Below are 224,063 nucleotides of genomic sequence, written 5' to 3'. Positions count from 1 at the left end.
GTGGACTTCAAGACCTTCTCATCACATTACAAGTTAAAATGCACAGTCACTTCAGCAGTCTCTTTGTCTAATCCAGGGAGTGCTGATGGTGGGACCGCCTGGTACGGGGAAAACACTTTTAGCCAAAGCAGTCGCCACTGAATGCAGAACCACGTTCTTCAACGTGTCCTCATCGACACTGACGTCCAAGTACCGAGGGGAGTCGGAGAAGCTCGTGCGCCTCCTCTTTGAAATGGTAAGACTGTAATTATGTGACTGGTGCAAACTAATGGTGGGAAATTCTGAGTTGCTGGTCTTCTCTGTCATCAGGAAATCCCCCCACTCTGAGAGATTTCATTTTACAGTGTTTTTGTTTCATGTGTGTTACTTCCTAAAAGCCCAAGCAGGGACAAGGACTGCACCTTCGCCGTGGCTAGAAGTCCTATTAACATGCTATGTATCTTAGCTTGTTAGCTTAGTTTAACTGACTGAATAAAGTAGGTTTAAAATCTCAGAAAATAAGGATACATGTTTTTCCACCTCTGCTCAGAAACGTTCTGCTTGAGCTTCACGTCATGTCGACTGTGACGGTTTAAAGTTCTGCTTGCACTCTTTCATGTGTTCCTGTGCAGGCACGTTTTTATGCTCCCACTACGATCTTCATCGATGAGATCGACCTCCATGTGCAGCCGCAGAGGGAACTCGGAGGAGCACGAGGCCAGCCGCAGAGTCAAGGCAGAGCTACTGGTGCAGATGGATGGTATGAAGCCGGCGACATGTTTCCACTCTTTGTCTGTAGCAGTCTAACATTTTGAAAACAAGTCCTCACTGTTGGGACCAGCTGAGGGGAAACCAGCCAGAAGCATAAAAGGGACTCCCGATGCTGAGCAACAATTAAACACATTTTAAGACACATTTATTATTTCACTCTATTCAAACTTCAGGAGAGCGTCAGCCAAAATAAACGCATCAAAGTCAGAAACTCGAAACTACCTCACGTCAGATAAAGTCCAACTCCCCCGACAGAAGGACAGGTTTCATTAAAAGAAAAGGTGACTCTCCATTACAACATAACCAGGAAGCCCTGCTGCTACCATTGGTCGCAACCAGCGGCGTCCTCATTCATGCACGACCTGCTCCGAAATAATGATTGAACAATTCAAACAAAACACAAAGTTTCTGGAGGTGAGGAAGAGGGCGAGCGAGCGGGCTGCGTTTCAGTTTCTGCAGCAAAACTCTGCAATCCTCCAGTAATCTGCAGGCTTGAGTACCCACTTCCCTCCAATCAGTGGGCGGCGTGCACCGTCTACGTTTTCCCAATCATGAAGCGAGGACCTGAGGGGATTTTAAAAAGTGAAATTCAACTGAAACCAGTAGAAGAGCGTCCTAAAAAGGCACTTTAGGAGACGTCTGGTCTGGCTGAACTGATCTTCTCGGCAAACGCTCTATCCGCTTTAGTTCTTAGTTTTAAATTTGGAAGAACCAGAAGACCTCTGCCCGAGGATCTTAAAACACGAGTGGGTTCATATCGTAGTAAAAGGTCTGATAAATTGCTGTGGGAACGGCCATGGAGAGCTTTAAAGGTAATCCGTAAAAGTCAATTCTAAAACACACGGGGAGTCAGTGTAGAGATGTGACATCACTCAATCACAGCGCGACACGATGAACAAAGATCAATGATAAGAAGATCAGCGTCTCTCTATTTATTGCACATTTATTGTCTTGGTGTGGGTGACCCAGGTTCGCGTCCAGCTGGTGGCAGTCCTTCCCTCATGTCTCTCCCCACCCTCCGACTCTATCCACTAACCTTTTCTCCAATAAAGGCTGTAAAACGCCCCAAAATAAATCTTAAATAAATAAATTTTAAAAAAGCAAACTGATGAGATGACTTTTACAGTAAATACAAAGCTTTATCACTTGGAGGCCACTCTTGTAGCTGAATGTTTTACATTATGAACAATATGGGCACCCTGGACATCATTTATGTTCTCCACTGGGCCACCACCATGTCTTTATAAATTACATTAAAGACATGCCAGGCTGACAATAGGATAATGTAAACAGCACTGCCATAGCCACAATGAGTTTATAACAGGTGTGAATGATCAACAATCAATATTATTGGCAGAAATAGAGGGCCCCAAAATCAAACTTTGCTTAGGGCCCCATGGAGGCTCTGCCGCTACGCACTTAAACGGAAGGATACTAAAAAAGGCGCACGGTACAAATCAGTATTTTGTTTCCATTACCAACTTCTGAAACGCTGATTAAATGTTACCGTACTGACCTGAACCTTAGTGCTCGGTAAGGGTCTTACAAAGAGAACACAAAACAAAGACTCAAATGTGAAGATGAAAACGCTCCTGCACTGAAGTTTATCAGAATGTAAACTTTCTCCATGGTGTTTGCTCTGTAGGTGTCGGTGGAGCTTCAGAAAATGATGATCCATCCAAGATGGTGATGGTACTGGCTGCTACCAACTTCCCATGGGACATCGACGAGGCTCTGAGGAGACGGCTGGAGAAGAGGATTTACATCCCTCTGCCTTCAAGTACGACCATCTCTCTGCATCTTAGCTTTGTGAATGTTCTGATTGATTTTAAAATGGAAATGTTCACTGCAGTTTGTAAACACAACATTCAAACTGAGCCTCTCCTCCTGATCGCCCCCTCACTCACTGTAGTGTGGACGCTTACTGCCTGTGCGTACACTGCAGCCTGCAGCCTGCGGCACGCTGCGGTTTGTCCAACGTGAAGCAGATCAGCTCAATGAAAGCCAACACAATGTACACCATCGTTTTAGATCGAGCTGTATCAGCCCGGTGTTTCGCCTCACTATGATTGTAGTTTCTATTCTTTGCTGCCACGTCCACGTCGGTCGTGTTCACCCGTTTGAATCGTGTCCATTCGCTGAACCGTATCGACTTCTACACTCACCTGTGCGCTGTCATTGGCTGGAGGAAGCACACAAGCTCCGCCCAGAAATGCCCATCGTCAACCAAAACCATATGAAACATGAGAATCCAGACGCAGTCAGCTCCACACGTGGACGGAGGCCCAGACAGGACGATGAAGCAGCTTTAAATGTGTCCATGTCTGTATTTTATTTTTTAGATAAAAGTTGTGGACTGTCTTTAATCAAGTGTAGCGTGTTTGTGGGAGCAACAGTGAAGCTGCTGATTGCTGACAGAACACCAGTATGTAGATCTGGAGGAAATTACCAACCTTCCTTTGAACTGTGCATATACCGACCTGACATCAGGCATGTTGACTCTTGAACACATTAAGTGGTTGGTGAAGAGGTTTGCAGCTTCTTTTAGACTCGAGCTGAAAGTTGGGCTTCCTGCCTTCTCCACTCTGCTCACCTTTGCGTTACTGCTTGCAGCTAAAGGCAGAGTGGAGTTGCTCAGGATCAACCTGAAGGAGCTGGAGCTGGCCACAGACGTGGACCTGGACAAGATTGCGGAGCAGTTGGAGGGATACTCGGGAGCGGACATCACCAACGTGTGCAGGTCAGACATCTCTGTTGGCAACGTTCATCTTTCCATCAGTCAATTCAATTTTCTTTGAAGTTTTCATTCAAGTCAAAGAAATTAAAAAAGATTCTTCTGCTAGTTTATCTCCTAGTGAAGTCACAGTTTCATAAACGACACATTAAATGAAAGCATTGTTGTTGTGATGTGAGATTATCAGCACGGCCCTGATGAAAGCTGTACAAACTAAACGTGGGTGTGTTGCTGCAGGGACGCTTCTCTGATGGCTATGAGGCGAAGAATCGAGGGCCTCACGCCCGAGGAAATTCGCAACATCTCCCGGGATGAGATGCACATGCCCACCACCATGGAGGACTTCGAGTCAGCGCTGAAGAAAGTGTCCAAATCGGTTTCTGCAGCCGACCTGGAAAAGTATGAGAAGTGGATCGAAGAGTTCGGTTCTTGCTGAAAAAAACGCGAGGATGTGATCGGTCTCTGCTTGAGCGTGTTACTATGGTGATGTCGTGTTATAGGAAGGTTGTGGCTGTATGTTTTCTAAATTTAGAAGATATTGAACAAATGAAGTAGGTTTATTATTTGGGGAAACATTTACACATGAAGGATGTAAAAGTTAAAATGTCATCGTTCATGAGAAATTGCCCAACCAAAAGTGCTAAACTTTGAGTCGAGTATCTCCTGCACTTCAACTTCAGGACCATTTAGACCTTCTGAAGTCATACGACTCATTTTAAAGTCAGGACAAATTTCATCCCGGCGTCAGTCATGCAGGGTGCACCGAGGCTCGGCGGCCAATCGCAGTCCGATCGGCGGTTCCCGATCAGTCCGATGAATTTCTGACGTTTGATATTTTGGTCGAAGAACTGCAGACAGTTAAAACGGTGACAGAGCTACGAGCCAATTCTAAGACTTTCCCCATCTGGTCATAATGACGAACCGCTTCTGAAATCACCATGGCAACAGCTGGCACAGCCTTTTCGTTTGTTTCCCCCCACCTATCCTATAAGAAAGTTTACCAGGAATTTATAATTTATGCTGGTTTACGTGTTTATTGGTGCTGCAGTATATGTGTGGGACGGAGGGACCACGTCTGTTTTCTATTATTAGTGAACAATCTGTCCAAAGTGTATTACCAATCAAGTGAGACACATTGGCTTGTATTTTTGTCTTTGATTTTGGTCTGATGATGTAAATACTTCTGAGCACTAACAAGATAAATCTATAAATAAAGTTGACAATGATTAACTTAAACATTTAAATAAAATAAATGATGCTTGAAACGTTCTTGTTTGATTCATTGTCCTGCTGAACCTTTAACGACTAACTGTGCAGGTGTTAGTCGCCCCACAGCCAGGAGGTTCCTGGTTCGAGTCCCCGTCCGACAGGATCTCTCTGGGTACTTCTGCTTCCAAAATGTTTTGCCCTTATTGGACGGGTCCACGGTGTCTGAACATGGGGCGTGCAACATATCAGGCTGCCCCAATCACTCATTCTTTGCGAGATTTAATTGGATAGTTACAAAAACATAAATATTGCCTTTCGTTTAAAGGAGATTAATATGTACTGAGCGTTGAAAGACAGAAAAGTGACATTTTATGTAGAGACGTGAAATAAAGCAGTGAGACGCATCACACGTGGGAAAGATGAAATGCTGCCTGTGAACTGCTGAGCCTACGCCATGCTAAACTCTGTGCCCTGACTCCAGAATAAAGGCCGTCTTCAGACAAAGACAACACATCCAGTGTTGGCAGCGTGACTCACACAGCCGGTGGAGTGGTGCAGATAAATGAGCAGACAGAGGAGGCGTTCTAGTCTTAAGGAAAGCATTTAATCAGCTGGACTCCCACCACACAGTCCATCTTTTATTCATACAAGTTATCATCACAATGTCTCAAAAAACGTAACACGAGTCGACAAACAATTTAAACGAATGAAATTAAAGTATATAGTATAGTTTTTCTTCACAAGAAAATCTGACATCATGCCTTACAGGCTCGTTTCATCTACAGCACTTTGTTTTCAATTGATCAATTCGAGGCTGATCCAAATTCAGGTTGAGCTGTTTTAATCATGCAACTTCCTAGTTTTTTTGTTTTTGTTTTTTTAATTATTGTATACTTTGCTGATTGAACAGCGCAGAGCATTCACTAGCTACACTACACATGCACCTCTCGCTATGACGGCACATCATGCACTCCGCAGGTTAACTGGACGTCAGGGAGGCAGAAGCACCGCAACCACCGCTCTGAGGCTCACAAACAGCATGACAATTTAAAAAGAATGAATGAATCAGACCACCGCTCCTTTGACCAGAATACTGCCAACCTGCTTGGTTCCTCGCACGCAGCCTCTCGCGCGCATATCCGCGCACGCGCGTTACACACACACACACACACAGAGACACACAGACACACAGAGACACACAGAGACAGACACACAGAGACACACACACACACACAGAGACAGACACACACACACACACACACACACACACACACACACACACACACACACACACACACACACACACACACACACACACACACACACACACACACACACACACACACACACACACACACACACACACACACACACACACACACACACACACACACACACACACACACACACACACACACACACACACACACACACACACACACACACACACACACACAGAGATTATTTCCTTCGGTAATGTCTTGAACCATCCAGTAATAGTGATTTATCTTATGTTTAGAGTGCATAGACAATCTGAAGAACCTCGCATACATTCTCCGTTAGTAGTATCAGGAAACCACAAAGTGGAAAGAAAGAATTTAAATTAAGAGTTCTTATTTTTCACACTTCTCCAAAAGTCGCCGGAGGCACCGAGATGAGAGACAATCATTATGTGTGCCTCAGAAGTGGACAGCTTAGGGTTTCTTTAGTGGTAACATTCAGAGTTTGAAAGGGAAGAAAACAACTGATAGTGAACTAGTGCACGCACAAGTCGTTTTCACATCTTGCTGAGACACTGGTGATCATCTCTCACAGACTAACACACGTCTCCACATCAGATTGAGATATGATGGTTTAAAGTCGTCTTCTTCCTTTACTTCATGGAGGACAGACAAGGACTGTCTCGATGGATAAATGTACTCAGTGAAGTCTGGATTCTTTCCTTCACACAGTCCGTCTCAGCAGAGGGGGAGAAAAACAACACAAAGGGTTTGACCTGTACAGAAGTGCTACACGTAAAGAGTCTTTTCTTTTTGGTGAACTTAAAGACGTTGACGCCATTGGATGGCCCCTGAAATATTCAGTTTGTTCATATTCATGTGTTAACCCTTCAAGCTTCATATTGAATTTTATGAACCTCTCTTTAAATCAGCCAATCACCTCGACAATCCCACAAAGTGCTTCTAGTAGATTTCGTACTCCGTCGGCTCTTTTCTCATTCATGTTTGCTAAAATAAAAATCCTGTTTCCTGTAAGCTCCACCAGTGTCAGGCAATCTCACAATAATAAGGCTTTCACACCTGCAGAAAACTTCTGAAGTTCCTGCAGGAGGAGCCGCCGGTGTGTGAAGCCAATCAGCCGAATTTTGCACTCAAGAGTTTCTCCTGCCAGCCTCCGAGTGTTTTATGATTTCCAGTTAAAAGGGATTTGTTTCTTTGAAAGGCAAGGGAAAAAAGAGCAGTGATGAATTAAAGTGTCTTGCCTTGAACTCGACAGGTTTAAAACGTTTGACATGTAAACTACGAGCTGATAGCACGGACACTTACCGCAGCTCAGACCTGAAACGGTGCTTTGACAGCTGACATCATAGAGAAACATCCTGCAAAACTTTTCCTCAACGAGCAACTCACCAGCTAAATCCTTCAGGTCGATCAGGTTGCTGAAAACACGCCTTCTTTTTCTACAAATTGTTTAAAGGGTTGAAGGAAGAAGTGAAGCTGCCATCAAGACGAGGCCATGCTAACGACGTAACAGTAACCGCGGTTAAAGAGCGAATAAGAACAAACTGAAAATAAACAGAGCTGGCGAGGTCAATCCTCACTCAAGGCTTCTTCTCTTCTTCCTCTGCTTCCATTTCAATGCTCTCCAGGAGATTGTGCTTCTCCTCCTCTGGCGTTAGAGGGGCGGGGTTTATGTGGAAAATGTGCCTGCAAGAAAAGAAGACAACATACAGTATATATATATATATATATATGGGGGCCGACCAAAGTGCTGTACGTTCAGTTTAGTAAAACACATTTTCTCCAAACATCATAAAGAATGAACACGCACATTTAAAAATAAATTAAAACGCTTAACAATCGTAAAAGTTCTCGTGGACACTGCTGTTTGGATAAAATAGATCAAATAAATGGGTTTTTAAAAAATGTCTTACACTGTTCAGTTGTGGGTGCAGATCTTATGTTAAAATGTTGTTTGTTTCTACCTTTCCCTACTCTGACCAAGCAGCAGATCAAAGACTCTGTGTATGATTTATTAAATCTGAATTCATGGAACAGATCTCCAAGGCATATAGTATAATACACATCACTTTTACATTACAGGGTGGCAGAACATAAAGCTACCATAAGGACCAATAATTCACATCACTCCATGGCCCGCCACTATCAGAAAGAAATTTCTGCTGAAAGTCGAGCACCTTGGGTAATTTATTTGGTTGAATGTTTGTCCTCCGCCTGAATGAGGAGATTGATTTTACAGTTTCCCTCGCTTGTAGAAGTTTACATTTCTTCTGTTATCTTTAATTGTTTTAAAGGGATACTTCACCCATTTGCATTAAACTTTGTATCGTTAGAAACCTGGCAGTATTTTTTAAAGGGTGTCATCTCGCCTCCATTTTCCCCTGAGATGAGAAAGCTCCTTTTTTCTTCTTTTCTGAGGGTTCCTACGATGACGCAGAAGTCGCCATTTTGCATCATCTGTTCAGGTGAGAGGGGAAGAAACTACATCGCTATTTCCTCATGTTTTCGACCCACTGGAGCTACAGACCTATCACAGATCAGTGGGCGGGGCCTCACTGCCAGAATCGAAACTTGACGTCGGCCATATTGCTTAGTTGAAAGCTATGCTAGCAGACTCTGTGGAGACAGCTGATAAGGAATGAGAGGTATGTTTCATGGATATGCACAACACAAGGAGACCTTCTACTGATCTGTGCTCTGATTACTTAAAGCCATCAGTGTTTTGAATATCAGCTGACCCGTGTTGATTGGTGAGCTAATAAACTTACTTGTGTTCACAAGCTGGGAAGAACATGTCCAAGATCTTGACGATGACCGCGGACCCGACGACGCCGATCACCACCACCCACATGACCAGGAAGAAGAGAGGCAGTGACTCGGAGCAGAAGCGCCTCAGACGCTCTCTCACCTCCTCCACCCACTGACACATGGCCTGAGGACGAACAAGGACTCATCAGCTTTTCTCACAGTTAGAAGACGAGTACCCACAATGTTTCATGAGCTGTATTTATGATTGTTGTGTTTGATATTTAAGAAAGGAAACATGTCTGTTGGTATTATGGATCATGATGTGAATCAGTTCAGGTAACTGGTGGGGGGTTTTCTTAAGCCTGGTGTACAATCTACTATTTCAGGCTGACTGTCTAAAATCACCATGACAACAGCATCCTTCTCATTGTAAAAAAAAACTGTGGCAGAACTCCAGTTGACAGGAACACGACACTTTAGCTGCTAGTTAGCTTTACAGTTTATTTGTGACGCAGATAATGTGCGCCAAGTGTGATAGACAGAGAGAGAGAGAGACAGAGAGAGACAGAGAGAGAGACAGAGAGAGACAGAGAGAGAGAGAGAGAGAGACAGACAGAGAGAGAGAGAGAGAGACAGAGAGAGAGACCGACAGACAGAGAGAGAGAGACAGAGAGAGAGAGACACGCACACAGAGAGAGAGAGAGTTTTAGCCGCTGTGTGGAGGTCAGTGGTCGCTGGCCCACCGCCAATAATACCTGTCCCTTCAGGTGAAATTGACAATAAAAAAATGATTAAAAAAATATGCATCAGGAAGCTGACCTAGCAGAGAGCGAGACACCTGTTTCACCGAGGAAATCATGACATTCATTGGTTTAGAGCCAGCTCCTCCAACACAGCCACCATCACTTCTTTAAAACCTTCTGAATGGTTTGTTGTGCCGGGTGAGAACTCACGCTGCTTTAAGGGACGCACGTCAACTTTCTACGTCCTGTCTGGAGGGGATAAACTTCTCGCTTCGTTTCCTTGCAAACTGCAACAACCTCATTGCAGATGAGACAGACTGGCTCGGAATTCATAAACTCAAGTGGGATGAATGCTTACTTTCATTTCCACTCTTCTCTCCTCCGACCTTCTCTTTCAACTTTTCTTTTCATTGTTTTTGACAGTGAACATTTTTCATGATCTCTAACGGTCTCACACAACGTTCTCTCAGCTTAAAAACAGCATCAGGATGTCACGTGAGAATAGGCTGCATGATGAAGTGATTAAAGACAGCAGCCTTTTTATCACTAGGTCTGTTTCATAACGCAGACACAGTGTGGAGCTAAAGCACTAACACAGTAATAACAGCCTGTAGCTAATTCATTCATTTTAAATAAATAACTTGATTAAATTACGTTGTTATGTAAAGTCTTTTGGGGTTTTTTCCAAAGTATGAAAGACAGGTTTGTCTGTCAAAGATGTAATCTTGGCCCGCCATTGAGTTGGTCAGAAGAACTTTGGCCCGAATTCAAACTTAGTTGCCGACCCCTGGTTTAGGCTGTCAGAGCGGTTGGTGCATACGAGACGACTCAAATCAACCTCCCGTCTCGTTCTTTGTTGACAGCGGTGAATGCTCCACATCCGGAGCTGTGGTCGTTTGTCGTAAACCGTTCAGTCGATTTGGCTCACCGAGTAAGACGATACGACTTCTTTAGGCGGAGACTCCGTCTGGCTCGTCTCTCTGTCTTCAAACTCATCATCATATCTGACGTCGTACAGCAGGTCGGGGTCCATTCGGAGGGGCGTCTCTGGGAGCTTCCCCGGCGCAGCGATCTCCTCCTGGGTGGTCTCCGTTTGCTTCAGGGAATACTGGCTGGTGGTCTGAGAAATCAGCTGCTCTTCATCTGATTTAAGAGGAGAAGAGAGTGCCTGATAAGACTGCTGTGGGGTGACAGGGCACTAACTTACAAGAACCAAAAGAAGACGTTTCGGTACCTTTTCTATGATTTGGGGGATCTGTGACCACAACGTCGTTCTCCCTGGGAACCCTGAAGATCTCGCTGTGTCCGATGGGGTAGATGTTGGTAAACTGAGCCAGCTTCTGAAAATCTGGGCTCATCAGTATTTTGACTTCACACATTTCCGGCTGCTGGACCTAAATAACCCCAAACACAATAACACACAGGACATTTTTAAGATGATGGTTGAAATTGTCTTTAGGTCCTGACAGTGATTAATAACTCAGGTGCTCTGAAAAAGAAATGGAGAAATCGGTTGCAGTTGTAAACACTGACAAACTTCGTACAAGTCATCCATGTATGAGCCCATACTCAAAGCTTCTGGACTGATGGTGCTAGTGCATGTAAGCGAGATGCGTGGCTTCAGAGGGCGCACCGAGGGGAGGGGGTGATAACAGAGACCAGACTACTCTGTTACTACCTTAAACGGGTTTACAGAGGGTAACATTACGCTTCCAAGACATTCAGATTCAAAGTGAAACATTACAGGAGTGTAAATATCACAAACACAAACTACAGTCTGAAAAGGGCGAGCGCTGACTGCAACACAGTACAAAGACTATGACGTGATTGAAACCACAATAATATGAGCAAAAAGCTGAAAATGCTTTGGATGTGTGGGGTCGTTTTGTGAAGTCAAGATGAAGAAAACAAGCCGTAAAAGGAAAAACTTCAAATCAGACTTAAACATCTGATTTGAAGTGAAAGAAAATTCTTGGTCCAGTTGAAACTTTAAGACAAACAGCCTGAAAAAAAGTTTTAAACTGATGGACACTCAGCCCAAAGCCAGCTCCTTGTTTGTAACTGAAAACAAACAAAAACATTTATTATGTATATTTATGGTGTTAGGGTAAGATGTCATGGTCCTTTGTAGTCGAATATTTACCTGTTTGCCCTCCAGCTCAATAACTTCACTGAACACCTGCAGAGCCACCACCTCCTCCGAGTCGCTGTACAGGCGGTTCTGGCTGACCATCACCCGGGTAACGGTTGACACCAAGTCCCCAGACTCAAGGTTGCTGCTCCCATTGATGCTGTCCACTGGAAAAACACAACTCTTTGTAGTCAGTGTACATCAAGGATATGACCTCCACTTCTCACACTGTTGGCTAATCAATGCATAAATAAAACATCAGCAATTCAGCCAATGGTTGTTTTCATTGAGAGTTGAAGGAACAGTATGTAACTCTGACCCTGGTGTTTAAAATGGGTACTACAGCCCACATTCAAAACATTACAGTGAGCTGTCTCAACAGTTCGAGGACGAGGTAATATAGGTGAGAAGTCAGGTGTAGGACCAGCATGCACCTGGGTGGGTCAATAGGGTTTCTTACCAGCAGGAGCTGGTAGATTTTTTTTGTTCCTTTGTTTGCTTTTTGACAAACTAACCATGAGAAACTGAAAGACCTCGGGCACAGGTGGCTGAGCGGTTAAATCAAGCCTTATTAACGTAGCCCAACCTGTGGCTCCTTCGCTGCACCTCTCTCTCTCTCTCTCTCTCTCTCTCTCTCTCTCTCTCCAGCTTCCTACTTGATCCTCCGTCCTCTTGAATAAAGACAAGACGCCCAAATCTAAACATCAGACCTTCTGCACTGACTTGTCACCTGCACATACTACATCCCCCATGATGCATCAGTGGCCTTTTGAGCATGTCTGAAGTTTTATTCAGATCTTTTCAGATACATAGACATTAAAAACCATCAGATTGATCATAAACAGAAACTCACAGAGAAGAGCCTGACAGGTGAACCTGGTGACCCCTGACAGCTCCACAGGGATGTCATTCACCAGCACCTGCTCGTCCCCCACAGATATGTTTAAGTTGATCTGAAAGGAGAAATAAACACGGTCAGGTTTAGCAGACAGCATGTCCTCTGTGTCTCTTTATTTACTGATTTAGTTTCTGTGAACCTGCAGGTTGTTGGAATCGTGCAGCTCCGTGTCCGCCAGAGTCCCTGCTGTCACGTTGATCAGGATGTTTTCCTTTGGAGATCAATACATTAAAAAAATAAATACAATGTCTTAAGTCCGGCTGATGAAGAAGACTCATGCCAGAGACGGGGCATCTCTGCTAATGCTAAGCTAACATCGATCATGTTTATTTATGTATTTATTTATATTTATTTACATCCGCTTTGAGTCTTACCGTATTCATCTGCCTGGGTGGTGACTCTGTGCTTGTCACTGTAGCAAAAAGAAGGCAAAAAACAGTCAATGTAAGGCCTGCCATTTCCATTTTGTGTTCACTCGCTTCACCAGGACCCATAAAACAAAAACACTGAGCGAGGCTTGGGAGCGCGCATGCGCATGATGCATTGAAGTACATTCTCGCGAGATGAAACTGAGGACGAGATCGCACGAGTGTATGAAGCGCAATTATGTCAGAATCATTTTTATTGTCCAGGTATATTTAACATAAAGGGATTTAACTTCAGTAGATTGTCCTCTCTCAGAACAATGTAAATATTAAATAAAATGGGGGATCAATAAATGGGTGATTAATAAAGTTTATCCTTATAACAATAAACTATAAGCAGGTAATTAAAGACTAAATAAGATATATTATATTGTTATATTTGTACAGTCTAATTGCAGTTTTCTGTGAGTTTGTGTCAGATATACAGAGCACAGAAACCTTAAAGCTTTAATAAAGACTTGCTTTACGTTGTTACACTCAACAAAAATATAAACGCAACACTTTTGTTTTTGCTCCCATTTGTCATGAGATGGACTCAAAGATCTAAAATTCATTCCAGATACACAATATTACCATTTCTCTCAAACATTGTTCATAAATCTGTCTAAATGTGTGATAGTGAGCACTTTTGCTTTGCTGAGACAATCCATCCCACCTCACAGGTGTGCCACATCAAGATGCTCATCAGACACCATGATTAGTGCATAGGTGTACCTTATACTGCCCACAATAAAAGGCCACTCTGAAATGTGCAGTTTTGTCTCACAGCAAAATGCCACAGATGGCGCAAGCATTGAGGGAGCGTGCAATTGGCATGCTGACAGCAGGAATGTCAACCAGATCTGTTGCTCGGGCATTGAATGTTCATTTCTCCACCATAAGCCGTCTCCAAAGGCGTTTCAGAGAATATGGCAGTACATCCAACCGGCCTCACAACCGCAGACCACGTGTAACCACACCAGCCCAGGACCTCCACATCCAGCAGGTTCACCTCCAAGATCGTCTGAGACCAGCTACTCAGACAGCTGCTGAAACAATTGGTTTGCATAACCAAAGAATTTCTGCACAAACTGTCAGAAACCGTCTCAGGGAAGCTCAACTGCATGCTCGTCGTCCTCATCGGGGTCTTAACCTGACTCCAGATCGTCGCCGTAACAGACTTGAGTGGGCAAATGCTCACATTCGATGGCGTCTGGCACGTTGGAGAGGTGTTCTCTTCACGGATGAATCTCGGTTTACATTGTTCAGGGCAGATGGCAGACAGCGTGTGTGGCGTCGTGTGGGTGAGCGCTTTGCTGATGTCAATGTTGTGGATCGAGTGGCCCATGGTGGTGGTGGGGTTATGGTATGGGCAGGCATCTGTTATGGACGAAGAACACAGGTGCATTTTATTGATGGCATTTTGAATGCACAGAGATACCGTGATGAGATCCTGAGGCCCATTGTTGTGCCATACATCCATGAACATCACCTCATGTTTCAGCAAGATAATGCACGGCCCCATGTTGCAAGGATCTGTACACAATTCTTGGAAGCTGAAAATGTCCCAGTTCTTGCATGGCCAGCATACTCACCGGACATGTCACCCATTGAGCATGTTTGGGATGTGCTTGACCGGCGTATACGACAGCGCGTACCAGTTCCCACTAATATCCAGCAACTTCGCACAGCCATTGAAGAGGAGTGGACCAACATTCCACAGGCCACAATTGACAATCTGATAAACTCTATGCGAAGAAGATGTGTTGCACTGCATGAGGCAAATGGTGGTCACACCAGATACTGACTGGTTCTGAGTCCCCAGACCCTCAATAAAGCAAAAACTGCACATTTCAGGGTGGCCTTTTATTGTGGACAGTCTAAGGTACACCTATGCACTAATCATGGTGTCTGATGAGCATCTTGATGTGGCACACCTGTGAGGTGGGATGGATTGTCTCAGCAAAGCAAAAGTGCTCACTATCACACATTTAGACAGATTTATGAACAATGTTTGAGAGAAATGGTAATATTGTGTATCTGGAATGAATTTTAGATCTTTGAGTCCATCTCATGACAAATGGGAGCAAAAACAAAAGTGTTGCGTTTATATTTTTGTTGAGTGTATATCACAAGGAAATAGATATGACTAAAGTTACTCTAACTGGTCAGGCACCATCTTATCTTCAAGAGTTCATAGTGCTGTGATACCCATAGATTAAAAAAACAACACACGACAAACAATTGCGCAAAACAACAGATGTACTATATATCTGTGGTGATACCCCTAGTCTCTAAATCACTGGTGTCCAAACTTTTTTTCTTGATCCAAAATTGTTGCGTTAGAATCACTCACAGGCCACGTTTTTTTTTTTTTAAATAATAATAAAAAAATCCCCTTAAGGGCTGCAAATGTTCCCCGGGCCGCACTTGGGACACCCCTGCTCTAAATGTAGTGTGGGAGGTCGAGCCTTCAGTTATCAGGCGCTGCTCCTCTGGAGTCACATACCAGTCAGGGGTCGGGATGCACACACGCTGTAATTAAAAACAGACCTTTCCTTTTTGATAAAGCTCAATATTAGGACTGGCTCGACTACCAGAGGAACGATGTAATGTTACAACTATACAAGCCTTACATGTATTATCATTATTGTACATGTTAAAGTGAATCCAAAACTTATATTAAAATCACTATCACTGTCATTAATAACACTTTGGCTGGACTAGTTTAGAGAAATTAGTTTTTATTGTAATTGAGGGATCTACGATTGTCCCTAGGTCATCGTAGATGCGTCATGCTTTTTCATTATTTGATTATTTTTGAAGATGACATTTAATAGAGGTAATTTACTTGTTTACTCCTTTATGACGTAGTTCCCGATCCATACTCCATACCAGTAGGTGGCGGTAATGCATGCCGCCATTAAACACCACAGAAGAAGAAGAAGAGGAGGCGGAAGCTCCCAGACGTCAGCATGGCGGTGCTCCTTGAAACAACGCTGGGTGATATTGTTATTGATTTGTTTACAGATGAACGACCGAAAAGTAAGAAACGGGAGCAGTTTATGAAAAAAAAGCCTCTTCTGTGATTGAGCCGTGTTTAGTGAAGTGAGCTGTTTGAATGATGAAACATTTAGAGAGAGACATCAGGAGCAAGCTAGGACTGTTAGCAACATGTATACACAACAACACTGAATAATAGAGATAATAACTCATAATATATCATCACTTACATCAGTGCTTTATTGACCCTGTGCTGTTGATTGACCTTTGACCTCTCTGTCTTTTACAGCTTGTCTCAACTTCCTGAAATTGTGTAAAATAAAACATTACAACTTCTGCCTCATCCACAATGTTCAGGTGAGACTTCATGTGAACCTCAGTGACCTTTAAAGCAGGGTTGTAGACCCTGCAGCGATCTGGCTCTCCTGAAGAGGGCGCTCTAATCACAGACTAACATTTTACTCTAAAATCTTTGTTTTACTCTTTCATTTTATTTTACTCTTTGTTAGTTTGAGAGACATCAGCTGACTGTCTCAGACCCGAAGCACGGATTAAAGCCTCCTAAAACCAACTTCTTTATTTACACTTAGTAACTACTGGAATCAATAAAGTGTCTGTCATCTATCGATCATCACTTCATACTTTTAATAACCTCGACAGATTCATCTGATTCATTCAGCGCCTCCAGAGTGTCACCTGCCATTATATTATCTAAATAAAAACTGTTAAACCTCGGGGAAACACTGACTTCTGTGTGTTCAATAAGTTCTGTCATTAAATATTTTGGTTTCTAGTCTTTGTGCATTTAAAGGTCTCATATTGTCCTCTTCAACATGTGTTAATAAGTCTCTGTTGAAGCTGTTGAAGTGTCGTCTGTTTGAGCACATGTTTACTGTCGAGTGGAGCAGGTTAAAGATGGAGAGGAAGGACGTTTCTCTTCTTTGGGGGGTTTGTAGACAGATTAAGGATAAACTTTATTGATCCCCCCAGTGAGGGAAATTTGGTTGATACTAGGGACACATGTTAGAAGAAGATGGTGAAGAAGATTGTTGGACATTTTTACACTGTTAGATATTTAATTACTCATTATTTCTCTTCCAATCAGAGAGACTTCATCGTGCAGACTGGAGATCCTACTGGGACCGGGAGAGGAGGAGAATCTGTCTACAGGTCGGCCACACATCACAAAACAGCTGTTGATTTGGGGGGGGGGGGTTTTAAACCACATGTTGAACTCAGAATAATGTTCCCCCCTTCTGTTCGTTCAATCAGCAAACTATACGGGGACCAAGCACGCTATTTTGATCGAGAGAAAGTACCACGCATCAAACACAAGAAGAAGGGGACGGTGTCAATGGTGAACAATGGAAATGATCAGCATGGCTCCCAGGTGAAATAGGCTTTAAATACATGACTGACTGTTTTACATGGTGGAGGGACCAAACAAAGCAAGAGACGGGAGAGGGATGGAGATGCAGCGTTGAGGGAGGCCGAGGACAACAAAGACTGTTTTGAATAAGTCCAAGGATGGGGAAGGTGTGTCGTAGGTCAGGGTCTAAGGTCCAGGAGGTTGAGGACAGTGTGTGGATGTAGGAGGTCGTAGAAAGTTACTGAGGAGCGAGGACATGGATGGATTCATAAGTGTGGAGGAGTATTTAGTATTTGATTCAGGATCTACTTGTGAGTCGGTGGACGTGATATAGTGCTGTGCTCTCTTCTCAATGCTCCTGTTTCCAGCTTGAAACAACAGACCAACCCGAATATCATTGTCAAAACAGGCACCGAATCAACCACAGAAAGATAAAGTAATCATAACGATACATTTTATTTGTAACTTGTTTTTATATTCCCACGTGGCTGCACTCATGATTCAGAAGATAAGTTAAGATAATCCTTTATTCAAATGTACAGTGTTACAGCAGCAAAGCAGGATATCAGAAGAAAGTCACACAGTGCAAAAATCCAAATAAATATAAGTGTAGAAAAAAAATGCATCAAAAACATTAAAGAGCGAGTAAAATGTGCATCAAAAAAGGAAAAGTTGAAATGCCAGTAACTTTCTGTGTAAACAGTATGAACACTATCATGCACACAGTGCATATAAGGAAGGACAGGTTGTAATTGTCCCATAAATAATTATTGCAATGCAGTCACATTTACAAATACAAATAAGATCTTAAAGGTACCGTCTCCCCTAGTGAATGTCTCTCCCAGTCCCATTTGTGGATCACTACAAGGTGACATCTGATAACTTTATTATTGCACAAGTAGTAAGAGTGAATTGTCCAGTTTGGTGTGTTTTATGATCTACTGGGAGCAGGCTTGGTTAAACAGAACCAGTGGAGCAGGGAGGGCGACATCCTACGGAGGAAAGACTCGGTGCTGATGGAAGGCGGTGTGTGTTCAGGGGAGGCCGCTGTCAGCGGAGGTTATGAAGACGTGGAGGGTTTCTGCAGCAGAGTTAGAGGAGGATGGCTGCAGTCTCGAAATTATTTCATTTATTGTATAAATCATTATGTGTCACAGCGATGCAGAAATCTGTGACGTTTCTCTGTTTTTAATGTGGAAGATGTATCAACTCGTATAAATACTTTGAGCATGACCAAATGTATTCCCAGATCATCGGTTCGACGTGTGACATGATGTGCTCAATCTTGTCCCCAGTTCCTCATCACCACAGGCGAGAACTTGGACTATTTGGATGGAGTCCATACCGTGTTTGGGGAAGTGACAGAAGGCATGGACGTCCTGGCCAAAATAAACGAGACCTTTGTGGACAAGGACTTCATCCCATTTCAGGATATCAGGTGAACTGATGCTTCTTACTTTTAAAAGAGTCAAAACGTTTCTAATTTTAAAAAAGACGTCACAGCACATCATCTTCCAATCATTTAAAAAAAAGTGTCTTTTTACTGCAGAATAACCCACACGGTCATCCTCGAAGACCCTTTTGATGACCCTCCTGACTTGCCGGTGCCTGATCGCTCACCTGAACCCACAAAAGAGCAGCTCGATGTGAGTGAGGCGCCACTGGTCATGAAGGAAAGCTCGATCGACGTGTTTTTACCTCCTGACTTAAGAGTCACAATGTTTTAATAAAGTATTCACCAGGCAACATGAACTGATAGGAAAAGTGTGAAACACGTACATGCTGCCACAGACCTACAGCGGGCTCTGCCGTGTGTTTGCAGAGTGGTCGAATTGGTGCGGATGAAGTCATCGACGATGCCGACGGGAAAGCAGCCGAGGAGTTGGAGGAGAGGTTGAAGGAGAAGGAGGCCAAGACTCAGGCCATCCTGCTGGAGATGGTGAGAAGAAGTCTGCTCTCCACCTTTAAATGATCTGATACAGACATTTAGACGCTCTTCTGTCTCTCCTTCCTTCCTTGAGGTGGGCGACCTTCCTGACGCAGACATGCGGCCTCCAGAGAACGTGCTGTTCGTGTGCAAACTGAACCCTGTGACCACAGACGAGGATCTGGAAATCATCTTTTCTCGTTTCGGGCTGATTAAAAGGTGATTCCTGAGCTTTAGTTTTTTTATTTAGATCCATTTTTTTGCATATTTTACATGTGCAAAGCTTTTTTGCTTGCGCTGTTGTGAGTGTGGCTCCGCCTTATTCTCAGCAAAGAAACATCAGAGCTGAAAATGTCAAATATACAAAACTTTATACCAACATACTAAGTTTAAAGAAAAGTCAAGATAGATAGATAGATAGATAGATAGATAGATAGATAGATAGATAGATAGATAGATAGATAGATAGATAGATAGATAGATAGATAGATAGATACTTTATTGATCCCGAGGGAAATTCAAGGACCAGTTCAGCCAGTTCAGCCAAGCCTGCTCCCAGTAGATCAGAAAGCAGACAACCTGATGTCACCACCTGCCCTTTGTGATGTCATAAAGGGAAAATCTCCACACTGTCTGTTTAAGCACATTTTCTGAAAAGTGGAGCAGGCAGAAGACAGAGAGGATGGACTTCTCTCATCACTGGTGGTTAGTGAGTGTTAGAGGAACATGGTGAAGTGTGTCCTTTAATCATGCTACTTCGGCCTGAGCAGATATAACACTGTCAAACACACATAATAACTTCTACTCTCTCATGTATAAATGACAATAACAGCTTTGAATTTCTTAACATGAAAATTTTTTTGTGTTCAGCTGTGAAATAATCCGAGACTGGAAAAGTGGAGATTCCCTCTGTTACGCGTTCATTGAGTTTGAAAAGGTGAGTGTGAAGGTTCATTACACATTCGTTCACACAGTGGGGTGAGGCAGATATCCTGGGTCTGTCTCATGTGCTGATGTTTCTCCTGAACATATCCAGCTTGTGAAGCAACATTTATAATGGATGATTGAGGAGTTACATTTTTACTTTGACACCCTGACCACAAAACTAAAGAGCGGGAGACACAATCCCAGTCAGACTGGGCTGAACGAACGACTCCCAGTGTAGATGAGAAGTGTTCCTGGTGACGTCTCTCTAATGTCCTCAACCTAAAACCAGTTTGTTTTAATGAGTCAACAATCCCACAACTGAGAGCAGAGTCAGGTGTCGAGAGACGGTCTCGATCACATGATGAAATAAGACTCGTCAGAACAGCACATTTCACTCAAACTCAACGTGCTTTACAGACGGCACAAATCAATCAACTCATAACAAAGTGATTTAAAAAATGCAGTTTTAAATCTGAGATATTTTTATAAAGGACCCTGCACGATTACAAACATTAACTGTTCTTACATGTGCGTCCAGGATGCACTGTAGGTGTCGCTCCTCACAGCGGGACTCTATTCCTGTTAGGCTGGAGGGGGGAGTCACTGGAATAAGACTTAAACCTGATTCATGCTTCTTGTGGACGGCATGGTCAGCGTGGCGATATTGAGCACCCAACCGCGCACCTCCAAGATTTTGTAAGATGGAAAATGAAAGTGGTCAGGAATGTTAATTTCTGCACAAATTTGCTTCTCTCAATTTATATATATATGAGATCTATTGTGAATTGGGTTGCGATGGTTTTCATAAATCAGATCCCCTAAAAAAAGTTTGGGAAAGACTGTTCTAGAGCGAACACACCGGACCTGCACACACACCGGACCTGCACACACACCCAGACACAAACTGGCAGCCAGAGGCCCGAGACAGCGCTCTTAAAAGGAGAGCATCACCATGGAGACTAAGCGCACCTTCAGCTGATTATGTTTTGACTCCAGCTAAAGTCTGCTGATCTGAGGTTATCTGATACGCTCTGATCTGGAAGCTGCAGTCAGAAAGATAATTCTGTCTATCATATTTATATTCAATGAAAGTCGGACATGAATAATAAGACCAGCAGGATGTGAAGAAGATGTGAGTCAAACATTTGTGTCATAACGAGTTACAGAGAAGTGAGAGTTATAGTGGATCTCCGTGTTCACCATGAAACAAAGACCATTATTAGCGAGCCGTCCGTCGTATGTCAACGAAAGGTGAGAGGGTTTTTTTATGACTTTGGTGTTGTGAAATGTTCCCTGGTTTATGACACCTCGTGGTCACACAACCTGAAGGTTTGAAGAGGGATTTCCTGAATCATAAATACATTAGATCAGCTCTGTGCACATTTAACACGTTCTTACTGTCCAACGTTGGGAATAGGCCCAAAATAACCGCATCGCCCTCGTTTGTTGGTGCCTTTCTGATCGGGTGCCAAGCGTACCGATCTGACTATAGAGGGAGGAGCTAGACGCACTGCAGTCCGTTGATTGGTCGAAAGAATCGTCACTTCCTGTGTCCCTCTCATTGGAGCGCTCGATCTTCATTTCCCAAACCGTCTTTGAGTTTTTAAGCTCAGTTTTCCACTCTTCATCCCGTGTGTTAACAAGGTTTTTTTTGTACCCCTCACCTCTTCTTTTTCCTGCTCTCTGACTCCACAGCAAGAAGATTGTGAGAAGGCGTATTTCAAAATGGACAACGTGCTCATCGACGATCGACGCATTCACGTGGACTTCAGTCAGTCGGTGGCAAAGATCAAATGGAGAGGGAAAGGTACCCACAGGGAGGCCTTTGTGTGGTTTTGTTGCTTTGCGTATCTCCCTCTTTGTTCTGGAGTGTGAACAGTTCACACCTGTGTCTGCCTAGTTTGACTATCTAGTGCTCGCGTCCCCTTTCCCTCGAGGTCTCTCTCTTACTGTTCCTCCTTCTCTCAGGTGGGAAGTACACTAAAGACGACTTCAAAGCCTACGAAACAGACGTGGAGAACCGCTCCAAACTGGCACTCAAAGATCAAGTGAAGCCCAAACAAGAGTATCCTTGTGTTTGAATGTTCCTGTTCGTCGACTTCATGTCACAACACGTCAGTCTGTTGTGACCATATCAGGTTTTCTCTGTTTGACTTGCCAAAAGTGTCACGGTTAACTCTCTCATCTCTGGAGATTTCCATAACTGTCCCGTAAGCTCGAAGTACGACCTTCTGATAGAGGAGGAGGGGGAAGAGGAGGCGACCAGCCATCGACGCTCTGATAAGAAACACAAAGAAAAGAGGCACCACCATCATTCAGAGAGCGACAACAGGAAGTCCAAGAAGCACAAGGTACCCAACAGACCGGCGCACATCTATCACAACACACACTCTGAACGCTTTAAAGGAGGAGTACCTGCTCGCCAGACATAAGCCCCGTTTCCACACAGCAGTCCGGTACGGATCGGTACAGTTTGGCACGATTAAGCCTGATCCCGTTTGTGTTTCCACAGCCACCCGTGGCCTATTTGGTAGGCGGCGTGTAAGCCGGATGACGATAGCCGCTATGTAAATAGCGTCATGATAGCAGCTAACTGCTAACAGCTAACCGCTAACTAATAAATTCAACAAAGGAGAAAAACGCTACACAAACAAAACCAACACTGGAGACATCCAGCAGTTTATCTCCTCTGTCACATGTGACTCTTTATTACAAGAACTCAATCCAGCTTTGTTTCAGAGAAGGCTGTGAGCGGCGAGGAGAAATACAGACGTAAACAATCAGCTGTGTTACAGTCAATGCTTTAAACACGGCAGAGTTTTGTTTGCCGACTTAACATGTTAAGTGACGATTCTTTCAACCAATCAATGGACTGCAGTGTTTAGCTCCACCTTTTCGGGTCGGCTCCACATTCTTGGCACCCCAACAGAAGGGTCCCAAAAAGTGGGACAGTACGGATCGGTTATTTGGGAATCTTTCCCGGGATTAGTTTATGGAAATGCAGCGAAATGCGCATCGTACCGAGATGAACCGCTCGGTGGAAACGGGGCTATACCGTAAAATCTAGAATATAGGTGCAGCAACGCAGTAAGTCATCCTGCGTGATGAAGTTTCTGAGTCGCTCTCTCAGTTCCATCTGTCTCCACTTTGTCGAGCTTGCACTCGTACGAGCTCCAGTCCGGTAGTCTGTCATATTGTGCATCGCTCCACAGGGTTCACTTCCCCGATCAGTGTAACACAGTTTGCTTTAAATGAGCCATCATGACCTCCTGATGGAGAAAAGATGGTACACGGTGCGATCTCCAGCCTCGTCATCGTCACTGTCCCCCGACTTTAACGCCTCAATGAACAGAAGTGATTTTTTCCCCCGCGTGCAGCGTGTGATGGTGACGGCTCACTGTAGTAACAGCGTGTTTTAAACGTGTTAGTCACATCGGTTTAAAGGACGCAGCCAACTCATAAATAAAAATAAAAGGTATTCAAAGTCCACTCAGAGGATCTGTCCCAATAACATCGACTCTTGTTTTTACAGGGAAATGACTTTATGACATAAATGATTCTTTTATTTTACCACACACATGCATGAATTTTAAGTGGTTGTACCAAAGGACTTTTATGACTTCTATCATTTTATGACCTTTGGTATTTAAGAGTTTCCTCTGAACATGAAGGTAGGTTACATAAGAGGTAGAAACACTCACAAATCTGTCGGAGTCACTTCTAAAGAAATGTCTCAGAGTTTGATCTCAGACGACGAAGGAAACACGCAACACGGCGGTAAGACAAATCAAACACTGTAAATAAATCCATTCCCAGTTTTCATCTGTCCGCACGTCCAGGATCCCTGCTCATGGATCTGTGTAGGAGTGGAAACAGCTTTTTGATTTTTTCTTACCGGAGACCTGCGTGGCTCGGTCGACATCAACGCTCTCTAGGATGTAATTAACTAAAAAAAACACGAGACAATAAAATGTAATGCAGACTGTCGTTAGCTGTGTCAGCAGCTCAGCGGTTCCATCACATCAAATCAACAACACGGGTTGGTTGTTGCCACAGCGATCATACCAGGGGGTCAGGTGTTTCCGCCTCCGTGTGTCAGTTTCTTGTCATGTGTCTCTCCAACTGTGAAAGCATCAAGTAAAAATATGTTTAATAAATATATTATATCCTGGGATTTTGGTTAAAGGCAGAGTTGGTTAAATTTCAAAAACTATAATTTTTTTGTGTCTGCTCCTCTCCTCAGTGCTCCGTCTGCAGTCGGCAACTTTCCATCAGGTTCAGGAAGTGTCGGCACATTGTTGTTTTTTTACACCGCTTTGTTAAACTTTCTGATTGTGATGCCGGTGTGATCACATTATATCCTCAAAGATGTAGGTGTGTCGGTAAACTTCAGCATGTTCTCGGAAAAGAGCAAAGAGAAACAAAAAAGAAAAAAAAAACTGTTGTTAGAGGAAGAAATGTACGAGAACACTGAAAAAAATCTAAATGCACAGCTGCGAGGCCGACAACGACAATTAGATGCTGCTGAGTCATTTCTGTCGTTTCTATCACCGACTCTCTGCTCTGATGAGGGAAACATCAATTTACAATAAATGATCAGGGCTCATTGTCAGATTTTAAGAAGGAATTATTTATCGCTCAATTTCTGTTTCAAACCCACGAGATCAACTTTTGACAGTCTGGATTGGATGCCACTCAGACCGGTGACTTTGGCAGTCATAGTCATAGCGACAAAGCTGAGAAAATATAATCGTAGTGAGGAGAAATGCAAGCGGATCAAGCTTGTTCCAAAACAAGGCCGAACCTTGTGTTATTTTTTACCTGGAGACGTGACGCTGGTCTACTTCCTGTTGAACAGGCAGGTGACAAACACCAGCGGTTAGCATGAGCTAGCTTGCAGTGAAGGTACAAGCGGTAAACGTACACGCTGCGTCCTGCCTGCTGTGAGCTTCTGTTGGTTATGAGCCCGGGAGGAGAGGCCCAGTTTGACTGATGTGAACCTTTTTTTAATTCTATTTACAGATTTATCGTCACCACAGAGAGTTTTCACTTTGTCTCACATTGGTGCTTGTTGTTGTTTTTATTACACTTCCAGGATGGTGAGGATAACTCGAGAGAACGAAAGATGGGACGCCAGAGGTCTCGATCTCGCTCAAGATCCCGCTCCAGGGACAGGGACCACAAACACGGCAAGCCGCGGGACAAACATGGAAAAGAAGGCCGGGACAAAAGCCACAATCGCAAGGACAGGAGCCGCAGTCGTGAGTCCAAGAAGTCCAAGGATAAAGAGAGGAGCAGACACAGATGAGCGAGAGCCGAGGAACACGCCATGGTTTACTACGACCTTTTGGATATTTTAAGTTTCTCTCGATGTGTAGTCTGCATGAACTCACATTTACATATTCCCAAGTCTAAAACTACCAGCTCTATCTAAAACACTTCATATTGTCTTGTTGAATAGGTTGAGAAATGTTTTTTAAATGTCCAAATATTAAAAAAAAAAAAAAAAAAATCCCAAACAGGTGACATTTGTCAAATCAGTTTGATTATTCCATTCCTTCCAAATAATCATCAGACTTCTGTTTATTTACGACCGCTGCATCTTCCTCTTTCCAGTTCACGCTTCTCTGTTCAGACAGTCTAAATATATGTTGGGTGATTAATCTCTGACCTTTGACTTCAGTTTCTAACAGGTGGGGTTTTCTTTTTGAATAAAATGTCAGCATGGAAAACTGCTGGGTGAAGTGTGACTCCAGGCCTGAGGGGATTCACGGGGGTCTCCCTCCACCCACCCTCACACTGTAGAGCTGAGGCGATGAAGCGTTTCAATTCGTCACGGCACAAACTGAAAGCAAACCGACTTACAGTTCAAGAGTCACGGTTGGAGGATTTTAGGTGTGTTGAGATCAGATCGATGTGAATGAGCTGAACTTTAAACAGCTGCAGATGAAAGGTGAAGTTTCATCACGGTGAAATATCAAACCCTCAACCTGCTCCTGAACTCTAAAGACAATGATGAGACCTCACCTGACCATGAGTCATGACAGATTAACAGTTCAGTTCACTAACCGGCTCATTCACCAACAAGCAGTGTCTCCTCTCAGAGCGTGTTATCTTTCGTGTTATCTCGTCACCATGGTCATGTTAGCTTGCGTCCTGATTGTCTGTTGTTTCAATTCACGGCCGTCCTCGGTGTTCTCCACACAACATGATTTCACACTGCTCGTAAATATTGAACGCGTTTCACTATTTACTATTCCAGGCCTGATCGTCTGCCGAGCAGATTGGGGAGGTTAAAATCACTGAACACATGTCACACCACAGGAGGATCTGGCAGGATAATCAGGCCTCTGCTGACTTTGGTCTTATGTTGGGAATCAGGTCCAAAATCAGCCCGATCATCTTGTATTGAGGACCCCGCTTAAGCAGAGAACAGTTGCTTGAAATTCCACGATGTGTCGCTAAAAACATTAAAATGTTAATTAGAAGTTAGAATCGAGTACAACCTGTCAGAGATGTTAAATACTTGACTAAACCTGCGATTTAAGTTCCTTGCAGCGACACTGAGCAACCCGGGTGAATGTTGTCTCCAACATACATGCAGGTACCAACGCGTCGAGGCTAACCGGCATGCAGCCTCATTCGAGTCATCGGCGTGCTGCTGAGGCGGCCAGATGAACGCGAGCTCTCAGAAAAAGAGGAGGAATAGAAACATGGACGCGGTTGTGGCGGGGAGAAAAGACGCCAAACTGAGATGCCGGTGTTGCAAAGAGAGCTTAAGGGAAGTCGCGTTATTCTTTAGTCACATGAACGTGAGGAAAAATGCAACACGGTTAGTGAGAGGGGCTGAAGTTTGTATCACGCGACCACTTGTGTCTTGTAGGTGAGAAAGCAGCCTCAGACTCTTTACTGGTCACCAGTTGATCTTTTCCACTCTTAACGTGATTAGACACTGACTTGTCGTCCCCCCCTGACTGAGAAAATGTTGGGCTGTGCGAAACATAAAGAGAGATTTAAGATTTCAGAGTCGAGCTGTCTTGCATTTATCAAAGAGATTTTCAGGAGTTCATGTCTGAAAAATACAGCGATGTTAAGCATTCGACGCGCGTCGTTCCTCGGCATCATTACCGTAAGACATAAACTTCAAATATTGATGCACGAAGCGTGAGTGAAATCACCCGTCTGTTACTGCAAGCACATGCAGAGGCAGGTGGCCTGCACGTTGTAGTCCAAATGAGCTTTATCTAACAGTCATTGTTTTGATACTGAGGTTTACAGCAGGACCATTAAGGGTGTTGTAAACTGTTGATTACTGAGTCCAGGAAAGAAGCTATTTTTAGTAGACTTAATCCAACATTAAACACATTCTGTATTTCAGTTTGAGTTGATGTGCTTCCTCTTTGATGAACAATTATAAAGTTGTTTATATCGGTTCGATGGATTCCATTAAAAACCAAATATTGTAAATATAAACCGGAGTGTCGTCACCCGTCTGTTCCTGCAGGAGGCTTTGTTGTCCCATCGATAGCGGTCTCTATGATGGAAATCTGTCTGTCACAGTCTGCCATCCAGCAGCACCCCTCATAGAAATCTTCATCAAGTACATGAATTAATCTGAGTTGAGATTAATTTTCTCTCCTTTGTCTCCGGATGGAGCGGCGTCGGCGGAACATGGTAGAATATTCTTTAAAACGCTGTGAACAGATTTAGGAAGACATTTAAACAGTTTGTGAATTATTATTATTACTAGTTCTTTAATCAGCTACATTAGCATACACTTATGTGGTAATGTTATATCCACATGAATTGTGTTTGAAAATCATTTTTTACATCACTCTGTGGCAGGTATGATTAAACCCTGGAGTCAAGTTAACCCACACACCTGCATGATTCCTTGACTGAGGGCGTCATTCTTCAGAAAGGGTCACCAAACAATATATTGAATTTCCCGACAATACACCTTTGTTCTGTGTGTGGAGGAGAGGTGAGAGTTTGTTTTGAGAAGAACGGAAACTAGTCTTCCTGAGTGGAGCGGATCAAACTGAAAATCAAAAGGTGACAGCATCGAGCAGAGTGGAAAAAAAGGGTTGCACGTCTTACTCCCCCTGAGTGGAACCACTGCTCGAGACTTCCCCAGCTGTCGCCTACACAGCCTGCACAGCTCACCTTTGAGCTTCTCTCACAAATGAGCTCATGTGCTGTTTCCAAATGAAACTAGCGCTCTAATGAAGCACAGTCTGTAACGTTTGTGTCAAGTGAATTTAGACCAGTGAAGTTTATATTAAACACAGAGGACACATTTTGTCGTGTCGAAGAACATCAGTCAAACATTAAACCAAGCTCGAGCTGTTTCAACCACTTCCCTCTCCTCGTCGGGTGGTTTACTCACATCTTTGTTGGTACTGCTCTTCTGTGCTCTTACTCATGTCATCGCTTTACTGACATAATGAACAACAACATGCAATGAAACCAAAGGGTTAAATGAACTTGTTGTGCAAAGACATTGTCAGCTTAAATTCCTAACATAGAGTGGGTTTAACACACATACCTCGCTTGAGGCAGAAACTCACTCAAGACCTAAAGAGAGCAATCCAACGTTATCCAAGAGGGAACCATGGCCTCGGACTTGGTGTGCTGCAACCCGACATGCTCGGCTACAAGTCTCCCAGATGCCAGATGGATGTCCCAGCCAGAAGAAGCCAACAAAACATCATCTGCAAAGAGCAGAGATGAAACTCTGAGGTCCCTCCTGCCCCCGGCTCCGCCTTGAGATTCTGTCCATGAAAAATCACAAACAATATCGGAGACAAGAGACAGCAAGCAGAGTCCAACACGCACGTCATTGTTGTTCCGAAGCAACTCCTTTGTTATTTTAGCCGTGTGTTTAGGGTCATTGTCTCGTTGGATGGTGAACCTTCGGTCCAGTCTGACGTCCTGAGCACTCTGGAAGAGGTTTTCTCCCAGGATATCTTTGTACTTGGCTGCATTAATCTTTTGTTCAATTGCAACTATTTGTCCTGTCCCTGCAGCTGAAAAACACCCCCATAGCATGATGCTGCCCCCACCATGTTTCACTGTTGGGATTGTATTGGGCAGGTGATGAGCAGTGCCTGATTTTCTCCACACATACCGCTTAGAATGAACGCCAAAAAGTTCAATCTTTGTCTCATTGTCATAGTCTGGCAGTACTTTGTGTTTTTCAGCAAACTCTATGCAGGCTTTCATGTCTTGCACTGAGGAGAGGCTTCTGTCGGGACACTCTGCCATAAAGCCCCGACTGGTGGAGGGCTGCAGTGATAGTTGACTTTCTCCCATCTCCCTCCTGCATCTCTGGAGCTGAGCCACAGTGATCTTTGGGTTCTTCTTTACCTCTCTAACCGAGGCTCTTCTCCCATGATTGCTCAGTTTGGCTGTCCCAAACTTCTTCCATTGAAGGATCATGGAGGCCACTGTGCTCTTAGGAACCTTGAGTGCTGCACAAATTCTTTTGTGATCTTGGCCAGATCTGTGCCTCGCCACAGTTCTGTCTCTGAGCTCATTGGGCAGGACCTCCGACCTCATGATTCTTGTTTGCTGTGACATGCACCGTGAGCTGTGAGGTCTTATATAGACAGGTGTGTGCCTTTCCTAATCAAGTCCAATCAGTTTAATTAAACACAGCTGGACTCCAATGAAGGAGCAGAACCATCTCAGGGAGGATCAGAAGAAAGGAACTGCATGTGAGTTAAATATGGGTTTCACAGCAAAGGGTCTGAATACTTATGATCATGGGATATTTCAGTTTTCTTTTTAAATAAATTTGCAAAAATGTCTACATTTCTGTTTGGGGTTTTTTTGTCAAGATGGGGTGCAGGGTGAACATTAATGAGAAATATAACAAACTTTTTTTGACTGTAGCAAATGGCTGCAATAAAAGTGTGAAAAACGTAAAGGGGTCTGAATACTTTCCGTACCCACTGTACATCAGGGTTCGATCCCCAGCTCCTGCAGCCGATGTACCCTTGGACAAATGTTTAAATGTTTATGAATGGATGAGTTCATACTGATGGAGACATAGCAGCCTGAATGTGTGACCTGCGGTGTGAAAGAGCTTTGAGTCAGACGACTGGAACTAAACAAGCTGAAGTCCATTACTGTATAAACGTAAAATAAACAGTTGTTGTGACAGTGGTCTTAATGAGATCATATAATCACACCCTGTATCATTAACAATACTGTACTGTTATCATGTTTTTAAAGACACTGATGAAATCATGCAAAACATTAACTTGATCCATCCAGTCAGAAGTGACTCATGAGTCCGGGTATTCAGCTTCTCTTGTGAAAGTTATGCATGATGCAATCACTCTTCTCTGAGTTCATCTCCTTTACTGGATTTATTAACTATCACATTATGTAAAGCTGCTGTGAGGAGGGACATTAACGGTAATGCAAATGAGATGAGAAGTTTTAATATCACAATTTGTAATCAATCAAGAGAAACTAATATTTGTTATATAAACAAAGCACAGTAAGGTGGGCACAGGTGGACTAGTGGTTGGTATGTGTGCCCCATGTTCAGAGAGGGTCTGGGTTTGAGTCCGACCTGTGTCTCATGTCAATCCTCCTCCTGGTGTCTGACTCTGTCAACCGTCCCGTCTCTACAATAAAGGCATAAAAAACAAACTGTTCACTTATCTTTGTTTCAGAAAACACATTTTATCTCATTTTTGGAACTCTATATTTTTGTATATTTCACCATCAATAAATATGTATATGTATAAATATATTACTTCCTTGTTCTTAAAATAAGTCTCTTCCTTGTTTTCTCCTGAACGACCTCACCCGTCAAGTCATTAAATGTAACCTTCAGCAGTAAATATATAAATGATTCTATTCAGTACAATGAAACACCTGCTCCACCCATCCCTTTAACCTTTCCGTCTCTGGTCATCTAATTATTGTGGTTTGGTGAACATCCTGGTTCAGTGAAGGACAAACAATAATCATAAAGCATCAAAACGCTGAATCATGATGAGCGAGGGTGGTGTTTCCTGTTCTTCGTTTTGTTTCTTTCTCCTTTCCCTTTCTTACAGATGACCATGATGCTTTTATTTTTTTAAAATATATTAATCAAGAATTATTTTACTGTTATGACAAGACATCAGTAGATTCTCTACATCACGTTATTCAACTTAAATGACTTGGTTTAAATATTTGTAACTTTATTTGAACATGTTTTACAGTTTTAAAGACAGAAAGGAAAACAAGTTTTTGACTGTGGCTCAGGTATCAACATTATGAAAAACCCTTCAATGAGGAAGTATTTATTGTGTATTTCCCTCAACAGAATTCAGTGTTTCCATTTAAAGGTACATTATGTTGCATTTTTACACTAAAACATCTAAATCATTTTTTATGTTTTTAATTCTAACATTACCTCAAATATTTTGAAAAGTTTTCAAAGAGAAATCTGTTATTTTATAGTTATAGTTTATAGAGGTAGCTGCCGTGACAGACATGAAATGATTATCGTTGCCATGGAAACTCTGGATGTTACAACTGCCGTACTGTTGCTGTATGTGCTGCAGTGATAAAAATATAAAGTGAATTATACTTGGATACATTAGCTTAGCTCTGAGTTTATTTTCATAGATGGTGGTGATGTAGCAGCAGCAGAGAATCGCTCCCATGATTTCCCATCAGCCTCAACCTCATCTTTTGTGATTAGATTGAGAGCCCTCTCTTAAAGGCAGGGTTGGTAATTTTTGGAAACTAGCATGATTTTGAAAGTAGCATCCTCTCCGTTCTCCATATTCACCCCCTCCCCACTGTGCTCTCTCTGAAGCCCCGCCCCTCACTTACATGCACTAAGGCCATTGGTCCAGAAGCAGATTTCAGCTCATGCTTTGACTGTGGGCTTGTGCATGCATGGGGCAGAGAGGCTTGATTGGTTGTTAAAACATACCAAGTGCCAACATTGATCAAAGTTTTTATGTGTTTACAAACTGCTACAGATGACTGATTTTTTTTGTTCCTTTTTCAGAGCACCTGAGTTATTCATTTCTGTCAGGACCTAAAGACAATTTCAACCAAATCTTAAAAAAGTGTATCTGGAGGAAATTACCAACCCTGCCTTCAATGTTTCAGCATTCAGCTGGGTTAAAAGTTAAAAGTTTCAATATTTCTAAATTGATGACGACCAGATCATATGGTCGTCACCCGTCCTCTCATTCTCGTGGTGAATTCCCTCCGACAATGACTCACTCCAAATTTAATTAGAAAATGCACTATAGCAGGATTGTAGGAAACATTTTCAGGTAAAGTCACACAAGCGTCTGGCCCCAAACCTTTGAATGTAAAACTATGAGATGACGAGGACTGATCACGATCTTATCTCTCACAGACTGGCTCAGTTTATGATGGCGTTACAATCCGGTCAGTCACATTGTTAAATAGTGGCTTCTCCCTTGAACACACATCAAACTGAAAACCGAAAGGTGACAGCATAAATCATGTGTTGTCTAAACAATGGCCAAATGAACCCACCATTGAACGCCAATTTAAACAAAAACATGATTGTGTTACCTTGAGATAACAGAGATAACCATGACTGTAGAATAAATCTGACCAACAGCTTAGTTTCCTCTAATAGTCTTGAGCTTGTTTACGTCTTTTCTCATCTTCTGAAGGTGCGTTTACACCACACTGCCTATCATCATAATCATACTGCGGCTTTGTCTCTTACTCCAGTTCATTCATGCTATCATTGCGTGCAACCCTCCACCTCCCCGTCACCACCAAGCCTTTCTTCATCAGCTAACGCCTCCACCACCGTGTCTGGACGCCTCGTGGGGAGAGATGAATAGTAAATGAACTTTGTACATTTATTTTCTAGTCTTTTGACTATTCAGAGCGTTTTTTACACTCCTACACATTCACACACTGATGGCAGAAGCTGCTTTGTATCATGACCTTCATACACCACAGAGGAAGATTGTGGTTGAGGGACGACCAACTCAACCTCCCAGCTTCAGTCAGGGTGAGACAGCATTTCCAACATGGAGGCCGCCATCGATGGGACCTCAAAGCCCTCTGCTGTAACAGACAGGTGGCGTCACTCCAGCATTATTTACAGTCAATGGTAAATCCACAGCACGAACAGTCAGTCCCCTTTGACCTGTGCTGTTCTCACAATTAGTAACACCTCAGAGAGACAGCCTCCACTTTGATGTGGTGTTGTTATAGGTAACACAAATCAATAGCTTTATTTAAAAAAACATAAAAAAATCACACCACTGTGAATATAAATGTCAGTCCTCATAAATATCCATCAAAAGTCACTCTGCTTCCTGGGAAAAGCTCATTGAGAACTGGCACTACGCTGGTGTGTGTGACCGTCCTGAGCTGTCATTGAGTCCTGAGTGTTTGTGATGGCAGAGAATAAATCAGCGTCTTTGTTCACTTGAGCGACAGCTGACAGGAAAGAACAATAACAGGAACACGTCTCACACTGTGTTCTCTTCAGACGCCATGACGATGTCAGAGATTAGATGTCGACTTGTGATGCTTCAAAGCTGGCGTCCTGTGTTGTTTGGTTGTGCCATCTTAAACTCGGAGAGTGACAATATTTTACGCCTGTAGAGTTAAGTGACATGGCCCATGTTTTCTTTGGGTAGCTTTAATGTGTGTCAACTCTGCAGGGCTGAAACGTTGCTATAGAATACGTAGAGGATGAATGTGCGACATTTTACACTTAAATAAACAGAAATGAAGTCCAGCCGGTTTAAGTCCTGACTGTCTACAATGAGGGAGACCATGATAGCACGCTGACATTTAAAAGTAGTTTCAATTCTATTAAAAAAGTTGGCTTTATTTTATTTAATGTGTGGATTTCCATTATCTCAAATACTAGCTGATAAAATCCCCTGACTACTAACTATCTCTGTGAATTAACAATGAGGTTACAGCCATGAGCATTGGATCAATTTGTCCTTTTGATGACAGGAACAAGATCTGCCTGATTATAAGGGTAAAAGTGCTGATTTAGTTTTTTTTTTGTCAATGACACTAAGCAGAGCCAGACTTCCTGTTAACTTTATTCTTCACACTCCATGTTCAGCTGGAGTCTGATATAAAACACAAATATATGAACGTTGTATCTACCTCATTTAAATCTCTGCCTGAAGCTTTTACACATCACACACGAGCTAACGTTGCAAGCTTCCTGTTCTACTTTCTCACACTCATTGATTCTTCATTTGTTTCAACACGGCCGACCAGGAAGAGCTTAGAAAACAGGGCAAAAAAATTCCCTCAGGCTCCCAACACCAACCCTGACTCCTGAAGAGGAAGTAATGATCCCAAATTCACTCAGCGATCTCTGGCTGGCTGGAGTGCTCTGTTGTTTTTTTCTTTCTCAGAAGTGAGCAATCACTTCCTAGTATGAGTAATAAGAGCGGCTTCACACGGATCGGTTTGCTTGTCAGTGTAACAGACTGACAGACTGAGAGCTGCTCGCACACACAGAGAGAGAGAGAGAGAGAGAGAGAAAGAGAGAGACAGCAGAACTCCGGCTCCGATCTTCCTCAAGCTGAATGTGTAAGTACAGAATAGGTCATGTGACAAAGAAGCTTTGCTGTTTGTGCTCAATGTAAAGTCTCAGACGGAGCCTGAGGTTTTGTCTTGTTCAAACTTGTCATGTTTAAAGTTGTGAGACACGAGTAGGGATCAGATTTTTGTGCTGACTTGCTTTCAGGCGAGCAAAGGTTGTTGGAGTTTGGACATGCATGGCAGTCAAAGCAAGATAATGATTCATGTTGTTCAGAGGGGGGAAATGGTTCTTAGGTTTTTGTAGACACTGAATATATCAACTCGGCAGCAAAAAGGATGTGGTTTATGCAGTTTCTATCAAGACAGTGCAAAGCCTAATCTCTCTGCAAAGAGGAGAATGTCATCTTTGACTGTAAGGAGCCAGAGTCTTGTTCAGGACATTTCACTTCAGAGATGTTGTAAAGAACAAGGAAACCCTGAGACGGTTTGCCTCACATCTTTATTTTCCTCATACTTAAAATGTTAAGATGTCACTTCAAATGCGGGAAGGTTAATCAGTCCATTGATCATGGAGAGGATGAAATAGAATGTGAACGGCTTGTTTTTCTGAAAAGCCTCAAAGTATGTTAGACATGTCTCGTCCTCGAACAAAAACGTCACTTCTGTGAGGTTTGCTGTTTTAAGCCGACACGCCTGCTCAGCCACTGCCTCGCTTGTTTTGCTTATTCTTTGTTTCAGGTGAGAAGTTTGTGTAAGTTTAGCTCTCGGCCTTTGTAGGCGGAAGAGGCTGACGACGTGGGTTGAGTCATGTCACAGTCACATCAGGATGATCTGTCTTTTGAATTACTTGAGCTGAGGTGGTTTCCAGTAAGAGAAACTGACTCTGAACATTATCATCTTCTCCCATCATTTGTATTCATGAGCCCGATCAAACTGCAGGTAAAATTAGCCCAGAGAATCGAGTAGACCCTCAGCTTCCCTTTTATTGCTGTGACAGGGGCTTTTTATCAACCAGCGTGACGTCAGCTGTGCGCTCTTGTTTGCAGTCATGAGTTTGTGCAAACCACAACAGATTCTATCAGCAAACAACAATCTAATTGGCTGAAAAGCCCACATCTGTGGTTGTTGAGTTTGAGCTTCTTCCTCCTTTTGACAGCTGTCAACTGATCCAAAACAAAGGCTGTTGCCGTGGTGACGCCTCAGAGTCTGAATAAGGAGGCGAGGAGGATTCCCCAGTCCACACAGTACCGTGAACGCAGCCCGTGATGGACCACCAGCAGCAGCATGCCAAAGTGGAGCGCTTTCTCAAGCTGGGCTACTCTCAGAGTGACATCCTGAGGGTGCTGGAGAGCCTCCGTCACGACGCCCAGACCAATGACATCCTGGAGGAGCTCATAAAGACCTGCCACACTCGCACAGCCAGCAACAAGAGCGCCCCAGAGAGTCCCAAGCTGGTATCCAGAGGCTGCAGCCCCAGTCCCACTCAGCCCAGACCTGGTCCAGACAGAGAGCTGGCTGCTGGTTTCAGACCAGTGGTTATAGATGGAAGCAACGTGGCCATGAGGTGAGTCTCTTGTTGAGTTTATTTATGTTTTAATTCATGTCCAAACCTTTGTTTGACTTTTTGTAAAAGCATCAAAGTATTTGTTGATACAGTTTTGTGTTTCTTTTACACAAGTTTCTGAGAGCGCTACTTTCACTTATCATTTATAAAATCAAAGAAACTTTCTAATTCTAGTTATTCTGGTGAAGCAGATCCTGGCTCAGGCTGATTCAATTAAGATTATGAAACATTTTTACAGGTTAATAATGTGAGCTCTATTCATGTGTTTTTTGTGTAAAGTCTTGTGTGTTGAAATATTCACTTTATAAAAGCTTAAAAGAGGCACCAGTGGGCAAGTGGTTTGAGCGTGCCCTGTGTACAGAGACTGTAGTCCTCGACCGGGACGGCCCGGGTTGAAATTGAATGTGGCTCATTCCTGCGTGTAATTTCCACCTCTCTCTCCGTCTCCAGATTTCTCACTCTATTTACTGTCCTGTCTCTCTGATGAACTAAAAATAGAAAAGAAAGGCATGTCAAAGTTTTATTGACGTACACAACCTGAACTCGTTCTCCTCATTGTTGACTTTTGATCCGTATCAAACAATGTCACACACCACACATACTTTACATTTCAGTCAAAGAAAAACACTCAATCATTACTTCCTGGATAAAAACTTGATCAAGGTGTGAAAGTTTCAAAGTGGCAGATCTGTAGTAAATGTAATGAAAAGCATGCATAACACAATAATAATAACTAAAAAGTGCTTTGATGGACAAAGCAAAAATAGGAAGTGAACAGGATGAAGGACAATAGCAGTCAGAGAAGTGCACAAAAATAATCTAAATGAAAATAACAGGAAAAAGAAAAGATACAACAGGAAGGTCTTTAAAGGAAATTACAGCTACAAAGAAATTCAAATAAGGAAAATTAAAGGTCATGCACCCTTCTCTTTTTTAAATAAGTGTTAATCAGTCTCAGACCTCCTCAAGAAGGTGTGTATGAAGTGTCATGTTGTGAATCCACTCTGATACTGTATTTGATCATGTCTATAAACCCCTCTATTTCAGCCCTGCTCAGAACAGGCTGTTTCTGTGTCTGTAGCTTTAAATATGTAAATGAGCTGTGTCTGACCACGCCCCCTCTTTGGAAGGGCTCAGGTGTCTTGGCCTTTCTCCCTCCATGTCCTATTGTTTACAGTGAGAAGGCAGACTCAGAGGGCAGAACAAACACCTAGCTGTGGGAGTGTCACCCACCTGGGGGAGGGACTACTGCCCTTTGTGATGTCATGAAGGGAAAATCTCCAAACAGCCTGTTTGAGCACACATTTTCTAAAAAGTGGAGCAGGCAGAAGACGGAGAGGATGGACTTTTCTCATCATTGGAGGGTTTGTAGACAGATAGAGACACATGTTAGAGTTAGAGAAAGATGTCAAAAAAAAAAAGTCAACATGATGATGGAGATGAAGAAGAGAGAGACAGCGTTACATCACAGGCGTAAAAAAAAAAGAAGATAATAATGAGTAATAAAAGACATAAGGAGCAACAGCGGACAGAAGAGTAAAACATTAAGAGAAGGATTAAGAATAGATGAAAGACTTAGGGCAGAAATATTAAAAAAGAAAGGTAGATTAATGACAGCAATTAAAAGCACATCTGTAAAAGAAGTGATTTAAAAGAGCGGACTTGATCATAACTGTTAAACTTCACAGATTCAATCGAGCAGAACTTCCTCTTATGAGTGTGGGAAGTGAAAACATGATATGATCCTGTATTCTTCTCTTTCAGTGGGTCAAAGTGACATGCACTCATTTTCCACGAGCTCTAGCCTGTTACTTTGAGAGATTTAGGTGACAGTGCTTTGTGGCACGAGCTCATGGGGTTGCCAACTTTCTGAATTGGGTAACGAGGAAGTTGTGAGTCAAAACTGGTTCAAAAAAATAATCATGATGAATAGGTGAATCACTTAGAATGAATTCAAAATGGACCAACAAAAGGAAAGGTGTTTGCACAATGAACGTTCCTGTAAGGACATGAAAGAGGAAGTGGAGGTGAGGGTGTTTACTGTCAGACCTTTATCACCAGGTGAGCTTCAGACATGAAAGAGAGGTAGAGACTCTCACCTTTCTGTTTCCTTGTATGGACCACATCATGGTTACGCAAGTGAAACCCCGATCAGCTGTCATATGACACACCAACATGTTCTCTATCTCACCTGTTAAAGGGGAAATCTGTAAAAAAAAAAAAAAAAAAAAGGAAAAGTACCTTAAATATCTAAATGTATTACAAATGGAATAAACCCATGTTATATTTTTTGTTGTTTACTTACTTTTCCTCAAATATTTCCAAGTATTATGTCAGCCAGAGAAATCTGTTATTTATAGTTACAGGCCGTGTATGTGTGAAAGTGTGAAGAGGCTGCAGGTTTGAGACTTGCGAGCACGTTACCTGCAGGCTGATAAGTTTTCAACCAAAGACTATAAACACAGAGGGACGAGTGAAGTCACCCATGTGTTGCTGCAGAAGGTCCTGAGGGTGATCAGCAGGCTTAGAGCCTACTGACAAACCATTACATCACGCCCAGCTGTCAATCATGTCAGCTAGCGTTCATACAACAAAAACTTTTTTTTAAAAAATTCACCCCCGGACAGTGTGTGCCGATCGGGACACGCTAATCCGACCTATTTGTCTGTGTTGTGTAAGTTGCTTCTGCAGCCGGCCTCTAGTGGACACTCAACGAACTGCAGGACTTTGCACTTCTGCATTGGCTTCATTTTTCAACACTGGAGGTTGCAGCTTGTCTGTAATGTGTTCTGCTGAAAACTATGATGAGTAAAATCAGCTCTGCATGTCACTGTTGAGTACGGCGGTTTAGCTCATTTGGTTGTTGATGATGTTGTTGTTGTTGAAGTCCTGCAGTTATAAATAGACTTGTAGAATTTATTAATGTGACAACATCAAGTCTGCAAACAGTCAGGCTGTAAACATCACTTCCTGACAGGAGACAAACTATGATGAGCATATAATCACAAATAACTTTCATGACACTCCAGTGAAGACAGCACAGTGGTTGGTTTCTCACTAAATCTTTATTAACTGTTGTTGAGTGCAGTGTCACCACTTCCTGCTGTCGGAGAGCTGGGTAATCCCCATGAGCACGAGCATGCCCTTGTGCACACTCACACACACATGTAGACTGTAAAAAAGGTAAAACTTTTCACTTTCTGCTTCTGCTTTGAAAGCTGCTGAAAACAGCCTGCTGGAGCCGTGTTTCAGTTTGTCCTGGTGAACTCGTGCTAACAAAGGCCTGATGATGCTGCTGCGTACACTAGTTGGGAACTTTGCCATTAAAGCAAGTTTCAAAGTCGACCTGAGAGGAGAAAAACCTGCTTCCTTTTGGCGCTTTGTAACTTTGGTAGCAGGCCATGTTTCTCTCAAAGAACTGTGTTTGGCTTGACGGCTCTAGTTCACACAGCAGCCTTTGGCTTGAAACAAGCCTGTTAGCCTGTCTCCATGCTGTTACTCTGTGACAGATGAACAAGAGTAAAGGAGAGTAACCAAGAAAACAGGTCGTAAATATTGGAAGTGCATCAAACCACATTCCTCGATAAAATTGCTTTAAACACGTTGTTGAACTCATGGTTGCAGTGGCTTCTACTACAAATGATTTATAACTTATCACACACTGACCTGTCTGCCTTTTTTTACACGCCTACAGCTGTGAAGGCATGCATCAGTCGTTAACATTGCTTGTTGATTCTTTTTAACGTAGTCGCATGTATTCAAAGAGGAAAACATGCTAATTTGGTGCAAAAGGCCTGCACTCTTTATAATGTGACATTGTAAAGGTACTTTCTGATCCGTTTCGTTGATCTTTCCAAATATTCAAGCCTTTATTAGGTTTCTGGGACCTTCAGGGTAAAGGTGACGTTGTAATACGTGGTTTTAAAGTTAAACTTAAGACCCAATCAGAGGGTCACTCCTTGGGAGTGCTTGTGAAGTCGAGTGACTTATCTCCAGTTGCAGATTTGAGAACTCTGAGAACATGCCTTGCAACACACTTTACTTCCTGAGAAAGAGAGAAGAGCAACATGAGCACTTTATGTGAAAGGAAGCACAAAAGAAGAAGTCGCTGTTTTTTTTTTTTTTTTTTTTGTTGACTCGTGCTTGTCTCTTTGCAGCCATGGTGACAAGAAGGTGTTTTCATGCCAGGGCCTCCAGCTAGCAGTGAACTGGTTCTGGAACAAAGGGCTGCGGGACATCACCGTGTTCGTCCCCCTGTGGAGGAAGGAGCAGCCGCGACCCGAGGCACCTATCACAGGTGAGGAAACCATCCTGAGCCTTCAGAGAAAGGAAACGTTGAATCAGTCTTTAGAAGACGTTAATCAGGGTTTCCCCTTAGCTTTGTTACAAGTCTAACCTCACCCAGTTCGACATCATTGTGCCCTAAACTGGCTGCAGGTGGTTTCCAGTATGGGCCAAGAATTGAAAGTGGCTGTGATTGTGGTGCCAAAAAGCTTCTGGTTAAGGTGGTTTGGCAACTCAGCCAACAAAGTTAATGTCCTGTTATTATCAGGATCATTTACAGATGCACTCTCTGAAAATAAAACCTGATGTGTCGTCCTCAGTCAGACTCCATTCAGTCTTTGGAGAAGAGCCAGGTATCACATGTGACTGTCATTCAAAAGGTCTGTCATGTAGCTGCCAGCATCAGTCGGCTGCAGAGGGATATGGGTTTGCTCTGACTTTATAAAAAAGGTTAGATCGACATCCTGCAGATTTCACCTTGACTGGAACACAAATTGAAAACTGTTCATGAAAACGTCTTCGTTAACGAGGAAGCGCATGAACTCAAACTGAAACACAGTTTGTTGTTAATGTTGGATTGTGTCTGCTAAAAATAGCTTCTTTCCTGAAATCAGTAACCAATAGTTTACGAGGGAACACCCTTAATGGCTCTGCTGTAAACCTCACTATCAAAACAATGACTGTTAGATAACACTTGTTTGTTGATCATTTCAACTGAAGCTTAACCTTCATAAAGGTCAAGGACAAAAGCCTGAAAATGTATATGTTTATATGCGACACTGCTGACCTGTAGCAGAATAGATCATAGCTGATGAATAGTGCGTCGCACTAAGGCCACCCAATCACATCACTTTATTGTTCGTTGTTGGAGATCATGACATTAGTGTTATTCAAGCTGCACACCTATCGATGCATTATTTAAATCTGCATCACATTTACTCTGAACACATCAAAATCTTTTCTGTCTCTCTGTTCCTGCAGATGTGTATGAAGTCACTCGATATCCAAATAAATAAGTCGTAACCCCCAAAAAACACATTTACAAAGAGTGACCTTCTCCAGATGTCACTTAATGCACGATCAGGAGCTGACCCTAAATACTCTTATCACATAGATCAGCATGTCCTACATGAGCTGGAGAGGAGGAAGATCCTGGTGTACACGCCGTCTCGCTGTGTAAACGGGAAGAGGGTGGTGTGCTACGATGACCGGTACATCGTCAAGTTGGCCTTCGACTCCGACGGGATCATCGTGTCCAACGACAACTACCGTGACCTGCAGACCGAGAATCCTCAGTGGAAGAAGTTCATAGAGGACAGGCTGCTTATGTACACCTTTGCCAACGACAAGTAAGTCTGCCAGTCTGTCAGGGGCTGAAGGGGAAATAAAGACGGTGTGAGGTTCCTCTTTGTCTGGACATAACGTTTAACAACTGTGGTGTACTCGTGCAGGTTCATGCCTCCAGACGATCCTCTGGGCAGAAACGGACCAACCATTGATGATTTCCTGCAGAAGAAGCCGTGGACCCCAGAGAACAAGCTGCAGCACTGTCCTTATGGTGGGTTGGTTCACGTTAATGTTTCACCCAGACAGAACGACTCGGGTTACGCCAAACCTGAGGGATTAAATCAGCAAACGCACAATTCACACTGCACAATAAGAACAAGTCTGAGGAGCGTGAAGCGTGTCTGTCAAATGTCCATGTAAAATATCTTGTTTGTGCAGCAACGCTCATGAACTGTTCCTAACTATACCGACAAAACAGAAAAAACAGAATACATTATAAAGTATTCACGAGAGAATTTGGACCCATCGTGGCAAAATTAGACCCTCAGAGTAAAGGCTGCAGCGAGCATGTTGGACATCAGGTGACACATGAGGCGGTCCCTTAAAACGTGCGCTAAGTGTAGCTTGAAAACAAAGCTGAAGAGTATCTTTAAACAATCAATAAAATGTGGCATATAAAAACAGCTGCTGAAGAATACTCTGATTAATAAACAAGGCCTCAGTTGTGTCAGAGTGTTTGCTCAGGTATTGAGAAATGAAGCTGATGCAAAGTCCTGCAGTTCCTCGAGTGTCCACTAGAGGCTGGCCGCAGGCACACAGGAAGTCACATACACACCCATTAAAAAAAACAGAAAGGAACATGTTTACAGCCTGGTTCAAAAAACCAAACAGGTCTGATAAGTGAATGTCTCGATCGGCACACACTGTACAGACGTTACATTTATTTATAACACATCTGTTTTGATTTCATGCTCACCACAGTTAGGGTCCAGGCTGACATGATAGGCGTGGTGTAATGGTTTGTAACGAGGTGATGTTGCGGAGACATGAACGTAACACTGTGGCCTCTGCAGACGGTCATCCTGCACTACTGTGGCGTTCAGCCTCTGGTCCCTTACAGCTTGTGTCCCACATCCCCACTCATTTTTAATCTCCTGAGGTTGCTGCATCACACAGATTTTTCATGCCTGAAATATTCTTCCACAAGACAAGCTGCAGCTATTTTCACTTCTGTACATTGTCGGGTTGGTCATCTTGGAATTGCAGATCGGACGATCAGTCACTTTCAGAATGCATATAAAAGTATTCAGGCCCCGAAGTTGATTTTAAACATCTCAAGTCAACTGAAAACATAGAAACTGTTTCCTAATCTGTGAAAAACATCCTTTTAAACTCTTTTAAATATTGTTATTATTACGATATGACTTGAAAAACGAGACTCTCTCAGGGAGACGAGCCAGCAGGAGGTGTTTTATTTCCTTGTTCCTCCCTGATGACTCCTGACTGAAGAATATGAAACTTGTGGGAGGTCAGAGATCTGTCGTGAAGAGATTAACCAAGGAGTGCTTCATAAGCCTGTCAGTCAGTCAGGGCTTCGGTCTGAGAAACACCCAGCAAGTGAGGGACCAGAATCCCCACCACCAAGAGTCCTACAGATATGGACCTGCCTGAATACCAAAGGCACAAAGAAAGACAGAGGCTACAGCATATTTGTTTGTGACAGCAATGTAAATTTAGAGAAGTGAAAACAGGAAGAGAGAGAGCGAGCACGTGCTGACTGTGTCCGGAGTTCATGCATTAATAAAACATTATTTCTTTCTTTCAGGAAAGAAGTGTACTTACGGAGTCAAGTGCAAGTTCTACCATCCAGAACGAGCCAACCAATCACAGCTGTCTGTGGCCGATGAACTGAGGGCGCTAAGGGACAGAGCCAAGAACCATTCGCCCAAGCCAAGCCTGCAGGATTCTCTCTGCCCTGACATGTACCAGCTAGAGCACAGATACTCTTCATCCACTCCTCCGCCTCTCACCACAGAGGACCAATTCCACAGGTCTTCACCCAGCGGCCATTACATCTGTCAGAGAGACTCGGGCAGCCCGAGATCCCACCTCCGCCACAGCCCGAGTTCGGATGTGGATGAAGCGTTTGGATCCATGGAGAGTTCCATGTCCAGGCTCTACATCCAGGATGGGCCTTACAGCATGGAGCACCCTCCACACAGCTACAGCAGCGGGGTGGCCAGCTACAGTCTGGGCCAGGACGACTTCTCCCTCTCAGGGTCACTTGGAGACATTGCTCACAGGCTCTGCATGGGCGGGGGTGGGTACTACCCCCATCAGAACGGTTCAGCATCCTGCAGCCAGTGCAGGTGTGATCACCAGCAGACCAGAATGTCCCCACACCAACCAGCATGGGGCTCCTGCCCCGCTTTGCCTCCACTTAATAATGGGCCGCACTCGGGCCATTTTTCACAGAAGCAGCAGCTTAGACAAACCTCGAACAGACAGAGCCACAGCTTACCGAGGGACCCGTGGGTGCAGGACAGCCTCTCTGACAGCAGCGGGGCCACGAGCCAGTCCTGCGAGCAGAGGAAAGGCCTGAGGATCCAACTGAGCACCCTCTTCCCTCAGCACATGGTGGAGCACGTCATGACCGCTTACCCACATGTGTCGGATGTGTCGGAACTGATGCGCCTAATCCAGAGCCACAGGTCCAGGCACATCGCCTTTTAGATCACAAAGATTCGCTTTACGACTCACGATGAGTTCTTGTCACAGTTCTCAATCCAGAAACAATGTAAAAACATGGAACTTTGAATTTGAATAAATTATGACTTGTACGGTTGGATAACGATCACAAGACACACATGCACTCCTGAAGGTTTTTAGATAGCTTCTAGACAGGCTGCCCCTGAAGTCCTCCTGTTCAGTATGCTCGTCACAGAGGGAGACCCCCCCCCCCCCCCCTTCTGAAGGAGGAGTCTAATGTCGGGCTTTATATCAACACGTTATTGTCCAGTCAAATGTGTGCTTACATGTGAATGTTCCTGAATATTATCTGCTGCTCCCTCACATCGACTCAACCAAACTTGATGTGGACATTTTTTTGAGGCTGGCAGAAAAAATCCTGTGAAAATTGAGGGGGGATAATGCAGCTGTTTGTATTTACACTTACAGTTCAACACAGTTTTCAGGGAATTTGGTGAATGTGTGAAAACACCAACTGTGACATGGAAGAAATTCTCCTACTTTCCACTTTTTATTTTTTTGGCATTAAGAAGTTACTTTCTCTGGTGAAGTGTTCAAAATGTAGCTGACTGAATGTTTGTACATGTATTCAAGTGCAATGCACTACTCTACAAAATTTGCTACTTATTGTAGCGCTGACAAAGTTGAATTAAAGCAGCATGTGTTGTTTTCTCATATTGCCTCAAAGTGAGGAACACTATTCCACTGGTCTGTACTTCTGTAAAGAATGTCTCGACTTGTTTTTCATAGAAACTTAAGAGGCCTGTGTTTTTGCTGAGCCTGTGAAATAAAAGCGTTTTCAAATCTGAATTGCTGTGGACGCTCATGATTACAACGTTGACACATGTATATATATAATATATAAAAGCAGCAGTACATCCGTCAGTTTTGGCTGGTCAGGAGTCCGAGCTGGAAGCCTCTCGTGATCAGGTAGAGCTTCAGCCTTACTCACATTCAAACAAGGCTGAATGTGAAACCACCAATAACAACCTTTAAACTCATTCAGTGTGCAGTTTCTCCAGCTAATTGTGTTGCTTTTATTTATAACTTAATCAGACATGAAGGAAACATGCTGTGTTGAAGCTTCTCTTCAACAATGCAGCAATCAGTATGTCCTCCTTCTAACTTTAGATTCTGCTCCTGAATGCTCTGGATTAGTTTGGACCAGAGAAGGTAGACGGTAGGATCAATGTTGGAGATGATTTTAAAAATGGAGAGAGGTTAGAACACAGAAAGGTTTACAGAGCGATGCAGAGCTGGCTAAACACTGAAGCTACAGTGTCCACCACATGGTGACCTGTGTGAGCCTGCACTCTCGAGAGGAGGAGACAGCTCTCTGTGATAAAATTTGGACTCCAATATTCATTTTAAACTCTTCGGTGTTCTCGGCAAAGAAGTCTGAGCTATATTTTTACCAGATGACGAACTTCATGGACGTAAACATTAAATCTCAGATTTTGACATTTTTGTCAGCTGAAGAGAATATCAGCAGACTTTTTTTTTAACAAAATCAATATACCATCCCTTTAACTTTATTAGAGTCAGTTCTTCCTGTTTTCAAACTGGGCAGAGCCCATTGATCATAAGTGTAAATGTGTGGACACTGATGAATGTCAACAAGCTGCTCTACTTACTAGCTTCTTCTGCCATCTAGTGGACGGTCTGTTCACAAAGGGAGTGGTAGAGGAGCTCATGACCAGAGATCATGAACATAAATAATAAAATGTCTTTGATGTAAATTTGGAGGGAAAGCTCTCCTTCTGTCTGTGTTTGTTCTCCTGCAGCTCGTTCGTCAGCAGTGTGACACCTTCATGTGGGCAGCCTCAGGTGTGTCTGCAGCCTCAGCGAGAGGTAAGTCAGCAGGAATGGAAGGGTAAACAAACACCATCAGAACAGAAACAGAAATTCAGCCGCTGAAGCTCAGGGATCTGCAGAGCCCCCCCCCCGGTCACTTTTGAATATTTGCGTAACGACAGAGACGAACAACATCAGAATAGATTTTTTTTTATTATTTTTACAAATAACTTATCTGTTACAAAGACAGTTTTCCCAGCTAAAATCAAAAAAACACTTTAGATCCAAATTATTTTTTCCTTTGAATAAAACATGAATAAACTGCCTCTTCACACCGACGTGCTGATGACGCTGAAAACGGGGATCTTTGGGTTTCAAGAGAGGAAGAGAGAAAGTTTGGCGTAAGTGCTTAAGAGATGATAATTCATCTTATATTCTGAAACGGGTTCGGAAACAAGAGTTAGGTTTGGGAGGGGGGTTAAAAATAAAAAAATAAGGCACTTGGGTGTGACAGAGGTGATAATCAATACAAATTCAATCATCGTTCTTAAGGCATTGACGCAAGGCAGCATTTCACAAATGTGGAAAAAAAAAACAACAAAAAAAAAGAAAGTAACTACTCCACAGTTAAGGAAAGTATATGACAATAGGTAAACTTTAGAAACACCCTCATCAGTGAAAGCTTAGGAGGATGAAACGAGCCAAATACAAATAGAAGAGTATACAAGGTGGACAGTCATGTTGTGTTTGTTTGTTTCGCTGACGTAACAGTTCTGACCCGCTCGACTTAAAAGGCATGGGACCCATACGAACATTTCTTCACAGAAACAGATTTCCTCTTTGGTACCTCACAGAAGGCGCTTCAGGTGCTCGTCGACATGAAAAGCCTGGATCTGCAGTCACGTCCTGATTGTCCTGATGAATCCGAGTCTCTGTGCACGGAGGTGAAGTTGTCCCCAAACATTTGAAACCTACATTCCAGTTGTCAGATGCGATGGCAGTTTGTAATTTTACTCCTTTCTTTGCATGACAGTCCTGACGTACATTTGGCACCCCGGTGAAAAGAAAGACCAGAACAAGACGAGACCGTGGCGTTGCCTCTTCTGCAGATCGTACTGTTGGGCGACGAGCAGAGACCGGACCGTGCAGATGTAGCTTCATGATGACTGCAAGGTTCTCCGCTCCTCTCCTTCTGCAAGGCTTCAACTCTCACAGAAATCAAGTAAAAAGCTTTGTTTCTATTTTTTGTTTTTTTGTTTTTAAAGGGAGCATGGTGCTTATTCGTTCAAAAGAGGAAAAACAAATCGAGACAACAAAAGTTAATAAAGTCTATAAAGCTATACTTACAGAAATACAAGTGATTCATAGTGTGAGGAAAAAAAGGCTGTCAGGGCACGGTCTTAAAGTATGTACAGTAAAAAGCTCCAGGGGAGTTTCTGCCTCCGTGTACTGTACACAAAGCATGCAACTTAAGTTTCGTTTTTTTTCTCGTTTACTCATGACCGGAGAGACCGGAAAAGGGAGGGGGAGGACATGAGGCACGTTTGAGAGGCAGCGACACTGCCAGTTCCCCCTTTGGCATCCTGTTCAAACAGCAAACACACTTGAGAGTCCACGATTAGTCTGTTAGTTTCCCTTCAGATGGAGAGCAGTGGCTGAACACAGTTCCCAATTCCAAAGTCATGCCACCACACAGGAAGAAAAAAAAGACAACATTTAAACCAGCAAAAGGCACAACGGCACCTGCGTGTGTGTGTGTGTGTGTCTGTCTGTGTGTCTGTCTGTGTGTCTGTCTGTCTGTCTGTCTGTCTGTCTGTCTGTCTGTCTGTCTGTCTGTCTGTCTGTCTGTCTGTGTGTGCGTGTGTCTGTGTGCCGTCAAACTGCAAGGCCACACTCGTAATACTGGAAGTGGGAGCAGCGAGGTATCACCAGGGGTTTAAAAAAAAAAAAAAAAAAAGTCACCCGTCAAGCAGAAAAGAGGAGAGGTGACCCCACACAATCCAAGTCTCTAAGGTGAGGTATCATCCCACTCTGCCAGCCTGATTTAAAAAAAAAAAAAACACGAGCTGTAAACACCATCCAGTTGAGCCTTCAGCGGACGGCGTTCTACGAACCTTAGAGAGGACGAGAAGGAGAAAAACAAAAACCGAGGAGACCACGCCCAATTTGAGCTTTCAGACGAGAAGACGGGGAACAGAGAGGGCCCTCCTCCGTTCTACTGAGTCTGTCGGAGATGGGTGGTCAGAGACGGGGGGGGGGGGGGGGGGGGTCGCTTCCCAGGCGCCTCGCAGGCTCAGAAGTGCCGCGGGAACTCGCACTGTTCACAGCGGTTGAGGGCGGGATGGTTGAGGAAGGTGCAGGCCGTGCAGCTCCACTGCGTCCCTTCGTCCTCCTCCTGGCCCACGTCTGAAGAGGAAGAAGGGGGAGAGGTGACGTGAACACGCCTGCGTGTGTGAATGTTTCCTACGCTGAGTCCGTGCTATAAAAACGTAGAAACACAGTTGATGCCTGAACATGGATGTGACTCGCTGGGTCTTTAAACTACGTTACGTCTAAAACAGATAAAACTAGACTTGGACTAAAGTGCTGAAGCTCAATCCTCCCCTCTGTCCCTCCGTACACGTGTGCTGTGACTGTTCTGGTTTGTTCTGGTTTTACTCGGCTCGTTTCTCGACGGGGAGCTGGCGTGTTTCCTCCAGCCAACGTCAGCACACAGGTGAGTTTAGGAGCGGACACTATTCAAGGATTGGCTGCGGTTCAAACGGGCGAACACGACGGACGCAGACAGAGCGACTCAGGAGAAAACAGCAGGCGGATGAAACTCGTTCTGTGTGAAAATGAGGAAGAGGGAGCATCTTGTTCGGCACATGCTGATCAGTGTCAGGATCCTCTGAGGACAGGCTCTCTTTAAGGCTTCATCGTCTTCACACAGCAGCTTTAGTTCAACCACTGACATCAATGATTCTGAAATGTTTGAACTTCAAATCTACAACCAGAATATTAAAACAATAAGAGAGTTTAAATAAAAGACAAGATGGAGATGATAGAGAGGAGGAGGAGCAGGAAGAGGAGGAGGAGGAGGAGGAGGGGGGGGACAGGGATACCAACCCAGAGGGGGAGAGGGGGGAGGAGCAGAGGGAGGCTCCATCATGAGCTCAGAGGTCACATTATATCTGCTTCCTCTCCTGTCTGGTGGCGACATGATGATGATGATGATGATGATGGAGCCGAGCGGAGATCGATGGAAGAATGAAAGAGGAAGAAGATGATTGGACGGATGGATGGAGCAGGAAGCAGGAAGAGAAGGGCAGAAATCACATCGTCTCGGGCAGGTTTGAAACATGAGTAAAGTCTAACAGTTTCCACAAAGTCCTGGCACGGTGCGTCAGAGCACGCCGCCGCCGCCGTCACGCACGCCACCGCTCGAGTCTCCACAACACACGCCGCAGCATCACTCTGCTCTGAGTCAAATACGCACCGGGTCTGCTTTGGATGGACAGAACTGATCAGTCTGGTACTTCAGCAGCTGTGAGTAGAGCTGCTCCGGACAGAAACACGCCGGCAGACGGAGCGGAACGCAAACGTGCACGGACTCTGTGGAAATCGAGGGTGAGACGTGTTTTGGCTTTGAGCATTTAAATAAAATAAAAGTGACCCGAGGTCGTCATGACTACAGTCTCAACCTGGAGTTTGTTCACTCCACCAGCCTTCCACGTCCTCTCGTCAAAGAGCTCTGACTGAGCGCCCCCTGGTGGTGGGATTTACATACTGTGCCTTTAACAGTGGAGGTGCACAACACAGTCACACAGGCCTGATTGATCTTAGCTGTTAAAGAGAGACACTCATAGAATCAGGTGAAAACTAGAAAGACTGCAGAAAAGTGAAATACAAAAACATGCCCTAAACTTACCAACGGATAAAGTACCTTTAGGTTTGGGCGGGACAGGACCGAGGAATCCAATGTTGTCATAAAAGTTATGGATTGCACTGGGATTAAAGTGTGGTCCTGTAAACAACAGAAAGGTTTACCCTCCATGTCTACATACCTGAACACACATGTACCAACCATCAACAGAAAACAGCACATGCAGCTCATCACGCCGTAGAGCCCGAGCGCCTCGTCGCTGAGCGGTCAGCCACAGAGGAGAGGAGGCTCGGGATTGAAACGTCTGAATTTCAGGACGCCGGTGTAACGCTGCGTTCCCTTTACCTCGGGACTGAAGAAGTCAAAAACCAAGTTAACCGGTTCCAGGTGGTAACAAGTGGGATAAGCAACACGGACGCCTCGAGGACTTCCTTTGTTTTCTTAGCGTGAACAAATTGGGCGGTAACATCAGACTACGTGATGATGATGATTCGCACCCGAATGTAAGGCGTCTAATTTCCGATTTCCAAGATCAAACGAAACGCACCATTAAGTAGCGTCCTCTAAAGCGTAGATAGAAGGAGAGCGCCGTCTCAGCAGACGGGTTATTATCTTTCATACTGAGCACTGTTGTCTCTTCTTCATGTTTGGGCCTCCCTTCACCTGCGTAAACTGCTTGTTACGCAGCAGCTGAGTGCTGCCGAGGGGGCAATAAATCCCTCGTTACCAGCCAGCAGCAGGAAGTCATTCAGGAAGAGCTGATAGTTAACGGCACAATGGCAGCGACTGACTGCGCGTGCAGAGAGGATGTGAGTGAGCGAGCGGCCCGACGGACAAACTAATGCTGCCCAGTGTGTGACCCATCTGAACTCCCGGGCTCACGGTCAACTCCACATCGTAAGACAAACAGAACAGCAGCTAAAGGCTCATGTGATCCAGAGAGGCTGAAGAGACTGATTCTTACCTCGTGTTTGGATGAGATCAATTTCTTTGGTGAGACAGTCGATGTCGATCTGCAGTAACCGGTTTTTGCATCGCAGCTGCTTCATCTCCTCGATCTGAAAGAGTGAGACAGGAAGTGATCAGCAGCTGAAGAAATCCGTCCGGGCAGAAGGAAACAAAAATGTGAAAATAACAAGGAAGGAAAAACTATTTCAAAAAAAGAGTGTGGGAGGTTCTCAAGACTGTTTTTACTCCAGCCAATGACAGCGCAGAGACGAGGTCAGGAGGGGAAACAAGTCAGGGATTGGACGTGAACATGACGGACGTGGACGTAGCGGCAAAGCAGGAAATGATCCTCACAGTGAGGAGGGTCTAACAGGTGACAGACACCAGCGGTTCGCTCACGCCGGCGTGCGGTCGCTCTCAGTGTCGGAACAAGAAGTGGACGGACACATGATGGTGAGCGCACCTGTCAGTGTTTTCATATTCTTTTCCCTTTGCTGCGTCAGCTGTCAATCATCAGGCGTTACATCTGAAGGTCTCCGTCGTGCAGTCCTAATCCTTCGACTCGGTAGCTCTCGATGTGTGAGCGCGTCAGCAGCAGAGCTGGCTGGGCTCAGTAAACAGCAGCACATTAACCCTCGGCAGCCTCTCCTCCCCGCCCGACCACTCTGACTGTGAGAGCTGACAGAACAGCTGACTCAACAAAGAGCTAAGAGCGCCACTTCATCTGAACCCGAGAGGGTTCAACAAACTCACAGCAGCAAGTGGAACATAAACACAGAGCGACGCAGAAAAATAAATATGGAAGGACACGTTGACTGTGTTTGCTCTGCAGCTGCGGAGCCTCACTGAGACGATCACTGGGAAATGAATGTGACGTTATGAGTCGTGCTGTGGCCGATATCCGCCTCATCTCACACACAGTTTGGATATTCATTGATAAATATTACATAGAAATGTAAAGCAGGTGCGTGTCCAGCAGCTCTTTGATTGGCTCTTTGCCTGTCCAAGCAACAACTCGTTCACACTGTCCAACTTCCAACGAACTTCCCAATAAGTGCGTCTGTGCGAGTTTTATCTGAAACAAACCACAGGAGACACAAGGAGACCTGCGGACAAAGTTGCTTAAATGTTTCTGCAGCGTTTTCTTCTCTGCCTCCAGATTCTTCCACCACAGGATAAACCTCCGATGTAAGGATGACCTGCCGACGTACGCTCAACTATTTCAGGCCGATTTTGAGCTGTACGACTTATTTTCATGATGGACAGAATTAAAGCATGAGAGTGTGAGTGTGTGTGTGTGTGTGTGTGTCCGAGTCTGAGCTCCTTCTTTCACTCTCACAGTGACGTCTCAGGTGCTGCTCGTAAATGAGCAGATAAATCTTGAGCTTCGGTGTTGTGTTGAAAAGTTAGCCCGACTTCTCCTCAAGAAAATGGACTAATGTGCGACTTTGAAAATCCCGCTGATGATTACAGTTCTTCAAAATGAAAATCTAAATGACTAAATCTGGGGCTGCAGGCTTTGAACATAACGGCCCCTGATTGGCCCAAAGAGAAACACATGGGACTTAAATCACTGCATGGAGCTTACAGAAGGAATTTGGGAGGCCGAGTTGGATCTCTCCAGCCGTCTCCTCGTCAGGTCGTTCTCCATCTCGTTGACCTCCTCTTTTAGCTTCTCCAGCTTCTTCTTCTTCAGCTCGAGCTCGTGCCACAGCCGGTCCATGCGGGCCTTCTGATGGACCAACAACGCTGGACAACACAAACACACAAACAACACTGTTAGCAAACGTCACACATGAGAGTAAACAAGTCACGGCTCGCTTGTTCAACACGATTCAATCTTCTAATCGAGCTGTTCAAAAGAAAAAGGAAAAAGGATCAGGTGATCAGATCAGTTTGGGTTCAGAACTTTTGATCAGGATTACTTTGATCCATAAAATCAGGGTCGTCCTGATTCCTGCCAGATTACAGGGAACAAAAGGAAAACAAACATTTCTGGTTTAACAAGATAGTTCATATTTTAAGGCTTTTGTTGTTGATGTATTTATTTTTTATTTAAACTAAGTTACATTAAAGTGTCACAACGTAGATAAGACACCAAAGCATGTAAAAAATAAATGATTTGTCTTTATGAAGCAACGTGATCAAACTAATTCAAAGCAGCTGTGAGGATCCTTTAGGTCTAAGCGGATTTTGGCACCCCCTGTGTCACATATTTTCCTCTTCTTCAGCCCTGCTCAGAACAGGCCGTTTGTAGGCCGTCTGTAGCTTTAAATATGTAAATGAGCTGTGTCTGACCACGCCCCCTCTCTGGAAGGGCTCGGGTCTTTCTCGCTCCATGTCCTATTGTTTACGGTGAGAAGGCAGACTCAGAGGGCAGAACAAACACCTAGCTGTGGGAGTGTCACCCACCTGGGGGAGGGGCTACTGCCCTTTGTGATGTCATGAAGGGAGCATCTCCAAACGGCCTGTTTGCGGTACAGATTATCTGTAAAATGGAGCAGGCTTAAGACGGAGAGGATGGACCTCTCTCATAATTGGGGGGTTCGTCGACAGACTAGAGACACACATGAGCGTCAGAGGAACACGGTGAAGAGGATTTTGTATAATATGTGACTTTAAAGCTTTCGTAATCCAGATTCAGAGATCCTTAAACGCCTGTATCTGGATCATCCAGTTTTTCTTTGAACAACAGGGATGACACACTGAGCTGGATTACATGATCCTTAGTACTACCAAATCTGGATTATTTATCCTGGATCCTTTGAGCACCCACACCCAGGATTGGACCCGGAGCATAAAAACAACGTACGAAGAGCGAGGGAAGCTCCACGCCAGAAACAAGCTTCCTGAACTGTCCGTGTATTTGGAAACATTAACATGGTGATAAGATCAGTGCCGCGGGCAAACTGTGCTGCAGTGTTTTCATGACTGTGCACACGATCTGCTGCAGCGTGTTGCTCATAACTCATGAATGCTCCTGTATCTGTTGACAGGTCGTAACACCTCCTGCACCGACACTCAGTGATAAACAACTCCCCTTTCTTTTGCTCCTCAAAAAACAAACCTGACTTTTTAAACGTGTGGGGTGACGCTCCGTTTGGTGAATGTTGATGTGTCGACTCTTTCTCAAGCCGTTTGATACGAGGGACAAAATGTAAGAAGATAAAAACAGTGAACAGTCTCCATGCTGAGCTTTTTGTTTTGTTGCTTTTTACGAGCGGCGGTAAAGTCAGCAGCTCGCCTGCTGAGATATCTGAACAGACGATAAACTGAAAACGTGATGAGAGAAACAAACTACTTGAAAATATTCGCTTTGAGTTCTGAAATAGACTCAACTTTCAAAACGTTTCAAAATATTGGACAGTTCCTGTAATTTTGCCTCCTTCTGTGAATCTTGTCTTGTAAATATAAAACATTACACAAAGTAACAGTGTCGGTCATGCAGCGGCCGTTTTCTTCACTCTGTTGCCATAAAAACAAGATGGACGTTCAACGCTTTTCTCCTCAGCGACTAACGCTTCATGCAAACCCTCATTTATGACTTAAAGCCTCGATCCCAAGTCGTCTGTGTTCCTCCTGACTTATCATGACTTCTGATTCTGTTTTTTTACGTCGGTCGGCTTCTGTTCGGGCTTTTCATTCGTTTTCAGTAAGTAGAGAGCGTTCGCAGCACAAAGCAGCAGCCTGGTCTTCTGTATTTATTCAGAAAGGCACCGTTGACGTCGCCCTTTCAAAAAATAAACTATGCTCCCAGTGGATGGTGCCCTGTACCCACATGGCCCTCGCTCCATGTACAGACAATAGGAGGAGGAGGAGGAGAAGTCTTCATCTGATGCTCGCAGTGAAGGAGGGGAGCGGTGTTTTTAAGTGAACGTCAGAGAGAAGAGGTGCAGCCAGGTGAAGACGAGGGTTCATGTGCCTCAATGTGGTTTGTGATTTATTCTCATGAATGAGAACTGTTTAAATCCCTCTTTTTCAAACGGCTGCAGAATCAAAAGGATCCCATCCTTCAGCTCCAGGTGTTCGATTTGATGCATGACTGATACTGGATCGGGATTTGGCAGTGCATCACACAGCTGTCCGCTACTGGTTCCTGTTTTTTCAGCATTAAAATAAAACATTTTCATTGCGACGCACTTTTTTACTGCTTCAAGGACTGACTGCCATTTTTAATTATTGATGCTTGGTGACAAATCCAGAGCATTCAGGAGCAGAATCTAAAGTTAGAAGGAGGACATGCTGGCTGCTGTGTTGTTGTCAGAGAAGCTTCAACACAGCAGGTTTCCTTCATGATCACAGAGGAAGAGAGAGTCATCATTTAATGCTGTTACACATCATTCCCATTAATGTGCAACAGCCCACACATCTATCTTTGTTCACCTCTGTGGAGTTGAACTCGATGCAGCCCAAGAGTAGCTAGGCTAACAGTGAGCTACGCTAACAGTAAAGTACAACAGCTAATGAGTGCAGGTTGGAGCAGAGCAGTGGTGGGACACACGGGGTCGGAGGTCAGAGACAGTGAAGCCCCTCTCGGTGGTAGTCAGTGCAGAGCAGGAGTCACAGCTGCTGACTCAGACGTAATCCAGTGAAAAGCCCAAAAAAGGTAAGAGCAGTGTGCTCCGACATGTTTGACTCACGGCGTCTCAGGGGTCGTTTAGCGTGGACGACTCACACTCCAGTCATCACAGCGGGCCTGAGTGAGCGAGTCACCTCTGCTTTCATGTTTCATGTTACTGTAGCTCCACCAAACCAACACACAGTGACAGCATGTGTACTCAGTGTTGCTTTAGAGCTGAATAACAGAGTTATGGAGAGAGACTCTTAAAATCACACAGTATACTTTCAAGGAAAATTACTTTCTTGGCCGGGCGCAGTGGAAAAAACATTTCCACCAACTGCTGGCAGCAAAACAACTTCACAATATAAATGATTGGTAAAAGAGGCCCTTATCACTCTGCACTTTTCAGATACTCCACATGTACTAAACAACCAATAAACATTGAAGCAAACAGCTGCTTTCATGACATTAAACACCAGTCTGCTCAGTCCAAGCTGCCTGCATTAAAAAGGACGACTCCAATCATTTCCAAATCTTTTGTTTTACACCAAACAAACATCGGGGTCAGAAAGTTCAGGATCTTTAAAATCGATGGCAATAAGACCGGCTGTGATGTCATCTTCAGGGCACACGGGCCCGATAGATCTACATCCACTCAGAGGTCCAGCTCTGTACTGACCTCACTCTGTAATCATGAAGGAAACATGCTGCGTTGAAGTGCTCCTACTAACTTTAGATTCTGCTCCTGAATGCTCTGGATTTGTTTGGACCAGAGAAGGTAGACGGTTTTAAGGCCCCCCCCCACACAGCCGTTTTGGACGCCCCTCAGTTTGTCAGATATGAGAGCAGTTATCAGGTGAACAGGTGTTGCAGCGATGGAAGCGGGCAGTGGAACTGCTTCAGATAGAAGTGATTGTACCCGAGCTAAAAAGCCTCTGCATGTTTCTAATAAGCTCCAGCAGCAGAAACGTGTCCGAGTCGCACGCCGCTCCTTCAGCTGCTGGTTATTGTCAATAACAACAAAACAGAGAACAGCTGCTTCACCTCTGTATAACCTGGTTTATTGATTGGATGACTGATCGTACTGCTGCTTCAGTAGTGACTCTAACATGTGAAAACAAAGGTGTCATGACACGGGTCTTTTTGTAAAACGCTGACTCACCTTGCGTGTACGCCGCGTCATCAGAGCCCATGCTGAGTCTGCGAGGCTCACTCGGCTTCTCCCTGTGTGGAGACAGCGGGTCCGAGAGGTGGAGGGGGTCTGGCTCCACATAGTGGTGGTCCGAGGGTAGACTGAGGAGGTTCTTGGGCTCAAACGTAGGGGACACCACCCCAGGGGACACAGCAGGGGGCTTATTAGGGGACACTGTGATTTTAAAAGTGTATTTGGTGTTGGGCTGAGTCACCACCACGCGTGGGGATGATGCCGTGCCGCCGCCACCGCCGCCTCCCACAGACGCACGGGGCTTAGGAGGATGGTGGTGGATGTAGGCAGGGCCCATGCTCACTTGGCCCCCCATGTTCCTGGCCCCCGAAGGCCCCTGCAAGGGAGGGTTGGCTGAGATGTAGACTGTGGGGGGGTTCCTGCCCCCACCGTCATCACTGGAGGCGTTGGCTGAAATGTAAAACTTCGGCTGGGAGCGGGAGCCGGCGGAGGCCATGACTGCCTCCTCTGACAGGGTGCTAGCAGCAGTGGGCGGGCTGGCAGAAATGTAAACAGTGGGCTGGCTGCGGCTCAGACCCGGTCCTCCAATGGAGAGAGGAGCGGTGGGGACAGTGGCCACACCAGTGGAAGATGAGGAAGAGGAAGGGCAGGATGAGGAAGTTGAGGAGGAGCGAGGCCCGCTGCTGGTCCGCAGCACGGCCGTCGTGGTTGTCGAGTTGCTCCTCTGAGGAGATTCAAGTTTGATCTCTATCTGATTCTTCCTGTGGCCTGTGGAGATGTTTTGAATGTTGTACTGGCTGATGGTGGACAGGGAGGTGGGCATGACGGAGGAGGAGGAGGATGAGGAGGAGCAGGAGGAGACCCCGGAGGAGGAGGCCTGGCTTCCAGTTGGAAGAAAAGAAGGCGCCTGGGGGTTTGTGGGGGAGCTGATGGGCATGTAGACGTGAGAGGTCTGGTGGCCCTGGGTCTGTGAGGTATGTGACGAGGAGGCGTGCTGAGAGCCGGACCAGGAGCCCGGGTGGGAGATCTGGTAGATCTGTTGCTGGGGCTGAGAAGTGGGGCTGTACTGGGCCCTGCCTGCCTGCTGCTGGCTCTGCCGGCTCGTACCGGACTGGCTCACGTAGGGCCTGATGTAGATAGAGTTACCCTGTGGACTGCTGAGGCCCGACTGCGGCCCGCCGTGTATGTGCAAAGACGTAGGGGTGTTGCGGCCTGTGGTCTGGATATTGGGGGCTAGCGTGACGGTGATGGGATTGAAGCGAGGGGTCTGCTGGACTCCCATAGTCGGCCCTTTGACTCCCAGAGGGTAGAGTCCGAGGTGCTGCGGAGGCTGCGGTTTGCGAGTGGGCTCCATCACACCAAAAACATTGAGGCTGGAGGGCACCTGGACCGGGGCGGACTGGGGCTCCTGCTGAAAGAAGTCACTGTTGGGGGCCTGGCTGGTCTGGAGGGGCCCGTCACTCAGGCTGTGAGCAAGAGTCCGACTGCCGTTCATTCTCAGGCCGTCCCGAACCGGGGCAGCATGCACATTCTGAGACTGCAGGCCCAGGTTGAGCTGGGTCATGTGATTACGGAGCCGGGTGTAGCTGGGGTCGTCGGAAAAGCTGAGGTTTCCGTCTTCACTGTACAGGTAGCCTGGACTGACCTTGGACAAGTATTCACAGCAGGCGTCCAAGTTGTTTTTGTTCTGAAAGAAGGAGAAGAAGAGTAAAGTCGACGAGAAGCTGAAAAGAAGGCGTGACGCTTTTTTTAAAGCTTCAAAACAAACATTCAATGTTTTTTAACTCTGCCATCTTTTTGGAATATCGTCATGACAACGTGACATTGTGTCAGGTAAAAGCTTGTACCGTAAATTCCGGACTATAAACCAATACTTTTTTGTCACGTTTTGAACACTGCGGCTTATTTGTGGATTTTTCTTGGGGGATAATGAACTTCTGTCGCAAAAACATTCGTCCTCGTCACGTCGGATCTTAATATCAGTCATTTTGCGCTTTATGCACGCACCCTCATGATGGAAAACACACGGAGAAATACATATGATGCAGCTTTCAAGTTAAAGGCGATCGACCTGGCTGTCAAAGAAGCTAACAGAGCTGCTGCACGTTAAGATGACACTGACAGCGACAACGAAAAAGAGACTGAAGAAGTGAGTAATGAAGTCAATCTGAGGACTTTTTCTTGTGAAATATATTACGGTAATCTTTTTCACCAGCCGTGTTACAGACACTGTTTGATAAAGGATTTACAGTAGGCTTCATATTTGTGGATGTTATCGGTAGTACGTATTTAAGTTCAAAAAAAGTTTTTGTGTCCATCTTTCTGTGTAAATAGCACCGTTACAACGTGGACACCTGCGGCTTATAAACAAGTGCGGCTTATATATGTACAAATACATTTATTTACTTATTTTTAGCGTCTATCTTATTTCCCGGGTTCGTCTCTTCGTCGGTGAATAAATCACACTGAAAAACAACTTTCTTTCAAAACTGAAAACTAAAACAGGCGGGGTGCTTTCTCGCCCTCGTGGCGGACGGTTTGATTGGCCCGAGTGAGACGACGTTTCATAACCCGCTGTGACCTGATGTGGCGTTCAGGCTTCGAGGAGGTGATCTGTGCTGACAGGTATGTGACCTGACTCACCTGGAGAACACACTGAGAGACGACACCCTCGGGGACTTCAGGGAACTTCTGGCGCAGGTCTTGTAAAACCTGAATGTCAATCTGGTGGCTTCCCTGGGCCATTCGTATGTTGCCAGGTCAGGACTGCTTCTCTCGTCTTCAGTTCACTCTGCGTGTCAGATGTGGCAGCGAGCAGCCTTCATCTTGAACATCATCTGAAATCAAACAAACAAGACATGAGAAAAACTATTTCACCCAATATAAAAAGCCACACACAGGTTAGGAGCCTGTCAGCATCACGCCACATTTCACCAAACGAAAACTTCTAGAACAACGTCAGTGAGAACCCGGAGGATGGCGTGCTGGAGATCTGAGTTTGGGCTTATTATATAAAAAGAGGTGAAAGTAGAGATGAGGCCTTCGAGACAGTCAGAAGATGTTGGTCCATTTGTTTACTGCTCGTTATTAGATAACATTAATTCATGTTATTGGATTAGCTCTTGTATTTGACCAATCAAATAAACTCTAATTTATACTTCTGCGTTGCGTCGACGCCGTAGCTACGTGGACCCCTACGCCCACCTCCAAAAAATCCTGACTACGTGTCACGCCAACGCCAACCACAAGGACTGTGATTGGTCCGCTCAGAACGTAATTTCCAGCAGAGGATTTTCCAGTCACAACGGAAATATTAAAAGGCTGCATACGGCGAAGAAAGTCGACTCGTTGACGTTCGAAAGTAGTGAAAATAAAAATGTGTTTGTCCAGGTTCCTCAGTAAGCTAATGAGTGTGTTAAATTCACCTGTTTTCAGCCTCGATTGGTTTAGTTGTCGGACAGATGACCTCTGCAAACGTCCTTTACCGCATGTCTCCCCCACACTCTCTCTCTCTCTCTGACTCTCTCCACCATCCCATCAATTAAAGGCTAAAAAGCCCAAAAATGAACTTTTAAAAACAACAAACCACGTTTCTCTAGGACGTATAACAGCTCATACTTCCTGCTGCTTGGAATCAATAGAAAACGCGGAGGGTTACAAAAGTCTAAACTCTGAAAAACTTCCTGCAGTTTGAAAAACACACATTCAGTAAAACACTCAGAAGAAGAAGAAGAAGAATTCAGTTCAGTGACAAAGAACGAAGGAAAGGAAGCAAGAGGAGGGGAGGGAGCCAATGTGGTCAACTGCAGCTACACTCTACAAGACATCCGTCAGACATTTGAGGTCGACTCTTTTATTACGCCTGGGAGCCTTCAGAACAGAGTTTCAGAGAGCCTCGATGAGAAGAGATGGCACGCAGTCCAGAAGCCCTCCTCCCCTCAAAGCCCCCGTAATAAAAGAGCAGCAGTGGGAGGAAACCACCTTTGACTGACTGCTGGGAAAAACAAGCTTCCACATCGGAGAGGGGGCGAACCCCGGTCTGGTCTGGAGGCAGATCGCCACGTAAAGATCTGTGAAGTTCCAACATCAGGCAGAAGCAGAGAACAGTTGATTCCTAGGAATCCCTGCTGACGGTGCAGGACGGAGATACTGTGTTTGACCCCGACCGCCTCGCACACCCGTTTCTTCCTGCAAAGGCCAGGACAGCTCACGTCTGTGTGCCCGGCTCTGGACTTCTTTGACTGCTCACTTACTGTCGTAAGGTCCTAAAGAGGGCCGTGCACTCTGGCTTATGATGTTATCATGATAAACACGCGTCATCTCAGTCTGAGTGAAAGTTGAAAACCCTGGAGACCTTTCAGAGGGTTTGGAGAGTGCGGCTAACTTCAGCAGCTTTAGCAGCAGCAGCCGAGCTGAACGTGGTCACGTATTCCTCCGGTGGACGTGCCGGTTTAACCCACCACAGACGAGATAGCACCGACTCTCCATTGTGGAGATCAGACTCTGACGGCACTGCGCTCCTTTACACTCGGGTCGTAGAGCGAGAAGCGCCAGGCCTGATGAAAGGCGATCCTGCTGTGTGGTGACGTCTTTCCAGGTGGATCAGCACAGAATCGACCACGAGAGGAAGGCGGGGCGTACGGTTTGGTTAGTTAGCTTCAACAAAGCTTTTTAATTGGTCGAGAGTTTGTGAACGCCTGAGTGCGGGATGAGTCATCAGTCGTTTGTGCAAAGGCTTCAGGCATCAAGCAGACGGATGTGTTTGATTTTGAAGCACATTTTACTTTTGAAACAGAAAATGTCTCCGTCTGCCCGCTGGGGTTTCTTGTTGTTTTGAACTGATCGGCTGATCTGATTGGCTGTTGATACAGGTGACAGTCACTGATGATTTAACAAGCTGAGTTGCAGAAAGCGGTCATCAGCGCCTCAGCTCGACTTGATCGCACCTTTTTCCTTCAAAGACGTGCGGGCACATCTGTACTGTACGCACGTAAACGATCTGAATCCTGCTGCAGTGAGAAGAAACACAAAAAGGGTTTAAAATGAAAACAACAGACACTCCCGGGGTCCCACCTGGCCCACCCTGAGGGAGCACAATCACGAGAGCATGAAGTGTCAGAGGCTGACAGACGTGTGGACGACAAACGCCATTCATAACGACATGAAGATCTGCTCGCTGCACATCAGAGCGAGTCTTTTTACATCTTCAAACATTCAGGAATTCCTCCTTTTCTCTTTGTGAGGACAGAAATAAGCTTTAACAATGTTAGCAGACATGTGAAGTCGAGCTGCAGATAACAGCGACTGTGCATCGCAGCTGTGCGCCTGTGTGTGAGCTCTGACGATGTCACAACTGAAAGTCCCAAATCAGCTTCAGAAAACATCCGGACGCAGCCGATAACAGAAGGAGGAGCTTTCTAGCTGAGGTTAATACTCTGGTGCCAGCTGCAAGGAGACGGACCTGGACTACTCAGAGATCCCCCCCCCCTTTGACCCCGTGTGCAGCAGGTCGGATGGATGCTTTTCTCAGACATCATCAGATGAATACAAACCAGCTTTAACGGAGACTTCAAACATCTGATGAACACCTGAGACGCGACTGTCTCCTGCAACAACGTGCACCGCTGACAGTTCCTTTCCTTGTTTCCTTTCCTTATGTCAGATGAAGAAAAAATAAAATTCTGTTTACTGAAATAATTTTTTAATGAATTTACTGGTTATAACGTTTACTGGTTTTGGACCAAGATTTTCCAGCTCAGCGAGGACAGAACGGATCACGAGACAGAAGGCGAGACACAACGTTGGAAGGACTGGATCGTAGGCTACGACAAAGCTCTTTGATTGGTCACATGTTAGAAACAGACACCTTTCTGTTTGAGAGTTCAAGCCTGTTCGGGGAGTCCGTGGCTGCAGACTCATCGAAGGCTGAAGTAGTAATTATTAATATTAGCGACTAGTAACTCTAATGTGACGACGTTTTACGTCCACAGAAACACAACGGAGAGAAAGGAGGTCAGAGTTCACCACTCTGCCACCACTGAAGCGTCTTTCACCTCCTCCGGTGGATCGAGCACATTTACGCCACAGGAAATAAAGCTTTTCCAGTCACACACTTCTTTTTATGTCTGAATCAGAGGAGGGTTTTTACTTGTCCCTGTTTGGTGGACAAGCCGGAAAGACATTAACGGTGCACGGAGCCAAGGAACAACAGTCCAGCATTCAGGCTCAGAAGGTCGGGCAGCTCAGCCGCTGTGGGAAAGGAAACTCACGACTTGGCAGCTGACCCGGTTCCAGGTCATCAGTGTGGTCGGATTGTTTCCTGGCTACAAAAACAGAAAAGGTCCACACCTCCTAACAAGCCTGCAGAAGGTCCTTGTGGGGGGCGGGGGAGATTAGCCCTCGTTGGAGGCGTCGGTGGAACAGGGCCCGAGGCAGCGCTGCACAGATAGACACAAAGCTTCTATTGCTGAGGCTGTTATTGGCCGTGCCAAAGCATTGACCCACAGCCTCGCACTCCTTTCAGGAGGTAGCAGGCCTGCCGTGCTCCATCAATGGGCTCATTCACCCCGCCACCGCCAAGCCAACTAAAAACGTCCAAATCAATTAAAGCCTAAATAAAAATGTGGATAAATAGTCAACAGGAGCCCTGAACAGAAACACAAGCCTGGCACGTGAAGATATCCTCCACAGATCTACGAGAGGTAAACAAAGAGGCTACACAGAACTGGGAACCAGAAACACACGAACAAATGTCACGCCACTCTCTCCTCCGCAGGCACAGAGGACGTGCTGCCCATCCCGTCAGTCGATCCCTCCATCGATCCTGCAGCCGGTGCCAGGAGGAATATATTGAGCATTAAAAACAGCGGAGACGGTTCGGATCCCGTCTGAGCACGAATCAGAAACATCCTCTGCAGCGTTAAGCAGCGCTGCATGGAATGTGCTGAGTCGTGGTCAAACTGAGCTGGCAGTGGACGCAGCTGGCTCGCACCCCAGCCTTCTCAGGAAGTGACAGACAGGCTTGTTGTGCGTGTGTGTGTGTGTCCAGTGTATACACACACACACACTTAGACAAGAATGCCGAGCTGCAGCACCGAGGTGACAGCTGAGCGCGCTCAAGAATCACTTCCACGAGTCATACGTTGAAGAAGTCGTTATGACAACAGGAAACGCGGCTCACGTCTCAACTTGAAGAATGAGGCAGCAGCTGAGTGACATCTTAATAAAGACATCAGAAATGTGAAAATGTAATGACCCCCACTCATTGTTGTACTCCGTATGATTGGGGCGGCCTGCGTTGTCTTTTTAAAGACTCGATCGTGCTTCACCTGCTCGCCTCAGAACAGATTCAGGTGTCAGAGTTCAGAGATGATCCGTGTCGTCTCTTTTTATCAAAGTCACCTGATGGTGATGATGATGGTGATAATGCAGATGGTGATGATGATGGTGATGATGATGGTGATGGTGGTGGTGATGATGATGGTGGTGATGATGGTGATAGTGATGGTGGAGAAAGATGCTTCAGGCTGTAGATGATTTGACTGATGACTCTTGTGCTCTGTGACTCGTGTTGATCTGAGTTTGTAAAAGAGGTTTTCCTGCTTTAATACATTTTAACTCAATAAATAAAAGGTTTTGAATGTGGTTCGACCACAGACAGAATAAGATGACATAAGCTACATGAATAAACTGACGCGGCTGTCCTCCACAGACTGATGGTTGGAGGAGTCATCAGTCAAAAGGACACGGCTGGACTCTTTGCTCAGTTTCTGTGTTGCAGACAGGAAGTCATGACAGAGCCGGTCTCAGATCGACTCTCCAAGGTGTTTACAGGGATCTGAACTACGTTACCTCCTCTCCTGAAACAAAAGCAGCAGGTCAGCAAAACCTTTATCAATGCCTAAAAAAAACAAACAGTGCCTCTGTGCACTCTTCAGCGAGCCCAGGGGGCCGAGAGCCGAGCTGCCAGCAGCATGTCTGGAGCCCTTCAGTCTGCTTGTTCTTCTCAGAGCTGGTGACCGACGACAAACACTGAAGAGAGACGTTTCATCTCGTTTCTCTTCAGTTCAACGGCCTCCGTTCTTTACATCATGACGCTGAATCAGAGCGTTGACTTCAAACGTTACTTAAAAGATCATCTGGAGAGGCCTTCATTTCCTGCTCACAGCCATCGCTTATGAAACCCTCAAACGTCCGACTCACGAGTCCACGTGACACTCGCAGCGTGTTGAGCCTTTAACTTCATGACAAACGGTCGACAGGCGGCCTGTTACAACTTCTCTTCATGCCATTCCTTCATATTTTGTGAACGACTCACACAACCTCGTCTCGAGCACACCGGCTCCATTCATCCCGCCTTTATTTGTGCACTCTGCTCTGATTCAGTGATTGCAGTGCAGCGTGCAGAAAAGCCAAAAGCATGCATGGAAACATTACAGACCAGACTCGTCTCAACAGTCGGAGCTTTTTGGAGTCATCACAAAAAACTGTGACCCGCCGAATCAAAGTGACTCCTCACCATATTAATGTCACCAGCCGTCAGACGATCATAAACTCGGGATAAACTGTGAGCGTGTCATCAACGGAAACTCCAAACATAACTTCAACAACCCTGTTTAAAAGGATTCTTCTTGAAAGGAGAAGTCGAGGGCTTCAATCTCAAAGCGTGTGACCACCTCTCTGATCGACAACATTAACACCACAAAATCGGCCTGAATCCTCCCCGTTAACGGCAACTGAAGTTGACAACGCATGAGTTTGTAACTTTGTCCGGCTTCTCTTTTGTTCCAGAACAGAAACAAACTTTATGCCCGGGCCTCCCGGCGCACACACAGCCTGCTCGCCTTTTAGCTGCCCGCTTTTCAAAACAGGGTTATGAGAGTGTGTTTGTGTGCAAGCGTGTCAGCGCATGTGCTTGGTGGTGAAGGGGTGTGTGTGTGTGTGTGTGTGTGTGTGTGTGTGTGTGTGTGTGTGTGTGTGTGTGTGTGTGCGCTTGCAGGAAATCAAAAATTCTTCAGCACCACAGCCTGCAGCTGGAGGTTTATTGGAAGCAGGCGATGGCACCAGCTCCCCAGGTCCAACAACTCGTCCCAATGCACTGTGGGAAACATGGAGGTCTAAGACACATCTTCCTCCGGGGCTTTCTGTTGAACCCCGTTTCTCCTGCAAACGCTGACGCTTGCAGAAAACTCCTGATAGGACGAGCTGCATGCGTGACAGCCAGTATCTGCGAGTAGTCGGTCCATATGAAGTCCAAGTCAGCTGACATGAGACTGCAGCAGAGGCGGGGCATGTTGACGTTTACATCCTGACACTGATGATTACCTGTCTGCTCTGATCTCCACCTAACGTATAAAGACAAAGACTCTCAGTAAAGCGTTGTGCGATGTTTCTCCGCAGCAGATACACGAGGCTTCGAAGAGTCAAACAATCCAACACCTCTGCATGAAACTGTGGTTTAGAGGGAGCCTCCCACTGCTTTACTTTCCTGAGGCGTTCGATGTCAGGACCACAGTCTGAGCTTAAAATAGAAACCTCAGCAGCAAGTCTTATCCGAAACCACTAATCTCTTCGTTTGGACTCTTCCAAGAAAGTACACATTAAAAAACAGAGGGTGTGAGCAATCGAGAAAGCAAAACATATAGTGAAACTAAAGTACACACACACACACACCAAACGAAAGTCTCAGCAGGGCACTGAGTTTTTCCTTACATTGTGGAAACATTAATTGCCTGCAGACAAGCCCCAACACAGACTCCTATTGAGCAGGTAAAGCAGAATCTATACACGCTGCTTTCCAAAGCCACTCTCAGGAAAGATAGGTTACATGATAGAGCTTATTTTTCCAGCTATGAAACACTCTGTCGCGACTGTCCACATCACTTTTACACCTCATTGGGATAGCGTGCTTGCAAGGGGGAGAAATGCTGCAGACTGTTGGCATTCAGTGCGAGCTCCTTCACAACATGCCAGCAGGAGGGTGGAGGTTTTACCCAGCCAATCCCAACCAAGACAATGGGAGGAAAAGCAGCAATGCAAGGATAAGGATACACTTCATTGATCCCGGAATAAGGGACGTTTGGTCGTTACAGCAGCTCCAAAAATAAACAGCATCAATAGCAAAAAAAGTCTAAAAAAGCAAACTTTTCATTCTGGTATAAAACCAGTATGTAAGGCTGCTGGGTGCTGGGTGCATGTCTGGGTGCTGCAGCAGGTCTCTGGCCATGATAAATACTGCAGAGTTCACACACATCGACGATGCTTGGGCGGGCCGTTAAGGGTAATTTTTCCGACCTCTCTTTTGTCCATATAATCCGCGTGGAGAGAGATGAGTCCGCTGGTACGTCCCTTCTATTGATGCACCCGCCTCCTCTTCAAACTGAAGCTTAACGCCTTTGTTGTGATATTATTTCTCCTGATCTGATCACGATGCGCGTCATCATCAATAAGCCTCCACACACGTCGAACGCCTCACATGATGAAGCAAAACACTCACGTTGATGAACACTGTGGTACAGTACGAGGAGGGAGCAACTGGCATTATTAAAGGAAGAATGTGCCACTTTTTGATCCGGTGGACGTCGTCTTTGAGCTCCAGCATGAAACCAAAACAGACTGCTGTTAGGCCACGCCTCCTCCATACTGAAGCCTCTCCACCTGCCCCCCCTCATGTTTGCACGAAGGAGTCGAGCGTAAGCATCAGACTAAATCGTCCTGGTCTCCAGCTGTGTGAGCTGTTAGCATGCTAATGTTAGCGCTCCTTAGCTCGTAGCTTTATGTACGTTTTCACAGACTGAGCGTGACCTAAAAACGCTGAGGTGACTTCAAATAATCAGTGTGTGTTCTTCTTCTCTCTAGTCCTCGACTAAAACAGCTTTTATACTCGAGGAGCGGCTGTATGTAAACGCAGCTCTGACAACAACACAGCCAGCGGGACTCCAGCTTCTGTAAACCAGTGTGCTGCGACCACAAGGGATGGAGACATAAATACTGGAGAACTACATCTACATAGTGCAGAGTTGGACGGGGGGAGGGGGGTCCCTGATGTAAACACAGAGCGGCTGTGCTCTTCAGACTTTAAGAGCTCCACACATCCTCCCGGCAGACGGTGAACCTGTCTTATCATGGCAGGTGTGGTTGTTGACTTTTGCGGAGGTCTTGGCAGGTAAGCTGCACATCACTGGGAGGACTAACGCTGCCTTCACCTGTTTGTCTAAAGCTTCAATCACCTGCTGTAAAGCAGCCATCACACCGTGTCCTGCCTCTGAGTCACAGACGGAGCGAGGACGACGGGAGGAGAAGAACGGGAGGACTCTGGATGTGTGAGCTGAAAACAACACGACGACATGTTGCAGGATATTATCAGTGTGATTGATTCAATGACACAGAAATAAGACTACGTCGTTCATTAATAACATGAGCGAAAGCTTAAAGGTTACTGTGGATGCAGAAATCAGACTTCAGACGTTCCTGATGACGTATCGGACTGATCAAAAGGAAGGCAGCAGCCGTGTCATGTACTAACTGTTGTCGGGTTAAGCCAATAAAACATCTCAATAAAGATGAGATGATAACGTTCATGTTGGCAATGATGGTTGATTCATCTATTCATCAAAGCCAAAGAAATAAACTCCACACAGCCGGCGTGTCAGACGTCTCGTCCAGGTCATGTGGACACAGTTGTTACAGAGAGAAACGACGGGGCCGTGTCACCAGGCTCAGAATCATGACAAACATCTTCATGGCAGTCTGGAGCTCCAACACCCCCGTCCTCCAGATAACAAAGCCACAAACAAAACGCCGTAAATACCAGACATAACTTCTGACTCAAGCCCATTACACGGCCCCGCCTACACACACACACACACACACACACACACACACACACACACACACACACACACACACACACACACACACACACACACACACACACACACACACACACACACACACACACACACACACACACACACACACACACACACACACACACACACACACACACACACAGCAGAATAGTGACTCACATAGTGAGCTGTGTAACTTTAATGAAGTCCGCAGTTCAAACAACATTTCACGTCCATCGATTGTAAAAACATTTTCTCAAACAAAAAGCCTCTGGTTTATAAAAACAGTTAGCAGCGTCTCCTGCAGAATTATAATCCTCAGTTTACCACAAAGTCCGTGCACGCTGCTGCTGTCCGTCAGCGTCTCGCATTATGGCGCTGCCGCAGCGCCACTACGCCCTGCTGTGTGTCAAAACCCATCTGATTCCGCTCCGAGACCTCTACACCGCAGGTCACAGCCGTGTGGGATGATGTATACACCACGGACGAAGCAGCAGGAGCATCTTGGGGTTAAGTGCCTTGCTCAAGGGCACATCGGACATGTAGCTGCAGGAGCTGGGGATCAAACCCCCGACCTTCCTGTTGAGAGACGACCGACTCTACCAGCTGAGCCACAGCCGCCATCAGCGAGACAAACGGGAGATCAACGGAGACAGGAAGTCAGACGTATTCCTGCACGTTCAGCGAGTACAGCTGCTCGAGGCCGCCCTCAGTGGCGTAAAACCCGCGTTGCTGACAGAGCCAGTAAAGTATATTTATTAGATCTGAAACTGGTTTGGATATTTTAAGTGGATTCAAGACGAAAACAATAAAATGAAGTGACACTTTCCAGCTCTGGTTTTCACTGAATGTCTCTTTAGCGTTGTGTTAAAGTTCATTAAATATTATATTGATTAATCAGGATATTATGATCGACACAGCCGTGTAGATCAGTTAACCAATCAGCACGTCTCATCTGTTTCTCATGAAAGAATACATGAGTGGATGTTGAGTGTTCAACCCTCATCAGGGTTTCTAACCATCTCCCTCTTCTTAGCATGTTGGTCAAAGCCTTTCCTGTCCTCTCCCGCTCCATGATGGCGACCTGCTGGCCCCGCGGTAGGTTTAGCTTGGGTGGCGGTGCCGTCTCTCAACACTCACTGCGAGGCAAATTGAACACAATGAGACTGCTTTGCACTCAGGCGCTCAGCGATGACATGCCAAGTATGCAGCGGCCAAATCTTCACCCTTTACTGCCTTACCAAATGCACTTACTGTATGTCATCATGCTCTGTGAGGCAGAGAGAGAGAGACATTAACAGCACTTCTGTCTTTGGTCAGCTCGCTCCTCCTCCGCTGCTCTTATCACTTCCTCATACCTCCGCTCAGCCTTTTCCCCACACCTCCAACAGATCCTGAATCAAGGCACTGCACTGCTGTCCTATGCTGCAGGCCATCACATAATTCAACAGTTAGTGTTGAATAGTTAGCACTATCAAATGGGGGGGTCATCTAGGGGTCATACCATATCAGTTAGCACCAAACATTTCTTTTCCTGAATTTCTTCTGATCAGTGTTTATTCACCAACATGTGCCTTAGATAATGATCTCATGTTATTTGTCCCTTCAGTGTCCCTGTAGATAGTGGTCCTCAGTGTCTCTGTATTTATTTTGTCCCTTCAGTGTCCCTGTAGATAGTGGTCCTCAGTGTCTCTGTATTTATTTTGTCCCTTCAGTGTCCCTGTAGATAGTGGTCCTCACACATTGAGCTGTTTGGCGTCACTTTGTCATCCCTGTCACTTCCTGTTTCTGTGCGTAACTTCATGTCCAAACCTTCAAACTACCAGACGTTCCTTATTGTGTTTCAAAATAAAAGCATGGTTGAATTCAAACAGAAAGTAAAGAACTCTCAGCTTGAGGATGGAACAGAACTTCAAAATAAAATAAACTACTGAGCTTGTCAACGGTTTGACAGGCCTGAACTGGATAAAACTTGAGACTCTGCTGGATCATTAATCCTGCAGAGTTAAATCCTAACCACAGTGCTGTCAGAAAGCTCGTAGCCAGCTCAGTTATCCGCTTTAATTCAACTAAAAATACGATCAGGGTGCAGGAGAGCTAATCGATGCAGCCATGCTTCAGTGCACTGCTGGACCTCCGGGTGCTTGGCCAGAGGAGAAGAAAACTCCCAGCCGGAAATGCTTCCCGCAGCTGTTAGGAGTATCATTCCCCACCTTGAGGCCAACCAAAAGACAAATAGCAGCCAAGTCACATGACCGCTCTGCTGCTGCTGCTGCTGAGATGCCATTCAGTCTTATTCCAGCCCTCTGAAAACATTCAATTCATACTTGTCAGCGAGCAGCAGACCCATTTCACCAACATCAAGGTAGCTGCATGACAATAACAGGGTTCGCAATGAGCAGAGAGTCTCTGCAACGCTCTGAGTAAGTACGCTTTCCTGCACACTTTAAGCTAAATGTGAAGAGGATGCAAAGACGGGGTAAATTGATTTAAAGCACTTGTAGCAGGTAAAGAATAATGCAGAGTTAACGGGGAATAGTCAGAGCAGGAAGTTTAAATCAAGAAGCTGACTGAAGGTTTAACGGGATTAAAAGGGGAATCCATCCATTCATTATCTGTACTGTTGTTCCTGTTCCAGGTCGCAGGGGGCGGAGTTACACCCTGGACTGTTCTCCAGACATCCAGCCACACTGACAAACAAGTCAGAGTCACTGATGAACCTGAGCAGCACGTCTGAGGCCTGTGGGAGGACACACAGAGAGGCTCTGTGCATGGCTCAGCAACTAGACCGACTTCTGTACTTCAGTCCTCAGCGGGAGTTGAACCGGCGACCCTACAGGCTGAGTTACGCTTCGTCTATCGAGTTAAAAAATCATGAGCAAATGTTATATTAGAGGCTTTCTGTGGTTCTATGGTGCAGGTCCACGTACAGAGGCTGCAGTCGTGTAGAGACTGTCCCATCTGATACAGGAGAAAAAGACCAAACCCAAGAAAGGTTGAACATCGCTGCTTCATGCCACACTAGGTTCAGAACACATTCATGGTATTTCCTTCTGATTCTCACAGGCCCTCCGTGCATTCAAACATTAAAGATGCACTTCAACATCTGTCCAAGAAAGACACAATATAACCTGAGGGTTGGGGGTTCGATGCCCAACTCCTGCAGGCACGTGTCCGATGATTCTCCGAGTGAGACGCTTAGCCCCAAAGAGCACTGTGTGCATGCACGTGTGTGAGTCAGAAGAGTTAACACTGAGGGAGTGTGTGAATGTGTGTGTGTGACCTGAGCTCATTCAGTCTGTGCTACAGTCACATCAGTGGTTTAATAAATGTGTGGTGTTACATCGTGTCCGCCATGTTGGCTGTGCACGAGTTTGGTTTGAAAATAAGAATTAGAAAACAATCACTGATGAATGAAAGGTCCCAAACACAGTCTGGTCTTTTCAAACACTGAGGGAAACTAGAGCACGGGCTTTGGAGTGCAGTTTGTGGTTTAGGCAGATTCCGCCTCTGGACGTCTTTAAGAAGTTACGTGTAGAGCGTATCATAGGATACTGTGAGATGCAGGATTGGCAGGTTTTGATGCATGCATGGATCAGTTTCTTTTCATCATCAGCCGAGGCCGTCTGATGAGTCGCAGGCGCTAATCTGCTGTGGCGGTGCTCGCAAATCACGGGGAGGACGACACAGCGCTGGTTCTGCTTAGACTGGCAACAACAGGTGTGCCTCGGAGGCTGCCAGTGCCAGTCTGGCCTGCAGCCACACACACACACACCACACACCACACCACACACACACACACACGAACTCAAGGCAGCACATTCCTCTAAGGAATACCACAGCTGAGTGGTTCTGTTGTGACATCTCTAACCAGGAGAGGAGGCAGGCCAGTGAGTTTGAGGGGTCAAAGGGCAACAGGAAGAGGTGCGTGTGCGTGCATGCACTGAAGGCTCCATTTCCCTTCTTAAAGCTGACGGGGAGTTCAGGTGTCATAATTAAGATTCTATAAGTGAGAAATTGATTTACTTCAAATAATTTTCCCACCCCTCACCCATATAGGGACCGATCGAAATCAACTTTTTGACTCACCGGTCAAGGTGGCAGCTCGATGAAAAAATACATCGGCGAAAATAACAAATAGTGTTACAGAACATTTGACCGGATCACAAGTTCTCGACTCGGCCGTAAGAATCAACTGTGTGCTGATGCACTGGAAGTTAAAAGGGGCGCACCGTGGCGCTCCAGTGTGTGTTTGTGTATGTGCGTGCGTGCGTGCATGTTGGTGTCAGCAGAGAGAGGAGCAGGAAAACGTGGACGCAGGAAAGCGATAAACGTGCTTCATACTCGTAGCATAGTTTTGATGACTTTGTACCCACCATGTGGCAGATAGCCTTCTGAGATCTACTCGCCAAACGGAGAATGTACCCACATTTGACCCGTTAATTTCGGACCCTGCTCCGAGCTACGTGTACTTCAACAGAGTGGAGAAGAGAAGAACATACAGCACAACAGAATGATGCAGCAGTAGTCCCCTCTTCACTAGCTGCATCCTGCTGTGTTCAAACATCCACACAAGCAGGGCTGGCAGCTGAAAGTGAAGATTAAGTCTGAGAGAAAAATTGTTGCCGTTTGCGTTCACACATGCAGCACTTCCTGCAAATACCAGGAAGACAAACCATCAGAAACGTGTGAAACAAAGGGAGACTTTGTCCGGATGTGAGGAAGTCCTCAGCAGATTTCAGCTCACATGCTGCGCTCTTAAAGAGGGAATATCAAATGTTGTCTTTCTCACTGCAGGATGCAAAGGGGGAAGGACCCACCAGCGTAACTTGAGTGCAGTTGAGCAATCTTCAGAAGGGGGGGGGGGGGGTTGTTTTCTTCACCCCTCCAGCTCAGGTGCTTACACACCCGAGATGTGAGAAGGTTGCAAAACACGGGCAGATGTAGGGTCTGAATTAAAAGACCATTTCTGCTGCAAGAACTTCATGGAGACCCACACTAACAGTTGCCCTTGGCAAAGCTACACTGAACCACAACAAACAAAAGCTTTTCAGCTGGGTGGATTTGATCGTCCACCACGCCCTGACAATATGTTTTCAGAGTGAGACAGCGAGGGAGTGAGGGAGCGAGGGGAGCCCGAGGCCTCCTCTGTTACTGATAGGACACTGCATCAAAGCCCTTTACGGGGTACAACAACAACAAAACCTACAAGGAGATGAGAGGGCGTCAGCACCCAGAGAAACGATGAAGGACAGAGCGCTCTGTATGGCGTTTCAAAAACAGAGCAGAATAAGGCAAGCGGAGGGAGTCAGAGGACGTGAGGCCAGATCCTGCCCACAGGATGAGCAGGGGAGAGATAACAAGCAGCAGGGAGGTCAGCTTGCTATCTGCTTACTCGCACTCCATCAGACCCATGGATGCACTTCGGATTATTATTTTAAATCCTTATTTCACATCATCGCCTCAAGACACAAAAATAAGCTAAATGGCATCGTATCATTTAGCCTCCTTAACGTTGAAAATACCAATAATCGGCCGACAGGAAACAAAATCGTCCTTCAAACCTCACGACCTCGTTCATGAGGTTTAATCAGGAGCTGAATGATCCACACGTCTCCCCATATCCAAAACAAACACACCTGGAAATTTAAACAAGAAAACAATGATTAAAGATTCAGGAGGAAAAAAACATGTTTTAAAGGATCAATATGACACTCTGACACCTAGAGTTTAAAACAGGTACTGCAGTCCAAATACGAAACATTAGAGATCACCTCCTCTCTAGAGTGGATGCTCACACAGGTCACCATGTAGTGGACACTGTAGCTTCAGTGTTTAGCCAGCTCTGCATCGCTCTGTAAACCTTTCTGTGTTCTAACCTCTCTCCATGTTTAAAATCATCTCCAACATTGATCCTAGTCTGAGCAGCTTTCTGCTGCTGGAGCTTATTAGAAACATGCAGAGGCTTTTTAGCTCGGGTACAATCACTTCTATCTGAAGCAGTTCCACTGCCCGCTTCCATCGCTGCAACACCTGTTCACCTGATAACTGCTCTCATATCTGACAAACTGAGGGGCGTCCAAAACGGCCGTGTGGGGGGGCCTTAAAACCGTCTACCTTCTCTGGTCCAAACAAATCCAGAGCATTCAGGAGCAGAATCTAAAGTTAGAAGGAGGACATACTGACTGCTGTATTGTTGAAGAGAAGAACTTCAACACAGCATGGTACTGTATTGTCTGATCAAATAGTGAGGTCAGTTGATCATATCAGTCAGTATACATCTTAGTGATTTTGTTTTTTTACTTCATTTGTACTTTTTAAATATGAATAAGAAATGGGGATCAAAGGAGAGTCCAGTCTCATCTTTATGCATCTCTGCCATGTAGTGAGCTGGGTTTGCTCACCGCACATTTTATTGCTGCTAAATGAATGACCGCTGCAGCTTTAGGAAACGTCAGAGGAGGAGGAAATGTAAAAAAGCGTTTCTCAGAGCAAACTATGAGAGGAAGTGTTTGTGTCACACTCTCTCTCTCACACATCCTGCTGCAGAGGCTACATCTGCACAACTGCGAGGAGCTCCGAGGTCAAAGATAACTCATGAACCATCTTCCTGTGTGCGGTCGCTCAGCGGAGGATCAGCGGCGTCACGTTAAGCTGAAGGCATCGAGACGATCTGAGTGAGAGGGAAAACGTGGAAATGTAGCCGATATTCACGGCTTGTTTTTGGTTAAAGACGAGCAAGAAGGACTGGGAGGCGGGAGAGTGCTTGAAAAGGAGAACGTGACACTGCTGGCAGCTCGTCCTGTAAGTGATAAATCATGTTGGAGTCAGCGTTCATCTTTATTAATCATGGTAAACAAAGAGAGACAGAAATGTGCACACACTCTGAAGCCAAGCACAAATTTATGCCTCGAAGAAGATCGAGTCCCTCTTTAATCTGTTCGACATAAATCGCAGACACAAAAATAAACACTTTTTTCAAAGTTCTGAGAGGACTTTGAGATTGTCTTTAAAATAAAACCGCAGGACCATCTGAAACGCTGAGTGCTGGACAAAACAATCCCTCATGTCCGCCTGAAACACTGCATGTCATCTGCTGTCTCTTTAAGCCCCGCCCACACAGTGTCCAAACTGCCTTTCAAGGCAGGGATGGTCATTTTAAAGAAAGCATGACTTGAAAAGCAGTATTCCCTCAGTGCTCCGTCTTCACTCCGCCCTCCCCTCTGTGCTCCCTCAAAAGCCACGCCCCCTCACATTGTGCAGAAACTACGTAATCTCACGTCTACACCACACCTCGATGACATTGACGACATCAACAACCATATTGTTCCGCACTCCGGTCCAGTGGTGGCGGTAATGCACCAGAAAGCTCGTCGCCAAAGACGCTAAGGCTGAACGATTTTAGGAAAAGATCTAATTGCGATTTTTCTGACAGAAATTGCGATTTCGATTTGTGTCAAATCAAGCTCGTCTCAATGTACTGTAACATTTACACACATGACAGGAAATTACATCAAGAGGAGCCAACAATATCTAGATAAAAACAATTGACACATTCACGATGCTAACCACTAGCGAGCAGACTTGTCTGTTGTTTAGCATAATAGGAGATGAATAACTTGTGTTTTGATGTCTGTTTAGTTTTACAGTGCTTCCTTGATTAAAGACTATTTATAGAGAAAACATCCGTCAAAACATATGTGAATAATCAGGATTTAGTCATGTGAAATAATCAATAACTGAAACATTTATTGTTTGATTATTAGTTTGAAAAATAATCATTTGGGGGAGCTCTAATTTCAACCAAAATCTAAAAAGTGCCCCTGAAGAAATGACTCTGACTTTAATGTTGCACTGAGAGTCTGAACATATTTACACGGCCATGTTCAATGTTTGTAAAGACGCCACCTACAGGTAAGAGACAGTAAACAGTTTACACCAGTTCATCTGGATTCTCCGTCCGAAGACCTGCGAACACTACGTCTGTAAACTCTCCGACAAACCGCCAATCACAATGTGTGACATCATCACACAAGCGTACAGTCAATGACATTGTGTGACATCACCAGAAGACGCAGGATCCCGAGCAGATGAGACCACCTGAGCAGGATCTGGCACCTAAACCGGGTTGGGCATGTCCTTGCCCTCGCTTCACACTTTGCTCTGATTCGTCAACAGAACCCGTCATCAAGTCTCACCAAGTTCTTATGGCGTCTCATTGTTGTTTTTAAGGGCGCACTCGGCAAAGTGGTCCACGTCCGATTCTTCCTAAACAGGAACCAGTACTCCGTAAATAAAGTCAATTTCTAACTGCTTTTAATTTGTCAAACTTTACGAGAACGTAAATCACAACACAAACCGAGTCCAACAACAGGAAGCAGGAGTTTTCTGCGGGCTCCACTGATTGCATGCTCATGTGACGCTGTTGTGACATTTTCTTGTCATCGAGAATAAAGGGCGACTTAATCCTGCTGCTCTGCCGCTTCTATTGACCAACAACTCATAAAACGCCAAACCAGGGTGGAAACGAAAGCTTCAAGCACAACAGCGATCCCACTAACAAAGCTGAAGTGTCTCAAGAGCTGCACCGCTGTCTTTCCAAACATGCCTGTTTAACACACCAGCGGTTCTGGTTCCAATTAGTTTAAATGCTACATCCAAAGGGAGTCGGCGGAGGAGCTCCTCTATATTCCTTTAATTGATGGTTGCTCTACTATCCTATTTCATGGCCAACTCTCTGCAAAGGAAACTTGACAAACACTTCATTAGCATGAGAAGCTGCTCTTTAATTACTCCACAACGCTTGAGTCTGATTTACTGGTGCTATTACATGAAATGTCTTCTGTCTTTTTTTTTTTTCCACTTCATCATGTATTCAGCAGAACAATCCAGCAGTAAACTGTGCGGATATTAAGGCAGGTCAACAGAGACATAAGCTCGTGCAGGTCGACACATGTTGCATGGGAAGCTTTATGTGTTTGTTCATCATCTGCTTTTCTTACATTAATCTCTAAAACTACAAACTTTAGAAAACACCAGAAAGCTTTTCAAAGTTAACTCTTACTTTACAAACATCAGGCTTCATTTAAAAAACATAAAGACCAGGAGATAAGTGACTTCTGTAGAGCGCTCACACTCCAGAAGAATATCCTGATATTTGCAGAAGGAACTTCATGTGAGTTTTTCACCTGGACTCTACCCAGAGTTCCTCCTGCAACCAGTCTGACTGATCTGAAGCGAGCGGCCTCTCCTCCTGTCTGTCTGAAAGTCTCCCGCTGTGAGGTGTGAACAACAGCAGCAGGAGGATTTCAGGAGCACTCGTCCTATCGTTGTCCAGAGATGTTGACGACAAGAAAACAACATCGGACAGCTTGTCAAGGAACTACCCATCCCACAATCCTTTGCAAATTATATAGTTTGTTTTTTTCTTGAAAGTAACTTTTGTTCTTTAAGTATACCGTTCATGCAAGTGTTGCACCATCTTGAAGTTTGTGTCGTGGAAATAATAAACTACATTAACAGCGGTATAATGAGGTTATTAGTGCATTTCGTGTTAGCTAACTAACTAACTAGCCTGCTAGCAAGACTTATCTCTTCGCGTAAAGGTTAGCAAACATACGGCACAGAGGGGTGGGAAATATTACCATGGTAACGGCAAGCTCAACCAATCAGAAACACTCTGATTGTGGGAAGTGTAATTCTGCGACGTCACTGGCAGGTGAAAGACCCCGAGCTGATCTGGTACGTACACCGGACCGGCCCCCTTGACACCCTGACAGAAGGCTAGCAAAAAAGTAGGACGCAATAAATCTCTTGTTTTGGTAACAGCACCAACTGTTCACGGTGGAAACACCAATAACTGAGTACCGGACCGACCCGGACCGCTTGGAGGAAAGGGGGATGAAGAAAACCAAGCAGAGAGTATCAGAGCTGTTCACAGGACTCTTGGTGACATTTCATGGAGTGACTCCTCATTCTGGTGGAGATCACTCTTTTAATGAAGCTTTGACTTCACAGCCCTCTTTTCTTTACACAGCACCAAACTCCTCCTGCATCAGTTTGAATGTGCAGCCGTGAGACTCACAATCAGCGCAGGGTTCAATCAGGCCTTCAGTTAACTCACTGACCTGTCAGCTAAATCACCAAGCCAGCGAGAGTTTGTTGTCCCGTGTTTTTACTGATGACTGATCAGTTAGTCTGAAGACAAGAACTCGTCTGCCCTCCCTCACAACCTTGACGGCTGAGCTTGATGGTTACATTTCACTTCTAACTCCTCAAAGCTCTTTCACACATTCACACACTGATGGTAGAGTCTGCTGAATAAAGCGTCCATATTAAGCGTCTTGCCCAAGGGCACATCGGACATGTAGCTGCAGGAGCTGGGGAGTGAACCCCGAGCTTCCCGTGAGACGACCGACTCTACCCACTGAGCCACAGCAGCCCCGTTAGGTCATTTAGCGCCTGTGGCCCGTTTTTAATACAAAACTAATGTCGCTCTGCGTTTTTAGAGGCCGCTTTCGCATTTCAAAATAAAACTACAAACGACCAGAGCTCAAACGATCTTGGTTCTCACATGAGCGGACAGTTTCTGAAGTCGCTTCAAAATGCACCCTGGTGAGTGAGCCAGCGCTCAGCAGGCTTCAGGTGTGCTGGACTCTGCAGTGTCAGCCTGCATGCAGGCAGTTTAACCCTTGAACTGGAGGGGCTCACGAGCTGCCTGTGTAATGGAGGACTCCATTTAAAGTGTAGAAGTCGGGAGAAGTGAACAGGGGGAGGGGGCTCGCTCGCTCGCTCTCTCTCTTCCTGACAGCCACACACTGAGAGTGGGGGAGGGTTAAAAACACCAAACCCTCTTCCTTAACTCTGCAGAGACGGGCATAATGTGATGGATTCTTCCCCTTCTACCCACGTCTCGCTTTCACACTGAAGGAAAGGCGCGCTATGTAACCGTAAGCTACGTGGACAGGTCTCTGAGCAGGAAACCAAGGATCAGGTTTTACACAGATTCAGATCCTGCAGCCGCTTAAAGAAAACCTGTTTTGACAAACAGAGGAGGAGAAAGGTAAGGTGATCAGGCTGAACCGACGCTGCAAACAAGCAGCACTTGTACTGCATCCAAACACACTCGTACGCAGCAATCATCCAAAATAAAAACTACACCCCCCCCCCCGTGCTCACCCTGCTGATCATAAGTTGTGTTGTGCAAACAGCAAATGATAAACCAGCAAACTGTTTTTTCAGGAAAGCAGATTTGAAGCGTCAGTGCAACACGCCACAACATCGACTTGTTGAAGACGTTTTTTTAAACTAGTGTTTGTATTTATTGTACCAAAAAAAAAAAAAAAAAAAAAAACAGTGATCCAGCTTCTTCACCTCTTTATGAGCAAGCATCAACTTGTGACCTGCAATCCTTTCAGTCACTTTGTTTTGTTGATTTAGACAGTTAGCTTTTGGCAGATGACACCCAAACACACACAGTAATTAATTAGCAGCCTTCTGTTGTGTACACCATAATCCGGATTGTCAGACGGGCTCCGAGCAGTCGTTGAGAGCAGCAAATCAGCGAGGCCTCCTCTCGACATATTTGCCCAGCTACAGGCACACATGGTTTCAGTTAGGGGTCTGCACCTATAAACAGTTGGCCGTGGCAGCTTATTGGTCAGGAAGTGCAATGTTGACTGCAAGTCAAGACAGGCACAGGCTGCTAATGAATGATGTACGCGCTCACAGTCGAGCTTTGACAGCGCGGTCGGGATCGGACGCGTTTAGAGGCAGGCTGAGAAGTTTGAAGTCGTGAATAAACTCGAGGTTTCTCGTCCAACACACGCCGCTGCTTCAGGCGGACATTTAAGCCCCCGTGACGTCTCTCCGTCCATCTGACTGTCCAAGAGGAATAAAGGAGGGGGCGAAGTGATCCCTCCTCTGCACCGCCTTCAGAGGTGTTACACAGGAGAGACGTATCAGCTGTGTGTGTGTGTGTGTGTGTGTGTGTGTGTGTGTGTGTGTGTGTGTGTGTGTGTGTGTGTGTGTGTGTGTGTGTGTGTGTGTGTGTGTGTGTGTGGCTCCTGTTGCACTGTGCTTCCACAACGCCAAAACGCACTGGATTAACAGACGCCATCATCATATCAGTATGACCGTACAAAGGCGTGATGACAGCAGGGTTTAGTGACAGCACTTGAAAAGGGGGCGGGGCCGGTGATGTCGACTCCCTGCGAACGACCACAGACGGCCTCTGCACGCGACTGTTACGATCTCTCTGCGTCTGAAGAAACTGCTACACAACGTTTTGTGTTTGTTCTTCTCCACTTCTCTGTTGCCATGGCGATCCTGTTAAAGTCCACGCAGCTTCGATATGAAGGGAAATATTCTCATTATAGCGGCCCGCGGCGGACTCTGCTGCTTCGTCCGCACCGTTCTTTTTGCGTCACGTCTTGCCTCAGGAGACGCCCCATCACCCACCCCGACCTTTCAGGGGTCAATGTTTAAAAGAAGGTTCGAGAGTTTTAAAACAACAACTTTGAGTTTAGGATCTTCAAACTAGAGCTGAAACGATTCCTCGAATAACTCGAATAACTCGATTACAAAAATTCATCGAGGAATTTTCGCTGCCTCGAGGCTTCGTTAAGTTTTTTTTTTTTTTTTGCGTCATCAAAACTTTGGTATGAGTATAAAACATGTTTAATGTAGCTGCAGCTACCTGCTCCTCTCTCTGACACACAGACACTTCAACACGCACACGCGCGCACACACGAGCGCGGCGTGCCCCTTTTAACTTTTAGTAAGCACACAGTTGATCCGTGATCCGGTCAAACGGTCGGCTTTTCTCCGTTCACTCTCTCCGTGTTTGCAGCTAACGTAACGATAGCAGCGTCCTCTCACAGTCTCTGTCATAGACGCGTCTCTGGTCTCTGTAGTCTGTGAGCGCGCTGAATGCACGCGCTGCAGGAGCAGACAGAGATACACTTTTATCAATAAACAGGCTGATTATATTAAATCTCTGTCGTCTTCAAAGCTAAATCAAGACAGAACTTGTTTGTGGAATAATAATTTAGCAAATATATATTTAAAGTTTCTCAATCTCCTGATCTGACATAATGATTGATTCTGTGATTGATTCAACAGAACATAATGCTTTCTCAATTAAATGTACTGTAACAGATGTGTAGGCTACACAAAACACTATTTGTTATTTCAGCCATTAAAACATGTCTGGCCTGTATTTTTAATTTACCTGCCGCCTTGACCAGTGAATCAAAAAGTTTATTTGGGACCCTGTCAGTAATATGGTGAGCATCATCAGCAGCTGTGGAGCAGAGGTGGTTGGCTGTAACAAGCAGGCGTTACCACGGTAACTGCAAAGAAGCAGGTTTGTAGGGACGACCCAAGACGAGTTAAAACTTAATTAAGCAAAAGTATGATTTATTCGATTAATCGACAGGATATTCGATAGAATACTCGATTACTAAAATATTCGATAGCTGCAGCTCTACTTCAAACCTTCACACTGTGTTTTCAGCTGCTTTTAGAGGAGACTTTTTAACCTACAATGCTCCTGCTTTAATATACGTGCAGTGATGCCTCCTATTTAAAAACATATCTTCAGAGATATGACACAATCATCTCTACTTCTGATTCAGAATATGGCCCCCCATAAGAACTAGCGCCCGACTGATACGGGACCATTTGTGCCGATTGTGAACCCGATATTAAAGGAGAGAGAGAAACATGGTTCCCGATTTACCAGCCGATATCTGTCTTCAATCTGTCTTCAGACTTTAGACGATGTCATATACACATTACAACTTCAACACTACTTTTTAATAACAAATGAACTATTCTAAAGATTAACTCTATAAAGATGGTTATATCGGAGACGCGTGGTTTGCTGATATCGGCCGGCTGATCAATCAGTCGAGCTCTCAGAAAAACCACAGCGCTGAGTTTGTGTTTCATCAGCAGGCTGATATCTCATCGATCTGTCAACAAGCAGTGCTGGAGGCGCCGTGGCCAAGTGGTTATAGTGCAGAGGGTACGGCCTTCCTGATTCTTTCGTCTGATCGCTAAAATAAATGCGTAAAAAGGAAAAATAAACCTTTAAGAAGATAAGAGGTAGGATCGGTCAGTTTCATGTTTTAACTGGCACCAGTTGGACGCAGTTATCTCACCTGCCAGCGTGGGACCAGAGTCGATAAACTCCTGACATTGTGCTGGACGCTGGTAGAAATCAGTAACGTGGCACGGAGCGCTGCCAGCCGCCGACACGGACATGCAGTCCACCAAACGAGTGATTCACAGACGAGGCTTTTCATTGGACAGATGGAGTCACCTGTTGGACAAACTGACTTTGTTGTCAAAAAATGAGGAGACATCGGCGTCGTGGGAGTCTGACACCAGCAGACGTCATGAAACATGAATCAAGAATCAGCTTTGTGGTTATCACAAACATTGTGTCAACCAAACGCTGCGTCTCGAGTTCCTCTGAGTGACCACGAAACACGACATTAAAGAGGCATAATGAGCACAACGCTTCGCAAATAAATCGGTCGGCAAAATATTCAAATTCACGTTCAATTTGACTTCAATATTTGGGATTACATTTAACCAGCAGGAGGGACAAACCACTCAGTTACAAAAGCCTAAAAATACAGGTCAAACACTTTCCTGGTTACTTTAACAGAATATATTAAACATTTATAAATCGATGCTGGCTGGATTATCTCAGGATAAACAACTTCGTTACACCAGGAACATAAACACAAACAACATCCACTACAGAGCTGTCATCTGGGCTGCTACAGACCCGGATCCATCACAAACAGGGACCATCACTCTTTCAGAGATCATTAACAAACACAAAGTTTTAAGTGTTGTGTGTCCTCTTCAGATTAATCTAGTCAGGCTTGTGAAACACTTAAATGTAGATCTTAAAAGACTATTTTAATCGTGTTTCTCTTCAATCACAGGACGTTTGTGTGAAGCTGCACACCCACAATTAACTCACAATAAAAAGGTAAATGTTCTAGTAAGGTGTTGAAGCTTAACTTGAGGTGTTAAGGTTTAATTTTAAGTTTTTAGAGACTAAACACTCCGTGTGTGTGAGAGGTGATTTAACATTTCCATCAGCGTCGAGCTCAATGGAAAAAGTAGCTACCAAACATGTAGCCATGTCATCCCTTGTTATGCTTAGATAAAAACACAAGTAAGGTGTGTTTGCAGGTGTTGAGATAAAGCAGAGTCAGGGGAGAGGTTGATGTAGATATGTTAAAGTTTCCACACTGATTTTCTATCTACGCTAACAGCCTGCAGACACCTCAAGGAAGCTAGCTTAGCTTAGCTTAGCTTAGCTTAGCTAGCCGTTGGCTGTGGACAAAAACTTTTTCCACATCTGAAAACTTTTTTTGTTTTTCTTTTTAAACCCAACGAGGACGCGTTTTTTTTTTTAATAAAAAAAAAAGAAACAAACAAAAGCTCCTCCTCTCTTACAGTGAGATAATGTGCACTTTAAACTCACAATAACGAGTTTTAACCTGTTTTATTCCGGCTCTTGCTAACTGGGTAAACCGGAGTGAACTTAACGCGGCTCACCTTTCTGTCCCCGCCGCCGCCGCCGCTCCCCGGGCCGCCTGCAACACCCGACACCGCCGCCGGACCTCCAGAGGGCCGCGGAGCTCGGAGAGGAGAAGCCGAGAGGGGTCCAGCTACTATCAGGGAGAAGGAGAGCCAAGTGAACCGAGGCCCCGGGCCTTGTGTGTCCTCGAAATCCCCTCGGCAGTCCGCCGTGTGACAGAGACTCGGGAAGACCTTTTTGACAGCTCCTCTTCTTCAGCCCCCCCTCCCCTCGACAACCCTTCACTTTTCTCTTTTTCCTCACTTCCAGCACATACGAATCAAAATACTGACACAGAATATGGCGGCTGCATAAGCATGCTACTATCGCGAGAAGTTCTTTTTTTCTTACAAAGTTGTACTTGAGGGGGGGGAGAGGGAGGGAGGGACCGAGCAGAGGATGCAAACGCAGATCAGATTCACAACTAATATAATTAATTTATACTTAAATTCATCATTCTTCTTCTTCAGCAGTCCCAAAAATATTTTGTAATCAGTAAAAATAAGCAGGCTCATCTGGTAATATTGTCTTCCCACATGTTAACGTCTGACTTCTGAAGAGTTATTGAGCTTGAAGACAAAGAGGTTAAAGGTCAAAGCAGGAAGCCTGAACAAAGCCTTGGACATAAACTGGTGTAGCATTGTGGGTCCTAAAGTGGAAGTCAAGACTCCAAAGGGAGTTTGGACTCGACCCCCCCAAGAGAGGTGAAAGACGCCTTCCAATAATTGTAAAATCATAAAACTGTATATTTGACCTATTATTGTAAGTGTATGCAAAACAAGTACAGCTAAAATAAAAAATTTAAAAAATCATAAAGTTGAAATAAACTGAAATGAATGTGTGAAAAATTAGGGCTGCCACCTATCATTGATGTATACTTTTTATTCCATGTTGACATACTGGTAAATTGCTCCTTTTTAAAAAAGATGTGGAGCGGGCTGGGAAGTTACATGGAGATTTTAGTCTGTGCTTTCTTTGCCCGAAAATAAGAAATGTCAATTGAAAAGAAATCCTGGCTTCACAGCATCATTCAGAACGAACACAACACGACGCAGAGGCCGACAGGTTAGATGTAAAGGAGCTTGGATCTGTTTGCACCGCCAACCCAAAACAGTCTTTGTTACTCTTACTCCATCAATAAAAAAAATATTACATTCAAATAAAATTCTTGACCAAGATGAACAGTTAAAATGAGCCGAGCACCATGAGCGATAATCTGCTCAACTTCCTAACAACATCAATGATATTGTGCTGCTTAAAAATCACTCTCTCCGTAAGGATTGGACGCTGAAGCGACAGAATTCATTTCCTCAGGATGTTGGATTTTATTTGTTGTCTCGGCTCCAAGTGAGCATTTTTGATGTCACGTCATCTTAAGGCTGCTTCAAAGGTTTTGTTTCTGTCCACAAAGAAACCTCCACTTCCTCAGGAAGAAGAGTCCAGCCTGCACTTGTTACAATGCACTGTGCACACAATGTTTTTAATATTATCCCTGTTTAATGCATTCATGGACAACACAGGCAGGTGTTGCTTTTCATGTGTCTTTCATTAAAAAGTTGATGTGTATACTGGCTGCTTGTTGTGTTTTGCTACATTAACACACACACACACACACACACACACACACCACACCACACCACAGTGAGTGAGAAAACAGACTCTTGTGGGAACATCATGAAAAAGGACAGTGCATTTGTTCTTCAGAGAAGAGGATGGAAACATATGGCGTCTCGTGTGTCGGCGTTATGCAGTGACTCACACACACAAATTGTGGCCCCTGCTATCTTGTGCAGACCGTGACCCCTTGACTCTGGGTCTGAAGCCCGGGGAGCTAAAATCCCCTTCAGTGCGAGTGGCAAACAGACAGCACAGTGCAGCTTCTCATCCTCGAAGAGCGGAGAATTCATTACTTTACACAATGCCTTACACACTCGGGGATGTGCTGGTGGTGTGTGAGTGTGTTGGTGGGGGAGGGAGGGAGGGGGGGTGTGTGGGAGGTTATGTGTCAGGCTAGTGAATCAGCAAAAACAGAAAAAAGAAATCAAAGTTCTTAAGAATTTCCGAGGACTTAACCTCATAATTGTGCCTGAATTTCCCAGTTTTCAGTCTCACTTGCTGACTGTGTGCAGCCTCAAGTATTCCCCTCCCACTCTTGCACCATTTATACGCTCGGTTTCCCTGCATACATGCTGAACACAGATAAGACGAATGACAGGAAAAATGGGATAAAAACAGGCTAACGTGCACAAAACAGCAGCAGCCTGAGATAAGTCAGACATAAAAAAAAAAACCTGCTGCTGCAGTCTTGCAACTGTTCACCGCACTCCTCAGATCGGCTTTTTGAGCAACAAGGCTGGCCACCCACATTCTTGGCATGGAAAGAGGCCCTTTTCTCATGGTCTGAGGACAGCTTGTCACGGGTCAGCGGTTTAGATTTAGCTCTGCAGTGGGTCTCTCCCCTCATTATTCCTCACTCAAGCAAACTTCTGTGCTTGTCCACAAGCCATTAGGAGCAGGCTATGCAGTCGCCCCGGGTCTAAAAAACTCAATGTTTTCTTAAAGACAGACTTCCGTCCAGTAAGATGGGAGTTGTTTCATTTTTAAAGGACTAATCAGTAAGATATGTGGTGAAATAAATGATGAAGCTCTCTTCCTCTCTGATCAGACATGAAGGAAACATGCTGTGTTGAAGCTTCTCTGACAACAATGCAGCAGCCACCACGTCCTCCTTCTAACTTTAGAGAGAGAGTTACATACTGCTCCTTTAATACTTACAGAAGTGTATTATTTTTGTATTATTTGTATTTTTGTTCAAGACAGTGGAGTAACATCCTGGTATCAAAGCTTTAGAGCATTCAGAAGCGTCTTCAACATACATTGTTTATTATAGCAAGTAGGGATCGACTCCACAAGCAGCAAAACAAGTCTGAAGGTCTGATTGGCTAACAATTGATTGCAACCTTCAATAGCTCGACAAATTGAGCGTCATTTTCTGCTGCTCCAGTCGGCATGACGACACTGGCGACTCTGGAGTACGTTGGGGCCTCCGCAAGAAATTAAATGGGGAGCTCCTATAGCCAGCGTTCATTATTATTTCTCTCTTTATTTTTCACTTCAACAAAAATAATTCCTCTTAATTTTCCTTCATAATTATGAATTAATTAATTTATTGAGAAACTTTGGTTTTTACAGCCATGATGCATGGGACAAGTAGCAGGGAATAGAGAGTAAGTACTATCAGATTAGACCCCCTTAGATCTGATCTGGTCTTTCCACAAGTGAAAGTGTATATTATGTTTATATATACATCGTGTTTATGACTGGTATTATTTAATTCTATTGTATTTTTTTCTTCCTTTATTTAATGAATGTAAACATGTTCGTAGCTAGTTTTTTGTTTTGTTTTTTTACTTTTTTGCTATTGAGGCTGTTTGTGTTTCCTGTTCCCTGTTTTTGAGCTGCTGTAACACCCACATATCTCTTATCCTTAGGGAGCTGTTCTTCTGTCCATGCAACATTTGCACATTTTGAGTCACTGCTGGGGTTTAAGGTTTGTCAGCTCTTGGGGGCCGCTACCGACCTGGGGCCCCAAGCAGTTGTCAGCTTTACCTTTTGACAGAGAGTCCTTGGGTAAGACACCTGATTTGACTTTGGCATGTGTAAAGAAAAAAAAGATTATTTGGCAGATTTCTTCAAATAATTCTGTAATGAACTCAAAACTCAAAAAATACTGCTCAGGTTAGCTGGCCTGTAAGTGTCATGTGATTCTAGAGGATGACCTAAAAGCATGACTTTGCATCATCTGGCCTTCCTCCTTCGAGGTTGATTGGTTTAAATGACTTATCACCCCCAACAGAGCTGGTCAACGTCTTTGCTGAGTCTGTTTCTGAGTTGAGTTTCTCTGCAGAGTGGTCGATTTGGTTATTATTTGTAGTCTCACTTAAATATTTCTCCAACACGTGGATGTGGATGAGTTGGGTTGGTAAATACTGATGGGTGTTCTACACAGCGTCCTTGCCGTCACAGTGAATCTGCATGAATGTGGCATGTAGTGTAAAAGTGCACTGAGTGGTCAGAAGCCTTGAAACATGCTTTAAAAGTTCATATTGAGTTCAGTTCATTGACAAGGAGTCTCTCATCACTGGGGGGTTTGTAGACAGACTCGGGACACACTAACATGGTGAAGGGTGTTTTTCAGAATATGGGACCTTTAAGCAAACATAAAATATGTTGTAATGTCAAAGTATATTTAATAAACTAATCTGGCTGCATCTTTATATAGAATAAAAAGTGCATTTCTAAAAATCGTCTCTGTAACATTAGAAGTGCATGTAGCTCTACAGGAGATAAATAAATAATGCTCAAACAGTCTGGGCCTGTGTTTGAGCAGAGAGGACAGTCCTGAGAGCAGACTGGGAGTGAGGGGAGTGATGGCGTTGCTCCAGACACCGATCTCCAACCCTTAAGGTCAAACTGACACTCTGAGGATGGATCCACTCTCTCCCACTAGAAGTGAAGTGGATAGAAAGGATACACAGATCTCAGCTCAGTATAAATAGCTGCTGAATGAAATCATTTGAAAGTGAGTTGTAGAGGAGAGCTTTGTAAGTTTTAAAAACATGCAGACGTTACCATAGTAACAGTGTTACATTCACTGGCCTCTTCGTTTGAAACTGTTACGTAGCTTGAAGGTTTGTAAAAGACTGATTCACGCAGAGAGCGGCACTGGCATCACTTTGAAACGTCAACATGAGATGAATCCTGACATGTTCTGCTTCAGTTCATTGATATTTTAATTTCAATTTAAACAAAAAGCCAAAATGAAGACATTCCCAAATGTGTAGTGCTGTACTATAATGGTTAATACAGACAACTTCAGATTCCCAGAAGGGAAATTCAGTTTTATTCTGTTTTATTATTATCATGATTTTATTGCAATACATTTAAAAGATTTTTGGTGCAGTCAAACAATGCTTTCCTGCTCAGCATGTGCACATTTAACATGTTAGGTCAAAGCATGGCTATAATGGTAAATGAACTTGATCTTGTATGTTTCTTTTCTAGTCTTCTGACTACTCAAAGTGCAGGTCACAGCTCCACATTCACACTGATGGTAGAGGCTGCTGTGGAAACCATGAAAACTGTCCATTGTGCCAATGGGTGGAAATACACATGAGATTTGCCTTGATGTTGAGAGTGGCGTGAGACCATCATCAGTGGTCTACCTTTGAATCAGGAGGAGATTTGGCTTTTCAACCAAAAGGGGGCAGATAAATCATCCAAGCAAAAGTCAAGTCAAGTGAAGTTTATATAGCACAAGTGCTTTACGTGCACACAAACAGATAGACTAACATAGGCAGGGACTCAAATTATCAAAAGGGTAAGAAACAACGATTCTTAGACTTAGACTCGTAGGATAAGATTCAGGAACTCGGGGAGGCACTGGTAGCGCAGTGGCAGCGCACACGTCCCAACAGATGGAGGCTATAGTCCTTACAGAACGTCGACTCCGACCTGTGGCCTCTTTCCCTCATGTTGATCCCTGATATCCACTATCCACCTCTCTCTCTAATAAAAGGACACGAACCACGGGACACATCATCAGTGGTGTACCTTTGAGTCACAGGGTGTTTCGGCCTTTTAACACTCGACACCCTCATCAAAGGTGGCCAGCTACAGGGGGCTCAAACCTCAGCTTGTGTCCCATGCCCAATCATGAGAATTGCCCAGTTGTTTAACTGGTGCAGCTAATCGGACTATGCAAGGCAGGGGGCGCCCTCTTCCCTGAGTCAAGCTTAGAGCTGACCTTGTTCACCCTCCTCCTGGAGGGCTGGATCCTGGATCTAAGTGAGGTAGAGGGGTGATAACGATAAAGAAGTTACTTATCCCATTCATGCACATTCATACACCCCTGAATAAGCAGTGGGAGCAACTTTGGGTTAAGCATTTTGTTCAAAGACACATTGGACATCTTGTTGCAGGAGCTGGGCATCAAACCCCTGATCATATGATTGACTGAACAGCCGCTCCACTTCTTTTATGGTTTTGGCTTGATGATTATTTTGGGGCTTTTGTTGGAGAGATAGGAGAGTGCACAGAGACGGAAATCAGGACGGGAGAGAGGAGAGTGGCAAGCGGGAAAGGAGTCGCAGGCTGGATTTGAACCCATGCCGCCTGCGTTTTGAACCACAGTCTCCATGCATGAGGACGCACGCACCAACAACTGCGCCGCCACGGCCCCCCGTCCCCCCTTCCCTCACAGACCCCCTACTGCTATTTAAGTTAACTCTTGGGGGGCCTTTATTGGATAGGAAAGCTGAAGGGTGGAGGGATAGTGAGGGTGGATGACAGGCAGCAAAGTTCAGAGGTCGACCCTGCAACGAGGACTAAAGCCTCCGTATATGGGGTGAGCAAGATAACCACAAGGCTCACATCATCTCCATTCAGGGAGCTATCAGGTACGCTCAGTTTGATTGGTGCCAATTTATTTAATGTGGGGACATTTTGTAATCACGTTTTATTTAAATCATGAAGAACAGCAGATAGACAGCAGATCTGTGCGTTTTTAGAGCCAAGTGCACCTTTAACATGTCATTTATTTATCGCAAATCATATCGTTATTTTATCTTTCCAGGCACAAAAGACATGCAACAATTCAACATAGAAAATACAGCTGCATGTCAAGGAGAGAGAAGAATGACGTGTGCTGGTGAGAAACTCGAGGAGGGCTTGTAATAAACCTCACCACATTAGTTTCAACTCGCTACACAAAGAAAAGTACAAAATAAATAATGTTATTGCACGTTATAGTGCAGACCGTACAGGAAGTACATGTTGACTCTTTTCAAAAGTCAAGCTGTAATATCTGTTGTCTGTGTTTGACAGGAGAGCTGATAATACTGAAGAAGTCATTAAAACTTCGGATTCTGCAGTTTCTCTGACCTCCACCACACAGCAGCGTCTGAGGAGTACACCGACATGTCAGGCGAACAGCCCACGCCTGAGGGCGAGCGAGCGAGCGAGAGAGAGAGAGAGAGAGAGAGGCTGACCTGGTGACTGGTACTGCATTCCTGTGAATTCACAATGTTCTTAGATTTTTGGAAACAGCTTTTTATTTATATACATAAAATTGAAATAAACAATAAAGTCAGTTATTTTGACATATTAATTGTAGTATTAAATGCTATAATAGGGAGGCTGTTGTTCCATGGTAGAGTCGGTTGTCTCTAAACCATAAGGTCGAGGGTTTGATCCCCAGCTCCTGCAGCCCCATGTCTGATGAGTCCTTGGCGGTGTATGAGGATGGATCAACGTGATGGTCACTTGATCTACAAACACAAATCCTCTCTTTAACATAAATGTTATTTACAAACTCCTGAGCTGCACGGTGAGGCAGCGGTCCCCTGGGTCATTTCTCTGTCGGACGGGAGCCGCTCTGTGCGTGTGTGTTGGTTCTCTCCATACTCCAAAGACGTGCCTGTTAAGTTTAATTGATTACACTACATTGTTTGTAGTTGTGAATGTGTGTGTTGCTGGTTGTCTGTCTCTGTATGTCAGCCCTGTGATTGGCTGGATGGAGTGGATGGATGAGTTCTCTTCAAGCACTCTTCAAGCACTCACACATTTTCCTGTTGCAGGAGAATGATCCCTGTTGTGATCCATGATCTACATCCACTCCCCCTGAGATCTTCATGCAGAATATTATCAGCCTGCAGCCTTTCATACATCTGCAGGGTGTTTATTGGATGTCACAATACTTTGGGCTTTATTGTGTCCTGTGTACGTCACAGCCTTGTCATGCTCTTAACTGTCAGTCATGACTCATGCCATGTTCTGTCTGCGGCCTGTGCCTGCAGGTAAGTTTGAGTATTTTAAAGGAAAGAACAACAAGACTTAATATTCACATCCATTCCTTTTAAAACAAAGGTCTTTTTTTTTAACACTAATGGGATCCTTAGGATTTGTTTGGAGTCGTTTATTTTGCATGACTCAGCAGGTACGACAGACAAACTACTCCTCTCAAATATCCACTTTGTTACAGTGAACTGTTGAAGCTTCGGTCTAAATGTGTGAGTTCCTCATCGGTCGGCAGCTGACCCGAGCAGCAGCAGCAGCAGCAGCACCTGTGCGAACTCGAAGACGGAAACGGGATCATCTGCGTTGATACATTCTGCTGAGCTCCGTCCAAGTCGTAAATTTCCTTCAAGTGGTTGCAGCAGCACTGCAGGCTGAGCCGTCGATGCAGCACTTCTGCCAGGAGTCACGAGCTCCATGCCAAGTCCCAGCTTGTCCGCGCTGGTTTGACTTGTCAAACCGCCATCCCATAAAGAGGCTCTGAATGTGACTCTTATACTTCACGCATCTTGTGGAATGTTTTAATGGTGGATGTACTATAAGTGCTCAAATTATCCAAACACATTAACTCCTATGCAATGACTGTGACCCTAAAAAACATGTGCAGGGACATCAGCAGGTTCAAGTTCATGAAATAGATTCATTTCTAAACATCTAGCATTATGCACCATCTTCATCTTTCAGTGTTCTTTTTCTCTTTGTTGTTGTCGATCTTTCCTTCTTCCTACCAGGAACTCTGCCTCACATGCATGAAAATAATAAAACACTTTTTTAATAAAGATTGAGCACACAGGGTTTTTTGCACTTTTTGAAGTCAGTGGAGCTGAGCTGAGTGTCACGCTATTAACAAAACCAAGAGGTGCCAAAGAGGTGCACTTTAAGGAGCGGATGAAGAAGAATTTCATTTATTTATTTTTAATTTTTATTTTAATAGTTATTATAGTTAGCGCTTACCTTCTGGGAAACATTTACCTCCTCAGCCTGTCTTCGATCAGAGTTCAGTGTGAGCTGAAAAAAGCTTGTCAACAAGTTATTTGTTGGGGTCAAATCAGCCTCCTTTTTTCTTGGCACAACAATCAAAATAGATGAGTCATTAAAAAATTAACCCCTATACTGCGTGGATCGGCACATGAGCTTATCAGACCTATTAGGTTTGTAAACCAAGCTGAGCATTGAATGGGTGTGTATTTGACTTCTGATGCTTCTGCAGCCAGCCTCATGTGGACACTCCAAGAGCTGCAGGATTTTGTATTTTTTGTTTGCTGCTTGGTTTGAATGAGTTGTGCAGAAGGATTAAATGATGGTTCAGACCTGGCAGATGAACGCAGGAGCTGCAGGAAGAGCAGAACGGTGAACAGTCGCTCTCTGGTGCCATCAAGTGGTGAGCAGCTGCAATAACATCACTGTAGCGCAAAAAGACAACATCTGAAATAGATTGAGACAAGAGATTTGTTTTATTATAATAGAGGATATAAAATAAATATACATGAGGTTTTCTTTTTCATTTAACAGTCATTTGTACAGTGGAGCTTTGTGAAAAGCTGGTTAATAAATGTTTTCTGTTTATGATTTCCCTGCATGGGCCTTATCTGTAATTTAATAAAAGACAACATTTAGGCTATATGTATATTTCTCTCTCTCTCACACACACACACACACACACACACACACATACCAGTATCACAGAGAGTATAGAGTGAATAGACACTAAACCTGCAAATCACTGCTAATGATGCAGCTCGTGGAGAGCTTTGATGATTTAAATTCTGTTCCTACGGTGGCCCAGAGGTTCAAGTGAGAGGTAAAAGAGTGCATCTTCTTGGTTTGAATTTTTGTGATCACATTTTGTGATCATGTGTTTAGAAAAATCCAAAGGCGCCAAAATGCTAACTTACTTCCTGGTTTTTTAAAGTATGAAACAGCAGCACACTGGTCATACTCAACCACCCACAATGCACTGCGGTTCTCAGACCAATCATGGAGTTCACCAACTAGCAGCATAAAATAAAAGTTCTGTCTTTAAATACATTTTTATATGTTGCCAAATAAAATTAAAATTACTACGTAGTTTTATTTGTAATTAATGTATCGTTGAATTTATATTCATGGAGCAACGATCGTGCTAGCTTGATGCTAGCTCATCGAACGAAGGCCAGAAGTACGTTGCGTGACCCGTATTTTAGCATGTTGCGAACAGTCGGGTTAGTATGCAGTGTGTATATTTTGAATATGTAGTTTTGGATACAACCTTAGACTTTGCAGGATTAAATCAGCAAATTCCAACAATGTTAAGTAATAAAAGAAAGATCAGCGGACTGAGAATTATCTCAAAACTATTCAGGAAAATAAATCCAACCACCACTGATGTGACTGGTTCCAGGTATAATGATTTAATAACACATTACATACACATTTATATGAATGTGTAAAAATCTGTGTATATGTGTGTGGTTTATTCCAATGGATGCAGACAATATGTGAATTTAAACAAAGTAGAACCCTTTTCTTTAATGTTATCACTCTTTAAACTCTCCGGTCTCTCTCATTCGAGCACTGTGCCAGACACGACTGGAACATACCACTGTTGGAGGAGAGGTTTGGAACAGTCCAAGTGGAGCTGGCCTTTTTAAGGAGTAAAATCCTGTAAAGAAACAGTGCGTGGAAAATGGTTTGCTTGAAGGTGTCACAGAGAGTGCATTTTGCAGGGTGTCTGTCTGTATAAACTGGTAAGAGAAGGTGACGGCAAGTGATTGTGTTCTCCGCTGAATAAAGACAGGCACATGCAGTAGGATTCATATAGGTGAGCCCTAATGTGTATCTGTCCGTATCTACACACACAAACACATGCACACACAGACACAGCCAGACCTTCAGTGTCTAAAAGCGAGACATTAAAAAACATTAAAAAACATTAAATACTTTTTTTTATTTTACGACTAAATATTTGAGCAACAACAGTGCATTAAAAGACAATAATTGTATCTCAACGAGGAACTCTTAAAATGTGTTTTTTATGTACAGCATTTCAAAACACACTGATAACTGCGCTTCAGTAATGCGTGAGGACGATATCTAACATTAGAGGAAACAGAAAGATAATCCTCCGTCAGGACTGTTTGCAGTCTTTTGAGTAGAGACGCTGAAATTAAATAGACGATATATTTAGCTGCTAGTTTCCACATTGTGTAAATAACAATATGCTACATAGTTAATGAGGAACAAAGACACATGAAACAGACCCAGTATCATACAAAAGAGGCATGAAAACCACAGACTGTATTCAAGAAGTGGACTCAGCATAGAGCAGTGGTTCTCAACTGGTGGGTTGGGACCCAGGGATGGACCGCTGAAACCTTGTCTGTGGGTCGCAAACATTTGAATGAAAGAAAATGACACAATTCAATGCAGCACAGGAATATTTTTTAGTTTTTTTTGCTTTCATGCTAGTTTTGCTTTCTAGTTTTGCTTTCTTTCATGTTTTGTATGGGTTGAGGTCCAAACGACACAATTTGTTCCGTTAAATCTATAAACCTGATTGGCTGAAAAACTTCAGGAAATTTGGGTCGTGATTGTTCATGAAGGAGTTGGTGGTGGGTCCTGAGGCCAGACCAGTTTAGAACCAGTTGTTTAGAGTTTTATGTCTGCCTAAAACTGCATTCTCTCTAATGGCCAGCAGGGGGCTACCCTCCTGGATGCCAAACACTTCATATTGTGTAGAAGCAGACGGCTGCTTTTTCACTACTGCCTTCTACATACTACTATGTAACGCAGTATGCCATGCATAAAGCATACCCCATATCATGTTAGACAGTTGGATGGAGTTTGTCTGCCAGGCCGGGCTAAGCTGGTTTCCAGGCTGGAATAAGGAAGTAAACAACAGTCCAGCTGACGTCGAACGCCGCTACAGTCTAGCATCCACTTACAGTCTGACGAGTGGTCCATTTAGATTATTGAGAGAATTAACAAAGATAAGATTTTTGTGGTTTGGTCTGTCTCCATCATTTTGATCTCTGACCTGGCGCTTTGCATTGTGGGAAAAGGTACCCATGGGAAATTGGTCTGATGCAGACTGTAGATTTTTTTTCTGAATTAGTACAACATCCAGGTATTTTTGGCAAACTGAGGATCTTGCAGTATATTGTTCTCATACTGCACTACTAGTATAGCAGGTGGTTTCAAAAACAGCCAGGGAGAAAGTCACCACACATTGATTTAAGCTGACCACATGAGGATGCTTAAGTCTTTATCAATTTTAAAAACGTGGGAGATCAAAAACCTAAGAACAGTTTCAACTGATTTTTAACTTTATAATTCTCAGATCGTTCGCATTAGATGACTCAGCAGGTGACACCGCTGTGGCTACGTCCACTTCTTCTATACGTTCAATGGTAATCAAACATAAATCACAAAGTAAAAAAGGTAAAAAAAAAAAATCTGAGCACATTCCAAGGAAATCCTCAGAAGATGATCGACATAAAAAAAAGGCACCATCCACACAAATAAAAAAGGTGGATCTTTCTCATTCCTGTTCAAACAGCGACACAAGTTTGAAGTTCTGAGGAGCTTGAGGCAGGTGAAGGATCCCAAACAATGGCGTCCCCTTCATTCTACTGTCCTGTGAGGCGGCAGTGACACATTCAGTGACATGATGTCGTGAGATCCTACAGAAAGACGTCAGAAACAACAGGAGACAAGTGATGCCTGACAGAGGTCCACTTCTGTAGCTACTGTAGTTAAGGCAGAGGACAGGTGGGTAGTATTCATAGTCTGTATGCAACTTATAAATATGATTGTACACTCTCCATATATATGCATTTCTTTACAATAATTCATTTAGAGTACATTTCAAAACGCTGTGAAAACAAAAGGACACGAGTGAGCGCTGCTGTGTGTACTAAACATTACACAAACAATAATACACACCAGCCATCGAAATACTCTCAAAGCTGTCGTCTGCAGAAGCGAAGCGTCCTCGGTGAAAGCTTTAGTCTGGGATCATTTTATGTTTTCATTTTGCATAGTAGTAGTTTGACAGTAACTTGTCTTCCACTGGAGCCTCGCTGCGCTCAGTAATACTTGCATGTGTGTGGAGAGAGAAATACACAACGATGTGTCGTAACGCACATCGCTGCTACTCAGTCTGTTTTCAAATACGCATGAGAGGGAAGAGAAAACCTTTGAACAGCTGCTGGTTGTGATCCCCGTAACGTTAAGCTGAACAGACCGTGTGCTCCTGAATCTTCCTGGCGGGCCGTCAGAACACAAGATGGACTGAACAGCTTGAACTACAAGCACATTTTAAAGGAGCAGTATGTCGCTCTGACACCTAGTGTTTAAAATGGGTACTGCAGTCCAAACTCTAAACATCACAGAGAGCTGTCTCCTCCTCCTCTCTAGAGTGGATGCTCACACAGGTCTCTATGTGGTGGACACTGTAGCTTCAGTGTTTAGCCAGCTCTGCATCGCTCTGTAAAGCTTTCTGTGTTCTAACCTCTCTCCATTTTTAAAATCATCTCCAACATTGATCCTAGTTTGAGCAGCTTTCTGCTGCTGGAGCGGCTGGTTTGCTGGGACAACAGGTGACTAAAAAAATCACTGCCGAGTTTCATAGAAAACAAAAGTCCAGTTCTCTTTTCAGCCACATGGTGTCAGTGTTTCCTAACACCACATGTCGTCGCCATCTGTGCAGGGGCACACACACAGAAACACACACGCACACACACACAGGGTGCGTTCTCTCGGAACCACGGACACTTGTGAGCTGGCAGGACTGCTGAAGAGAAAGCAGCTGTCGTCTGTTCAATGGTGGGTATAATAATTCAGTATTCAAACCCTATTGGTTCAGCTACAGTTAATTTAAAGTACTTGATATTCTGTCTCAATTTGTACAACTACCACAATCTTTGTCAAATGACATTGTGATGAAAACCTCGCTTCATATCTGAAGTAACACAAATTAGAGGATGAGCTTCATCCTGTAGGAATACTTCATGTTACTCAGTAAACATTGTCATGAGCAGAGTATCTAATAACTAGAACATTTCCTCCTGACGTGTAGCAGGACCAGAGAGGTTTGACTTTTCTCACCGCCGTCCATGAGTTTGTAAAGATGAATATAAATCTTGTGTCTGTACACTGTCTTTGACTGTAGAACCAACAGCCAGTTAGCTTAGCTTAGCACAAAGATTAGAAACAAGGGCGGGTGCAACACTGGAAATCAACCTGACTCCCTGAAAACTCACTTTTTTAATCCAGCTGTTTGCAGGACGTCGCTGCACGCCTGACTGTCAATGTGTGTTTGCACAGAGACGTTTTAAAGGTGGAGTCCGCAGCTTTTATTAACAAATAAAATAAAGATGAAAGTAAAGCTGCTGAATCATCACCGATGAGTCTCTGTACATGTGTGGTGGTGACTCTGACTGGATTTTCATGTTGTGGTTTGTTTTGGTTGACTCAGGACGTTTCTGGTCGGGGAACTGAGGTGTTTCCTCCAGTCAATGACATCACACAGGTGAGTTTAGGGTGAGTGTCAGCTTCCTGTTGGACAGGCAGGTGACAAACACCGGCGGTTAGCTTGTGCTAGCGTGCGGTAGCTTGCGTAGTAAAGGTACACTCAGAAGTCCTGCAGTGAGCGTGAACTCTCTGGTGTCGATGAGCACAGCAGGAGGGGCTCAGTTTGAATGATGCGTTTACAAACATTTCTATTGACTCCACCTTTAACTCATACTTTATGGTAGGTTAACTGATCAATAATAATATTTCAGGTACTCTTCTCCCCCCCGTGCAGCTCTGCCAGCATTAACACGTTTCAAATACAACTAATATAACATGATGTTTAACTGAAGTTTCAGTTTGGGCCTCTTATTTACAATATGTGATGTGATAAGTGATGAGAATAAATATCAGACACGCAGGACTCCAGGCACCGCCCCGAGACAAATACTGTGTTTTTAGGGAGTCACACAAAGAAGAGGCCACGAAAGAGTTTCTCATGAAAATGTAAAAAAATAGCAGAAAGGGGAAGGATGATTTAAAGGGGACATCCACATCATTCTCATTTTAGTCGGCGTGTATTAGAGAACGCAGCGACGGTCTCTGAGTGAACCTCAGTCTCAGTGTCTCAGCAGTGTGGAAGAGGACGGACGCTCAGACAGCTTGACTCACCCCTCCTTTGTTCCAGCTCTTTGCAGACCAGGTGCAGAGCGCTCAGTGCAGTTCTAGTGAAAACACACACACACATATGCACACACACACACACACACACACACACACACACACACACACACACACACACACACACACACACACACACACACACACACACACACACACACACACACACACACACACACACACACACACACACACTCTCAAAGGGCAACAATGAAAACAATAAAACCTTTAAAAAAATCTGACATCAGGCAGTAACAGTCTCAAGAAGCATTAAAGGAGAGGGGGGCGTACTGCTAGCTGCCCTGTACATTTATGCGCACGCTTGTGTTGAGAAACCGTGAAAGTCTTGAAGGGTCCCCGATGAGACGGGTATCAGAGCGAAGAGTCCTGGACAGAAAACAGTCCACAGGGTGCAGTCGTCGTCCTCCTCCTCCGAGTAAACGAAGCTCTGCTCTCAAATGTTTCTTATTCCTTAAAGGTAGCGGAGTGATTCAGAGTAAATGTCAAAAGACTTTTCTTACTTCCAGAATCCAAGAGAGAGAAAGAGAGCGGCCAAAATGTAGAAACCCTACGATAAGAAGATTACCTTAAATTGCGCATTAAATATTTCCCTGCATCTGCGTCAGCTGAGGAGCCGATTTTTGTCTTTGTAGAAATATGTGAGTGTTTTTGTTCTTGAAGGGTCAGCTCAAATGTTTCTTCTGATTCTTGTGGAGGTGATTTCACGCTGAACGGTTCACGGTAAAGGGCTTTCCCTCGCCTCCGTATGTTACAGTATTTACAATGACATCAACTATCAAGGTGAACTTGAAAACTCGAGCAAACAAGTGAGAGAGATTAAAGGAAATACAAAAAAGTGCTATATAATGTACACGTATGAACACAGCTGCGTTTTCTCAGTGCCACGGAGTCTGTGACGCCTTCATTGCCGTCTATTTTACAATGTTTTCAGTCGTTCCCCCGCCCGACGAGGCAAAACTCCTTGCTAGATTTTTCTTTTTTTTTTGGTTCCTATGTTTGTTTGCCTTCAAGTTCCAGTGCGAGTGAAGGCCATCAGGAAGGAGGTCAGAGGTGAAGGGGAGGGACGATGAGACGAAACACTCGGGAGCGATGGTGTACAGTGGAGTCAGCTGGTTCAGGACCGACCAGGAGGCTCAGTAACGGTGGGTCTGGTGGGAGTACTGGGAACTCTGCTGGGAGGACGACGTGTATCCCATGGTGCTCTGGGGCTGAGTGGAACCTTGGACGTTGCTTTGGTAACCAAGGCGGGGGCCGGAGTGCTGATGGAAAGACAGAGAGGAGGATGGGGGAGAAAAAAACAAGTCATCAGTGGCTAATAGACACACAATGACTCTTAGACCTCTGTTCGCTGAAAAGCTTACAGACCGATGCAGAGCTGGCTAAACACTGAAGATTCATGAGCAGGGTCTCTAAAGACGTGGGGGCGGGAGAAACATCTCTCTGATGGTCTGAACTTTGACTGCATTCCCCATTTTAAACAGGAGGTGTCAGAGTTAAACTTTAAATAATCAGAGAAAAAATGAAGACGATTATGAAGATCTAAAGGTGTCTTAAACTCTGAAGCCTCGGCGGAGACAGCAGGCTGGCTGAGAGGACCTCAGCTGAACTGAGTCATGTTTACTCCACTCATGTGCAACACTGTGTTTAGGAGAATGATTGTGGAGCAGTGCATTGTGGGATAGGTTGCTGTGTTGGGATCAATGAGAGGGAAAGTGGGAAGCTGACAGCGAGCCACACTCCCGGTGTGTCAGTGCACGCCGCTGGTTTATTTATATATCTGCTGAGGCCCGACAGCTCTCACATGCAGCCTCAGCCGCCGCTAAATTTAAACTTTACATGACATGTGAGCCAGGCAGTGTCGCCCCCATGTGGCCCGGCCATCACTGCACACTCACACAGAGGCAGGAGAGGTCAGGAGGAGTCACCTCTATCACACTGGGACGCACTCACTGACACATGCTCCGCCTATCATCACACTCGCTCCAGCACTCGCCCTCTGTGGCCCAGCGATAAACGCCTCCAGCAAAAGACACGACAGATGCCAAAGAAGGAGCCAAACGCTGGCTGCTGTGCTATCAGCTCTGTCTGCAGGGACGTGTGGTATGTGCGGACTTTATCAGGGAGCCAACACACTGTTGTTGTCTGCTGTGTTATAATCCTGCTCGTACATCAAACAAACTTTTACTGTGACACTTTTCAAACGTTGAAATAAAATACAGCCTGCTTCCATCGATCGACCATCTGCTGTACATGGTCATAAAAGCCAGTCTGACTTTTCTCATGTCGACCTAACAAACTCAAACATCCTCTATTGAACAGACATGTTGTCATGCTCAGTGATTAAAAAAACCACAATCAACATTGTGAACACTCTCCGACTCAGCAGGTGCTAAACCTTTAACGCCAAATATGATGTATCAAACTTCATGGCTAAACTGAATGTGACACAACAGTTGGAAAAATGAAGGTCACATGTTATGACATGTTGTTCTAACTTTAATGTGTGTCCCTCGTCCATCTACAAAACCCCCTCTCTGTCTTTGGCCTGCTCCACTTTTCAGAAAATGTGTGCTCAAACAGGCTGTTTGGAGATGTTCTCTTTATGACATCACAAAGGGCAGTAGCCCCTCCCCCAGGTGGGTGACGCTCCCACAGCTAGGTGTTTGTTCTGCCCTCTGAGTCTGCCTTCTCACCGTAAACAATAGGACATGGAGCCAGAAAGCACTGAGTACACCCGAGTCCTTCCAGAGAGAGGGGGCGTGGCCAGACACAGCTCATTTACATATTTAAAGCTACAGACACAGAAACAGCCTGTTCTGAGCAGGGCTGAAATAGAGGAGTTTATAGACATGATCAAATACAGGATCAGAGTGGATTTACAACAACACACTTCACACACTCCACATTTAAAGTGGTTGAAGAGGAGGAGAAACGTGTGACCTTTAATATAAAGTCCATGATATCATCCTCATCGTTGGATGAGAAACACTTGATAACTTCACAATAACGCACACATGTTAGCCCCGTTTCCACCAAGCGGTTCAGTTCGGTCCGTCTCGGTACGGCACGCATTTTGTGGCGTTTCCACAAACTAAAGCCGGGAAAGATTCCCAAAAGACTGACCTGTACCGTCCTACTTTTTGGGACCCTTCTGTTGGGGCCCCCAAGAATATCGATCCGACCCTAAAAGGTGGAGCTAAACACTGCAGTCTGTCGATTGGTCCCGTACAACAACGGCATTAAAAGACAAACACAACCCGTCGTGTTTCGTTACAGTCGATTGTTTATTCGTCTGTATTTCTCCTCGCAGCACACAGCCTTCTCTAAAACAAAGCTTCAAAGAGCCACATGACATGTTTGTCACTCAGAGGTGTGTTCATTCTCCTGATATCAAGCGTCAGGCTTGACGGGATCCGGCTTTACTGAACCAAACCGTACCAAACTGTATGGATCCATACCGGGCCGCTCAGTGGAAACGGGGCTTTAGTGTTTTCATAGAGATAAACAGTCTACAAGCAGTCATTGTTACTCTTTCTTGAGTTTACCGGGTCCGTAAAGTCCCACTGACCTGGTACTCTGACTGAAGCACCCCAGTGCCTGAGGAGGCCCCAGAGGGCCCGATCCGAGGTTTCTTGTTAGGAGGGCCCTGGTCCTGGCCATGTTGTAAACCCCCGCTGGCAGTACCCCCTGTAGCTCCGCTGGTGCCGTTGGTCTGGGCCGAGGTCTGCTGGGACGGTGCCTGCTGGGCTGCGGTCTGCTGCTGGTTCTGCGCCTGAGTCTGGCCGGTGGTCTGCTGGTGCTGCTGGGTCTGGTTCTGCTGACGGACAAATGGGGCAACAAACAAAAGCTTAGCAGAGCTGATTAAGAGTCCGGCTGTGGGAGAATTAAACTGATTAGTGAAACCCAGCGATGAAACCCGTGTGAAGCAGTCGGTGTTGGTTGTTGAAAAAGACGTTTTGTTCTGGACTGTTGGATCCAGTTTTATCTGCAGGTTTTTGTTCTCCTCTCCTGTGACCCACATTCACTTTCAAAAGAGTGAGATGAAATCTAACGTTCTACTGGCGGATCCTGTTTGTGTGTAAACAGAGTCGTTACGGCTGCTCTTGTCGGTTTCTGTGATATTCACGTGCAGCTACAGTGGTCAGGCTGCAAAATTTTTTGCCCAGAGATGTTTTGAGGAATTTACTAACTCAGCGCCTGAAGGTTTCCATGTGACCGAGCCATCGGAGGACAACGACAGCGTCTCACTGCAGCTGGCTGTGACTCTATCCAATTGAGATAATTAAAGGTCCTAGAAGTCCTAAAAAAAACTCAGAGAAGAAACATGAAGACAGCAGGTGGGATCTGTGTTTAATAAACCTGTGATTGCAGAAATGTCATACTGGGTTAGAGAGTTAGCTCCGACGGCACCGGTCGCCTGGTGGTTATGCTTTTTACCTCAGGTACAAAGGCTGTCGCTGCAGCGGCTGTGGGTTCAAATCCGACCTCTGCCCTTCGCTGCATGTCGTCTCTCGCTCTCTCCTCACAACATTCCTTCTCTCTTATCAGCTGTTCTGACCAATAAAGCAGCTCTGTAATAGCGTGTTAATAATGAGGTCAAACCAGAGACGGTAAATGTTAACGGATGAAGGCTGAGTGACGTCAGCCATCTTTTACGGCAAGGGACTCCGGAGGCGGCCGCCATGTTGGAAATGCTGTCTCAACCTAACGACAGGCTGAGAGCTGAGGCGGGTTTTAAACCTCTTAACAGTTACATCAATCATGTCAGCTATGCACCTAACTATAGATAACATGCATGTTTTTCTAATCATAAAGCAGCCCTCTTTTGTTTGCATATAATGACAGTAACTATATTCTTTTTAACCCAGCTGTAAACTTGTTTAGATCTGTTTTTTGGGCTGCTGTGTGTATTTGACCTCCAGCCTCTAGTGGACACTCGACGTACTGCAGGATTTCACACTTCTGCATTGGCTTCATTTTTCAAGACCAGAGTTTTCTGCTTGGTTCTAACACAGATCAGTGGTTGACTTTTAGTGAAGAGTCCGAGCTTTTCTTGTTCTTCAGTCTGCACCGTCCTGCACCTACAGTGTATAACTACCTCCTTCTTTGGGAACCAGAGGGTCCCAAGTCCCAGTGCGGACCAAGTCTCCCCCCCAGCTCATACGCGCTGCTGTCACCCTGACATCTCTCCATTAGTTCAGGTCCACAGGATCCTGTTTGTGCATGTTTGTGTGTTTCCATGTGTGTGTCACACGTTCCTAATCGGAGTGTAAAATAAACAAAGAGGATGATTACCTTTTCTGTTTTCTCCTCCGGTTCGTCTTCATTTAAGAACTCTCGTTTGGGGTACGGGATCTGACACCCAGCAAACACACTAGAGGACGTCACAGAGATTAAAAATGTGTCATCATGAAGAACAACCTGCGATCCGACTTTAAGATCAGAACAGAAAGAGTGAAAAACAAAGCAGGAGGGGAGGTTAGAGCCGCTGAGCGCCCGTTTTGCTCAATCAAAGACAAAGGAAGGTAAAAGCTTACTCGTGGTTCTTCCACACCTGCAGAAGGAGCTGTGTGTGTGTGAGACTCACTCTGAGGTTGGTAAAGGATCCTCCAGGAAGTAGGGGTCCTGCAGCGCCTGCTCTGATGTGATTCTCTTGGTGGGGTCCATGGTGAGGAGCTTCTGCAGCTGAGGGCAGAAAAACAACACGTGTGACACGAGACTCAGACGAGGTCAGAGGTCACACATGCTGCTACAACTACCTGATATCGATTTTCCTACCGAATATAGACTTATGATTATATTGTTTATATCATGTGGTTCACTCAAACTATTCTACCTTATTCTACATGTATTTCTATATGACCTACTTCTGTAACGTGTTTGAGAGCACATTTCCCTCCAGGTTTAATGAAGTATTTCTGACTGAATATATTCAAGTGTTGAATATATTCAAGACATCAGGTCGAAGTAAAACAGCTGAAGCGTGTTTGACAAAGTCTTTAGAGTAAACTACAATATTACCAAATAACTTCTTGTTGCCTGGAAAAAAGTTTGAAGTGGACGTAAAAAGAAATCTGCACAAATGAAAATCTTCCTGTTCTAAAGATGATAAATGGACTTCAGATTGTAAATTTGTTTTCTGGTCTTCTGACGACTCAAAGATCTTTTACTCTGCAGGTCACATCGACACATTCACACACTGAAGGTACAGGCTGCTGTGTGTGTGTGTGTGTGTGTGTGTACGTGTGTGTGTGTACGTACCAAAAGGAACACTTTGCTGTCTGGTTTGACTTTATGCTTCTCCATGTATTTGATTAAGCTGCTGTTTGCATATCTGAAAGATCAGAAAACAGAACGACACACTGAGAAAAAAGGAACACCAACCCTGTGTGTGTTTTCATTCTTTCTGTTTTTGTGTGACAGCGAGCAGATCATGGCAGCGTTCACTCACGTTGTTCGTCTGAAGTCTTTCTGCAGTGTCGGGTACTCTGGCATCTTCCTGATGTCTTCCCAGTCTTTATCTGTGGGAAATAAAAAACACTGTTTGCCTAAGCTTGGACTCTGTGCTGGACGAGCCGTGTGCATCACACCTGCTGTGATGTGCTGGATTCACTGCCGATGACTTCTGACAATGAGACACGGCACGGAGAAAAAAATCTCAAAACACCCAATGTAGACGATTCTCTCTAAAGAATCACGGCAGGTGAAGTCAAACCAGGGTTCGTCTCAGTGACGTCACCCGTCTGTTACAGCGTTAATGGGAAATACTGTCAGCCTCACCTTCAGACAAATACTCTAATTACAGCATCTTATAGTCAACTCTGTGACTTCCTGTGCTTCTGCAGCCGGCCTCTAGTGGACACTCGATGAACTGCAGGATATTGCACCTCAGCATCACTGTTCAACACCGAGGGTCGCTGCTCGGTGTTTAACAGTTGAAGACTTTTGTAATGGCATTAAAGGTGAACTAGTGTGCACAGAAAGGTAGGGAGGGAATGACCTATGACTTAAACACATGTAAACAGAGGTGTGATGATGTGCTCACAGTGTTTGTGACACCTGTAGGACAAACACAACTTTGTCTGTTAATAAACTCCTCCTCTGTATCACACTGTACACTTACCTAGTGGGTCGTGCAAGTCCCCACGTACAGAGGCTTAAGCCGCCATGTTGTTCCCTGCTCGCTCTCTCTCTCTCTCTCTCTCTCTCTCGATTTCTCACTCTATCCACTGTCAAAGGTAAGTCTGACGCTACAGAAAGGATCTCCTCACAAACGATTACAAAGATAATCAGGCTGTGACCTTGTGTGTGTGTGTGTGTGTGTGTGTGTGTGTGTGTGTGTGTGTGTGTGTGTGTGTGTGTGTGTGTGTGTGTGTGTGTGTGTGTGTGTGTGTGTGTGTGTGTACAGACCTGCAGGGAAACCCATGACGCTGAATATCCTGTCCAGCTGGTCGTGATGGAAGGGGTTACTGGTCTTGATGTCTTCTTGGCGACAGTGAAATATGGGCTCCGACGTTAACAACTCTGCAAAGATGCAACCAATAGCCCAAATGTCTAGTTGGTGGAGTCACACACCACACACACACACACACACACACACACACACACACACACACACACACACACACACACACACACACACACACACACACACACACACACACACACACACACACACACACTTAGTCTGAGTGTGTCTGAGGTACATTTATCACAGACAATGACAGATGTTTGCGTTACGTTAACAACGTCCTCTTTAGAAAGCTTCAGCTGCCAACAACTAAACAGCTTTTCATGGCTGTGAAAAAGGCCAATCACAGACTGTTGTTGGCGAGCGAGCTGAGAAGGTCGACACATCGTACCAGCGCTCAGCCTCCTCTGCAGGAAGAGTTCAGACTCCAACAGGGAGGAGGTTCACTGACAGCAGGAGGCCAAAGTCAGTCAGAGGTCTTTGTCCCATCAGCAGCTGGCTTTTTAAAATAAGCTGCTTTAACCACGGACTCTTCGTCTCATCTCCCCTCACGCCCACCCTGATACCTACAGGCGTTACACGTATGTATTAATGTCTTTGTGCTGTTTTCATCATGCGTACTGCCTGTGGAGATACAAACCAAACTGCTCCTCCGGGACAAGAAAGAATTGTCCGATCTTAAAGCTAAGCTAACTGACCGGCTCGGTTTGTTGTCCCTCAGAGTGAGAGAGCCGACCTGACACTGCTGCCGGGCGTCCATGATCTGAAGCAGCGTGTGACAAATACGAATGATAATTATAGAGAGGCTGACACACCTGCTTCCACGTGACCTGTCACCCAGCTATGTGCGTGCTTGTTCACCTTGAGGGACCCCGGGGTGGGGGAGGGGGACCGACACCTTCTGATTTACTATACTGCTTCAATAACTCGCACACACACTCCACACTTACCGATAGCTTTGGTGTAGTGCCGGGCCCCCAGCAGCAGCTCGGGGGCCCTGTACCAGAACGTCACCACCACGGGGTCGAGGTCCGCCAGCGGTTTGAGCGGAGAGTTGAAAAGTCTGGCGAAACCCATGTCAGCTACAGGAAGAGGAGAGGAGACACACGATCAGCAAACAAAGACGTTATCAGAGAGTGATACCCCCCCCCCACCCACGGGGCCAAGGCTGCTGTCAGGGCCGGACGTCTCCGATAGCACCTCTGACACACTGATCAGACGCTCTCAGGGCTGGATGGGTGATAAGTTCACATATCTGAACCTGAGAGAGTTAAAGCGGCGTGCAGCGTCACGTGGGAGACGTGACGATCAGCTCTCATGCTGCACTCATAATAAGCAACCCATAAGGTTTAAACACGCTCACGTCCTCTTCTACTGGTTTGAGTGCTTCGGTCGGCGCTCAAGCACGGCACGCTCCGAGGAGTGACTGAACTTGTAAAGTGAGCACGTAATCACATAAAGCCCTGCATGTGTTGATTTATGACATCATGTCCGAGAGGTTCAGACCGGGTCAGTCCTGGAGCAGAGTGAGTGCAGGCCATCAGGGGACTGGGGAGGGGCCCACTCTGCTAATGTGAGTGTTTTTACATTAACATGAACAAAGTGGGCGTGGCCAAAACAAACATAGTTTAACCCCTCACAGACAGAGGTTAACATTTTATATGTTTCATTCTGATGAGTCAGTGGGCGTGTCTGTATGAGAGTCAGGCGGCGTGGTTGGCGTTTCAGGTGGGTCAGGTGGGGATGCAAAGGCTGCTGCTGATTGGAGAGGAAGGAGAAGATAAAGAACCTGATTGGTGGAGCCTGACTTCAAACCCATGCTGCTGCGTCCTGCTCGTCCCACTTCTCGTCCAGCCAGTCTCTCAGAGAAAACATGGACTGTGATTTTGGTTAACTATTGATAAAATGTGAAATGCCAACACTGTAACTTTGCACGGCACGGGAAAAAGAAAGAAAGCCCCTATTTTTGGTTTGAAGATTTTTTGTTCGGGGATAGATAAGACTGATGTGTTTTATTTCAATTCTTTTTGTCAGGTAAGAATGAGGGTTCTTTTTGTACTCTGCACTCTGGACTGCTGGTGGTTCTTGGGAGTGGGAAGAGTGGGGGGGGGGGGGTGGACTTACTGTGTCATGTCTTGGTTCCCCTCGACCGGGGACATAAAGTCCCAAACCTTGAGCCGCTCTCTCCTACAGGAGCTGGATTTAAATCTTTTTACATGTGTGAAGACTACAATGTGTGTCCTATAAGGAGTGATTATGTTCCCAGTGCGGATGTTATATGGTCAGATTGCTTGGAGTGAACTAGCTGTTGTATTTAAGTTAAAACACACCTGAATGGTTAAGTTGCTTTAATAAGTTTGTGTCCTGTCGGAGCAGCCATGTGCGTGATCGCTGAGTGCAGGGAAACACTCAGCGGCAGCAGTAGAGGATCTGGTTGCACTGACACAATAACTAGGTTCTATTAGAGCACTCACAGGGTTTAAAAATAGAGCGCAGCGCTGCAGCGTTACCCTTCAGCAGTCCCCTGACCAGCTGCCTTATGTAAGCGCTCTGATCTGTCGACCTCAGCCCCAGAGGTTAAACACTGCAGCTACAGGACGCTCCAACAAGTCAACAGCTTCAGTGATCCATACTCATGGGGTCTATTATGTTTGCTGTTTACACAGCTGAATCAGTCAGACACATGTTCTCTGAGTCAGCCTTACCGATTTTAACCCTTCCTCGCTCAGGACCTTCCCCCATCACCAGGATGTTAGCCGGTTTCTGAAAGCAGACAGAGACAGAGATGAGTATAACAAGCCACTAACACACTGCTTCATAAAAGTGACCCTCTGCACTGAAACAACAAACATGTGTCGATCATGTACATAGGGCTGGGTCGTCTGAACGCCGGCATGTCACTCAGACATTTGCTCACTCAGGAATGAACTCCCTGTGGCATGTGGCTGTGCAGGTTGGTTGGTTGATTTGAACAGAAACAAAATTGATTGATATTTGTGGACTCAAACTATCGAAGGTTGGAGCGCTGGTAGCCTAGAGGTTTGCGAGCGCGCCCCTTTGAACAGAGGCTGTGGTCCTCCGGGTGGTTCCTTTCATTCATGTCTCTCTGACTCTGTCCAGTGTCCTATCTAAAAATAAAGGCATAAAGAGCCCAAAATTTACCTGTGAAAAAACCCACACACAGATAGTGCTCCAGCTCGTCTGTGAGGGAAACTCTAATCCTCATTTATTTATATATGAGCACTTAGAGCAGATCTCACTGTGAGTATTTTCAATTATTCATATTTTAAATATGAATGTTTGAAGCCTGAGTGACGTCACCAGTCTGTTCCTGCAGGGGGCGCCGGCGGTCTCTGTGCTGGAGACTTTCAGTCAACGACAGGCTGAGAGCCGAGGAAGGTTTTCAGCCTGGAGACGAACCTGTGACTTCCTGTGCTCTTGCAGCCAGCCTCTAGTGGACACTCGTGGGACTGCAGGAATTTACTCTCGGCTCATTTTGTAAACCGAGTTTGTTCGCTCATCTCTTCACTAAGCAACACATGAATCAACTTATGCATGGTGTGTTGAACTGTTTGAATTTGATAACTTTACATTTTCTACACTTTCAGCCTTTTTACACAACTTGTGCCTGACACACAGTTGATGAGAGACATTCGACGTTCGACCCTTGAAGTCCAGTTTGTTGGATGCTCTGGACCCTGGTCCTGTTAACAGCTACAGGCGGCGTGTTTCTATCGTTTCACTCAGTGCACGAGTTGAGGCCGAGCCAAAGAGGTTCTGCTGTTTCGGCATGGTACAGAGCGTCCGGGCGCAGAGTGAGAGCGCCATGAAGAACAGACGAACAGAGCGAGTTCATGTCTGCACTAAATCAATTTCATTTAAATTCTTGTCTTTAAAGAAACACGTTAAGTTATAAATTATAATAACATAATTAGCAAATAATGCCTTCTTTTATTTGAGCTCTCCCCCCGAAACTTTAAAGACGAAAAACGACAAAACTTTGAGTATTGTTACATTTGGAGAAACTGACTGACTGACTTACATAAGTTTGTCTTTTTGTTTCGGCTGCTTTTATCTCAAATACGCAGGTTTTTTATATGTGCGAGAATATTTTCACAAACTGAAAGTTGTCCAGCTTTTTGTTTAATTGAATTAGTCTGATTTGATTATGATCAGAAGTGTGTGTGAGGACGCTGGCTAATGTATGAAATTATACAAAATAAATGAATATTCAGATATCAGATGATAATTATGTGCTTTGCATAGCATACATTAAAGTTGAATTAGCAGACCTGTCAGCAGAGCTTTGCCTTTCACACACATTCAATATTAGCACTCATATACAGTTGTGCTTTTGGCTACTTGACTAATACTGTTCCAATATTGAGCTTTGTTTCATTTCCAGTTTGCTCTTCTCCGCCTCCTCGGGGGTCAGTCGCCGGTGGCTAACTCCGAGCGCTGGGCGGGCAGCACGAAGTCGCTCATCAGCACAGCTGCAGGAAAACTCTGCTGATGAGCGTGGAAGGAGTGAATCAGTGCTGGAGGCAGCAGCAGAGTAACAGAGATCATGTTGTAATAAGTGTGACGCCTCGCCTTGATCCCTGGATTCACAAGGAACGTCAAATGAACAGGCAGCGCTCCGCATTTAATGGAAGGCCAAACGTCTCGTGTGTAGGTCCACAGTGACCTCGATAAGATACGATGTGATGGTAAACGTTTAAACACTGATGGTCGAGGCTGCTGTGTAAAGAGTCCATCAGATGTACAGTAATCCATTCACACACTGTCCATGAAGCAGAGGGAGCAACTAACATCAGACATGTGACTGCAGGAGCTGGGGATCGAACCTCTAACATTTCCCTGATGGGACGACCGACTCGACCAGCTGAGCCACCGCCGCCCGGCTATAAGACAGGATGTGCTGTGATATCATGCGGTGAGATGTCGACCTCGGGCTCACAGTGCCACCTCCTCACGATGATCAATCAAGAAAAACTACAGAAAAAACACTGTAAACTGTAGATGTTCGATGCAGAGGCCACTGGACCGGTTGCCCGGGTGACTGACACCCCACACGGACTGTAAAGCATGAACCAGTACAAACCAGTACAACACAACAACATGCACTGCATGTGCAGCAGGAGGCTTTTCTCTGCTCGCTCTCAAACAGTCTGTGGATCGTCTCTGGGTGTCCGAGCGAATGTGAACCCTCTGGCAGACTCAGATCTGCCTGGCAAACACATCTCGTTGCTATAGAAACAGCGCTAATAATGAGGTCTATTATTCACGCCTACAACACGACATGCTGTGGTTGGAAACACAAAGACAAAACGTCTCCGAAAAAAAAAGAGAGAAGGCCAGAGGACTGGAGGCTGACCAGCTGTAAACAGTCTGATCATGTTCACCGAGCCTCTTCATCACGCTGAAGAGCGCCCAGCTGAGTTCATGTGTCTGATGAAATGAAGAGATGAAAACAAGGAGAGGAGAGAAGAGACCCCTGTGAGTCTCTCTAACAGGGATCAGGTTGTGTTTCACACTTGCTAAACGGAGACTTCCTCTTCAAACCATCCAGAGAAATGAATCAGTTACAGCTGCTGCGTTTCATAAATGGATCAGCTGAGGGGATGAATTACACCCCCATCCCACTCAGGACCAGGAAACTTCCTCCTCAGGGACATGGCCCCCTTCCACTAAACCTCTTCATCTTAGTCTGGAAAACTGGGCCAGTTCAGGAGCCGGAGGCGCACTTATACAAGAGAGCGTCCAACTTGATAAACAGCCTGTCCTAAAAACACAAAGAGGTCGAAGCCAAAAGAGCCAGAACAAACCCAGAGTCCAAGTGTCACGACCAGGAATCCCAACCTCATCTCACACGCCACACTGGGCCTTGTTACTGTCAATTACAATGAGGGGGGAGAAAGGTTTGAAAAGTTCAGATGAGCAGGCCTTCGGTTTCGACCCAGAGTCCACCTGCCGTTTTCTTTGAAGCGAGTCGCAGAGCGAGTCGCAGAGCGCGTCCAGCGTCAAGTTGAAAATCTTTTCAGACAGTCGCTGTCGACGCTCTGAATCTATGATACTCTACAGATGGGGTTTTGTACCCACATCCTCCTCACTCACTCTTTCTGATCAAAAGTAACGGAGCAGTGTCGGTCACACAGCGACCGTCGTCAGCACACTATTGTCATAGAGACAGGACGGAAGTGCAGCACTTTTCTCCTGAGCGCGCAAACACTTCATGCTAACAGTACTGAGCGCGGTCACGGGGCCGAACTACAAGAAGACTTCTAAGTCTTTACTCATTTAAAAAACATGGGAGACCGCGGAGACGAGGACCGAGTCCAACGTTCCTTAATGCTCTGAACACGCACAGCAGCGTGTTAAGAAACTCACAACGCTTCACGCTCTGCTCACTCTCACTGGCTCTGTCAGACATGTTTGACCAGCCTCCACTGGACAGGTTTCAAACACTTCATCACTGGTCCAACAGTGAGCTCAGACCTCGGTGTCCTGACAAACAAAGAGCAGAGTAATGTGGGGAAAAGGAGCCCGCAGGCACAGTTCCTGTTTAAATACAACTAAAGCTGAAAAAACAACATATAACAAAGCAAACATCCCTTCATAACCTTCATGCATTCTAAGAAGAGATCACAAAACCTGATGTTGGCATTTATTACTATTTCAATCATTTTACACGTCGCTTAGAACAATAAAAATATCCCTCAAATAAACGGAGGAAGCGATCAGAGCTCTCTACTCAGAAATGCGTCTTAATGATCTGCTGTTGCTTCTTCTGTCCTACGTCAGGAGGGACTTGGACTGGGAACCGGAGGGTCGCCCATCCAGGTCTCAGTGCAGACCAAAACATGGGGGTCTGGGAGCTGGAGAGGTGCCAGGTCACTTCATCAGGTGCCCGACCCCCCAGGGTGCTGCTCTGCTGTGCTCCACTCTGACGCACTCATCACGGCCCTGGGTGTGAACAGCGTGTCTCAGAGTGTGAAAGCCCCCTCAGACAGATGTATTATATCTTATCATTGTGGGAAAGGGTTACAGACTCCTTTATTTATACTGTGAAGGGAAGAAATGACCAATATTGACGTTACAACAACACGTCACATCCTTAAAACTAAACCGTGATCCGTTCTTAAAGTGCGGAGGCCGATTAAAAAAGATCCTGATAAACTTATTTTGTGATCCCTTCCAACAACGTGAATAACGAACAATGGCTCTCTTAAACGTAAAAGGAATATTGCTTCTTGTGAAGGTGACGTCATTACTGAGAGGAAACTGAAGAACGACGTGCAGGCTGATAAGACTGAACAACCCTTATGGGATGAAAACCAGGACGGGGAACATCAGATAAACATCAGATGATTTTAATAATCCTTATTTTTCATTTTGAAAATAAGGATTTGACTGCACAGAAGAAAAGACAAGCACGTCGAGCTGGTGGAGGCGTGCACGTCGAGTCGGTGGAGGCGTGCACGTCGGGCCGGTGGAGGCGTGCACGTCGGGCCGGTGGAGGCGTGCACGTCGGACCGCTGGAGGCGTGCACGTCGGGCCGGTGGAGGCGTGCACGTCGGGCCGGTGGAGGCGTGCACGTCGGGCCGGTGGAGGCGTGCACGTCGGGCCGGTGGAGGCGTGCAGGTCGAGCCGGTGGAGGCGTGCACGTCGGGCCGGTGGAGGCGTGCACGTCGAGCTGGTGGAGGTGTGCACGTCGGGCCGGTGGAGGCGTGCAGGTCGAGCCGGTGGAGGCGTGCACGTCGGGCCGGTGGAGGCGTGCACGTCGAGCTGGTGGAGGTGTGCACGTCGGGCCGGTGGAGGCGTGCACGTCGAGCCGGTGGAGGCGTGCACGTCGGGCCGGTGGAGGCGTGCACGTCAGGCCGGTGGAGGTGTGCAGGACGCTGTCACCACATCGCTGCACTATTGTTGATGGATTTTTCTTCAGCGTTTAACGCCATCCAGCCGTCTGCTGAAAACTTCATTCACCAGTTTAAACTTCATCTCATTGGTCGGATCGTAGATTTTCTGACCAATAGGCCGAAGTGTGTGAATGTGATTGGCGTTTTCTCTCTCTCAAAAACAAAAGACATGATCATTGACCGCACCAAAAAACACCAAATGATGTTGAACCAGCTGACGACTGAAAGCTGTAAATATCTGGATGTTGTTCTTCAGGAAAATGAAATCTTGTAACGCTGACTCTCTTTTATGAAACGTGTTTTTAATGTTTGCATCGCAGCACGATAGTCTGGGTGTGACCAAGAAGAACAGAGTGGGGACACTTGTAAAGACAAGAAGCAGGATTTCCTGGAGGTGTCAGGACGGACGTTTGACCTCGTACAACCAGCAGGTCCTGAGGGAAGCTCAGGCCACAGTGACCTTTGTGTCATGGTTTGGTTTTGTTCTGCATTTAATCCTGTTTTAGTTTTCATTATTTCCATCATGTTCTGTGTATGTATGTTCCTAGTGTGTTTTACTTTAGTCCTTAGTGTGTTTTCCTGTATCCTTGTGTTCTCCTATGTTGCCTGTTAGTTTATTTCCTGTCTTGTGTTTTAAGTCTAGTCTTTAGTGTTTCCTGTTTTATTTTGTAGATCTGGTTTTGGTGGTGTCAGTGTTGGGTTTTACTTTGTACGTGTCTTCAGTGTTCTGGTCTTGTGTCCTTTGTTCCTTGTGTTTCCCGCCTTTGTGATTACCCTGATGTTCCTCACCTGTCTCGTTAGTATCACCTGTGTCTGATTACCCCATGTCTATTTAGTCTCTGTGTTTGCCTGAGTTTCTTGTCGGTTCATTGTTTTGTCATGTCATTGTCAGTGTCTTTCGTGTGTCGTCATCTCTGGTTGTTGCTTATCCCTGCTCCCTGTGTTTTCTCCGTCTTGGTTTTTGGATTTTGGTTTTGCTAAGTAAGTTTTTGTTTTATCTTTTTGTTAAATAAATCTTTAGTTATTTTCTGCAATTGGGTCCTCCTCTCCTGTTTCCTGCCTGCTTCACCGTGATAGAATGAACCGACCAACAATGGACCCAGCAGAAGACTTTGATTCTATGGTGTGTCTAAAATACTTTACTTTCAAAATATTTTTCGTTTGGCCCGGAGCACTGCTTCTTCTGAGCAGTCTCCATGGACTGGCACCCGCCTGGCCCGCCATTTTTACTGGGAACCGAGGAGGCCCAAGGAGGAGAGGCCGCCATGGCTCCCGTTTGCCTAGCCCAGCAGTGACACTACCTTTGTGCTCCACAAGGCCTCAATCCGAGCCTCGGCCCAAAGTAGAGCCTAAACCTCAGTCCTGGCTTCGGCCTCATGGTGACTCGGAGCAGTCTCCATTTGATGGCACCCGCCTGGCCATTTTTACTGGCACTCGTGGTGGCCCCAAAAGGAGAGGTGGTCGCCGTGGCTCCCGGTTGCCCAGCCCCCCAGTAACTCTGCCCTTGTGCTCCCCAGAGCCTCAGCCCGATGCTAAGCCTCTGCTTCCTGTCCCCGTTCCGGCAGAGCGCCGTCTGCTTCCTGTCCCCGTTCCGGCAGAGCGCCGTCTGCTTCCTGTCCCCGTTCCGGCGGAGCGCCGTCTGCTTCCAGTCCCCGTTCCGGCAGAGCGCCGTCTGCTTCCAGTCCCCGTTCCAGCAGAGCGCCGTCTGCTTCCAGTCCCCGTTCCGGCAGAGCGCCGTCTGCTTCCAGTCCCCGTTCCGGCAGAGCGCCGTCTGCCTCCTGTCCCCGTGCCGGCAGAGCGCCATCTGCCTCCTGTCCCTGTGCCAGCAGAGCGCCGTCGGCCACCAGCTCCGGCAGAGCGCTGTCTGCTACCTGTCCCTGTTCCAGCAGAGTGTTGTCGGCTTCCTGTCCCTGTGCCTGCTGAGCGCTGTCGGCGTCAAGTTGAGGATCCCTCGGCATTCGGGTGAATGCCCGACGACGTCTCCTCTGCGGTCCGGCCAACGCCTGAGCTTCCCTCGGCGGTCTGGCCAACATCCGACGACGTCTCTTCGCTGGTTCGGCCGACAACTAACAACGTTGTTTCAGCGGTTTGGCCGACATCCGACGACGTCTCCTCTGTGGTCCGGACGACGCCTGAGCTTCCCTCGGCGGTCTGGCCAACATCCGACGACGTCTCCTCTGCGGTCCGGCCGATGCCTGAGCTTCCCTCGGCAGTCCGGCCGATGTCCAACAACGTTTCCTCGGCGGCCCAGTCAGTGCCTGGTCGTCCCCCAGGGCTCTCTCCCGTGCCTGCTCGGCCACCTGGCCAACCCCCAGAACTCTACCCTGAGTCTGTTCGGCCTCCTGGCCGTCCCCCTGAACTCTCTCCCGTGCTTGCTCGGCCTCCCGGCCGCCCCTCAGAGCTCTCTCTTGTTTCTGCTCGGTCTCCGGGCCGCCCACCTGAACTCTCTCCCGTTCCTGCTCGGCCTCCGGGCTACCCACCTGAACTCTCTCCTGTTCCTGTTCGGCCTCCTGGCCGTCCCCCAGAGCTTTCCCCTGTGTTTGTTCGGCCTCCGGGCCGTCCACCTGAACGGACTATGGCTTGTATGCCTGAACGTCCGGAGTCCCTCCTCCGGACCCCCTCCACCCACCCTGGGGTGGTTTTTTGAGTTTTTGGGACATCTGGGAGCTGTCCCTTAAGAGGGGGGTACTGTCATGGTTTGGTTTTGTTCTGCATTTAATCCTGTTTTAGTTTTCATTATTTCCATCATGTTCTGTGTATGTATGTTCCTAGTGTGTTTTACTTTAGTCCTTAGTGTGTTTTCCTGTATCCTTGTGTTCTCCTATGTTGCCTGTTAGTTTATTTCCGGTCTTGTGTTTTAAGTCTAGTCTTTAGTGTTTCCTGTTTTATTTTGTAGATCTGGTTTTGGTGGTGTCAGTGTTGGGTTTTACTTTGTACTTGTCCTCAGTGTTCTGGTCTTGTGTCATTTTGTTCCTTGTGTTTCCTGCCTTCCTGATTACCCTGATGTTCCTCACCTGTCTCGTTAGTATCACCTGTGTCTGATTACCCCTCGTCTATTTAGTCTCTGTGTTTGCCTGAGTTTCTTGTCGGTTCATTGTTTTGTCATGTCATGGTCTTGTGTTCCTGGAATGTGTTGCTTCTCCCTGCTCCCTGTGTTTTCTCCTCGTGGCCTTTTTGGATTTCCTTTGTTTTTGCCTTTTTGGAACGTTTTGGATTTTTCCTTGTAAGTTTTTGTTTTATCTTTTTGTTAATTTTGGTTCCGCATTTGGGTCCTCCTCTCCCTGTTTCCTACCCAACTCGTGACACTTTGACCTTTGACCATGGACCCTCAGGTCGTCCTTTTAGAGCTCCAGTGAGGAAGACTTCAGGTCTCATTTATAACAAAGTGTGAGTTAGCCACTTGCTGCTCTTTTTGCTCTCGACTGATCTTACTGTGTTTTATATTTTGTTGTCTTGTCTGATTTTTTTTAATCGTGTTTCTGTCTCTGTTTTTACGTCGATGTTGTCCTCGTTTTTCTCGTCCTCTGTGTGCTCCTGCTGCGACACCACTTTCCCCGTGTGGGACGATAAAGAATCCGACTCAGGGGAAGACGAGCAGGCGTTAGTGCGATGCTACGCTGTGTGAAGGTCAAATGTGAAGACGAGTGATCACTTACAGCCAGGATAACAGCAGCATCAGCATCTCTCCTGTGTGGCTCTGCAGCACAGTGTCTGTATTTACTGCAACAACTAATCACCTACAGCCCCCCCCCCCCCCGGGCCAGCAGAGACCTTTGGTTTAGTCCGGTGCCTTTTGCTTTAGCCTGCAGGAGCTGCTCAGTCAGCATCTTGACTCAGCTGGCCGTGCACGCTGCTGGGCTTGGCTAACAGCTCGAGGCTGTTACATAACCTCAGAGGGGGAGGGGGGGACGCAGGGAAAATATGTGGAGGGGGTGGGGGGGGGGGGGGGAGTGGGAGGCATGCTGTGGTGCAATGCAAAGCACATGCCTGATACCTGTGGTGCAGAGATGCAGAGCATACTACACATTGTTATGTAAGAGCAGGAGAAGTGGAGGCCTGGACGACTATACACACACACACACACACACACACACACACACACACACACACACACACACACACACACACACACACACACACACACACACACACACACACACACACACCCCAGAAAACAGCTCCTCATGCTCAAACATGGCCAGACTTGAAGCTCTCTGAAGAATAATGACAGAATAAGACACCTCGAGGGCATTTTCCACCACGCAGGATCAGTCATGTGATTTGTTATTCCTCTCTGCCACAGAGAGGACCGACAAAGAGCCAGCACCTCGACACAAACCAGAACCGCAACCAGGCGAGCTGTCGGCGGGAGAACTCCCACGCCACAATGGCAGGAAGCCCTGGCAATGAAACAGCAAAAAGAATAAATAATAATAAAATAACAGCTTACTAAGAGCAAAACACCAGTATGAAGGTTGACAATGGAGCATTTCATCCGGCTGGAATGAAAATAGACTTAAAGGGCAGGAAGGCTTGGTGCTCAGATAAGAGGGCTGTGACCTTCAGGGAGCAAAACAAGCCTGCAGCTCCTGTGGGAGAGTGGATGTTGTTGTAAAGAAGACGGGATCCCCCCTCCTCCCCCCTCTGCTGCTTCTTCTTCAGTATCAATAAAGCGTCTGATCGTAAAGACATTTATGTATATGACGTACAAATTCAGAGTGCAGTGACGTGTTAAAGGTCTTGAAGTATGGGAGGTACTGAGTGCTGGACTGAGGCCTGAGTCAGCACGCCGACACTGAAGGTGCCTGAGTGCATCTGATGTGAGACACACGGCGGTGTGACGGCAGCGTGCGTTTGTTGACAACAACAACAACACTCATAACAATGCAGCCGAACGTCACGTCTGTTATGGATAAGATCTGCTCAACCTGGGCCCGTGCTATCAAACCCTACAGAGACGGGCTGCTTCTGTACCGCCGCACGGACTGTGGGCTCGCTGTAAATCTAACAGCCTTCTCAAACTGCTTCCATTGTTTCCTATTGGAGAGCCCCAACTGCGAGCAGGCGGCGCTTTTGACCCGACGCCACGGAGAGTGTTCCTCCTGTCTGCAGAGAGAAACACTGAGTCTGTTGTCTTCAGCCTGATAAAGTAGCAGCTCTGTCAATGACTCACTCCTTACTTGCACAACACTGTTGATGGAGGACATCTTAATCCTGATAGATGGAAGTGAAATAAAAACAACAGACTAAACACGATGAAGCTTTTAAAGACATTTGAAGAACTCATGGATGTGAAGAAGTCATGTTGCACAGTTATTCATGACCTCCTCATCATGCTGTCTTTTTGAGCTCTGATGCTCTCTTACCTGAAATAAAGTCATTTGAATTGAATTGAATCATTGTCACACTCAAGAAGACGATCACACACAACAAACGGAGCTGCACAGATGAAGAACACGCCGTCGCCATGGAGACTCACGTGTACGACTCTGAAGCATGATAAGTGAACGGACTACTCAAAGCTCTTTGACACCGACACACACGCTGATGGTCCAGGCTGCTGGGTAAAGAGTCCATCACAATAACTCATCCATTCATACAGATGCTCACTGGATTAGTTTATACTTAATACCATCAGTATTAATCCAGGAGAGACCTGAGGTTAAATGTCTTACCCAAGGACTCGACCAGCACTAACAGAGAGTGCATCACGCTTCAACACTGCACACGTGTGTCGGTAAGTATAGTGTCGCTCGAGTATAGAGTTAATCTGTTTTCGAGCTCACTCTCTCCATATATATATATATATATAAAAAAAAAATTGTAATGTTGTACAGTAAGTGTGATATGTATTTTATATTATATTGTACATGTATTGTGTTTTTTTTTTTCTCTTCTCTTCCATTTAAATTATAATTTATTGCCTTTTCCCATCGTGGCCAGGGGACTATGGATAAAAACTAGCTTTCTGGCTAATTCTGGCTTGTTTTTAACCATATGTAATCATGTGTTTTATAAAACTGTACTGTCCCCTTTTAAATAAAATAATACAAATACTTTTATTTCCAGTTACTGCACAATAATTGTCTAAATCTGTTCACTATATCACTATCTTCACTATCACTATATAACTATATTTTATGTTGTTCATTTACTGCTCTGTGTCCCCCCCGAAAACAAATAAAGTTTTTTTGAATTGAATCTTTCCTCCGTCCATATCGTGTTTGAGAGCTGCCGTAACACCAGGATTAATACAGTCTGACTGTGATGTCCATTATAATGCTGTTAAATGATGTGACTCGTATCGCCTGCAGTGTTTCTGCCTGTTTTCATTGAGTCACCTGTTTTTTTGTTTTGTTTTTGAAAAAGCCGTTTCATCATGAAAGTTGTGTGAAGAAGAAAGGTGAATATTTCAGCGGCTGCACAGAGCAGAATATCCTCGACATTTTTAAATGTCGACCTCTGTTGGATAAAAACATCTTAGTGATTTTAGTTCAGGGTTGTTCGAGGACACCTTTGACACACATAAATAAGCATCCACGGTGTGATGATGAGAGGACACGCATGACGTTAAATCATTTAGTCACAGAGAGCTGAAGCTGCATGAGGACAAACTTGACATGGTTTAAATAATGACTTGATGTCAATCATTAGTCTGGAGATGACTGCAGTGTGTCTTCAGCTCATCATCACTGTGTGTACAAGGTGACTGAATGCACGAGCTGCATGAAGCTCCTGAAGATTTCAGGCTGAGCTTCATTTGTTGAAATGTTTCACTCCGACTTGTCTCGCTGTCTTTCAACATGTATATCCTGTGACTGCTGCACCGTCTCTGTGATCATGTTTTCTGTTCTCCAGTGTGTGTTCCTCTCCGCTCTCTTGTTGATAGTGTGATTCTGTTGAACTACATGAAGCACTGATATATAGACATGCTCATTATAGAGTCATATAGCAGACACTTGTGTGTTGCACCTCAGAAGACCCTTCTCCTCCGTCAGTCTCCCGCTGTGGGACAAGAACCAATGTGAATCTGTGTGAACAAGCAGGAGGAGCATCTCTGAACACTGAGGAAGGTCTTTGACCTGTCCTCCAGATAACACTTGTTACGAAAAGGTGATGAACAAATAATTATTTATTGACTGGCTGAGCTTTTCAGGAGTGCACGTGTTGTTGATGTAAAACTTCACTTTGTGTTTCACTGTTCGTTCTTGTGATCAGTTTATGGATCTGAGTGACTTTCAAACAAATCACAGGCGTGTGGTCCAAGCATGTAATCTGTTTTCACTTCCAGCTCGAGCACACGACAAGGTTGGAAGGACAGAGATAATATAAACATCAGACGTTTGCTCTAATCAGCATCAAACCGCGCCTCAGCTCTTTGCTGCCACCTTACAGCGAGTGTCTCGAGGTCACTGATCGATGACTGGAACTGGCAAAGAGGCGAGCAGACTTAATGCCTGCAGATTAAGTCAGCACCGAGAAGAGAGTGTGAAGGTTTACATAATGTAACGTCCAGCCACCACATGACCTTCCAGGATTGTCGGTGGATTACATAAGAGCGTCCGGCGAGATCCAAAGACGATGAAAGCCTGTAGATGGGTAGTTAGATGGCTGTCTGATCTGTGCTCTAATTCAGCATGAGAAGTCAACCAGCGGCTGAGCGGCGTTTCCACCCACCGTGTAATCTCTGTCATTCACTCTCTCATGAGCGTTATCTGGAAACAGTCTCCTTCCTGCCAGATCTCCTGACGTCAATGAGCAGCGATAGCTCTAATCAAATTAAACTTTACTGTTTCACTATTTGGTTAATTATACTTCTTCTTCCATAAGCACAGACAAAAATGTTCCACACACACACACACACAGACACACAGACACACACACACACACACACATACAGACACACACACACACACACACACACACACACACACACACACACACACACACACACACACACACACACACACACACACACACACACACACACACACACACACACACACACACACACACACACACACACACACACACACACACACAGATGGGCAGTGGGAGTTTATAGGGCGACCGGAGAGAAACACAACTATTCCAGTTGTGTTTGTTGTTTTCATATCTCTCATGTGAAAGCTCTGATAGAGAAGCATGAAATGAAACGGATCCAAGGCCGCCGATGAGAGGAGGTGGTGGTGGGGGGAGTCCAGTCTTAAGTTAAGCACTGATAATGATATGAAGACTCACCAGTAATAACAAAACAAAAACACATTCTCTTCATTAAACTAAGGCTGCACTCTGTTTTATTGATGTTAATATTGAGCTTCAGAGTTAGCTCGGTAACGTCGGACTGTGTACAGCCATGTCAGGACCTAATCTGACCCCGACAAATAACTTGTTGACAAACGTTATTTAATCAGCTTCATATTCTGAAGGAAGGCAGGCGGAGAGGCCAAATGTTTAACACTCCAACATGCATGTGTTGAAATGATGTCTGCAGAGCAAACATTCAGGAGCCTTTCAGGGGCCCAGGCCTCTCTACTGACCATCACACAGCTCTAGTTGTTAGGCAGTCCAACACCTTAACATCTTATTAGGCTTCAAGGCTTTCAGTTAGCAGAGTGCTCGTCTTTGACATTGTTATTGGAGTTTTTTTCATTTTACCTTCATGTAACCAGGTAATTAACCCATTGAGATCCAGATCCAGCGGTGACCTGGCCAAGAGGGCAGCAGCACATGTCATGATTAAAACAGTTTACAGACAGGAAGTTAAGAAAAAAAACAACAATTGCAATGAACAGATCAGTTTACAGATAAAGTGCAGAGCCGTGATGACAGGTTACAATTCAGACACACGCGTTTTTTTGTCCTTTAAGATCGAGCCAAAGGCTTCAAGTGAAATGAGGTCGGCCATTTTCAAATCATTCTGGACAAAGTTCCAGGTCGGGGGAGCAGCAAAACTGAACGCTCTTTTTGCGAGCTCAGTGCGGACACGAGGAACGGACAGTTTCTCGTCCTTCCTGCCACGATGCTTTTGATGTCTTGTGTGAAGCACTTTGAATTCCGACCTTATGATGAGTAGGCTACTTGATATATGACTAACTGAAGATAGTCTTTAAAGGTCTCCCACTCTGTCCTTTTTGGGGTTCACATGTCTCTTTTATGTGTCCACTAAAGTACGTTCACAATCTGTAATGTTTGAAAAAAAGTGTCTTCACGTCCTGACGCTCCATGCAGACTCTCATCTGCCTGTATTTCTAACTCTCAGAATCCCCCACGATCAGGGTCCCCACATGTGCTAAGTCTGATCTGATAGGCCGGCCGATCTGCTCTCCCATAATTGGTCAGTCGTTCGGCTTTGTTCTGGAATATGTCCCGCCCCCCTTTTACCATATTGGGAACGCTACAGTCAGTCAGAGGGGAGCTTGTGCTCGCTACAACGAGCCAATGGGCTTGGATCAGTGACATCATGGTTTTGTGATGTCACACCACACATTTTCAACGACGGGGGCTTGGGACCGAGTGATACATGCGGCTATTGCTACTGCTAACAGGAGGACGTGGGAGAAGCTGCGTTTCCGCAGACTTTGAATTTGTGCACACAGATGTCTCTTAACATACACCAGACTCCCGAAAACACGCTAAGGCAAGGCGAGAGAGATAACGTGCAGATACAAAGACCGGCCTTTAAAAATATACATCGGGAAAAAATACTAGTTTGATGTTTAACCACATGAGCTTAAATCACAGGTAATCTCTTACTCTGTTAGCACACGCCACGTAAAGACACAAGGACACACACAAATATCCTTACGCTCTGACCAGCTAATAATGATGTCAAACTGACTGTAGATAAGCCCGGGCTAAATAAAACGATGGTGGGCAGGCTTACAGACGTCTGGAGCGAAATGGAAACAACAGTCGAAATCAGCGATAGCAACAATGAACAAAAGCATCGTGGACATGAAAATAAATGTTTGGAGATGTTTGAGATATTGGCACACTAGTCACAATAAAATCATCATTAAGAGTTTGATTTTATCGTCATACACAAGAAAATGTTTATGTGAACAAACAATGCTTTCTAAAGAGCATGCTAACATTTTATCTAGTGGACGGAGGCAGCGCTATTAATAAATAAAGCTTTATAAAAGCATGTTTTTATTGATAAGGACCAGACAGAACTGATGACTACTTTGCCCAAACCGTCCTAAATCAATTACTGTATAAAGTTTAAAAGACCCCATTACTGACTGAAGCTGAAGGGATGAGTTCCTGATATAACTTTACTTTTAGCTACGGAGAATAAAACCTCCCTGCAGCCAGAGCGCTGTGGGAACACTGGGTAGAGGAGAATCTCACAGGAACTCTCCAAGTGTTGCAGCCAGTTTAAAGGGCAGATGAGAGTCAGACAACATTGAGAGTGCAGGACGTTCAGCCCCGAAAGCATTACAATCAAACTGGTCCAGACCAGTCATAATAATACACTACAGCGGGACATAACAACACCTGCACCAACACAACACTGCTCTGCTGAGTGGTTCAGAGGGATAGATGTGGCACATGAGGACTTTGCTACTGTACAGAATACACTGTCTTCTTCTAAATATCACTTTTTTATTTCTGATTTATTGAGAAAATGTGGGCCCAAAATGTTAAAAAAAAAAATCTTTGTAAATTTTATTTCATTCAAATAAACAACATAACGTCTCAAAAAGGAGCACAAAGAAGATTATACAATCTGCCGCTCTTTCACAAGATATTAATGAACAAAACACAATAAATTGGCAACAGGCAAACAGCCACTCTCAGCCCCTGAGTAGGTCCCCGGAAACAATTAATTTCATACCGATCAAAGCCGATCTCAAATAATTGTTTTGTGTAACAACGTCACTAAACAGAACAGTGAATCTCATTAAATATTTCATCATATATCTTGAACAAACTAGTTTTGATTTTGTTTCTTTGATTTCTCGGTTGAGATTGTTTCAAAAACTGATTCCTTTTACGGTAAAGCAACGTTCCCTTCATTTCCTTCTGAATCTCGGTTTACTAAAGATCCTAACGGCTTTCCCTTTTTTCAAATCTATTCACTGAGGCTGAACGATTTTAGGAAAAGATTGAATTGCGATTTTTCTGGCAGAAATTGCGATTTCGATTTGCATCACGATTTTCTTCAAATCAAGCTTGTGCAATGTTCTCAATGTACAGTAACATTTACAAACATGACAGGAAATGACATCATACCAGTTAAAACTTTAAATGCCAGAACTCTAAATTAATAGAATGAAAACCAAAGTTAAGAATTAATTTCAGATTTATTTATTAAGAAGAAACACACAGACGGTGTGATGTTCTTGTTTTTAGTGTCAGTTTGACAGAAATCTGGTCATAAGTGTTGATATATATTTTGTGCCTTTGGGGTTGCCGTAGGTGACTTAGTTCACAGAAGTTATGCAACAAGAGAAGCCAACAATGTCTCTATATTTTCTTCTGGCCATACGGCCGAAACATTTGTCTGTGAGCGTCATTTCATGTTCAGGTCTTGCATTGTTTATTTTGCTAGCATTCCTATTTAAATTCTTATAGACGTTAGCATCAAGCTAGCGGACTTTTCGGTTGTTTGGCATATTCTGAGATCCATAAGTTATGTTTTGATGTCTGTTTATTTTTAAAGTGCTTCCTTTATTAAAGACTGGACAAAGAAACTTCAGCTTCTTTATTGGAGAAAAACTGTTAGCTATCTGTAGAGCTGTGTATCAGGCTAAAGAAGTCACGCACACACACAGGGGCAGAATAGACGGTGTGTATGTGTAAATTGACACAACAGCTCCTGGGTCAGTGAAGCACTGCCAAAAACCATGACTTTGGCGATCACGTGATCGCGTTTTTTGAAATCGCAATTTCGATCAGAAAACAATAAACCGTTTAGCCTTACTATTCACCTTACCGTCACTGGTTTTCTAACATGTGTCTCTAGTCTGTCGACAAACACCCCAATGATGAGAAAAGTCCACCCTCTCCGTCTTCTGCCTGCTCCACTTTTTAGAAAATGTGTGCTCAAACAGGCTGTTTGGAGATTTTCCCTTCATGACATCACAAAGGGCAGTAGCCCCTCCCCCAGGTGGGTGACACTCCCACAGCTAGGTGTTTGTTCTGCCCTCTGAGTCTGCCTTCTCACCATAAACAATAGGTCTAAATAGATCTAAAGAATTACAAAATGTGATCTTTAAGAGATCTAATGTCCCAGTGATCATTACAACCCAAAGCATACATGCAAGCTGAAAGAAAAGCTTCTAGCTATACGCCAAGCCAGCTGCTGCTAAGCCAAATACATTCTTTGTAAGGCAGAATATTGTCTGATTAGTTTTTGTATTTATTCACAACAATTGTTTAAGGAGATTTCACACAGATAAAAAGAAGCTAACGTTAGCTTAATTAGCAGCGAAGAGAAGGCTCCGGCTAGAAAATACTTTTCCCAATAAGCTTACACTGAGAAAGAGACATAGATTCAGTTTTAAGCTTTCACAAGATTGACATCCAATGATTTATACATATCTACACCTTCAAAGCTGTTTTGTTATTTTTTTGCCGTTTCCCTTTTGTACCCTGGGTTTGTATTTTTAGTTCTTGTTTATCCGTCTCTTGCCTGGACACCAAACTTGGCAGGTACAAAGAAAACTCCTGGGTCCTGTGTTTCTGTGACGTTAACAGTGTTGCTTTTGGAAACAGCTCCTTGATGGAGTGTGTGCTGGGACTGATGTGTATGTGTGTGTGTGTGTGTGTGTGTGTGTGTGTATGTGTGTGTGTGTGTGTGTGTATGTGTGTGTGTGTGTGTGTGTGTGTGTGTGTGTGTGTGTGTGTGTGTGTGTGTGTGTGTGTGTGTGTGTGTGTGGGGAAACTGGAGCAGTGAAGCTAATATAGCTACTCACCAGATCCCTGTGGAGAACCCAGTTGGCGTGGAGGTAATGGATCCCATCCAGAATCTGATACAGGAGAGACTTCACCATCCCTCGGGGCAGCTGCATGGGCTTCTTGTTGGCCTTGGAGGCGCGGTGGAACTTAATGATGTGCTGAGAAGCGGAAAAAGGTTTCAGCTCACCGCTGCTTGTCTGTTCCTCACAAGATAACAGCTTTGTGGGGATTTCTGAATATTGTAACTTTACATTATGGGCTGATCGTTGTAAAGATAGATGTGTGAAAGCAAACAGACACATTTTAACATTCTGTCCATGTTAAGATTTGATTTGAGAACGCAGCAGGATCTAATCAGGAGAATTCACCCTGAGCGAGTTGGGGGGGGGACATTTATCATCATTCCCCCCACAGTCAGAAGGATTTTTAGGATATTGCCTCCTGACAAGTTGACGGGTCCAAAGTCATATCCACCTGATGACATCACACATTGACCTTTGTTGCTGTTCCTTTGAGCAATTTAACGTCAGTTTGTGAAGGGCCTTACTTTATTTCAAAATAAAAGCACACAGAAAGTAATGTACTCTCAGTTTAAGACAGTAAAGAACTTCAAAATAAAAAGCCTAAGAATAACAGAGTTTCAAAAAGGTGATGAATTGCGATCAATTGAAATTTATAGATAAATCACAATTTAAATTTTTTATTAATTTGACAGTTTAAATTGTAGGTCGACCTGTTTATAGACCAACAAATGAAGCTCATTGTGGCTAACACAATGAATAGGGAGTTTATATAAACATCAGTGAACCTTTAGTGTGAAAGGGCTGCCATGTGTTTGCTAAAGTTAGCGGCAGTATTAGCACGGTGAGACTCACCCAGAGGTCGTGCTCGGCATAGTCGAAGAGGAGCCAAACCTTCCTGTCACTGTGGGACAGAAACACCTTCTGCAGGGCGATGACATTTGGGTGTTTCAGTTCTCGCAACAGCTGGAAGACACAACAAAAACGTAAAAACAATTAGGAGGTTTCCAAACAAGGCGTGACACGACCACGTTTCACTGGAATGCTAGCTTCATGTGTTGGCACAGAAACATGTCGTCTTCCAGGAAAATGGGCTGCCAGCGTCTCCACATGAACTGTTTAACTACTGCATTAGTCAGACATTACACTCATTCATTTTGCATGTCTTCAAATCACTGCAGCGTCTTCAAAGTGCAGCAACAGTGTTTTTTTTAATCAAATGTATAAAATACTATAACTCAGCCTAAAGAGCTAAACGAAGCCCCACGATCCACACTGAGATCTTTCTTCTTCTGGATAAAACTACATGAGCTCTGCACCGAAGATCTACCAGGACACAACGAGCACGACCAATAGAGCTCAAGTTCTGTTTCTGAAGTTTTCAATACAAAACCAACGTAGTATCTTATTGTTGCTGTGATCACAGAGGTCTCTTCTAAGAACTTTTAGCACAGCGCCCCGCTCGTTAATGTCACTTCTCCTGCACCAACCAATCAAGATAAAGAAGGGGCGGGACTTTTGACATCACATCAGCTTTGTCAACAAAAATGGAGGAGATGCTAGTCTAGTTTATCTTTTCAAGGGAATATCTTTAAGCCCTGAGGTGCTGCTGATCTCAGGACAGGACTCCACACACAATATTCAGTTTTGTAGATTTGTGCACCTTTTAACCTCGTTTCTCTGCTGTTGACTTCTTTCTTCACAGAGCACAGACTCACTTTAAATCAGCTGGACTTCTTTCCATGGTGGGTTAGTGCTTTAGATTCTGGGATTAGTCTAATCAGCAAAACAGAATCAAGTAGTGAACACAGCTGTGTAAGAATGTTTTTTATTCTTCCAGGGTGTAAGGTGTGGGTTTGTATCTGTGTTGAATGAATGAGGAGAACATTATCAAACAGACTTGTTCATCATCTTAGATTTAATTAGCCATGGTCAGATAACATAACTACACAATATCACAGACAGTAGCTCAGACATGCTTGACCAAGACTTCACAGTGATTGACAACATGCTGGTGGACCAGGACTCTGCAGTCACTGGCATCGTATTCTTCTTCACAGTGCTCCTTATATTCTGATAGACAGACAGCCCACAGATACTTGACTCTGTATCAGGCATGAAGAACTCATCTCCTGGACTCAAAAGTCAAACATCTATGTTAAACAAAACCTCTCAGACAACAGACAGTTACAGGATGAAATATAACTCTGCTGCTGTAATGAGATCTCTTACACACGTATCACAGCTTCACAGACCTAAAAGAATTACAAGACATATCCACATATGTATCAAGATGAAACAAATCCATAAAAAATATGTACTTTCACAGGAGCACTAAGTCTAAAATAACACAATGATATTTTCCATTAGGTGCAGAGAACTATCCCCATCATAAAGAGTGTAGCTGTAAGTCTTGTGCTGGACTGTATCTCAGAGGGATTCAAACTTCACGTGTTGCCTTTTATTCCTCACCTCTCACTGCAGAAGCACTTAAAGGTAGCGAACAGAGAGACAGCTGCATAATGGAGGACTCCTATCCTGACTAATGCTGCACTCTGAGCTGCATCATCCAGGCGGACCCTCTTCTTCTTCTGTCTTTGTGACTGGATCCTGCTCACACGGTGCCATCTTACTGATCCATCACAGACTCAACAGGATCAATCAGGCCTTTGAGACAGGCCTCCATGTCTGCAGCATCTAGAGGCTGAATCGCACCCACTGCATGAATGATTCATGTTGTACATGCTGTTATGACCCACAGTGTATCTGAGCTACAATAAGACACAGAGACAAACACAAGCTCCCCTCCTGGGCTTTGGCGTCTCCAACACTTTGAAGTTCGTTCTTTAAGCCTTTTATTTGTAACATTCAGATTTACTACTTGTGTGTAAATGTGTCTAGAAGTCACCATATCGAGTTTCTATCAAAATAACTGAGTGTGAAACTGAGTTTCTTCTGCAGAAACAAGAGGTGTTTTTATTTTGTTGCCAGGAAGGAACTCATCCAAGCAACCTCTCTGACAGTGATAACCTCCCTATGCACGCGACCTCATCCTCACTGAAACTATGTGCCACGTTGAGATTTGTCTCTGGTGTCGGCTTTTTAAACACATCGTTGTTTCTTAAAGAGAGCAGGCTTGTCAGCATCGTACGACCGAAGAATGGAGCTTTGGTACACCTTTATCTTTAAAAGCCTGTCTTCTTATTTATGTTCTATGCTGATTCCTCGAGGCGCCATCCGTACCGAGCCTCAGCATGCATCACCCCTAAAGTCCAGTTTATTTGACGAGTGAGTGCTCTGATCTGTGCTCAAGCACGGTACAAGTCCTTGGCCCTGGCAGGGTTGGAAGTGTTCAATTCATGCATGAGCACAACGTAGACAGCCTTCCATTATCGAGTCATGAAACCCCTGAAAATACTAAAAATAAACCACAGAGTCAGAAACTACGACATTACATGAAAATATCATTAAAGATCACTTTCCTGTTAAAAGTGGCTCCACAAGACACAAGGCATTGTGAACCTGCAGTTTGATGAAGTGTAACTAAAGCTGCGTGAATACCTTGGAGTCCTGAAACCAGGTCAGCAGCTCTCAGGGAAAGGCTCTCATTTCAGAGAATCCATTGACACAAATCCTGAGTTACATGTTCGAGCTGCTCTCCTGCAGACTCACAAACTGGACCGCACCGGTATTACTTACCTCCTTTATCATCTTAAGCATCTTAAAGTGTCTAAAACGGACTATTGTTTTGTTCTGGACTACAGTCTGACCGACTCAAACAGACAAGGTTATGTAACTGACCTCGACTTTACTGAGGAGGACATTTATGACGCCCAGGATCAACGCTGACACGAAATAAAAGTGACACATTGCTGTCAAAAAAATGAACATTTGTTTTCATTGATAAGATCCCAACCGAACAGATCTACACACCTTTTCTTATCTTTGTAGAAATGCTACTTTTTATGATTTTAGTTTTTGCATTTTGACAGTCTCAGAGCAGACGAAGCCTCGGCGCTGTTAGCGACACTGACGTTAGCACACACGGCTAACGTCAGCTACTTGCTTATACATGTGTTTATGCAGATGTTACAGAATCGATGCGGCTAAAAAACGATCTTGGAGGACCTGGGTTGAAGTGTTTTGAGTTGAAGGGTCCTCATTAAGCCTCTGCTGCTATTCTTATTCTGTTGTTGTGAAGTCAGTGGAGGACATGGTTATCCAGAGTCAATATATCCCGATACATATCGTGATTCGAATCGTATGGTGGGGTTGTGGGAACATCCAGAGACAACAAGTGAGCTGGGAGCATTCAGAGTAACAGCCTCCGAACTCAGGAAACATTAAAGACGTGGGGGTCCAGGAGTCCTCCAACAGGAAATAATACACACATACAACATAATTTCCTGCATTCTGGGGAAAGCTCGTGCACATATTTAAGGCCATTCGACCTTATTTTCTTAGCTTGAGTTCGGCCGAAACCAAAGAGCTCAGCACACTTGCACACTTTCTTTCAACGACCCTTCAAGTTGTTGTTTAATCAGAGTTATAAACATTTCCTAAGGGACGGAATAAATAATGTGATTTCCACTTAATGGAAAAATTCTTCGGTTTGGATCGTAAAAAGAGATTAGATATACTTTATCTAATCTCATCTAATGATCATCGAAAATTGTGATCATGGAAAATAGCTGAGATTATATGAACTGTGATAACCAATCAAGTGTCAAGCTAAAATGCTTTATTTCTGGTTGCATTGTATCCGCGGGGCAGCTGGGCGGGAATAATGCAGGAATTGTGTGTTTGATTTGGCCTCTGAAAGTGGAAATGAGGTTTGTGTTTAATCACAAACTTGATCCACAGGATACAAAGGGGCATTGTGGGAGTGAGATCCAGGCTTAGGGCTTGTACACCCCAAGCTCTATGGCACCAGTTCCAGCATATCAGGCCGGGTGCTGGACGACCCCAAGAGACGCTGTGACACCGTGTCGCACAGACCAGTTCAACCTGTTTCACTACTGGTGTTTGCCTTTCACATTCACTGACAACACGCTGCTAATCCACAGTCAACATGTGTAAACACTAATTATATCAAATGAACCAAGATGTTCTGGGTTTGTTGTTTAGAGCAACAACGTCATTTAAGCACAGAGGAATCCAGAGGGTTTTACATGGACTCAAGAGAAATTAATAAGAGAGACACATTCACACACTGATAGTAGAGGCTGCTGCGTGAAGTAAATATTTCTGTTCATACAAATGTATACGCCGCTGATGAAACAGCGTGAGCAACTTGTGGTTGAGCACCTTGCCAAAGGACATTTGACATGTGGCTGCAGGAGCTGAGTCAGAGCCCCCCTGATATCTACTGACTGAAATGATGACGCTCTCTTCCTCTGTGATCAGACATGAAGGAAACATGCTGTGTTGAAGTTCTTCTCTTCAACAATCCAGCAGTCAGTATGTCCTCCTTCTAACTTTATTCTGCTCCTGAATGGTCTGGATTTGTTTGGACCAGAGAAGGTAGACGGTTTTAAGGCCCCCCACACGGCCGTTTTGGACGCCCCTCAGTTTGTCAGATATGAGAGCAGTTATCAGGTGAACAGGTGTTGCAGCGATGGAAGCGGGCAGTGGAACTGCTTCAGATAGAAGTGATTGTACCCGAGCTAAAAAGCCTCTGCATGTTTCTAATAAGCTCCAGCAGCAGAAAGCTGCTCAGACTAGGATCAATGTTGGAGATGATTTTAAAAATGGAGAGAGGTTAGAACACAGAAAGGTTTACAGAGCGATGCAGAGCTGGCTAAACACTGAAGCTACAGTGTCCACCACATGGTGACCTGTGTGAGCCTCCACTCTAGAGAGGAGGGAGACAGCTCTCTGTGATATTTAGAGTTTAGACTGCAGTACCTGTTTTAACCACAAGGGGTCAGAGCTACAATACTACTCCTATAAATAAGAGATTATAAGATAATGTAAGCTAATAAGTAGGTGATTAAAATAGTAAAATATAAGACTCCATTTAATTGTCATTAAATTACCAAAAGAAATTCATCAACTTTTCAGTGTGGAGACCGGGGATTAATTAATTTTCACATTCAAAATAAGTTTTTTTCTATTTTGTAAAAATCAAATGCAAAAAAAAAAAGTTAGGATACGTTTGGATCCCAGAGAGAAAAAACACAAAGACTCCCTAAATGTACTCATTCCCATGGCTAAATTTAACACACCATGTCAAAACTTTGAAATGTTTTTTCTGTTGTACAAACATCCTCAACCCTTAGATTCTGAAAACATGTGAGACAGAAGAAAAGCAAACCCTCACACGCTGTCGTCTGAGCGACGATCAAAACGTTTCTGATTTGATGTTTTAAGCCTCTCACAAACACATGAATGTGCCACCACAACCCGACAGGTTCAGGCTCCTTTCTATACATTCATTCCCATGTGACGCGCTGTGAGACTGGTCGGACTGGTGCGACTGGTTAGAATAGCAAGTGGTAGAATGAGTGGGGCAGAAAGCAGCTAACCGTGTCAGTGTGTTGGATGACTTGTTGTCACACAGCATGAGTTTGAATGCCAGATAATGTATCGCACATCCCAAACAATGATTCACTCTCTTTCTCATCTTCTGCTGCTCCATGTTTGAAACACCGGCAGGCCGGAGGACGGGGCTCGGTGGCCCACATTCAGTACGTTTACCTGCACAGTGAAGCGACTGTGACAGCTCGATTCGGCCTTTTAACTGGAATACTGTCTTTGTCCCGCTTTACATGCACCAGAGGACAATTGATTTATTGACCGTAGTTTGTCCAACTCTACAAACGTAGGTGGTGTTGTGACCCCGTTAAGCCACTCACTATTGGACCAAATTCCAGTTGACCTTGCGAACAAATTAGCAAGCGGCAAACTGGTGGTACATCCAACAGTGAAGACAGCTCCGTCCATTATCGAGTCTCTGCTTGACTTCTGGTACACATGTGATGCACGCTGTCCTCCTCTAGCTTAGTGTTGTATTAAAGGCCGCACACACCAAAACCAAGACATATCCAGGACCAGGGTGCTCCAAGACCGCGACATTTAGGGATTGAGACAAGACCAAGACCAAGGCAGGGCCCGGCCCAGACAAGACGCAGACCATCAAACATCAATGAGATATCCTGTCAGTCAGTGGTGGTCTTGACCGGTCTAATCCGGGGCGTCCACCCAGTCTGAGACCGAGACAAGGACGAGTAAAACTGGTTTTGTTTCCTCGATGAGACCTTCAAGACAAGAAAAAGTAACAGTGAGCAACAGGCGCCCAAATAGTTAAGAGATGAATCAACGTGCCGGGCGAGTGAACATGTATGCAAAGAAAGTAGACGAGCAAATGATGCAAGGAATGCAAACATGCAAATAAAGTAATCAGAGCAAATGTTTGGAAAAACTCGACATATTTCTGGTTGCCGTGAGGTTACAAACAATGATGTTTGCTGATCAACACTGACTGTACACGGACATGTTTGTTAATGTAAAAAAAGACCAACACACGAGCGGGATTGGTTAAACCAGTGAGCGAGACGAGATACCATCGAGGTGTTTCACTGCTCTGTGACATAAATCAAAAACATGCCCTGGTGTAAATGGTGACACTGTTCTGATCTCACATGACGACAGCCAAACAGCACTCAGCTCAGCTGTGAGTAAATAAATTGACACAAGGACTCACATTGTTCATTTTTAATGCTGCTGGTTTAATAACTTAAACAATAAAACTAAGCCCTGGGAAAAAGCCACGTCTGTAATCCAGCCTCAGCCCGGGGGAGCCGGATGCCCCTCTGGGAAACGTTTCCATGTGCAGAAAATCTTGTGACTCTCTGTTTTTATGCACTGATGGTCACTCAGGCCATTCTTCAACATGTGCAGCCCTGGAGCAGTACCGAACAGTTTCTGCTGCAAAGGATCCCAAATGAAGTAAAAACAAACACAATGACTGTGGCATGAACTGTCAGGTGTATACCGTTCACTGCGGCATACACACATCTATATGTTTCATTGTTCAAATCAGAAAGAAGAGGCCCGATCATGGCAGGGATAAAATAACAGACCGTCCCTCTGCACGCTAAATTGGGTCATGTTTTTGTAAAGGCCTTTCAGAGAAAGCACTCAGTGGACCAGCTCCAAATCTCCTCAGCTAAGCCCGACACCAGCCAGCGCTGCCAGTCCATCTTTAAAGAGACTCAAGAGCCAACGTGTTCAGTTTCAGGTCAGTGATCGGCGCACAACAACGTCGAGGAAGATCCTGGAATTTTAATTAGTCAAAAACTCAAACAAAGACTTTGAATGTTTTCAGTCACGTGTTGTGTTGTCTTTTAAAAGACGTGCAGCGAGAAACTGGAACCACTGTTAACACATCGCTTTAACTGGTTTAACCCGCTCAAAGTCACCGGCTTCCCGTTTTCATGGATTTGATGCAAAATGTTTAATGTTTAAAGCAGCGGTAACTTCATGAACAAATGTCTAATCTGTAAAAAGTTTCCCAAACAATGCACACTGAAAAAAACATTTGAATAGCTGTTGTACGTTTGTAGTTACACAGCGGCCTCTAGTGGCCATGAACGTTTGAAGTAACGTGACCCAGCTAGTTGGGGTTTGCAAGTTTAAGTGCAAGAAAGTTCTTTACACTAAACACTGGAGTTTGTGTCCAGTGTGAAACCTACGTTCAACGATGTGTTTAGCGTCATGACAGCACGTACGCCAACCCTGCATTTGTTTTTTATTTTTTCATGATAAAAAGTGACACTGATACGGGCTACAGAGTTAAAACAAGCAGCAACCTCCAGTGTTACAAAAATGAAGACAATTCTGAAGGGTAAAATCCTGCAGTTCCTGGAGTGTCCACTAGAGGCTGGCTGCAGACGCACAGGAAGTCACATACACACCCATTCAAAAAAGGCTGTTCTTACAGTTCTTTATCAAAGAGATGATTTAATGTTGTATTAGAGGGCAGGAACAGAGAGTTTATGGGGATGCACTGGTTGGAGTACACACTATAACTAAACACAAATAACATTAAGAAGAAAGCACCTTGATGTGTTTTTGTTATTTTTTAGCACTGAAACTCACTGAACAAGCCAAGTTATCATTGGATCAATCTTGACTTAAAATACCTAACTTCTATTGGGGCTAATATCAAACTGAATCGAAAGCATGAGTTCTTAAAAATTCGATGAATAACCTGTGTCGTTTACATCTTAGGGCTCTGAGCGGCTCCGTATTTTTTACAGCCCGGCAGGAGGAAGTGGTTACGCAGGACTGAAAAGCTCCACACGCGGAGCAGTGCTGCCTGGATTGTCCCGCTTCTGAGGACTGATTAATGGCGTCTCTGATGTGGCAGGAGAGGAGCGGGTCGATAAACCCTCTGCAGGCTGCTCGCTGGCTGCCTCTGGTTAGAAACAAACAGTGCAGCTCTGTCTGCAGGGAGAACATGCACGCCAAGCCTTCTCCCTGCTGAATGCACAAAGTGACCGCCACGGGCACGGCGGGAATACAGTACAGCTGCAGCAGCCATTTGCAGTTACTTACAGACAAATACTGCTGACTGTGATGCATCTTTGATGGCGTGCAGGCTACAGCTTCAGGACTTCAGATTTCTAGGACACACTGTCTGTAGCTATATGTTGTTCTTTATAACAGCTGCAGCAGATTTAGACGCGCATTAATAGTCAATCTGATTTGGTTCACCATAAGATTTCCTTTAACGGCCATACAAAGGCTGAACTCTTCCATTTAGCTGACATTATTTGATCCCTAGCAACTGAGTCTCTCCGGTCTTCATCCTGCATGATCTCCAAATACAACTCAAACATGTTCCTGTTTGCACAGCGATCAGCAGCAGTGGAGAAAACACACCTTGCCTCATGAAGACTGTGGCATTAAAGATGAAACCACGTCTCCCAGCAGGAGTTTAAATTCATGTTTCTGGACTGATCGGCCTTTTTTTAAATTTTTTTAACTGCAATAGACCTTAGCAGTGACTTTCAGGGCGCACTCACAACGAGCAATCTGCACCATCACTCAGCACGCTTCACCTCTAAAGTCCAGTTCAGTGGGAGAGCTCCGATCTGGGCTCGAGCACAGTACACATCCTTGGCACTGGCATGCTACGGCTGCTACAAGCTGTCTTGAGGACGTGAACCAAACAGCATGTAACTTGTCTTTTTTTTACCTGTTCTGTAGACTCAAGCCCGATGTTATATGTCCAAGAAGTCACCGTGCTCAGGCCTGGTTGGTCCTGGAGCAGAGTGGGCGCAGGCCAGGGAACGAGGACAGGAACAAACGTGCTTTACAACAGTAAGGAACAACTTTGCTTGAGTGCGTGTTGCCTTAAGGCAAAGACGTACATTTCCCCGTTGAATCCTCCGATGACATTAAACCAAGTCCTCATATGAAGAGAATCAGGGAACTAAGACAACCAGCGATCTCAAACTTGTGACTGTAAAACATTTAATTTGGTGCCTGAACAGCATAGACAGACTGAGAGAGACAGACAAAGGTACAAGACTGAACTACCCATCCCACAATGCATTGCAGACGATACCTCTTCTCCGTAATTGTAACTTTAGTCGTTGTTTTAGTATTTTTACTGTTTTATACGAGTGATGGACTGTGTGTGTGTTGAATATATAAACTACATTTACTGCAGCAAGGTTATTAGTACATCTTGTGTTGCCATGGTACCTGCATGTCGCTGTGACACGTGGTGTCATGGGTAGTGTAGTTCTTTCCCCGCTCTCGTGAATAAACAACGTTGTTCTGAATACAAGGTTGATATGATATAAACTTGAGTCTCGTACAGGAGCATTATTTCACTCTCAGGTAGCTTGAGATCAGTCCACCTGTGAGTTTTATGACATCAGGGTGAACAGTAAAATCCAATATGCACAGAATGAACAGGATTTTACAACACTGTCAGATTCTCTCACAGTAGAGGACTCTCATGGAAAATGGCTACCATTAAACATAACTTCCTCCATGTGTTCAAACTTTATCTGCCGTCATGAGCAGCTCTGGCAGAAGGGGGGGGGGTATTTATGAGGTCGGGAGGTTTAGCCGAACAAAAGGCATTGTGGGAAGAAGGGAAAAAGAGACTACATGGGAATAACGAAATTCACTAACAATGTTTCAATTGAAGGTCACACTTAACGCAGCGAACAGATGTGAAAACAGGAGCAGGTGGGCCAATAGATTTTACTATGAGAACAATTAAAACCACACGAGAGTTTTACTGGCCTCATGATGAAAGCACCTGAAGTAAAACTGTTCAATGCTTAAATCTTTCAACAGACTTTTACTGTGGTGAAACGATGATGTTGTGTATTTCAAGGCTCAGTGCGCTCTTACAGGTTGGCATCATTTATAGTGTTAATACACGATCACGATGACGTAGTGACCAGACAAGTTTAAAACACTCCCCCGAGGTCAATGACTTAGTTAGTGAAATCACCTTCTAAACAGCTTGTTGTTTATTTTGAGTCGCAGCATAAACAAGACTTCAAAGAGGAGCCCTTCGGGGGAACAGAGCAGGATGTAGGCAGCTCTGCTGCAAGCTAGTGGCTTTAAATCTACAACGCTGCAAAGATCAACAGCCTAAAGACGCATTTTACTGAGAAGAGTCGCTTAATATTTAGTATCTGAAAATAGAGCTCAGAAGTGAGATGTCCCACTTTTTTGGCAGCTCTCGTTCTGTAAGCAAAATGTTCCAAGTCAAACTTCATTGACATTTTACTAAATCATAAAGTCAACAGAGGGAAGCCTGTAACCATGACAACCAGCTCCTACAAAAATTGTGACTAAAAAACATTTGATTCGGCAGCAAAAAGTCATTAAAAAAAAAAAGGTGCAAAGTCAAGAATCTACCAATCCCACAATCCATTGCAAATAAACTGCTTCATCTTAAACGTAACATCGTTGTTATAGTGTTTATACTGTTCAGATGATGTGTTGAATATAAAAATTACATTCTGCTGCGTAACAAGGTTATCAGTACACTTTGTGTTAGCTAACTAACTAGCTAGCTAGCTAGCTAAACTACAGCTCTGCTGGATGTCCTCCAATGTTGTCCTTTTGTTTACTGTGTGTTGCGTTCTACTCCTTTAATTAGATGTATCGGCGGACATACAGTGCTAACAAGTCACGCTAGTACATAGCTGACGCGGCTAGCTCCATCCGGCTCACGCTCCTCCTACATAGTAAAGGTAGGATTGGCTGTGGAAACGGGATTGGATTTTACTGGACCAACCTGTACTGAATCAAACCGCCTGGTGTTACACTGAGCTTTGGAGCGCTGTGTACGCTGGTTACAGGCTGTGAAGCGCTTCTTTTAGTAACTTTTCCATTATTTCTTAAACACAGTCTTCCTACGTGTCAAAACTGAGGCTGTGGATCTTCCATCTGGGTACGAAGTACGGTGATAAGATATTCATCACACAATTTGATAAATCAGTGGCGTCTAATAGCTGTCCTTTTTGAGCAGCATGTACATCGTCAATAGAAAATAAATACTATACAAATATATGGACTCAGATTTAACCAAATAAAAACAGACCTCCCCAGGCTTAGTGAAAACAAAGTAAGCTGCTGCAAGCTTCCTGCAGAAGATCTTTTCAGCATAATCCTGTTTTAAACCCAGAACAGTGACAGCATATCTTACATGGCATTTATGAGTGTGGGTTTCAAGGATATGGAACATTTTAAGAAGCAATTTGTGTTGCACATGAAAGCACTAAAATGAACTCAAGGAGAAGAGCAACACGTGCCAGTTTATCACTCTACCTGAGTGGACTCCCTTCATCTCTAAACCCCACCCTGATGAACTTAACCAACACAGGTCAGCTCCTCCTACAGCCCAGAGGACTTACCCAAGTTGCCCAAGCGTAATCTACACACAGACTGCTTCTGTCACAGGTTAAAAGGCCGTGTTATGTAACAACCTGCCGTGTCCAGCTGACTGAGATGATGCAGGTTTTACAAAGGAAAAGAAGTGATTTAAATTAAGCCTCGGCAAAAAGTTGACCTCAGCAGAAAATGGCATTGATATGTCTGTTGCTAAATTTAGAGAGAGAAAAAACATGAGACAGCAGATTAGCCTGCAACTTTTTGCTTTTATGTGCATACCCTCCTTTTACCTGAACTTTACTCTCTGAGCTTCAGGAGAAGAAGCCCTGAAGTTTTCAGGGTTGGCCAGAAATGTGAACGAACGTCCAGCCCTTCAGTACTTCAGTACTTCTACTCAGAGTGAGCTGAGTGCAGCAGGATATAATCAGGAGAAGTCCCCTCCACCGAGCAGGAGGGGCTGCTCGGATCTCCACGCATGCAAATCATCTGCTGCACTATGTTTCCTTTTGTCCGCTCTCTATGTTGAAATCGTGATTCAGCTGAAAACTCCAGGAGTAGGAATATGTCGGCATAGAGCTCAATCCATATAGACTTGGGTTGGGAACCGGACGGCACTTCCCAAGTCCTGCGAGTACCACAAGGTGCCCATGAGCAAAGCACCGAAACCCAAAACTGCTCTGGTGCGCTTCCTGTGTAGCAGCCCGTCACTCTGACATCTCTCCACTAATGCATGTCCGCAGGTCCTGTTTTTGTGTGTGTGTGTGTGTGTGTGTTTGTGTGTGTGTGTGTGTGTGTGTGTGCGCGTGTGTGTGTGTGTGCGTGTGCGTGTGTGTGTAAGAAACATTGAGTTTCTAATCTAATCTAATTTTTGCAGGTCTACTAGCAGCTGCCTCACAGCACATTCATCCTACGTACACAAACGGAGCTCCCGTCGTCACCCCGAAGAGTCACAGACCCGTAAAATAAAACTATTCATTTCATGTTTTTGTCAGTCGCCAGCTGTGCATATTAGGAGGCCTCTGTGAATTACACTGCTCGTGTTAAAAGCCTTGAGAACAATAAACAATGAAGGAATAAGCTGAACAACAAGCTGAGCACCTTTCTGAGCCGACGTTATCTGCAGCTCGAGTGGCCGGCCCGACGGGGAGCGCGACCTTACCGCTAGGCCAACAGGGGCCCCAACACGCTTCTGTTCATTAAAGAGTAAATTCAAGAACGTGAATATAAGGTGCTACCAACAACTTCAGAGCACGGTGTCCTATCCAGGCTGGCCTGGTTACAATTTGTGATATATGTGATAAGGTGCCACTGTGTGACCTCCGTGTGCAGGAGGATGAGGACAACATGAGCCTCTGAGGTATCAGTCATCCTGACCTCACCCTCACTTCTTCACTCCTTACACAAAAGGATTTGATTGATTTTACAGCCGTTTGGATTTTTATCTTTTCACTTTCAAATCAAGCCTCTAAACCAAAAATAGAAAGCCATTTTTCCCCTCTTCTCTCAGGAGCTGAAGGCATCACAATGTGATCCGACCAATGAGGGAGACTTGTTCAAACAGGGCAGAAAAAAACAAACAAAAACAAAAGAAACCAGCCGAGCTTTAAACCGCTGTCATGTTATCACTTCCTGTTTTGTTCATTCGATCTGACGCTGCTCTGACTCAGCCGGCATCTTGTGTTTCTTAAAAAGCATGCTTGACTGGGTAGCAAACTTTGTGTCTCATTAAATCAATCAGAGCAACCATCCCAATCAAGAAAGACGAGCTGCACATGGATCGGTTCACTGCTCAGGCATTACAACTCTCTGTTGAAGGCGACATCAGCACGGAGGTGGGAGAAATCAGAAGAGGCCGGCTCTGTTTTATGCTGCAGATCCAAAAACAGGCTGCAGCCAAACCTCCCTCCCTCCACTGCCTGTGGCACGCCAGTTTCTGAAGTGCACAGTTTGCTAAACGAAGCGAGTTGGTGGTTTGAGAGGCACAAAGACTCCTTTGTTCTGCCGGGCAAGTCGAGAAGATTTTCTTTCTTTTTATTTTTTTAAGCAAACCAATTTCTGGTGGTTGTAATGTTGAGGGGAAGAGCTGAGTGAGGCTGGCTCTGCTGGGAAATAATGGAGAGGGACGTGTTGGTATTTCTCGTCTCAACGTGGGGAGGAATACACCAGATGTATGTCACGGTTTTCACATTCCTGATCATCAGGGGTTCCCACTCTTTTTTAGAGTTCATTTTTTAGAGCACACTTTTAGCCGTTCTAGCAGGAACCCACCGTGTAAACCTGATTCACCAATGTGCAGTCTGAAGCCGTTTTCACACATGCACTGAAAATATCCTGATCATTTCATGAGCACTGCAGGAGATCAGGGTTCTCTCAGCTCAGGAGCAGGTTTTCAGTAGCTCACCTGTAGGTTGAGCGACTGTTAAAAATACATAGATAAATCTGATAACAGTAAATGCACCTCTTCCCACTCTTCATATCTTTGGCCCATAAAACCAAGTGTATACAGTAGTCCTGTTTTCTTGGACATTGATGTGAATTTCAGCTCCATGGCTCTCAAACTTTTCAGCCCTCGACCCTGATATGAGGGGGCTACAGACTGGGGACACCCGCTGTCCCTGGAGGTGCTTCAAACATGTATCATTGCTCACAGCCACGTACACTATCAGGCATCAGGACGCCACACAGTAACCCAAACACCATCACATGTTTGTTTGTATATGTTTTCAAATTGATGGGTGAAATTTTAAACCATTTTCCATTTGAAATGTTTTCAGAAGAAATCTGTCGACCCCCCTTTCAGTGTCTCGTGACACCCCAGGGGGTCTCGAACCCCACTTTGGGAACCACTGATATAGTTGACTATGTGGCACATGTTTTCCTTGGAGCTTGGTGTGAATTTAAGATTATCAATAAGCATTGGTTTATTGCAGTTTCAGCGGTGTACAAACAGTAGATGAATTCAGCTGATGTGTGCTATGAGAATAAATGCTTGTGATTAGAGCTGAAACGATTCCTCGAATAACTCGAATAATTCGATTACAAAAATTCATCGAGGAATTTTCGCTGCCTCGAGGCTTCGTTAAGTTTTTTGTTTTTTTTGCGTCATCAAAACTTTGGTATGAGTATAAAACACGTTTAATGTAGCTGCAGCTACCTGCTCCTCTCTCTGACACACAGACACTTCAACACGCACACGCGCGCACACACGAGCGCGGCGCGCCCCTTTTAACTTTTAGTCAGCACACAGTTGATCCGTGATCCATACGACCGAGTCGGGAACACGTGATCCGGTCAAACGGTCGGCTTTTCTCCGTTCACTCTCTCCGTGTTTGCAGCTAACGTAACGATAGCAGCGTCCTCTCACAGTCTCTGTCATAGACGCGTCTATGGTCTCTGTAGTCTGTGAGCGCGCTGAATGCACGCGCTGCAGGAGCAGACAGAGATACACTTTTAATAATATACAGGCTGATTATATGAAATGTCTGATGTCTTCAAAGCTAAATCAAGACAGAACTTGTTTGTGGAATAATAATTTAGCAAATATATATTTAAAGTTTCTCAATCTCCTGATCTGACATAATGATTGATTCTGTGATTGATTCAACAGAACATAATGCTTTCTCAATTAAATGTACTGTAACAGATGTGTAGGCTACACAAAACAGTGTTTGTTATGTCAGCCATTAAAACATGTCTGGCCTGTATTTTTAATTTACCTGCCGTCTTGACCAGTGAATCAGAAAGTGAATTTGGGACCCTGTCAGTAATATGGTGAGTGTCAGCAGCTGTAGAGCAGAGGTGGTTGGCTGTAACAAGCAGGCGTTGCCACGGTAACTGCAAAGAAGCAGGTTTGTAGGGACGACCCAAGACGAGTTAAACCTTAATTAAGCAAAAGTATGATTTATTCGATTACTCGATTAATCGACAGGATATTCGATAGAATACTTGATTACTAAAATATTCGATAGCTGCAGCTCTACTTGTGATGTGATGATGGAGTTCGTGGCCACTGTCATTTGATCAAAGCAGCTCTCAGATGAAGAAAGGTTGGAGCCCTGCTCTAGATATTCTGCTGGCATGGTTGTTCACACATGCACACTGCCTCCTGAGGTCCTGTAAGACGTGAGTCTGCTATACGATGCTATAAAGAGAATATTTTCCTTTTTGTCAGTGCTCGGTGTAGTTCAACAGAACAACAACACCAACACAAGAGATCAGCTAAAAGAGCTTATCTGCAAAGACCCAAAATCAGCCCATCATGAGCAGCGAGCAACATTTAGCAAAGATAAAAAAAACTTCCTCTAAGAGAAACCTGGAGCCGAACCAGACGAATATCGAGATATCTTCAAGAGTGCATGTGTGAAAGCAGCTGCTGAGACTCTGTTTTGGTGTGATTACATTTGATTATCTCTCCACGGACATGTTTCAGCTCACGTCTCAGTCTGTCATGTCTGGGTTTCCCTCGAGTTGGCTGAGAACACAATTGACCTTGAACCGAATGAAAAGAAAGGAAGGAGTAAACAGAACAGGGAACAGAAAGGAGACAATCCAACGCTCCAGCAGCCTCACACAGTCTCTTAATATGACACCATGCTTCCCATAGCCACGTCTCTAAGAAGCTGAATCACAACACTGCAGCTCTTTGTCTGAATCAGAACGAGTCGATAGCAACAGACACTGATTGTTTCTCAGCATTCACTTTTTCAGAAAACCAAGAGAGGAAAATATTTGTTACTGATGGCCCCAGGAGACGCTGTCATGCTGCGAGTTTATTATTCTGCAAAAGAATGCAGCGAAAAACACCGTGACAAAACACGTCTTATTTGAGTTTTCTGCGGGGCGGACTTCTATGACAGAGCCTACTGTGCCATCATCAGAGCATCAAGAAAGAGGCGCTTGTTTCGCTCTTCTGTTCGTGGTGGAGACACAATAACAAGTAAGAGGTCTGGACTCCAAGCAGGTCATTCTGTGTGTGAATAAAAGACACGAAAAAAAAGTCACCTGCTCTGACTCAGTGTGTACCGACGGGTCTGACTCATCAGCGGACAGGTTATGACTCAGTCCAGACTGGAGTTTCTGGACTCTCAGTGCTCCACCCTGTTCAAAGGAGAAGCTGCTGGAAGCTCCAGAGAGAGAGTTTGATGAACAGGAAGGAGATCTGACGCTCGCTGAGACGCACACAACATCGGACTGTGGGAAAGTTATTGCTGTCACAAAGCCTTAAGACACGTGTAGTGATTCCTCGGGGGTGTAATGTTAAAGTCCTGACACACAGAGGCCACCTGTGGCGTCCGTGCACATCGCGGTGTATCTTGGCCAAAAAGTTGTACTTGAAACACGTCTAACACTGGTATCCAGAATAATGTTGGATAAAAAGTCGAAAGCGGCCCTGGCGCTGTCAGTTCATCACCTTTTATTAACGAAACACGAACAGAAGAGGAGCTTCCATGTTTCTTCTCCTGCTCTGACGTTCATCAATCGGCTAAAACAAAGGCCGACGGGTCGCGATGGACCGGTGGGCCAAAATCATCTTTAAAGTAAATCATGCTAGAAACTCCAGTCACATGACCTGCATTTTACTGAAGCACTTTATACAATGCATTGAAACGTATAAAGAGCGGAGCGACGAGCTACGACACGAGAGCCTCGTCCACGGTGGTCTCCCGGCTTTCAGTCCCCCTCAAAGGTCAACACCACCAGAGCGTTTCCAATGAATTTTACACACCAAGTTCAACATTAATGAAGCCTTTGAGAAGAATTCCTGCAGATTTACTTCAGCCTCACTTCTCTTCACACTGATCTCATTTGAATTAACTGATTTGTACCACAAAACGGAGCTTATCTAATAAATGTGTCACCAGGAGTTCAGGCCACATCGAGACAAACCCTCCAGAGTTTAGTGAACGAGGAAAGGACTCTGATTCAGCTCAGGCTCCCTCATCCTGTCTCATCTTGTCTCCTGCTGTCCTACACATGATGCCTTGAGTGGTCAAATACTTCCTCATATGGTAACAGAAATGGTAAATCTTCATTTCCTGGACCTGTTACTCATAAAGGATTTACTCAATCCCATCTCTCTTTGTTAGCAGGACCTGGTACGGCACTCTCCAAACAAAGCTGCACCCTGTTTAGTTCCCACAGGTTTGTTTGGTCTTGTGCGGCTCTGAAAGAGGCCTGAGTGTGAGTATGTTAAAAAAGCTTTAAGACAGACCGCATGACGGCGTGCTAAGCTAACAGGCTAACACCTTCGACTCAGTCGCCAATGTTGTCGTAAAGAGAGGTTAAATGATTCTAAATAAATGTGCTCATCGAGTTATGACTCATCGTTAATCTGAGTCAACGTGGTTATACTTGACATATTGTCTTCACAGGTTTGTTCTAATTGACAAAATAAGCCCCGCCCCCTCAGCTTCAGGTCGCTTCGACCAGGTTTCGTCAGCACGTGAATATGGAGGCGTTTCACTCAGCAGCCTCACCATCACTGTGTGACCTAAAAAAACCATTACAGAGGTGTGTAAAGGACTTTCTTTAAAACAGATTCATGAAATGTGAGTGAGACCACCTGAGGGGTCTTCATCTGTAACCCCCCCCACCCCCCCATATCCACCGCAGGCGTCCTCCAGGTACATGACTTCATCAACATTAAGACGAAACAGACCGAACAACAAGTCATCCTCAGAAGCAGCGTGTTGTTTGATGTGTACGGCTGCTCATGGCGGCGCCCACACTCGACAAACGGATCCAACAAATTACAAACCTGTCAGATTTCTCCTGTGGTCACGTTACAGCTTCACACGTGACCACTTAACTCGTCTAAACAGGCCATGATGACATTCTTGTGGTTTCACTGTTGCATAAGGTAACAGACTTTTTTACGAGTCTTGTTTGCAGGTTCCTCTGAAGGTGAAGAAACCATGAAAACATCCAATTAGATCTGCTCTATGTATAATAAGTCTATGCAAACACAAACAGAGGCTCAGTGTGGAGGCGGAGCAACGCTGGCACACTTCCTCTCATCAATGGCTCCGTCGCTGAGTGCTGAACGAGGAAACAGGTGTCTGCTATGAATGCAGGGAAGTCAAGTGACGCGCAGTAAAGTCTGCAGCAGCATGTCAGCCGATGAGTCGGTGAGATCGATCATAAGAACATCTAAAGACATTCTGAGTGGTTTTAAATTCATTCACAAACACAGAACTCTGAAAATGAAGCATCACATGATCTTACATGGGCGGCTGTGGCTCAGTTGGTAGAGTCGTCGCCCCTCAATCGGAAGGTTGAGGGTTCGATCCCCAGCTCCTGCGAGCAACATGTCCGATGTGTCCTTGGGCAAGACACTTAACCAAATTGCTCCCCCTGCTGCGTCTGGGGTGTATGAATGGATAGTTACTTGATGGGCCTATATCCAGCCCATCAGTGTGAATGGGTAGGTGTGATCTGCGGTGTAAGAAGCGCTTTGAGTAGTCGGAAGACTAGAAAAGCGCTATACAAGCTCAAGTCCATTTACCATTTACCATTTACATTGACATCATGTGAAAACCTCTCGAGGCCCTGACACACAGAGGACATCGTCGCTCCTGCAGTAGTTTTTTTTTTTTTTTTTAACAATTTATTTTGGGCGTTTTAAAGCCTTTATTGTAGAGGAGGACAGTGGACAGGGTCAGAAGGTGGGAGAGATGCCGCAGGCCGGATGAGAACCCGGGCGGCACACGCGAGGACTGTGCCTCGATACGTTCACCCGTCGCTCTAGTTTTTGATACCTGTCGCCCCCCGTCTGCAGTCTGCAGTCATCGTCCTTTTTTAAAGTTTAAAGTCACGTTGTTGCTGTTTTTATCAACATTAAATGGCGGGAGTCTAGATTCTGGACAAAGAGAGAGAGAGGAGTGGAAGCTCGGACTGCAGCTCAACAAAGATGAAGAGTGTCGCAGAAACACAGGTCTGAAACAGTTTTATTGTCTCAGTAGAAATGTATCTGTATCACCAGCTGTTGAGTGGAGGGGAAGGCCTCTCTTATACGCTGAGCAAAGACACTCCTGCCTCAGACCTGCTGCATATGTTCATCACATTCACCTGATAGTGTTCACTGAATGATATCTGATACGGACCACAGAGCTCAACACATGTTGGCTGATGTGTGATCAGACACTCGCTGTGCTCCGTCTCTGACCTTTGACCCCTTTCCTGCTGGCTGCCTGTGATGTCGCTGATACAGGAATGTGGAGGAGCGTTTTTGCATGAACTTTGTGTATCCATCACATGACTGCCCCTCGTCTCAGAGGCATGTTTGTTTCCTCAGACAGACGCTGCTGCATCATCTTTACTCTTCACACTCTGGCCTTCAGTTGTAAATGGGCTTGAGATGAAGCTTTAATCTCATGAACACGTTCAATACAAGGTTTCATCCATTGTGGAGTGCAGTGTTGGGTCGCTTCATCAGCCGACACAAGAGTCCCTATTTTACCATCAGATGTTAACCAAACACTCATCATCAGAAAATGTCATTCGTCTGAATTGTCTCTCTTCTGCTGTCTTTGGCTTCACATGTATTTTTTCTCTCTTTCTTCCTTATTGCAAATGAAGATGTTTAAACATCAATGATAATCATTTTTAAAAAATCTCACAAAAAAAAAGAAAAGGTCATCAGTGTGCATGTCAGACAAAAAATAAAACAAAATCCAGCAGCCTCCTTTTTATGTATTTTATCGTCACCATGTCACGAAAGCATCGAGTCAGAAGAAATGTTCAAATTGAGCCCAGCCTCCAGTGTGTTTGTTAGCTACACTGCAAGCTACCGCACGCTAACACAAGCGAGCCGCTGGTGCTTGTCGCCTGCCTGTCCAACAGGACTTACTCTGCGTCAGCTGGAACAGTTAACCTGAGGTTCACCTTTGTTTCAGATCATGCTTTATCTGCTCATCATGTTTTCTCTTCTTCGCGGCTACGTCCACGTCCGACATGTTCGCCAGTTTGAATCACATCCAACCTCTGAGTTGTACCTAATCCTCATCCGCACGCTTGTAATTGGCTGAAGGAAACGCACCAGAGTCTCTGCAGACACAGGGATGACTGAGCAGCATTTCTTTAAGTCTACATTTCACTTTCAGGAAAAAGCTACAGACTGTTCCTTTAAAGGAAATCAAGAATTGTAATCAGCTTTAAAAAGACAAGTTGATCTGCAGCCCTGCTGTTTTAATCTCCACGCCTTTTTATTTCCCACGTGATGACTCTTCTGTTTATAATTCCACCTCAGAGACAACCGCCACCGAACGTTGCTTAAAGAAGTTTCCCGCCGTGATGGAGCCGACGTTCCTCCGTGTGCAATGATGCCAATATTAGACTGGAAGAGCTGTCAGTCAGAGGCATGTAGCTCAAGGTCAGTATCATGTGTCCATGTAGTTGAGCGGCTTGTGCGGAGGCGAATGGCGTGCCAGTGGGGGGCCGACGCCTCCCGTACCGCCCATCTTCCTCCACCATGATGCACACGCAAATGAATACGAGTGGTGTCACTTTATCACATACGTACTCCAGGACACCATACTGATGTTAGAGGAGGATTCTCTCTACTCTTTTTCACATTTATAAAATCTATCTTTGTGTCTGGTATCTCCGTGACGACAGCTTAACCGACTGATGAGAGCAGTAAGCTCGTAGCAAAGCTAATCTCAGCTGACGAGGTGAACCAAGACACCGCAGCCAGCTCCAGATATTCTCCTGACCTGGTGGATCACATGTTCACCTCACAGTGGGAGACTGCCCCTGTCAGACTGGGGGGGGCGGTCTCCTGAGGCAAGACGTAATTTTTTTTAAAAATAGCCAAAAACAGCTGATAGCCAACGACCACGTACGGTCTACGAATACAAAAGAGGAAATACCTCTCCGTGCCAGCAGGCGGCGGTAGTCTGTATCCGTCATTCCTAAAAGGGCAAACAGGAAGAGGACGAGGAAGAATGCAGATAAATAAACGGTTGCTGTGACACGAGAAGATGATTTTCTGTTGTAATATTTGAAGCTAAAATGCTTCCACTGCCTGCTTAACACAACCAAGCTCCTCCACTCTACAGCTGCTGACGCCTCACAATGTTACTGCGATTCATTTTTCAGAGAACCGACTTGAACCTCGACACCGTTGGATCGATTTTTAATCCCTAGTCTTTAACATTGGCTGTGACCACGTGCACACCTCGTGGTTAAGGGCTGACTCATTTCACAGAAGACACTGAGTCGGTCAGTGAATGTAGCTGAAAAGTTAACGTGCAGCTCGGGGGTCATGACAGTTTTCCTCTGAGCTACAGTACAGAAAGTTTGCTCAGTGTTAGTGCGAGTGTTTGCACAGTGTCACTGACAGTGTTTGCCCCATATGGCCCATCATAGCCCCCCTCCAGGTGACCACGTTAGACTGGAAACCAGAGAAGCCTTACATAACAGGCCAGCAGCCTGTCAGAGGGGCCACATTCTTCATGTGTCTGCTCAGTGGCAGCAGCAAATACTGTAGAGACCCCAATGGAGTCCAAACCAGTCTTATGAATGGTTCACGAAAACAGATCAAATGGGCTTTATTTACTTTAGATGTTTAGTTAAGTGTCATGAAACAAGTCTGATTTCACATTCAAAACAATCACAAACGTCCGCTTTCAGTGACCAAGAAAAAGACCAATCCTCCCTCTAAAGCCTTGTTAAGGTTTTAGACTTCAGTTTTTTTTTTAGGTATTTTTGAGGCCTTAATTTGACAGAACAGCTGAAGAGAGACAGGAAATGTGACTGTGTGTGTGTGTGTGTGTGTGGGGGGGGGGGGGGGGGGGGCTAATGTTTAAATGACACAGAAGAAGATTCTGTTCAAAGTCACAATTTAAAGTACTTCAAGAAGTGCAAACTCCTGCACAGCTTGGATTTTTGGGGTGGTACCTGAGGTGGCAAATCACATTTCTATGGAGGGCCCCCTCTGGACACGCCCCTGGAGGAGCGGATGGGGGGTGACATGCAGCTATGGGCCAAGATCGGATTCAAACCTGCAGCAGCTGCGAGGACGACCACAGAGACATTTAATTCATGGATGCACATGTAGAGTTTGTGTTTCAATTGTTTAGTTTGTTAAATAAAGGGAATAAACTCCACATACTTCCTAAAGGGGAAGTGAGAAACAGGAAGTGAGTTTTTCAGAAGTCTAAAATAAGAAAGAGGTCAGAGGAGACTGTGTGTGGATCATTAGGCTGTAGTTCCTTATGTTAAGCTAGGCTAAACAAATCCCCCCTGCTCACAGACTGCTGCGTGCTCTTCTCAAGCAGGTTGGCGTGACGTTTTCAACAAGCATCTAAAGCACGGGAAACCAAACAAAGAGCAATAAAATCAGAATAAAACTTACAGCGATTTCCCTGCAGGCAGACATCGATATTCCAGTGCCTTCGATTTGTTTCAGTGCGTACTCCTTCTCATCTTTCCTGTGGAGATAAACAGAGAGAATGGGACCAACGTTACTCGGAGGTAAGGCTGCTTTTACTGCTGAAGGACTCCTGCACGGGCCTTTTGTTTATCACATCAGGAAGTGTTTTCACAGGAAGGAGAGGATAGAGAAGAGAGAGAATCCCTGCCATTAGAGGTATCCATAATGCCCCTCAGAGCCCTTCCGTTCCCAGCAGGAGTGCTCTGTTGTTGCCTCTCTCACAGCTCGACATGATTTTCACCCTACATGCAGAGACAGACGCTCGGCCCCGGCTGCACAGCTCGGCTTTTTACTGTCTGGCATTTGCAGGGGAAGTCACTCGCCCCTGCGAATTACATCTGTTGATGAAAGAGCTAATAAGGGAAATGAGAGCCTGCAGGGGAGAACACATTCAGCCTCCAAATATTGATTAATAAGATAAGCAATGTTCCCGGGCTCATGAAACACATCCTAAGAGGGAGTACTGGACAAGATTCGAGAGAAAAGAAAACTCCACCTGCTTTCAAAGCACTCCTAAAAGGCATGATTAAGACAAACACAATCTGTGGACGGCATCCAATAACGACTGGATTCAGCGAGCAGCCCACACACGTCGGGCAGGTCCTCACGGTGCTCAGATCAAACCCTGATTTGCATGGGAGATGGCTGTGGATTCACCGGGGGCTCTCGGGCACTCGTCTCTGAGACTAATTGAGCTGCACAGATGATCAAAACAACATTTAATCTTGTGTGAGCTACTCCTCCTCGTATGAATTCAGTCACATTCACGTAATCACCCACTCGGCTGCAGTAAAAAAAAAATGATAGGACAAGCTGTCATCCATTAGCTTGTCTCCATAATGTTTATACATCACTTATTCTGTTCATGGACCTCCGGCTTGTGGATTTAGCATTTTAGGACAGAGATTGGAAACAGGAGTCAAACTATACACAATAAACCAACTAAGTAACTCAGGCAGCTGTAGACCAAATAATCAGTCTGCAGAGTGAAATGAAGAGCTGAGTGTGAAAGGTTAAGTAAAATCCTGCAGTTCCTGGAGTGTCCACTAGAGGCTGGCTACAGAAACACAGGAAGTCACATACACACCCATTCAAAAAAAAGGCCTGTTTTTACAGCAGACGTGTTTACAGCCTGGTTCAAAAAACAGAAAGGCTCGATCGGCACTCACTGTAGTTTTTAGATAACTCATCTGTTTTGATTGGCTGAAGGATAAGTTCTTCAAAAATAGACACAGAGCTGACATCATTAACACGCAGGTGCGACGTCACGGTTTAAAACCCTCCTCAGCTCTCTGCCTGTTGGCTTAAAGATAGGCTGAGACAGCATGAAGACCACTATAAAAACAAACGTTTGGCTGTGCGTACTGTCAGCAGACATATTACATCTGAATTGAATCTGCGGATACGTCTCAGTGAATGAACGTGTCTTTTAAAACGTTGGCAGTGTGCACTGTCTTTGAATCTAACTAAATTCTCTCTCTACACCAAGAGTAATGTTGTTTTTTCCTCTGCCGTTGTGAAGCAATAAAGGTTTTTGCGTTTTCAGTCTGAAATCACCACCAGGCTGAACAGCCAATCAGAGGACTCTCCCACCTCTAGAACAGCTCGATCAGCTGCAGATGGATCCATGACAGATGGACTCACCAGCAAACACAGAGCTGATGGTCCGCCACACAAACAACACCCGACAGGCGACTGTTGGCTCATTGAATACCACTCTCTTCGGTTAGCGAGTGCCAGGAATGCCAGCGCCGACCTCTGCGATTACATCACAGCGGTTTCCACACAGTCCTGTCATGTCCCTCTTAAATTTAGGACACTGTGGTCTGAGGATGCATATAGGGGACTGTCTGAAATACCCTCGCCATAAACATCCCAGAGACGCTTGGTTAGCACGCAGAGAGTCTGAAGTCTATTTTGGAGCTGAAGCCACAAAAAACAAAGACAGATTGAGGCTGTGGTCAAATGATTGTTATTAAAGTTAGCGACGTCGATCTCACCGAATCACAAAGCTACGTTTGCAGGGATCTTTTCTGTGATGTTGTCAGACACTTGAGCTGTTTTCACACATGTGCTCCCAGAAATCCTCCTGACCTGGCTGTTCACACATCAGAGCGGGAGACTCTTCCTGTCAGAGAGGAAGGCCGGCTGGGCAGAATCGCTTTCTATTGGCAGGTAAATTTACACATATAAGGAATTCGACTTGCTGAGCAAAGGACCAAAGCAAAGGGTGGAGACATTATTGATGAATTAAAGACAAAACAACACGCACCCTGCTTAAAGAATGACCATCTGCAGCTGTTCAATCAAAGAGATCGCCTCGTGTCGTGTGCACACATGGTCCTCCACCAATCACAGGAGGTAAACGTCACCAGCCCCTCCCACTTGCACCAGGTAAATTCCCCTGAGTGAAACATGTGACCGTTCACACATGCAGCTCATCCTGAAAAAGTGTACAACAGGTGTCTGTGATACTGATACTAAACTGTGTTTGGGTGTTCACCTGTTGATGATTTAGACCAGAGACATGTTAGAAGCTGGTTTCCTGCTGTGAATAAAGCTCACAGTCTGGAGAACACACGCAGCACAGCGCTCCATATTTAAAGCTTCATCGTTTATTTTTCCAAAGACAGAAACAACCCAGTGCTACACGTTATGAACCTGAGCAATGCATCGCAGTGTTAAAGTGAAGTTATTTCATAAACTGTGTGTCTGGGTAACACTAACCTGTTCGGCTCCTTTTTCAAAGGACTGTTTCTAAGCGGAACAATCTCAGGTGTAGTTTACCTCCATTGTAGTCAGAGCACCGTCCTGGTCATTACCTGCCTCTGTGATTCACCTTCATCAACAACACATCAGAGGAAACTCACGCTGACAGACTCTACGAGACACCGCGAGCGTGACTGAGACCTGAAGTGTTCGCAGGTATTGCTGCTCCACTCCCCGTGTTCACCTTCTGACCTGACATCACACCTCTATGATCCCGTGTTGTCGAGGTCAAAACAATCAGACACCGGCCGCAGCTCAGCGAGTCAGCGAGGAGAGGTTCAACCAGCCAATCCTCACCCGCCTTCCTTTGAGCTCCGCGGAAAAAAGCCGCATTTCAGAGAGAAATCAAAAACATTACTGACGTTGTTGAAGACAGGATGCTGTTTAATATGTGCAAGTTGAATTTTGACAACCTCAGACGCTCCGTCTGAAGGGGTCCGTCTGACGCTCCGTCTGAGGGGGGCTCCCCCCCTCCCTCCGACAGGTGGACCCAATGATGCAGGGAACTGTTCCTATAATTATGTGTGAAGCTGTAATAACCACTTTAATCACCGCTGGTCGTTACAAACATCCGGCTCCATCCCTCTAACTCATCATTAAAAGATTCTTTAAGCACATCATTTTATGACAAAAGCACTAAATGAATAAATCATGGAGGGGGGGCTTATCAGATCTGGCAGATACACAGTGCCAGTGATACAGTCATTATAGGCACAAACACTGATCCAGGATGAGGATTACACGCACTAATATCTATAACATGCTTTTAACCAACAGCCAGGATGTAAATGGGCCGAGTGTAAACAGACTGAAAAGAAATCAAGCTCTTCATGCACGAGACTCCCAGAAGGCCACGTTCTCAGCTTATCTTCCAAACTGTCAGCTCACTGTGTGTCTCCTTCCAAAGGAAAACTCATTTAAATGATCACATCCAAGCTTTACTAGCTACAAAAACCCACGAGTCTGTTCTAGGACGAACAAGAGGTCTGGAAACCACTACGTTTGTCATTCACGTTGGTTGTTTTCATTTGAAAAAAGAAGAGCGGCCCCGTGCTTCCCCGTGATGGGATACGTCCTCACAACAACCTGCCACAGAGCGTCTGATGAGAACAAGTCCATTTTAACCAACTACCCAGCATGCTTCACTCCCAACATGCAGGGCGTGTCCACAGGTTTTGTTCTGCCCCCCCCTGTGTCACTGACTTATGCAGGGCTGTCCTGAAGTTTGTTCACACACATTTCACTTACTCTCAATCCCCATTTATGATGAAGTTTTGCAACATAAACATCTCCTTCGTTAAATTCTTTGAGGACTTGAAGGAGCTGTACTAAGTCACGATTTAAAGTCCTTAGAAACTCGTATGCAAACTCTTGGTATGAACGGCCCTTCACAGTGGAAATGAGGAAATGTGTACCTGAGATGTGAGACGTTAGCGGCAGCTAAAGAAAGGCGGCCTGTAAAAGCAGTAGATACTTTATTGATCAAGAGAGAAGTTCAAAGCATCCAGAAGCAACTTACAAGACACACATTACATGATACATTCATTATTTCTACACCTGCTCATTGGAATATTTAGCCAAACAAAGATTGATGAGCTCACACTTGAACCTGTACATTTAAAAATCAGACCCATACAAAGAACAATTGACAAAACCTGTGCAGGGATACAAATAGAAACCTGTATAATTTTAATAATAAAAATAGTAATCATTTTATAAATTAGACTTGACATGCAGCTGCACGTTTTGCAGCAAAGTTTCGGTGAGTTTCAGTGAATATGAGGCTGCTGAAAGTGCACGAACAGTAGAGCAGATTATGCACACATGCCAAACAGTCACATGCTTGATGTGTACAGAGCAAACAGATTACACTGAACTGTGAGCGTTTCAAAAAGTTTTGCAGAGCATAGTGTTAAAGATGGGGGGGGGGTTGTGTCACCATCGCGTTGAATGACGACACGTGTCCTCCATTCAAATATATTCAGATCAAGCTGGCGAGGAGCTAAACACGAGACTGTTCAGAAATTAAACATTAGTACTTTACTGTTGTTTTGGGGGGGCTGAGGGTGAGACAGGGGGGGGAAGAGGAGGAGGAGGAGGAGGAGGAGGGAGACCATGGTGAGTGACTGAGTGCGTTACATGAAAACAAAAACACAGAGACACACGGGTTATCGCTTCAGGGAGATTCAAATCTAACACATCGGAGGTGTATGTGTTCACAACACGCATCCTGCAGCCACTTTCACGTCCGCACCAACAAACCAACAATAAGGTTCACGGTGATCTTACCCGTCTTTGCGCTTAGCTTTATAAACGTGCCCGTAGGTGCCTCGACCCACTTTGCAACCTTCATATTCGAACAGATCTTCTACTCTCTCTCTCTCGGCCGCCAGCTTTGTTTTGAAGTCGTAATCCATTTCAACCCATAAATACGCCTTAATTTACAATAAAATAAAATATTAATTATTACATGCATTAATTAAATAATCTGCTCGTTTTATTCCCCCACCATTTCCTTGTTTGGGATTTTGGTCTGCTCCGCTTAATGTTCACTGGCTCGTTGACGTTTCTAATTGGTGCGCAGGGGCCGCTGGGTAATGTAGTTCTCTCGCGATGGCGCCGCTGTTCGCCAGCTCGTAAATCCAGACGTATGGGACTACAAGCCGCGTTTCTCTCTGCGGTTTGTTGCACTTTGCGTACTCATGAAACATGCAGCCAGCGGTGCTTCGGATCGTTCATTTGAAATACACACTTTACAGTATTTAAAGAAATATTTTATTGATTTACAGCCCACAAGATTAAAGTGTCAAAGCACAAAGACTAAATTGTGTTGAAGTTAAACCATAAATACAATAAGTCCTTGTAAAATACAAACGTTTTGAAATATATGAATGCATTTATTAAATATTCGGACAACATTTTTGTCTGTTATTTTAACATACGTTTAGTAATACTTTAGTATTTCCTGAATACTCAAACATATTATTTTTACATCATTATTTAATATCATTTGTATTATTATTTTTTAATGTAATCATCAGTATATATTTTTTTAATTCATTTTTACTTTTATTTTATTGTTTTTAGGCTGCTGCCTGACTGCTGAGCAGAAGCATAGACTGAGTGAATAATAATATATACACTGTTGAAGAGTCATTGCTGGAAAATTGAATACACTTTGAATAGCATAGAGCAGATCCTTTGATAAACAACCTTAAGCATTATTGCATTCCTGTGTTTTTTCTTCTTCAATAGACTGTATATTTACTTTAATGCAGGGTGTACAGCTCTCAAAATCTCTTAAATTTGAGATTTTTTATTTTTCTATGAGTTTGTCTCCTGGCTAAATAAATCTAAAAAAACAAATCCTTGTAATCGTAGTGTTAGTTGTAATGAAAGTCTTATCATTAGTGTTAGTAGTAATAATCATAGTTATTATTGTTGTATTAATGAAAATATCTAAAACCGGATGCAACACAAATGCTCGCCATCACATTTTTTTGTTTTTGCAACTATTTGGAGCTTCTTATGGGCTTGTTTAGTAACAATACAAGTTTTTTAATGACTTTACATGCAGTCTGACTGGTATTAGCTATTAATTACAGATGTGTACATGCTGTATTTTGTTCCCCTTTATATACTACGATTAAAGTAAATAGTGTGTGTTAGGGTGAAGTGCAAACGTAAAATGAATGCATCAAATAATGCAACATTTCGGTGTAAATTAATTATGTAAACCGAAGCTAAAACATGTATACGTCCAAAAAGTTTAGTTAACTCATAAATATTCTGTTTTTACATTGGTGCTCTTAGTTATATTATTTATGACGTAGATAAAATAGTGCTACATTGTAATAAAAGAGGATGCGAGTCCCGTGTTGTCGTTTAATTCTAAGGGTTAATATTTTTTAACAGAGCGACGGCGCGTCGTGAAAGAGCTGTGGAAAAATGAAACGTCACGTGTTCAACCCTCTGCCTGTTTTACAACGACTGACAGATCTCTGCACCAATGACGTGTTACGAACCACAGCCCTACCATCCGATTGGCTACAGGAATCAGTGACGTAGCTCCTGCCGACTATAAATTCATTGCGCCATCTCCATTCAGTGGTCTACACAGTATGGCCGGCGATATTAGCTAGCACTCGCTAACTGTATTCTCTGCAAAAGGGAAGACGGCAACTAAAGAAAATCAACACCTGGATTGCTTAAAAGGACTGTACCTCAATAAATTATAACCGATCGAGGAAGGATTAATTAAGCTGTAACACGTTACGACCGACGTTTGATACTTTTCTTGTTGGGTGTCTGTTGTCTCATGATGGAAGATAACGGTGCACATTTCTTCGAGGGGACCGAGAAGCTGTTGGAGGTGTGGTTCTCCCGGCAGGATGAGACCAAAGGAACCGGGGACCTCCGTACCATCCCGAGGTTTGTGTCCTTTTTCAGGGTTGTGTCGTGTCAGTCAGTCCGCCTTTCCCCCGGGAAAGAGAGCGGCTTAAAAAGCCTCCCCATATGCCGGGCTCGATGTGTGTAATGTAACCGGGCAAACTTCATTAAGAACCTGGTTGTCATGGCGACCCCTTTTTTTTCATCTTCGTAGTTACGAGTTTATAGTCGGGGAGCGAGTCGGGAAGAGGGGCCAAGATTTAACACCAGAGCTAGCTGAAAATGGCCACCTCCCCCTTTAAGACAGGCTCCTCCACGCTGAGTCATTCATTCTAAACCGAGGACATATATCACTGTTAACTATTTAAATCACATTTTAACCTTCTGTAATAGTTAAATATCAGGTTGACGTGTATTAATTCCGTTCTTTACATGATGTTAGATCTCTGTGGTCCAGGTTTGTTGCCTTGCTATCATTGCGCAAAACGATAGCAGGCTGCTATCAACTAATCTAATATTTCCCCCCAGATTAAAGTCATTTAAATTCACCTTTTGTTCACCACATATTCTTCGTCACAGCAAGTGGACAAAGGTCTGAAGCTTTGTTACATAATGTTTCATTAATCTGTCATAGCTAATAGAAGCTCCCCCAGTATACTTTGAAAACACAACGACTCACTTCGTTTACACTTAAAGGAAAGGAGGGACACGTGTATTTACTCTTATACTTAAGAGTTTAGATGAAGCTTTAATAAAGAAGATCAGATATTAACACCCCCCCCCCCCATGTCCTGCACACAGAGCCGCATGGCAGCACCTCTCGACGGGCAGCACTCGTGGATATAATGTCCCTGTCACTGCTCGATAACTAGCTGAAAATACTGACATTTAACTGTCTCTCTCTGTTTTCTTACTGTGTATAACTCCACGTCTGCTGTGTGAGTCTCCTTTCACATGCCTGATGTGTGACTTTATTTTATGCTAATATTAGGCGGGCTTGGTGCCTCTTTTTTTCGTCCCCTGGTCGCAGCGCATGCGCTGTTGACTCCGCATTGCTGCTTGATTACTTGACATTTAAGTGATAAAGATGTCGGAGGCTTCTTGTTTATGATAGTGCACGGATATATATGTGTGTGTGTGTGCGTGTGTCGAGGGCCCTCTCTGGAGTAGTGAAGCACGCGGGGGCAGATCTTCACCGCGTGCTGCCCCAGTTGCAGCGATAGTTGCCACCAATGCAGACACACCTATATACGTGTGTATGTATATAGATGTATATATATCTACTTGGATGTATAAAGTGAACAACCTGGAGGGGGAAGGGGTTAAACGTGCTTGTGGCTGTATGTATCAGAGCAGACGGGAAAGCTCCTAATTAAAAAAAGAGAAGAAAACACGTGGCCGAAATGACAGAGAGGCATCCTCATGAGTGTTTTTAAGAGGAGATACTTAGAGAGTATCCTTCTTGTCGTACTTTAATATGGCACACACTTTGACCCACTGCATGGCAGCTTCAGGAGCTGAGGTGGTTTTTCAGTTCTTGTTCCGGTCACGTTTCCACCCTTGAGGGTGAAACTCCTCCCATTTCCTCTGATTGGTTTAGGAGGTCTCCCCTGCTGAAAGCCACTCAAAGCACTGTGTCTGAGTGATGGGACATTCAGGGGGGGAAAAAAAGCTGATGTGAATGGTCACAAAGCCTGTTGACCTTTGCCTCTGTTTAACACACAAAAAAAATCCATTAGATGCTGCGTTCTGCTCGGCGTGAGCTGCACTGGCTTGAGGCGAAGTCAGCCGTAAACGGAGAGGTTTAAACGGAAACGACTTTTGAATGTAGGTGTAACCCATTAACTGCTGTGTCAACTATCCCAAGATGCAGAGAGGATGCTGAGATATATTGGATGAAAACAATGCCAAAAAAAAAACTTGTTTTAAATCTTTCTTAGTATTCTCTTTGTGTTTATTTTTTAAAACATTGAATAATCTGTGCTGCTTTCTAAGCCCCTTCCTGTCTCTGTCAAATAGGCTGCCCAGTGAGGTAGTTTAGTGGGTCTTCAGTGTGAGTAAAGTGGAGGTGTCCAGCAATAAAGATTTATGATGACAGCAACAGCTGGTTACAAATCATCACCCCCGCACCACAACCGCTCCTGTGCTTAAAAACACTCTATTTTCCTTTTTTTTTAAACTATTAGACACCTGTCCACGTAGTGCTCAACCTGACCGGCCCGCAGCCAGGTTCTATAAGTGACTTTTCAGGCCACAGAATTAACCAGATCACAGGCGATTTAAGAGAAGTGTGTGGTCGGTCTGGTGAATGAGGACTGGCCTTCCTTTACAGCCAGAGGGCAGATTAACGGCTCAGAGGGCGATGTCAGTGGATCAGGCTCGCTTGGACGTCAGCCAATGTCCAAATAAGTCCACAAGGGCATCTGATTCATAAATGTGGCGCTCGGCTCACTCTCGTTACGCTAGACAGCAGCTTGCCAACGCGTCCTGAAGGCCAGAAACTTTAATCGCATCTCCACACCTCCAGTCCTGAAGGCCCCGAAGCCAAACGCTGACCACATCTGGTGTCTTTAGCGTTTCAAGTTGCCATGATGCTGCTCTGCTCCTTTAACTGTCTTAATAAATCTGTTGATCGCCACGATGGTGGTGCGTCTCTTCGTGGAAACGGTAATCCAACCTGTGGTGGTTTTCTGCAGACTGATCTGGTTCTTTCTTGGTCACTGACACTGAGCAGCCAAAAATAGCCCCTGGTGCACATTTCACTCTGAAACAGGAGCTCAATGAGAGCCGCAGTAACGTTAGCTTGACAGCGTGTTGCGACAGCTCTGATGTCATTAAGAAAACGCTAAAAGAAACTCTTAGTTACATCAGAGACTTACTGCAGTACGACAAGTATGAAGGCGCTCTCACACTTAATAGACTGGAGCTCGATGATGTTTACTGTTGTCTCAAACAAGAGCAGGACAGGAGGATAGATAGATCAGTAGAGTTACAGATTAAATGTAGAGAGAGAGAAGAATGTATCATCAACATACACTTCACCGTGTTCCTTTAATACTAACGTGTCTCTAGTCTGTCTACAAACTCCCCAATGATGAGAAAAGTCCACCCTCTCTGTCTTCTGCCTGCTCCACTTTTTAGAAAATGTGTGCTCAAACAGGCCGTTTGGAGATGTTCCCTTCATGACATCACAAAGGGCAGTAGCCCCTCCCCCAGGTGGGTGACACTCCCACAACTAGGTGTTTGTTCTGCCCTCTGAGTCTGCCTTCTCACCATAAACAATAGGACATGGAGCAAGAAAGCCAGAGCAACCCGAGTCCTTCCAGAGAGGGGGCGTGGTCAGACACAGCTCATTTACATATTTAAAGCTACAGACACAGAAACAGCCTGTTCTGAGCAGGGCTGAAATAGAGGAGTTTATAGACATGATCAAATACAGCATCAGAGTGGATTTACAACAACACACTTCACACACGTTTAGAGGAGCTCTGAGATCTTTTTAAAGAGGAACATGTGACCTTTAATGATGTGATATCTTTCAACAGAAAGTCAAACCTGATAAAAAGTGTTTCAACAATAAAATAAATTGGATTTAATAAACAAATCCTAAAGTTCACTTCTCACCTGTAAGGGAGTTGATGCATCTACAACGTTTTAACCACTGAATTGGTGCCAGTTATTCTGGCTTCATCTGAACGGTGTGAAAACAAAGTAATGATATCCAGCCTGTAGAGTGAGACGTTTATTTCAGACTTTTTCTGCTCGTATTGTGATAATGGGCGACAGCATAGAAACCGAACACTGCGCCGACATCTGGATGTTTTGTATCAGAGAGCAAGGGTGTTGCGCGAGCCTCAAGTTCAAACGGAGCCGGCTGCATTGGTTGATTGAAGCGTCCCTGAGCCGGGCCACGTGGTGATGATGAAAAGGCGCCCTGTCCCAGCAGCCGGTCAATATCACTGACTCATGTCGTTTGACTCTGGTTACGTGTCACAGGGGAGCGGAGAACGGCTGGCCGCTGTTTGGAGCGATTGTGGAAAAAGAGGTCAGTCATCGTGGCTGCATCTGCACTTCAGACATACTCGACCCTGAGTGACCTCCGATGATGATGAGGCCGAAGAAGCGAGCGTCTCTGGATCCTCACGGTTTTTTTAAAGCATTCCCTAAACAGGAGATGGAAACACCTCGTGGGTGTGCAGAGCTGTTATTACAGCCATTTTTATCATTTCATACCTGTGAGAATATAAGAAATGATGCCAGTGCAGACGAGACACTATTTGAAGGAGGAGCTGTTTGAATACCACGGCAACAGAAATGTGAAGTTTGTTTTTATTGCCATAAAAGGAGCAAAGACGTTGCCGGTGTGTTAGAGCTCGTTCTCTTTAGGCTTTGTTTTGGTTTTGATGTCACAGACTTCACCGCAGAGGTTCGATCCCCTTTCGATTACCTGCGTTACAGCCAAAGCGGTCCTGATTTGATGATCAGGTGGCTGTGAAGCTTCTGCAGGATGGAGTGAGGCTGTAGCTCAGCCCGCTCTCTGTCACTGATGCACCTTATCTCGTGTGGAGCCCCCAGAAAAAGGCTGCTGATTCACGCGGCCCCGCTCCGGCTCTCAGAAGGGGGTGAACTGTGTCACATTGGGCTGCTGGTAAATTCCCCTTTGAGCGCTGCTCGCCCTCCTCGTGCTCTTTCTCTACTCGCCCCGGCTGTGCTGGGCTTCCTGCTGGCAGCTCTGAATGGGCCCAGGCCGTAGTGAGAACGTGACGCAGCTGCTTTTTGCACTGCGGCTGTCTTTGAACGGTGGGAGGGGGAGAGGAGGAGGAGGAGGAGGCAGCAGCCTTCCTGTTGTTGAGGAGAGCTCTGCCTGTGCTTGTGTTTTTCAGTCTTTGCTCAGCAGCGATTAACGGGGGGGCCATATTCAAGCAGCTTTTCAGCATAAAACACCTTTAAATCCCCTCAGTCTGAAGCCATACTTACTCAGTTCTGCAAAAAGGAGGCCTTTCATTGTCCTTCAGCCTCCTTCCTCCTGCAGGACAGAAAATAGATCCAGTCAAGTGATCGCACACATCGCTGTAGTTTGATATACAACATGACAACCGTCTATTCCCTGCCCTTTTTGTTTTTTTTAAATGATGATCCCTCGTGCACCGTTACACCTCCCTCTCTGTTGTGAAGAAAGAAAACCAGGTTTCACTCGAGGTCGTGAATGTTTCTCTTGATTCACTGAAAGTCAGGAAAAAAGCTAAATGTTGCTTCTTCTTCTCCTTGTCTCTCCTGCAGGTTTGAGTGGGACAAACTTCTGGAGAATGTGCATTGTTTGATCATAAGTGTGACAAAGTCTGACAAGCAGGAAGCTTATATACTCAGGTGAGTACTGCGTGTGTCCTCTTGTTTTCCTTCTGATTTAGAAAGTGCCCGGGCAGGATTAGACGGCCGTGACCCCTAAGCTGCTTGTCTCTGAGCGCTGATGTCCACAGCTCGTCCTCTCTCCTCAGCAGCTTGTTAAACACCGTCCACCTCTTTCTGACTCGTCCTCATTTTAAACACGACTCGTCAGCCTGAGTCCAAAACACACATAGAAAATATGCATGTCGTGTCGCTCGCCGCTTTCCAAAGAGTGATGGTGGTCGGCCATATTGGAAGTGCTACACCTCAACTGAACAGTGGAGAAATCCTGAAGCCGGTGTAGGTACCAGATCGGCTCGGGGTCCTGCGCCTGCTGGTGACGTCATACAAATTTACACTTCCCACGATCACAGAGTGTTTCTGATTGGTTGAGCTTGCTGTTACCATGGTAATATTTCCCACCCCTTTGTGCCGTATGTTTGCGAACCTTGACGCAAAGAGATAAGTCTTGCTAGCACGCGAGCTAGTAATGCCTGGTTCACACGGCAGGATTTTAAAATTGTCGGCAGATTTCCCAAACTTGAGAGACCACACACACGGCGATAAATAATCGGAGGTTTTACAGTTTCGGTCGTACAGTGAGTGGTGTGCGGCCACACGGCAACATCAACACATCACACACCAACCGATTTCACTCGTGAACGTCCCCCGATCAGACGGGAAATCTCGCAAAACCTCTCGAGATCAGATGTGATTCCAGAGTCAACAAACGGATGAAGAGGATGTGACAGGGATCGTTTGTGCTGTTTTTATCTGAAAAACACGTTTTAAAAAGAGGCGTCGGTCAAAGGAGCGGAGACAACGGGAGCATGAGCTGTACTTGCTACATGTTGATATGGAGGTGAGTAGTTTTGCTCCCGGTGTTTTCCCTACTACGTCACCTCGCTTTCTGATTGGCTACGCGTCACAGTCAACAGGCTCGTGCTCGTTTTCTCCTCAGGGGGAAACACCACACATGATGAGAGATCGGGCCAAAACAATCCAACATGTTGAATATCCCCGATTTGAGATCGGAGCGGTCCCGACATTCATCCGACCAGACGAGAGCAGTCTGAACACACCACACACGGCAGGATGATCTTATAAGATTATCTTATGATGATCGGGGCGTCCTTAAGATTATCAGAAGGGGAGAATCGGGGCCAAAATCGGCGTAATTATCCTGCCGTGTGAACCAGGCTTTAGTTAGCTAACACGAAATGCACTAATAAACTTGTCATATCGCTGTAAATGTAGTTTATATTTTACAGAACACAAACTTTAAGAGGGTACAACACTTGCATGAACAGTATTTACACTTTAACAACAAAAGTTACTTTCAAGAGAAATAAAAAAGGATATAATTCGTAAAGGATTGTGGGACGGGTAGTTCCTTGACTTCAGACAAACATCATGAAAACAGTCTTGTAACTTTGCCTTTCATTCAGTTTTTTAATGCTGTTTAGGTGCCAGATTAATTATATTATAGTTGTAGTATAGTATAGCAAAAACTTTAAAACTAGCAGCCGATCTGGTACCTACACCGCAGCTTAAGGAGACTCTCTTAGCAAACAGCGAGGAGGACTTTAATGATTCCTACCTCCCCGTCAAAACCAGAGCGTGTACATGGTTTATACCGGCTTTGAATACGGATCACCACGGGGAGTCTGGTCTCACGTGGACGCTCGAAGAACTGCACTTCAGTCTGTATTTAGAAGATGTAAAGTGAACACACGTCGAGCCTTTGAATCCGTCCATTCCTTCTTTCATCCTCATCTATCTTATCACATTTCATCAGCTGTCCGTCGTTAGGCCCATGATGAATGTGCGAAAAGAAAAACATGGCCGACATGACCTTTGTTTGTGTGAGGTGAATGGAAAGGCGAGGACGTGCGTTAACTACACGTTAGCATCAGAGCAGCTGGACCTCTGATGACCCCTGCTGCTCTGACTGAGCTCACAGCCTGTGCTGCGTGTTGCTCTCTCTCCGACACACGAGGGTAGAAACACATTTAGTCATTCCTTGAAGCCGCTCTGGGTTTCCCACAAAGAAAGGCTGTGACATCCGCACTCGGCTGTGAAAGTATTCTTACCTCGGCCACGTGGTTAAAGCTGCTGCTCGGCATGTCAAAACAAAGGAACCACCAGTGTTTGCTCGGAGTGTGGGTTTGATTCACGTGAGCCTGAAGGCACACGGAGGTATTTTCATACCTGAGCCACGTGAGATGAAGGTGGAGACACCGAGAGCTGCTGGTGTTAAAAGACGGGTTTGATGCTGTTTCAGTCCAGACCACACACCACCCGAGACCAGTAAATATCTGAACCCTCCTCATCTGAAGGAGGCAGCCGGGGAATGAAACCCAACCCGAACCTAAACCCTCTTTAGAAAGCGCCACCTTCGTCCTCCTCGTGTGACCTCACGGGTCCAGTACGACAGCACCCAGACCAGTCTGCTCCAGGACTAGACCAACTCTCTTTACCTCATTCAGACACTTCCATCAACAGCGGCTCAACATCCTGCCACGTTTGCCCTGCAGTATTCCGTCGCCGTGGTAACGAGGTTGCGTTCCTCCCACTCCTCACAGAGACGAGTAGATTCAGGAGCCTGGGCTGACGCCTTTTAGATGCTGACGGCGTCAGACGTCTTTCAAAGTATCGCTAACGTTGCAGACAGACCTGAGTGGAAAACGGCGGTGGAGCGGCGGTAAGCTGCGGCGTGTTCTTACACCTGTCCTGTGCTTGTGTCCCTCCGCAGTGAGAGTAGCATGTTTGTCTCCAAGAGACGTTTCATTTTGAAGACGTGCGGAACCACCCTCTTACTGCAAGCACTGGTGCCTCTGCTGGAACTCGCCAGGGAGTACTGCGGGTTTGATGCCATCGAGGTAAGAGCGTGATCCTTTTTATTTTTTTCATCGCTGCACGCTTCTCCACTCACGCTCTGATGCTCTTCCTCTTCCAGAACTTCTTCTACTCCCGCAAGAACTTTATGAAACCATCCCATCAAGAGTTCCCTCATCGAAACTTTCAGGAGGAAGTGGACTTTCTAAGCCAGATATTCCCAAGTGAGTACTGTGATGATGTCATCGGGGCGCCCTCCTCTTGTTGTCGTTTGTCTCTTTAAGGCTGCTGCAGCCAACGCTAACCTTTACCGTGTCCTTCTTCCAGATGGCGCCGCCTACTGCATGGGCCGTCTGAACTCTGACTGCTGGTGAGTAAAAAACCCGATTCCATGCAGCGAGCTCCGAGGAGCCGGACATTTTTAATAGCTGACCTTTGACCCCTGTGCTCCGCAGGTACCTGTTTACCCTGGACTTACCAGAGTACTGGGAGAACAAGCACGCAGATCAGACGCTGGAAGTTCTGATGAGCGACCTCGATCCAGCCATTATGGACCAGTTCTATATGAAAGATGGTGTTTCTGCAAGTGATGTCACTCGTGTAAGTTGGAGCTGGGCGTTCACACGTGGGAAGGTTTCCCCGCACGCCGAGCTGCCGTTGACCGTCTTCTTGTCTCTGTTTGCAGATGAGTGGAATTTGTGACCTGATACCAGGTTCTGTGATTGATGCCACAATGTTCAACCCTTGTGGATACTCAATGAATGGAATGAAGACTGACGTGAGTATTTGAGCTCAAACACAGACGGGTTCTTCTTCTTTCCAAGTCACATGACAGAAAAAACCTCAAGTGAAGCTGAAGCACGTAGAAGACGTTTACATAGAGCCTCCTGAAAAGATCGAGAGAATTCTCCGTCTCCTGATGTTAGACGTGACGTAATACAGTCTGAGCTGAGGAGTGGAGAAGAAGGTTCTGGAGAGCAGGAAACAGAAAGCAGCAGGTTAATGACATGCGTACAGATCATAGCGTTTGGTGCACCGCTCACCGTGCGCTCCCATTGGGTGATTTCTCCAGATTATATCCTCACTCTGACTTTCTGAGTGAAGTTTTGTCTGTCTGTGTTCACACACGCAGCTTTCTCCCAGAAATATCTAGATTTATTCTGAAAGTGTGAGAGCCTTGTTGATGAACCTTCAGCTCCAGTTTTCTTCATGCAGCCTCATCAGAATCAGAATGGGTTTCATTGCCAAGCGCACTTCAATATACGAGAAAACGAGGCTAAAATAACAAGAACTTCATTAAAGATGTCAAATATAAAAAACACAACATGTACTGAGGTTGCTTCAAAGAAAATAAATCACTGATTTAATAACATCTGAACCATGGGCGCCGCCGGCTGGTCTTGTGGAGGTTAAAGGTCGTGGAGACGAAGGTTAAAGGTGGTGTGAGTGACGCGTTGTGACGTGTTCTCCTGCAGGGAACTTACTGGACCATCCACATCACCCCGGAGCCAGAGTTCTCCTACGTCAGCTTCGAGACCAACCTCTCCCAGACGTCTTACGACGACCTGGTCCGGAAGGTTGTGGAGGTGTTCAAGCCGGGGAAATTTGTGACCACGCTTTTTGTCAATCAGGTTTGTTTGAACCTCTTGAGTTAGTTTAGATTGGTTTCAAACCAGTGGCTGACTAAATGCTCCGTTCTGTTCGTCCCTGCAGAGCTCCAAATGTCGCAGTGTCTTTTCTTCAGCCCAGAAACTGGAGGGCTACAAGCGTCTCGACCGCCAGCTGGCTCAATTCAACGACTACAATTTTGTCTTCACAAGCTACGCCCGGAACCGCCAGCAGAACCAGCAGAGCTGAGGGTGGACGATGAAGAAGAGGCGTAAAAAGAAAGGCGGCCGCTCCGGGCTCCCCCGCCACCGCGGCCGACTCGCCCCCCCACAAGAGAGCCTGTCGTCCTCCTCCCCCCCCTTCGTCGCCCCCCTCCCCTCCTCCTCCTGCTGCTGCTGCTGTCGTTCAGACGGTCCCGGTGCCGAGGCAGCGGCGAGCCCTACTTTAACCTCCAGTTTGAGTTGTTTGCATTGTTGTTCCTGTGACTTAGATCTCTTGCATGAAAGCTCTTTTCTCTGTTTCGATATTCTAGCTCACTCTTGCTGTGATCTTGAAGTGCATGTAGAGGAATTAAAGGCGCTCTGTTTGAGGCTGTCCACCTGCGCCCAGTACCACGGTCCCTTCCTGCAGGTGTCCCCCCTCATCCCCCACAGACAAGGCTTCCGCCCACACTAGGCCAGGACCCTGACATGCTCAGATCAGCCCGCCTCCGTCTCACACCGACCCACCAGCCGCTTCTCAGTGCACTTTAAAAAAAAACCAAAACCTGACGGTACGAAAAGACGGCCAATCAATTTCTCTCTCATCTTGATTGAATGTAGAAGTCACGGCGAGCTCTCCGCCTCTGTAGTCGTTGTCGCTTCGTCAACGAACGCCATACTGGCCGTTTTAACGTTCCACCATGTGATCAACGGTCTGCGGCGTCCTGCTCTGCTGTGACGCCAAACACCCGAACACGTTCAGATCGTGCTCCTCCGCAATCAGGACGGGGACGGTCACCATATTTGGATCATGAAGACACACACACACACACACACACACACACACACACACACACACACACACACACACACACACACACACACACACACACACACACACACACACACACACAGACACAGATGATGTGTGACATATGATACTGAGCGCTCTCGTGTCCTTCCTCATTGGCCGGCATGTTAACGACGTCTCACAGTAAAAAAAAAAAAGACCAGAATATAGATTTAAATTCAGCGCAGAGTTTTGGTCCTTACGGGGGGAGAGAAGGTGAAATAAACGGACGCACGCCGGTGGAACAGGTGGTCCAAGCGAAGCTCTGGAGGCGCCACGTGTCACATGGTATTAAAGCTGAGCACGCCTGTGTGTTTGTATCAGTGCTCATGAAAACACTAAATCACCCAGACAACAACGTTCATATCTGTCCCCGGATGTTTCGCTCTCCGTGGGTACGAGGTCATCACACGCTCAACGCTTCTCCCCAAAGACACAAAGAAGCTTTTTAATCTGTTCCATCACTGAAGACGTTCATGGTGTCTCCTGCTGCGTCTACAGGAAGCTTCTGTCCTGTACAGGCTCCTGTAATATTCACCACACACACACACACACGCATCCTCCACCTTTCGAATGTACGCGTCTTTAGAGAAAAGCCTGGACTGAATTTGAGCTGAATGTACAACTCCAGAAGAACACACACACACACACACACACACACACACACGCACTTTTAGACGCTCCCAATGATTGAGCAGCCATGATCCAAGCCCCCCTCCCCCACTCAGAGTCAGACCGTGACCCGGCGAGCTGCGGCCCCGCTCTGCTCTGAAAGGGAAATAATGAATCAGACACTTTTTGCTTAGTTGCCCAGCAAAGCATTTTTTCTTCTTGCCACATTATATCAGCGTGTCTCTGTCTCTTTCCGCCCCATACAGAAACCTGTGAGCGCACAATAGAGGCCCGCCGGTCTGAGCATGCCAGGGAGACCCCGGATCATTCCACATGTAACCGTTTCATAAAACTGCCGTTTTATTACATTTATTGTGGCCAGACGGTTTCTGCAGCGGATCAGTCCGAAATGTGACTCCCCCAGCAGTTTTCTGTTCTTTTTGTTTGTCGCTCTTTGTCCATGGAGGGGGAAACTCCTGTGACACCATGGTGCATGTGACTACTAGTGCCGTGCTGCTTGAGCGTGTGGTGTAGCTCTCTTCCTCCTTCCTGTCGATGTGCTTCGTCTTCCTCTTGTTGGAGCAGCCGTAGTTCAAACTGCTGCATCCTGATGTGTGGGGTTTTTTTTGGTTAGGTGGGGATTTGTGTATTTTATTTCTTCATTTTTTTCTTCATTTTTCAAAGTTGTGGACGAGTGCTGACAGCAGGTTAGGTTTCTTATTTATTACTGAAGGTAACAATCGTCCGAGGTTCGTCCTCCCCGCCTGCCGCTGAGTTCTCCTTCACGACTCTTCTCCTGCTAGAGAACGCAGTCTGAATCTGGACCCGGCCGGATCACCACCTGCTTTCAGCCCCGCGCTCCAAACACCTGCCACCATTGATCAGAACCTGTAGCCGTGCGCTCGGCGGTCCAGTTCACGTGAGAACAGGCGGTGAAGTCGACGGGTGTGTCTGTCATGGCGTTTTGGAGTGGCTTCGTTCTTTTCCCGACGACCAATCTCGGCTCCTTCGTGAACTGTTCTGAACCGGCCGCCATGACGCTACGGGTCCTTTTTGTTTTGAACCCGCACGTTTAGGGGGAGAAATCCTCGTAGCAGTGGAGCGCAGACTGTCCTCGGATCAGGTTCTTTTTTTAGCCGTTGTGGTGGGCATCATTGCTATATATATATTTTTTTTTATATACAGTGAACTCAAAAAGCATTTTTGCAGTTGAACGGTAAAAGAGTTTTATACAAAAAACAGATTTTGTATTTTTGCTGCGGACCAATATTCCCTCGTTTGTTCCCCCCTTTGTCGTCTGAATGTTTTAATTCTGTCGTTGGGTTCGAGTGTGTTCTGGGCTTCGGGGATGATTACCTTTCAATCTGAATCATGTTGTGTTTTTTTTTAATAACTTTCTCTCTGAATCACCTGAAGGGAGGGTGAGAGAGGGCCGTGGGTGCAGGATGTATCGGGATGTACTGACAGAAACTTTGCTGTTCTAATTCTTTCTTTTGCTGTTCTTTGGATGGTCAAGATGTGCTAAATATATCTGTGCTACGAGCTTGATGCTTCAATAAAAAAAACAAAAACCTCTGTGCAACCGCTGTGCTCTTTATTTGGACTCTGTTTGGAAGAACAGGCTAAAGATGAAATAACTCCAAGGATGACCTTCAGAGGTCAAAGGTCAATGGACTTGATCTTGTAAAGTTCTTCTCTCGTCTTTCCATCACATGAGCTCACACCCACTCACTCACACACTCGTGGTAGAGGCTGCTGCTGTGTGAAGAGAGCAGGAGTAACTGTAGGAGCTGGGAACTGAACCCTCAACCTTCCTGTTGAGAGACGAGCGACTTACAGCTGACCGGGGTGAACACGCTGAAGTCTGAGGAGGACCGCAGATGTGGGACTTCAGGGTCCGGATGATGATCAGGGGTGGATCAATGAGGAAGTACAGACGTCTCTCACGTCCTGAGCTTTTATTATCTGTTCTTAAACCGACCAAACACCTGCAGGACTGCAGTGTGTGTGTGTGTGTGTACGTACGTGTGTGTGCGTGTGTGTGTGTGTGTGTGTGTACACGTGGTGATTGAACTTGAGCTTGTGTAAGTCTTCATTCGTCTTCTGACGAATCACAGCTCTTTGACCCTGCAGGTCACACCCACACGTGTACAGAGACCATCAGTGTTAACTCATCCATTCATACACATTGATAATACACAGATGAAGGAGCAGAGGGAGGAGAAACTTCGGGTTACGTGTGTTGCTCAAGAACATTGGACATGTTGCTGCAGGAGCTGAGGGTCGAGCCCCGACTTCCCGGTTGATTCGACTGATCTGTCAGAGTGTGCAGAGAAAACAGATTTTTGCCATTTGTTGTTCTGATTGATTGATTGCTCACAGTATCGTCTCCAAACGATACAGAATGGGTATATTATGTATTTCCTGAATCATTACAATCCTGTGAGTATTCCAGTTTCTGTGTTTTGTGTTCCTGATGCTCCTTGACGACACAGAGCTGAAGGTCAAAGTACAGTTCACTTCATGAGCTGGTTACTGCGACACAGCTGCCACTCAGGTCAGTCTGTCGAACCAGAAGTATCACCTGAAGACATTTTCAATGATTATTATTAAAGGTTTCCACCTTGAGTGGCACCACAATCTGGTCTGGTCCCATTGAGCTGCATTTGAATCAAATGTACAAATCTGTCACAGGGTCGTTTATTGTCCGCAGGTCCACTCACACATACGAGGAATGTAATCAGTGTTCATTCAATATAAAATAAAACCTGCTTTAAAGACTAAACGAGACGATAGAACAGAGCTGAGCAGATGTTGAAAACATGATAAAACACTACTACAGCTAAAATTACATTTCATACAGTGCAAATATTCATATTTTTATACCCTGCTATAGTTTACATCTCATACAGTGCAATAAGTTATCTGATGTGTGTCATATCCATTCAAAGTATGCTGCTGACTGTAAATGAGTCCTACTACACATATCCCACCTTACCTTAACTTTCCTTTATATTCTTCTTGTTTTTGTTTTTAGCTGTGTGCACTTTAAGGGGAAGCCAAGTAATCTCATTGGACAATGTGTATAATGACAATAAAAGGCCTTCTGTTCTATCCTTCTATGATAAAACATGATGATCAGTGATGTAACTGTGGTAAGGAAACAACACGTGCTACACGTGTAGAGGACGACAGGAACACGTCACCATGTGGTCTTGAAGTACTGTGTTTGAACCTGTTCTGCACGCAGCACTTCACAGCCTGTTAATTCAGTCAAGTGTGACGGTTTGTTAATGAAGCCTGATGAATGGTATTTACAGTACTTCATGTATGTGCAGCACTAATGTCACCTGTTTCAAGTTTAATGTAACAAAACTCAGTAATGAAGTTAATACGACTTGTGAATAAAGTTCACACATACAAAAAGTAACAAAAGAAATCCTGTGTGTTCCCCGCGGCGCCCTCACCTGAGCTCTCTCTGACACCCTGACACCTGAGTCCCGTGTGCCTTTCTGCTCTTACACATCACATGTGGATCCAACGCCTGACCTTTCAGTTGAAAGACGACCGACTCCAGTCAAGTTTATTTACAGTATGTCACACATTTCAGCAACAAGGACAACTTCATGCTTCTCTCACATGTATCTTACGGCTTAACCACGTGGTCCCAGCCTCACCTGTCATCAATTAAAGCCATAGAGAGTCTCTTTAACCGAGCCTTAACGTCCTTGACAAGAAGGGAACAAGATATCATCACTGCCAAATTCTAAACAAATATAAGATCCTACGTTTTGCTCCTTTTTTTCCCCTTGCACTCAGTTAAAAATGTCTAAATGACGCTGCTCCCCAACTGCTCTGTAAGACGAGACTACAAGGTGGTATCAGATCCACCACTCGAGCAACGTCACAAAACAGCGTCTGTATCCCATTCAACTGAACATCATTTGGCTCAAACTGAGCCAAATGATGATACTCACTGCCAGACCACTTGAAATGCAACATTAGGGCTAATTCAGCATATTTAGTTTTTACACTGTGCTCTCTCTGTATTATTTTCTTACCTCCATTTTTCATTGTTTTCACTCATTTTAATCTGTATTATTATTTTTAAACATTTTAACGTGTATTGTTTTTTGTTAGCTAAAAGCCCTACTGGGGACTAGCCTTTGCTAAAAACACTGTGATGCATACATCAGACGACTGTTCAAGCTTATCCATGTTTTTGTATATATATATATATATATTTGATATCTATATATACATATCATTTTATGTATTAAATATATAAAGTAAATAGAAATCATTGAAACAACCCAACATCCATAACCACAAAGAAGATGAAATATGAAAATGTGTTTAAGAATAAGCTCACATGCTGCTCAGATTTTCAGATGTCCAACTCTCACCTATTGAAACTTAAAATGACCAGAATTAGTTGTAATGATTAATTAAAATTAATTTAAACAAAATAATTTAATTTTAATCAATTAATCAAACTCATAAATGTGCGTTCTTGCCTTCATTTGAAATAGATCATTAAGCCCAGGTCTATTTAATGACATCCAATAAGAACAATGATCTCACTGAGCCAGAGCGTGTTTTTCTAAAGAAGACAAAAACAAAGAAAGTTAATAGATTATCAATGACATGCTCCTTATCATAGGATTAAAACACTTCAGCGAAATATCCAGCAGAGGTCTCCCTACTCAATGATATAAAGAGCATGTAATGTCAAACATGGCGCCTGATTCACATAATTAGGTAAATAAAACCTTGAAAACAGTAAAGTCTGTATAACAGTGAACAACGAGAGCAAACGAAAACACGAAGAGTAGGTTATTAATCAGTAGTATTAATCTTCTTCTGATGAACAAATAAGAAGATGAAGATAAACACCAACACTCAAAGTTTATATCCTCGTTAACTGAAGACAGTTTCATGTATGCACTTCTCTTAAAAAGTCCGACGATCAGACGATGTTGCTCGGTGATGTCACAGCCCTCAGAGTGCGCTTGATGTAAATACCCTGACTGCCAGCCGGCGCGTCAGAGCAGGGACATTTACACAGGCAGGTTGTATATCATACTATAATATCATACCACACTAAATAGACTCCAACATACGCTACAGCCAGAAACAGAAGTAACTTGATGCCCATCACAGCAGCGTCCAGATTAGTTATGAATGTAACCTTTAAATGAGTTTTGATTCTCCATCATTCAACGTGATGGAGCTTTAACTGAAAGTAATCAGCCCAGACGGCGCCTTCACACAGCCTCTCAACTGATTTATAGTTCTAACTGACTCGGATGTGACTGGTTTGGGTTCAGAGACTGTAAAGAAATAAAAGACCAGATGAAAGCAGAGTCCAGGTGGAGCAGGTGGTCGAGGGGGGAGGGGTCTCTGTGTGCGGCAGCAGCAGAGCAGTCTGTGAACTCTGAGCAGACTCTGTCAGTCAGGAGGATCACTCAGGGTTGATGCTGGACTCGACTCTGAGTCTGACAGTGGAGCTGCAGCCTCGTCCTCTGTGGGTCATCAGGACACAGCTGCTCCTCTCTGCGTCCTGATCGTTCTCATTATGATCATCAGTATCTAATGAGAGAAGAAGAGAGATCACAGAAATCATTTTCTACACTGACTCCTGTCATCAGATTTCCCCCACAGCGCTGTAATGAAGCTCTGCCCTCACTCCACCTTTGTACTTTTACACAGAACGGTGTTATGGGAGTGTCACATCCACACACACACTCACACACACACACACAGCGTTGTTCTGTCCCATCAGCTCTGCAGCTGACATGACACCCTGCTCAGCTGCTGAACAACATGGCCTCCGTGACTTTCACACAGACAGAGAGGACAACCGTGAACCTTGAGAGCCTGACCTCAGAGTCTCCAGTCGAAAGTTTGGATTCTTCTCAAGATCACACAGCAGCTTCACTCCTGAATACTGCAGCAGGTTGTTGTCACTCAGGTCCAGCTCTCTGAGATGGGAGGGGTTGGACTTCAGCGCCGAGGCTAGAGAAGAATAGCTGATCTCTGTCAAAGGGCAGTCACTCAATCTGAATAAAGAATAAAAGAAATAAAAAAATATATCAGGTATATACTGTAAATAAGGAATCAAAATCAAATCATGAGACTTCCCAGCCCGCGTAACGAGTGCTTATTTGAGTTGCTTTTCTATCAGCTTGAACCAGTCTGGCCATTCTCCTCTGACCTCTGACCTCTGGTATCAACAAGGTGCTCACTGGATATTTTCTCTTTATCGGACCACTCTCTGTAAACCCTTATGATGGTTACAGTGAAAATCCTTGTAGATCAGTGGTTGTTGAAAGACTCAGACCAGCAAACAACTTTTTTCAACAACAATTTTTTTCTCATTCTGGAGCTCAGTTTGAACTTCAGAAGTTCGACTTGACCATGTCTGCATGCCTAAAAGCTTTGAGTTGAACAGCTGTACCTAATAAAGTGACCGCTGAGTTTATATTACAGTCAGTGATCTGACCTCAGAGACTCCAGTCTGCAGTTTGGACTCTGCAGTCCCTCACACAGCAGCTTCACTCCTGAGTCCCGCAGCGTGTAGTTGTGGCTCAGGTCCAGCTCTCTGAGATGGGAGGGGTTGGACTTCAGGGCTGAGGCCAGGACTTCACAGTGAGTCTCTGACAGTCCACAGTGATGAAATCTGTCGTGACACATACAATAGAGACTTACAGTACAAAACAAGCGTTGGATATTTACGTCTCACATTTAATAATTAAACAGTTTGAAATCTCCTGTTTGGTCTTAACTTTACTTTTTGAAACTCATTGAACAGTAACTCTGGAGGAGGATGATCTCAGTCTTGTGCTTTCTGTCTCACTTCTAGAAACGGGAAAATACAGACACTGCTGCCGAATGACCCAGAAATCAAAGAAATCATAAAAGAATAAAATGTAGTCAAGTTAAGGATCTGCTAACAAGATGTTTTTTCTGTTAGAATTTAAGATATGATGCTCATGATTGATTTGTAATGCCTGCAGAGACTGGCAGGGGGCGCTCACAGCATCCGATATCTCTCTTTAGCCTGACGTGGCCATGTGATACCTCATGGTCGTCAGGTGAACTACACCTGTTGCTCACTTTCCCTCGCCTGCTCATCATACTCATATGGCATCAATGTCGGCTGAAATACTGGAAATTTACCGCCATGATGTTTCCAGAGGAGGTCAGAGGTCATACACGTGAGAGTCTTTGAAGGAGTCTGAGTGTCTCCAGCCTACAAACTACAGTCACTACCTTAGAGTGGGAGTGTGTGATGAGTTTGTAGTTTGTACTGTTGATTTCTGTAACAGTGAGGACGCAAATAAAATGACTCAGGCTGGAACTTTCAAGGAAAATCGGACTAGGGTTAAATTTTATACACATTAGTTAGTCAGTGAACATCTATCTGTTAAACGTTGTCTTATTAGTGGGCGATAAAAAACGATTTATATGTGTAAAAAGTTACATATAAATGTAACTTGAAGCTGTATATAACCCATTAGGCCGTTTGTGGTATCGCTACAAAAAGTTACACTTAACCACTTTTTATACTATCAGCCATCTCGGTCACTTCTTCCCTCCTGAATGTGTTCACACACAAAAAACTACCGAAGCAATTTTTGAACTCAGGACAAAAAGCTAAAAAACATTACCAAAAAAAAGTGGGGGAAAAAAAAACTACGACTGACTATTCCTCCTGAAAATGAACAGAGGAACAGTATTTGGTAAACAGTGATGATTAAGTTTAGTTTTTATTAAAATGAGTAAATTAGTATGTGACACTGATTTATAATGCTCATCACATCTGGACTTACAGAGCCTTCCTGCAGTTCCTCACAGCTGGAATCAGTCTCTGTCGTCCCTGGTCCGTTATGTTGTACTTCTTCAGGTCCAGCTCATCCAGAACCTCCTCGGACATCTGCAGCATGTAGGCCAGAGCAGAGCAGTGGATCACAGAGAGCTTCTTCTCTGATCTCTTCTCTGACTTCAGGAACTCTTGGATCTCCCGATGGACTGAGAGATCGTTCATCTCTGTCAGACAGTGGAAGATGTTGATGCTTCTGTCAGGAGAGATATCATAAAAGTGCATCTCCATCAGATTGTTGATGACACTCTGGATCATTTCTGGACTGTGGTCTGTCTGACCCAGCAGGCCTCCTAAGAGTCTCTGGTTTGACTCCAGGGACAGTCCATGAAGGAAGCGAACAAACAGGTCCAGGTGACCGTTCTTACTATTCAGGGTTTCCTCCATGGCTTTACTCAGAAAAACATTTAAACAAGTGTAGTCGTCGTTGCCAACACTGCCATCGTATTCCATATAGTCACTGTCTTCGTCGTCGTTGTCGTCTTGTTTACTGTTTTCTCGCTCCAGAAAAGCCTCCAGTACTGTTGTGTTCCTGTCGGTGAAACAGTGGAACATGTAGACTGCAGCCAGAAACTCCTGAACGCTCAGATGAACAAAGCAGTAGACTGTTTTCTGGAAGATCACACACTCTGATTTGAAGATCTCAGTACAAACTCCTGAGTACACCGAGGCCTCTGTGACATCCAGACCACACCGCTCCAGGTCTTCTTGGTAGAACATGATGTTTCCGTCCTGCAGATGTTCAAACGCCAGCCTCCCCAGCTTCAGAAGAAGTTCCCTGTCGGCCTCCGTCAGCTCATGTGGACTCATCTGATGTCTCTCATTATACTTGTTCTTTGTCCTCTTTGTCTGGACCAGCAGGAAGTGTGAGTACATGTCAGTCAGGGTCTTGGGCAGCTCTCCTCTCTGCTCTGTGCTCATCATGTGCTCCAGAACTGTGGCAGTGATCCAGCAGAAGACCGGGATCAGACACATGATGTGGAGGCTCCTGGATGTCTGGATGTGTGAGATGATTCTGCTGGACAGATCTTCATCACTGAACCTCCTCCTGAAGTATTTCTCCTTCTGGGCGTCAGTGAAGCCTCGTACTTCTGTTACCCTGTCAACACATGAAGGAGGGATCTGATTGGCTGCTGCAGGTCGAGAAGTGATCCAGATGAGAGCTGAGGGGAGCAGATTCCCCTCGATGAGGTTTGTGAACAGTGTGTTTAACGATGACTTCTGTGTGACATCAGACACAACCTCCCTGTTTGTGAAGTCCAATGACGGTCTGCTTTCATCCAGGCCGTCAAAGATGAACAACAGTTTACAGACAGCGAGCGTCTCTGCTGCCACCTTCTGTAATGTTGGATGGAAAACACGGAGCAGCTCAAGAAGACTGTAGCACTCATCTCTGACCAAGTTCAGCTCCCTGAATGAAAGCAGGATCAGCAGACTGACGTCTTGGTTCTCTGAGCCCTCGGCCCAGTCCAGAGTGAACTTCTGCACTGAGAAGGTTTTTCCAACACCAGCCACGCCGTTTGTCAGAACCACTCTGATGGGTTTCTGTTGGTCGGGTTGAGCTCCTGTCTTTGGTTCCTGTTGGTCGGGTATGGCTTTAAAGATGTCCTGGCACTTGATTGGAGTCTCATGGACGGTCTTCTTCTTTTTAGAGTCTGTCTCCATCTGTCTCACCTCATGTTGGGTGTTCACCTCTTCACTCTGCCCCTCTGTGATATGGAGCTCAGTGTAGATCCTGTTGAGGGGGATTCTACTTCCTGTTTCATCACTTCCTTCAGTCACACGTTCACATCTCGTCCTCAGACTGACCTTATGTTGATCTAAAACCTCCTGCTGACCTCTATCGACTGAAAGAGAGAATGATAGAATCTGATTATTGTTTTCAGATGTTTTTGTAAAAGAAGTAAAAAGTTTTAATTTCTAGACTTTTTACATTGACCAATAAACGTCCTGTTTTAGGAGGAGATCACAGAAGGTTTGCAGTCTTACTTTGTTCAGTGCTGCTCTGACTGACTGTCTGCGGTCCAGCTCCTGTTCTGGATCTTTTTCCACACAGAGGACAGGACGAGTCTCCTGCTGAACCAGACTGGTCCCAGTATGAGGTGATGCACTGTCTGCAGAACCAGTGTCCACAGCTGGAAGAGACGGGATCCTTCAGGACGTCCTGACACACAGGACAGGACGTCTGCTCCTTTCTAAGATAAGTCCTCTTCGGATCACTGTGAAGACATGTCTTTAGATCAATTGTTGACTGAAGATTTACTGAACACAATCTAAACAGTCAGATGATCACAGAGAGCAGGTAACACCTTCGTTTGTATTCAGCTCACAGTCTGCAGTGTTTTTTAACCTTCCAGCTGTCTGCGCTTTCTCAAGTGTACTGTGGACACACGTCACTACTTGGGCTTTAGCTGCATTCAGATGGTGCCAGACTAAATCTAAATGTACAGAAGCGCCTGCTCAAGTCTAAAGAGACAAGGCGTTAGTAAGAAGACTTACTGTGTGTGTGAGGGTCCAGGTTCTTTCCTGAAGGTTATAAGAGGGTGATCATTGGACCAATCACTCTTCAGAGACAGACAGCTGGGTACAGGAGACTCTGCTCTCTGTCTGCTCCACTCAAATCTGCAATAACAAAGGTTTTTATATTTCCATCATATAAATACCTCTTTAGATACCACAGTAACAAAAAAAACAGAAGTCTGAGCACCCAGACGAGCTGATGTTTTTTTTAATGACCAACCTGCACACAGCAGTGAAACAGAAAAGATCACAGCACAAACAAAATATCTGACAAACAGGAAATATGGATCAAACAGGATTTTTAAAGATAATTTCTCTTTTAATCAGACAGTTTAAGCTAGCAGATTGATTTTCTTACTGTGTGTGTGAGGGTCCAGGTTCTTTATTGAAGGTTATAAGAGGGTGATCATTGGACCAATCACTCTTCAGAGACACACAGCTGGGTACAGGAGACTCGGCTCCGTCCTCCTCTAAACACACATCCATGTTCTGATCTGAGGTCGGTCTGAGAGGAGGAACAGAAACACTCACTGAGAGAGCAACACAAGCAAACAGGAAGTCAAGTCAACTTTATTTATATGGCACATTTATAACAGCCAAGGCGGATCAACATGTTGTACATCAAGTTCAGTAAAATACATGTCATTCAAACATCATAAAAATCACAAAAGCAAATTTAAAAATGAGTTTAAACGTGAAGCCCCAGTTTGATCTAACGACACACTTATTCAAGACGAGTAACACACATATACAGTCAGGTAAACAAAAATAAAATCATAATAAAATAAACAAATACAATACAGATCAAAGAATAAAAGTCAAAATGTCATGAATATGAAGTCAAATAAACCAATAAAGACGCGTACATTAAAATCTTTATTTAAGTTTTATAATAATGCAGTTACATGTGTTGTTAAATAAAAAGAGGGATTTTAGAAGAGACTCTTATTCAAGATTAAAATTTGAATAAATGAATCCATCCTCGTTTGTTTTGACTTGGAGGCACACGTGACATTTTACGGTTAATTTCGTACAGCATTGTGGGTGGTAAAATAATATTCATTTCCTGAAAGCATGCATCTGATCCATACTGCCTAAATCCCAGAGGTTAGTATCCGTACTGAAATGTTCAGTCTACTGAGGTGGACTCTGTGCGTGTGTGTGTGTGTGTGTGTGTGTGTGGGGTGTGTGTGTGTGTGAGAGAGACACAAAGTTATGTTTCTAAACTCTCTCAGCTTGGACTCAACCCTGATGGCATCTGAAACTTTTGGCCCATATCTGACCTCCCTTTCCTCTCTAAGCTCTGTGAACGTGCTGTTGCATCCCCAGATCAAGTCCCATCTCACCAACAACTCCCTCTACGAACAATTTCAATCTGGTTTCCGTACCGACCACAGCGCTCAAACTGGCCTCCTTTCAGTCACGAATGACCTCCTCCTCTGACGCTGGCCTACTCGCCATCCTCATCCTCCTGGACCTCACTGCCGCCTCTATCAACCATGCATCCGACCTTCCCGCCTAAAATCTCTTCTCTCCATTACCGACGATGCCCTCACTTGGCTGACATCATACCTCACAGACCACAAACAGTTCACTTTCATTAACACCTGCTCCTCCTGTCCCGCCCCCCTGTCCCAAGGTGTCCCTCAGCGTTCAGTGCTTGGTCCTCTACCTCTTCCCCCTCCGTCAGATCATCCACCGCCACGGTCTCCATTTACACTGTTCCACCAACGACGTCCAACTCTACAAATCCACCAAATCCATCAACCCTCAGACCAATTCTACCCTCTCTAAAGCCCCGTTTCCACCAATCCGTCCGGCTCAGTTCATCTCGGTACGGTGCACATTTTGTGGCATTTCCATAGACTAATCCCGGGAAAGATTCCCAAATAACCGATTTGTACCGTCCCACTTTTTGGGACCCTTCTGTTGGGGTGCCAAGAATATCGAGCTGATCCGAAAAGGTGGAGCTAAACACTGCAGTCCGCTGATTGGTTGAAAGAATCGTCACTTCCCGAGTTACGTCGGCAAACAAAACTCCCCCGTGTTTAAACCAGTGACTGTAACACAGCTGATTGTTTACGTCTGTATTTCTCCTCGCCGATCACAGCCTTCTCTGAAACAAAGCTTGATTGAGTTCTTGTAATAAAGAGTCACATGTGACAGAGGAGATAAACTGCTGGATGTCTCCAGCGTTGGTTTTGTTGTGTAGCATTTTTCTCCTTTGTTGAATTTATTAGTTAGCAGTTAGCTGTTAGCTGTTAGCTGCGGCCCGCTGCTTTGGATCAAAAAGGTCTTAAAGTCCCTTCAAAAAGTCCAGCTAAAGAATTAATGTCATGGTTTGGTTTTTGTTCTGTATTTAATCTTGTTTTAGTTCATTATTTCACTCGTGTTCTGTGTATGTATGTTCCTAGTGTGTTTACTTTAGTCTTGAGTGTGTTTCCCTGTGTCCTCCTATGTTGCATGCTAGTTTATTTCCTGTCTTGTGTTTTAAGTCTAGTCTTTAGTGTTTCCTGTTTTATTTTGTAGATCTGGTTTTGGTGGTGTCAGTGTCAGGTTTTACTTTGTACTTGTCTTCAGTGTTCTGGTCTTCTGTTCTTTGTTCCTTGTGTTTCCCGCCTTTGTGATTACCCTGATGTTCCTCACCTGTCTCGTTAGTATCACCTGCGTCTGATTACCCCTTGTCTATTTAGTCTCTGTGTTTGCCTGAGTTTCTTGTTGGTTCATTGTATTGTCATTGTCAGTGTCTTTCATATGTCGTCGTTTTTGGTTGCTGCTTCTTCCTGCTCCCTGTGTTTTCGCCTCCTGGTTTTCGGAACGTTTTGGATTTTTCCTTGGAAGTTTTTGTTTTATCTTTTTGTTAAAATAAATTATTAGTTATTCTGCACTTGGGTCCTCCTCTCCCTGTTTCCTACCCGGAACGTGACAGAATGAACCAACCAATCATGGACCCAGCGGAAGATTTAGATTCCATGGACTGTTTTTCAAAGATTCGTTATTTTCAAAACATGTTGCTTTCGATACGGAGCACTTTTGAGTCGGAGCAGTCTCCATTTGATGGCACCCGCCTGGCCATTTTTACTGGCACTTGTGGTGGCCCCAAAAGGAGAGGTGGTCGCCGTGGCTCCCGGTTGCCCAGCCCCCCAGTAACTCTGCCCTTGTGCTCCCCGGAGCATCAGCCCGATACTAAGCCTCTGCTTCCTGTTCCTGTTCCTGCAGAACGTCATCTGCCACCAGTCTCGGCAGAGCGTTGTCTGCTTCCTGTCCCTGTTCCAGCAGAGCGTTGTCTGCTACCTGTCCCTGTTCCAGCAGAGCGCCATCTGCCTCCTGTCCCCGTTCCGGCAGAGCGCCGTCTGCTTCCTGTCCCTGTTCCAGCAGAGCGCTGTGTGCCTCCTGTCCCCGTTCCGGCAGAGCGCCGTCTGCTTCCTGTCCCCGTTCCGGCAGAGCGCCGTCTGCCTCCTGTCCCCGTTCCGGCAGAGCGCCGTCTGCTTCCAGTACCCGTTCCGGCAGAGCGCCGTCTGCTTCCAGTCCCCGTTCCGGCAGAGCGCCGTCTGCTTCCTGTTCCCGTTCCAGCAGAGCGCCGTCTGCTTGTTCCCGTTCCAGCTGAACGCCGTCTGCCACCAGCTTCGGCAGAGCGTTGTCAGCTTCCTGTCCCCGTGCCTGCTGAACGCCGTCGTCATCAAGTTGAGGTTCCCTCGGCATACGGGCCGACACCCGACGACTCCTCGCTGGTCCGGCCGGCGCCCGACGACGTCTCCTCGCTGGTCCGGCCGGCGCCCGACGACGTCTCCTCTGCGGTCCGGCCTACACCCGACGACGTCTCCTCTGCGGTCCGGCTGACACCTGAGCTTCCCTCGGCAGTCCGGCTGACGCCCAACTATGTTCCCTCTGTGATCCGACCGACGCCTGAGCTTCCCTCGGCGGTCTGGCCAATGTCCGACGACATTCCCTCTGTGATCCGGCAGTCTGGTCGACGTTCAACGACGTTTCCTTGGCTGCCCAGTCGATGCCTGACGTCCTCCCAACGTCTGATGTCTTCTCCTCTGTGGTCCGGCCGACACCTGACGTCTTCTCCTCTGTGGTCTGGCCGACACCTGACGTCTTCTCCTCTGTGGTCTGGCCGACACCTGAGCTTCCCTCTGTGTTCCAGCCGACTCCTGACGTCTCCTCCTCTGCAGTCCAGCCGACACCAGACGTTCCTTCGTCTTTAATCGGGCTGGCTCCTGGGCCCTTGGAAAAGGTCCTGCCCTTCACTGCTCGGTCTCCAGGCCGCCCACCTGACCTCTCTCCTGTGCCTGCTCGGCCTCCGGGCCGCCCACCTGAACTCTCTCCCGTGCCTGTTTGGCCTCCGGGCCGCCCACCTGACCTCTCTCCCGTGCCTGCTCGGCCTCCGGGCTGCCCACCTGAACTCTCTCCCGTTCTTGCTCGGCCTCCCGGCCGCCCCCCAGAGCTCTCTCCCGTGTCTGTTCGGCCTCCGGGCCGCTCACCTGAACTCTCTCCCGTGCCTGTTCGGCCTCCGGGCCCCAGAGTTTGTGTTTTAAGTCTAGTCTTTAGTGTTTCCTGTTTTATTTTGTAGATCTGGTTTTGGTGGTGTCAGTGTCAGGTTTTACTTTGTACTTGTCTTCAGTGTTCTGGTCTGGTGTTCTTTGTTTCTTGTGTTTCCCGCCTTTGTGATTACCCTGATGTTCCTCACCTGTCTCGTTAGTATCACCTGCGTCTGATTACCCCTTGTGTATTTAGTCTCTGTGTTTGCCTGAGTTTCTTGTTGGTTCATTGTATTGTCATTGTCAGTGTCTTTCATATGTCGTCGTTTTTGGTTGCTGCTTCTTCCTGCTCCCTGTGTTTTCGCCTCCTGGTTTTCGGAACGTTTTGGATTTTTCCTTGGAAGTTTTTGTTTTATCTTTTTGTTAAAATAAATTATTAGTTATTCTGCACTTGGGTCCTCCTCTCCCTGTTTCCTACCCGGAACGTGACAATTAAAGCTCCTCTGAAGTAAAGACTTACATCTGAGCACACAGTATCATATCAGATGATGATAGAAAAGACTAAACAGAGACAACAACAAACAGGGGCCGTCTTCTCTTGGTAAATAACGTACTAATGAGAAGAAGGAGGATAACAAGCAGCTTCAACAGTTTGTAAGAGTCCTCTGAGATTAGATCACAGCTTTACAAGGTGACTGACCCCACAAGGAAACATCCGAAGAGACAAGGCGTTAGTAAGAAGACTTACTGTGTGTGTGAGGGTCCAGGTTCTTTCCTGAAGGTTATAAGAGGGTGATCATTGGACCAATCACTCTTCAGAGACAGACAGCTGGGTACAGGAGACTCTGCTCTCTGTCTGCTCCACTCAAATCTGCAATAACAAAGGTTTTTATATTTCCATCATATAAATACCTCTTTAGATACCACAGTAACAAAAAAAACAGAAGTCTGAGCACCCAGACGAGCTGATGTTTTTTTTAATGACCAACCTGCACACAGCAGTGAAACAGAAAAGATCACAGCACAAACAAAATATCTGACAAACAGGAAATATGGATCAAACAGGATTTTTAAAGATAATTTCTCTTTTAATCAGACAGTTTAAGCTAGCAGATTGATTTTCTTACTGTGTGTGTGAGGGTCCAGGTTCTTTATTGAAGGTTATAAGAGGGTGATCATTGGACCAATCACTCTTCAGAGACACACAGCTGGGTACAGGAGACTCGGCTCCGTCCTCCTCTAAACACACATCCATGTTCTGATCTGAGGTCGGTCTGAGAGGAGGAACAGAAACACTCACTGAGAGAGCAACACAAGCAAACAGGAAGTCAAGTCAACTTTATTTATATGGCACATTTATAACAGCCAAGGCGGATCAACATGTTGTACATCAAGTTCAGTAAAATACATGTCATTCAAACATCATAAAAATCACAAAAGCAAATTTAAAAATGAGTTTGAGTTTGATTTGATCTATCCAGAGCAGTCAGAGTTCTTAATAATCCCAGTTGTGACTTCATTTGAAACTCTGTGTTCAGTTCACAGGTAGAAAACTGAGACCACAGAAGTGAAGATTAAAGACTCTCACCCGCCTTCTTTACTTCTCTGCATCGCTTCTGTCGACTTCAAATGAACTCTGAACTGACGTCTCACTTTCAGTGTCACTCCACCCCTATGAGCCTGGATCACATGGTTAGTGTTACCCCACCCTCCTTGAGCTAAACCACTTGAGTTTGTGTGGGTTTGTGTGGGTTTGTGTGACGCAGAGAGTTAGATTTGTAAACTCTCTCAGCCTTGAACACTTCTTTAATTAATCTGTCTCCAAACAGTTTCTGTGGTCAAACAGTCAAATAGTTACGTCTGCTCCCCTCTAACATGAGTCCTCTTTGGCCTCCTGTGAACACAGGTTCATTGACTGATAAGATTTATCAAACTCAATAAGCAGATAACACTTTTCGTTTGCGTTCAGCTCACAGTCTGCAGTGAGAAGATTTCTTCTTTTGTTTTAACCGTCCTGCTTTCATAAAGATTAAAGAACAACATTTTCTCTCTCACTGTCTTTTAAAACTTTATGGACCTGAAGTTTGAATAATAAAACCTGTCGATGTTTCCCGTCCTGAAACTTTCTTTTCGTCTCAAATCAAACGTCAACACTGTTCAACTGTAAAAGTGGAGGTCAATGGCTGCTTGTACGTCGTGTGCAGAGTTGTTCTGTCTCTGTCCCTACACCTTTAACAGATTTGGGATGTGTTTCCACACTAACAATAGTGATAAATGATTTAAAGACAGATTTAATCAGTTGATTATTGTGGGTAAACAGCAAATCCCACACAGCCAGATTTAATTTCCCCACTCATCGTCAGTCATAGCTTTAAAAAAAAAGGAAACTGAGAAACACACGAGAACCATCCCTGATTGAAAGAAGAAGAAAGTTGCAAAAACTCTTCACTTGAGCTCTTTATTGAAGATATACTTATTTACTTAACTGACCCCTCTCCACTTTTAACAGAAGGCCTATCCTCGCCCCCTTCTCCCCCCGACCACCTTATTAAAAAGATCTATCATAAGAAATGTCCGTTTCTTTGAAGTGGTAATGCAATGTGGAGTCTGCAACATCCTCGATAAATACCCAGAAATACCCATCATCTGTCCATCTAATTATCATCCTCGTTGGCTGCGTGGATGAATCCCTGCGACAATCCAAGATCACCAAAACAAAATGTTTCATAAACTGATACCTCTCCTCTCTCTAAATGTTCTCACATCTCTACCATGAAACCCTCCACCCACATGTTAGACCCCATCCTGCCTCCCCATTATCCAACTGATTATCTCTGAACTCCTCTCTTATTATAATAATAATAATAATAATAACAATAATAACAATAATAACAATAATAATAACAATAATAATAATAATAATATTGTTATTATTATTATTTTTATTATTATTATTATTCAGCCTGCAGCGCCTCTAGCGGTCAGTCTCTGTTTTGTGTCTGTGTTTTACTATGAACATTTTTACAGTCTATGCTTTGAACACGAGATGGCAGCAGGTCACTCAAAGCCGGAAATCAACTATCGTTCCAACAACGAAGAAGAAAAAGGGTACTGTTGTCTTCCGGCTCGTGAGTTCACGTGGGAGAGACGCAGCGTGAGTTAGCTCGTGAAGCTAAAAGATAAAAAATGACGCAGCTGGACGGTGTGGTGTAAGTTTGTCTTTATTTATGTTTATCTTTAAAAGAAGCAGCGCGATGTTTTAGTTATCTCTTAGTCAGCCTGGTGCTTTTAAAGGTTTCTGATTTATACTTTTTTAAAATTCAAACGTAATATTTAGGTGAACAGGATGTTTAATGGACTCTGATTACTGGTTTAGTTAAATCCAGTCACATATGGTGACAAGTTGACTTTTTTTTTTATCACTGTTATAAACAAACATTAAAATGTTTCACTGTCAGATCAGTAGGAGAGAAGTTTTACCTCCTGTATTTATATAATGTGTGTGTGTGTGTGTGTGTGTAAACATGCTCTACAGATACTTTAATGATTCTTTGTGAAATTAAAACTGAATATGAATTTAAATTGAAGGTAATAATGAAAACAAGCAGCTTTAAATGATGTGGTGCTGTCTGATGTTTACTGCACCTGACCATCCCAAATACACCAAAACATCACACTCACACTCTCTCTCTCTCTCTCTCTCTCTCTCTCTCTCTCTCTCTCTCTCTCTCTCTCTCTCTCTCTCTCTCACTCACTCACTCACTCACTCACTCACTCACTCACTCACTGATGGTCTGCTGTATGTAAAGAGTCCATCAGTATTTAACTCATCCACATTCATACACCGTAAACGAAGCAGCCTGACGTCAGGTGTCCAATGACACCCTGTTGCTGTAGGGCCGGGGATCGAACCCCCAACCCTACGGTTACAGAAGAAGAAGAAAATTTACTTTATTGAAGTTTTTCCACTCTGTGAAATCATTCAGCACACAGTCTGATATATTCAGTACACAAACAGGATTCCATGGACACTGATGGACAGACGTCAGAGTGACTCTATGTGTCACTTTACAGTCCCCTCATGTCCCAGTTAAAGGTCCAGGACACTGACGGTCACAGAGGATGGATACACTTATTGAAACTCAGCATGTTGACGATGATGGGACTGTCCGGGCTGCCTGTCTGACATTTCTCCTGCTCGATTGTATAACTGCTCTCATTGCTCCTCCTCTGTGTCTGCGTGCCTTTCAGGAAACCCAAGACGAAGCGCTCCAAGCGTTTCTTGGAGAGCAGAGCGCCGAAGCTGTCGGAGGATGTGAAGACGGCGATGATAATGAAAGGAGGGAACAGCAGCCAAACGGTCACGCAGGCTCTCAAAGACATCGTAAGCATCACGAGGAAACACTCGGAGCGAGGGCGGAGGGCTGTTACACGTCAAACACACAGAGATCCAGAAGTGACCACTGATGAACTCTCCTCTTTGTTTTCCTGCAGTATGCCCTGAAGAAGCCCAACGCCGTCCTGTACAAGAAGTAAGTGTTTCCTGTCTTAGCTGAATCCCTGTGACGTGAAATCATCTTCAGTTCACGTCCACCTTGCTCCCTCAGCTGACCTCGGCCAGAGGGCTGCTGTTTAAGAGGACGCTTGATTGGATCACACAGCCTTCTCTCAAACAGAGCGCCACGTGCCATCTCCTCTGTTTAATTTATTAGCGGGCTAGCTGATAACGATTAGCTGTTATTACATAGCTATCGCGGCTATCGGGAACGCCGCCTAACTAATATGGCTGTCTGTGGAAACACAAACGGGATCAGGCTTTACCAAACCGGACTGATCCGTAGTGGACTCTCCTCAGTGACATGTCAGAGCGGTCTCTGATTCAGTTTAGTCGCGATGCGGCGTAGACGTGACATGCTCGGCAGAGGAAGCTGGAGAAACATGGCGTCCTTAAACTTCTGTTGATGTTTTTCAGGAAGAACATAACGCGGCCTTTTGAGGACTCCACGTCACTGGTAAGAGAAGAAGAAGTTTCCAGCTCGTGTGTATTCATGAAGCTGAAACACGTTTCTCACTTTTAACCATTCAAACTTGTTTTTCAGGAGTTTTTCTCCAAGAAGACCGACTGCTCGCTGTTTCTGTTCGGCTCGCACAACAAGAAACGACCCAACAACCTCATATTCGGTAAACGTCTCTTCTGTGTGTGTGCGCGCGCGCGTGTGTGTGTGTGTGTGTGTACTGACAGACTGGGACAAAGCTATCATGAATCTGAACACCATCTCTGAATCAGAACGTACAAAGAGGCGATGGCGGCTGAGCGTCTTTGTCGTATTAGTGGTTAATATTATATTATGTAATATATTATATCTTATTAGTCATCAATATTATAGCATATTAGTGGTTAATATATAATATATTAGTGGTTAATATATAATATATTAGTGGTTAATATATTATATAATATATTGGTGGTTAATATATAATATAATATGTTAGTGGTTAATATAATATATAATATATTAGTGGTTACTATATTATATTATATATTAGTGGTTAATATATAATATAATATATTAGTGGTTGATACATTATATAATATATTAGTGGTTGATATATTATATAATATATTAGTGGTTGATATATAATATATTAGTGGTTGATATATTATATGATATATTAGTGGTTAATATATTATATTATATATTAGTGGTTGATATATTATATAATATATTAGTGGTTGATATATTATATATTAGTGGTTAATATATTATATAATATATTGGTGGTTAATATATAATATAATATATTAGTGGTTAATATAATATATAATATATTAGTGGTTAATATAATATATAATATATTAGTGGTTGATATATTATATAATATATTAGTGGTTACTATATTATATATTAGTGGTTAATATATTATATAATATATTAGTGGTTACTATATTATATTATATATTAGTGGTTAATATATTATATAATATATTAGTGGTTGATGTATTATATAATATATTAGTGGTTAATATATTATATTATATATTATGGCGGCAGTAGCTCAGTCTGTAGGGACTTGGGTTGGGAACCGGAGGGCCGCCGGTTCAAGTCCCGGCACGGACCAAGTCCGGAAACTGGTCTGGTAACTGGAGAGGTGCCAGTCCATTTCCTGAGCACTGCCGAGGTGCCCCTGAGCAAGGCACCGAACACCAAAACTGCTCTGGAGCGCTCGCTGTGGGCAGCCCCCTCACTCTGAGACCTCTCCATTAATGCATGTCACTAGAACCCTGTTTGTGCATGAGTGTGTATCTCGGCCTATGTGTGTGTTAGACAGAGTGTAAAAACTGAATTTCCCCTCGTGGGATTAATAAAGTGTAAATTATTATTATTATTATTATTATTATATTAGTGGTTGATATATTATATAATATATTAGTGGTTGATATATAATATATTAGTGGTTACTATATTATATATTAGTGGTTAATATATTATATAATATATTAGTGGTTAATATATTATATTATATATTAGTGGTTAATATATTATATTATATATTAGTGGTTAATATATTATATAATATATTAGTGGTTACTATATTATATTATATATTAGTGGTTGATATATTATATATTAGTGGTTGATATATTATATAATATATTAGTGGTTACTATATTATATATTAGTGGGTACTATATTATATTATATATTAGTGGTTACTATATTATATAATATATTAGTGGTTACTATATAATATATTAGTGGTTAATGTATAATATAATATATTAGTGGTTAATGTATAATATAATATATTAGTGGTTAATGTATAATATAATATATTAGTGGTTAATGTATAATATAATATATTAGTGGTTAATGTATAATATAATATATTAGTGGTTACTATATAATATATTAGTGGTTAATGTATAATATAATATATTAGTGGTTAAGCGCGGGGCGTCTTTCATGTGTTTGTGTTTGAGGATTTCTTTTCTTACCTTGCAGGTCGTTTCTTTGACTTCCACGTGCTGGACATGGTGGAACTTGGAATAGAGAAATACGTGTCTCTGAGTGACATTAAGGTACGTTTGAGCAGGAGGCTCGGTTTGTTCACGGGTTACACTCCAGCTGTGCGGCTGGTTGATGGACGAGCGTGCACATGTATGTGGTCACCTGAGGCACGATGACACCCATCACATCCAATGAACCAGACCCTGGGGTCCAGGGGATTTGGGTCTGGGCCGATGGTCCCTAATATGAAACCACATTGTGTTTCTTTTCACTCTTCATATTTCTTGTTTCTGAAGACTTGGCTCTTTTTGTCCTCTTGTTGTTGGATGCTGATGACGACTGAAGAACAGGATTCCTCCTCACAGGGAAAACAAAGGCAACGTGCGGTCACGTCTGTCCTGGTCTCTGTGTGCCGCCCTGAACCCTCAGAATCTGTGTTTCTGTGTGATCCTCTACAGGCCAGTAAATGTCCGGAGGGGACCAAACCCATGCTGGTGTTTGCAGGAGAAGCTTTTGATATGGACAACGAACACAAACGCCTGAAGAGTCTGCTCATAGGTACTCACTCGAATCATTCAGTTTTTCTCCCTTTACTTTGTTTTCTTCGTCTCATCCTCCACGCTCGTGTGTGTCATTGATGCACCTTTCAGACTTCTTCAGAGGGCCCCAGGTGTCTGCGGTGCGTCTGGCCGGATTAGAACACGTGATCCACTTCACGGCCCTGGAAGGGAAAGTCTACATGCGCAGCTACAGGTAAACGTCTGTCTGTGTGTGTGTGTGTGTGTCCTCTAAACATTTCCTGTCTTCCTTCAGCTGACTTAAAGGGAACATCTGTCCTTTTCCATGAAGCCTTGTATTGTTAGAAACCTGACCTGACCCGGGCAAACACAGAGCCTGTTTGTCTGTTTGCTGCCTGGAATTTCTAAGATTACAATTCCCTCTGAAATCTGGAAACCACTACAGTAGAGGAAACGTCTGTATGTGTTATAGACTGTAAACACATGCTGCGTTCAAGTCGGACTGGGAAGTCTGAGTTCCCGGTCGGAAGTGTCAACTGGAACTCCTCCTGAGTATTTACTTGTCGGAAAGTTGGAGCTACATTCATTCACCATACGTTAAAGCTGTAACGCTGAGGAACCTATATGAGAACTACTTCAGCCTCTGAGGATGTTTCAGTGTCCACTCACCACTCTCTCTCACTTCCTGTTCTTGTACCCGCCACAATAAGAGAAAGTGATGCGATGTGTTTTTGCAGGAGTCTGCTGAAGAAGTCTGGGTGTCGGACGCCGAGGATCGAGCTGGAAGAGATCGGGCCCTCTTTGGATTTGGTGTTAAGAAGAACACACCTGGCTTCAGATGACTTGTACAAGTTAGCTCACAGACGGCCTAAGGCTCTGAAGGTACGAGTCCCATCCAACCACTGGTTTTACAGCTTTCAGTTCTTAGATCCTGCTCTACTTACAAAATGTCAGTTTGGCCTCGGGGGGGCGCTAGAGGACAGAAAGGAACCTCTGCACAGCCGCTTGTTGACGAGCCTCTGAGTTTTGTCTCAGTAAAAGAACCACACGTCTTTGTCCACCTTCAAAATAAAAGCACCAGATGATGTTATAATGTAATAACGAATCCCTTGTTTGACATTGACACCTTGTAACGGTCCTGATCCAGGAGTCGGTCAAACACCGTTCTATGTCTTATTGTTTGTTTATAGACTTCAGCCTTAAACACATCTCTCTCTTTTACCACAACAGGTGAGGAAGAAGAAGAACGTTTCCCATGATGCCTTTGGCACCAAGTTTGGCCGGGTGCACATGCAGAAGCAGGATCTGAGCAAGCTGCAAACGCGGAAGATGAAGGGTCTGAGGAAGAGGAGGGGAGAGATTATCTCTGACGACCAGGAAGGACAGGCGGCCAAAACGGCCAAAGTGGACGGCTGAGGGTCACTTTTTGTTTAACTTCCTGTTCGTACAGTTTCATGTTCAACTGATTAAGGCAGCCATGATTTAAAGACAGAGTGGCAGCCAGGTGAAGGTGTTTCCCCTCCTTCTCTGTCCCGTGTGACGCTCAGCTGCTTCTTTGTCCCGCCCGTCATCAATGTGTCGTCTCAGCACTCTGATAAAAACCTCCAAAGATGTAACGTCCATCAGATGTCATCTACAGGCCAAGTCTGGCAGAGCGTGTATGAATCTGTAACTTTGATTAAAATCTGAATGCCTGAGCTCTTTGTGTCAGTGTCCATCATGACTTCTGATGCTGAATGAATGAAAAACTTTATTTCAACCCAGAATTAAAAACAAGATCATGAAAAACGTTCTCTTTTCTTCTGAGTTCATAAATGATGGCAACATCCATTTATTTACATCAACTCTACAAACAGGATCCTCAGTTTATCTGCCAGCTAAAAAGCAGCCCCAGTGTCTTTACTATCCTAATAATCTACCAGTGTACGTCTAACACAACCCTTCCTCTGCCACAGACCGGCAAACCATACTTCTGTTTTGTTTCAGCTCCCCACCCCAAACCCAGTCCACAAGTCCAGTACCTTGAAATGCAAGTCCTCATGGAGGAGGGTATTTTTTTGAACTTGAGGTTTTCCTCGGGTTTTAGAAAAAGAATCCCATCCACACATAATCGGTTATTAAAAAAAAGTCTAGGTCAACATGAAAACCAAAACGTCCCATTGCCATGAGTCATCAACATGAAAATATTCTCTCCATTCTTCTGCAGTGTTTATTTCATTTACGAAGGTGTCCGACCAGCTGAATCTGTGTGAAGCAGCAGTGACCTCTGTCGTCCCTTCATGCGTCTCTGCTCGTCAACATAGTGGGAGAGTAACTGTGTGTGTACAGTGGATATATAAGAAGTACACACCTCTATGTACCTAAAAAGACTGCATGCTGTGATCACACCAACAAAGTGTTACTTTTAGGGTGTAAATACCACTAAAAGGTTTGTTTTGTGTTTTTCATTGAGTTCCAAAGGTTATATGTCACATTATAGGTGCGAAAAAGAGCTGAAATTAACTTTCTTAGTCTCTTTTTTCACCACAAAAACTGACATGTTAGCTTGGATGTGTACACCTTTTATACCCACTGTATGTGTAAAGTTGTAAAAAGTCCAGTTAAGGATAAGGAAAACCTTTATTGGTCCCCCACTGGGGAAACTTTGGGTGTTACAACAGCTCCAGAAAACAGTAAAACAGGGAATATAAACAGCTTCAAGAACAGCTATGAGCAAGTTAGCAACATTAGCTCCAGTACTAGCTTGTTTATTCACACACATTTCTGGTAAAATCTGTTTTGTTTTAAATAATCTTCAGTTTCTTTATTAATAAAAGCCACATATTAACTATGTCGAAGTTCTGCTAGGTGCAGCCCTGAAGCGCACAGTGAAACTAGACGACTGCAGATTATCTCTACATGTGCCTCTGTTGGAATTAATCCTTTTTAAAAGCATTTTTTAGGAGTTTTTTTAGGAGTCAGCATAAAGACGGCGTTATCGTGATGGAGAGGATTAATCACTGAAGTGAGAAGAAAAAGAAAAGCTGTGAGGGAAAACTTCAATGAAGTGCAGCTCTGTTTCTGAACAGAAGTCAGGCAAAGGCAGCTTCCTGTGATGAACGTTAGTGACAGAGGAGAAGTGGGACTGGGTCGAGTTTGAGTCCAGGTCTAAACGTTTCCTGTGTTTCATGAAGGACAGATTCCCAATATGTCTGACTGTGGGCAAGATTTGAGTGATGTTACGTCTTTGCATTTTGGAGCGGCATTAGTTCAGTCTGAAGGGTCGCCGGTTCATGACCTGCTATGGAAGTTGGTGTGGTTGCTGGGGAGAGGCGCCACTTCACTTCCTGAGCACTGCTGTTGTGCCCTTGAGCAAGGCAACACACCCCCAACAGCTCAGGTACTCTTTCATGTGCAGCCCCTCACTCTGTCATCTCTCCATTAGTGCATGTCCACAGCTCCTGTCAGCATGTTACAGAGTGAGATTTCCCTCAGGATGAGTAAAGTGTGTAAAGTTGAGCAGAGTGTGGCAGAAAGGCGATCAGGTATTTAAAATCTTCAGGTTCATATCACTTCAACACCACAAGAGGTCGCTGTTTGACAGCTGAACACACAGATGGTAACCACCCAACCTCCCACAGTATGATCTAATACTTTACACCTTTGAGTCGAAAACCACAAAGCTTTATTAATTAACGTTCCCTGAGATGGCTTTAGGGTTTAGCTGAGTTATGTTGTGGATTTTTCTGAATGAAGATCTGAAATTAAAGTCTTTAGTCTCTGGGTATTTTATTGCATCGAATAACTTTCTGCAGAAAGGGGTATCATCAAGTGAGTGCCTCGCAGAATCCCGGACAGTCCTGTTTGCGCTGAAGCTTTATACTCTTAAACTAGAGTTGTACCTTTGCATAAAATGTTTCATTGAATCTCTGTGATTGGTCTTCTATAATATTCTGAGACACCATCCGTGTCTAGTCTGCCCTGCAACAATGACTGCACGAGTTGTTATCTGAATCGAAACTGGAGTTTTTCCAAGAAAAAGGAGTCAAGGTTGTTGAAAACAGGGAGTCGAGGTATACTGGATGTTGAGAACATGAAGTTCACGCGTTCACACCATGAAGTTCACAGTTCACGCGTGACTCAACATGAAGCACCATGAAACGGTTACACATCTACACCACACCACTGATCAGCAGCTTTTAATGTCTGATGATTGTTTTTGTATTTGTGTGTGTGGATGCTCGTTGTTCATTTGAAACTTTTTCGTTCTTGGCCAGGAAACTCCTGAGGAAGATTTATTTATGGGGCTTTTTGTGCCTTTATTGTAAAGATAGGACAATGACATGAGTCAGACATCAGGGATAAAGAGAGTGGAGAATGACAGGTGGGAATCGAACCCAGGCTGTCCACTTGGATGACCACAGACTCTACACTTACATCTTTCCAGGTTAAATATATACTTATAACATTGCTGGAACAGAAGATGGGTCAATAACAGAGATATTTAAGTCTTTAGTTTCTTTGTGTTTCATTTTGAGGAGTTGTAGAAGTACACAATGCTCCACTACACTGTACCATTCAAACTCCTTATAAGCCCACCACACGTCCACTGTGCAGGAAGAGCCCCAAAGTGACGACATTAGTCCTCTGTAATCATCCGACCAGACCAGTTTAACAGTCAAAATCCCCAGAGACAGGAAGAGGAAATGTAGAATCAGAATCAGCTTTATTGGCCAGGTATGTTTGTTTGTTTGTATGTTTTAGTAGACTGTCTCTGTACGATGTAAACATTAAATATCAACTAAAAATAAGAACTGACGACTACATTCGCCATCTTTATGCTTCACTTTCCAAACTCAATAATCAACTTCAGTACATTAAAATCTCTGCAGGAACCAGACAGTCGGGGGTTTGATCCCCCTCCTGCAGCCACCTGTCCGATGTGTCTTTGGGCAAGACACTTAACCCCAATTTGCTCCCACTGCTGTGTCAGCGGTGTGTGAATGTATATGAATGGATGGTCTAACACTGACAGACAGTTTACACAGCAGCCTCTACCATCAGTGTGTGAACGTGTCAAGTCCATTTACCATTCACATCTACACGCCATCTTTCCTGTAACTGTACGAATGTTTTTGGTCTTATCGCCAGCTTGAAGTGACTGAATAGGAATCAATACGCCTACTTGTGAATAAATAGAGCGCATTAGCAAATCTTGAAAAGAGACAGGAGAAGACCAACTTTCTTGTCTTTGAACATGAAAGCTTAAAATGCCTTCATTAAATGATCGAGCACTAAAGGTAAGATATGATCAATGGTGCACTTTTCCATCTAATCCTTTAGGTTATCTACACAATCTGGAGTCGTGGCCACCCATGTTTTCACAGAACCTAAATAATGTATTTATATCCTTCAGTAGAAAGGGCACGACCTGACCTCCAACCACATCCATCCCCTCTGACATTTTTACTCCACCTTTCCCTACATTTTCTGCAAACTGCGCACATCCCTGAGTCTCTGCCATGTCCAGTCCATCTGCTGTCCGGGCACTTTTTTATCTTTTATTTTTAGCTGCTTGGAAAAAAGCGAAGTGAAACCTCTTACAGCAGCACGGAGGCGTCAAAGGAATGGGCCATGAAACTGCGCAGCCTACTGATTTGCTTCCTTGATATATATCCGGAGCAACACAAAAATATGTAGCCTAGGCCTACTAAAGAAAAATATTTTGTCTGCATTTCAATACTTGGTCGTCATGGGGAACTGACGTCCAATCAGCTGCAGGATTCCCCTTAGCCCCGCCCCTCCGTGCCGTCTATTTATAATATTGCAACCGCAGATTTTTGTAACAGTTACTGTAGGAACAGATGCAGCCTGACTTCATCCACAGCACGGCGTGAATGAATGAGACTCCGGCTTCAAGTCCAACAACTCGGGCAGCCTTTGTTGTAATTGTTCCTACTAGTCAGTGTCAGGCTGCATACCTGCACCTTTTAACAGGCTACTGCGCACACCCCTGCTGTTCCTCTTTCTGCTTTTATATTAACCTGACTTAACTCTACAATGACAGAAGGAAACACCATGACAGACGGGGACGCGGCGTGTAAGGATGCTGCCGTGCCCGCGGAGGAGAAGCGGCCGGAGGAGGAGGAGGAGGAGGAGGAGAAGAAGGAGAACGGGGACAGCAAAGTGGCTCCCCTGTCTGAGAAACCTGCACCGGAGGAGGTCGAGTTCGTGCACCCGGAGGGCGGCTGGGGCTGGGTGGTCATGCTCGCAGCCATGTGGTGCAATGGCTCGGTGTTTGGGATCCAGAACGCCTTCGGTATACTCTTCCTCTCCCTCCTGCAGGAGTTTGGCTCCGAGAAAGATGAAGACCTCCGCTTCAAGACAGGTGAGTGCCGGGGGGGGGGGGGGGGGGCGAGAGACCCCCAACATCAGCTCACGCGCGACTTTATCTTGTGTGTATGTGTGTGTGACTGGAAGTTAATTTAGTGACTATAGCTTTAAAATAAAGCATCTTTTTTTAATATTTAAATATCGCAACACTTTAAAAGCTTCCTCGGTCGCGTTACTTTATGCGTTAAGACAAACTGTAAATTAACGTCTGTAACGGTTAATATTCAAAATGTAGCTAACGTTGAGATAACGGTAACGGTCACAGTCCTACCTTGTAACGGTGTTTGTGTCCGAGTATTGAACCGTCGACCTTTGCACCGGTCGACCCCTCCACACTCTCATGTTCGTGTGTTGACTCTCCTTCTTCTCTTAAAGCACACTATGGGTCTCACTGTGTAACCGTTCACTCTGTCGGCTTGCAGCACCTTTAGTGCGTGATATGATCCGGTGTCATTTCCTGCTTTAAAGAACGACAGCTCTGCTCAGAAGCAGCTGTGGTTACAAACTGTGAGGATGTGCTACAGTACCTGTAGACCGACATGCCTGAAGCCTCGTTGGTTCTGTTGGAGAAGTTTATCCAAATTGTTCTGGCATTAATTCATCTTCTGCGGTTGTGTTTTCTGTCAGAAACAAAGAAATACAAAAGTGAAAGTTTGAGTCTTCAGTCTGTATTTCCTGCATGCTATCTGCCAAACAATGGGAGACAGAAATAAAAACTTGTGCTTCATTATGAACTCTCATACCTTTTTTTGGGGTTTACCCCCCTTCTTCTGACTGTCACCCAGCGTCTGGATCATGGATCATGTGTTCTTTTGTGCCAGACAGATTTTGGATTTAGGGCTTAATGTGATACTGATATGGCGGCCAGTGAAGTGAATTCAAGTTTACACTAATGGCACTCAACTGGTCGAGCCCGTCGAGCCTCACCACCCACCAACACCAACGCTTTAATGGGGGACTGCCTCCAGAATTTGGGGAAAATGTTCATCCAATCAGATTTATTTCATCAAAAAATATGCAATTTGGATTTCATACAGTACAAAACATGTGACAGGCCCTTATGTGAAGTCTGAGTGAGGTAACCCGTCTGTTTCTACAGGGGGCGCTTTGGAGTTTCATCGATATGGCGGTCTTCATGGAGATCCTGTCTCAGCCTAACTTTCAGTCAGCCTAATGACAGGCTGAGAGCTGGAGCTGAGGCGGGTTTTAAACCTCCTGACAAACCTTTACATCACGCCCGCCTGTCTGGTCAGCTTCACGCTTTATTGTGAAATAACTATTTAACCTTCATAGAATCAAAACGGATACGTTGTCATAAAAAATCCCCCCAGAGAAACGAGCTGTTTTGCTTGTAAACGTTCCCTTTCTGCTGTAAAAACAGGCTTTTTTTTGAATGGGTGTGTATGTGACTTCCTGTGCTTCTGCAGCCAGCCTCTAGTGGACGCTCGAGGAACTGCAGGACTTAGCACTTCAGCATCAACTTCATTTTCCTACTTGGACTGAACAAAACAAACATGTTTGGACAGAGCTTTAAATTCTTTTTGGACACGTTGTTTTTCCGGGCACAGACTCGCGGCCAACTAATTGACCAGACTCACCAGTTGAGACCCGCTCATGTGGACCTTTTCTACTGCGGCGACAACTTGATTTTGTCACGCACTCAGAAAAGCTGCTCTCTTAAAGAAGTCTTACTGAGTGTAGTGGGGGTTGTTGGGTAGAGAGCAACTGAATGGGGTGTCAGAACAAGTCACCACGAGTTCTCTCTGCAGGGTGTTTGAATTCAACCTTTGAGATACGGTAAGGAGCTCCAGGCTGACATCAACAGGCACCAGCTGAGTTGGTTCAAGCGTCTGATTAGCAGCTTCATGCACTGGAGATGTTCTGGGCGCTTAGGAGGAGAACCAGAGCAGACCCAGGTTCGTATCGCTCATGGCCTCAGGATCTCCTTGCTTATAGTTGCCTCCTTAATCTGATCCGTAGTGAGCGAGAGACAGTAAGTGGATGGATCCTGTTGTAAATGCAAAACAGCCACACTGCTGTGCTATATGTGCTGCAGACGGAGAAGAGAAGACAGTGAGCTATGTTTAAACCAGCCTGAGCATTTTAATGACATGTTCTATATAAGACGACGCATTCATTCTGAAGCAAACAAATCTGTGACAGGCCAGTTCTTACCAGAGGTTATTGATGATAACATGTTTGCATGGACGGCAGTTTTTTTCCTGATGCACTTTTGAAAGTGTTGAGATCATTTCAGGAGGACTGCTCCTGAGCTGCTTGTTCACACATGCACCTCACAGCAGGAGAGCTCTCCTGAGGACAGATGTTACACGTAAAGAAGGATGGCAGACAAAGCATCAGAGTCCGCTTTAGGACGCCATGATGACCAATACCTGTCTTTATGTGTGGTTCAACAGTGGAGAAGAACAGACTAGAGAACAGGAAACATAAAGCAGCAGATTCATTCTGTGCGTGTGTGTGCATGACTTGAACAGTGGTCTGTATACAGTCTGCTCGTGCAGGGACAGTCTCCCGCTGTGAGGAACATCTGTGAACAACCACAGCCCCCCTCAAATTCTCTCCATATTTTCAGGGTGCGTTTGTGAGAAAAAGCAAACATGCAGTGAAGTTAAATGATTGAACTGTTTCCTGTTTCTCACTTTTATAAAAAAAAAAAGAAAAAGAAAAAAAAAGAAGCTGTGAATAAAGTCTCCATGCGGCTCTGCTGCGATTGTAACCAGCCGTTGTTCGTGACGCTGTTTGACAGATGACTCTGTACGAGTAGAGCTGCATGTAGATTTTGGACCCCCTGAATTCAAACAGTTCCCGGGTAACAATGAGCAGATGTGTGTGAGAGGTGACAGATTCACTCCTTTCTACTGACATCAGTGCAACAGCTGCGATGCGTTCAAAACCATCACCTGACACCCTCCCCCTTCCACCGGAGATCATTCACAGTTCTGTCTTGATGAGTGCAGACGTGAGGGAGCGGTAACAACCACATTCACACCTTTCTTTTTACTACTTTCAACGACAGTGTCACACCTCCGTCTGTTTTCAAAAGACAACCAATAAAGGCGTCCGCGGAGGAGCCACTTCTGTCCTCTGTGTCTGTTTCTGGTTTGTAATTAAACTCTCTCTCTCGTCTTGTCTGTACAATAAAACACTGAGCGTGTCAGGCGGTGAAGACCAGCATTGGCTGTGTTTAAATGAGAACATACAAACAAGTCAAGGTGGAATGAATTGTTTTTCCATTTGATAGTCTCCAACAAAAGGACTGTTTACATTAGCAGGCATGCAGAGCAATGGTTACCATACAACAGAGCACACTGGGCCTTTGGAGTTGGTTCCAATTCAGCATGTTATGTAATGCTTTATGTCTCTGTAAATCTTTGAACCATGGCCTGTTGTGAAGTGCTCCAGTCTCAGTCTCAGTGGTCTTGACTGCAGCTGTGTTTTGAGGTGTGTTTGTTCCCCGGGGGAGCTTTTCAAAATGTCTTCATGTAGAGATAGAGGATAGAAGCAGACATCAGGAGGACGCTAGGCTGCCTACCATTTGAGCGTTAGTGTTGGTCAGAACTATTCAAGTCACATTTCCTCCATGACCAGCGTGTCCTAAGATCACCTTACGTCAGCTTGGCTCTGTTGCCTCTCAGCTCTGTGTCTTCTCCCCGTATTGAACTGAGGCCTTTGGCTTTTCATTGGTTTTATAAGAAGGTGTCATTCTTTCGAGTTGCAGGAGGAAATGTTGAAGATCTTATCATGAGTTTTGAAAAGATAAATTCAAGTAGCAGACGTGCACTAAATGCTAACGTTCAGTTCAGGGAGAGAAGAAGGAAATGTCCACCCACTTCTGTGTTATCATCATTGTTTTCTAATTATAACTTTGGGTTATTTGACCTCACTTTTCAGTTTGCATTACAAACAGTTGATTCTCCTGTTACACTTCTCCTAAAATAAGATCAACTGGATGTTTATGAAACCATCATGATGAAGTGTGAGCGTGTGCTCCTCCATGTGGACGGCTCTGCTCTCTGAGAGCGTTCTTGTTTTGTTGATCTCGTGCACATGCACGTGCACATTGGTGACATGATATGTGTTTCCCTCTGAAGGCTTCGCTCTGTTTACTTTTGAACTGCAATGGTTGGGCTGTCTTCCTCCTAACCTGGCATGGCGTGGGAACAGATTTTCCAGGGATAAGGCTGCATCATCTCCAGCTGTCGCCCTGCATCACTCTGTCCCTCAGTCCTGCTGCTAGTGCAGCGTGAACGGACGGGGTTTGTTGTCCGTGGGCTGCAGTGCTGCTGAGTCATGCTCCATGGACGTCCGTTTGTGTGTTTCAAACTCATCATACCGTCTTTCAAATGACTGTCAGCTTGTTTCTGTCTGAAGATGTAACGCTTAGTGACATCATCACTTCGGTATGAACCCCTGCAACCCTGTAGACACGGAGCTTTTCTCCGTTTTCAGCATGTGACAATGATGCATGTGCCCCAGACCATTGATGGACTTGTGACAATAGCAGAAAATAAAAGCAGTGTTGCTGCACATGGAATGAGAATGCACATGCTCAGTTAGGAGCTGAACCCTCGTTTTGCTCTCTTGCTTGTCTGATGACAATAACAGTGCATTTCCTGCCCTGTGTCCCACTCCTGACACCAGCACACATTCATCAGCTGGGTTTTTTTAGGCCGTTTGCCCGTTCCCACAGAGGACTTGAAGTGTCACTTGAAGCTACACGCCTGTGCTTTACGGCTGGTCTTCCTGTGGAGGGTGGGGGGGGGGGGGGGGTGGGGGGGGGGGGCAGTAAACTTCTTGTTGAGGGGTTTTTGAAGTTTGACACCGGGGTAAGAGGAAGTGCCAAGGGTGGTGGGAGGCAATGAGAAGGGCCCTTCATTCTGACAGGCAGGATGAGAGGTCAAAGAGACTAAATAACAACACGAATCAACCTGTGGAACGCCTTTCCGTCCTCACCGCTGTTATTTTTAAGACCTGGAGAAAACACGAAGTGAAGTCCATTAGTGATGTCAGAACTTTAAAAGACTGTAAAAACTGAGTGATTCCCTTGTGACCTTTCATATGTAATTATGGTTTTCTTATCTCACACTGAAGGAACCAGCCAGCGGGCAGACATTACAGGTTATTGGTTGCCACCGATGACTTTTAACCAGCTTCATTTTTCAGCGTGAGGCAGTGACAGACGAGGAGATGACCTGGGATGGATCCTCTGCAGAATCTAATGTGAGAGAGAAACTCCAGAGAGGAGGACGTTGTTGATGTTAGATGCCGTCCGTGTGAGGGAACAAAACATCGTAAACTCACCTCATCCTGACGTCAAACTTTGTCTTTACGTGATCAAAACCTTCCAGCCTTTAGATCACATTACAGCCCCGCAACACTGACTGACGGAGACAGCTGACAGTGTCTGATCTTAGCTCACCTTAACTAGTAAGTGTTAACTAATGAGCACTCACAGGCGCTTGGATGACAAACTTCTTGCTCTCACGTCCCAAACAGCCGCGTTAATTACCCAGCCACGTCCATAACACACCAAGCTGTGCACTGTTGAAGACTCTGAGCGTTCAGCAGTGTCAGGGGAACGAGAAGTAGTGAACATCAGGTCAGGACTTTCTTAGCATGTGAAATAGTGTCCTGTGTGCTGTGAAAACTCACAGTCTATCCTAACAGCTTAGTTTTTCTTTGGTTGTCAGGCGACATGCGTCCTTTTAAAGATATGGAAAATGAACCAGCCCGTGCTGCAGCTCCACAGGGTCTTAAATGGGCTGCTACTTGCCTGAGCTCTTTGAAGGCCCCGTTTACACGGAGACGCTGTAACAGAAACGCATCGAAAAGGACCGCACTCCGGATTCAAAGCCAGTGGTGGGCAGTGATCCACTCATGCATTATTTCACTAAGCAATCGTCAAGACAGACAGTTCACACACACACACACACACACACACACACACACTGTATCCTGGTTTAGGACTTGACCTATCTGAACTCTCACTATCTTGAGACTGCAGCTTCCCGTCCCATGTCCACATTAGCTCTGCAGCCTTCTGCACGTTTGGCTCTGCAGGGTAAAGACAATCACTGCCTCCTCATATCAGTGTGTCATGTTTTGCACAAGTGGGACTTTATCTCCGACTTGTTTGGGCCTGCCCTTCTGCTCTTAATATATGGTGATACTTTGGTCATAATAAGTTACATATTAGGAAGCCAAAAGCATACCAGTGCCGTCAGCACCTGTCTGAAAAAGTTAAGCGCTCGGAAGTAAAGATGCTGGACGATGAACTTTCTGCTTTCTGCCGCAAACACTCTCTACTCATTGACAACAGTTGAAAAAAAAGACACGACGGCGTCCATGAAAAAACACGAGGTGGACCTGAGATAGTTCTATCCTTTGTTCTTTCTGGAGACACTTTGAGTGACAGATTTTCAGGCACACTGAAGACCAATCTGCACTCCCGTGTTGTGAGACTCAATAGAGCACATCAAACATGTTGCAACACGCTGCTTCTTCTCGTATGCTAAACTGCATGCTCTTTAAGCTGCACATGATATGAAATGTCCTCAGCAACAACAAAAGCCACTTTGTCCCCTGTTATAAAGGAGTATTTTACACCGGGCTGTAAATAAACCACAGCGAGTCTCATACTTAAATAAGAACTTTAAACTATTAAAGAAGTGTCCCTTCCCTTCAGCAGGATCACACATTTAAACTTGGTATTCTTAAACCCCACTGTGCAAAATATTTTAGGGGCTAAATGAGTGAAAACGCTGTCAAATGGGTCCAGTTCAAAGCTTCAGGTGCATGAAGCTGCATGACAGGCTGTCGTAAACTTTAAGAGCAATAAAGGCAGTGTACTGAACTACTGGTTTTTGCCCCTGACAGCCTCAGATAGCTCTGAGGGCGTTTTCACACCTTGCCTGTTTGGTTCGCTTAAAAAAGAACTCAATGTGGGCGCGTGTCCCCATGGAGGCCAGCACCTCAACGCGGGTGGCCCGGGTTCATGTCCGGACTGTGGCCTCCTTCCCGCCTTTTTAAGGCAAAAAGGCCAAAAATATTTTTTTTTAAAAAGAACTCAAGTCCATTTGCCAGGTTGGTTCGTTTTGTTCGCTCTGATGTGAGAGCTGTCAATCAAACCCTGGTGCAGCCTGAACATACTGAACAAACCGTACTGAGACAGCTGCTAAAGGTGAGCGATGGGGCGCTTCTTCATTTTCAAACTGTTTCATTTACCTTCAGTGATAAATGTGAACAATATAAAATCGACGAGCAGGTGTCTGTCCAACTGTAATGTATCTTTGTAACAGCCACAGCCAATCAGGAGGCTTCTTCTCATATGCAGGAGTCAACTTTTGTCTTTGTTTACTTTTTGGGTATGAGTGCAATAAATTCAGACCAATTAGAGAGCATGTTCCTCGGACATCCCACAGTTTAGTCCGCTTGTAAATGTCTCCTCTTAAAGCCCAAACTTTGAGGTAATTATGCAGCAATGAAACAAACTGGTCCAGGATTCAGACCAGAGCCAACGATCTAAAGGTGTGAAACACCCATAGTGTGTAACAACAGAACAGAGATGATCCCTGAGGAGATAGATGTTTTTATATGCTTTGCAGAAGCTGTGTGTTCAGAGGACACAGGCCGTCTCTTTCAGGCGTTTCAGAGAGCACTTTGATAATATTTAGTTGACCTGTGGCACAACATGGCACTGACTGCAGTGTGCATCACTTCAGGTCACACATAGACAGGGTAAGAGTTATAGTTTGTATCTTTGTGTTTTCATTGTTACATTCGGCAGCTCACTGTGGTTTAATGAAGTAAGAGTCGAGTCTAGAGGAGATTTAAAGATGAAGGAAAGTGGCTGAGCGGGGCTTTAAAGCACTTCTTTGTTTCAGCAGGATATCTGCTGGGGGACTCAGACTCGAAGCAAGAATGAAGAAAAAATGTTTAAAGGGCCAGAGGCAGGATAATCATCTGATACACACAGTGAAATCACAGCACTGTGAATGAAGTTAGCAATGAGTGTTTGTGATTTTAAGATGGTATCACTCTTTCAATCAAAGGTCTAAGTTTGGACGAGTTATCATTTCTGTGATTTAAGACTTACCAAGCTGTAAGTGATGGAACATGTAAGTCATTTATAAAAAGTTTAAGAGTGCCCTGAAGCTTCTCACAATAACAGAGCACTGGTTGGTTAAGACAGGTTGTCCGTTGTACTTGATATCAGTGTGCCATCAAGACAAACATGCACATTCTGTATTGGCTCATTTTGATCCGCTGACTGACGGGATCAACTCTGACATGGCAGCTGTTGTCGTCTCTTGTGCCAAAGATAAGCTGCTCAAAACTGGGAAATTGAACATGGTAATCAACCAATCAGAGAGTGCGTTGCTGGGGCGGGAAGGTCCAGCCCTTATACTGGCCTGGACTGTCAGGTCAGTGGCCTTCACATCTGTGTTACAGGCTCTGGTTCCCGCCTTGTGGGAATGCCAGATGGGGTTATTCCTGGGCCTGGTGCCATAAAAGCCACTTGCTTGCTGCCTATAAAGAGAGAGGAGCTGCAGACCTCTGCACCAAACACAGACTTTAGACTCCTTGATTGTGCTGTTTTGATGAATCTGAAGTAACCTGAACTCATGTGGTTGACTGATGTTCGTGTCAATAAGAAGAAGTCATCTGAGCGTATTTTGGCTGAATAGTATTTCCCCTCAGTTCGTGGAAAAGCCAAACGAAGAGGAGGGAATGACACATGAAGCCGATGTTTTCGACCTGAGTGTGAAACTAACTGTTCGGTGAAGTTGAAAATATTGTTTCAGTATCACCGTCAGTGAGCGAGCGTGAGGTGTAGCTGACGTGCAGGTGGGTGGTCAGAGGTTGGATGAAGTGTTGGACTGAAGAAGCAGAGCAGGGTATCTCACACAACTTCACCAACAAGCTGTGAGGAGACCCTGATGGAGGCTCAAGTGTTGTCTAGCTGAATGTTCTGAATTAGGGCGTCTTGGATTGTAGCGTTCTGGAGCACGATTGCTTTGCCCTGCTAGTCTGCGTTCACATTCATATCTTTGTTATTATTGGTACACAGTCCACACAGCTGACACATCAGGTGCCAGTATGCACATACAGTGGTTGGTTTGCAAATCCACCAACATCTCTCGGGCACAGTATGTGAGTACAGCACGTTTGTGTTCACTCTGATCAAATGAACCAGACTTCTGGGTCCAGCGTACTCCCTGGTGTGAGCCCCCCTAAGACCCAGCGCATCTCAGACTAAATGTTGAGTCTCCTATATCTTCAACTGATGCTCTTCTGCCATGTCATAATTCTTTTTTAGCTCAATGCAATTTGCAATTTTACACGTTCAGTAATGATAACGGTACAACATAATAAAAGTAGCACATAACAGAGGTACATCTGGTCAAAGTGTGTGAATGTGTCGGTGTAAAAGAGTAGAGATAAAACTAGAAAAGAACGATACAAGCCCAAGTCCATTTACCCTGTATCAGTACATCCATTTATTCAGGGTGATACCACAGATACTGTTTGTGATACTTGATACTAAAACATGATTTGGTCCCATGAAAGGACTCTTTATTGTCATGAGACAATCACTCCCAAGAGTCGCCATCTGTCGAACCAGGAAAAAGCCCATCACCGTCTGATTCAGAACGTGTTTCTAACTGATGGCAGTCGTTTCAGTGATGCTAACGCTAAGCAGCACGGCAGACAATGTTCTCACTACAGGATTATGATTGGTGCAAACTTATCCCCCAGCCTAGTGGATAATGTTGAGTGTAATAGTAGTGTAAGAGAAGAGTCACATACTGCAACATCATCGAATGCAAAGGTTGCTAAGTTATGCTACCGTCAGCGACCACACAGGGACAGCAGAAGAGTGCATTTTTCTCTCTGACTTGTTCTTATTAGAAAGAGACGTAATCGTTCTTTAGGGGAAGAAAATCTTGACTTGTCCTCTTCCATCTTTCAAAAGAGCACTCGCAGTGTTTGCCGTATGCGTCACCACAAACATCTGTGTTTAAGTGAGACGTTCATGTCTGTCTCCGTATTAGATTATAGGATCATTGGGTTAAAATGTCACGTGGCTGTTTCTGTGTATCTGACAGACTTTGAAATAATAGTATTAGGAGCTTCAACAGCTGGCCTGCTTCTGAAGGGTCATTTACAATAAAAAAGAGCCAACATGGTTCGAATCACTCCAACTAAAGCTTGTGAAGTTTTGAGCGACCACTGGTTAATGTTTGACCGGCTGTTTGATGTCAGGCGTGTGTGAGCGTGAGCCTGAGTCTAGGTGAAGGTTGTCGGGAGATAAATCCGAGGGAAGGTAAACACTTTGGAAGCCGAGCAGCACTTCAGAGGCAGCATGAGGACCAATTGTTTGGCCTCCTGCACATGACACGCATCATCAGGCCACACATGCCGTCGGCCGAGGGAGGGGCTGGAGAACACATGAGGGGGGGCAGAGCGAGGCACTTTGTGGCCACGATGACAACACGGAGATTGACAGGGAGGAATTACAAGGAGCCTCTGCTGCTGATGCTGGTTTGATATTCATCCCAACACAAAATCATTGAGTTCATGCAAAAGTCATGAAACGGTCAATATGTTTTCATGTAGCTGTTTCTAGAAGCAGCATGGTAGATTGTATCGTGGGAATAAACCACTTAATTTAAATATTTATATTATTGGAAGGTGTTTAACAGTTTAGGGGGAAAAAAGGTTTTTGACTGATGTAAAGATTATGAAACCCCTTCAATGATGAATGAATGATCTGTGTATTTCCCTTTAAAAGCTCAACATAAGAGATTTGGATAATTTGGATGTTTTGTTGATGTTTACAGTTAAAGGTACAGCACTTTTTTTTCTCTAATATTTCCAACAGTTATCAAAGTCAGAGATAACTGATAACTTCATTTTGAAGCAGTGACGCCATGACAGAAACAACAGTTTATTGTTGCCGTGGAAACACATGATGTTACATGAAAGACTGCCACATAGGGAAGTGTGAGTTGCTGCTGAAAGCTGCCGTGCTGTCGCTGTGTGTGCTGCTCTGATAAAAAACGACGGTTAATTTATCTTGTTCAAACGTCTTGCTCAGGTCAGTTTCGCCTGGTCATCTTGGCCACGGTTAACTTGGAGTTCATTTGGGGGTATCAGAGAGAATCACTCCCATGTTTCCCCGCCAGCTTTGATGTCATCTTTCCTTATAGTTTTTAGTGAGAGCCCCCTGGTTGTAGAAATATACGGCGTGTTGAACTTCCTCCCATGAACGCTGCTCATCAGAAAGCTCTGTGACGTCCTTGTTGTGTTGAGTCTGTACAGAGCAGAAAAGAGCTCTTCATCATCATGTAAAGCAAACTATGAAGTCTGACTAACAGAATAACAAGATTCTGAATAACATGATCAGTCCCGTCTCTTATGTGCCTGGACATTAGCAACAATGGACGCCACAAAGAACAAACATCCAAACTTTGTGATGTAGTTGTATCTGTAATCTATAACAAGAGCTTTCTCCATTCAGGGTCGCATGTCTGTCTATGCTTGATAAAGCAGTATGTCTTTTTTTTTAATGAATTATCCCCAAGAGGATAAAAAAAATGTACCATTTGTTATTATGGCAGCTTGCAGCGGACGACTGTGGCTCAGTGGTAGAGTTGGTCAACCTTTAAATCTTTCAGTCAGAAGGTCATGGGTATCCTGCAGCCACATGTCCGATGTTTCCTTGGGCAAGGCACTGAACTCCAAGTTGTTCCCGCTGCTTAGTTGGGCAGCATGTTAATGTGGATGAATAGGATGAGTATTCTGAGCGACGCTTCTCAAGAATGCCTTGTTGGAATATCTTTAAATGTGACTTGGTCTCGTAAATAAAGGATTCTGACATAAATCAAGACTGTGTCACAATTTCAAACACGTTTGTGAGCGTATAAGAGGATGAAATGATGGCATTTTTGTACCCAGAAGGTTTGAGGTCAACTTGAATGCATGGGGTGAACTCTTCTCTGCTCATTGTTCTCGCCCCTGTTATACATCTTGGTTGCGTTTCACAATGAGGGTCAATTGAGAATCTGAGAAACAGAGGATATTGTGGTCTGACCTCTACTTGTGCTTTGTTGGGACCATTCTCAGACTGGATGCAGAAACTAGTCAGGCAACCAATTCTGAAAACATTGAGCAAAGACAGTATGAGAGGCGTATCCAAAGAGGGGCCTGCAGCCATGTCTATACTGTGAATTTACAATGGGGGTGGATAAAAAGTTCCGCCAATCAGCATCCAGCATTGACACACCGCCCCATCCCTTTTCCTCTGGCACAGAAAATTACTCCTATTGAACATTTTTATTTTGACCTCTTCTGGAGAAGTCATTTCAAAGATGCATATGATGTGTTTTCTCTGCTTTATGCAGAGACATAAATTACTTTTGTGGCTGCCCTCCCACCCTTAACTTTCTGCTGAGTCATCAGGCATAAGGTTTCACTTCCTGTGGTGTGAGGCCAGAAAACACATGACGGACACGAGTTGGAACTTTGTATGCAGGCGTCCAAAATGTGACGATTTTAACTGCGCCTCCTCTGCTAAATCCTGCAGGGGAGCAGCCCAGCGTAAATGGTTTCCAGCTGCTGTGATTCTATAAGGTCCACTCAGGCCCAGATGTGCTGCACTTTGAGGCCCTGAAGAGGGTTTTGAATGGAGTCTTTGTAAATCAACAGCAAGAGCCGTAAAGTAATACTTTAACATGATTGGTGGTTCCACAGTTAGTCCTCATGAGTCTGCAGTTTGTGAAAGGCCTGAAGTTTGAGCTGACAGCTGACAGAATTTCCTCACAGCTTCCAGTCGAGAATAAGCCAGGCTTCACCTGAGGGACTCTACTTACTTCAGGGAATATTATTGTGGTCAAAGAGGCCTCAGCGTTATCTGACTTGACAGAAACTGTGGACCTGTGCCAGTAAAAATACTGCTAATAACCCAAGCGGCAACCTCCGGTGCTGAAAAATGAAGCCAAAGCAGACGTGCAAAAGTCAGGAGGCTTAAGGCCCGCCTCAGCTCCTCCTCTTTGCCTGTCGTTTGGTTGACGGAAAAGTTGTTAGAGTCAGCATTTCTCATATGAAAACCGTCCTATAGAAACCAATGGGGGGCGTCAGTCAGCCTCTATGCTCTAAGAACTTTATGAATGTTGAATAGTTGAGAGAAGAACAGTTCAGCCTGTGAGGTACCCTCATATTATCTTTAGTTATTTCAAGTTATTTGTTGGGGCCTTTTTGCCTTTAATGGCTTGGACAGCTGAAGAGAGACAGAACATGTTGGGTGGAGATAGTAGGGAAGACTACAGCCTCTGTACCTGGGGCACAGCTCACAACACACAACCACCAGGCTATTGGTCCTCCCTCTTATTATCTTTTTACCATCGAATGATTGAAGCATAGCATAGTGATGACATTCAGTTTAATTAGAAACATTTCAATAACTTCAAACCAAACAGACCATAACACTGATATGACCAAAATAACATCTGAGGACACGTTCCATATTACACCTTATGTTGGACTTACTGTACACCTGTTTACTCAACCTTGTTTCTCCTTTACCGGTCCTTTCACATCAGAAGGTTAAGATGGCATCTCCAGTTATTTTATAGTAGCAGAAGTCTGACTGATGTTTCCTGAGCCTCACTGTCAGGTCAACCATCCAAATTACAAATACTGCTCGTCTTAGCATTCTTTGTGGAGAAACCCAATACGAGAAAGACTCAAGGCATACACATTTTTTGACACATATAATTATGTACTTCTCAGTCATGTCCAGGACGTTGTCAGATAGTTTTTGTGTAATAATAACCTTAATACTGACCACCAAGTGGCAAGGAAATACAATGCAGCTCTATGAGACGAGGGCTATCATAAAAGAATCAAACAACTGTACTGTACTTGTATGGCCGGTTTAGTATTCTATGTTAATTATGTCATCATTGCTTTTAGGCAGGGTTGGTCATTTTCTCCAGAAACACTTCTGAAGATTTTGGTTGAAATTTTCTTTGTGTCCTGACAGAAATTAATAACTCATGTTCTCTGAAAAAGGAACAAAGAAAAGTTGTTATTTGTAGCAGTAAGACTGTAAAAACCTCGACCAATGTCTGCCAGGAGGTACCAATCTGATGAACCAATTACACGCCTCCCTGTCTCCCCGCTCGTTCTCCAGTCCTTGTGTTGCACTCGACCTCACTCAGTGCGTGTCACTGATGACGGAGTTTATCATGTGAGTATACTTCCTGCTCAATGAGACATGAGACAACGCAGTTTCTACATAACACAAGCGAAGATGAGGTTCCATGTTGGAGCGCACTCGTAAGAGAGAGGCGGGGCTTGTGAGGAAGCACAGAGGGGAGGGGGTGGGTGAAAACCGAACACTGAGGGAATGCTACTTTCAAAATAAAGCTAGTTTTCCAAAATGACCAACATTACCTTTGATGTATGTTAGAACATTATAAATCCCTTTAAATTCTGTGTCTCCGGGTTTCTCTATTTGCCTCCAATGTTTTTTCTGCTAACAGCAGTGCAAAACAATCACGACACCAGATCAACAGACATGAACAGATCTCTGTTGAGCCTGCTGTCACCAGGTAGACAAAGGTGCATGTTGTTAGTAAAAAGGTGGCTGAGGATTTGTGAAACTTTAAAGTAGTTGGAGGAAAGAAATGCCCGGCAGCTCGATTTGAACTCCATTTATATTTTTCCACCAGGATTGGAAGGAAAGTTGAAATATGAGCGACAGAAAACCATCATATCGTACAGTCTGTCTTTAGATGTGAGGCGATGTCAGACTGGAGCATTAAACGCCTGCTGTGGTTTGCTAGGAGTCCCTTGCTTTAGACGCAGGTGGCTTTTCTCACTTTGTATTGTCAATAAAATCAGCTTTGAAGCCTGGAGGTGGATTAAGTCAGTCCAGTCTTTTGTAGTCTACCTCCTCCTGTCAGGGGTGAAGGATTTGTAGTAATTGGTTGAAATTTGTAGAGAACTAATAACGGGTGCTTTCTAAATGAAGCTCGACCAAGGTGTACAGAGATTTATTTTAAAAGAGGAAATCCTTTAGACTAAAAAATGAATGTAATTTATTTCCCGTTCTGCCTCCTGTTGCTCTCTGATACTCCAGTCATTAGTGTCATAAGGGATTTGTTGCCCTGGCGACACATTAACTTGCAGTAATGTTCAAAGTCGGCTTCAGTCTCATTCAAATCCAGACTCGTCCCCCCTGAAGAACACATCCAACATGTATCTTCAGAGCAGACAGAAGGAGTCAGAGGCGGAGGTGATCATGTGCTCCTCCCCTCAGGAGAGACGTCAGTAATGAGTCTCAGTTTAACATAGACACAGCTTGTAAAGCCATTATCCCTGCTGCTTTGTTTCACTGGAAGGAAACAGGGTGGTTATGTGTTTTACAAACTGAGTCATCTTTAACAAAGCTCCCTCTGGATGTAAAGCTGCTTCACTTTGCTCTTCTGTTCTGACCTCAGACTGCAGCAGGGTAAAGGTTAGAGCCAGCGGTGACTGTTGTCCCGGTGTTGATCTACAATGACCACCGGATCAGGAGGCTCTTTACACTGACACAGCCCTGTTAGCGTATCATATTGTTCAGGATCATTTGAGGGTTTCTTTAACCACTCATCCCTCATATGAAGCCTGTCCTGTCCAATGCAGGCAGTTTGTAAAGGTAAGATGTTTTCAGCAGTAGCATCAGTGGATGTATTTAAATAGTAAACAGTGAAAGGTGGAGTCGTTTGTTGCAGCTTATAAACAACATTCAGGTGGGCCCCCACACTCCCTGCAGGGCGCAGTGTGAACGTTTACTGCGTGTACCTGCACTCACCTGCCGGTCCAACAGGAAGCAGACCAACTCCACGTCCAGGAGTGAAATCCAACACCAGGTTCACCCTCATCTTCCAACATGCTTTACCTGCTCTGCTCTCTGAATGGTCGCCTGGGCTCGGAGTTGTTTCCTCTCCTAATCTCTCCTGCATGTTGTCTTTGGCTGGAAAACAAACACACACACACACACACACACACACACACACACACACACACACACACACACACACACACCAGCTTCACCCAAAATACACTGAATTCAGTGTAGTTTCATGATTCTCATATTAAATGTCCTGGACGAGAGTCTTCAGATGTGTGTTTTGGCGAGTCAATAATTGCATGTTGAATACATTATGCTGAAGGTTTCAGGCTTAAAAACACGTCAGTCATATTCATACAGTTAAAGGTGTGATCGGACTCACAGTCCTGCATGTTGATGTGTCCACAGAGGGACATCTGCTGCTGTCCCTGCTTTGGAGATCAGTTGATTTATTAACACCTTTGGAGCCCTGCGTTTGGTTTCTTCCACAGTAACAAACCCTGACAGAGGACACCGGGGTCTCTGCCCGTTACTGAAGCCCATCCTTATTGTCAGTGTTGATAAAAACAACCTCAAATAAAGTGATTCTGAGAATGTACCACAGGAACAAGATGTTTATTTGATTCAAGCAGTGAAATGGTGTGTCACATCGCTGCAATATGAGCCAAGTGTGCCTGTCCATTAGCTCGCTCCATTACCTCTGGTTAATAGATAACTCTTCTACTCACTGCTTAATGCGAGCTGTCCAAATGTTTTCTCAGAATGGACACAGTCGCCGGGCGTCCATCAGAGGCATGGTGTGCTTAAACACTTGTTCTGAGTCAACAACAGCTACTTAAACCCTTAAAGGACGCTGGTCGCTCCGTACATGGAGAGCTCAGCTGATTTAAAGAGTGTAAAACGCTGATTTGGTTTAAGGTTTCAAATGAAGACACGTTTGGCCACCGGCCGCACACTTACAACAACAGGCTAAATGTAGCTTTTGTTTCTGTCTATTCAGAGTCAGAAATCAGGGGAACAACACGCAGGAAAGCAGCCACAGCTCACACTCATACCTGGGCTGATTGCTTTGGTTCAGCTTCTGTACATGTGGCACGCACTAACCACTAGGCCACAGGCGGCCCCAGGAACATACCTCATGATTCGGGAAATAACGAATCATAATCTTCATTTCACTCCTGAAATGAGGACTTCAGGAACTTCAGGACGTACGTTATCTTTACTTTTGTCTTCTTACGTCTGCGTTGATCAGCACATTTTGTGTTCCAGATGATTCCAGCGTCTCGCCTGTTAGACACTCTCTGGCACTGACTCAATCACACTTCTTCTCTCTTCTATAAACGCTTTCTTGCTTTTCAGCCAAAAGTGGAAAATCCGTTTGGAAAACATTCTACCAGTTTATGGGAAAAAAAGCCCACGCTTCAGTCTGCGTCTGAGAGTACAACCTGAGTGAAGTGAGCGTGCTGTCATCAGCTGCTAGCTTTCAGACAAGCACTTCTACATGATGAGGAAGCAGAGCAGCATTTAACAAGAGGACGTCACAAGAATCTCTAACAAGTGATTTCCTTGTTTCTACTCAAAGCTCTTTATGGAACTTGTTAAGTGTCCTGCATAAGGACACATGGGACATGAGGCTGCAGGAACCAAACCCCTGACCTTCACATTGAGACTCCACCACTAAGCCACAGCTGCCACAAAAGTCACCAATAATAGTTTGTACAAACAGTAAAAAAAAGCAGAAGAGATGAGAGAGTGAGGAGTCAGAGAGAAACAGTGAGGGAGTGACATGATGAGCTCAGAGAAACAAAGTGAAGCCAGTGGGCTTTAAGAGGAAACCTAAACGTTTCCATAAACAGTTGAAATAACTCAACGTAAGGAAGAGTTCAACCTGTCTGGACTCTTGAGTGTTCAGCTCGCTGGCGTTGGTTTCCTCCTGTGCTGGAGGTTCAGTCATGGTGGGGTGACCGGGTTCAGGGCACAGCACTCTGTAACAAGGCAGACAGACGACTTAGGGCAACCCTGCCTCATCTGTCAGTGTCCAAGCCGGGCCCGCGGCTAACGTGGGATGTCACTGGGACAGAGAGAGGATTCTAATATTACATTTCTCAAGCAGGAATTCCTCTTTCTATGAAGCGTAAATGCTTTTAAACCGAGAGACCCGACAGATGAAACCAGAACAGCAAATTTCCTGTTGTCCTCCAGGGATCCTTTTCTCCTTCACTGACATTTATTACATTATGTAGCTTAAAAGTGAGCCGATATCCCCACTAAGACGAGAGCCGGCACAGCGGACCCCTGTGAATTAGACATTTTTCTGACTGCAGTGTCTGGATGAGGTCCTCAAAGGGCTTGGAGAGTTTATAAGTAAACCAGAGCAGGGCACTAAATATAGGCTCCACGTCAGGATGTTCACATGTGAGAGTCTGAATGTGAACACTGCTGCAGCTTCCACTGAGGGATCAACTCTGTGTCCACTCAACATCTGTTGATCCTGGCGGCTCAGCTTCATCTGTATCAAGTATTAAGAGTGACAAAGCATGGCAGAGTTTGAAAGGGACAGATGACACCAAACGTAAACACATGAATACATTTAAGAACAGCAGTGTAAAGAGAACAGCCCCAATCATCTGCTCACTGTTGGATGGAGCCTGTTGTCCCGGTGACGGACGACATTTTTAGTAAAAGTAAACTTGAACTAAAAACAAGCTTTGGATGGGTTTTCTTGAAATGTGATGGTCAAATCTTTGTGTGTAATGTCACTCGTAGGTCAGAGCTTGCTGTGATGATGTGTCCACATCAACGTGTGCAGACATTCATGTGTTTCAGACCATAAAGCTGGCCCACAGTTCTCTTTTAACAGGCTGTGCTTTTATTTGTGTCAGTCTATGAAATGACTCTGCTGATACTTGGGACCAAGAATCACTACCAGAGGGGCCTTAAATCAAGATAGAACTCATTTTTATACCAGAAAGAATATATAATTGTGTCCACAACCAGGTTTCATGACAACATTACATTAAAAATCCTTAACACAGCCCACACACACACACACACACACACACACACTCACTCACACACACACACACACACACACACACACACACACACACACACACACACACACACACACACACACACACACACACACACACACACACACACACACACACACACACACACACACTGCAGGCTAGTTCATCCCTAAATGCACAGGGGGCTCTGATTGGAGCGCTGCCTGAAGAATCACAGGTGAGAGGAGGGGGCTAGGTCTTAAATTGGGATGGGCTTTTATTTGAAGTGTTACGGTATCATCTATGTTCCCCTCACGATTAATTTCTTCCTTAAACACCACCTTTAAAATGCCGAACGTCAGAAACACTGATGACAGGACAATCAGCCTCAACTATACAGTTATACAGTGGCCTTCATATGAACACATCGATCTGTGATCTTTGAAAACGAGGGCTCAGTGTCCTGGCTTATATGGAAATATATTCAAAACTAAATGTCCTGAAGGTTTGAAAAGTTTTGGCCCAGTAGACAGACGGTGAGAATAACAACAAGAGCCTATCAGGGTCCTCCACTTTTGAGTGTATGTACCCCATGTATGAAACGTGGTCTAACAGCGCTTTGACAAGTCAGGAAACTAGAAGAGAACTAAACCAGCTCAAGTCCTTTTACTGTGTCTGCTGCTCCATAGACATCTATTTCTGCATGTAAGCTGGACACCTGATGACACTGCAGTACCAGAGTCAGCCACCGTGTGAAGCTAGCGTTGACCATCGGTGCGCTACAAGGAGGCTCGAGGTCCTCTACCCAAAAAACCTGTGTTACAGCCATTACACGACCTTTAACCTCCAGCTGAAGCAAGTTTGAACCTTTCACACGCACCTGTCCGTCATTTAGATTCTAAATGATGTCAAAATAGGCTCGTGTTTTCAGCAAACAGTTTGTTTTTGGGAACAGTTAATCATTACAGTGCAGCTGTCCTCTGCAGTCCGACATGAGATGTGAGGCGGCTGCTGATATCAGAGTTAGGATAAATAAAAGTGTGGGAGGAGGATTTTTAGGTCCAGCTCTGTTATGACGTAACAGGAGACTGTGTGTTGGTCCTCGGACAGCATGGGGGAGGATTGACTCACACAGAGGGCTTTACATTAATCAGAACGACGGCAGCTACACAGTTTTCCTCTCACCGTCCTTCAGAGTTGGGAAAAACAGTTGTCTCATCTTTCCCCTGTCTAATCCTTCTCAGTGCTACCTGTGCTCGCCTCCCACACCATCTCAGATCTGATTGCTTCAGAGACCCGACGTCCCTCAGCTTCTTGTTGCTAACAAAACACGTCACTCACTGCTGGCTTACTCATCCTGCTGCCCAGGGTCAAAGAGCACAGCAGGAGGCCTTAGTGTGTTTAGTCAGTGTTGTTGTTTTTCACTCCTTTATCTCCGCGTTTGCTTCACACAGCTTTCAAAATAACGAATCCTTTCATGAAAGCTTTTTATTTATTTTTTTCTTGACTCTTTATTTTTGGTTAAACTTTTAGACTAGCTGCACTGTTGTTCATCTACTGCTCTGTGTGCCCTGGAATTGTTTTGAATTGAATAGAATATTCCAGCACATAATCTGAGTAACACAGATGTTTTGACAAGCCTTGAATTGCTTGTAGATTGTTGTAACTGTGTCCCGTGCATCTGAACTTGCAGGTCTGCACGCTGCAGCATGTGACGCTGGTGTTTCACCTTCGACTCACACACAGGACTGCTGAGCAAAGCGGGTTTCCTGCGGGCGCCCTGATGGTCAGAGCTTCAGCCTCACTCACGATTCTGAGACGCCACAAACAAACAATGAAGACGAGACGTTTTTTTAACATCTTAGATTTATTTTTTTATGTCTTTTTATGCTTTTATGGGAGTGACAGCAGAGTGGGGAACGACGGGACAGGAAACACAGCTCAGGTTATGGACCTCTGTACGCACACTAACCACTAGGCCACCAGCGGCCCCCCCCGTTTTGTTGTTAGATAGATGGATGGATGGACCAACTCTGCGTCCAACACCAACGTTACCCTCGTTTTATATTGCGTGTCGCCTCAGTATGATATCCTCTTTGCGCTTTAAATGCGTCCGTCATATTCACAGGTCTGAGTCACGTCCACTAGCTTGATTGCATCCATTGTTATTGGACGGTTCATTGGCTCGAGGACACGCTCCAAACTGAACCTGGAGTTCTCTCTCAGTTGTTTTTTTCACCTGGATTCGTGAGACTGTGTTGTGTGAATGGATTTTGTTTTTGTGTCTATGAACAATAAGAGGTGGTTCTAACTCATTTTGGATTGTTCCAAGGAAGGTCAAATTAAATAATACAGAATGTTCTCCCCACTTAGTGTTGATTTTTACGACTAAGTGTTTTCCTGTCTGCTTGATTTGTTTCCCTGCTGTTACAGGTTGTCATTTCCTCTGTGTGTTCATGGATACAGATCAACAGTGTTTGTAGTCATCAACATCTGTACTGTTTATATCACACAGCAGACTCTTCCTGTTTTCTGTTAGGGACGCGATGAAGCTTCGATCACTCTTACAGTTTGTTGTGTGTCTTTGTGTGTGTGTGTCTCCTGCAGCTTGGGTGGGCTCCCTCTCCATGGGGATGATCTTCTTCTGCTCCCCCATCGTCAGCGTCTTCACAGACGTCCTGGGCTGCAGAGTCACAGCAGTGGGTGGCGCTGCTGTCGGTCTGGTCGGCCTTTTGGCCAGCTCCTTTGTCAAGTAAGGACCAAACTTCTGGTTTCCATTTCAAAATGATGTCACTTCATCACAGCATACAGAAAAGGATAAATATGAACTTTATTGATGCCCTATGGAGGAAATGTAGTCGTTACAGCAGCTCAAAAAACAGGAACATAAACAGCACTAATAGCAACAAGTTTAAAAACAAACGTGTTTACATTAATTAGTTAAGAGCTACTCCTACGACACACACCACATGGTTACTGTTACATCATTCTCTGGAGGTCTGAAGTGATTTGCACAGATTACGTATCCACCTCTTCCTCTTTCTTTTTTCTTTTTCTTTTCTTCTGAAGTATAATTCATAAAAGGTGCCCAGTCAGACAACACAAACTTTTTGTCTGTTTCAACGTTCACTGTGTCGGATTAGGCGATCCCCTGACCAATCGCCAAGACCGACGTGATGACGTTGGAAGTAGAGGGGCGGAGCTCCAGGAAAAACAAAGGGAAGAGTGTAAACAGAAAGAGAGAACAACAGAGCTGGACAAACCTTTCCTGTGTGTCATTGTTCCATCTCGCAGCACCAACTTCATCCTTCTCATGCTTCGTCATTTTGTTTGTTTGCACTCGTGAGTTTTGCACGTGCAGAGCGCTCTGTGCTCTCATTGGTCAACAGCACTGACATGATGGAACGCATGATAGAAGAAAATCAAACATGCTCGACCGTCTCTCTGGAGGTCCTGAGGCGTCCCAGATGTGTTCTTGTGACACAGACAGCTCCTAACATCCTTCGTCTGCCTGATCCACCTATCATCATCCTTTTATGTCGATATCAGACCTCAGCATTAGTTGCTGTATCAGAGCTTTCCAGTTGAACCCTTTTTTTTTTGGTATTTTTTTTTTTGGAGAAGCTAGCCAGCTGTTACGCTGTGACGAGTGCTTTAACTTTGAATGAACAGTTTCATTTCAAGCTTCAACAAAAGCTTTTGGACACTTTTCCTACCATCCCATGATCCTGAGCTGATTGTTCCCCATCTTTTACTTTCAACACTTTTGACTTATTACTAAAAACTCCATGACTCTGGAGAAACTCCTTCATCGGAGGGCGACCATGTGATGCAGCAGAAAGCTCCAGAACAACTGTGATGGAACCTTTTGTGGCGACTTTGTCAAAATAAAATGACATGCTCCTTGTTCTATCTATATTAAAATATCTTCATCGACATGTACTTATTGTTTGTAGACTTAAGTGTTTCTAAGTATGTTCTATAGTCGGGGAACGTTTGGGTGGAGCAGATCTTCGGAAACAAGGCGGCACTCCTTTTAGTTTTCATTAGGACTCTATTGGCAAGAGGTGCCGTACTTCACATCCCGTCGTGAATCATTTCCTGGAATCCTCCATTGTCCACATGTGAGGAAAGACTTGGACTGTAATAACCCATCCAAAGAAAGTGGCGTGCGCTCCTCAAGCGTCCCTCTGTCATCACTTTCAGGTGCAACAACAATAAAAACTCTTTGATTACTGATTATAAACTGACTGACATCAGCACTTCACAGCTGACAGCTGACAGGGCAAACTACGCAGTGTCAGAGTCATGTGATTTTATTGTGGGCATGTTGAACTCTGAAGCATAGACATGGATTTCACTTAGAAGCCACGCTTTTAAACAGCACGTCTTACCTCAGGACACCCCCCCCCCCCCCCCCCCCCCGCTCACTTTTCTGCCCAGAAGAAATGCCAGGTGGACACTGGGCCTTCGATGAATAAAGTTTTCATAAGGAGGAAAATGGACTCACTCGTGGATACAGCCTCAAGTGGCCGTTTGATGAACTGCAATTTATTTTTCACATTTCCGTGTTGCCACGCTTTTCAGGACGCAGCTTGTAAATTCATGTGTGCTGTTAGTCAAAAGGTTTGGCAGTGAGTTAACCTGTTATTGTATCTCCTCACAGGACCCTGGGCCCCATGTATTTCACCTATGGCATCGTGTTTGCCTGCGGCTGCTCTTTCGCCTACCAGCCCAGCCTGGTCATCCTGGGCCATTATTTCAAGAAGCGCCTTGGCCTGGTGAATGGCATAGTGACAGCAGGCAGCAGTATCTTCACTATCACCCTGCCTTTCATTCTGTCAGGCCTGCTGGAGAAGGTGGGCCTCCAGTATACCATGCGTTTCCTCTGCATCCTCATGTTTGTGCTGCTGCTGGCTGGATTCACCTACAAGCCGCTGCTACCTGTTAAAGCCTCCAACACCCGCACCAGCCGCTTTCCACCCATGAGCCAGATCTTCAACATCAACATCTGGAGGTCTTTGGGATATCGCATCTGGGCGTTCGGCATCCCTGCAGCCCTTTATGGCTACTTTGTGCCCTATGTTCACCTGGTAAGTTTGTGTTTCACAGACCTCCACTCACACCACATATTCATATGCTGATGACAAATAGCAACACGTAAATGCAAACAGGCAGATTCCATGATGTGATTTCCCAGAATTTGAATCACATGATGTGGATGTGAAGGGAGGAGAAGCTTCAGAAGCCTTCAACTTGAGCTGTGTGAAAGTGGAAGATGAGAGCCAGAATCATCCAGCGATGGGATGGAGTGTTACCATGAGATGGTTTATGAGTCCCTCTGTGTAATCCTGTTAAATCAACATATTTGTAATGTTTTCTCTCCCCATTGGGAAGGGCTAAGTAAAAAAAAAAATCGACTTGTTAATAGGCAGCTCTCTGTGAGATAACAGCTACTATTGCTCAACAAACAGAAAAGAATGAGGAAATCAGAGCCTGAGAGTTAAAAAATCTAAATCCATCATCAAGACATACGGCTGCTTGTCTTGGCCTGGACGTTCCTGGGAAAGGGATTTTTTATCTCAACCAGTGTTTTCACTATTTCAGGGCGTTTTCACATTTGGCACGATTGTGTTGTCCCGTGCTCGTGCTCCCCTCTCCCCCGCTGCTCTGAGTCAGTAACACCGTTCAGTAGTCCCTTAGAGCAGGTGGCAGGATAACAATAGTT

At 44.8% G+C, this 224,063-nt stretch overlaps 10 protein-coding genes across 17 annotated transcripts in view; 6 read left to right on the top strand and 4 right to left on the bottom strand.

Moving 5' to 3' along the window:
- The window catches only part of LOC306838557 (katanin p60 ATPase-containing subunit A1-like), a gene marked incomplete at its 5' end in the record, with an annotated part of 27,967 nt that extends 23,214 nt beyond the window's left edge, over positions 1-4,753 (top strand). Inside the window, 6 exon segments of the mRNA XM_079366783.1 lie at positions 77-235; positions 612-656; positions 658-739; positions 2,396-2,530; positions 3,364-3,490; positions 3,722-4,753. Of these exon segments, the coding sequence (XP_079222909.1) occupies positions 77-235; positions 612-656; positions 658-739; positions 2,396-2,530; positions 3,364-3,490; positions 3,722-3,920 (747 nt within the window). The 3' untranslated portion in view covers positions 3,921-4,753.
- A 522-nt stretch (positions 4,754-5,275) lies between these two features.
- On the bottom strand, positions 5,276-12,989 carry ginm1 (glycoprotein integral membrane 1). Of its 3 annotated transcripts, none has more exons than XM_079344659.1 (9): positions 12,829-12,989; positions 12,594-12,665; positions 12,410-12,509; positions 11,569-11,723; positions 10,660-10,819; positions 10,354-10,568; positions 8,703-8,866; positions 6,088-7,620; positions 5,276-5,819 (listed from the first exon to the last, which is right to left on the bottom strand). In XM_079344659.1, the coding sequence occupies exons 1-8, from the start codon at positions 12,946-12,948 to the stop codon at positions 7,515-7,517; spliced, it is 1,092 nt and encodes a 363-aa protein (XP_079200785.1). In that variant the 5' UTR covers positions 12,949-12,989; the 3' UTR covers positions 5,276-5,819; positions 6,088-7,514. The 3 variants fall into 3 exon arrangements, with proteins under 3 accessions (XP_079200785.1, XP_079200784.1, XP_079200783.1); XM_079344658.1 differs by having other exon boundaries at positions 6,092-7,620; XM_079344657.1 differs by having other exon boundaries at positions 6,102-7,620.
- A 2,764-nt stretch (positions 12,990-15,753) lies between these two features.
- Positions 15,754-25,607, top strand: ppil4 (peptidylprolyl isomerase (cyclophilin)-like 4). The gene is made up of 13 exons (XM_079366108.1): positions 15,754-15,903; positions 16,151-16,218; positions 16,967-17,031; positions 17,134-17,251; positions 18,526-18,668; positions 18,780-18,876; positions 19,053-19,169; positions 19,252-19,376; positions 20,028-20,094; positions 21,780-21,891; positions 22,053-22,149; positions 22,300-22,435; positions 25,180-25,607. Exons 1-13 carry the CDS (start codon positions 15,834-15,836, stop codon positions 25,390-25,392), a joined length of 1,428 nt encoding a protein of 475 aa, XP_079222234.1. The 5' UTR covers positions 15,754-15,833; the 3' UTR covers positions 25,393-25,607.
- Positions 25,608-34,109: 8,502 nt separating this feature from the next.
- LOC306834535 (putative ribonuclease ZC3H12D) lies at positions 34,110-45,309 on the top strand. Its single transcript, XM_079360512.1, has 6 exons — positions 34,110-34,664; positions 35,773-36,180; positions 40,338-40,477; positions 41,579-41,813; positions 41,916-42,022; positions 43,577-45,309. Exons 2-6 carry the CDS (start codon positions 35,882-35,884, stop codon positions 44,482-44,484), a joined length of 1,689 nt encoding a protein of 562 aa, XP_079216638.1. The 5' UTR covers positions 34,110-34,664; positions 35,773-35,881; the 3' UTR covers positions 44,485-45,309.
- Positions 45,310-46,487: 1,178 nt separating this feature from the next.
- Positions 46,488-84,668, bottom strand: tab2 (TGF-beta activated kinase 1 (MAP3K7) binding protein 2). 4 transcript variants are annotated; one of them, XM_079360425.1, is made up of 8 exons: positions 84,267-84,668; positions 59,476-59,669; positions 56,830-58,519; positions 52,695-52,855; positions 51,123-51,216; positions 50,219-50,299; positions 49,402-49,482; positions 46,488-48,699 (listed from the first exon to the last, which is right to left on the bottom strand). In XM_079360425.1, exons 2-8 carry the CDS (start codon positions 59,575-59,577, stop codon positions 48,587-48,589), a joined length of 2,322 nt encoding a protein of 773 aa, XP_079216551.1. In that variant the 5' UTR covers positions 59,578-59,669; positions 84,267-84,668; the 3' UTR covers positions 46,488-48,586. The 4 variants fall into 4 exon arrangements, with proteins under 4 accessions (XP_079216551.1, XP_079216552.1, XP_079216553.1 ...); XM_079360426.1 differs by lacking the exon at positions 49,402-49,482 and having other exon boundaries at positions 50,204-50,299; positions 84,267-84,666; XM_079360427.1 differs by lacking the exon at positions 49,402-49,482 and having other exon boundaries at positions 84,267-84,666.
- Positions 84,669-95,049: 10,381 nt separating this feature from the next.
- On the bottom strand, positions 95,050-157,543 carry cdk19 (cyclin dependent kinase 19). Of its 3 annotated transcripts, XR_013780509.1 has the most exons (14): positions 157,021-157,543; positions 151,885-151,960; positions 128,511-128,621; positions 127,653-127,793; positions 109,513-109,570; positions 107,758-107,889; positions 106,747-106,890; positions 105,788-105,857; positions 105,598-105,670; positions 104,924-105,021; positions 104,632-104,710; positions 102,905-103,153; positions 99,902-100,595; positions 95,050-99,786 (listed from the first exon to the last, which is right to left on the bottom strand). XR_013780509.1 is itself a non-coding variant. In XM_079360534.1 (13 exons), the coding sequence occupies exons 1-13, from the start codon at positions 157,146-157,148 to the stop codon at positions 100,470-100,472; spliced, it is 1,485 nt and encodes a 494-aa protein (XP_079216660.1). In that variant the 5' UTR covers positions 157,149-157,543; the 3' UTR covers positions 95,050-100,469. The 3 variants fall into 3 exon arrangements, 2 of the variants coding, with proteins under 2 accessions (XP_079216660.1, XP_079216661.1); XM_079360534.1 differs by having other exon boundaries at positions 95,050-100,595; XM_079360535.1 differs by having other exon boundaries at positions 95,050-100,595; positions 102,905-103,150.
- A 1,266-nt stretch (positions 157,544-158,809) lies between these two features.
- On the top strand, positions 158,810-169,280 carry amd1 (adenosylmethionine decarboxylase 1). Its single transcript, XM_079360658.1, has 9 exons — positions 158,810-159,162; positions 164,401-164,487; positions 167,261-167,387; positions 167,465-167,567; positions 167,671-167,713; positions 167,799-167,943; positions 168,029-168,121; positions 168,819-168,974; positions 169,057-169,280. Exons 1-9 carry the CDS (start codon positions 159,050-159,052, stop codon positions 169,198-169,200), a joined length of 1,011 nt encoding a protein of 336 aa, XP_079216784.1. The 5' UTR covers positions 158,810-159,049; the 3' UTR covers positions 169,201-169,280.
- A 5,797-nt stretch (positions 169,281-175,077) lies between these two features.
- Positions 175,078-187,110, bottom strand: LOC306834488 (NLR family CARD domain-containing protein 3-like). The gene is made up of 9 exons (XM_079360410.1): positions 186,630-187,110; positions 186,251-186,373; positions 181,377-181,523; positions 180,998-181,120; positions 180,488-180,717; positions 178,449-180,345; positions 177,119-177,295; positions 176,499-176,675; positions 175,078-176,205 (listed from the first exon to the last, which is right to left on the bottom strand). Exons 1-9 carry the CDS (start codon positions 186,755-186,757, stop codon positions 176,199-176,201), a joined length of 3,009 nt encoding a protein of 1,002 aa, XP_079216536.1. The 5' UTR covers positions 186,758-187,110; the 3' UTR covers positions 175,078-176,198.
- Positions 187,111-188,561: 1,451 nt separating this feature from the next.
- Positions 188,562-194,727, top strand: rpf2 (ribosome production factor 2 homolog). Its single transcript, XM_079344681.1, has 10 exons — positions 188,562-188,711; positions 189,754-189,886; positions 189,997-190,034; positions 190,475-190,514; positions 190,602-190,683; positions 192,507-192,583; positions 192,971-193,070; positions 193,163-193,265; positions 193,768-193,912; positions 194,261-194,727. The coding sequence occupies exons 1-10, from the start codon at positions 188,689-188,691 to the stop codon at positions 194,444-194,446; spliced, it is 927 nt and encodes a 308-aa protein (XP_079200807.1). The 5' UTR covers positions 188,562-188,688; the 3' UTR covers positions 194,447-194,727.
- A 4,322-nt stretch (positions 194,728-199,049) lies between these two features.
- Positions 199,050-224,063, top strand: part of slc16a10 (solute carrier family 16 member 10) — a 39,680-nt gene continuing 14,666 nt past the window's right edge. The window contains exons 1-3 of the mRNA XM_079360525.1: positions 199,050-199,397; positions 220,943-221,087; positions 223,002-223,428. Of these exons, the coding sequence (XP_079216651.1) occupies positions 199,070-199,397; positions 220,943-221,087; positions 223,002-223,428 (900 nt within the window). The 5' untranslated portion in view covers positions 199,050-199,069. The remainder of the gene's footprint in view (positions 199,398-220,942; positions 221,088-223,001; positions 223,429-224,063) is intronic.

Source organism: Symphodus melops (assembly GCF_947650265.1).
Source record: "Symphodus melops genome assembly, chromosome: 1".
In the NCBI taxonomy this organism is placed as follows: domain Eukaryota; kingdom Metazoa; phylum Chordata; class Actinopteri; order Labriformes; family Labridae; genus Symphodus; species Symphodus melops.
This window is presented reverse-complemented; position numbering and strand designations above follow the sequence as displayed.

Excerpts from the sequence above, each read along its gene's own strand:
- rpf2 (XM_079344681.1), top strand. The coding sequence starts at position 188,689 with ATGACGCAGCTGGACGGTGTGGT. Across the intron at positions 189,887-189,996 it reads CGCAGGCTCTCAAAGACATC|TATGCCCTGAAGAAGCCCAA; the intron begins GTAAGCATCACG and ends GTTTTCCTGCAG. Across the intron at positions 193,913-194,260 it reads GACGGCCTAAGGCTCTGAAG|GTGAGGAAGAAGAAGAACGT; the intron begins GTACGAGTCCCA and ends TTACCACAACAG.
- ginm1 (XM_079344659.1), bottom strand. The coding sequence starts at position 12,948 with ATGGGTCCTGGTGAAGCGAGTGAACACAAAATGGAAATGGCAGGCCTT. Across the intron at positions 12,510-12,593 it reads ACGATTCCAACAACCTGCAG|ATCAACTTAAACATATCTGT; the intron begins GTTCACAGAAAC and ends TTCTCCTTTCAG. Across the intron at positions 11,724-12,409 it reads CACCTGTCAGGCTCTTCTCT|TGGACAGCATCAATGGGAGC; the intron begins GTGAGTTTCTGT and ends GTGTTTTTCCAG.
- ppil4 (XM_079366108.1), top strand. The coding sequence starts at position 15,834 with ATGGCGGTGCTCCTTGAAACAACGCTGGGTGATATTGTTATTGATTTG. Across the intron at positions 18,877-19,052 it reads CCACAAAAGAGCAGCTCGAT|AGTGGTCGAATTGGTGCGGA; the intron begins GTGAGTGAGGCG and ends GTGTGTTTGCAG. Across the intron at positions 19,170-19,251 it reads AGGCCATCCTGCTGGAGATG|GTGGGCGACCTTCCTGACGC; the intron begins GTGAGAAGAAGT and ends TCCTTCCTTGAG.
- amd1 (XM_079360658.1), top strand. The coding sequence starts at position 159,050 with ATGATGGAAGATAACGGTGCACATTTCTTCGAGGGGACCGAGAAGCTG. Across the intron at positions 159,163-164,400 it reads GACCTCCGTACCATCCCGAG|GTTTGAGTGGGACAAACTTC; the intron begins GTTTGTGTCCTT and ends TCTCTCCTGCAG. Across the intron at positions 168,975-169,056 it reads CCACGCTTTTTGTCAATCAG|AGCTCCAAATGTCGCAGTGT; the intron begins GTTTGTTTGAAC and ends TCGTCCCTGCAG.
- LOC306834488 (XM_079360410.1), bottom strand. The coding sequence starts at position 186,757 with ATGGATGTGTGTTTAGAGGAGGACGGAGCCGAGTCTCCTGTACCCAGC. Across the intron at positions 186,374-186,629 it reads CCTGGACCCTCACACACACA|ATTTGAGTGGAGCAGACAGA; the intron begins GTAAGAAAATCA and ends TTGTTATTGCAG. Across the intron at positions 180,718-180,997 it reads CCTGGACCCTCACACACACA|TGATCCGAAGAGGACTTATC; the intron begins GTAAGTCTTCTT and ends ATGTCTTCACAG.
- LOC306834535 (XM_079360512.1), top strand. The coding sequence starts at position 35,882 with ATGGACCACCAGCAGCAGCATGCCAAAGTGGAGCGCTTTCTCAAGCTG. Across the intron at positions 40,478-41,578 it reads ACCCGAGGCACCTATCACAG|ATCAGCATGTCCTACATGAG; the intron begins GTGAGGAAACCA and ends CTTATCACATAG. Across the intron at positions 42,023-43,576 it reads GCTGCAGCACTGTCCTTATG|GAAAGAAGTGTACTTACGGA; the intron begins GTGGGTTGGTTC and ends TCTTTCTTTCAG.
- tab2 (XM_079360425.1), bottom strand. The coding sequence starts at position 59,577 with ATGGCCCAGGGAAGCCACCAGATTGACATTCAGGTTTTACAAGACCTG. Across the intron at positions 50,300-51,122 it reads TGATCTCATCCAAACACGAG|GACCACACTTTAATCCCAGT; the intron begins GTAAGAATCAGT and ends TGTTGTTTACAG. Across the intron at positions 49,483-50,218 it reads TGTCCCGCCCAAACCTAAAG|ACAGGAGAGGAAGCAGATAT; the intron begins GTACTTTATCCG and ends TGTCGCCACCAG.
- cdk19 (XM_079360534.1), bottom strand. The coding sequence starts at position 157,148 with ATGGATTACGACTTCAAAACAAAGCTGGCGGCCGAGAGAGAGAGAGTA. Across the intron at positions 151,961-157,020 it reads AAAGCTAAGCGCAAAGACGG|GAAAGATGAGAAGGAGTACG; the intron begins GTAAGATCACCG and ends TTATCTCCACAG. Across the intron at positions 100,596-102,904 it reads TGCTTCAGTCAGAGTACCAG|CACTCCGGCCCCCGCCTTGG; the intron begins GTCAGTGGGACT and ends TCTTTCCATCAG.